This window comes from Rhipicephalus microplus, chromosome X (assembly GCF_043290135.1).
Source record: "Rhipicephalus microplus isolate Deutch F79 chromosome X, USDA_Rmic, whole genome shotgun sequence".
NCBI classification, from domain to species: domain Eukaryota; kingdom Metazoa; phylum Arthropoda; class Arachnida; order Ixodida; family Ixodidae; genus Rhipicephalus; species Rhipicephalus microplus.
Genome location: NC_134710.1, coordinates 483,571,953 through 483,860,310, shown reverse-complemented (window position 1 = coordinate 483,860,310; position 288,358 = coordinate 483,571,953). Strand labels below are relative to the sequence as shown.

At 45.0% G+C, this 288,358-nt stretch overlaps 1 protein-coding gene and 1 non-coding gene across 6 annotated transcripts; both read left to right on the top strand.

Annotated features, from left to right (window-relative positions):
• Positions 1-60,919: 60,919 nt before the first annotated feature.
• On the top strand, positions 60,920-181,490 carry Hgsnat (Heparan-alpha-glucosaminide N-acetyltransferase). 5 transcript variants are annotated; one of them, XM_075880880.1, is made up of 16 exons: positions 60,940-61,405; positions 72,281-72,402; positions 75,842-75,945; positions 94,218-94,287; positions 96,952-97,000; positions 107,032-107,129; positions 112,414-112,521; positions 117,529-117,680; positions 132,500-132,609; positions 137,452-137,567; positions 146,232-146,358; positions 156,772-156,858; positions 164,830-164,904; positions 167,216-167,286; positions 167,722-167,834; positions 173,434-181,490. In XM_075880880.1, the coding sequence occupies exons 1-16, from the start codon at positions 61,310-61,312 to the stop codon at positions 173,607-173,609; spliced, it is 1,674 nt and encodes a 557-aa protein (XP_075736995.1). In that variant the 5' UTR covers positions 60,940-61,309; the 3' UTR covers positions 173,610-181,490. The 5 variants fall into 5 exon arrangements, with proteins under 5 accessions (XP_075736997.1, XP_075736996.1, XP_075736995.1 ...); XM_037413023.2 differs by lacking the exon at positions 94,218-94,287 and adding an exon at positions 94,138-94,207 and having other exon boundaries at positions 60,941-61,405; XM_075880882.1 differs by lacking the exons at positions 94,218-94,287; positions 112,414-112,521 and adding an exon at positions 94,138-94,207 and having other exon boundaries at positions 60,920-61,405.
• A 33,564-nt stretch (positions 181,491-215,054) lies between these two features.
• TRNAT-UGU (transfer RNA threonine (anticodon UGU)) lies at positions 215,055-215,127 on the top strand. The gene has a single exon. It is a non-coding gene; the product is annotated as a tRNA-Thr (tRNA).
• Positions 215,128-288,358: the final 73,231 nt, after the last annotated feature.

The window sequence follows — 288,358 nt, the reverse complement described above, 5'->3', positions numbered from 1 at the left end:
ATATATATATATAAAGCTTTTCTTTGGTTGGTATAGATATGCCACCGTGTCTGGCTGCCATGAACCCATGCATGTGACGCTACAGATTCACACTCTGCTAAAGCTTCAAACAGACTGTCAACCTCACAACGGGCCTTTTTCCGAACATGAGTGTGAGAAATAAATTGTGACATTATAACACCAGTACGACACTACAAAGTAACAAGCAAAAAATACTTTCCTGATTAAGAGCTTGACACGTGCACTACACACACTTTTGTGACTAACACATGGAACACTCAAAGTATGATTTCATTCACATCCCAGCCCGCGAAGTACGCCAACTACAGCAGCTACTAACGCTACACATGCAATACCGCGACACACAGGTATATTTGGACTATGCCTTCATTGTTCACCACGAAACACTGAAGGCATAGTCGGCAACACAACCTGCGTACAACAACATGTTAACTTTCAGCTACGAACGCTACACAAACAATACCACGGCGCATATTAAGAAACATACTTTCTTGTTGATCTTTCCTTGCAGCGAAGAAGACGGGGGGAAATCTGCTCAGAGTGGGCAAATCGAAAACAAATGCTGGGTGACGAGAGCCTGCTTGAAGCGTGCTCGAAGTAGGCCTAGCAGGCACGACTTACTGTACTCCTCTTTTGCCCAGATGGCGGGGTTTCTACGGGAGCGTGTGTCTCCACTCTCATTCAACCGCTTGCCGTTGGTGGCGCTACCTACATAACCTGTTTTTTATGTTACTTTGCGGATGGCATTGGAATAAGAAGGCCTGCATTATGTTGAATCTGTGATTAACTAATGGAATATACGCGTATGTAACTATAGCTTAGCTTAGATGGCTAGTTGAGTGAGCAGGTTACGTATTTATTGCAGACTGGTTGACAAACGTGGAAACACGTAGAATTGTGCAGGGCAACCGACGTTTCTGAATGACTTTGAGTATATGTATTTTTGAAGTATTTCGCATAAAAATTATGCAATATGAGGGATCTGTTGGCCAAAATATCACCACAATCACTGAAGTTGAGTGAACAGGTGCTGACTGGAGCCACGCCGCTGGTAGGTTACGGCCCTAGCGGCAGAAGGTACGAACTAGACGTGAGCATTCTAACCAATTACGCGTACCACGCCGCAAGCAGTAAAAAAAGTGCCCGTTTGCCGTTTTTCAACTTTTTTGTTTTACTATAATATTTATTTATTATTACGTAGTGCCCACCCGCTACAAAGGTACAGTTTAGTACACTGTAACAAAAAAAAATGGTCTCACTATCGTCATCATCATCATCACACTGGCAAAGATGGCAGCCTGTTATAAGTGCATGTGTGTTTGTGCGGGTTGCTGTTGGAACTACTGCGTTTTGTAGATTGCGATGTTGAAACGCGGTGCATCAGCGCTGTGCCTTGAGTTTATTTTATGTTGTTCCCGTGTGCGTGTGGTGTTTTGTCAAAGGTGAAAGTGTCTTTGCTTCCGAGTGCCTTATTTTGGTTGTCGCGATTTGCGAAGTCGACGATTAAATAAATGTTGCACTCTCCGTGCACGTAAACGTCTGGTGAGTTTGGACGCTCATGAAATAGTGGTGTGGCTGTGAAGTGTTGTTACTGAGCCCGTGATCTCCGGCGGCCATTGCTCCTGCATCGCTAGCTTTCTAGCGAAGTGTGTGTAAGTACTTCAACGCTGTCACCTGCGCGCATTGATAGCTTTTTAGCGAAGTTCGGAAGTACTTCAGCGCTGTCAGACAGTGTCAGTCGGCAAAGCAAATTGTTCGGCTGTTTAATATAGTTAGGTGGGCTAATGTCGTTAGCTGTGGGCATCATTTATAAATGCTGATTGCCGTGAGCAACATGGTGTCACTTCAATAGTTCGCAGCAACCTAGTCTGCCAATTACTGCCCCGCGTTCTCAGGGATTACAAAGAAGCCGATTTACACCTACCTATAATCATACAACCTCGTCAAGCTGTAAATTCAAGCGGTTACGGTACACTGAGTGAAAGAGCAAGGTTTCGTGCTGCGTGTTCGGTGCGCCTACTAGATGAGGCGGAGAAAAATGATGGCAAGAAACTGGTGGACCACTTTTTTTTTTTTGGGGGGGGGGGCGGGCAGCCCTAGCGATTTCTCCGTGTGTTCGCGAGTGCCTAAGCGGCATGGTCTCCATACGTGGGCTAAATTGAGGTGGTTTCAAACAATATTACTTACCTGCTGCTACAATAGTGTTACTATATAGCTGGTCATAATAGACCCATTTATTGTTTTTTTCGTTGCATTCAACTTTTATCTTTGTTCCTACCCTTTTCTTTCCTACCTTTGTCTGTCTCTCCTATTTCTCACTTTCTTCATTTTATTTCCACTTTTTCCTCTATTTTGTTCTCTTTCCTTGGTTTTCTTTTTTTGAAATGATTTTCGTTTTTTATATCTTTTGTCCTGGCTCTCTTTCACTCTCCCAGTTACTCTTCTCCTCTCACCCATCAAATTTATTACAGGCCACATTGGAGAAATCGGCGTACGTGTAGGAGGCATTGGTTTTGGAAGCGAAGCAGAAGATGGAGAGCACTGAAAGTATAAAAAAGGACGAGGAGAGTGCGTGTAAATTTGTGTTGATGATCATTTTGAAAGTTCACATTAGCACTGTTAATTCACTCCAACAATTCTATAATTCAATAGTCTATGTGATTACATTTAGTTATAATCCAATAGTTTCTTGGCCAATCTCCCAGAGTGAGTGGGAGCCAATCATCAAAGAATTCATCATTTCTGTTTGCTCTGCCTGGCACAACGAAAAGCCTAAAGGAGTACCGACATGATTTTGAGGTGCAGCAAAACAGACGTTTTTAGTTTCCTTGACATATAGTGTTAACGCTTTCCCGAACAGGAGCTGGGAAACACTTATAAAGTATGTCGCTTTGATTTTAAAGTTGTCACCTCCCAGCAGGCGCGTCAGTCTGTCTCGAACTTTATTATACGGTCCTGAGGAGTTTAAGCTTTAAGCCACCAGGGTGTCCACGAGGAACTCCAGATATTTTTTTACGGGGGGGGGGGGGGGGCGCCACCTTTATTTCTGGAAGAGCAACCCTTTGGAATGGTCATTTTTCTCTCTCTGTGCTATGGCGAAAAAATTGTAGGGGGGGGAGCACGGGCTCGGTGTGCCACCCCCTGGCTATGCCCATGCCTCCCAGCATGTGCAAAGCAGCTCCACCACCATCACAGTATTATGCCGTTTCGACATAGCTCAGGTTTGCGAAATATGCGTCCAGCATGCAGCCTAAATTGCAGAAATCACTCTTTGGGGGTGCTGGACAACTGTTCACTCATCATGAACCACGTGTGACTGACAGCAAAGCGCAGCAGGTGCATCTTTCACGAGTTGCAGTTTGCCCGTGACGTCACACGTCACAGCAAAGCCTACCTTTGATACCAAAACCAAAATAAGTTTTAATGTGGTGGTATTAAAAATATATTCAATGTATTCTCCGGCACCCCGGCATTCTTTTTAGTGATCTCGACACCCATGTTTTCATTTAGAGTGTGATGTGTAAACCGTATAGTAACGTTATATTGAATTTATGCACAGCGTTTTGAGAAAGAACATACCTTTGGACTCTCTCCAATATTTTTTTCGCATCAAAGGGCAGCCATGCCCTGCACGTTCGTCTATATCCAAGGTGAACACCTCATTCTAGCTTGTATAGAAGCCCTTGAATGAAGAAGCTGGTGTTGCATACATAATTTTAAGAAAATTGTCAGTGTGTTTATTGTTATTTTGATCAGAGGACATATATGTTTCCTTCGTGAGATTGAATAAACATTTTGGATTTACTGACTTGAATTCTGGATGTGGTCAACCTTGTATGTTTGCTCGAACGGGGCAGTACAGGGGTTAAAAACATAAATTAAGGCAGCTTTGCACTAGTGGTGCCAAGAAGCCTTAAGAAAGAGGGGAAGTCTACCTTGTTTTTTTTTTGAGCTATCTCTTGCCTATTCTCTTTCTTTTTAGTTTTTTTTCTCTATTTACTGCTCCTCTAATTATCTATTTCCCTGGCCCTTTCTGCTTTTCTGCTTTTTCCATCTCTTTCTAATTCTCGCTTGCTACCTCTTTTCTAATTGTACGCCAAGCGACGACCACACAGGCACCTAAAGTGCTTCACACCTAAAAGCACCTTCAGCGTGCATGATATCATGCTATCATGTACAGCAGCACTAATGCCACGCATACTAATTTTAAGGTCACACATATAAGTCTATGCATATTACGTACGCTTGAACATTACATGTCAATATATTTCCCGGCACTGTCTAGATTTTACATGCCAGAATAAATTTTGCGTTAGAAAAGTAATCTTAAGGGGTTTTAGATGACAGAAAGTTCCGCGATGCATTCGATGTTGTGAGCACGTATAGGCGACATCATTTGCAACGTCTAGTTTTTGTCTAAGGGAGAAGTGCATGCGACGTCAATAATACGTCGGCTGTCTAGACTGTAAAGATGGTACATTATGGGGATGTTGATTAGATGTTATCGACAGACATAGACGTATGAATCTTATTTCTACGTTGTCAGGATATCGGCAGTTCCCTGGGATGAAGCACCGGGTCTTGGTGGCGAAGCATGGCTGGTGCCCTTCGTGATGGATGGCGTTGTTGGCGGCAATACCGAGCGATATGCCCAGTGAAACCACAGTTGTAGCACACGGGAGGGTCGCGGTTTATACTATATTCGTCTGAACTAATCCTGGGCCTCTGCTCTCGGCGAGGAAATTAGTTATCACGCGAATAACGGGTTTCTGTCACTCTCTGGAACTCATTGTGTTGGTCGTGTCATCTTATTAGTAGGGTCGGTGCTGTCCTTGCTGCAGCGGGACTTAGTCCCACTCAGACTCGTCGTGATCGAGCGTCATAGGCAGGGCCTCTATCGTTGAGATGTGGCTGATACCGAGGCGCGGCATCAGAATTTTCAATGCCCTCCACCACTCGGTGCGAGGAGAATGAAGCAACGTTTCGCTCGAACTCTGGTGGCAGGTAAGGAGGAAGAGTGCTTGGGTGGTGTGCCACTTGCGCCAACAGGCCGAGTTCTTCACGTACTATTTGCCGGATCGTTGACGCAAGATCAAGTGGCTGGTTGTTATCTACACTTGTAATAGTCGGCACATTGACTAGCCTGCCGAACTTCGGCGTGATGCGCCTCGTCTTCAGTTGCTCAAAAGTGCGGCAATGGCGAATGACATCGGCGGCAGATGTCAGGGTGTCTTTCGCGATGAGGAAACTGTAAACATCCCCGGCGATTCGTTTTAGGATGTGCCCGACTTTGTCTTCCTCAGGCATTCCGGAGTCAATTTCCTATACATAGGTTTATAACTTCCTCAATGTAGGTCACGCAAGTTTCGCCTGGCACTTGCACGCGTTACATTAGCATCTGTTCTGCTGTTTTCTTTTTCGTTGTGGGGTAGCCGAAACGCTCTTTGATCTCAGAAACGAATCTGTTCCACGTCGTTCGAGTTTCCTCGCGATTCTCGTACCCTATTAACGCAGTATCCGTCAGAAAGAACGCGACGTACGAAATCTGAGAAGCGGCATCCCATTTGTTGGCGGCGCTCACCCGTTTGTAATGGATGAGCCAAGCCTCGACGCCTTCATCTGGTCTGCCGGTGAAGGGACGAACATCTCTCAGTTGTGGAGCCGGGCTGGTTGGCGCTGAAGTCGAGAGGAGTCGATGTTCATCTGAGTTGTGGGACATGTCCAGCTCAGATGGATTCGGTGGAAGTCCAGCAAGGCGACGGCTTCGTCGAAGAGCTTGTGGTTCAAGCTCTGTCTTTGGGTGTCGATTATTCAGCACCTCCACCATAACTGTTACAGCGAGTTGTGATGAAATGGTTTTTTTTACAAGGGGTGAGCGAGGGTCGTTCTCATATGTCCGTTACTCTCTCTCCCTAACACACACACACACACACACACACACACACACACACACACACACACAGATATATATATATATATATATATATATATATATATATATATATATATATATATATATATATATATATAAGAGAAAGAAGTGTATACCTAAGGGCTCGTTTTTCCGTTTTAACACAATATTAGTGAGATCTAACAGACAGTATACCAAGGAATGTACAGGGAAAGTTATTAGAACCAATGGAATGTAAATAGGAAGAAAGAAAAGTGGATGAAAGAATAACCAGCCGTGAGCAGAAATATATATATATATATATATATATATATATATATATATATATATATATATATATATTGTGGCGAAGCCTTCAAACAGTGGGTCGTCCTCTCCAGCGCCTTCTAGTGGGTCGCCCTTTTAGCAAAAAGAAGAGCAGCTCGTGCAGAAAGTCGGTACCCGCATTGACTGTCGCTGTCAAGCATCATCGACAAGTGTCCGCCAATCAATGTCTCAACAATTTGGTGGAGAGTGCTGTGCCCTTCTAACACCTTCGGTTAACATTCGATGCCCTTGGAGCTTCGATCCCGTACTGTGCCTTCTACCATGCACCAAGACGCCGCGTAGCAAACGCTTCCTCCTGCGCCGACGCCATGCTCCGGTGTCCCCCGCATCCGCGACCCTCCGGTCTTCACCGGCGCGGATGGCACCGACGTCGAGGACTTGCTCGCTATGTACGAACGCGTCAGCGTCCCCAATCATTGGGACGAGGCAGGTAAACTCGGCAACCTGGTTTTCTACCTCACGGGTGTGACCGGCATGTGGTACAACAACCACGCATCCAATTTCCCCACTTGGTCCGCGTTTAAAACCGCCGTCGTCGACGTGTTCGGCCGTCCTGCCGTTCGTAAGCTGCAAGCCGAACAGCGGTTACGTGAACGAGCACAGCAGACCGGTGAGTCCTTCACAAGTTACATAGAGGACATACTTGACTTGTGCAAGAAAGTGGACGCGAGGATGTCAGAGGCTGACAGAATTACCCATGTTCTAAAAGGCATCGCCGACGATGCCTTCACCATGCTCCTGGCCAAGAACCCTCGCACTGTGGCAGAGATCATTACACTATATCAAAGTTACGAGGAACTGCGGTGGCAGCGCTCGATGACCCGTCGACCACCTTCACGTGACGCTGATTTCTCGGCCTTGTCCACACTTCCTGACCACACCTCCTTGCTCGCTGAAATGAAGTCATTAGTGCGTGAGGAAGTTGCCCGCCAGGTGTCTTTACTGGCTTTTGCTTTCCCGCAACGTGCTCAACAGCCTTCAAGCACACTTCTGCCTCCCCTCCGCCGAGCCATTCAGCAGGAAATTGTGGAGGTCGTTCCTGAATACCACCAGCCGCCTCCAGTATCTACACCACTGAGTTACGCCCAAGTTGTCGCCAGGCCACCCCCACTGATTCCTGTGACTGGCCCGCTTGGCTACACCGAAACCATCGCCAGGCCCCAGGCCTTCGGAGCAACTGTGCCGCCTACATAGGCCGACGTCACCCACGTGCCCCGTGTGCCGCCCACTATGCAGTTATATCAGCAGCCGGCTCGCCCATCGCGTTCTGTGACATGGATGGGACGCGCGAACCGATGGCGCACTGCTGACATTCGGCCCATCTGCTTTGCTTGTGGTTGCGTCGGCCACGTAGCACGCTATTGCAATCGTGTGCAGCAACCGCAGGTTGCATCCAATTTTCCCAGCCAATCGAGCCGCTTTTATGACCAACCGCCGCCTACGTCACCGTCGTCCCGCCCCGCTCCATGTACCCGCCGTTCACATTCTCCGCGACGTCGCTCACTGTCGCCGATGCGGCCACGTCCACTAAAGGGTGATCAGGAAAACTAGTCGTCGCAGTTCACGAGGCAAGGGCTGCGACGCTGTCGAACTGCGGAAGCCCTCAGGAAAGCCCATCGAACGTGATAAACGTGCATGTGGATGGTGTTCGTGCATCTGCCCTTGTAGATACTGGAGCCGCCGTATCCGTCATGGACGCAAAACTTAGCCGATTACTGCGCAAAGTGACCATGCCACTTTCCGGGCTCTCCCTCCGTACAGCCAGCACCCAAAGCATTCACCATACAGTGATGTGTACAGCCCGCCTCATGATTCAGGACGTGATGTATGCCGTCGAATTCATAATAATTCCTTCATGCTCTCACGACGTCATCCTAGGATGGGATTTTCTCTCCCGCCACGACGCTGTCATTCATTGCGCACCAGCAGAAATAGAGCTGACACAATTTTCTTTTTTGACGCCAGCCGACAGTCCATCTGCTGCAAGCAAGTTACTCGTCAGGCACGACACGCAAGTGCCTGCAAACTCGTCCGCGGCGGTGTCGGTCTACTGCGCAAGTCTTTCTGACACCGCTGCACTCCTCTCGCCATCTCATCGTGTTTTCACCAGAAAAGGCTTGCTGGTTCCTTTCGCGACCATGCAACTCACTCACGGCAGCACCACTATTTTTGTTCTGAACTCATCCCCATACAGTGTTACGTTGGTGCGAGGAGAATGTCTCGGCAGCGTGGAACCCATCGAAGACGCACAAGTCATGGATCAACCTGATGACTCGCACTGCCGAAGTTCCACTACGCTTAGTGCTGTTTCTACATCTGTTTCATCATCCGCTGATGTATTCGGCCCTTCCATTGCCGACAACCTTACGCCGGTCCAGCGCTCCCAGCTTCTGGCCCTGTTGGAAGAATTCCACTCTTCTTTCGATGTCGCTCAACCTTTTCTCGGCCGCACATCCACTGTTACGCATCGCATCGACAGAGGTGCACAACCACAACTGCGGCAACGTGCATACCATGTATCTCCCACAGAATGCCGTGTAATCAACGAGCAAGTGAACGACATGCTTCGCCGCGATGTTATTCGACCCTCTAACAGCCCCTGAGCGTCTCCTGTCGTTCTCGTCGCAAAAAAGGACGGTTCTGTGCGGTTCTGTGTGGACTACCGATGCCTCAACAAGATCACTCGTAAGGACGTGTACCCACTACTGCGTGTAGATGACGTGACTGACAGCCTGCAAGGAGCCGAATTCTTTTCATCTCTCGATTTGCGCTCAGGGTACTGGCAAGTACCTATGGCTGAGGACGCTCGACCGAAGACCGCTTTTGTCACTCCCGACGGCTTGTACGAATTCAACGTCATGCTGTTTGGGCTGTGCAATGCGCCCGCCACCTTTGAGCGCATGATGGATACCGTTCTGCGTGACCTGAAATGGCACACGTGCCTGTGCTACCTTGATGACGTCGTCGTTTTCGCTCCGGACTTCTCCACGCATCTTCAACGCCTGAGGCATGTTTTAACGCGTCTGAGTGACGCCAGTCTGCATCTGAACCTAAAGAAGTGCCAATTTGCAGCTCGGCAGTTGACAATACTTGGCTACGTCGTGTCCAAGGACGGAATTCTCCCCTATCCAGCCAAACTTCGGGCCGTGACCGAGTTCCCCAAGCCGACATCCGTCAAGGAACTGCGCAGTTTCGTAGGACTGTGTTCCTACTTTCGGCGCTTCATCCGAAACTTCGCGTCTATCGTATCGCCGCTGACGAAGCTCCTCGGAAGTAACGGGCCTCTCCATTCGTGGTCATCACAGTGTGACGACGCATTCACAACGCTCCGTCGTTTGTTGACGTCGCCTCCCATACTCCGCCACTACGACCCTACGGCCCCTACAGAGGTACACACGGACGCCAGTGGTGTCAGTCTCGGCTCTGTCCTTGCGCAGCGCAAACCAGGGTTCCCGGAATATGTCGTGGCGTATGCAAGCCGTACGCTTACAAAAGCTGAGACTAATTACCCCGTCACTGAGAAAGAATGTCTCGCAATCGTCTGGGCCCTTACCAAGTTCCGACCTTATTTGTATGGTCGCCCATTTGATGTAGTCACCGAACATCACGCACTATGCTGGTTGTCGTCATTGAAAGATCCCTTAGGCCGTCTCGCCCGGTGGGCATTTCGCCTGCAAGACTACGACATCCGCGTGCTGTACCGCAACGGAAGGCAGCATGCTGACGCCGACGCCCTGTCGCGCTCTCCTTTGCCTGACGACAATGCCCACGACTCAGCGTCTCTTCTTGCCGTTTCTTCCATTAGCATTCATGCGATTGGCACTGAACAGCGCAAGGATCAATGGATTGCCTCACTGATAGACTTGCTGACTGATCCATCTACTCCATCCACTCGCGCGTTGCGTCGTCAAGCTCACCATTTCGCCGTTCGCGAAGACCTCCTCCACCGACGCAATTCAACGGTGACGGCCGCCAGTGGCTACTAGTCATACCCCGCAGTCAGCGCTCTGACATATGCGAATTATTTCATTCTGATCAGCAATGTGCGCGCTCCGGGGTATCGAAGACTTACCACCGCATTCGCCAACGGTACTTTTGGCGCGGCATGTACCGCTACGTGCAGAAATTCTTTCGCTCCTGCATAGAATGTCAGCGCCGCAAAACTTCAACGTACCTGTCGCCGGTAGGTCTGCAACCTCTACCTTGCCCTGCCAGGCCGTTTGGGCGCGTTGGCAGCGATTTGTATGGGCCACCTCCACTAACGTCGGCTGGTAACCGCTGGGCCATTGTTGCTGTGGACGACCTCACGTGATACGCCGAAACTGCCGCTCTCCCCGCGGCTACAGCGAGCGATGTGGCCTCCTTCCTGCTCCAATGATTCATGCTGCGACACGGCCCACCTCAGGAACTGCTTAGTGATCGAGGCCGCGTCTTCCTGTTTGAAGTCGTCGAAGCCCCTCTCAAAGAGTGCAACGTTGTTCACCCTCAAAACTGCTGCTTACCACCCGCAGACGAATGGCCTCACTGAACGCTTCAACCATACGCTCGGCGAGATGCTCTCCAAGTACGTCGCTGCCGATCACACAAATTGGGATGCCATTTTACCCTTCGTCACGTACGCATATAACACCGCCCCTCGGAGCACTACTGGCTTTTCACCTTTCTTTTTATTATATGGAAGGCACCCGTCGCACACCATCGACACTATACTCCCGTACAAGCCAGATCCGTCTGAGTGGGCACCTATTTCTGCTACAGCCAAACTTGCTGAAGAGTGCCGAGAGCTTGCAAGAACCTTTCCAGCGCATGATCAAGAGTGGCAAAAAGGCATTCGCGCTGACACCAGCACTACTGCACCCACGTTCCTCCCTGGAGCGCTTGTCTGGCTCTTGATCCCTACCACTTCAACTGGCCTATCTTCAAAACTATTGCCCAAATACGAAGGTCCCTACTGTGTTGTCGAACGCACTTCCCCTGTAAATTACTTGATCGAACCCATCGAACCATCTTCGGACATGCGCCGTCGAGGGCGCGACATTGTCAACGTAGAGCGCCTCAAAGCCTACCACGACCCGCTCATAGTAACCAGCTGTTAGGTCGCCAGGCGGCTCCCTCTTCGTACCCGCAATAGTTGTGGCGAAGCCTTCGAACAGTGGGTCGTCCTCTCCAGTGCCTTCTAGTGGGTCGCCCTTTTAGCAAAAAGAAGAGCAGCTCGTGCAGAAAGTCGGCACCCGCATTGACTGTCGCTGTCAAGCACCATCGACAAGTGTCCGCCAATAAACGTCTCAACAATATATATATATATATATATATATATATATATATATATATATATATATATATATATATGAGATATAACAGACAGTAATGCCAAGGAATGTACAGGGGAAGTTATTAGAACCAATGGAATGTAAATAAGAAGAAAGAAAATTGGATGAAAAAATAACCAGCGCACGGCTGGTTATTTGTTCACCCACTTTTCTTTCTTCTTATTTACATTTCATTGGTTCTAATAACTTCCCCTGTACATTCCTTGGCATTACTGTCTGTTATATCTCATTAATATTGTGTTAAAACACGGAAAAACGAGCCCTTAGGTATACACTTCTTTCCCTTATATATATATATATATATATATATATATATATATATATATATATATATATATATATATATATATATATATATATATTGTTACGGAGAAGATTTATTCACCGAGAGCTGGTCTTGCTAACGGCTTAGAGAGTGCACAGTCAAGCAGGCCGACGGGAGATGCTCGAGAGTCCAACCCACAACAACCACATTGTCGTCTTCTTCATTTGGGTGCCAATTCAGCTGTGTCGGGGTGACAGTTCCATACACGCATCATCACCCCGGCCCGTAAGGCACCGTCTCGGTGCCTTTTAAATGAGCGAGTCGGCGTTGTAGGGCTTGAGACGAGAAACGTGGACTACTTCCACTCTGGGTACAGCAGCTGATGAGTTTGTGTTAGCGGCAATCTCGTAGGTCACAGGTGTGACCTGACGAATGACTCGGTAGGGCCCAGCGTATCGCGATAGTAGTTTCTCGCAGAGGCCAACACTTCGAGATGGGAGCCACAGGAGAACAAGAGATCCCGCAGAAAAAACGGCATCTCTATGTCGACGGTCATAAAGGGACTTCTGTGCTGTCTGCGACGACGATAACCGAGCGCGCGCTACCGCGCCTGCCGTGAGGGCCCGGGTGATCGCATCCTGAGCGTACGAAGTGGAGGATGGGTAGTCTGATGAAAGCAGTGTGTCGAAGGGCAGTAAGTGATGACGTCCGAAGAGTAGATAAAAAGGGGAGTAGCCCGCTGTTTCATGACGCGACAAGTTATAGGCGAAGGTTACAAACGGAAGAGCTATGTCCCAATCAGTGTGGTCGGTAGATACGTACATGGCAAGCATGTCTGTCAATGTGCAGTTTAGGCGCTCCGTAAGGCCGTTAGTCTGAGGGTGGTAAGATGTGGTGAAGTTGTGACGGGTAGCACAAGATCGGAGTAGATCATCAACCACACGAGATAGAAAGTAGCGACCACGGTCTGTGAGCAGGTGAGATGGAGCGCCATGCTGGAGAATAATGTCGTACAGCAGGAAGTCGGCAACGTCAGTTGCGCAGCTGGTTGGTAGCGCTCGAGTGATTGCATACCGAGTGGCATAGTCTGTGGCCACTGCAATTCATTTATTTACAGTTGTAGAAGAAGGAAAGGGACATAGCAAGTCCAACCCCACTCGATAAAATGGCTCGGCTGGAACTTCAATAGGTTGAAGAAAACCGGCAGGGGGAGTCGTAGGCTTCTTTCGGCGCTGGCAGAGGTCGCATGATGCGACGTAACGGCGAAGAGTGGTAGAGGCCCTTACAGAATACTCGTCGTCGAATGCGGTCGTAAGTTCTGGAGACTCCTAGATGTCCAGAAGTTGGAGCGTCGTGGAATTGTCGCAGAACGTCCTTTCGCAGGTGATGCGGTACGACGAGTAAAGGTTCCGCGCCGTCGGGGTGTAAGTTGCAGTGGCACAAAACGTTGTCTTGAGGTAGGTATCTGCTAAGAGAAGGGTCAGCATAACGCGATTGAAGGTGGTCAATGGTGGTGAGCAGCGATGGATCTCAGCGCTGTTCGTCGGCCACGTTCAGAAAGTCAGTCATGGCTAAAACACAGGCATCGGATTCAAAATCAGTGGAGCTAGGTGGATCAACGGTGTGCCGGGATAAGCAGTCAGCATCACTGTGCAGCTTTCCAGATTTGTAAACAACCGAGAACGTGTACTCCTGTAATCGAAGTGCCCATCGACCGAGTCTTCCTGTAGGGTCCTTAAGCGTCGACAGCCAGCAAAGCGCATGATGGTCCGTGATGACTGCGAACGGACGTCCGTATAAGTACGGACGGAATTTCGCAATTGTCCAAACGAGGGCTAAGCATTCCCGCTCAGTGATGGAATATTTTTGTTCCGCTTGCGACAAGAGGCGGCTAGGGTAGGCTATCACACGGTTGGTGCCATTCTGTATCTGAGCGAGAACAGCACCAATGCCATGGCCGCTTGCATCGGTGCGAAGCTCTGTTCGAGCCGCAGGATCAAAATGAGCCAGCAAAGGTGGTGATGTGAGGGCGGTAATTAGTGACGTGAAGGAATGTTCTTGGTTCCTTCCCCAAGAAGAGGCCACATTCTTTTTGAGGAGATCCGTGAGGGGCCTTGCAATATCCGCGAAGTTGAAGACAAAGCGGCGGAAGTATGAGCAGAGCCCAATAAAACTGCGAACTTCTTGTGTGGAACGCGGAACCGGGAATTCTCGGACTGCACGGACTTTGTCAGGGTCGGGCTGAACACCAGTGGCGTCAACAAGGTGGCCGAGTAGTTCAATCTGCCGGCGTTCAAATGAGCATTTAGACAAATTCAGTTGGAGACCAGCGCAACGAAAAACGTAAAAAATTGCCGAGAGACGAGACAGGTGGCTTTAGAAGGAGGGCGAGAAAATGATTACATCATCCAGATAGCAAAGGCAGGTCGACCATTTGAAACCGCGAAGAAGAGAGTCCATCATACGCTCAAAAGTAGCCGGTGCATTGCACAACCCAAAAGGCATGACCTTGAATTGGTAAACGCCATCGGGTGTGACGAATGCTGTCTTCTTGCGGTCGCGTTCGTCGACCGAAATTTGCCAGTATCCGCATCGAATGTCGAGGGACGAGAAATAGTTGGCGCCGTGGAAGCAGTCGAGCGCATCATCAATTCGGGGTAAAGGATAAACGTCCTTCTTGGTGATCCGATTCAGGTGGCGATAGTCGACGCAAAAGCGCCAGGTGTTGTCATTTTTAACTAAGACCACAGGGGATGCCCAAGTACTCGATGAAGGCCCAATGACGTCTTTACTCAGCATCTTCTCGACCTCCGTCTGTATAACTTGGCGCTCAGTATGTGACACGCGATAAGGGCGTTTGTTGAGTGGACTGGCGTCGCCGGTGTCGATGCGGTGGGTTACGGCACTTGTGCGGCCCAGAGGACGGTCGTCGACGTCAAAGATATCCAGGTGAGAAAATAGAACACCCCGGAGCGCTGCAACTTGGGAAGGTAAGAGGTCGCTGGATATCATTTTGTCGAGGAACGCCTTATATTGCGACGCGATGACAGGTTTCGCCATGGTCTTAGTGTCAGGGGTAAAAGAACAAATCGAACATTCATCCAGGGTGGAAAGATCGGCTGAATTCATGCCTTGGGGAAGAACTTGGGTCGACGTAGAGAAGTTCAGAACTGGAAGTAGCACCGTGTTGTTAGCAACAACCACTATAGTATGTGGTAGTGCGATGTGGTGTGTAAGGGTCAAATCAATGAGGGGAGCCACCAGATAGTCTCCACCAGGAACGGACGGGAAGGGCGACAGAGGAATGTGCACAGCAGCCTGGGATGGTAGCCGTAGATACTCCACAGATCGTAGCCGAGTGCGACTTGGAGGTGTGAAATTGGTGCACAAAGGCAATTCGAGCCATAAGATACCGGTAGAACAATCGATGAGGGTGGAGTGGGCGGTTAAGAAGTCAATTTCAAGAATGACGTCGTGTGGGCAAGCATCGAGGACTGCGAAGAGAACAGAAGTGTGGTGGCCAGCAACAGTAACGCGGGCAGTGCACATACCAAGAACCGATGTTCGACTTCCGTTGGCAACTCGAACAGTAGAGAACATAGCTTTTTCAGGCGAGATCGAAGTGTAGAACTCATAACAGATACTTGAGCACCAGTGTCAATTAGAGCAGTAACGGCATGGCCATCAACGAACACCTGAAGTAAATTGCGTCTAGAATTTGTAGCCGGTTGAGGGTTTTCGTTCCAAGTCGTCAACGCAGCGCCACCTCTAGGAGCTGCACTCGTCAGTTTCCCGGGGAATGGCCAGAATAAGCCGGTGACGGAGAGCGGCGGCGTTGAGGGCAGCGTGACGGCCGACCCTGAGGTGACGGCGAGCGGCTAGATCAGTTTCTTTGGGCGACGACGTCAGCGTAGGACGGTTAGGAGCGTGGACATGAACGGCGAACTGAAGGGTCCTGAATATGGTTATCCGGAAAACCGGGTTGCGAATAGTGTCCACTGTCCTGACGGCGGTCGACATTAGGAAAGCTTGGCCGGAAATACCACCGTTACGGCAATGGCGGGAGATGTGCCCAACTCGAGAGCAAGAAAAGCAGGTGGGTGACTCATCGTGCGTGCGCCACTCAGATTGATTTCGGTAGCGTGGTGGAAACCGAGGAGTCGCAGCTGCCGCAGCGACAAGTGGAGCAGAGTGGTGGTCAGCGTTGTGGAAGGGAGTGCTCATGGGCTGTGGCATAAGTCTGACGGGCTGGGGAATCTGGACGCCCAGGTTAGCAAACTCCTGACGTACGACGGCTTGAATAAGCGAGACTGTTGCCCAGTTGTCTTGCGCAGGGGGCTGGTAGGAAGCGGGTGCCATGGCTTCCAGCTCCCGGCGAACAATCCTTTCGATATTGGCAGGAGGCGCAAGTGAACGGGGCGCTGTAGAATCTTCGCAAGAGGAAGTCGCAGCATTGTTTGGTAGTCTCGTGATGTGGTGGGTTATTCGCCTGCTTTTAGCTTGTTCAAATCGTCGGCATTCAGATATGATGGAGTCGACAGTGGCGCAGTTCTTGCACATTAGTATGTTGAAAGCATCATCAGCAATGCCATTCAACACGTTGCTGATCTTGTGCGCCTCGGACATGTTTTTGTCAGTCTTCCGACACAGTGCCAGTACGTCTTGAATGTACGTGACGTACGACTCCGTCGATGATTGAACACGCGACGCGAGTTCCTGCCTGGCTGCCATCTGACGAGCAACTGACCGACCGAACAAATCGCAAAGCTTTTGCTTGCATGTGTCCCAGCTGGTTAGTTCTTCTTCATGCGTCTCATACCAGGCGCGTGCCGTACTCCGTAGGTAGAAAAGAATATTTGCCAGCATAAGCGTTTCGTCCCACCTGTAGTGCTTGCTGACGCCCTTGAATAATGAGAGCCATTCTTCGACGTCCATGCTGTCCGTCCCGGAAAACGTGCCAGGGTCGAGAAGATAGGGGGGAATCACAGGTGGTGGAGCCGGCGCGGATGGCGAGGCCTAAGTGCCGGTTTCAGGCATCGAGGCTGGACAAAGCTGGCGTCCACTGCGGAGTTCCAGAGCCGGGCTGTGTGAAGACCTCGCACCTTCCACCAAAAGATGTTACGGGAAGATTTATTCACCGAGAGCTGGTCTTGCTAACGGCTTAGAGAGCGCACAGTCAAGCAGGCCAACAGGAAAAGCTCGAGAGTCCAACTCACACACACACATATATATATATATATATAATGACGTCTGGGTTGATACAGCGTTTATTCAGCCCAAGGGCTCAGCAACGAACAGGCAGCCTCTGACAGAGCATGCACACACACGATGATGATTGTGGTGACACCCAGTGAAGATGAAGACAGAGACCCAGGCGGATGATGATGATTATAATAATGCATATATGAAAAGAAGCGCATGACGAATGCCCACACTAATCCACCCCCCCCCCCCCCATCGAAACGGCCAACCTGGCCATAGAAAGTTAATGTGACAGAGAACGTCGCCTGAAAGGCTTCTTGCTTCCGACGTGCCCTTTCTGTGGTTGGAAGAATGTCAAACGGCATTCGACCTGTTAAAGTGTGCCCTCACGTCCGTACCTGTACTCCGCCACTTTGATGAGGCCGCACCGACCATCCTACATACGGATGCTCGCCCCGCTGCGGTGGTCTAGTGGCTAAGGTACTCGGCTGCTGACCCGCACGTCGCGGGTTCGAATCCCGGCTGCGGCGGCTGCATTTCCGATGGAGGCGGAAGTGTTGTAGGACCGTGTGCTCAGATTTGGGTGCACTTTAAAGAACCCCAGGTGGTCGAAATTTCCGGAGCCCTCCACTACGGCGTCTCTCATAATCATATGGTGGTTTTGGGACGTTAAACCCCACATATCATCATCATCAACATACGGATGCTAGTGGCCGTGGTATAGGCGCCGTTCTGCTCCAACGCGACACCTATTCACAAGAGAGAGTAGTTGCGTATGCCAGTGGAGTATTTACCACGACCGGGAAGAACTATACCATAACTGAGCAGGAGTGCTTGGCTGTGGTCTGGGCAGTGCAAAAGTTCCGTCCCTATCTCCACGGCCGTCATTTCACGATCGTTACCGACCACCACGCCCTATGCTGGCTCTCCATGTTGAAGAACTTGTCTCGACGCTTGGGTTGGTGGATTCTACGTTTGCAGGAGTATGACTTCGATATCACTTACAAGTCAGGTAGAAAACACCAAGATGCCGACGCCCTTTCCCACTGCCCGCTACCAAATACCCTGCACCTCCACCACGTATGAAGTCGGGATTGAGACAGCGTTTATTCAGCCAAGGGCTCAGCAACGAACGCCAGTCTCCGACAGTGTGTGCACACACACGATGATGATTGTGGTGACAACCAGTGAAGATGAGGACAGAGACCCCGGCGGATGAGGATGATTATAATAATGCATATATGAAAAGAAGCGCATGACGAAAGCCCACAGTATATATATATATATATATATATATATATATATATATATATATATATATATATATATATATATATATATATATATATATATATATGCAAGAAAGAGACGTCGAAACTTTCACGGAAGCGTCTTTACTACTTTACTAAACGTTTTCAGCTGGTGTACTAGCCTTCGTCAGAGTAATGTTACAAGAGTTCATACATGGCTTTCAAAGCTCCTTTCAATAACAGGTCAGCGCCATCTGCGCTGGTTAGCATTACAATGCGCATCATAAAATGTCATGTGCTTCAGAAAAACAAAAAAAAGACAAAAATGGGAAAACCAGAAGGGTACACACATACTAAAGACATAGTTAAAGCTTCCTGAGCCCCCTCGAGTAGTGTATAGGCGCTCAAAAAACATAGGTGACATCCTGACGTCATCTAAATTGCTACCACTAACCATACTGATTGTAGCCGCTGCAACGAACCCCGTTGTAAAGTTTGTCCTCATATAGAACCGTCATTAACAGCCACCAGCCCATCTAACCAATTCATTTTCACAATTAGGGGAAGCTTTGATTGTGATTCATCCAATGTAGTGTATTTGCTTGAGTGTGGCACCTGCCATATACAATACATAGGCCACACTGAAACCCCATTCAGAATACGTTTCAACAATCACAGATCGCATGCTAAAACCCAACCAAACCTTCCATTATCAAAGCATGTGAACATGCCCGGCCACTCATTTAGTAACCTCAAAGTCATGATACTAGAATCGGCATTCCGCACCAGCCATGATCTTGAACTGCGCGAATCATATCTCCTTCATAAATTTAACACTGTTTCAGCTGGAATCAACAAAAAGAAAGGAAAACTGACCTGTCTTTCACTAGATTAAGAGCGATGATGCACTGGTTTCAAATTGTACCGCCTAAATCACACCTTCTATGTCTGCCCTTTTTATTTTAGTTTATCTTCAATCATTTCACAGTGGCTTCCATTATACGTTCACATATCACTAAGATTGTTGTTATGCTGCCAAGCAATGTCATTACACACTGCACTTCTACATCTCTTAACTACGTATAAGCATGGTATCACGTCACAGTAATTGTAAGGGAATCTTTAACAAGCTGCTGGTGTGGAACCTGAGCAGCAGCGCCCCCGTGCAGAGCTACACGGAGCACGTGGCAGCCATCAACTATGTCTTTGGTATGTGTGTGTCCTTCTGGTTTTCCCATTTTTGTCTTTTTTTTCTTTTTCTGAAGCACATGACATTTTATGATGCGCATTGTAATGCTAACCAGCGCCGATGGCGCTGACCTGTTATTGAAAGGAGCTTTTAAAGCCATGTATGAACTCTTGTCACATTACTCTGACGAAGGCTGGTCCACCAGCTGAAAACGTTTAGTGAAGACGCTTTGCGTTAATGTTTCATCGTCTATTTCATGCATACAATACGTCGTGAATGACGTTCAAAGAATCTGGTATATATATATATATATATATATATATATATATATATATATATATATATATATATATATATATATATATATATATATATATATATATATATATATATATATATATATATATATATATATATATATATATATATATATATATATATATATATATATATATATATATATATATATTTATATATATTTATATATATATATATATATATATATATATATATATATATATATATATATATATATATATATATATATATATATATATATATATATATATATATATATATATATTGTTACGCACAAGGAGGGCCAGGACGTACATGGCTGAAGGGGCCGTTTATTTTGGTCGCGAAGAGAAGCGCCGGAGCAGCCAACAAGTTGACGATTGCAGTGTCGTACTCTTCCTTCTTTCTCCAGCTTGGGGCGGCCAGCATGTTCACCTATCTTCGTTTTCTTCCCAGGTATGCGCAACATTCCTCCCCTCACAGACGACGCCCGCCGGGCGAGGTGATTGATTCACCTTGGCGTGTACAACTTCAGTCGAGCGACATGGACTGCTTGGGTTTTAGTGGCTCTTCTACCATTTCTCGTGAGGCGAGCTATTGTGTACGTCACTTCAGTGATTTTGTTGAGAACAACAAACGGTCCGTCATATGTGGCCAAGAACTTTTGGCATAACCCGCGTCTACGTACCGGAGTCCAGAGCCACACTAAGTCGCCTGGATGGTAAGTTACAGGCCGGTGGCGGACGTCGTAGCGTGCCTTCGATTTTCCTTGTGATGCCAAAGTGTGTAGACGAGCAATATGACGCGCCTCTTCTGCAAGGCAGAGGATTTCGGCGACTGAGATGTTGTCGTGCGCCGAGAATGGCAAAACTGTCTCGAGTGTGTGCCGCGGCGGTCGTGCGTACATCAAGAAAAAGGGGCTATATTCTGTTGTCTCGTGCTTAGCGGTGTTGAACGCGTACGTTATAAATGGTAGCACGTCATCCTAGTTCTTGTGGTCAGATGCCACATACATAGAGATCATGTTTACAATTGTGCGGTTGGTGCGCTCCGTGAGCCCATTTGTTTGCGGATGGTACGGCGACGAGTGACGAAGGCGGGACTCACTCAATCGAAGCAGCTCTTCTACTATATCTGCCGTAAATTGTCGTCCACGATCACTGATGATCACGTGAGGTGGGCCATGTCGGAGGATAACGTGCTGCAGCAGGAACGCAGAAATGTCGCCGGCAGTTGCGGTTGGTATGGCCGCCGTCTCGCAGTAACGCGTGAGGTAATCGACGCATACAATTATCCAGCGATTGCCCTTAGCCGACTTTGGAAAAGGGCTCACGAGGTCAATGCCCACTTGTTGGAAAGGTGTGCTTGGAGGTGGCAAGGGCTGTAAAAAACCAGCCGGAGCAGTAGATGGGCGTTTGTGCCGTTGACACTGCGTGCAGCTGGCCACATACACCTCGACTGACTGTCGCATTCCCGGCCAATAAAAGCGTTCCTTAGCACGGTAAAGCGTCCGCGCAGAACCTGAATCTCCGGACGTAGGATCGTCGTGCATAGCACTTAAAATCGCTGTCCGAAGGCTTTCCGGCACTACCAGGAGGAAACGTGCGCCAGTGCTGGAAAAGTTTTTTTTATACAGGAGCCCGTCGCGCACACTGAAAAGGCATGCCGTAGGAGCTGTGCAAAGCGATGATAGCCTGGCGTCCTTTCGCTGTTCATCTTTGAAAGTACTGAGGTCGGGAAACTTTGGTGACACAGAAGCTACGAGGTGGTCGAGGTCATCGGCGTCACACTCTGTAGAGCTCAGTGGCATGCGCGAAAGGCAATCTGCGTCGGCGTGTCGTCGACCACTTTTGTACGAGACTATAAAGTTATACTCTTGGAGCCGAAGTGCCCAGCGCGCTAGGCGGCCGCAAGGGTCCCGAAGGTTGATGAGCCAACACAATGAGTGGTGGTTGGTGACGACTGTAAAAGGGCGCCCATATATAGGTAAGACCGAAACCGCTGAATCGCAAATACTACCGCGAGGCATTCTTGTTCTGTGACAGTGTAATTCTGCTCGGGCCTACTTAAGGAACGACTTGCGTATGCGATCACGTGCTCGCGGTTACCATAACGTTGAACTAGGACGGCACCAATTCCTATGCCGCTGGCATACGTGTGCAGTTCTGTTGGAGCTGATGGATCAAAGTGTTGTAGAACAGACCGCGACGTCAGGAGGAACTTCAGTTGATGAAAAGAGGAGTCGCACTCCGGAGTCCACTCGAAGGAAGTATTCTTCCATAGCAAACATGTCAGCGGATACGCGACATCGACAAATTTAGGTATAAAGCGGCGAAAATAGGAGCAAAGCTCAAGAAAACTGCGGAGCTCCTTAACAGAGCGCGGCACACTGAACGTTTCAACGGCTGCTGTCTTCTGGGGATCTGGACGGATGCCATCCTGATCGACTAGGTGTCCGAGAACAAGGGTTTGTCGGTCTCCGAAGTGGAATTTCTTTGAGTTAAAAACAAGGCCAACATTTCTTATGCAAGTCAGTACAGTATCCAGACGTGAATTGTATTCGCTGAAGGTGCGGCCAAAGATGACGACGTCGTCGAGATAGCACATGCAAATGCTCCACTTCAAGCCACGAAGAACAGTGTCCATAAATCGCTCGAACGTCGCCGGTGCGTTGCACAGTCCAAATGGCATCACGTTGAATTCGAAGAGGCCGTCAGGGGTTACAAAGGCTGTCTTTTCTTTATCTTCAAGGTGCATGGGAATTCGCCAGTAGCCCAATCTTAAGTCTACGGAGGAAAAGTAAGAGGCCGAATGTAGACAGTTTATGGCATCATCAATACGTGGAAGTGGGTACACGTCTTTTTTTGTTACAGCATTCAATCGGCAATAATCGACGCAAAATCTCCAGTATTCGTCTTTATTTTTAACGAGAATTACTGGGGCTGCCCATGGACTCGCCGACTCTTGAATCACTCCGTTTTAAATCATTTCGTTCACCTGCTCATTAATTATCCGCCGCTCGAATGGCGAAACACGGTATGGCTTTTGTCTAATCGGATTGGCCAAACCAGTGTTGATGGTGTGACCTGTCCGAGAAGCAGAGATTAAGGGCGCTTTGTCTTTCTGCGCAAAGTTGAATGCAGAAACGTGCTTCGAAAGTACATTCACTAATGTTCGGCGTTCACTTGTGGTCAGCGACTTATTAACCATTGACAGAAGAGCCGTTTCCAAACTGTGACTGCGATGCTCTTCCGGCACATCTCCAAGCTCGGTCATCAGTAAGGCTTCGTGTTGTCCACTGACGATGGCTAACTTTAGACCATCTGGTAATACCACGGGTTCTGTGGAGCAATTGACAGTCCATAAACCAGTGCGTCCACGTCTGATCGACACCACACAATGTGGGATCAACACATTCTTTTTCATGCAGTTGGTGTACACTGGTTTGACGTTGGCATCAAAGTTGGCGGAATAGCTGTCGCTGCAACCAACAGGTACACGAACGGTTGATAGCGGTGGTATGATAGTGTCGCCACAGACACACAATGCCGTCTCACCATCCTCAGGGTTTTCCAAGAGTGCTGGCGGAACGTTATCACTCAAAAATATTGTCCCTGTGTGGCAGTCGACAGTCGCACCACATTCCCTCAAAAAGTCCATACCCAAAATAACATCGTGCGTTGCCTGCGGAATAATCACGAACTCCGTTGGGATAACGTGGCCTCCGAGAAACACGTCAGCTTGACACACACCAACAGGATGCAGTGGCTCACCACTCACTCCGCAAAACTTGGAATCTTGATTCCACTTAAATAAAACCTTTCGTCCCAAGGTATCTTTAAAACACGCACTCATGACAAAATTGTTGCCCCCGTATCCACCAAAGCCATCAAAGGCACATCGTCAACAAAAACACGTACTTTGTTCTTGAACATCAACACAGGAGGTATTTCTGATATTAGCACGTCTCCGGCGACCTCACCTCCATCGGCCAGGCTTGCTAGTTTTCCTGTGGCAAAGGAGACATGTTGCGACGCCGCGGTGAAGGAGAACGAAGAACACGAGGCGGTGGAGGCGTCAAGCTCCTGTCAGATGTAGGGGGGTGGTTCCGGAAGCTGCGTGTCCAGTAGTCGTCACGAGGCAGCAGGTGTGTTGCCCTAGGGTTGTCGTACGGTCGATCAGACGATCGTGTGTAGTGTTGTGGTGGGCCATAGTAAGTTGCTTGCGGGTCATCGCGAAGTCGTTCGGAAGGCCGTGGAAAGTGTGGTGTGTAGCCATACCATGGGGCTACACGTCGACGGTTGCAAAATTGCGAAATATGTCCTGCTACACCACAGGAGTAGCAAACTGTGAGAGGTCGAAACTCTCTTTGTTTGTCGATGAATCGAACATCGTCTTCCCTGGCGTAGTGAGTCGGTTCGTTCCGTATATCATAGGGATAGACCGGGCGTCGCGAAGAAGGCGGAAGCTGGGGGTGCTGGTCATGGCGAGGAGCTGGCAAGCGTGGTGTTCTTCTTGGCTGTTGGGGTGTGCTGTACTCAACAGCTGCTGCACTAACCATCGATTGCCAAGGGATCGTAGGAGGCGGCGGCGCAGTCACAGCCTCACGTGGCACATATACTGAATGTTGGTCGTTTACAGAATGGTGATCAACTGCTGAATGCGTCTGTTCTCTATAGCGAAAAAGTTCTTCGCGAACAATCTCTCGAATCGCCGAGGACAGGTCTGGCAAGACAAGCCCAACGACGAGAGCTTCACTACCTGGACTACGCCGCAGCCACCGCCTTGCCGGACTCCTGCCTGCGCCGGTCGTAATGGCCCAAGATCAGTCATCTAACGCTTCAAGGCCAACTACAGTGGGTTCCGTGCCCTACTACCGAGCCCCACCAACCTTCGGTCGAAAATCGGGAGAGGATGTCGATGCGTGGCTCGTCCAGTACAAGCGAGTCAGCAAGTCCAATGGCTGGGATGCCGCCGCTCAGCTCAGCAATGCGGTTTTTTGCCTTACGGATACTGCACTCGTGTGGTACGAAAACCACGAGGACACACTGACTACGTGGAACATTTTTGTTGCAGAGCTGAAAGCGTGTTTCGGCGACTCGAGCGTCAAAAGGAAGTGGGCAGAGCAGACATTGTCTCAACGCGCACAGCTTCCAGGTGAGACATGTACCACGTATATAGAGGATGTGCTGAAGCTCTGCAAGGTGGTCAATGATCAGATGTCAGAAGAAGACAAAGTAGGACATTTGCTGAAAGGCACAGCCGAGGGTGTCTATAATTTTCTCATCGGAAAAGAGCACCTGAGCTCGGTGTCCGACGTCATTCGGCATTGCCGAACTTCGAACAGCTGAAAATGCGCAGGATTGCTCCAAAGTTCGGCCGGCTCACAAATGTTACAACGGTTGCCAGCATTGACACGAGCACCTACCCAGCACCTCCACCAATTTGTTACGCACAAGGAGGACCAGGACGTATACGGCTGAAGGGGCCGTTCATTTTGGTCGCGAAGAGAAGCGCCGGAGCGGCCAACAGGTTGACGATGGCAGTGTCGTCGTCTTCCTTCTTTCTCCAGCTTGGGGCAGCGAGCATGTTCACCTATCTTCGTTTTCTTCCCAGGCATTCGCAACAATATATTCACATTAGAAAAGCGCAGCATCACACCCGCATATGCAAGGGTTGCCGCCGGAGCCCCTGAAATCACCACGCTGCTTGCGTGGCTGTTGGAGGACCGGCACGAAAGTATCGGACAACGTCACCAAGCATATCTTAGAAAACGTAATATTGGCCTCTAGGGCAGGGTGGCTGCTCCCCGGAGTCTTCAACCTTGAGCTCTTTTATGGTGGGGACTGCAAAGAAAAAGACACGCACCGCTTAAAAAACTAGCTCGTGATCCGCTGTATCTGTACCACTGCAAGCCTTTAAGGGACTAGCTACCAATTGGTAGACCACCATGAGCATTACGGCCATGCTTGCGCAGAAGTGCAAGGCCTCTTACGAGCAAGTTCAGCAGACACGAAAGAATGCGTTGAAGGCGTAATGCTGCCCGCATCGAAATGTGCGGTTGTCAAGATACCTACGTCAAAAATATTGTATTAAACAATGCAAAAAACACATGCGTCGATCCAACGCTATACTCACCGCCAGGGGTGCACTGCTCGGCACTATAGTATCATTAATGCAGGTGTCTTCTTCGATTGTCACTGAAATGCAAAATTTAAGGGGTCCTAAAATCTGATGTACCGAGCTCTGCGCATGCATGTGGTGTGCTGAAGTTCTCCTTACATTCAGTAACGCACTCCTCACCACTGGTATTACTTGAGGTGCCTTCTTCCATGGGCACTGAAGTACGAAACTCGCACTGCAGCCTGCAGTAATCGTTTAGATATGTACGGAAACACTATGGCTGAAAAAAGCATTAGAAGAGACTTGGCAGGCATTACAGATGTGACACGGCGCGCGGCTAAGTGTACTGAAAGAAAAAAAAAGTATTGCATGGACAATGGGGAAAAGACTCATCCTTCAAAATCGTTGCGGGTAATTATTACACAGCTGGCTCTTTACTCATGATCTTTACCAACAGTGAATGTTTTAAATAGTGCTTTGGGTTCATTATATAAAAAATTGAAGAACTGTTGTCACTCACCAGTTATGTTTAGGAGTGGCATATTTTTCAGAAGAGGCTTCGTATGATTATAGGTGCTCTCCAGTGAGAAAAAATGGTCGGAACCGCATTAGGCTTCGATTTCCTCTCCCCGTAACGTTTCAGTATCAGCGGCTCGAACTGATCCGTAGCAAAATGCAGCTGCGAAAACAAACAAAATAATTAAGCACACGTGTGGCCAGCGATACAACTTAAGCGAAAAAAAGTGACCAAAGGATCGTGTATGTTTTACGCAATATCTATCAATAGCTGTTGGGAAATCTATATCACACAATTTCTCGAGGCAGAGGTCCATATCTATTTTTCTAGAAAGTTACACTGTGGAGGCGCATCACCACTGTGGGGTCGCTTGCGCCACATTGTGCGTCTCGCGCGGGTTCGCCGCCGACGAGAGGGAATCGCTGCGATCGTGCGATGGAGGTGACATATAGGCTTGGCACTGGTGGCGCCCCCCGTCTGTGAGGTTAGATGGGCGCACGGGTACAGTGTACTAAAAGGAGGCAGTGGAATTATAGTGCACTAGAATATGGGGTAGGGTGTTCAGGCATCCTCTCTCGCCATTCGCGTGAAGCGTCACACGTGGATAAAAAACCGGTTCTCAAGGCGGCGCTGCCGTAGCATGGGCTGGCAGGATTGTCAGCTCCGCGCCGCTCTGCCTTCCCGGGTGCTGTTCAGTGACCTGTTATTTGTGTTCGCGCCCACTTAACGAAAGTTTTTCTGGCAATGTTTTTGCTGGCCACACGACAGTGAGGCAATGTCGAATCATCGGCGGCAACGACACTGCTTTGCACCTAGATGCGAAACTGGGTATACAATTGGGGGGAAAAAAGTGAGCAGCCATCGCTTTTCGCTGCACCCAAAGACGAAGCACGGAAGAAGGTTTGGGAACAGAATTTACATTGAAAGAATGGGACCTTGAACGAAAGCTGCTCTGTATGTGAGCTACACTTCGAGCCTTCATGCGTTCTCGGAGACTATATGCATGTTATAAACGGCCAAGAAGTTCGCGTACCCCGTAGGAGACCAGAGCTAACGCAGGACGCTGTGCCGATGTTACTGCCTAACGCTCCAAGCTACTTATAGAAGAAAACGCCGCATTCAAGACCTCCGAGAAAGCGGAAGAACTCGGCGGTCGAGTCTGCCATCTCCAAAAAAACTGCAGCACCCGGTCTTGACGGTGAGGCCACTGATTCAGGTTCATCGATGGACCTTCCTGCTGACTACAAACCCGAGGTGGCGAACACTAAAGGGACTGCAGTTTCGCTGGAACGCTTACTCAAGCTTTGTTTACCTCGAATTTATATGAGCTCGATCGCACTGCATCTCGTGATAAATAGAGGGGTAATTTACGTGCTGTCACGACTTCATTTTTTCGTGAAGGGTATCAACCAGTCTCAAGAGGCAAAACGAAAAAAAAAGCTGCACGCGAAAATCAGTCGTTGTTCATAAAGGTGCCACCGTGATGAAGTGATCGTGAACTGATAATTCCACGGAACGGCGTCGAACTTGATCGGTGTTACTGCTCACTGCAGTATGCGCGCTCGTAAATAAAGGGCTTCTTTCTACAGTTTGACTGTGGTGCCAAGTGATGTTTTCTTTTGACGGTCCAGTGCAATATCCCGGCCACACGAGCAGTATTTTGGCGGGTATGTAATCGTTAAAAGACCCAAGACTGTCAAAATTATTCCTAAGTTTTCAGCTACGGCGTGCCTCTCAATCAAATGGCAGTTTTGTCACCTTAACAACATAATTAAAATTGCATGATGCAACTATCGACAAGAACGGTGCCGTGCGCGTAACGAAGGAAGTCGAAGCTGTCGCAGTGTGCAGACTACGACTCGATATAGCAGTAATATAACAAGAAACTTTCGGGTTTATAGATGCTACTTTGATACCTCAATCTTCCTAATTTTTCATTCGTTCACCAACCGAGCTTTAAAAACAGCAAGCAGTTTACCCAGGGATGATTACTTCGCCATCGTTTTTTAATACCTGCACTTCAACCGTGTGTTGCGGCTTTGACATTTCGGTTCGTTTTTAATACAGTATGAACAAACCCATTATAAAGCTTTTCGGGGATGTGTCAGCAATACTTATGCTAGCGCATATCACGGGATCCCGGCCGCGGCGGCTGCACTTTCGGCGGAGGCGCAAATACTGAGGGGCGTGCCCCTAGATTTAGGTGCACGTTAAAGCACCCCAGGAGGTCGATTTTCCGGAGCACTCCTCTACGGCGTCTCTCATAATCATATGGTGGTTTTGGGACGTTAAACCTATGCTATTACTAATATGAAAGCACAGAAGTGCATAAAAGGCAAAGCGTGAGGTTTGTGAGGTGACAGCCCATGCTAAGGTTGCGTCATCTCGTGGCTGTTGACACCAAATGCGTCAGCCACGGCTCCTCCCTGAACACACTACCCCATACTCTAGTACACTATAGTGGAATGAACGAGGCGGCCGCGCCACATCTCGGCTGCTTCTCCGACGGGTGACAGTAGCAGCGGCGCTGTTGTCCCACGGTACTGAAGCGTCTGCATTGGGAGCGCACCTGCCGTAGCCTGCGAAAGCATGTGATTGCCCGTTTTAGCGCGTTTAACGTGTTTCTGAGCCTTTACCAGTGGACGCACCTGCGACGTGCCATTGTGCACGAGTGAATATGCAGGTACGCCGAAATTGTGTCGATACATTCACTGTTTCAAGAGCTTGTCGACCCACAAAAAAAAAATGTCAATCGAAATATGCACGGATCTGCTTACCGGCTACTGGCGAAGAGAGGAGTATTAAAACCGTAATAAAATCATACGATCGTTTTGTTGGCAGTCTCTACGATATCTAGAGCACAGTGTTTTCATGTGAGCCTATATGCGCTCGATTGTTTCTGACAAGAGAAACCCGAGTATAAGTAACGTTGTTACAACAGTTATATCGGTGACGACTCGGTTTTATGATGCCAGTTTTGCGGAAGATAATAATTATTCCTTTCTGAAATTCTTATTACATATTGAACATACTAAAAACAACACAGAAACATATTAAATTGTCAATTGTACGTATAGCCCTTCTGTTAATCTGCATAAATTCATTGTAACAAGTTGTCATTTTGTATCGACAGCCTAAATTATGTTGCTTTCTAAATATTCTCCTAAATATTTTCTAAATATTCTTTCTAAAAATTGTTTTGTATTATATTATAAGTTTAGTTCTATTCTTAAAGATCAAATGTGTAGGCAGGCAGTGGTGCATCTTGTTTTGGGAAATTTAACTTGTATATGTACACAGTAAGCGCGCGCGTAAACACACACATTATATATATATATATATATATATATATATATATATATATATATATATATATATATATATATATATATATATATATATATATATATATATATTGAAATAACTTGAAGATAGCACATAAGAAAAGGATCGTATTTACTAACGTTTCGGCCGTGGCACGGCCTTCGTCAGAGTAAGTAGGTATGATACAATGCAGCCGCTTTTATAGGCTCACGTGATGAACTCTCGGTATTGCAGCTAGGACAATCAAAGTACAAAATGGTAATCTGTCAGGACCTTGTGTTGACATGACTGACATGTGACGGGTGCATGAATATAAAAGTTTCAGATTTCCTTGCGCATCGACACGTGGGGCACAGTATGGTTGGCAGGACATGTAAAAGAGCTCAGAGGTAAAGAAACCACGGTTGACTAATATACAATTTAGTATACACTAAAATATTTTACTAATCTAAGAAGTCGTGTTGTTATAGTGCGAGGCAGGTGAGCTTTCCTACGTTTTCATTGATACCTGAACGAATGGTGTTAAATTTGTGGATCAAGAAGGATTCCCTCACTTCCCTATCGTGATTTGTCTTAAAACCGGACTGAATAATCGTGGCCCTAATTTTGTCGAAACCATGGCCAGGCATACTGACGTGCTTCGACAGCGGTAGATTAGGGAGGCTTGCGGCATGTGCACGGTGATTATTAAAACGAATTCTGAAACTTGTCTCTGTTTGACCTATGTACTGAGCACCGCAAGTTGAACACTCGAGAAGATAGATGACGTTGATACTATCACACGTGTAGTTCCCATAGATAAATGGGAACTACACGTGTGATAGTATCAACGTCATCTATCTTCTCGAGTGTTCAGCTTGCGGTGCTCAGTACATAGGTCAAACAGAGACAAGTTTCAGAATTCGTTTTAATAATCACCGTGCACATGCCGCAAGCCTCCCTAATCTACCGCTGTCGAAGCACGTCAGTATGCCTGGCCATGGTTTCGACAAAATTAGGGCCACGATTATTCAGTCCGGTTTTAAGACAAATCACGATAGGGAAGTGAGGGAATCCTTCTTGATCCACAAATTTAACACCATTCGTTCAGGTATCAATGAAAACGTAGGAAAGCTCACCTGCCTCGCACTATAACAACACGACTTCTTAGATTAGTAAAATATTTTAGTGTATACTAAATTGTATATTAGTCAACCGTGGTTTCTTTACCTCTGAGCTCTTTTACATGTCCTGCCAACCATACTGTGCCCCACGTGTCGATGCGCAAAGAAATCTGAAACTTTTATATTCATGCACCCGTCACATGTCAGTCATGTCAACACAAGGTCCTGACAGATTACCATTTTTTACTTTGATTGTCCTAGCTGCAATACCGAGAGTTCATCACGTGAGCCTATAAAAGCGGCTGCATTGTATCATACCTACTTACTCTGACGAAGGCCGTGCCACGGCCGAAACGTTAGTAAATACGATCCTTTTCTTATGTGCTATCTTCAAGTTATTTCAATATAGAAAATACCCGGACCTGTCGTGCCTTCCCTTCAAGTTCTTCTTCAACCATGGGTCCTGGAACAGCACTGAAGAAAAGGGTGATTTCGAAATACCCTGTGCACACTCCTACCACAGCAGTTGTGGGAGATTCACAAACAAAGTATATACATCAATACTTCGACCCCCTCAGCAATGGCGCACCAGCCTTCATTTCGCAGTGTGGTGCTACAATCGGTGATGTGCGTGACTTACTGGGTCTAGTGCCCCGCTCAGCATCCTGTCTTATTCTTCATGTTGGGACGGTCGATGTGGCTTCGTGTTCGGGACACGAGGCGTTTGCAAAGTACCGCGATCTACTTGAAAGCATTGCAAAATACCGCCCAGAAATTCGGCGAATTTACGCCACGCTGATACTGCCTAGAAGTGGAAACCGTCGACAAAGGAACTCTAACCTGACATTCGTCCGACGCTGCAACAGAGAAGCATCAGTGTTCAACAACATGCTTCGGAATTTTTGCCGCTATTCCCGGCTAGTTTGCTACCTCGATCATGAAATCGAATGGTTACCACCCACACGCGTCCTCGCAGCAGACGGCCTTCATATGAGCTTCGAGGGTGTGTCGTTGCTTGCAAGCCACATCCGCCGCCTGTGCTTCAGGAGACCGGTGGATGCGACATCAGCTGCCTGGTGCGATTCATCAACGAATGACGACTCTCCGCATCGAGTGGATCGAGCTGGGCGACCTTCAGCACCCAGTCATCCTACAGCACAGCCGAACTCAAGAAACAACACCGCGCCGACAGCAACCTTCACCATGACGAGCAAGCCTTCCGTAGCAGAGAACGTCACCTCGAAAGCAGCGCGCGCCCACATGAACAAGTCTCAATCTACACAGCCTACGTCTTGCCTACCGCCGCCTGCGGTCGTTGCATCACTTTCGCCGTCTCAACCACGCTACGGACTCCGGAACAGGGGCACAACCACGAGAGGAACCAACTGACTAACACAACGCCAGCTAAGTGAGAGTACTTTATCTGTTGGCTCAATGAATTTTTTAGGGACCAGGAAGGTTATAGAAAAACGGACTCGTTGTGAATCCCACATTTCTATGCTTAGAATGTATGTCGCGGCAACAAGTGCTCCTAAAGGTTTACAACTAAAACTGCAGCCGGCCACATCAGAGATGTCAAAGAAAAACCTGTCAAGGTGGCACAACACCTTAAATCGGGCGTCTGTTGAACTAACCAGCATACTTATTAGCCATTATGAATCATCAGAAAAAGGTCTGCGGAATCAGGAAAAACAGCTTGTGCAATCATCTCAGTTTACGACTGAAGAATTAAAAACTCTCGAATTATATCGGTCACAGAAGTTAGCCGAGCTGGATGCTAAAAAGTCAAAGAAGGTCGCGCGTGACAACTTAGAAAAAAAGGAATGCTCCCGACGAGGAAACATTCTAAATACAGCTGAAATGCGCCAGCCCGAGCTGGAAAGTAAATCTTCTGGACAGGATAACATTATAAATTTGTCATGTTACGATCTATCAATTGAGGAACGTAGTGTGTTATCTCGAGGACTTAATTTTTGCCCTGCAACAGGAGGCTATAGTGAATTACAGTTGGTGAAGGATCTTCACAATTTCGAACGTAACATGCGCCTCCGTGAGTACTTTTATGATCGGTCCTCGGCTCACAATACCGATAGCTCATCATTGCCATCTTACAAGCATTGGACACCCCCCTCCCAAAGAGACAAATGTCTGGACCTTTATATCAGAGCTGTACAACGCGATGTCATGCAGGCATATAAAGAACGTACACCATTGCACCGCAACCTTACTGACAGAGAGCAACAAGCAATTGAATCCCTCGCTGGTCGTAATGACATAATTATAAAACCTGCAGATAAAGGAGGCGCCATTGTTGTAATGGACAGAAGCAAATATATCAGCGAAGGCCATAGGCAGCTCAGTGATGCATCATATTACAAGCGGAAAGATCATGACCCAACAAACGAGTTCAAAGATATTGTTCGTGATACCTTGACTGCGCTCTTTAATGATAAAGAAATAAGCTATGACACTCTGAAATCCCTCATACCGTTGAGCCCAGTAGCTGGCAGGTTTTACCTTCTTCCCAAAATTCATAAGAGAGATAATCCCGGTAGACCGATAATTTCTGGAATTGGAACAGTGACTGAGAACCTTTCCCGTTATGTAGATAGCCTCATCAACACCATTCCGTCCAGCTTTTCTTCTTACATTAAAGATACCAATCACTTTCTATCAGATATTGTTGACCTACAGGTTCCTCAAAATTCGTTTCTCGTTACGTTAGATGTCACGTCACTGTATACTAATATCCCTCACTCAGATGGCATCGAGGCAGTTATCTGCGCGTACAACGATTGCCACGCCAACAAACCAGTTTCCGCATCTACGTTAGCTACGTTGCTTAAGCTCATTCTTGAACTTAACAATTTCGAATTTGATGGGACACATTATGTTCAAGTTAGCGGTACATCTATGGGCACAAGAATCGGACCAAACTACGCAAACATATTTATGGGGCTCCTTGAAAACAAATTTCTTGCAAATTGTGAATATAAGCCATTTTACTATAAGCGGTTCATCGACGACATTTTCCTAATCTGGCACCATAGTGAATCGCAACTTCTTTCTTTCATAGCAGATCTTAACAACGCTCATCCGGCGATTTCTTTTTCGCACTCATATTCACCTGTGAACATAAGTTTCCTTGCTGTCATGGTCACTCTACGTAACGGGAAGCTGATAACTAATCTTTACAGGAAACCCACGGATAGGCAGCAATATCTTCACTTTAGTAGTAGTCACGTGAAACACAACAAAACTAGTATTCCCTACAGCCAAGCAGTCCGTTTTAAAAGAATATGCTCTGATAGCAGCGAATTTTCCCGCCACTGCGAACAACTTCGGAGCGCGCTCGAAAAACAGAGCTATCCGGCCAGCATAATCACAGACGCCATCAAACGTGCAGAAGAGCTTGACCGTTCAGACCTGCTGAGTACTAACAAAAGACCCAAAGATTGTTCGCGGACTAATCTAATTTTGACACATGCGGCCTCAGCTCCAAATGTGAACCATATCTTAAAGAAACATTTTAACATTTTAATACAGAGCGAGCGGCTCAAACGAATCTTTGCAGAACAACCACGCGTGGTCTACCGACGATCGCGGAACCTTCGTGATTTACTAACCTCCTCTAAAACCACGTGTTCACATCATGAAGGCTGTCATCCCTGCAACAAACCACGTTGCAAAGTGTGCGCGCACATGACGACATCTAAAACAGTTTCAAGTACATCGTCCAGTTTTTCTTTAAAGATAAATGGGAACTACACGTGTGATAGTATCAACGTCATCTATCTTCTCGAGTGTTCAACTTGCGGTGCTCAGTACATAGGTCAAACAGAGACAAGTTTCAGAATTCGTTTTAATAATCACCGTGCACATGCCGCAAGCCTCCCTAATCTACCGCTGTCGAAGCACGTCAGTATGCCTGGCCATGGTTTCGACAAAATTAGGGCCACGATTATTCAGTCCGGTTTTAAGACAAATCACGATAGGGAAGTGAGGGAATCCTTCTTGATCCACAAATTTAACACCATTCGTTCAGGTATCAATGAAAACGTAGGAAAGCTCACCTGCCTCGCACTATAACAACACGACTTCTTAGATTAGTAAAATATTTTAGTGTATACTAAATTGTATATTAGTCAACCGTGGTTTCTTTACCTCTGAGCTCTTTTACATGTCCTGCCAACCATACTGTGCCCCACGTGTCGATGCGCAAAGAAATCTGAAACTTTTATATTCATGCACCCGTCACATGTCAGTCATGTCAACACAAGGTCCTGACAGATTACCATTTTTTACTTTGATTGTCCTAGCTGCAATACCGAGAGTTCATCACGTGAGCCTATAAAAGCGGCTGCATTGTATCATACCTACTTACTCTGACGAAGGCCGTGCCACGGCCGAAACGTTAGTAAATACGATCCTTTTCTTATGTGCTATCTTCAAGTTATTTCAATATAGAAAATACCCGGACCTGTCGTGCCTTCCCTTCAAGTTCTATATATATATATATATATATATATATATATATATATATATATATATATATATATATATATATATATATATATAAATATATATATATATATATATATATATATATATATATATATATATATATATATATATATATATATATATATATATATATATATATATATATAGTACGCGCATTTAAGGCCCCACCGCGGTGGTCTAGTGGCTAAGGCACTGGGCTGCTGACCCGCAGGTTGCGGGATCGAATCCCGGCTACATCAGCTGCATTGCATTTCCAATGGAGGCGGAAATGTTGTAGGCCCGTGTTCTCAGATTTGGGTGCACGTTAAAGAACCCCAGGTGCTCGAAAATTCCGGAGCCCTCCAGTATGTTGTCTCTCATAATCATATTGTGGTTTTGGGACGTTAAACACCTCAAATCATTCAATTAAAATCAAATTTAACTGGATCAATCTTCGTCACAGTGAGCGTTTTGTCGAGACATTTGTTACTTTCCAAATAGTGCGTAGTCCTTTTTAGCCATTCTCAATTTTGCATCGGCATTGTCAGTAATTTTCTTTGTGGAGGAAGGAACTTTATTCACTCTTGCTGGCTAAGTCATTGTTATTTATGCCGGACTTTACTTAATCATTCCTAATTACAGTCATTTCTATCGCTGATCTTCAGCCACACTAATTATTTTTGGTCAACTACAGTTATTTTTAATACTGAATGTGTTACCTCTATGTTTGTACTAGAACTCCCATTAATATAATTGTCCTCTACATTGCAACTTATATATTTACCACTCATCCATGCTTGACACAAGCTATCGGGGGTTTGCGCCTTCATGACCATTTACCTTCTTGTTGCATAAAAATGCTTGTTTTTTTATTCTCCTCCAGGCCAAAAGCCTGTTAGTTAACGATAAAACCAGCATCAAAGTTGCAAGCGTTCTCTCGAGAAATGCATATTGAGATTACGAAGCTGAACAGGAATCTTTACTACAACGCGCAGGGTGACGTCATCAAATGACAAGTGAAATAAGAAAGATTTTTCGCATTTTCATGAACTTGCAACAAGCTTCCAGTTGTGTGTGGAAGAAAATAGACACACGCGGAAGTGCATTGCCATCACCTGGCTCGTTCAGCTGTTCGCTCCCTGGCTACGCATTGCCTGCTGCTGCTGCTATCTTCACGGTTGCGGTGTACCTCAATAAATCCCCGTAAAGAGTGGTGGAGGTGCGTGGAAGCGAGAACCTGGAACTTTGCAGCCGGAAACTCAAGCCAGCCTCTGCAATGCAGGATAAAGTACCAAATCAGCCACAGCAGCAACCTGCTTTCCTGGTGCCCACATTGGTCTGCCCTGGCCCATCGCATAAACGCGACCCACCAATCTTGAGCGGTACAGAAGAGGAGGCTGTTGAAGACTGGCTCGCCGAATACGAACGGGTAAGCATGCCGGCCGTCTCCTCACCGCCCGCTACGTGCGCGAGCGTCATCCCGATCCTCGCGTAGCAGCTGGAAAGAAGCCTCGGCGGCTCCCTCTCAAGGGATTACCAAGAAGAGATCGCAGTTTCATTCTCCGTCTCCGCACCGGAGACAACTACACCACCCGAATGAAAATATTGGCACTCCGGGCGTGGCGGTCCATACTGCATGGACTGTGGCAACCTGGAGACTATGGACCACCTTTTGCTTCATTGCCCAGTGTTACGACCGGGGTTTGCAGGCACCGGAGGTCCGAGATGAAGTTGTCGAGGCAGGAGGAAGAGAGAATAAATAAGGTTTATTTACGTTACATACAAGGTGAGCTCTCGTACATGACGAGCTCTTTCTAACATGGCGAGCTTTCGAATCTGACGTTCCTCTACATGACGCTCCTTCGAATGAGCCGGGTAGCTCATTATAAATGGTATGTGCTCCCCAGATCCCTAGATCAGGGAACAGGTTCAGATGGTACTGTCCAGTCACCTATCACGCACAACTGCACTCTAAGGCGAAAGGGTGTTAAAAGGGTGTGTGGTTCGTCCTTTTGGGGACTAATGGGGCTGCCACAACCATTAATCTCTTTAAAGACTAACGGCACCGGGTCTAACAGTTAGTCCCCTCAGAGGACTAACATTTAGTCTGCAAATTTACACCTTAGTAAGTAACCGTTAGTCCCACAGTTCACCCGACACGACTAACATTTAGTACTCACATTTGCACCTTATGGAAAACCGTTAATCCCCACATTTACACCTTACCGGGCAAACGTTAGTTCTCACAGTTGCACCTTGCCGGACAAATGGTTGATCCACTCAAATACTCCAATCGGATGAACTTTTTGTCCCCAGTTCAAACATTGTTTTTTGTTTATTTTCCGCCAGGCCTAATACTTTTTCGCCTGTTTTTCTGCGCAGTGAGCAACAAATTCCGCAAAAAATAACACGCAAAAAAGTAGTTAGCCACCTATGTGTAACAGTTTTCACAGTCACATCAACAACGTAAGACAACAGTGAGACATCGAAATCTTTTATTTTCCTACATACACATGAAGTTTCCCCGTTCTTTTAAGTGAATTCATGGTGAAGTGTACAAGTCCAGTCTCGTTGTCAAATCTTGTTCACTCCTTGGGGAGCTCCTCCGATGGAAGCGATAGATGACAGGCATTGCAGACGCCAGCACACGCATGCCTCCTGCCTGTTGTGTTCCCACGGCTGCACGTACGATAAAATAGTAGAAATAGTTAGTCACACGTAACAGAAGATGAAGATGCATGCATATGACAAGTACGTGCACGTTAATATAAAAACAAGCGTTAAAATATGATACACAAATAACTTTGCCTTCACATCTCGCACAGTTCTTCTGAAGCTGCTCTGACGAAAGAGATGAATGATGGACATCGCAGACGCCAGCGCACAGTCTTCAGCACGGAGTGTGCCCACGGCTGCACAATAAGTGTGTAAAATAGTGAGTCACACGTGACACAGGATGAATACAAATGCATATGAGAAATACGCGCAAGGTGAAATGAAAACATATGTGAGATATGACATGCTAATAATTTCAACGTGATGTCACACATCGTCAAAGACTTACTTCAATGCCCGTATTGCAACAGCTTAGGAGTGGTGGCCGCAGTCACAACTCCGCGAACCACCGTGCCGCTAACAAGTCGGCGAGTCCTAAGCGAGCGACGTCGTTGAGCTCGAGCAAGCGAACGCGAGACTAAACACTGCACTGAACGCGGAGTGTCTGCCGCCAGCGAACTTCGAACAGGAGAGCGAGCGTACGCTTGGCCGCCGCCACGAACAGCGCCGAGCTGATTTGGAGCTAGCGCCGAAGAAATCGACGGTAATGCGGTCCTTTTCCACACTCCAGCGAGTGCAACGCGTGAACGCGAGTCCGCCGCCGCGGCCAGCGGACGGCTCCGAGCTGGTTGCAACCGACTGGCGGGAAAGCCAACTGTAATCGCGACCGATTTTCAGTGAGTTCCGACGCTAGCGAAAGCCCTGCCAGCCAATGCTGGTGCACCTATAGCGCGCGACACACTACAACCAAGCTCTTTACAAGAACTCGCAACGTGTTTTCGACGACTCCTAACACAGCGACGAGGTCTCAGCTCAATATCGTCCGCACGGAGCTCATCGCGGTGGCGAAGACAGGCGAGCACTCGATGAGTGAGCGTACGGGAGGCCGACGGCAATGGTGGCCAATTTCCAGGTGGTTGCAAAGCACAAGCGAACTGAAGACGCCCAAGCTGACCTTCGCGATGCATTTCGTGCGTGCGATATACAGCACGACCGAGCCCATTGCCGGCAAGCGTGATCCGTATCGCACACGCGACAAGTAGAATAAAGAATGATAACCTACTTCCCTTAGAATCCAGCGCTGTTTTCTACCCGGAGTCGCATTGAAGTATATATCCGATAGGCCTGTTTTTCTCGGCCACCATATTGGCCTTCCGACTGTTGCTGTCATGTGTTGGTCGTGACTATCTTGAAGCCAGAGATATACAGCGCGGCGTGGTGACCTGTCGGGGCTTGCTCCAGACGTAATGGGTGCAGCTAAACGCTCAAGCAGCAGCCCACGCTCCTCCAGGCGTACACACACGCACCACGTCATAATTCTTAGATCGTCGAATCCAGGCGGCCATGGTCGAGCACTCCGAGCGCGACACTACGGGACCGCCGCCGGCAAAATACGGGGAAAGACTGAGCCAGCAGAGGAGGAGAAGGACATGTGTTTTGTGGAGAAGAAGTGCTGGTCACCTTGGCAACGCTTTTCGCGCTGCCTGCAATGCCCGGGCGATTAATCCCAGTGGAGAATAAGTAGTTTCGCGCCGCACGCTTGCCTCTGTGGTTGCTCCTCAATGGTCTATCCGTTCATCACGCGTGCCTATTGAGCTCCATTACTCTTTTTTCGGGTAATTTTGCCTTAGAGTGTGGCAAGGGGGACGAGCATGCACGGCCCACGTGAACGTCTAATATTGAGGCGTGATCCTTGTTTTCCAAGGTGTCGCCAGCGGGGCTGTTCCTCGTCGTGTGTGTGCCGCTGGTCGAGGGGTCCCAAGCTCAAGACAGCATGCTTCAAAGGGTCCGCCGAACTGCTCGCTTAATTAGCGGGGTGATTTGCGGCGGCCACCGCGGTCTCTTCTAAGGAAGATGCTGCATTTGTTGTGCTCTCTCGAATGGCCTACATGTCATGGCGACACGATGTCTCACCCTCCGGCTAGGAGGGATAATGCCTGGCGGTCATAGGCAGCTGGCCGGTCGGTTAATTGTTTGAGGATCCAAAGAGCACTTCCCCCTCATCAGCTCGGGCGCCAGTCACAACAGCTCGTCCACCGGCGGGAGATTCGACCATAGGGTGACCAGCTGCACAGGTTGCCCGAAGTGTCGTAGTGTTGTGCCGTCTTCCAGGCCCCTGCCCATGACGCCCAGCCAACGACTTTTTCCCGCTCGTTCCTTGTGGCTATCTTCTGGAAAAATCATTCATACACATCACCACAGGCACGGGAGGGCGCCCTGCCTGCACTGAGACACATCGAGTCCAAAACATTTTCCACAACAACCTTCCGTAAGTATTATCACCAAACACAAAGCAGCAACTGGGACGTCTCTCTGAGCTTTCACCGAAACTCCCAATCCCGATTCGAGAATAATCTTCACAATAACTCCTTTCAAGAAAGCTGTCAAGAGATGCGCTCCCAGTGGCTTACCCGTGTGTTAGCGTGAGCAATCCGCTGTAACCCACCAGGCCTCATACTCATAAAAAAAAAGTCATTTGCTTTACGCTATCCTTTAGTTCCCAAAATTTTGTGCCGCCAAAGCTAGCCGTCAGTTCCCTCAGAGCTGACGAAGAGACAACTGTCATGCTGCAGCTGCATCAGGAACATCCACATCCACAAATGCACGCTACAGTACCCCTGTCTGGATAAACTACTACTTGACTTTCCCTTGCAGCTACTACTCTCACAAAGTATACACATAAACTTATGAAGTAGCTTCTCTTATTTCCCCACCGGACACATGCGAACAAAACATTAAATTAACAAAATAAACTTTTGCATGAACCCTGAAAAAACTCACCAGGAATACCTTTGCGTCTCTGCGCTCAGTAGTACATAGTTCATAACGTTGCCCCTGCTCATTTACACGCATCTACTATGACGCAGGCTCCTATGCGTGTCATTTATGCAATCGCACAATGGTTACCTCAGAAAAACTTACAACGCACAAGACATGAACAAAACCGAGAATGGGTTAGCTAAGCACTATCTAGTAGCCGATATACTAAAAGAACACATTATAAAACCCAAAACAAATTTAAACCGTCAAATTCAAGCTTCAAAACAAAAGGAATCAACTAGTGACCATCTTCAAAGCCTACCGCTGTCTACCCCCTTTGGGACGAACGCACAGTCTCACGCCCTGTGGGTCTTTCTTGGTGAACGGGAGATGGAACAATGACGAAACCCATTCGCTTCGCCTCCGATTCGCGCAGAGCTCCTCGCTGGCAACCAGAGCTCTTACTCTCGCTCAGTTACTATTAGCGAGCCACGGACCTCGCACTACCGTGGCCCATCAAACATGCTGTCGATAGAGCAACGAAAGGCTGACTGTCCCCTTCCTTCCGTTTGCCTTTTCACCAATCCTGCTTTTTCTTTTTGTCTGGTGGCTCGGGCGCATGCAAAGCAACTCTGGCGCCGGCGACAAAAGCCTAAATCTGTAAACATGCCCTCGAATTTTTACCAACTTTCTTCAAGCTGGCTGTGCTCTTTATCGTATTCTTTGCTTTATGACGCCGCTTCCGTCTACGCTTCTTCTTAAGGGTCATTTCTGAGCCTCTCGCTCGCATCTTCTGTACACTCTGCTCGTCCGAAGATGGTGTTCTTACCTAGCCGGCTGAAATCTCCTTGAACCTTACATGTAAGATTCACCATCGGGGCACCTCGCTGTGTCGGTGCCAGATGTTCTAAAACTATCTTAGCTGTTTTGCTAGATTTATCCTGACACAGCACTTGGTTGTACTTATTCTGGCCTTCGTCGGCCTCACCTCTAAGCGTATCAACATTCGCAGTTGTCAAACTCAGTTCATTCTGGAACCTGCCGTAACCCTCAAAGGCGCTAGACTGTTCTCTACGGCTTCGATCTCAACTGCAACGTAATCACTATTCAATTAGTTGTACACTAACATGATATTTCCGTGTGTCGTCGCATGGCATGCAACGGAAACGCCATACTCTTTTCCGTCAGCTGCCGTCACCTTATTATGAAGGAGCTCATCTCTTAAGCCCGGCAACTAGCTCTAATCCGTATCACTATCCTTCCGATAGATATGTATACAATGCACATAGGCTACCAAAACGGTAGAGTGCAAACAAAACAAAGTTCAAACTAGTTTTGTACAAATCAACTAAAGAAAACAAAACATTTCTTTCAACAGTCCTGAGTCAATGTCCTTCAGAACCTAACAACTGTTCTCAACAACTTTGAGTCGAACTCGTGGCGGTCGTGCCCGGAAAGCTTTTCTCGTCAAGCGGGGTGTACAACACACGTAAAAGCCAATCGCCTTGCTACCGAACCCCGCGATGTTCCTCGAAGCAGATTTGCCGTCGTCCCTTTCTGTCAGTTTGCGAAAACCACCGAACTCTGTGTTCCGTACCCCGTCCAATGCGCCGCGAGAACAACGGAAGGGTCCCCTGCCTTCCAACCGCTTACGCGCTGAATGTGTTTCTCTTTTATTTGCTCTCCGGCCGCTCGGACCAAGGAGGTGGAAGGTTTAGTATAACCTCCTTGGCTCGGACGCATACGATAGGGCAACTTTCTCGCAATTTTGCTCCGCCGTTTGAACAAATTCCTCAAACGCGTCGCGATTTTTACGTGCTTGTCTTTGGGACGCTTTCTCCGTTTTGCACGCTTTTTATTGCCGTCTACGGAGCCTTTCGCCCACCTCTGATGCTCATCAGCACCCACATGTTTGTTAGCTCTTTTGCGCGCACTGTGCTGGTGATTGCCTAGCAATTTATTATTTGAACACTGCCGCGTACGATGCGCTTTTTTTTTTCCGGCAGCTCAGACGCAACGATACAGACCCGTCAGAGATTACAACGGCACTTTTCTCGCGATCTCACTCCGCTGTTTGAAGCCCTTACTGAAACGCGTTGTGCTCATCGCGAGCTGTGCCTTACCGCTGCCCTTCGGACGCTTTCTCCCATGTGCACGCTTCATTGCGCGGACCTGGGAGCCTTTCTTCCCACTCTGACGTTCTTCATGATCGATATGCTCCTCCGCTGTCTCGCGCACATGGTCCTGATGATCGCCTATCAGTTAATCGTTAGACCGTGGCCGCGTAGATTGCGCTTTTCTTTTCCTTACTCTCCAGCCACTCAGGCGCATGCGATTCAAGCCAGTCAGAGAAGACAACGGGCCTTTTCTCGCGAATCCACCACACCGTTTGAAGATCCTCATCAAACGCGCCGCGCTGATCGCGAGCCTTGCCGCGCTTCCGTTTTTCGGACGCTTTTTTCGTTTGGCACAATCCTTGGTGCCAACTTCGGAGCCTTTCGTCCGCCTCTGATGCCCATTGGCATCGTCTATAGGGCTGCAAGGTTCCATTCTCGCGGAACACTCTGTTGATCTTAACTGCGTTTCTACCACCACGAAACCTTCACACCCTGCTTCGACCGCGAGCTCTTTTTCCTCAGAACGGGTTCGAATCTCAACCATGTTCTTATAGGCACTAGCCTTATCTTCGGCCTCTAATGGCACCGCCACTACATCGCACCGTTCGTGCGCTACATCTGTAAATGTCCGGCCAGTAGCCTTCTCTTCAGGCTTAAATGGAAACACCGCTACATCGCACCGTTCGTGCACTACATCTACGGATGTCGGGCCTTTTTGCTGCAATGCCTCTACTTTACCATGCATCGTTTTTATCTCCTCATCCAATTTCTGCATCTTCCTCCTGTGTTCTTAATTCATTCCTGCGCTTTATTTTTTCTTTGTCCCGACTGCGATTCTCTTCCTCTTCCTGATCCAATAAATGCATATTCACGAAGTGTTCGATTTCCGCCTTTTCATTTTTGCTTTCAAGAATTACTTTACATAGTTTAGATGCTCGCATATCGTCGTCAAAACTTAGATCGAGATCCCAACACAGGTTTAGCAGGTTCTCTCTTGTAGATTTTCTGAAGTCCATGATTACTCTTTGCTTTGGCTCAACTGTGACAAAACACAAATCCACCTGCGTTTCAATTCTGGGTCTGGATAAATTGAATCCTGGAAAATCAAATCCCACAGCGGAGACCACAAGCTTAATCACACAAGTAGCACTCCGTGGCCAACCTCCCTCTCTAACCTGTTTGCGGTGTCTTTCTCAGTCAACTGATTTTCACAACATCCCAATTTTCCCCACAACGTACACTTACAAATTCCGCAAAATTTAACTGCTCATGCGATTGAATTATCTAAGCCTTCCTGCCTAATTTACTAGCTCTGATAACTATCCAGTGCCGCTCTGTGCTGAGATAACAACCATAGTGAACAGGCAGTTGTTGGTTATACCGATCTTTTAACAGGTCTAGACTAAACGACTCGATACATTTCAAGCACAAAGCCAGGCAATCACCCATTACTTGCAGATGTGGTACGCTGTGCCGATCCTGCCGAATTCCAGGGCTTTCGGCTGGCCTCCGGTCCATGTCATTCTCCGTGGCCGAGTAGTATCACACCGCTGCCAACCAGTTGTTACGACCGGGGTTTGCAGGCACCGGAGGTCCGAGGTGAAGTTGTCGAGACAGGAGGAAGAGAGACTTGATGAGGGTTTGTTTACATTATATATAAGGTGAGCTCTCGTACATGACGAGCTCTTTCTTACGTGGCGAGCTTTCGAATCTGGCATTCCTCTACATGGCGCTCCTTCGAATGAGCCGGGTAGCTCATTATAAAGGGTATGTGCTCCCCAGATCCCTACACTCTAAGGCAAAAGGGTGTTAAAAGGGTGTGTGGTTCGTCCTTTTGGGTACTAATGGGGCTGCCACAACCATTAATCCCTTTAAGGACTAACGGCACAGGGCCTTACAGTTAGTCCCCACAGATGAGCTCAAGGGACTAACATTTGGTCCTCACACTTACACCTTAGTGAGTAATCATTAGTCACACAATTCACCTCAAAGGACGAACATTCAGCCCTCACATTTGCACCATATAGAGCAACTGTTAATCTACAAATTTACACCTTACCGGGCAACCGTTAGTCCTCACAGTTGCACCTTGCTGGACGAACGGTTGATTCACTCAAATACTCCAATCGGATGAACTTTTTGTCCCCAGTTTAAACATTGTTTTTTGTTTATTTTCCGCCAGACCTAATACTTCTTTCGCCTGTTTTTCTGCGCAGAGAGCAACGAATTGCGCAGAAAAGAACACGCGAAAAAGTAGTTAGCCACCTATGTGTAACTGCTTTCGCAGTCACGGCAACAACGAACGACAAAAGTGAGACATCGAAATCTTTTATTTTTCTACATATGCATGAAGTTTCTCCATTTTTTAAAGTGAATTCATGGTGAAGTGTACAAGTCCAGTCTCGTTGTCAAATCTTGTTAACTCCTTGGGGAGCTCCTCCGATGGAAGTGATAGATGACAGGCATTGCAGACGCCAGCGCACGCAGTATTCTGCCTGTTGTGTTCCCGCGGCTGCACGTACAATAATATAGTAAAAATAGTTAGACACACGTGACAGAAGATGAATATGCACGCATATGACAAGTACGTGCACGTTAATGTAAAACAAGTGTTAAAATATGACACACAAATAACTTTACCTTAGCATCTCGCACAGTCCTTCTGAAGCTGCTCTGACGAAAGAGATGGATGACTGGCATCGCAGACGCCAGCGCACATAGTCTTCAGTACACTGTGTGCCAGCGGCTGCACAATAAGCATGTCAAATAATGAGTCACACGTGACAGAGGATGAATACAAATGCATATGAGAAATACTTCAAGGTGAAGTGAAAACATACGTGAGATATGACATGCTAATAATTTCACCGTGATGTCACACATTGTCAAAGACTCACTTCAATGCCCGTATTGCAACAGCTTAGGAGCGGCGGCCGCAGCCACAACTCCGCGAACCTCCGTGCCGCTAGCAAGTCGGCGAGTCCTAAGCGAGCGACGTCGTTGAGCTCGAGCAAGCGAACGCGAGACTAAACACGGCAGCGGAGTGTCTGCCACCAGCGAAATTCGAACAGGAGAGCGAGCGTACGCTTGGCCGCCGCCATGAACAGCGCCGAGCTGGTTTGGAGCTAGCACCGAAGAAATCGACGGTAATGCGGTCCTTTTCGACAAACTCGAGTGAGTGCAGTGCGCAACGCGAGTCTGCCGCCGCGGCCATCGGATGGCGCCGAGGTGCTTGCGACCGACTGTAATGGCGACCAATTTTCAGTCAGTTCCGACGCTAGTGAAAGCCGCGCCAGCCCCTGCTGGTGCACTGACAGCGCGCGACATACTACAACCAAGCTCTTTACGAGAACCCGCAACGTGCATTCGACGACTGCCAACACAGCGACGAGGTCTCAGCCCAATATCGTCAATCCGGAGCTCATCGCGGCGGCGAAGACAGGCGAGCACTCGATGAGCAAGCGTACGGGAGGCTGACGGCAATGGCGGCCAATTTCCAGGTGGTCGCAAAGCACAGGCGAACTGCAGATGCCGAAGCTGACCTTCGTGATGCATTTCGTGCGCGCGATATACAACACGAATGAGCCCGTTGCCGGCAAGCACGATCCGTATCGCACACGCGACAAGTAGAGTAGAATAAAGAATGATAACCTACTTGCCTTAGAATCCAGCGCTGTTTTCTACCCGGAGTCGGACTGAAGTATATATCCGATAGACCTGTTGACTTCTCGGCCGCCATATTGGCCTCCCCAACTGTTGCTGTCGTTTGTTGGTCGTGACTATCTTGAAGCCAGAGATATACAGCGTGGCGTGGTGACGTGTCGAGGCTCGCTCCAGACTTCACGGGTACAGCGAAACGCAAAAGTAGCAGCCCACGCTCATCCAAGCGTACAGACAAGCACCATGTCGTAATTCTTAGATCGTCGAATCCAGGCTGCTCTGGTCGAGCACTCCGAGCGTGACGCATCGCGAACCATCGCCGGCAAATTACGGGGAAAGGCTGTGCCAGCAGAGGAGGTGAGGACATGTGTTTTGTGGAGAAGGAGGGCTGGTCACCTTGGCAACGCTTTTCGCGCTGCCTGCAATGCCCGGGTGATTCATCCCAGTGGATACTCAGTGGTTTCGCGCTCCACGCTTCTCTCTGTGGTTGCTCCTCAATGGTCTATCCGTTCATCGCGCGTGCCTAATGGACTCCTTTGCTCTTTTTACGGGTAATGTTGCCTTAGAGTGTGGCGAGGGGAACGAGCATGCACGGCCCACGTGAACGTCCAATATTGAGGCCTGATCACTGTTTTGCAAGGTGTCGCCAGCGGGGCTGTTAGTCGTTGTGTGTGTGCCGCTGGTCGAGGGGTCCCAAGCTCAAGACAGCATACTTCAAAGGGTCCGCCGAACTGCTCGCTTAATTAGCGGGGAGATTTGCGGCGGTCGCCGCGGTCTTTTCCAAGGAAAATGCTGCATTTGTGGTTCTCTCTCGAACGGCCTACGGCGTCGTGGCGACACGACGTCTCACCCTCCGGCTAGGAGGGACAATGCCTGGCGATCATAGGCAGCCGGCCGGTCAGTTAATTGTTTGAGGATCCAAAGAGCGCCACTCCCTCGTCAGCTCGGGTGCCAGTCACAACACCGGCTAGTGACGCGAGCAGACAGGTGATGCTCGCAACGTACGGAGCTCTCAGCCTGCCTCGGACAACAACTGAGCACCTCTTCTTCCCGAACAGTGGCCGCGCGCATATCAAGCGCGCCCTTTCAGCGTTGCTCGACTTTGTTGACGGAAACGAACTGCGTGAGTGAATTTAGAGAATTTGTGCCCCATTATTTTGGTACACGATTTGTGCGCCCCCCCTCTTTTTTGGTCTCTTCACTCGCTCTCTCCTTCTTCTTTCATCTCTTCGCTCAAGTCTATTACCCCCCACCCCATTCCGCTTCCCTTGTAAACCACTGCTGAGGTGTCACACTTAGCTGCAGACAGTTGTGGGGTTCACTTTTCTTTTCCTTCACAATTCTAAGAACCACCCCCCCCCCCCCCTGATCAACCGCTGGGATGACGCCGCGAAGCTCAACTACGTGTCATTTTATTTGAGCGGCGTCGCCAGCGTGTGGCATCGAAACCACGTATACCTGACTTCCCGACGTGGGCTGCTTTCACAACGCACGTGACGGAAGCATTCGGGCGCCCCGCTGTTCGCAAGCTTCAAGGCGAGCAACGGTTGTGTGGTCGCGCGCGCAGCAGAATGGTGAAACATTCACCAGCTACATTGAAAACGTTGTCGATCTGTGTAACCGCGTTGATGTCGCAATGGCTGATGCCGATAAGATCAGGCATATCTTGAAAGAGATTGAAGGCGACGCCTTTTAGATGCCCATCCACAGTGTCTGAACTTGTCAGTCTTTGCCAAAGTTTTGATGAGCTGCGCAAACAACGCACAGCCACGCACCACTCTCATTCACAGGCGACTTTAACGTCAGGATTGGCTGTTGCTCCTGACAACTCATCTCTGCTGCTACAGATTTCATTCGTGAAGAGGTCACTCGCCAGCTTTCGCTGATGCCGCTTGTTCACGACCAGTCGAATTCCCCATTGGCGTCCCCTGTCCAAAACATCATCAAAGACCAGGTCACCGAAAAAGTCTCGCCATACCATCAGGCTCCGACTGCTGCTCCCCTGACGTACGCCGCAGTCGCTTCTAGGCCTGTGATGCAAGGTTACACCCCACATAGTCCACCTGTTCACCCGCCAGTATCGCCGCTCCCGCCCAGTCATATAGTACGCACGAGCCGACGGCCCTTGGCGCACGCAAGACAACCATCCTATTTGTTTTCATTGTGGGCTTGTTGGACATCTGGCCCGTTACTGTCGCTTTCGTGCACCACCTATCTCCAACAGTGAGCGTCTATCATGTCACGTATGCGCCACGTCAACCACGCCGCAGTTATTCAGACGACTACGAATCTGATCTTACCTCCCGGACCCCACCCTCCTCTCACCGCTCGCCTTCTTCTTACTGCCGCTCCCTTTGCCCCTTGCACCGACGGCGGAGCCCTGTGCGCCAGGAAAGCGCAGAGTTTTTCAAAGCACTGGGGTTTAGGGACAGGGAGGGCAAAATAGACTTTAAGCGGGTAGAATTAACTAGAATGAGGTCATCTGATTGGTGGCTAAAGTCAAGGCACGAGTGAAAATTAAATCCTTCACTGCAAAGTACGAATCCTCAACTTCACTATTTAAAGGGGAAAAATCTCGTTTTTGGTTCATTAAGTATTACGGCTTGGTGGCGCTAGCCACCACCCGATCTAAAGGGTACAGCCATATCCATCCATCCATCTTTCCATCTATCCAAACTAAGTAGCGCAGTTCAGGAGGCGAGAACTGCGGTTTCGGCGGAATGCATGCCTCAAATTTCTCCCCAAAACGTTACTGAAGTCGCTATAGAAGGAACATGGACGCTATAGCCCTTGTCGACACTGGCGCTGCCCTTTCAGCGATTGATGCCCGCATTTGCCGCCATATCGAAAAAGTCACAACGCCTATTTCTGGACTACCCTTCGTATGGCCAACGCGCAGCACGTCGAGCCATCCAGTGCCTGCACAGCCCGTGTCGTCATCCAGGATGTTCTTTATGCGATCAAATTCATTGTGTTGCCATCTTGTGCTCACGACGTCATATTAGGGTGGGATTTCCTCTTTACACATCATGCGATCATCAATTGCGCCCGCGCTGAACTCGAGTTGTTCCCATTTTCGACGGACATCATCGATGAAAGGGACACATGTCGCAAAACCGCAGTTTGTGACGACACCATAGTGCCTGCCCAGTCTACTGTCTCCATCTCTTGTGACTCCGAAGACGGTGGCTCAGTGCTTTTCGCACCGTCTGCGCTTCTAGTTCGCCGCCGATCACTGCCATTGCCATTCGCCGTTCTCGAGTTCCATTCAGGCGTCTCTGTGATGTACATCGCCAATCCATCGCCCGAGCCAATTACTTTAAGCCGCCGGCAAACCCTCGGCAAAGCCGAGCCGCTGGCGTCATCTTCGATATTCGACACCATGGACGACCCCACTGATATAGCCACCCTCGAGACATCAACTCCTCGACCACTACCGCGATCTTTCAAACCAGCTATAGCCAGCGACCTTAAGACGATACAATGAGACCAACTTCTTCGCTTGCTCAACGATTTCTCTTCCTCTTTTGACTGCCAAGCAAGAGCACTCAGCCGCAATAACAATAACAAAACGCCGCCATTGTGCCCAGTGAATATAGCCGCTGTGACGTAATTTCCGCGAGATTTTTTACGCCCTGCGCCAGCTGGGCATGCCCTCTCCTACCTTTCCTTTCTCCGTGAGGCCATGTATTTCTCTCAGACGTGTTGCAATCACTCCTATTCGAAGGCAGAATTATTCACCGCTACACTACCGCATATCACCCACAGACAAACAGATTAACGGAATGATTTAGTCGAACTCTGGGTGACATCTTGTATTGTACGTTGCGTCAGACCACTGCAATCGGGATCTTGTTTTCTGTTTTGTTTGTCACGTTCGCCTACAACCCCGCCTCCCAAGCCACCACCGGATTCTCACCATTCTTTTCTATACGGCCGTGAACCCACTAGCACCATTGATGCGATACTACCATATCATCCAGACGTTGACAACTACCAGCCCGTGTCTGCGGTAGTTCTCCACGCCGAGAAATGCCGACAACTGGCCCGTTCTTTCACCTACGAGCAACAGTGTCGCCAAAGACAGTCACGACTCCAACATCCCTCCTGACCCTTTCACCGTCAAATCCCTCGTGTGGCTTTGGGTCCCGCCAGTTGCTGCTCCCGGCCTTTCGTCTAAGCTTCTTCCGAAGTATCATGGACCCTACCGCGTAGTTGCGCAGACCTCTCCTGTTAAGTATGTGGTTGAACCCATTGCGCCATCTTCCGACCTTCGTCGTCGGGGGCGAGAAACAGTCCACATTAACCGTCTCAAGCCGTATTATGACCCTCTGACCTCTCTCTAGGTCGCCAGAGTTGCTACCTCTCGATACCGGGGGTTATTGTGAGGAAGAAGATATACACATGCGGAAACGCATTGCCATCGCCTGGCTCGTTCAGCTGTTCGCTCCCGGGCTACGCATGCCTGCTGCTGCTGCTGCTGCTGCTGCTGCTGCTGCCGCCGCCGCCGCCGCTGCCGCCATCTTCCCGGTCGCTGTGTACCTCAATAAACCCCCGTAAATATATTAGTTGAAGTATTTGTAAAATGCGCACTACCTCACAGAGAATAGTATTCTTGGTTGGGACGAGGTCCTTTCGGCCGATGTTGAGAATTCACTTCTTTTTTGCGCCTGACATCCATTTTTCCTCGCGGGATGTTAAACAACGTGAAGCCATTTTCTCGCCGGCTGGAGAACTGATACGCGCAGCATCCTGGCATGGCGGATGCCCCATGAATAAATAGCACATATTCGAGTGTCAGAGCGAATGGGTGCCGCATTTTTACTGTAAATGGTACGTCGCAATATCGTTCTGAGAAAAACTTGAGTACTTGGGGGTACTTCTGCCCCACATCTATCCATCGTGCCCCTCCTTTCACTACCACTGGGCGTCCGGTATAATTCCAAGTCATGCACCGCACGTTCGTTATTAGTGTGACATGGCATATGATAGTGGCGAGAGCCGGGCACGGCGAAAAAAGAAAACATAAAAAAAGAGGTTCGCGCGTATTCTCTGGGCGACGGCCCGTGCAGCGGAAAGGTGGAAGGTGGGAGAGGAGGGTGTTCGGCGTGGCGGCTCCAGTCAAAAGAAAGACGGTACTCTCCCAAGAATATCAAGGGACTTTATTATCTGGGGGTGCGGAGATCATTTCGCCACAGAACACCTATATGCTAACATTGACTTCACTCCATTACCCGGCAAAAAAAAAAAAAAAAAGGAATCGCTTGCAGGGTGCTACCATCTATCAACAAATGTAAAAAAACAAGCGGTGCAGCGTAGGCCAAGGTTTAGAAGCGAAAATCGCGAGCATGCTCTACTTTCCGTGTACAATGAATATTATGGGATTCATGTACTACAAAAGTACTGCGAATGCTATACGCACGTAAAAAAAGCGAGTTTCAACTGAAATGGTCAGACGTTAACACTTAACTATCCAAAGTGGCTGCAGACAGAAAATCTCGCAAAGCTGATATATGTACTCGGCGGTAGAGCTGTGCGCCGCCGCCTGATTTCCTTGCGCCGCGTGGCTAGGTGTTCTGTGGCTAGGCGCCACCGCCGAAGTTTTCAGACCGGGCACGGCACGGCGCGGTGCCAGCGCGCCACAATTTGTCGTTTTTTTTTAAAGACGATAGGTTTTCTTGGGGACCTTAGACGCAAAAATTTTGATCTGTCTGTCTGTCTGTCTGTACATTTGTTTGTCCACTCCTAACGGCATCGGGTACTTGAAACGGCCGACCCCATCCGCAGCGCCCACCTACGTTTCTCAAGGTGTAGCGGTCATGCTTGTGCAATTGTCAATTAAAAAAAACAATTATTGCGCATGTCTGAGGCAACGTATATATATATATATATATATATATATATATATATATATATATATATATATATATATATATATATATATATATATATATATATTGACATGTGCGTATATATATATTCGCGCACGTATATATTCTGCATGTGCGTCTCTTACTAGAAAGGGCATACATAAGTAATTTTAAGGACCATAGCGCTTATCACGCTGCGCTGACCATGCAACGCTTGCACGGAAAGGCGAGTGTTTCCAACACTTTGCTAAAACAAAGTAATGGTGGCACCTGTATCGTGTTGATGAATGACGGAGGCACCAGCAGGATGCAGAACAAGAATGACTTGTTTTATTGCATGCGCCGTATTTATACCTTGGTAGATGTACACTGCGCATGTGCGGTGCCGTATCGGTTGTAGGGGAATAACACGTGCCCGATACAGCACCTACCCGTCGCCTTGCGTTCTACACCTTATCACCTCTGAGATGGGTGCGCACACCCGTATCAGAGCCACGCGTTTTGTTTTCTAAGACAACTGCCAGATAAAGCTTATGTCTCACGTGTGACGTGACTTGATGCTCTCGTTTGCCTCTGTTGCACGCTCGAGGCACTCTAACGCAGCGCCTCCAGAGTACCATTCACCGATTTTCTTGCGCGAAACATCAAATAAATGTCTTGTTCACTCTCTCCACATGCAAGACTATCGTCTTTCGACGACATTTGCAAATTACATGCAGATACGGAGCCAATTTTTTTTTTATCACGACGCCGTGGCGAATGCGCTAGCCCCGCATAGTGAAGTCGAACAACGCCGTACAATTTCGAGGGTTCTAGCCACATTGGTCACCCCGCTTTTACTAAAACGACCAAAGCCAGCGAGTGCTTTCACATCACAGTGTCCTCGGTGATCAGCAAGTGAACCGCTGATGCCGATTGAGAAGGCCACAGGTTCAGCGTAAAAAATCATACCACAAAACTTGAAGTCTGGCTCGAGTGTCTACGCTAGTAGAACTTGTTGTTGGGCTAGTTGGTAGATCATTCCAAAAAAAAAAACCAAATTGAGCGCACACGACACATTCAAGCTCACACACACAGCGTTGAGCGTGTTTGATGCCTGGTTGTGTGTGTGCGTGGATGTGTCCAGTGTTTGCGCTCAAATTAATTTTTTTTAAATGTCTACGTGAGGCACGCGAGGCTGATTGAACGGCGCTTCGACCACCATGGCTTGGAATCGAAGAACACAGCCTCCAAAAACACATGACTACCACAATTCACAGCGTGTGTGATTCTCTTATTTGTGTTCTTGTGTATGTGTTTTACGAACGCTGGGTTCCTAGATTCCAAGCTATGTACCAACAGGCTAGACACCAGACTCTCAAACCACAATGGGATTGATGGAAAGTTGAAGCTTCGTATCAGCTTTGGGGGGATTTTGTTCTTGGCATTCGCGGCGCTCGTTCACCGGGAATAAAACAAAGTGACATGAACTTATTCTCAATAAAGATTTGCTTCATTCTTGCAAATATAAAGCTGAATGCAGAAACTCTGCGTGACCTCGATATTGACCCACAACCGAGACAGATTCAAACGAACTGGGTATTATACGCTGCTAAGAATTCTTCTCGAGGTTAGGCGTTAGCAAATAATGAAGAAATTTTTTAAATTCTGAAAGTAAACATGCGTTTTGAACTTGAATTATACATGATAAATTTATGGAAATAAAGATATTGCATAGAACAGTAAATAACAAACACACTTTTTTATACCAACGGCAGGCACGTGTGCTCATGAGCAGAAAGATCGTGAAAGCAGTGGTTCGTATAGAACAGACCTCTCTCTACACTGTAAAGACCATTCAGTACACAGCAGAACAGATCTTTTTAACGCCAGGAGGTTCAGCGGATCATTGAGGGGACGTTCACGTAGCACCATCGTCGTTTTGCAGCCTTGTTGAGTGCGCCTAGGGAAGACCTAGTTATACATATGTTAAAGTGAAATTTATGCAGTTGCTTTGGTGAATTTCTGATTATGCATTATTGGGGATCGATACGAGAACGACACTTTGCCAAAATTATCAAATATACCAACCGTAAATTTGCAACGTTGCCTAAACCAGGAAAGCTCGCATGCTGCCGCCCCTTTCAAGAAGATAATGTTCCTTGCGCCGCTCCCCGTCACACACATATACGCACGCCTGTGAACACTGTAGGCCAGGTGAAGCTGCTGCGCGCGGAACCAAATTGAAACTGGGAACACCCGTAGGAAGCTCGCTAACTAACGCAATTCGATCCCAACTGTGTACAACGGACCTCTCTCTCCACTGTAAAGACCATTCAGTACACAGCAGAACAGATCTTTTTAATGCCGGGAGGTTCAGCGCATCATTGAGGGGACGTTCACGTATCTGCGTCGTCGTTTTGCTGCCACGTTGAGTACACCTAGGGAAGACGTAGTTATACAGACATTAAAGTGAAATCTATGCAGTTCTAGTTTAGCAATCGTACCACTCAATTTTCTTCAAAGTTATAGTAAGAATTTGTGTGAGCTTCAGCAAGCGACAGGAGCATGGAAAAATCACCGCCCAAACACTCCGTGCATATGGTTAACCAGCGAAAGCCGAAACGTGTGGTCCCGGTGTTCAGCAGTGGGTTGAACCCGACGCTGCACTGAAGCCTTTCGCAATTATTGATTACATGTTGTTGCTCCTTATTGGGGTTAGACACATGTTTCGCTTGGTCTACTACAGTGTTTATTTCACAGACTTCACATTGTGCCTCGCATGATGATGGTCATGGAATAGTGTAATTAGTGGTTAAATACTTTCAGATTGCGTTAATTTGGTTTTTCTCCAACCATAGGTGGTGTGGAGAGTTTTATATTTATTTATTGTAGAAAGCGCTATCTTTCGTATATCAGGGTATCCTTTAAACGACATTGTTCTCTCTACTGCTTCTATAGGAGTCTTTCATAACTTCTATGGACAGATAAATATATCTGCCGGTTTGTACACTTTATTGCCTTGGCATTTACTCATGGAAACAAATAAGTGCATAACTAAAGAAAACGAACTAAGCACCATTGTGTCTGATTCTTTGAGCATACGAAATCGTCATATAAGTGTTGTTATGTTCTGCCCCCGCCACTCCCCCCCCCCGAAGAACTGATATATATATATATATATATATATATATATATATATATATATATATATATATATATATATATATATATATATATATATATATATATATATATATATAGCGTAAAGGCTGTAATAATTGTGTCCTTCATGCCACCTTTCTTTTGCTTTGTCACCACATTAACCATTGCTTTGGGGTAACTATGACATAAAGCAACTGGATGGGCTTGGACATAAGCTAATAAGCTACGTTCTTGCTGAAAATCACATAAATACACGTGAGAAGACGTGCGAACGTTACACTCCTTTGAGTGCAGCACCACACAAAATCTTGCGCTATTGTTCATCCGTCGCCAGGCAGCTATATGCGACGTTACCGGTTCTTCGGACAAAATACGTTCGGTTATAGCGACTTCCCGTCACCTTAGCGCCCGGTCACATGTGCTGCATGCCGACGCTCTTTCCTTGCACCTTATTTTTCAGTACTGAGTATGTGCGCGCTAGTCGAGTCGAAAGGTATTCACAACTGCCCGTAACGCCCCTAGGACGATATTGGCGTCATAAGAAACTGAGGCACAGACATTGGTGAGGCCAATTCACCCCTGCCCGATGCGGCAGCGCATGCTCCCTTCTCTAGCAGAAAGCTCTCAAGGTGCTTCTTTATATCGGATACTTCTATCCTGGCGGTCGCGGTTTTCCTGGCCCTTATCGAATTCCTGCTAAAGATAGCAAGGGGCATCACACGAAAATGAAGGTGGCTTCCACCGTCATATTCCGGAGCCACGGAACACCACCGGAGGGCTGCGCTGAACCACAGAAGAGGACTTTAACAATACAGAGCTTCGCTCAAGGAGACAGTCGATATTTCCGTGTTCTTGTCTTCTCCTCCCTCTGGATCATACCCCCCCCCCCCCCCCTTCCGCGCCGCCGCCGATTCCATGAGCCCAGCGCCGGTCACGCGCTGCCGCCGGCAATTGCGGTACCGGCGCACAGGTCTACTCTGCGGAAGCGCGAGTTGCCACGTATTTTCACGAAAACTTCGCGTCTCGCAAGAACGAATCAAATTTATCGTGTCATGGTCGGTCCGGTATATTCACTGATGCACGAAACATACAAAAATGATTTGTGTTCGTTTCTTGCTAACGCATTAACACTGCGGCAAGCACCGCCTAACAAGGCAGCGTTGGGAGCATCTGCCTAGAGATCATACATGAAAGGGCGCTCCTGAATTTCGCTAGGCGGCTCGACAGTATATGAACATTGCTCATTTGCAACAGTATTGATAAGTGTGAGTGGCAAATAACATGGGAGGTAGGGATTGCCTGTAGTCGACGATAGATTATGCACTGATATCACATAGGATGTATGAGTGGCAAATAACATGGGAGGTAGGGATTGCCTGTAGTCGACGATAGATTATGCACTGATATCACATAGGATGTATGATAGGCTCAGGGGAATACGCATAGATGAATGCGGCTCCAGAAGCTTGGGTAGTGATCACAAACGCACCAAGCTAAGTTTTGGAAGAGCAATGAAAGTGCGAAGGAGACAAGATGAGCCCCTACAGGGGAATTTATGTTCAGAAAGGCAAATAGAAATAGCTACTGAACAAATTCAGAAAGTAATCACTGAGGATAATAAAACAATGTCGACGTACACGAATCTAATAAGACTGTATGAGCTAGAGCTTGCTAAGGCACGTGACAAGTCACCCCGGAAAAGAAGACACAAACCCAAAAGTTGGTGGGATGAGGAAGTTAAGAGAGCCATAGCAAAACGTCAGGAAGCCTCTAGGAAACACAGACATGCTAGGCAGCAGGGTGAACCGACAGATGATGTTGAAAGAAAATGAGAAATCTTTCTAAGCTGTAGAAGCGATGCATCCCTTCTGATCAATGAAAAGATTAGAAGACAGGGAGCCCACTGGATGGCAGAAGTACATAAAAAAGATAGAAAGGCAGCTGTGAAATTTTGGAACCATCTAAACTCCCTAATAAATGAGACAAGACTAGAACAGAGGTTTACAACTACAGCTCAAGGTGCTAGGCTAGAAGGGGATGAACCTATTGAATATGTAAGAACAAGGGTGACAAAAAAATTTCAGCAAAGAAGTGCGTTATGCACCACAATAGACAAGGATGGATCGAGTGGCGCAATGGCTCCATTTTCACAACGAGAATGGGAAAGGGCTGAGAAAAGGGTTCGTAGTAGTACATCAACAGGCCCAGATGGCATTCCAATTATGCTGATAAAGACAGTGGGTCCGAAGTCTAAACAGACTTTGAGAGAGGCATTGAGCAAAGCAATAATCGATGATGAAGGCCCCGATAGATGGAAACTTAGCAGGATAAGCATGATCTATAAAGGAAAGGGGGACAAAGCTGACATAAACAACTACCGTCCTATAACAGTGACATCAGTGGTCTACAGGCTGGCGATGCAGATTATAAAGGAAAGACTGCAGGCATGGATAGAGGATGAGGGGTGCTGGGAAAACTGCAGAATGGGTTTCAAAAACAAAGGAGGTTGGAAGGTTGGAAGATAATCTCTTCTCACTGACACAGTGCATCGAAATAGCAGAAAAGAACACAGGCCCCTGTGGCTAGCATTTTTGGATATCAAGGGAGCGTACGATAGCGTGCTTCAAGAGGTCTTGCGGGGAGTACTGGACACACTAGGTGTAGATGATGAAGTAACTAAGCTTTTAAACGATATCTATAAAAGTAACAAGGTAGTTATAAAATGAGAAAAAAAAAACAGGTATATCCGAGCTCCCAGAGATAAAACGGGGCATTAGGCAGAGGTGTCCTCCGTCAACCTTGTTATTCATGACGTACCTACAAGGATTAGAGGCCAAATTAGGGGGGAGTGGACTTGGCTTCAACCTCTCTTTCAACAAACAAGGAAAACTTATTGAACAGGCACTACCAGCATTGATGTACGCAGATTATATGCTGATGGCCGACAACAAGGAAGATTTGCAGAGATTGATGGACATTTGCGATAATGAGGGAGATAAGTTAGATTTGATGTTAAGCAAGGAAAAATCAGCAGTCATGATTTTCAATGATAATGAAGGTAGTGAGCTTACAATACAGGAGGTCACGCTAAAGATAACGAATTAATACAAATGTCTGGGCGTATGAATACGCAATGGGGCCGAGTACCTAAGGGAACACGAAATATACGTAACGACTAAAGGAAAGAGGAATGCAGCGGTGATGAAAAATTGGGCCCTGTGGAATTGCAACAGGTATGATGTAGTGAGAGGAATTTGGAAAGTTGTCATGTTTCCTGGTCTGACTTTCGGCAATGCGGTCTTGTGCATGAGATCGGAGGTTCAAGCAAGATTAGAGATTAAGCGACGAGGAATAGGTAGGCTTGCTTCAGGAGCTCACAGGAATACACCAAATCAAGGAGTACAAGGTGATATGGGATGGACATCAATCGAAGGCAGAAAAGCTAGTAGCAGCAAGATAAAATTCGAGAAGCGATTGAGAGAAATGGGGGAGAAGCGTTAGGCTTGGAAGGTTTTCGGCTACTTGTACATGAGGAATGTCGATACAAAATGGAGGAAGCAAACCAGAAATAGACGGGTAAATAATCGGAAAAGAGCAGGAGAGCAAATTAAAAAGAACTATCGGTTAAGAAGAAGGTAAAGGAAACGGAGACCGATACGTGGAGAATTGGCATGATTAAGAAGTCAGCACTACTGATCTATCAAACTTTTAAGCAGGAAATTGCCAAGGAAAGGAGCTATGATATGACTCGATGGAGTTCTCTGCTGTTTGAGGCCAGGACGGGATTATTGCGAACCAAGACATATCGGGCCAAATACGAAGGGGTAGACGTTGGTTTGCACTGCTTGTCGAGAGGAGGAGGAAACTGCCGAACACTTGCTAACGTTCTGTAAAGGGCTTCACCCAATAGTTCAGGATGATGGCGCAGAGTTTTTCAAAGCACGGGGTTTTAGGGACAGGGAGGGCAAAATAGACTTTAAGCGGGTAGAATTAACCAGAAGGAGTTTATCTGATTGGTGGCTAAAATCAAAGCACAAGTGAAAATTAAACTCTTTACTGCAAAGTACCAGTCCTCAACTTCACTACAAATAAACAAATATATACACGTAGTTCTAGTTCACTAAGTATTACGGCCAGGCGACGATAACCGCTGGGTATATCTAAAGGGCACAACCGTATCAATCCATCCATCCATTCATTGCGAATATTCATTTCGCTCCTTTTGTATTCGTTGCGTTGTAGCACTTGCATCATAAGTCGCTGAGCAGTGTCCCCTTATGGGAGACGAATTAGCGCCTTTATCGTGTGTTTCATGAATCACTACATGCCATTGTTACCTACATAAGTTGCCCACCTGTCTATCCCTAAAAAAAAAAAAAAAAGAGCAGTACATTAGATAATAAATAAAAGATCAACAGTTACTTGGAAATAGAAACAATACAAAGTGTAAGTTATTAAGGAATAATATGTAGCAGATATAACAGATTTGTTGTGAAAGTAAAAAGAAATGAAATTTTTTTGTGATACAGTGTTAGCTTTTTGAACAAACGGGGTGCGCTGAAAGAACATATTCAATTCGTATGCTCAAACACAAAAGATTTACGGAACGTCTGCAAGTCCTCTTGCATCTCCAAGCTGTTCTCTCAGGCATTACTGTTAAAAGTAGTTAATTCCAGCTAAATAAGCAGAGAAAACACAATAAAGTAGTTTTTTTTTTTAAATTGTAGTTTTGGTTTTTACGCCGCTGGCGCCGCCGCCACTGATCCCTTTGTCCGGCCATAGCCGCCTAGATTTCTCTTGCCTGCCGGATTATCGGTGGTCACTTGAAAACGGCCATTGTCGGAACTATGGTAGTGGCGCTACCTAAGTAGGGGTGTCTTCAAATAAGTTTTTACGTTTTAGAGCTTATATGCAACAAAAATAACGTAAAACATTAAAAAAAGCGTAAAAGTAATTTTATTGGACCCTACGTAAGTGACGCCGTCATTCAGTAGGCGAATTCTTCAATACAAGACATCCTCTGAAATTAGTAGCAAATGCCAAAATGACCGATCCTAAACGCCAAGTACAAAGACCCTTACAGATAAATGGGTGGATAGATGCGGCTGTATCCTTTAGATCGGGCGACGGCTAACGTCACCTAGCCACTTAGTGAACTAACCATTACATTGATCTTTTTTTTCCCTTTGAATAGTGAGGTTGAGGATTCGTGCTTTGCAGTGAAGGGTTTAATTTTTACTCGCGCCTTGACTTTAGCCACCAATCAGATAACCTCCTTCTAGTTAAGTCTACCCGCTATAAGTCTACCCTACGTAGGCAGCGCTGTCATAGATGACCGGCGTTTCGCGCTCATCCGGCAGGCAAGGGCCTCCTCCGGCGTGCGCCGACGCCACCGCCGCCGCCGACTCGGAACGACCTCCACGCCGCCGCTGGTCGAAACCACAGAACACCTATATACTATTGAAACCGCCTCGGCGCACACCTTTAGTCGCAGCGGACTTCGGCAGGAAGCGCTTGTCAGGCGCTCGTTTTGCCCTGGAAAGTTCCCGCATCGTAATCAGGCGCCTTGCTGCGACAGCCACTTCACGTCTCCGCCCGTGCTGCCGCGCGCATCTTGAACCATGTGTGACCTAAAAGTGAACCAAGCCTGCGTCACCGTGCATTCCGCTTACTCGCTCCCTCTTGATCTCTACGCGCAAACATCGGAATGCTACGGGGTGAGTTGCTCCCTTTCTGTCGACGTTTGATCGCTCTTTTCTCACCGCTACAAATTACATTTCTGTAATCCGGACGATGGCTCATTTGCTCAACTGGTTGACCCTTTTCGAAATACCTTTTGTGACCCTTTTCATTGGCAGAATCGCTCAACTGCATGATTCTGCCACTGAAGACAGCTGAGAGATAAACAGGGTCCCTCTGCGTGGGTATGTATGTCGTGGCCCCAGTTCCAAGTTCGCCGGGAGGTTCCGCCCACTGCGCTCGAAACAATACTTTCAGGGCTCCCACTTGTGGAAGGAAACGATGGCTGCATTTTTCCCGTCTAGCAGCACGCGGCAAGCTCGAACATGTGGTGATGTAAACTTCCATTCTGATTGACTTTGCAATGCAGTTTGGGTTCTCTAGTGTGTTTCACTGCGCTGCACTTTGCTGCCGTTCGCCTCCTTCGGAACATCGTAATCAACTGCAGCGAGAATCGTGTCAGGTTCAAGAAGCCAAGAGGAGGTGCTTGCCCGTGGATTCTTGGTTCACCACTTTTCAGTGCATATACTCATGGCACACCTATCTTTTCAGTGATGCGGTGCTATGTTATGCAGAAGTAAAAGCGCCTGGTAAGAGAAAACGGTGAACAGTTTTTTTAGAACTTTATCCTATTATTTTGTGCCATTCAACTGCACCAGTCTTGACAGTCGAACTTTCCTCTGGAGAGCATAATTGTTTACTCGTTTTGTGTGACAAAGGTAGTACACATGAAACCTGACATGCCCAGTAACCCGTGTCATACTAGCATTTTCAATTGCTGTTGAGTTAAATGGCGGCTAACTGTGGTTAACCATCCTGTCATGTGATAATGATTTGTAACCATATGTAAATGTTAAAAAAATGCTCTCTGTAGATTTTTTAGAAAATAACAAAGTGATTGTTCAATGATAGTTTTTAAAATTTTTAACAGCCATTTTAATGTCAAATGGATTTTCTGTATGTTTTAAAAAGTTGCCATGAATGTAGATCTCCTAGATTGTTTCCCAGATGTCAACCAGTATTTGGGTCACTGATTCCAGCCACTTTCTTGGAATTTTAGTTCTCATTGTATGCGACGAAGCTGTGCCCATCGTACACTGCCATCTTGACTGTGAAGAAATCTGCTGTATGTGGTAGTTTCAGCTGCTGCTCGGATGCTATACACTTGAACACGTCTGGAAGTGCCCACCGCGTGATGCAGCCAGCGTATTTTCCCAAAAGCTGTTGCACAATGTGACCACCTTGTGAGTGTTGCACAAGGTGGTCACATAAAAGCAACATTTCGGCATTCGCTGCGGCCGACTTGTGAAACTCGCTGCTAAGAGTGTTGAGCGAGTCATGTGACCATCTGTTCGATCAAGACCTTCTGGAAAACCAAGTTTGTGCTGGCTGTGTCAATAATTGCTGTAAGTCCCTGAACTTCAACAATGAACCACAAATTTAGGAAGAAGTGCTGAGTAGTTATTTTGTACAGTTTTTCACTGCATTCTGTGTAAAGAAGTGGCTTCTTGCTGGTTTCTTTACCGAACCTCTTGCAAGGTTCAAGACCTCAAACATCTCCCTCAAAAAGTTAGGTGTTAAGTTTAACTCAAACAGAATAGGTAATAGTAATCATCATACAGAAAAACCCTGTGAAATTTGCATTCTGATGCAATCTTGTGGAATTATAGAAAGTAGAGTGACTAAGCAGGTTCTGGCCTCTGCTGTCACAACCTCGTTTCTGTACTGACCATAGCAGTGATTCGCGGTGTGTTTGTTTTCACACTGTATTATGAACACAGTTCCTGTATTTAAAGGGGTCCTAAACTAGCCCTTGCGCTTGGTGTGAAAACACCTTGGAATGAGTCGGATGTCTCCCCAAAAAATACATAGCCAAGAGAATTTTTTTGAAAAGTTAAAGTACAATTGGAGATACAGTGATCAGGATATTTGCCTGACGCATTCTCCCTCAACTCTCTCAATTTCATAGGAGAGGGCAGCGGCATTTGTGGTGCCCTGTCCTGTGCATTTCGTCGCCTCACTTCAATGTTGCGTGATGTCGCAGTGCTGACAGCTTCTGCTGACAACTCGTAGTTCAGGTCGGCTATTTCTCACTGCTTCTTGTAGCCTTGATGCGGCGCGCACGGCTGAAATATTTGATTGAGCAGTTCAGAGCCATGTCTGCATTCCACCGGATGTGTTTTTTCAACAAAGGGTTCTTCATGACTCTTTTTAGGAAACAGCACCTTACACTGAAATTCTTGTAAAAAAAAGTTGCGGTCAATATTGGTAATGGGCACGTCAAATATCAAACAGCCTAGATCACTTGTCAATGAATGACTTTGTGAACTCTGCGTCAAAATCTCACCTGTGTTAGCGGGCAACTGAAGTAAATTTACTACCAGGTATAAATTGTAAATTCTACTGTAAAGAAAGCTAACTTCATTGAATAGATCGAGAGGCTCTGTGCTGTAGCGAACCCACATGCATTCCTATGTGTAACATTTCTCAGCAGGCTGCCTTTTCGTTCACATTGTGCGTGAGCTGGTGAACAGTCTGTGCTCTATATGGGGACACCCATTCTATTGTTTTATTGTCTCCTTGATAAGGCCTAAATCACTTTCTCTTGTCTCGTGCCTGTACGAATGCCTTATGAAACTCGGCCACTTCCGTTGATGAATTGAATCACCTCCATCTCACTTTGTACTCGTTTCATGTGACAGATTGACGCTATCTACTTAATATAATCATCTGTGTAAGTGTATAACTTTATTGAAGTATGTTTTTTTCTGGTTTCAAGCAGCAGTTTTAGTGTTTTGTTACCTGTTTGTTCACATCTAGTGCAATGTGAAATGTGTGTGTGTGTGGTACGTGTGTGTATATATATATATATATATATATATATATATATATATATATATAAGGTAAGAAGGTTAAGGGCTCATTTTTTCACATTCTGACACAGTATTACTGAGATCTAATAGACAATAATGCCAAGGAATGTAAAGGGCAAGTCATTACACCGAATCGTAATGTAAATGTGAAGAAAGAAAAGTGGGTGAAAAGATAACTTGCCCTGAGCAGGAATTGAACCTGTGACCTTTGAATAACACGTTCGACACTCTATCACTGAGCTACCACAGCGGCTATCCCCCTAGCCACTTTATTAGGTATATATGTGAACTCAAACGTAGGAGTGTCAGTCAGTGCCACCAGTAGCCATGGCAGTGAGTGTAGCACACTCTTTATGAGCCTGTTTGGCGTCACATAGCACGTGAACTTATTACGAGCTGGCAGCTGACCAATAGTTCTTCGTATACAACTTAAGGCACCAAGTCTGCCAGTATGAGACCCTCGTTAATGAATAAGGGAAAGAAGTGTATACTTAAGGGCTTGTTTTTTTGTGTTCTGACACAATAACAATGAAATCTAACAGACAATATTGCCAAGGAAAGTATAGGAGAAGTTATTAGACCGAATCGTAAGGTAAATCTGAAGAAAGAAAAGTGGGTGAAAAGATAACTTGCCGTGAGCAGGAACCGAACGTGCAACCTTCGAATAACGCAGGTTAAAGGTCGCAGGTTCGGTTCCTGGTCACGGCAAGTAATATTTTCGCTCGCTTCTTTTTCTTCACATTTACCTTACAATTTGGTCTAATAACTTCCCCTGTACTTTCCTTGGCATTATTATTTATATATATGGGTTCTTGCATGTCAGGTGTACCTAGTCAATTTTTGCCCACCTCTGGTCATGTGGAAAAAAATCGTGTGGAGGTATATGTAAATGTGAGAACTAGTTGTTGAGGTGTTATAAAAAAAAATTTGTGTAGCCTAGAGGGCTCTTCAAACTTCTGGCACCCAAGTGAAACTGTGTCACTCTAAATAATTTATATATTATTACTGGTTTGAGAAATTGATACAAAACAATTTTTTCATTAATCTGAAGGTGCAACTATGTCGTGACTATGATATTTTATTCATTTTCATTCTATTTTCTTTCTTTTTTGCTTTGGCAAAAAATTGCAATATGCTGCATGTTTAGCATTTTTTATAAAAAGCACGAATGTTTTCCCCAATATATTTACAGTTTCTATTTTATATGTTGCTATATTAAATGATTAAAATACTTCAGGAGCAAATGAAGCAAAAATATTGCTGAAATATGTCAAAGTTGAAAAAAAAAGCATTTTGACCGATATTGCAGCCTAATTTTCGGAATGTAGCAGTTCAAGTGAAAATACTGCTTTTATATTGTTGCATAGCATTGTTGGTCAGTCAGACAAGCAGAAAGTTTCAGAAGAGTAGTTTTTGTTGTAAGGGAGAAAAAGGATTTCCAAGTGAAAAACCACAAGGTAGTAGGAAGCCTGCTTTTGCCTTACCTTCAATGCATAGTACATCAGCGTGAGATTACAACATTGGCTTTTCGGGAGCGAATAATGCATTTCATAGAATTCCTTGTCACTTGATCTGATGTTTTGAAAAGGACTAGCCATTTCACTTGTGATCCAACCATCAGCACTGCTATGTCACTTCATTGCAAACATACCTTTATCAAGGCACCTACATCTGCCATACCACAACTTAAAAGTTTTAGCGTATCTCTTTTGCAGTTCTTGTTGCAGAACATGCACCGGCATGAACAGTGTGCAGCGTAGTTTAGAATTGATTGGATACGAGCTCGTTGGTGTGGATCCAACTGAAAAAACGGCGCTAGTTTTAAACACTGACAAGAAACATCACACGATGGCGGGTGCTGGCTGCCAACAAAGCTTTTACTGTGTGTGTGCAAATGTGTAGTTTACAAAAAGGGACGGTTTAGAAAGAAAGATAGTGCTGTTGCACATAATACTAAAAAGGTACATCATTACGATTGCTGTTGGAAGCTGTGTTGGAAAGAATGAGTGATGTGCATGTATCTCGCAATAGCGGCGAGAATGGGTGTTTATTTTCTTTCTTTTGTTTGTGGGTCATTATGAGTACATGTTCATTGTATCGATATCACTTTAAGACAGCTGTGTTTATATCTTTGTTCACTTACAATTTTCTTTATTCCTGTAATCATTCCGGGGTGATTATGTACCAGTGTATTCTGTACGACAAATGCTTGTTGGTGTGTTTATGCTTTTGCTGCCAGGGTAGCACGACCTAGTCAGGCGTTTATTTAGCCTTTAGTCGTGTCCCCCAAGGCAAAGTGTAACGATCTTGCCTTGAATAAAATGAAATGAAGTGAAATGTGACACTGACACAAATTGAGTCTTTGCACATCACTGTGAAAGTGGCATGTTCCGGCAGGCGGTCGTTGAGACAGTGCCCGGTTTCGGCCTATAACCGCCTGCCTGTTGGTATCACGTGTTTCGTGACACCAACAAGCAGATGAAGTGTTCCACACTCGCCGTCATGGCTACTGGCGGTACTGACAATACTACCAGGTTTAAGGGGGCAGACTGTTCTTTGGGACCAAAAAGTGACAAAAAAAATCGGTTTTTAACATTGACATATCTAGTATCTGCAAGTATTTCGCTATCTCTCTGCAAATTTTCACACACCAGGAAGTGGTAATTTTTTTGTGATGTCATTCTAACTGTCCAGATTCTTGGTGCTGTTGACATGCAGAATCTGCAAAAAAATGGGGAACTAGCTTCGAGGCCTCTTTCTAATTTGCCGGCACCTGTGTTAGAAGCTCTGCTACGAATTCATGAGCACTTTTATGAGGTTTGCAAAACATGCACACCATGATTGTCGCTTTTTGAAGAAGCTGTGTGTTTTCAGTTTTTTCCATTTTTCTCAAAGAAGTAAATTTACAACAGTTCAATTTTGAGGCCTCAATATCTCTGCAGTTAGGGCAGGTACAATAATAATTCTTTTTGCAATGGAAACCTGTATGTGTGTAGGGTGCAAGTATGGGAGCAGAATTTAGAGAACAAGCCTTTTTAATTAATCACTCGTAAAGATTTTAACATGATTTCAACTGCTTTTGAAGATGGATAGTTCATTTTGCTGTAAAATAATTAAGAAAGGCTTAAAAACAAAAAAACTCTTGCATTAATTCAATCAATAGTCATTAGTCTATGTTGGGATATTTTAAATGTCACTTTTAATTAAGCACTTTTTTGTATGACAGCCTTAAACAATAGGGGATGAACTTAAATTATCTCAGGAATAAAATGAGTTACAGGAAAACTAATTAAACATTTGAAATCAGCAGAAAAAACAGCATAATTCTGCACAGTTTCATCAAGATCACTGAAGAAATAAACAAAAGATGTCTAAGAGCAGTCTGCCCCCTTAAATTCACATATACAAGGTGTCCGCAAAAAAAAAAAAAAAAAAAAAAAGGAGCGGTAATACGTGAAGTGAACCGAGTGCATATTGTTTCCAGTATACTGTAGTAGCTGTTACTCATTTTTTTGCCTATGATAATAAGTCATAATTGTATTCATAAATTTTAAAGTATTTGCCTAATAATCAAAATGCTAATGGGGCATATGTACAAATGTTGAACACCTGTCTGTGCTACTTTCAACCACATACTAATTGCATGCTCATTTTTTACCATTAATTAAGAAAGCCTATGAAATACGAAAAATAGCACGTGATTAGAGCGCTGCGTGCATCAGGAAGTAGCACCCTCAAACAAGGTCATATTGAAGTAGCCAGTATCAATGAAAGAAATATAGGGCAGGTTCCACGTAGCTTTGGAATCAATGTTATGCAGATGAAAGGTGACTGTGTTGTAATTTCTTTTTATTGAGCAAAATGTTACCAAGTGGCACTAAAGGTATGTATAAATTTACGTTCAGACATACGTTAAACAGCCACATATGTTTTACACAAGCAGTTGTTTACAACTGCGTAACGAGGCCAATAGCAGTATGGGTATTAGCAACACTAAAAGCGGTAAGCTGATATGAAGCACTGGTGCTCGCGAGTATGGTAGCCTTGGACACTGCTACATAAATGAACTTTAGGGGATGGCGCCTCACTACAATTGACGTTAACTTACCTGACGGCTGTATCATGTAGTACATGTGTAATGTTTATAAAATTGGATAGTCAGCACTGTAACCACAATTGATGTCTCACGAACATTAGGGCCTGTGTGAAAAGTATTTCCGAGACCTGGTGTGGCTCTGTGGTAGAATATTTGATCGACTTGCAGAATGCCAGAATTTATTTCCTGCTGGGATCTTGACGTTTATTCTTTGCATTTGTCGGGTCAACACTGTTGATGTTGGCTTTTTCTTAACACTTGCATGTTAAAATTATCCATGTCGGTTCTCGCCGTTCGTGGGTAGATGTAAACTGTCAATCACCTGTGATTCATAGGTGCCCACGGGTATGTGCTACTGTCTGGCGGAAAGGGTTTGACGATGTAGGCGTCATGTCCAGCAATTCATATTCGTCAAAACATCGCCCTCCCATACTAATTTTGGTTTACCCCCAAACTAAGGGGGTGATTATAAGAGCGCCCAGACATAATCGGCTACACACACACACAGACACAGAGGGATGGACGAATAGACAGACGGACTGATGGATCTTCTTTTTTGAAGATTGATTCAGTTTTAAGAAAATTCAGAAAAGTGAATATTTCAGTTGAACAAATGTCATGTGCAGATCCGTGCTTATTTTAGAAATATTCAATGGTTATTTCAAAAATCAATTAAATGAAGTTTTGCGCTCTGGAGCAATGGCATAGCTGATGGGCACGCCAGCATGCATAGGCTATGCCATTGATATGTGTGACAGATAGATAGATAGATAGACAGACAGACAGAGAGATGTTCAAAGTGGCTACAGTATGCAAAGAAATGCTTTGCAATTAAAAAAAAATATGGATCGCGCTATCTGCCACTTCGTGTCTGAAGAAACCCACCACTTTACACAGTCGGGCTGTAATCAGAACAGTGCTCCTACTGCATTATCAATGAGAACAGTTGACCGACCGTAAGATATGGATAATGATAGTGACGTACAATCCTGTGGAAGAAATTCCTGCAAAATTGCGACACATGTTCGCACTTGACCTGTACCTCTGCCAATGTGGGGAACGCTTTCACTGGCAATGGAAAAGATGCAAACCTGTTGCTTTCAGTAAGCTTATTTGAGGGTGCTGCTTTCTTTTGCTGCTGGGAGTGCATTCACAGTTTATTTTTCACATTTTGTAGACTTTCTTTAGTAACTGAAAAAAATGAGCATGCAATTAATATGTTGTTGGAAGTAGCACAGACAGATGTCATTTCAACATGTGCATGTGTAATATTGTTGGGTTACTTGTGTTAATTATATTTATAATCTTTACATATTGTGTTATTTTATTCCATTGTATAACTGGAACACTTCTTTTCTAAACAGAACAACTCCCCTCTGTAAGGTCTATTGACCCTGAGGGTGAATAAATAAATACCTGCCTTATTTACAATTTGATAATTAGGCAAGTGCTTTTTGAGTTACAAATATAAATATGAATAATTAATGTTGTCATTGACAAAAAATAGTAGATACAGTATACTTGAAACAATATTCACTACGTTTGCTTCGCGTAGTGTCGTTTCTCTTTTTTGCGTTATTTGGGACATCCTGTATACCCCATGAAGTGCACGGGGAGATGACCGCCGCTGTAGCTCAGTTTGTAGAGCATCTTATGCGTTATTCGAAAGTTGCAGGTTTGGTCGCTGCCATTGGCAAGCTATATATTTCACATTTACATTACACTTACTACTAATGACATTCCCTACAATTTCCTTGGCATCACTGTCTATTCTCATTAATATTAAGACTTGTTCATAAATTTATATTCAGACTTAGCACATTCATGTACAACAATGACTTAAAGGACACACCACCATGATCTGTCGGCAGGCTATGTAAAACAGGCACAGGGAAGTCCCAAATTTCGAGCTCTTTTCCAAAGTTTTCTTGTGATAGGGAGAAGTCTCTCTCTTGTACCCACACCTTGTGTGCACATCTATGTTTTAGTATGGCATAAGATTAAGCTACTGCCGGCCAGACATTAGAACAACTTGTAGTGAATCTCGGTAAATGTTGCTGAGTATGTGTAGCTTTATCACTGGATCACCAGAAACAAAGGGTTACATTTCAGTGTAGTTACGTGGCATGTTGAGATTTTTATCACATTCAGTTTTTTTTTTTTTTTTTTGAAGAATAGATCGAACAAGCTAGGTGAAACAGTGTTGCTGGTTGTTTCTTGACATTTTCCACTTTCGCTTTGACACCTTTTTTTGGTTAGATTTTCTTAGCAAAGTGAGGCTGAAAAAAGTCTCTCGTCACTTGTATGAACAATGCCCATCAGCTGGTTTAAATGGATTCCAGTTGCTCCAGCTTTTCTGCCAGGTTCGATATCTAGGCAACTTTCCTGAGCGAAACGAGGGCACATGGTATTGTAATGCATGTCTGACCTGAATTCTTGCTTCTATTGGTATGGGTGATTCTTTCATTGCATGAAGGCCACTGGTTATCCGCGACTGAATATGATAATAGATTGTGTGAATTAGAGCAGCAGCCTATGCTCTGAGATAGGTGGTATGCTGTGTTCTATATTTGCTTGTTTACTTGTACTACATCTGCATCCTGCGAATCTGCAAACTGGGACAGGAAAAGTACTGCTGTGATAAAATGAAACTACTGGAGACATCCCTGAGCAGCATGGTTTCATTTTTAAAGCATTGTTAGCTTGCAGTTAAAGGTGTAGTGTTCTTGTGTATCACGTTCAGGTAAGGTTCAGGGCAAGATAGTCTTGCAGCAATGAAAAATCCTTTGAACGTGGGCTATTGCTGGAGCCCCGAAATGAACTTCAGGGAAATCCTGCGGTCCAAGGATGACTGTCATGTTGCTTATATCCAATTATATTGGTAATAAGTGGTTTCTACATACCTTTTTTTCTCTAGCTTACTAAGGAAACCAAATGCTGCTGAAGTGTGTTGCTTGCTTTAGTGTTCTTTTATGGTCTGTAACATTATCATTACAGATATACTTACTATGCATCATGCATAATGCCTTATGACATTCTAGTTTTCTTTTTTTTTTTCATGTTCGCGACTTGGTGACCAGTGAAACATCTTTAGTAGCCAGTCAGCACTGAAATGTGAATGCATAACAGAGTCTGAGCTTTGTGAACATGATGCTGAGTTCAAAATTCTGATACTTTCTTATCCCTTTGAGACGGTATGTACACAATTGTGTACACCACTAATTTTTGCTATTTGCACCAAGTACAAGCTAAGAGAGAGCAAGATGTATCGTACTTTGGATGAATTGAACCACCTGCATGATAAATTTCTCTTCATTTAACTTCATTTTTCAGTGTACTGATACACATTATCACATTTCTAAAGGCACTACCACGTTCGTCGAGCGGTGTGGCATGCCGCTTCCTGCAAGCAGTATGAAAAGCAAAATTTTTCTTTGCTCAAAATGTACGTAACCAAAAATGAATTTGCATGCCCTATATCCCTAGACCCGAGATTTAATTCTGTTTATACAAAAAGTAAGCATCAGTGACTTCAAGATAAATAGATCTTTAATTGCTGCCTAATTAGAACACACATAAATTCAGCAATGATCTCATTGCAATAGAATATTAAGTGCCTTGAAATAACGTTGTAGTGATTTGACGCACTTACGGACAGTTCTTCATTGGTGACGTCTGAGAGGGTTAAACAGAGAGACTGTAAAAGAGAACTTCTTGTATTACCGAAAATAATATTGCAAGTAGCAAACCAGTGTGGTTTGGCAATGGATGATGTATTACTGATTACAAAAAATGCACTTGTGAAGATGACTGTTTCATGAATGCAAATGGGTGCCTTGAAAGCATTTGACAATATTTAATGTACTCTAAACTTCCTTGTGCAGTGTACTCTTCAACTAGTCCATCATGCGCGTCGCCATAGTCGCAATTACAGTGTCGTCCTGGGGAGCATCTACGAGACAGAGTTGCAGCTGCGGAGGCATCGTGAACCATTGCCTAACTGCACGTATGTGTCTTTTAATGCTTCGACGTTCTTGTGTTTCACAACCTTGCATAATTTTTCTGGCTTTCAGTTTTGTTCTGGGGCCTTTTATGAGGAACATGCTTCAAAAATAATGGTTGAAAATGATTTCAAAGAGCCGCTTCATAAATCATATGGTCAAAAAGTTTTATATTAACCTCTTAAGTGCTCCATTTCGTTTTACAATTTCTAGACGAAAAGTGCCTATTTTTTTATTGCTGATTTTGAATTTTATTGTACTAAAAAGGAGCAACATTGATGATGAAGAATTATTTGTATCGCATACTTTGTCAGATCAACACAATGAAGTTTCCTTCTAAACAATTCATGGAAAACCAGCTACCTCCTTCTAATCAAAATAAAACACTATAAATAAAACGGTTCCATCCTCATACTATCCTCATACTGTCAATCGGATAATAGAGAAATGCTCAGAGTATAACCAACCACTATACATAGCCTTCATAGATTACGAGAAATGATTCAGTAGAAATATCAGCCGTCATGCAGACACTGCAGAATCAGGGGGTAGATGAAGTATATATAAACATTCTGGAAGAAATCTACAGGGGATCAACTGCTACCATAGTGCTTCATAAAGAAAGCAACAGAATACCAATCAAGAAGGGTGTAAGGCAGGGAGACACAATTTCCCCAATGCTACTTACCGCGTGCTTACAGGAGGTTTTCAGGAGCCTAGAGTGGGAACAGTTAGGGATAAGAGTCAATGGAGAATACCTTAGTAACCTGCGCTTCGCCGATGACATTGCATTGCTGAGTAACTCGGGAGACGAATTGCAACTCATGATTACGGAGTTAGACAAGGGGAGCAGAAAGGTGGGTCTTAAAATTAATCTACAGAAAACGAAAGTAATGTACAACAACCTCGGAAAGAAGCAGCGCTTCGAGATAGGTAATAGTGCACTTGAAGTTGTAAAAGACTATGTCTACTTAGGGCAGGTAATAACCGCAGAGCCTAACCACGAGATTGAAGTAACTAGAAGAATAAGAATGGGGTGGAGCACATTCGGCAAGCACTCTCAAATTATGACAGGTAGATTGCCACTATCCCTCAAGACGAAGGTATATAACAGCTGTATCTTGCCGGTACTTAGCTACGGAGCAGAAACCTAGAGACTTCCAAAGAGGGTTCAGCTTAAATGAGGACGACGCAACGAGCAATGGAAAGAAAAATGGTAGGTGTAACCTTAAGAGACAAGAAGAGAGCAGAGTGGATTAGGGGACAAACGGGGGTTAAGGATATCATAGTTATAAAGAAGAGGAAATGGACATGGGCCGGGCATGTAGCGCGTAGACAGGATAACCGCTGGTCATTAAGGGTAACTAACTGGATTCCAAGAGAAGGGAAGCGGGTTAGGGGGAGACAGAAGGTTAGGTGGGCAGATGAGATTAAGAAGTTTGTGGGTATAAATTGGCAGCAGCAAGCACAGGACCGGGTTAACTGGCGGAACATGGGAGAGGCCTTTGTCCTGCAGTGGACGTAGTCAGGCTGATGATGATGATGATGATGATGATGATGATGAAATAAAACTGTTCCATACGCCACATCTTTCTTCACTTTTGTAGGCTAACCCCCATATTCAGAAACGCTCCTCGGCTTGAATTCTGCCTTTCACTTGACTGAGTATAGCACTACGCCGCTGATCAACTGAAATGGACACTGCACTTCTCAAGAATCGCTGCAGAATATTGCCGATATGCAGTGACTTCGTATGCCAAAAGACGGCACTCCTATCGCCTTTTTCAAGTCAAGGTGAAGCATTGAGTGAAGGAACGTTCTAAAATACGGTGGTGAGCCTCCTTGGGCTGTTTCACCTGTTTCACTTGGGAAGATTCAGGGTTGTGGGGAAAATTTGGAAGCATGGAATTACGCAAAGCGGCTTCACTGGCGAGCACTCATGATTTTTGCTTTTGAGCTGTGGTTATCATTACTGGAGGAGCTGTTCAATTCACTGTCATCACTGTCTTCACTTCCATCACTGTCTTCACTTCCAGACGCTTGATAAACTGTATCCAAATTATCATCTCTCAAAAAAGTTGACAAAAATGGCAAGTTTGTTTTTCGTGTTGACGGACAGCTATGCATGGCTCACCGCCACCCCACACCATCTTTTTCATATGAAAACCACGTTCCTGACGCAGGGGAAATCAAATTGTTGAGAAAAGGCTGCAATCTAGTGTATGACATGCGATATAAGCCGTAGACGAGCAATTCTCGTCTTGAACACTACAGGGGAGTACATATTTCGGTAGGACTCGTGCTAGCAAAGTATGTACTCCCCTAGTGAGCAGAGCTCGTCCAAAGTATGTACTCCACTAGTGAGCAGAGCTCGTCCTAAGCAGGACGATCTCTGCTTACTAGGGGAGTACCTAGGTATTAACTGTACCTGCTCATCCGATCTCTGCTCGCTTGCACCTAGGCACAAACTGTCCCTGCTCGTCTTAAGCAGGACGAGCAAGTACACTTTAGGCAGAATGAGCTGTGCTCTTATAAAGCTCTTATGGGGTTAAGGTTGCAATATTTTAGCAATGCAGGGAAAAACTTGCCCGGCTTGTGTTACAAGTGCCCTGAAATGGGGTTTAAAAGGCCCTGCAACACTTTTTGAGCATGGTAAGAAAACGCTTCGGATCCGTAGTCAGGCCAAATATAGCGCAGCATGCAGCATGGAATTCACAATAAATTACCAAAGTCAGCTAAAAGTTACTTTCTCTTCTCACGACAAAGGACTATACAAGCTAAAAAAATCACTCGTAACAGCCATTGTATCAGTCATTGGTTTATTTGAGCATGGAGCGCTTAGTCGTTACTCGGCCCGCGGCGAGAGGTTGGGACTTGTCTACATGCGGGCGTGTGATCGCACTGAAAAGCCGTGTATCCAAAGAAAAAATAAAGAGATGGAGAGAAAATGCTGAATGTCATGAGGCACACGTGACATATTTTCTTTACCTGTGGCATCCTTCTATGCTTACCTTTCAGCGCTTTCGTCAGGACGAGAAAAAAGAGAATGCTTTTGCAGCGTGCAGCAAATTTTTGCAACTCCGCTCGTACTGGACGAATTCTGAAAATTTTTGCAGAGATGAAATCGTGAGGTAGTAAGCTTTCTTAGTGAATCTATTCTATGACTACTTGCAAAAAAGGGCGCCTTGAATTTAATGCCCTGGAAATTGTGGCACATTCTGGAGAGTCATTTGGATTAAGCTCAAGGCAGCAATCGGTAGTGCATCTGGCACCAGGAAACAATGACTCCTACTGCATCTATGTATCTTTCTTCCACACTTTCCTCTGTCTGATTTCGGGGCACGCATTAGGCTGTCACAGAATTGTCTGCAAGCTTCTGTTGTGTCGATAAGTTGATTTTTTGTCTTTCCTTGTGAGAGCATGTGTGTAACTTTGTCACTGCAGTTTCCGCGAGCACCTTGGAGAGCATGGCTCATATCTCCTGCGTGTCTCGTATGAGGGCCACTGTGACTGGCAAGTGATCAAGGAACCCGTCAACATATACAACCGTGAGTCTTAGCTCCTGTCTCGGTGTTCCTTGTTTAATTTTGCAGTTCTCCCTTTTGAAGGCAGAATATTTGACTTCAGAAGAAGCACGAGTATAGAGCCAACTTTGATTCTTTGTTTTGGTCACTCGATTTGAAACAAGAAAATCAACCATAAGAATTGTCATGGACAAATTTTTTATTGGAGGTTTTTCAAGATATTTAGAGAAAGTAAAGCAAGAGAGAAAAATTGCAAGAGAGGCAGGGAGATTTGATGGTGATATGTGAATTAAAAAATAAATAAGGCACGAAACTTTAATTATCTTGTCTTGTAGAGTACAAGAAAAATTAGATGATACGCTAAGTTTTCATCTAAGGGCAGATAGCCTTTAACCCTTCAATGCCTAAAATATGAAACTGCCGAACAAAATAAGACTGGTTTTCATTTTCCAGCTTTAAGCAGCAAGCATTGAATAATTCTGTAGTTAAATTATCTAAAATTCAACTTGAATGCATACTTTATGTATGTCTCGAATTCTCCATATGTCGCAGATGCGAGGACCTTGCAACAAAAAACGTACTTGAGAACTACGCAACATGTCGTGTGCCACCTCTTCGGTGTGTACACACCAATAAAGAATATTATTGAAGGTACAACTTACATCACCCAGGTGAGAAAGAACAAAGAAGTGAGAGCTATTGCAGACGCGTCGCTCTGTCTGCGATCAGCTACAATACAATTCGATCTAGCACAATATACCTTAGATGAAATAGCGCCAGATTTTTCATGCTGAAAGCTACGTTCTTCGTGGGTAGTTGACACCGGGCATTAAAAATGGCATGGGTTTTTTTACTTGCTTGCTCGAAGTTTTTTGGTATGCCAAAAATTCTCGACACTCCACAGTAAAAGGTACCTAAAGAGCACCTGAAAGATAATAATTGGACAAATGTCAGTAAAGTACAGGTGAAATGTTCAATTTCAAGAACTATTGCTTGCTCAGCCTGTCCGCCGCTATAGTCTAGCAGCTATGGTGCTTGGCTACTGACCCGATAGTCACAGGTTTGATTCTGGCCACAGCTGTTGCATTCGATGGAGGCGACATGCTAGAGGCCCATGTACAGTTTGATCAGTGCTGCCAGATGGCCCAAATACAAAATCCGTAGCCGGACCTGCGAAAAAATCAGGAGATAATGTGAAAATTTCATAGCTTCATTAAATATCAATTTTATGACAAAAATAAATTTATTACTTCCATCGGTAATTATTTTATTTATTGTTAATTATGAAGCACCCACAAAAATGTTGCATAAAAGAAATATAATGGACCTTTTTCACAATCGTCAGACCACCCATAGCGGCAAGAGCCATTTATGTTTGATGCGACGTGCGGTGTCTTGGTTCTTCCGTGGTTTTTTTCTGGTTTTCTCGCACCTGTGGCTTCTGAAAATGTGCACTTGGATTTGGGCGCATTTAAAGAACCCCGGGTGGTCGAAATTTCCGGAGCCCTTCTCTACGGCGTCTCTCATAATCATATGGTGGTTTTGGCATGTTAAACCACATATATCAATCAAATTGTGCACCGGAATGTTTTGAGGCCATGCGCAACCAAATATGTTACGGGTGCTCGGCGCTTGTGGCGCAGTTGAAGTATTTTCAGTGCATGTGGCTGCAAATCTCTAGGCAGAGAGCATGGGGGTGGAATGTTCGCCTCGGAGATTTGCTAATGCACATTCTAGTGGTCGTTTGTGAGCACTCGTTGGAAAGGGTGAATTCAACAACAAGAACAAACAGATATGCACGTTATGTCCCTCCTTCCTTATCATGCAATGGCCTGATGATTTTAGTAATAATGTTCGGTTGCTCTTTTACATGATTTTTTTGCAGAGCCTTCCGAGCACTCGAAAATGACAATTATATGTTCAAGGTAGCCATGCAAGCTTCTTGACATTTTTCCAGCTCTACTTCTAGAGACCACCATGATAGAGGTGCAGCTGGTCGCACCTCAGACTTGCAGACACTGTGATTTTGGTGAAACATTGGGAAACACGTCGCTAATAGGGGGAGGTGGGTTGAGGCTGAAAGAGATGAAAAGACTCTGTTTCTGCAGCCCTCATTGGAGGCTCGTTTGAGTGGGTGCGTTTGCATCTTGTGCACTCAAGTGCGTGGCTAATCAATTTTCTAGGTACGAAGCACATTTCGGCAGACGCCGACTGTCCTTGAGATGGGGTTGGTAGTGAATACAGATATCGCAACTGAAAAAAAAATAAAAAAATTTAGGAATTTCATAAATTTCCTTAGAATTTTCTTTTTATCCGGGAATCCATAGGTAGCTAAGAAAATCGGTAGATCTACGAACAAATCCGTAGATCTGGCACCACTGGCTGCGATGCCAGTGAACGTTTAAAAAAAAAAACACCCAATGGTCAGAAGTTCCAGAGACTTCCACGATGGTGTGCCTTGCAATCATATTGTGGTTTTGGAACGTAAGATATTATTACTATACTATTATGCTTTCTCAGCCTCATTTGTTCCTTACACAAGTAATGAATGGCTTCTCATAGTATTTTACAGGCATTGGCCAGTAATTGAGGCAATTTAGTTTCAAGATTGCACAGTTCACTAACAGATTTTACCCATCTCAATCCTCATTTCTTCATTAATCATTCTTTGATCACGCGAATCTTAGGTCACCATCTGTGCTTCTGTTAGAAGAACTGAAGGTTTATCTCTTTCTTCCAATTAGTTTTACTGAGAACTAGTCAGTGTTTGTGTGCACAAGCACAGCCACTCGACAAAAACAGTGTGGCCTGCTGTGTTGAGCGGATGTGGCAATATGAGCCTAGCGCTCCGGGTGGCCACCGCATTGGCACTGGTCGGGCAGGCCGAAAGTGAGAGGGCTGGAATTATTGCGGTAGATTGCAGCTTGACAGCGCAGCTGCTGTGTGTGCCGGCGAGACTTGAACCTAAGTATAGCAAGTGTTTGTTTTGTCTGAAGTCGTTGCTCGATTGAGTAGCCATTCTTCCCTTTCTGTTTTCTCTCTTTTGCTGCCGTTGCGCTGTTCACGCTTGAATGTGTTTGTGCTGCAATTATTTTTGTGACGGGATAGTTGCACATTGACAAGTTGGCTTTATTTGTATCCGAAATGGTTGTGTTTCTCACATCCTAGGAAGAAAAAAAGTATTGTGAGCATCACGGGAGTCACATTTGCTTTATTGCAAGTGTAGAGAGGAAGAAGATTATGTGCCGCAGTGGGTCACGCCTTTAGCAAGAGGAGCCGAGCGCGAGCTGGCCCCCCAAGCGTTGCATTTCTTGTGTCAGTTGCTGCCGCCCGCTTTCCGCATCAGTAGACCTGCTGTGCATGTACTACTTTCGCCAATAAACCCCGTTAATTGGCGTAATCCTCCTGATCCTCTTCCTTTCTCGCTCTGGGCGACAAGTGCGTTCACCCTATACGCTTCTTTGTCTTCGTGCATGTACGCAACAATATATATATATATATAAAAAACTTCAGGCAGTTGGGAGCAACTCCCAAGAATAAGTTGATTTTCATTGCAAGATGGTGCTTCCCCGCATTCACTTGGGAGAGTGAGTGGCATGTTTAGGAGGGCACTGGGAACCCTAAGCTTCGCCTTTAAAAGTTGAACGCGACAGCAAAATCCGGCCCCTAGTGCACCCTTCAACCGCTAAGTGCTTACTTGTCAATATGTTTTTCACACGCACGCACACATGTAAGCGTGCGCACACATGTGCACATGCGCACACACATTTGGGTGCACGTTAAAGAACTCCAGGTGGTCGAAATTTCCGGAGCCCTCCACTACGGCGTCTCTCATAATCATATGGTGGTTTTGGGACGTTAAACCCCACATATCAATCAATCAACACACACGCACTCGCGCGCGCACTCGCACACACGCGCACACTCGCGCACACGCGCGCACACACGCGCACACACGCACACGCACACACGCACACGCACACACGCACACACGCACGCAACACACACTTGATTGTACCTGCGCGTGTGCGAAGTACATACAGGTTTTTGATCTAAAGCAAATCTTGCATGTCCTCCAAGATGCATGCCGTGCGCTTGCTATCTGGGAGGTCATAAAGAGTTTCACAATGTCTCACAGATGGCAGCGCATGATCTAGCGTTTGCTGTTAGCTTGATCAACGTCTCTTGAAAGGCATGACATGTTTTCTGCTAGATGGACATAGTTGTCCATTTTTGGAGCTGTTTGAAAGTTCCTGTGTGCTTTTGGCGATAATGGCTGCACTATCCCAGCCTTTTTCAATGTAGTTCGGTGGCCTCCCAAATGCACCTACAAACCGCCCAATGGGCTCGTTTTTGTCGTGACACCTGTCGAAAAAAATGCTTTAAAGGGACACTAAAGGCAAGTATTAAGTCGACGGTGATTGTTGAAATAGCGATCCAGAAACCTTGTAATGTTACTTTTGTGCCAAGAAAGGGCCTATTTTGAAATGAAATTGCGTTTTAGTGGTCCGCATCGGATTAGCTCACTTGAAGTTATCCTCCTCAAGAAGCGGACCGACGGGACCGACTCGCGTCACTTTTGCCATGCACTATGTTGCCCAGCTTTACTGCGCTAGTAGCAGCAGACTCAAAGCAGCAGGAGCCACAGCAGCAACAATGGCCATTGATTAATTTTTGTGCCATCGGCTCAAAGATTGCAGACGTTTGTTGGTTCAACTGTGCCCTGCTAGATGGCACCAGTGTAACTGATACCAGTGTAACTACGCGAAAATCGAATTTTCTAACCACTTGCGCTATTCTCCATATTGTCCAGCGACTCGTTTTTACATGAATCAAACAGAAACGAACAAGCAGCATTTTATTGTGTCTCTTGATGCATGGAAGGTTATTTAGTGCAGCTAGATCGATTACTAGTGATTGATTGTAGGCGGTTCATCTGATGTCATTGGGATCATTTCGAAAATATCCTACTGCGGCGCATGTGTTCTTGTGCACTTACCTTAATTTCTTGGTAAGTGGGGTACTGTTGTTGATAATATTGTTGTTTTAGATGTTGTCATGCATATAGCTTTACTCTGACGTAAATTGTTATTTGACTTTAGTGTCCCCTTAAGGAGACTTCTTCCACTACTTGGCATTATGTAGTGCTTTTTTTCGAAGCAGCTGCAAGCAACATTGTGGCTTTGTGGTAAAACACCTGCTTGGCATGCGAACGGCCCGGGCTCGATCCTCAATGGGACCGAAAATTTTATTCTTTATTTTATTTGCTTCTTTCTCAATTTTTTGTTCATGGACGATTTTTCGCTCACAACCAATGGTGCAAACGCCGACGGCGGAATTTCTGCAACATCAGCTCTCTAACGCTATCTCGTTAAAACACTATCGCTTTCCATCACGTGCCTTCTCCAGTGATTTCTCGTTGTGCAACCGTCTGGCTGTTGGGCGTGGTTGTTGTTGGTTTTTCCGTGATTCTTCATTCTTTTTGATAACGCAGTGACTGTGTGAAACAAAACGACTTTCTGTTCTCTGCAAGGCTGGCAATATGATGTTGATTGTGGAGAAAACAAGTCGTTCTGTGTCAAAACATGATCACTACGACATTGAAGAACAAGACTGACAGCGAGGCCAAGGCAGACAAGAGTTTACTCTTGTCTTGTTTAGTGCCTGATGAATATGCATAGCTGCATGTGAAATGTTCTGGCACTATTTAATGTGATACCATACTTTCACATGTATAACTTGACCCTGTATTCACAAGGCCCTGTAGCCTGACCCTCAGCTACAAACTGCGCAATTCAAAAAAACATTTGAAAAATTTCGTGTCTGGCACTGGAGTGGTCTTGCTTGCATTATCATGAAGCAGTGTCTTGAAGCCAACTTGCACACTGAAATTCATACCTAAATACAGGAAATTCTTTGAAAGTTCTATATCAAAATTTAAGATTTATCGAACCAATTGCAGTTTTTTTGTGAGCTTGATGTTTACGGGTTTGACTGTGTTTGGAAAGTCCTGTTTGCAAATAATTGGAGCATGGCATAGGCTGTGTATCAAACATTTTATTTGCGTTAGGCATCACACTGTGGCTTGTGTAATTGTAGTATCTTATAATCTGTTGTGAGATTGAAAGAATATGTTTCTTGAATATGTGCTGATCAATTAAAGACGCCTTGTATTGGAGTTTGTTATATCATGGACTGGGAGCCAGACGAGATCATTTTTGTGTGTCAAGCGTTACTGAATGCGTACTCTCACTCGAGGAAGACTAGCAGCTAAACTGCGAAGCATACGATAACAAGAAAGGAAGCACTACTTTAGTTGTGTAATGTGTTCATTTGTATTTTTCGATCAAGAACGTTGCAATTTTGGTCGTTTGTTATTCTTCCCAGCTTGAAGGGGCCGCGCTTCTGCATTTTCATCTTTCTACAGCCCATGTTAGTTGATAGTTTGAGCTTAGCTGAATTCATAGCTGATTTCATCAGCATTCTGAATAGTATAGGCAAGACATTGTGACTATCTAAACCACGTGCGGTCAGCCTGCTTTTTGGCCATATCGCTCGAAAGTAGGATTTTCCGTTGATCAGCTTCGTATTGCGCCGACAAGTAATGGTAATGCCATCACTGATCTTTGAAGCAAGTCCCAACTAGAATTGAGCGGAGTATGGTCACATAAAGAGGACGTGCCCCCTGCCAAGGTTGTCAGCTTTTAATGTAGGGCCAAGTTGTCTGCTTGGCCCTGCATAAAAAAAATTGATGTTAAGACAAATGCAGCAGCTGATGTATGTTGGGGCATCTGTCATGTGCTTTCCTTTCTTCCCTGAATTATTGCCAGAACGGCTTGTACATCAGAGAAGACGGAATGAAAAAAAAAAAGTGAATTGTTCAGCACGCAGGTCAGGAATCGGTCATGAAATTGTGCGAATTGATGTGTGTCCTCTTTAAGGAGGGATGGCATAGCAGATGGTTCTTGAACTGTAGAGTGATCATTGTGCAATCTTCCCATGTTCTGCCTTGCTAAGATGCTGACATAGTTTGGGGTTGATGCTTTTGCGATATCATGTGAAGCCTGCCTGATCTCACATTGTGAAACTTCACATGTCTCGTTATCCTCGATTTGTTGTCATTGATACACAATGTTAATCTTATTGTTTGCTGTGCTTGTAGTATTCCACTACTCGGGGCTGCATGGGCAAAAAGAAAAAAAACTAGTGACACTATTTAAATGACTAAATTGAAGAGCCTTTTTGTAGAAATGTAAGTACAGAAAAACATTTGAACATCATAATTTTCAAAATCAAAGCATAAATTATTGGCTTTAGCAATCATTTCTTTTTGCACTTTTGAGAAATGACAATTTCTTCACAGGCCTCGTGTCAGTTTTTTTAAAAGGTCTAAAAGTACCAACAGCAATAAAGTATGTACAGCATGAGTGCTCAAAATCCCAGTTTTGATTGAAGCATAAATTGTAATTGCTTTTACAATTGTTTCTAGTGGGATGACAAAGTGTGAGCAATTGATATTTTCGAGTTGCTGCCCATACCAAATTCTAAGAAGCGACACGGACAATTTGTCACATGGTATTTGATATTTATAGTCGATGAGTGCCGAGTCTCCTGAATGTGGAGTGCTCTCAGTTTTGCTGTTCACTTCCAATTAAAATTTAGAGTTGTGTTCAGCAATGGGCAACCTTAGAAATGAGGTGTCCTGTAACAGTTTTCCTCCTTGTCTAAGACACTTATCCAAACCGTTTCTGTTATGAAATGGAAGAACCAAATTCAGTTTTGTGAGTGGGAAGCCTTTTTCCTGGAAACACAGCCTTGGTCACCATGTTTTCTCACCGCATGCTCAACGGCAGTGGTTCTGACATCCAAGACATTATATTTTAGTTCAAATTGAGTCAAAGTAGCCAAGTAGCCAAGATGTTTTTTCTGCCGCTACTTGCCTAAAAAGTAGCCAAACGTGGCATCTCTGCCACTACTAGTGTTTTACAAGGATGCCATTCCTGCGCCAAGTGCGCCAAAGTGCGCCGAACGAGGTTTGCCGTGCCAACCTGATAAAATCGATGTAAATTACTCCAAACTGCGGCAAACTGTCTATCTCGGGTCCGCAACCTGCGGCCTGCGAGCCGCATTTGGCTCCCGGAACGACGTCAGAAATTTTTAAATCGCTAGACACTGTAATTGTGGCAGTATTTAAATAACAATAAATGTTTTAATTATTGTTGACAGCAGTCGAGTCTAATGAGAGAATTCTTTACCTTCCTGTGAACGGGCTGTTGCTGCTTTCATAAATTGGACACCAGTATTTCTGTGGAGCAATGAAATTCAACTTCATTCTACGGCGGGACCGCAACTGAAGCTCCAATGAGCGCTACTATAGCAGAAGGATAGAGATACGTCACTGTTCACGACGATGATTGCAGTGGTGTTTTGCATTCGCTTACTCACATACGCCAACACCATATATACGTACTCTAATTGCAAACAAAACCTGGTTGCAGCTAGGAATATCGGGTTTACTTGCGTAATGAATGCACTTTTTTTCTTGGAAAAATCGGAACAAAGTTGGCGGTGCGTTTATTATGCAAGGCAGATTTTATGAAAACTTTTTTTGGCATGAGCAAAAAATGTTGTAGTGCAAGGAAAGAAAAAAGTTAAGTCGCTTAGCTTTTTGCATACGCGTAGACTGTTTGGAAACAGGTTCTTTGTTGCTCTTTACTCATCTTCAGAGGTTCGGTGCTCTTCTCTGCAAGCTGTCCCTGCGCCGCTCGCGCACGCCATAAGAGCGTTTTGCAGCTATCTGTTCTCGCAATCGTTTAACTGCAACAGTGGTATCTGCTGTGATCTCGAGGGCCACCAAGAAGCATGTGCTACGACGCATTTGTCAACTTTACAGCAACCTTTCACAATGACACCGTTGTCATTGTAGTAAGTAACCAACATTGCAACAAGCTACCCCGAAAACATCAAAACAAACAGTCAATAACAAGAATAATGACAAAATATGGCCGCCGCTTCACTTCCACATCAGAAGTTTTTGTACGCACGGGGAACAAGTGAGGGGAGTATAGGGGTTGCTACCATGTTGCGAAAATCGTCACGATCTTTTCTGGGTGACAAGAGATTTTTTTCTGGTATTCCAGAAAGCTGAGACGTGATAGCGACAAATGACCCTTCACAACTGCAAATCCTGTCGTCGTGGCTTGAAAATAGCATGCACGTCAATGGGCCTCAAAGTTCTGTATTTGCAGGAAGTGATCGTCGGTCTGCGCGGGCAGATTCGTGATCTTCCCTCTCTCTTGCTCGCTGTGTGCTTATCAGCTGCGATGTCTCTATACTCGAATTCGTGAACCCCGCTGTGGCGCACAGATAAAGAGGACGAGGGACGTGCCGCGCACAGATACAAAGAAAAAAATCACAGCACATCCACGGAGTGAATGATAATTGGTGGGCGCAGCATTCGTCAGTCTGTTCGTGCTTTCATCTGCCCATTCTATTTTGCTTCCATCCGTCCATGCGTCCGTCTATGTGTCCGTTCATCTGTGTGACCGTTAGTGCATCCGTCCGTCAGTGCATCCCTCCATTCTCCATGCGTCCATTCATACGCCAGTCTGTACATGTGTCTGTTTGTGTGGCCGTCTGTCTGTCCGTCTATCTGTGCGTCCGCCCCTGTGTCTGTCTGTGTGTCCGTCAGCCCGTCTGTCCACCTGCATGTCCGTGCATCCCTCCGTCTATCTAGGGAACACTCCAAGCACAGCCATCTCACATCTTTTCATCATGTATTTATCATATACAAGTGCCGCCATTCAGACATTCTAAGGACCGTTCTTTTGGGAATATGTCACCGGTGGCTACATACACCATCGGAGGATCGACAGACCCACACCCTAAGGAGCTTCGCTCCTAAAACAATACAACACGCGGCAACAGGCGAAGGGGGGAAGGAAGCGAGCTGAGGTAGTCAAGGAGGGTCGGCATAGTAAATTACAAAAGGAAGAGATCCAATGGTAAGTAGGCGCCAGGTGTTGGTTAGCGGGACTGCAGGGGATGATTGTAGGGGACGCGTTTAATATGCAGGGAAAAAATCCAAATTTAGACGACTGAAGTTGGGGGTGCGTTTATCATGCGAGTGTACTCATTACGTGAGTAAATACGGTAATTACATGTAGGGAAAAAAACTAACATGCGATAAGCACGACATATTGTTTATTTTGTAAAATAAAAGGGCGAGAGACTGCAAAAGGCCTCAAGTACTGGTTTGATAACCAGATTTTCGCGTTCTAAGGAGATCACGCTGCCATTGAAGTTAGAATCCTATACAACGACAATATCCAGGCCATCCAATTAAGTGCACATGCATGTGCACTTGATTTCATGGTAGGAGCACCACTCTTGAGCCAACGTTCATTTCTCGCGCTGCTTCTTGTTAAGTAGAATCTCGTTATAACGGAGAGGGATATGATGAACTAATGTATATAACGAAGCAATTGTAATTCCCCTTGAAATTCTCATAGACGCTCATGTATTTAAAGCGTTGTATTAATGAAGTGAAAATTTTCTCACGATGGATATAACGAACCATTCTTTATCCAAAACGAGCATTTACTGATAATTTTGGTATACGTCAATTCAATATCTTATAGCGTGTGACAGTTTATGTATCATTACGGCTGTGGTTATTCATAACTCGTGCATTGCGCTCATTGGGAACCACCTGCCAACGCGCGAATGGATTTGTCTCCCTGCCTCCCCTTCCCTCAGGAACTAATGGAATTGCCTGCGCAGCAACTCGCACGAGCGTGCTTGTCAGCCGGCCTCCCCTCTTCTGTAGAACTCATTGACCCACCCGCGCATTTGACCTCCTCCTCCCCTTCAGCTCCGCACTGGGAGCGCGGAGATTGCGGCTATGTTCCTTGTCATTCGCTGTGGAAGAGCAACATCACCTATATTAGTTTTCCCGCCCGACACAAGATGGACAACAGCAGCGGCAAGCGTAAACGCAAAAATATAACAATTGAGCAGAAGTCGGCTATGTTGAAAGCTGTTCAGTCCGGCGTTGAGAAAAAAAAAGTAGTAGAAGATTTCGGCAATGTCGCCAATGAGGGTGCCGCGGGCAACCAGGCCCAGACGTTGTGGGACGCTCTCCTTAACGCCGGCTTTGTGCCTAACTTTCTGCACGTACGTCGGTGCTGATGCTGGCCCGGTGACAACGAAAGAGTTGTCTGATGTGGAAATTGTGCACACGGTGACTTGGGTGCATGACGACAGTGACGAATGTGCTGACACCCCGGATCCTAATGTTAACAAACCCGATGTACCAACGCCTGCGCAAGCGCTGAATGCGACAGACCTGCTGTGATGCTTGTTCGGTGCTTACGATGACCAGGAGGACGAACTCGAAATAGCTGTTGAAGCTTAAAAAGCAGTCATCCGCGTGAAGAAGAGTCTGTAAAAGTCTATTATGGACTATTTTCTTAGAAGTGATCTTCTAGCTGGTGTGCGGAATTCGGTGGAAATAAAGGTTTGGTTTGGCTTGGGAAAACTTCATTGGGAAAGTCCGAAGGCGTGTGCCCTAGCACACAGCGGGCCGCGATGGGACAGAAGGCCGAGACCTAGCTCCGCATCGTGGGCCCTCTGGGCAGCCCAAAGTTGCGATATTATGTCCGGACTCCTGAGAGCAGAGTCCCACTTTCTGGACGATGCTGTATTGGTGCCGTGTACCGAAGGGCACTCCCAGAGCATGTGATGTAAGGTGGCTAAACCACCACGTTTTGTACACGAGTTGGTTAAATAAACCTCAGGGTAAAGCTTGTGGAGAAAGGCAGGGTTAGGGTACGTTTCTGTTCAAAGTAATTGCAATATAAGTGCCTGCACTCTATTTAGCTTCCTATGTGGACGTGGAAAGATTCTCCTATTCATAGCGAAATGTTGGGCAATTTTATTGATGTAGTTGGCGGATCTCTGTTCACGAAATCTCCAGTTCGACCCAAAGGTCTTCCATGGCTGCGGACAGCTAAGCCCCGCGCCCTGGAGTGGGCCAACTCATTGAGATTGATAATCCCTCCGTCCAATTGTCCCATATGAGCCGGGAACCATGTAAAGGTATGGGTTGTAAGCAACTTCTCACCGAGTATGTTTTTGGCCTCTTTTTCACACAGCTCCAACAGTGAAGGCACGAATGGCAGCTCTAGAATCGCTAAATATATGTTCATGACACTGATCTAAAAGAGCCAAGGAAATGGCAACCTGCTCAGCTGCATTGGCAGTTTTGGCGCATAGCGACGCCGCATTATTTGTAACCCCTTTGTGATTGATTGCCACTACTGTGAATCGGTCTCTCTGGTCATCATATTGCGCCGCATCTACCAAACAGGCACCCCCGTCAAGATCCACAACTTGGCAGAGAAGGGACCGAGCGCGCGCTCTCCTCCTTGCAACATTTCGTTGGGGATCCATGTTCCGAGGGGCAGGCGATACAATGATGTTCTCCTTCTGATCCCTTGTAAACCTTTGGTACAGAGCCTCAATTTGAGCTGGTGGAATACCCGTATCGGCGAGAGTCATCCTCCCCGCTTTTGAGCCAGGCAGCCTAATTACCTGTGTTTTTTTTTGCACTTTCGCGATTTCTTCTAATGTATTATGAATTCCCAACTGCAGGAGACGGTCGGTGTGGGTGTAGTTAAGGAGCCCAAGGGCATTCTTTATCGCTCTCCTTATTATGGCATTAAGCCTGTCCCTTTCCGGTCTCTTCCAAACATGCATTGCCGCCACGTATGCAAAATTACACAGCAGAAAAGCATGTATAAGCCTGACCAAGTTGTCCTCTGGTAGTCCTGCCCTTCGATTAGCCACCCGCCTTATGAGCCTAACAACACTATCTTTTTCGCTAACCTTTGAATCGTGATATTATTGGTGTCCGTTGCTTCTAGCGTCATACCTACGATCCGAATGGCGGCAACTTTGTGGATTGATTGTCCAGTTTTGGTACGTAGGTGGATGTCTGTCTCTAGGGGCGGCACCCACCCTCGTGGTTGATGGCCCTTCCTGACTTGGTTATAGAGAAGCTCAGACTTTTCCCCAGAGCAGGAAAGGCCTGTGTCCTCCAGAAAACTTCCGGTAGTGTCGATGGCCTCTTGCAGGGCGGCCTCTACAGTGCCATCACTTCCTCCTTTACACCAAATGGGGATATCATCGGCATAAATTGTGTGACCAACATCTGAAACTCCAGAAAGCTGCCTCGAGAGACCAGCTATGACGATGTTAAAAAGTAAAGGTGATAGAAGAGATCCCTGCGGGGCGCCCCTATTTCCCAGTACTTGCACATCCGATTCTTGATCTCCAACTTTAAGTATGGCTTTTCGACCACTCGGGAAGGATCTGACAAACGCATGAAATGAGGAACCTAGGTTGAGACTAGAGATCGCATCCGAAATAGAATCATGACGGACATTATTGAACGCTTTGTTTTATATCCAAGTGTAGGATCTCCCTGGTGTCTCTGGTATGATTATCTAATATTTGAGTCTTAATGATTTTCATAGCATCCTGTGTAGATAGACCTGGCCTTAAGACAATTAGGTAATGAGGAAAGGGATCATCAAGCTCTATGTAATCCGCCATTCGGTTCTGGATAACGTGTTTCGCCACCTTTCCCACGCATGACGTGAGAAAGATGGGGCGCAGATTATCCAAACTTGGTGCTTTAGCGGGCTTGGAAATGAGGATCATCTTGGCCAACTTCCATTGCTCCGGGATGTCACCTCCCTTCCAAATCCTATCAATCACATCAGTAAGAAATTCAACAGAGTCTTCTTCCAAGTTCCGAAGCCCTTTGTTGGTGACCCTATCCAGACCCGGTGCCGATCGGCCATTGAGTTCATTCAGGGCACGTCGCACATCGCTGATGGCGAAGGATTCAACCAAATGGGCACAATGTGTTCCCATATACCCCGGATAGGCTTGCATGTTGGAATCGACTGCTAGTGGTAGATACATCTTAGCAAGCTGCCCTAATAGCTCTGCGCCCGAGGAGGATTTTTGACCAAGATGGAGTATTCTAGCGAAGACCCCCCTCTGACTATATTTAATGCCCGACTCGTCAAGTAGGTGTTTTAAAAGATTCCATTTACCTCTGGTTCACATTTGTCCATCGACTGAGTTGCACATTTTATCCCACTGCGGCCTCGACAAGTTTCGGCAATGTTCTTCAATTTGTGTATTTAACTCCGCAATCTTTTTCCGAAGCTTACAATTAAGCGTCTGGTCCTTCCATCTGGCCAATAGCGACTGCTTTGCCTCCAGTAAATGCGCAAGCCGACTGTCTGTCTGTACCTCTGTCTCAACAGTCCTGGTAACCGCCCTAATATCCTGCAGCAGCATCTTCGTCCATTGCTCCAGAGAGTCTGGGATTTCCCCCTATTTCACTCGAGCCCTGCGTGTCTCTGAAACTTATCCCAATCCACGTAAGTAAACTTTCTTTTAGATTTTGCTTCCATCTGCAATTTAGTAACTGTAATATAATGATCACTTCCTAAATCCCTTGAAAGATTTTCCCAACCTACCGAGCCAGCATATTTCACGAAAACTAGGTCCGGGGTGGAGTCCCTGGTGGTGGATCTGCCGTATCTAGTAGAAAACGCCGGGTCTGTTATTAATGAGAGATCCGCATCTCCCGTCTCCTGCCACAAGCTCCTACATCTCCCGCCTCCTACACAAGCTCCTAACAGAATCATACGGGTAGTTTCATGCCCGGAAAGGCGCGTTAAAATACCCCGCCACAACCACAGGGGAGAGCCCAGCCAATCTAATTGCCTTAGCTATGATTGTCTTGAAACGCTGCCTATGATCACTAGGCCTACTATATATATATATATATTCAATATGAGAATACTGGAAATGTTGGAAGCACTCGGAATGACCTCACTCAAGGAGAGCTCTGTTTTTTTTAGGCCTTATTCCTAGATGATGTGTCACAAAGGTGAACTTGTTGCTGACTAACGCGGCGATCCCTCTGCCTTCCCCTTTAACTGTATGAGCCTTGTACCCCGGGAGAGTTACATTATCAGACAGCGTCTCCTGCAGTAGGATCACATGCGGCTTCTCGCAGTGAGAGCGGGCAAATTGCTGCAGGGTGCCCCCTTTTGCTATGGATCCCCCTGCAGTTGCATTGTCATATATGAAAATCAGCGTGCGAGGCCATCTTGATTACTGGTTGTGTTCCCTGACCCTACTGTCAGGTTCTGTACAGAAGCAGCTGTACTATTCGAACTGGGGATACTCGTGGGAATGGGCGCCGATAAAGGGGTTCCCTCTGGAAAGAAATCCAGGTGAATCCTAGTTGCTCCCTTTATATTGGGGCTCTGCACCATAAGGTTGGTGTTCTGTGATTGAGTCTCCACACATAGAATTCTGGCATGTTAAATATCTATTTTCTGATCCATAACTGTGAGACGTTTATCTACTGCCGAGAAATGCTCATTAAGTCTTTGAATCTCAAGGCAAATTGAATTTAAAGTCTCCTTAAATTCAGATTTAGCTTTGGCCTGCACATTCTCGGCTGATGTCGCAGCCTTACGCAAGGCTGGGTTGCCCGAGGGGCCCGCTTACACGACCATGGGAACGTGCGTGGGTTGAGGAGAGGGGAACCTACCAACTGAGAAGCAGATGCCCGAGTAGCTTGAGATGTACTGGCATGTCTAAGCTCAGCCATTTCGGCTCTCAGCGACTCAATAATGCTGCGCATTTGGGCATTCTCCTTCCTAAGGTAATTTAGCTCTGCTAGACCATGCTCTGGCGCAGTGCCCCCTGTTACCTTTCCACCTTCTCTACTGCGCACCCGGTCAGCCCAGGTGCCACCCTGCATCTCCGGTGGGTCCCTGGATCGGCTCCTCGAGTGCGGCGGGCCTCTAGATTGGGACCGACGACGATCTCTGGACTGGGACTTGGCTCAGCTTTTAGACGCCGTTCCATTTCGCTGGCCTCGGGAGCGACTTCTTGACAGAGATCTAGATCTGGACTGGCTGCTTGCTCGTTGCGATGATTCATGGCTGTCCACCCTAGTTGAAGCAGAACGACTCCTTGAACGGGAGTTGCAGTGTGCAGGCTGGCTCACACCCTCGTCGGCGTTAGCAGGTACCCTTTGCCGACTATGACGTTCAGATTCCGCGCGCCGCTCTCTTTTCTGCCTTCGCACAATAAAAAGAAGCTGAAACCTTTGCTGGCAACTTTTATCAGTCGTGGGGTGTGCGCCACCACAGAATCCACAGGTCGGGGAACATTGATGGTTTTCATCGGGGTTGTTGATTCCACACCTCTTGCACACAGTTTTGTCCGGAGTCGCACAGACATCCGCCCTGTGCCTCAGTCTGCCACAGGCATAGCAGCAGTCATGATGCCGATGGTAAAGGCAGCATCTGACCAGTGCCATGCCGAAAAAATTAAGTTGGAAACTTTGTAGCCATCGAAGACAATAACCACCGTTTCAGTGTTCTTAATATGTCTCACTTTCAGAGCCGAGGGGTTTCTTTCAGTAAGGATGCTCCTCTCCGTCTGGCTCTACGATGCGTCAATGTTACGGATGACCCCCTTGCATGTCTCATGCGGGGCAGTCTCATAAGTGTTGATGTCATACTTCTTCATTCCCAATGGCAGCTCATCCTGAGGTAGGAGTCGGCGTTCGCCCGGGCGCCGTGCTAATAGGTAACTATAATATTTCGCGTTGCATTCGGGCAGACAATATCCTGACTGAAGAGCGTGGGTGCAATTCCAGCCACCTCTGCGATTGCCCGGCCAAGTCTAGCTGAGCCCGCCTTCTCAACATCCAAGCCAGCCCTTGGACGAACGATAATCTTCCAGTGCTCGCTCGGCAGTCGAGGCATTCTCGATCATTTGATAACTATTCTTCAAGCTTAGAGCTTTTCTTGTAGCACTGAAATGGCCCCTGGCGTTCCCGTCGCACGCCGTGGCACGCTCTGTAGCACTGGCGTTCGTGCGCCTCGAGCTTTTCTTCACCGCGGCGGAGCGCCAGCCGTGTTCTTCTCCAAACTCTTCCAGAGGGAGGTCATCGTCGTCCATAATAACAGCCGCGCCGTCCAGCATATTGGCTCAGCGAAGGGCGCGTCTTGCCCGGCAGGCGCCAACTCAGCGTTGTGGTTGTTCGCCCAAGCACGCAAGGCGTAGTCGGTGGCGTATAAGTTCGAAAAATGCTCAAAAATGGACCTAGTGGTGAAAGTCCGCTAGGGACCTGAACCTTGGCAGCTTATGTGTCGACTTGTAGCAAGATCTTGAGGCACAGCACACGAAAAACCACTAAAATCATTTGCTGAAGCGGGAGGCCAAAGACCCCCGACTGCTCTGCTCTATGCCACCTGGCGTCCCGAAATAAAGGTACATTGTTCTTCATTATTTTGCTAGTTTTTTGCCTTCCAACGGCCGTTCTTCTCTGCGTGGTGGACTGCTGTGATATTCGATATTGAGTACATTCTCTCTTGCTGGCTAATTGTCGATAGAAATGGATAATGGCTATAACGAACTAATGGTTATATTGAAGTAATTACGACTACCCTTCAATTTCGTTATAGCGAGGTTTGACTGTATACCTATGCCAAAGTGCTCCTAATAGTAAGATTACCTGCTCCAGAGCTAAATTTTTTGACTCCAATAGTAAGATTACCTGCTCCAAAATGCTCCAAAAGTAAAATTTTAGTGCACCAAGATGCTTCAAAATGCTCCGAAACTAAAATTTTACTGCTCTGAAGTGCTCCAAAGCTGCAATTTTACTGCTCCAAACATTGCTCCAAATCGGCAGTCCCCAGTGAAATCACTGGTTTTATGAAGATTTTCTACTTTACGACTTCTGCTACGCCTAGTTTTGCGATGATTTTATCGTCGTTAGAAGTGAATGCATGATTCAGAAGAGTGAAGACAGCTGTATGCTCTGTAGTGTTTATGTTCCTCTGGCTGTTTGCATCCAGCAATGATCGATGGGGGAGGGGGGGAAGAATGCAAAAAATCCTGCGTGCTTTTATTTAGCTGCACGCTTTGAAAAGAACCCTTTATGAAATAATGCTGTGGGCATCACACCGCTATGTGCTTTGGTGTAGCACAGGTTTATTTATAACGAAAACATAGTTGGAAAATGCCCTGGCAATGGCTAACTGTTGACAAATTTGTATACTATATGTATTGAAACCTGTTTATGTGTTGCTGTTTTTGTGACAGCTCTCATTGTTGCGACAGCAGTGGTGCTGTTCCTGATATTACTCTGGCAAGCAGTGGCCTGTTTCAAGAGGTAAGTCTAGCTCTCATTGTTGCGACAGCAGTGGTGCTGTTCCTGATATTACTCTGGCAAGCAGTGGCCTGTTTCAAGAGGTAAGTCTGATGTGCTTCTGAAGAGTGCATGTGGTTAGGGAAACTCGTTTGTGTTGCTTTGACTTCTCTCATCTGTCCATGTTTGCACACCCTGTCTTTTTAACATGTATTTCAGCGTATTAAACAGTACCTATTGATATATGCGAGATACAGGTGTAAACATACACATATTTGTACAGGTGTGGTCTATATGACTTGCAACACAGGAGCGCATGGCCTTGCGAGTTCAAAGGTTGCACATTGCTTCAGCTTGTTTTTATTTCAACAGCTAAATGTTATTTTTTTATTTGGGATCACACCCAAGTAAGAGTAATGCATTGAGTTATGGAAGTAAGGGCTAGTGAAAGCCATGCCCTATCATTTAACTTGTGAGGCAATGCACTTCAGTGTTGCAAATGATATTAAGCGCGACTGTACAAACTCACATGTGTTTTTTTTTTTTTGTTGTATTACACTTGTTCCTCCAATTAAGACCTGCAGCATGGGTAGTGTGCCTTGTTATCAACTTGCAGGGTGAGGGGTCTACTGTTCTTGTTTCGAACGTAGCACTTTCAAGCCTGTCATTGCCCTCCCAGATCAGTGCACAAAATCTTGGGTGTCATGATAGTAACATACAGGGACTTGTGTGAGTGATGTGTCAGGTATGGTCCTAGAACTACCGATGCATCAAAATATGTTTGTGTTTTGTTTTTTTATTAAAAGTTCAGTTCTAGATGGAGGTATTCCGTGTCAACCGCGATCTGAGTATCGCGGGTGTGCTGAGGGAATGCTGATAGTTTTGTTCACCATATGCTTTCCTAAATGCGCCTAACGCACGTCACACGTGCAGTCTGCCTGGGTAGAAATGCGGCTGCTGGGACTGTTCCTCGATCACCTTGTCCTTACTTGCTTGTTAGAAAAAATCCCGACAGAGTGCTAAGAAAACATTACTACTACCAGGGTGACATGCGAAAAATGGTATTTTTAGAATGCTGCGAGTGTTTGCTTAAGCAGTATGCTACAGTAAATGTTTTTTGATATAATTACAGTGGTCCTCGACCACATAGCATGAAAGCTTTCTTTTTACCATCCGGAGAAGTGCCACAGAGAAGGCCAGGTTTGTGTTGGGATTGCATGAAGTATGAAAGGCTGAGTATACCTGTAAGCTGAAGTCCTTTGTGATGACTGAGATGCGCGGCTTGTAAAAAAAAAGTAGGTCCCGTTCGTCACCTTTTGGTGAGTACAGAAGTGGTGATGATCAGATTAAGAGCAGTGGTGATTTTCTCTTTTTTCGTGCAATGTGGCACAGTTGTGACCAGGACAAATGCTTTGCCAAAAGCTTGCATAGTGTAACTGATTCTATGTGACTACTGATGCACATTAACACTGATGGAAGTATGAACATAAACTAATGAGGAAAGCTGCAGGACTGGTGCCTGCTTGAATCTCTTTATGGCAGCCTTTGAGGGCGCATGATAGGTTAAATGCGTTATCATGTTTTAGCCTCATATCTGATAAACTGATCCCTATTGTATTGTAAAATTTTGTTTGTTGATTAACAATGCCTTACGTCTTCTCATTGGGCAATTTTTTTCTTGCAGCCTTTTTTAGATTGTTTTTATTTGAGAACCAAATTTTATATTGGAGTGTAAAATGTGATGTAGCTATTCTCAGAAACAAAAAGTAGCGTGACTATAAAATTTTGCTTGCTAATTCTACATCATGCAGGCTTTAATCCCTGCAAAAAAGAAATCTTGCTAGAAAATAAATATTGCCCTCATTTATCACTTATTGTTAAACAAACCTTGCAATAAATGTTTTTTTTTAATTAATGTTTACAGTTTCAAGTTCAGTCTAGTAAAGGACTTCGGTATAACCTAGGAAAACTTGCAGTGTAATGGTTTGGATTGTTTTTGAGAAAAGGCACATCTATGTTCAAAATTTTCAAAAACGTGATGTTTAGAAAAACTCCATTTTCTCAAGCACACACAAATGCTCGCGACAAAAACCAATGACTACGCCACAGAACACATCCCTGGTGTGAAAATTTCCAATACCTACTGATGAAAATGGTTTATTATGACTATCTAGCCATTATTATTATAAAGAAAACAAAACGTGCATGCCAAAATTATGATGGAAAACAGCATGTAGACGTGCGCTTGTACCCGTCAGCAGGTGTGGTTTTTAGCACCATTTTTAAATGTTCAAGTGCTCCTATGCGCTCACTACTAACTGCGTAGTTTTATTCTTTACATTGTGTGTTATTTCTTAGTAATGAAAAGAAAAGTTGTAGTAATGCTCGATCTTCCCTACCCTACCGCCTTAATTAAAGCATGCAAGTCAGTAATGAAGGCAACTGGTTTTCAGTGGTTCGGGCGTAGTCTCAGCATATCGCTTCCGAGATTGTTCAGCATACTGCAAGGTGTGTCCGAGCTAGTTGCTGTGCGAAGTTATTCCATCACTTGCAGTGAATGCCATTGGCACGATTTCTAGTCTTCGTGCTAGAAATGCTTGTGTTTTCAAGCAATCGTTATCAAGGAGGCCTCTTTGTATTTGAATGTTCTCAAAGAATGTGGTTGGAGTTGGACACTTAAGAAATTCAGCACTATTTTCGGCTGTGTTTAGGTGAGCTAACAGGTATCCAACATTTTTTTCTTTAATGTCATATTTTTTTTGCTGCAGGCTGTGTTCAGCTTTTGTTTCCGTCAACACGGTCCCCTCGGACTCTCAGGTAGGAACTGATTAATTAAGAAAAGATCCACAACAGAGATTTCTCGAGCAGGGCAAAAGGATTAAGCAGCCATATTAGGAATTATTTCCCGCATTGCTTTAACTAATTATCCGGAGCCCTTCTCTGCGGCATATTTCGTAATAACATTGGGGTTTTGGGACATAAAATCCCACATATTATTGGCATTGCTTTAATTTTCTCAGTCAATATGAAAGCTGTATTAGAGAGACAGCCAAAGAGTCCAGTGGAATACAGTGCTTAATTGGGCTAATTTGTTGAGTTTTCAACTATGTTTGCCCTGCTTCTTTCTTTTTCAAGCTTGTTGAGATTGTGGTTAATGTGTGCTTGTCGCGAGCATTGTACTCTTCTTTAGCTGACGCGGCCAGTTATAGGAGCGGTTGTGGCATTTGAAATGCCCAGTAATGTAACCCTGAAAGGAGAAATGCAGGGTAATACCATATTCTGTGCATGTTGGCACAGATTATGATTGGGTTCTTTTGTAAATCAAGAGACTCGAAGGTCTCTTGGTTTACAAAAGGAACCTTTTAGACAACTGAGTGCATATGTACATGTACTTAGAGTGGCAGAAAGACACGTACTTAGTGTCAATCGACCAAATATTTGGTGTAGATAGCACATTGCCCTTTTACCAAGTTGTACATTTGTATCTTGCTCCTTGTGCTACAGCTTTTGTAGCGCCTCTGAACTTTTTGTATGTCACATGGGTCTCCCACAATAGTAACAAAAAGCTTTAAATGACCCCTGACAGCGAAGTTTTCGATTGTGACTTTTGGGTTTTAAAGAAAGATGCGATTTGGAAAAAAAAAGTTGTGTTAATCGCTAACCTAGGGCAAGAAAATTTTTGTTGTAGATATATAGGATTTTATGCCGACTTCAAATATGTAATTAGTTTTATAGTGAGTCATGTAGTTTTAGTTTTATGCCATGACAATGTGTAACCAATAGTTGGTTTCGGACAAACTTTTTATGCCACTAAACATTTATGGTTCTCAGCTAATAATGGCTCATATTGCTGTATATTAACTGTAATATGCAAGTAACTATCAAGAAAGTACATATATGACATTGTAATAGACAAGAAAAATCGTAATGTGAAAATGTTTGAATCCTCAGTCCATACTAATTGATCATTTTATGTTTGTAAGATTTGCAATAATTATGCAAGTGATATCAAATTTTAAGAAAGATACTAGCACCCTTCACATGTTAAGGGATACGTATGCAAAATTTCATCCTTTTTGGGCTACCAAAAATACCAAAAACCGGATGTCTAAACTGAAGAAGTTGCCCAAAAGTGGATCTTCAAGAAGACTCATTTTAAAGGTGTAAGTGAAAGATGATGTATGTGAAAGAGATATGTTTTTTAGATGATTTCTTCTATCATGATAGTTTGGCAGTTATGGTTATTGAGCATGTGGCTGTGGTAAACTTCTCTTGCGAAATGCAATGGTAAGTAGGTAGGTGAAAATTTCCCAGGGACTTTATAAAATAAGCTCCTTTCAGTTTTCAGTGGCTACTCTGAGCTCTTCGAAAGTGGTTTTAACCTCCTTCGAGTTTATTTGCAATCCTCGGGTTTTTTTGTCATGAAAGTGGAGAAACTATACTTGTTAAAGCAATTAAAAACCAAAAATTTGGTTTTTGGAAAAAAAGTTGCATTTTTTTTTACTCTCATCTTTTCTTAATGAGTCTGTCTGTGTGTAACCCTGAAATTGAAGTGCAAGTACTCCAAGACGACATATAATTTGTACTAGCATTGTTAATTTTGAATTTTAGAATCATTTCAAGATGCTGGCCAAGATGTAGTTTTTTTTATTTGAAAGACCGCCCCTCATGTAACATGTTTGGTTGATTATCACGAAGGTTGCATCAAATGTAAACAAACAAGTTGAACTTGTGCATAAAATCTAGTAAGGATTGGTGGAATGGTTTTTGTGTCCACCTTCGTAAGTCTGGGAGGTGAACAGGACAGTGACCAGTTGCTTTGCCCACAGCCATGAAGTGCCATAAGATCTTGTGCGCTAGATCGTTGGCGACTTGGAGAGCGTGGTTTTTAAATCGGGGCTTTGCTTGCAGGAAGGAACGAAGCAACAGGGAAAGATGCTGTGGTCAGAGTGTAACACACCAAACATAATCTCTAACCAAATATCATAAGATGACATCTAGTACACCCACTTTACAGTCAAGTACACCCACTTTGCAGTACACTTTCAGTACACCCACTTAACAGTCAAGAGTGTGGCTGCCAGAAAAATAGTACATGTATTCTGGACCATGTTACTCTCTGTGACACTAGAAGTCTTCTGCACAGTTGATGTATATTTAAGCTCTACTTTCTGGGACCACCCTCACAATCAGCTGCAGTTTGAGAGGCATGCATTAAAAAGTGCCTCGACGTTTCCAGTTGATTGTATTGTTCCCCTTTGCTGAAGCCTTCTGCAGTTCGCATGGGCCTGCGGGATAGGCTGACCTCTGACCACGTCATTATGCCGCGTGGTCACGCTGCACTGTCGCGAATTATGGCGATTTGTGACATCATGGCATGCTGTTTCCTATTCTCTGACTTGGAAAAGTCATGCATGCCGTGTTTACCACGCAGCGAGACCTTTAACAAAGCCCTTCTTCTGGCACTGTTCAGGATGCCACAGCCAGCACCACCTAGAGAGCAGATTGGGGGTCAAAAGCCTTCACATTGTGCCAGTCTTGTGGGCACGCATTATGCTTGCCTCACCATTAAGCTGACAATTGGTACGCTGGGAATGAGCGAAATATTACAGGGAGCCTGGGCAGCCACTGAATGCGTCGTACCAATGATAGTGTCATGTTTACTTTTAAAAATGTCAAGATGTGTTCAAAGCTGTATTGGCCATTAAAACCCAATCTGAGGTACTTATGTATGTTTGCTGCGGCAGTCGCTTTTTGTACAAAAGGCTGTGATGTCTTCTTGGATCGCAAGGGCAACAGATATGATTTCAAACAATGCCTCAAAACATATACTATTACTTTTAAGTCACCCTGCTGCCTAGTACTGCTTGTTTTATGCACACTGCTCCAGTGCACATTGGATTTGATTTTTTGTGGAGTCTTTACTGTACATATATAGATTTCAAGCATGTTCAGTGCAGAAAAATGTGCCAGAGTGAAACACCATTGTGAGACCTGTCATGATGAAAAAAATGGCTGTACTACTGAACAGCAAAAACAAGATATCTAAAGGGGCCCTCGTAACGCTGTTGAAGCACCCATATTTTCCCTGTGGTTTGCATAGATAAGTAGCTGGAGATAGTTTTAGCATAGGGTTAAGTGCCAATATCAAATGATGTAGTATTTTAATCACGAAATAACGTCACTACATCACTGCCGACCGCATTACCACGTAGCGGCGCTCGCCAGAATTTTGGGGGCGGAAATGGTGCCTGAAGGTTGCTGCCATATCATTGGATAAATGTAACGTTAGAGGCGATCGTGGTGTAGGATCAAAACCGAGGTTACTAATCTATTTGATTTTTCTTCACTGTGCTTTTTATCGAACCCTGAACAGACGTGGCCACAACGAAAAAAAAAAAAACGATCACTGCGCCTACAAAGCATGGCAGGGGCACTGGCATTACACTTGTTACTGTGGCAACAAGATCAACATGATTTTAAAAAATTTTAAAAAGAAACGAGCAACGATGGGGTGCGAGCTTCCCCTATGTAGACGCTTTCAGCTTATTTCATTGGGGCAGCCTTCCGACCTCATGGGCAGGTGAAATGTGGTCTAGTGACTTCGCGGAAATCAAGTTGAGGGTCAGCATTTTTTTCTTGTATTTTGAATTTTCTAAGTCATATAACTTCATATTGCGTGCCGCTATGACTGCCGTTTTTGATGCATTAGTCTGTTTGTACTTCAGTCTACACAATGCACGAGTAAAACATGGGAGTTTGAATAGTGTTAGAGCGCCCCTTTAACTCTTTCATTACCACGCCTATTCAAATCGATTCCCAGTGATTGACGCTTCTGGATCATCGATTTTGGCATGTTCAATTTCTTTCTCGTGCATTCAGCACTTTCTAGTAGTTAGTTCAGCCACTCAACTTTCAGAATTTTTCTTAATTGGCCGACTTGGGCAACATAGCGATATTTTATAGACTTGCACGAACCAATGTGCATGTGTAGTTGGAAAAATGCACTATGTGGGCAAACTTGACAGAAGTGTGGGCCCCTCGTGATTATGCTACAGTAACATCAAAGTTCTGTAATGAAAAGAAACTTTGCAAGCCAAATATCGAATTTATGTGTTAGCTTCCAATTTGACCGAGTTTTGCTCTAATAATTGTCTGAAATTTATGCCAGCTAATCAATAGAGAGCTGTTGCTAGAAGTCAGGGAAAGTTAATTCTGCGAAAAAATATTTCCCAAGGTTCGCCGCATGTATAAAGTGTGCAGGTGGCTCTCACAGTTTGTTTACAGCCGTTTTGGTTTTGCTTGTATTGATATATCAGACACAGGCTCACATCTAGTGTCACTAGTCGCTCGCTCCTATTACACGGTCATCACGCGCACATGGGTGCGCATCGGCGCTACAACACACATGCGCTGCTTGAAACTGTCTTGCAAGCCGACTGTAATTTAGAGAGAATGGGCTGAGATTTCATGGATGACAGCACCTCAGCTTCAAGCTTTATGGCGACGATGTTTTCCGTCAGCCTGAGGCATGCGTAGCCGTTCATTGGTTTGTTTCGTTTACATCCTCAAGTTATCTGCTCCGCCGAAAGTGCATATAGCTTCTGACCTTTGTGCATAATCTTATAGTTACTCAGGTTACGTGCGTGGTCCACACATCGCTAGGGCACGGTGTAGTGGCGTTGGCTGCAGAGCTTCTCCCAACGGCAAGGAGGCCCCCGGAGCACATTTTAGCCCTGACTATGTAGCAGTGCGAAACATTTTTTAGAAATGTGAGCAATATTGTTCTTTTTTATTATATGTGTAAAAACGAAAAAAAAAAAACTTGAATGCATATATGGGAATGCCAACCTATGCGGAGTGACGTGGCTCATGAAAAGAGGTGACGCTAGATGAAATAGAGAACTTCATTGGACATCTCATTTATAGAGGGATTATTCACATCACGGGTATCCATCTGTATTGAAATACCTAGAGACTCTTATCGCAAGGCAACAAAAATTTAGTGAGAAGAGTGTACGAGTACACTTGTCTCGTGAAAAACCATGCAATGCTCGTGTCTCGTGAAAAACCAGGCATGGCATGAGCAATGAAGCAGCACCTCGGTTCCGATTTTCTTTGTCTTTGTGAAGAGAAACATTTTGTGAAGAGAAACATCGATTATTTTTATACTGTTCCTGGCGCATCTATCTATGAAATGTATATTCTGAATTTTCTTTGTTTTGAATATTTTTGCATATATAGTGTTTTTGATTTCACTGTTTACCAGCTGGTGATGAAAATGTGTACGCTTTTCGCATTTGTATTCATTCTAAAATATTTTTGTTGCTGTACAAGATATATTTTTTGGAAAGAGCATTTCATTGTGCAAAGTTTGGTATGCTGCAATGCATGCTAGAGTACTTTTCAAACTTGCAAAAACGATCAAACTTCAAACTTTATTTCAGGAATGCATACATTTACATGAATAAAATTCTACAGTGCAGAGGAGGTCCCGAAGTTAGAAAACTGTCGGGGGGACCTCCGTTAGAGAATAAGTCAAGTGCGATAACAATGCAGCAAGCAGTGAAAAACACATTGTACGAATTAAACAAAGAATGGTTAAAATTTCATAACAACAAGGCAAGAAAAGTTCTGTGTAACAGCAAGTGGTATAGTGAGTAAAAGAAATACTAAAATTAGGAGTAAGGCACGACGGCAGAGTTTAGAAAACACGTTTTGTGATTAGGTACTCTTTAAACTTTTTGCGAAACGAATAGAATGTGGGACATAACTTTATTTCAAGTGGTATGTTGTTCCATACGGATACACCTGTAAATTTAAGAGTTAGTTTTCCATAATTGCTACGCACTTTAGGGAGAAGGAAATTGTGACAGGCTGAAAACCTGGTGTTATTAGTATTGACAAGATGTTGTGTGGATAGCCCTGAAACACATAGACCATGATAAATGAGGCGGTACATCAATATAGCTAACTTTAGAGTGAATAAAAGATTAATTGGAAGCACAGAAAAATAAATAAAGAGTGGCATGGAAGGCGATTGAAATGGAGCGAAGGCGATCAGACGTAGTGCCCGTTTCTGAAGATGTAGAAGGGGCTCCAGGTGACTGGCATATGTATTACCCCAGGATGAAATGCAATAGGAAAGATGGCTATGTATATATGCATAGTATAATGATAAAATAATGCGTGACTGAAAATAAGGGCGGGCTTTAATGAGAACATGAATGCCAAAAGAAGCTTTTTTTAATATTGAGAGTACATGATAGTTATATTTCAAATGCTTGTCTAGTATTACGCCTAAGAACTTCACATGATCCGATACGGAAATAATATGGTTAAGAGATACGGAAACTGGTGAGGGAAATGTGTTCTGTGCGGATGAAAACACCACAAATGTAGTTTTAGAGGGATTCATATAAAGATGATTGTTAACACACCATTGATAAATATTACAGAGATCGGAGTTTAAGCTACTTTCAAGTTCAGCAGTTGTTTTCTGGGATGTAAAAATAATAGTGTCATCGTCGTAAAGAAGACAGTTAGTATGGTTAAGGGAACTAGGTAGGCCGTTAATAAAAAGTAAGAATAGAAGAGGGCCTAAGATTGAACCTTGAGGGACGCCCATGGTAACTGGCTTAGCAGATGACGCAATGTTATTCACATAAACTACCTGTGAGCGATTTGTTAAGTAATTGCGAATGAACTGCAAAGCGGGACCCACAATTCCGAAAGATTCAAGTTTACACAGAAGGATCCGGTGGTTAATTGTGTCGAAAGCCTTCGTGAGGTCAATAAAAACTGCCCCAGTAAGTAATCCATCGTCTATGGCTTGTTTAATTCGGTCAGTAAAGCTGAGCAAGACGAGCTCTGTCGAGTAGCCAGGTCGAAAACCAAATTGGTGGGGAGAGAGTAGGTTAAATTTAAGCAGATAGCACATCAAACGCAAGTAAAAAAGCTTTTCGATTACTTTGCTAAAGAAAGGAAGTACACAAATCGGACGGTAATTGTTAGTTGACAAACGATCGCTCTTTTTGAAAACAGGTGTTATCTTTCCTACCTTTAAAGCATCAGGAAATGCACCTGCTTTGAACAATTTGTTAATTATTTCAGCTAAAATAGGAGACGGTTCACGTGCCACGAGCTTTATTTTAGACGGGTGAATGGAATCTAAGCCTGGCCCTTTGGTTTTAAGAGATGACATGATTTGAAAGACTTCGTCTGCAGATGTAGGACGTAAGTAAAAAGACTGAGGTGAACGAGATAGAATGGGAAAATGAAGGTCAACGAGTGAATCGGGGGAATTTGATGCAAAAGTATCACTGAAAGCATTAGCGATATCGAGTGGCTCGGTAAGGGAACGTCCATCAACCGTTATTTTTGATAAGCATGTGGTCTCGCTGCTGTTCAAGAATTTTTTTATTAACTGCCAGTTTTTCCTGGTATCATTACCCTTCTTATCTATTTGTTTTTCATAATACTCGCGTTTGGCCCTCTTGAGCAGCATTGAAAGTAGATTTGAATATCTTTTTAAGCGCGTTTTTAGAGAGCTGTTTGAAGGCTGAGATTTTAATTTTTTTCGCATGTTTTCTTTTTTAGATATGGAATGCAAGAGACCAGGAGTTATCCATGGGTTTCTAGGCGTGCGAAACCAATGTATGACGGTACTTGTGGTTGTGCATTCTGCAATGAATGCGCTTATTTTTGCCGAAAATTCATTAAACGCTTCCTCGCCACATTCTTCTTGTGCAACAAAGTCCCAGTCAGCATTACGCACTATCTCTACAAATTCCGCTGAGTTGAATACTGTCTTGGTATTATGCTTATTTTTTATGGGAATACAGGCATCAAGACAGAAAAATACAGGATAGTGGTCGGTGAATAAATAGTCAATAACCCCGGACTTCGAATCAGCAAAGATATTCGACAGTACATGGTCGATTAATGTGTTAGACCCATTCATATCACATCTAATCGGGGAGTGAATCAGAGATTGTAGGCCAAAACTAAGAAAACAGCGAACATATTCCAAGCAAACTGGAGTGTTAGTATCAAAGATATTTATGTTTACGTCACCGCAAATAATAATGTTTTTGTTTTCCAGGGTTAGAGTAGCAAGGATTCTTTCAAGCTGCATGCAAAACTCGGAATTCGAGGATGAGGGAGAACGGTAGATGGATGCAATGACTGTATGACGATTGTTCAATGGCAGAGCAGAAGATTCTACTTCAAGCCAAACAGACTCACAATTAACGTTGTCAAAAAACAGATCCTGATGGCGTTTGTATGGTATTGATGAGGTTATTAGGACTGCAGATCCGCCACCACGATTTGTGACACGGTGACAATATTCGGATTCATAGCCTGGCAAAGCATACAGATGCCCTTCGTCTGCCGACAGCCACGTTTCTGATAGGCAAACTACGGAAAATGAGTGTTCGACAATGGAAAGGAAGGCTACAAGGTCGTCATAATGCCCTCGAAGGCTACGAGTGTTAAAATGCACGAGCGAGAATGCGGGTGTTTGCTCAAGAAGATGTTTTGCTTCAGCGCAAGATCTTCCCAAGACATATGAAAAACAACTATTCTCGCGCAATAACGAAGGAGTTAAGGATCTCGTGACACCGAATTGGGAAACTCCGGATGCTTGTATGGTTTGAGAGTCCTGCATGCAGGGGGAACTTCTGACCGTTTATTAGGGACGAGTGTCGTCTATAGGATATTTTAATTTGGTCTTAAAGTAAGGGTGAGTGCTCATTGCCATGGTTTAACATAGACAGGGGCCCCCTTGTGATGTTGGAGAGGTCAAGCAAAGATTTTAGGCGTCGGAGAACATTTGCGGGGTGTACACAATACCCTGACTGGCAACCGGCGATGACTATTGTTTATCGCCCCTCTCCCTCTGTTGTCTGGCTGCTCTCAAGGCGGTTTTGTCTGGTTACACCAGGAATGCTTTTCTTTTTTTCTGAGGGGGACAGGCTCAAAGCACCCACATCATTTCCTTCTTCACTGCTCACGGGTCCCCCTATTTGAAAATGGTGTGTTGAGCGTCACCAGAGCTTGAGCGCACCTAGTCTCAGGTGCGGCCTCGCTGTGGGGTGCTAGTTTCTAAGGTATTTAGGAGGCCATTTCAAACTGATGCAAAATTCTTATGAAGAAACGATGCTAGCATTAATTATATGATGCATCAAAGTATCTACGATTCAATTTCAGCATTGCCAAACACAAAGCTACAAGCTACTGTAAAGAAAGTCTCAAACAAAACTTTCGCTATCTGGGGTTTTCAGGTATTGGTTAGAAAAATTAATGCGTTGAAATTCCAGCAGTTTATATGTTTGCACAAACAATAATAAGGTGGTAGTGCTTCAAAAATTTTGTAATAATTTCTACAAAATTGGTTGTTCAGTAAGTGGCATACAAAATAAAAACTTTACAGACGTGTACAGTAGCTCGGTTTTGAACTAGTACATGTTTGATATAGTTGGTTATGGCTGGACCAACAATTTATGCTGAAAAGCAGTTATTGTTTTGGTGGTGTCTCAGAGGTGTGTGGAATTACTAACTGTCTAAAAATATATGGAAAATGACAGGGGTGTTTTTTATGTTGTCCGAAAATCTGTTTGTATTTCTGTTTCCAAAACTTTGAAACTTGATTCAACCGCTTTCTTTCTGAAAGCGGTTGAATCCTAGGCAGGGACTGAACTTACGGGTACGTTTGTGTGGGTCACCGGTGGAATTCCTATTAATTCAGGCATGCGCTTTCAAGCTGCTGCTAGATGTGCTGCAAGTTATGTGGATATGCAAGGCCTGGCAGAGCTGCATTAATTTGGATGCAATACTGCTTTCAGCAAGGCATATTAGGTACTGCGGTTGCTGTTGAAGATGGCCAGGCCATACCCACTGCTGCCCCCAAAAAACGACTACGCTCTCTTGATACTTTGAGAGGGTAAGTCTCATGGCAATGCTAAAAGGCACTTCTTTCTTGACAACTCCTCCTCATAAGTAGCCTGTTTAGAACTCGAGCAAGGTCACTCATTTCAGTGTTATGTAATGAATTGCATAAAGTGCATACAGTTATGTGTATTGTGCTTAACTTTTGAACAGAACTGATGTCTGAGGATTTATTAACCCTGTGGCGACACAGGGTTAATGAATTCACTGAATCCTCTTCATCCGCTAGTCCGGCGTGACATGGCTGCACGCTGCACCACCGCAGCATCTTCGTTGGCATGATCACAGGCTGCGCCTAGAAAAACAGGCTTCACAGCGTGGAAGAAGATTATTGCTCCGCTACCTCAGACCGGCGTAGCGTCAGAATGCTGCTGCTAGTTGAACAAACAGTTATGTGCCTTTTAGTCGACACGGCATCCTGCAACTCTTTGTGCGACAGAGGAACTCCCACTTTTCCTTCAGAAAATAAAACAAACAAAATTGGCTACCACGTTACCTGTTGCAATTAGCGTAACGCTTAGGGCTACTTTGCCTAAGTGCATGTAAATTCGAATGAATGAATGAATAAACTTTATTTAAAGTCCGGCAGTGTCCTTCAGGCGTGTGTAAACTCGAGAAGAAAAATTTAGCCCAGTTTTGAAAAGAGGTAGTAGTGCCACAGTGCTGCTAAAAATTTTCATTTTTTTTTTACGGAAGCTTCTCAATTTTCTTCTTTTTCAGATAAAACATCCGGCTATTCCTAAGGCCAAGTAATTTCTTTTTCTGGTTTTCTACAGAGGCGATTTTAGCTCTCAGTTGTTATGTTTTTGCAGGCATCTGCAGTTTAGTTTAGTTTCAGCTTTATTGAGCATTTTCTTTATAAAATTGCGGAAAGAAAACGCAAGGATGGGAGCAAAAAGCTGCTATGTTAGCAGCTTGATGAGGTTCTTACCCCTTGTACTTGGCATCAGAGGAGCCGCAAAGCACAAATATGAAAACAATTGGACATCGATTTTCAAACTTCAGAAAATCATGAAATAATACCAAACAGCACATTACATCAGAGTTTCAGGTTTACATAGAAACGAGCAAAGCACATACACAACACACACAAAAAATAAAACAATGAGACAGCACACAGTCAATTATCAAAACAAATATGCATGCTGCTTAACGGCTAACAAAATACTACAAATTATAAAAAAGATGTGTACAACATTTAAGTATATGAAAAATACAAGTCCTGAAGAGGTACAATAGAAAACACTGATAAGTGAAATGTGGTGTGTTCTACTTATAAAGAAAAAAAGAACATTCACATAACAAGCAACAATGTAGGATGATATGATTACACACATGAGCACTATTTTAGGGTGTTTTCTTTTAGACACAGTGTTCCTGCCGAACAATTAGGAGATATTGAACCATGCACGCCGCCATTCTGTATGAGGTACTTCTTAAGTTGTTTGTTACGTATATCAAAGATGGGTAATGTTTTTACTTTCTAACATGTTAAAAAAAGCAGGCATTCAGTGTTCAAGTCTTTTTTTAACCATAGTTAATTCCAGAGTATGGTACGAACCAGGAAGGCCTCTGACTAATGCTGTAATGGGATTGTGTAGCTTTCCTAAGGCTACATAGTTTAAGAAAACAAGCGTTGTATGATGAATAAATCGAAACCGTCTTTTGTGAACTTGCTATGCTTTTTGCTGAGCTTAATATAATGGTGCATAGTAATTACCTCTCGAAAAGTGAGCAGATATTCAGGGACAGCACGCGTATGTGGTGAAGCAAGCTTTACAGAAACACACCATAGCTTTGTTAGTAGTCGTGTGTGTATATCAATTTTTTAATATGAATTGAATACAACTATGCAGATTCAAATAAAAATGAAATAATGAATAATCAAGAATGAATGAGTCAATTTTATTTGAAGTCCGGCAGTTTCCTCTGGGCGAGGTGGAGGAAGAGGAGATTAACCCCTGTCCTTTCCAACCCTATGATGGCAGTGCCTCAGGTGACCGCTCAAAGTCCTTGGGCTCAGGCGGCATCTTCTGCTTGCCAGACGGCCCAAAGCTGGTCGGCCAGGCCGTCACTGGTTAGTGCCGCCTCCCAGCGGCAGCGAAGCTGACATAGCCGACTCGCAGCAGTGACTGCAGCCACGACGGCGGCGGGCCTCTGCCCTCGCGCGGTGGTATCAGCAGCGATTCGCCGTGGAGTTCGTTTTTCCATTACATCAAGAGATGCAAATTTTTTCACCAGTAATCAATCAATCAATTAATAAATCAGTCATTTTTATTCCACTTCAGCAAGTAGAGGGCATGGGAAGAAAAAGCTCCTGCGAGCTTGACTAGGTTTCCCAGCCGGTTACAGTTCAGCAAGCAGTGATAGCATGCAGAAACTGACGTACGCAAATAAAAGCAAAAAAAAGCATACGGTATTCTTATAATCACCGAAAGAACACTACATGTACATACAATTCAGGAAGAAAAGAAAACTACTACTACGTCAAAAACAAAGCTCGAAACTCGCATTTTAGTTATCTCATGAAGAAAGCATGCAGCGCTGGTCTGCAAGATGAAATACAAAAATCATTTTGTGATAAAAGGTTTAATACAGAGGGCAAAGTTATTCATAGCATCTGGGCCCCGTAGTTTGAGCGTGGTGTTCTTGTTTTTAACTTTTTCAAGAACCGTAAGAGATACAAAGAAGAATATTCAGCTAACTCTGCTAAATCGGCCAGCATTGAAATATTATTCTTTATTTCATACTGATAGTGAAGAACAAGGCGCAAGTTGTAATTTTTTACTTATCATATATTCATAATGAAAACAGTACACTCTTTAGCTATTTTAGTCTGTTATTGCACAACAAACCCCGCCGCGGTGGTCTAGTGGCTAAGGTACTCGGCTGCTGACCCGCAGGTCGCGGGTTCGATTCCCGGCTGCGGCGGCTGCATTTCCGATGGAGGCGGAAATGTTGTAGGCCCGTGTACTCAGATTTGGGTGCACGTTAAAGAACCCCAGGTGGTCAAAATTTCCGGAGCCCTCCACTACGGCGTCTCTCATAATCAAATGGTGGTTTTGGGACGTTAAACCCCACAAATCAATCAATTATTGCACAACAAAATGTGACTGTCTGTACTTGTCAGGAAGCATATGACTGTGCCAAATAGTTGAGCTTGTGACTGATGTGTTTGGTTCTGTTCACATGAAGAAACTTTTCTCTCTTTATTTTTTGAACACTGCATTGCACAAAAAAGGAAGGGGTGTTTGTACTAGCCATGATCACTATTGTAGTGAGTGCAAGGCCGCTAGTTTGATTCTTGCCAAGGCAGTCATATTATGATGAGGTGAAATGTAACAGTTAACACCCATGTACTTAAATATTTTAGTTATTATCAAGTGCCCTAGGTGGTCACAATTTATCCGGTTTCTCTCGGCCATCAGTTCTGGCACGTGGAACCCCGAATTTTTAGTGCTTTCTTTTTTAATTTTCACCCGTTTTCACCAGTTGACATTTAAGGTAAACGTAAGTACTTCGGGTGTTTGGGGTGGCTTTCAGCTACGGAGCAATATTCGTTTTCTGGCTTGCCTTCATTCTCTTCCTCTAGTACTGCGCGCTCACATTTTTCCTATGGGATGTAATAGTTGCAAGTCATTCATAGCCAAGGAGTACTGGGTGCAGTGACAACGCAAAAAAAGTGCCCAAGATGGTTACTGTTGTGTGACAGAGAGGCACCCGAAATAGCCATTTGTTTAACTGTGCCACAACTCAAAGTAGCCCCGCTGTGGTGAGGGGCTATTTTGCTGTCTTTCAAGCACTCATTGCAGATGGTAGTAAACTGACATTGGTAAAACGGGGAAATGGCAGCAACGGAGTCGCAGAGGAGACGCTGCCGCGCAAGTGTACACGCGTGCACGTACGATGAATTCCAAAGGCTTTGTTGGGAATGTGGCATAACCACACAGGAACTGCCAGAAATTTCTGTCGCCTTATGTGCGCTGTCATTACCAACAGAGAAATATATGTGATTACGCATACCAAAAGTGCGTGACCTTTTGTTTGCCATTGCACGGAAAAATACTTCAGTGCATTCGCATGACCTTGTCCCACCATCAAATGATTTCGGCACTATGACAGGAAATACATGCTGATATAGTGGCACAGCTGACGGGCGACTCTTCAGGCTTTTTGCAGTGTGTACGCGTATAATAATACGTCACTCTAATAGGAAAAACTGGTGCACTTATCCAGGGCACTGCCAGAATTTTTTCTGGGGGTGAGGGGAGGTATGCTTGTGCATGCATTTGTATGTGTGTGTAAATATATAGGCAAGCAAAATTGAAAAATTTCGAGGCCAAACCTCTCCCATCTCCTTGGCTATGCTGCTGGCAGTTAAACCTACTCCATCATCAACCTGAGCTTTCTTAGCTAGTTACAGACAGTGAATCGCCTACTAAGCCCCCTCCGTCAGCGGCACTCGCTATAATATATGTATTTGCTCGTGTGTTTGCCCTTGCGCAGTTGGGCCAGTGTCAGGCCAATGTAGCAGTAGCAATCTGCTTTCATTTCCACAATGGACACTCACTTTATTGAGGCGGTCCCGTGCACAAGGGCATGCACAAATGTGAGCACAAGGGCGTGCCAGTAAACGGTGTGTTCGATACATTTGCAGTACAATTAGACGAGCGGTAACAGCGCTAAACCGCCAAGCCACATGCCCTGCCGAGCAGGCATTTCATGATTTAGATTCTCACGTACAGCATGTTCATCGGCAGCTGTCGTCACACGCCTGTGCATTTCTGTGCAGGCATCGTAGCACTCACCCCAAAGTCGTAATTGCTGCACGGTCGACTGCTGATCCACTTATCGCAAAAATGCAAAATCGGAAGTTCTTTACAGTAGCGTATGCGACCAAATATTGAAGAGATCGAATAGTCGAGTTACTGTGAATAATTGAAGCTTTCAAATGTGGCTATTGAATCAAATATGAATATTACGAAGGCTATATTCGATTAGTATTTGAAACTTTAGACTATTCGCACACCCCTACTTATAAGACAAATGCGCAGTTGGTGTTCTGCCGCTGAAAGTGACGTGAATACAAAATTTTTTTCCATTACTTGAGCAGTACTCCTTTGCACTGTCAAGTTGTAGTTCTAAATACTCTTACTTACTATAGTAAGTTTTACTTTTGAAATGTCCTTGCGGTATTCTCATAATTGGTTGCCACATCCATACACTTTTGATGTCATTGTCAGATGATATCACAATCTCACCTTTTTTTGTGTGCTCAGGCTCTCACTGGTGCTCATGGTGTTTGTAAACTACGGTGGCGGCAAGTACTGGTTCTTTCACCACAGTCCTTGGAATGGTATCACTCTCGCCGACGTGGTCTTCCCATGGTTTGGGCTAATTCTAACATTTTATTTTTAACAGCTCTCTTTGTCTCGCTTGTTGTCAGTCTTGTCCATTTTCTGCTTTTTTTTTCTTAAACCTTTTTCATATCACTCTCAGGTTGGGAGATGATTTAGACTCCAACCAAAAGTTTTGAAGAAACCCGACGTTCGGAACAGACTTGGTTTCTTCCTCAGGGGTGACCGCGGAGGCTACGTAGCAGTGGCGTTTTCAAAGCACTCGCGAGGTAGCTAATGACCCCTCTCTTTCTCTCTCATTTTGCCGAGGAGCGCAGTCCGTGTGAATACACTGGGGGAAGGTTTCGAGAGAGCGGTTGATATTATGGGCTGTCCTCTGTATGTGCCACGACTCGAGTAACAACTTTCTTCTCCAGTTCGGCTCGCTTTCAAGGATGGCTGTCGCTTCGAAATTGATTTTGTGATCCAACGTCTCAGCATGTTCGGTGACTGCGCTGCGCTCTTTGTAGAACTTCCCCACATCGTTGGCGTGTTGCTTCAGTCGTTCCGGTAGGTTTTTCGTATCGCCGATATACAATGAGGGGCACTTGGCGCACGTAATTTTGTAAACGACACCGGGGCTCCTGTCCATTGTTGGCCGGTCTTTCGGGCGGGGGAGGAGGCGGCTCAGTGTACATGAAGGCACGTGCGCGATGCGAACCCCTTCCTTCTTGAAGATCCGTGCCAACATCTCGCTGGTTCCCTGAACGTATGGAACCGCTACGCATTCGGGGGGCTGCCAATTAAAGTTGATTGGTGTTTTCGTATCCTCTGTTGCTCTGCGCGGCGGGTGGCGGCTCGAATGAAGTTTTTTAGGTATCCGTTTTTTCTGAGGTCAGCAATTACGCGGGCCTCCTCTTTCTTTCACTCGGTGTCATTAGAGCATAAGTTCCTAGCTCTCTCGAGTTGCGTGGTCACAACCGAGGCCTTGTGGCAGGCGGGGTGGGAAGAATTGAATTGGAGGTAGCGGCCAGTGTGCGTTGGCTTTCTGTGAACGGAGAAAACACGAAGAAGAAAGCGCAACGGCCTGGATTTCTCCGTTCATAGGAAGCCAACGCACACTGGCCGCTACCTTCAATTTGATTCTTCTCACCCCGTCAGCCACAAGGCCTCAGTTGTGACCACGCTACTCCAGAGAGCTAAGAACATATGGTGCAATGACAAGAAGCGAAAAAAAGAAGAGGCCCGCGTAATTGTGGACCTCAGAAAAAACGGATACCCAAAAAACTTCATGCGAGCCGCCACCTGCCGCGCAGAGCAAAAAAGGATGCGAAAACACCAATCAACTTTAATTGGCAGCCCCCTGAATGTGTACCGGTTCCATACGTTCAGGGAACCAGCGAGGTGTTGGCGCGGATCTTCAAGAAGAAAGGGGTTCGCATTGCGCACGTGCCTTCGTGTACGCTGGGCCACCTCCTCCCCTGCCCGAAAGACCGGCCAACAATGGACAGGAGCCCCGGTGTCGTTTACAAAATTACGTGTGCCAAGTGCCCCTCGTTGTATATCGGCGATACGAAAAACCTACCGGAACGACTGAAGCAACACGCCAACGATGTGCGGAAGTTCTACAAAGAGCGCAGCGCAGTCACCGAACATGCTGAGACGTTGGATCACAAAATCAATTTCGAAGCGACAGCCATCCTTGAAAGCGAGCCGAACTGGAGAAGAAAGTTGTTACTCGAGTCGTGGCACATACAGAGGACAGCCCATAATATCAACCGCTCTCTCGAAACCTTCCCCCAGTGTATTCACATGGACTGCGCTCCTCGGCAAAATGAGAGAGAAAGAGAGGGGTCATTAGCCACCCCGCGAGTGCTTTGAAAACGCCGCTGCTACGTAGCCTCCGCAGTCACCCCTGAGGAAGAAACCAAGTCTGTTCCGAACGTCGGGTTTCTTCAAAACTTTTGGTTGGAGTCTAAATCATCTCCCAGTTTTATACCCAACCAGACAGACTTCTGTCGAATGTTTATATTCAAGTCACTCTCGGGTTGTCCAAAGAGGCGCCCTTTTTCGTGAATACGCACTAAAGAAGGCGCCCCTGGAAGGCAAAGAAGGTATGCAAGATGGTATCTATGTATTCAATTATGAAGCACCAGTCATTCTTTAAAAAAGTGAACAAGGTCAAGAATTACTGCCATCTGTTTACTGGTCTGCTGCTGTGGTTATGGTGCTGGGCTGTTGACCCCAAGGTGGCGTGTTCGATCCTGGCCGTGGCAGTCACATTTCGATGGAGGTGAAATGCTAGAGGCCCATGTACTGTGCGATAGTGCACGTTAAAGGGGCCCTGAAAGACTTACTTGCATGGAATTGGCTTACTTGCTATTATACTTGCATGGAATGGGTTCACTAAAATAGCTTATTACCTGACGAATTCAATGCCGCAAAAATGTTAAGAATCCGTACAGTACGAGCCAAGTTAAAAAAGTTTGCCGCACGCTACAATCGCATTCTCTCTTCTCTCTTCCCGACGAAAGTGCTGGAAGCTGAGCAGGGAGGAATGACATGGGCAAAGAAATTACGTCACGTGCGCCTGAAGTCGTTGAGCGATTTTTCTTTTTTTTTTTCTTCGAATACGCGGCTTTTTTTCGTGGGATTGCACGTGCACACGTGGACAAGTTACGGCCTCTCGTGACGATCTCTGTAACGACCAAGCGCGTCACGTTCAAATCAGTCAACGGCTGATGGATGGCCTTCTACGAGTGATTTTTGAGCTTCCTCCGTCATTCCCTGAGAGAAAAGGAAGCGATTTTCAGCTGACTTTGATAATTTATTGTGAATTGCAGGCCACGTGCTGTGTTATAATATTTGACTCATGTGGTCTCGGGGATCTCTATAACCGATCGGAAGCGTTTTCTGGCCATGTTCAAAAAAATGTTGCAGGGCCCCTTTAAAGAACATCATATGGGCAAAATTTGCAGAGCCCTCCAGTATGGCGTCCCTTCCCACAAAACACAATAAAAGCTAGAAAACTTCTGATAAACATTCAAAAGGAATGCTGCGAAAATATACTAGAGGTCTTGTCAAAATGTTATTTAGACGTAAACAGCTGTAAAATCTTTTATAGCTGTGCTAACGCTACATTATTATATCCCTAGACAACTTCTTGCAAGAATTCTGCAAAACTTTTTGCTAGATTATTTTAGGAATATTTTTAGACATTTATTTTTTGTACAAACCAACTTGTTCAGTGTTTGCCCCAGTGAATTCGATCCATCATGCTAGTGTTTCACAATTGGTGGATTTGGCTGTTCACTGTCGAGAATAACAAGTAGAGATGCCTACATAGTACGGCATGAAATTAATTGCTGGAGCTTTGCCAACCAGCAAAATTGGTTCTCTATCTTTAAGGGGGCAGACTGGTCTTGGACATTTTTTTTTATTTCTTCAGTGATCTTGATCAAACTACACAGGATTATGCAGTTTTTTTCTGCTGATTTCAAATATATAATTACTTTTTCTGTAACTCATCTTTTTCATGAGATAACTTAAGTTCACCCCCTATTGTTTAAGGTCACCATAGAAAAAAAAGTGCGTACTAAAAGTGATATTTAAAATATGCTAACATAGACTAATGACTATGGATTGAAAGTATGCAAGAGTTTTTTGTTTTTAGGCATTTCTTGGTTATTTTACAGCAAAATGAACTGTCCATAAGGGTATCGAGGTTGCTCCTCTAGAGCTAGAAGTGACTAACCAGCCAAAGGCATTCCTTTTTTTTGGGGGGTTAACTTCAAAGTTTCTCCCCCCTTTTGCTGTTACTTCTCAAGGGAACAACACTTCCTTTGCGCAAAAGAAAAATCTGATCATGGTAGACTTAACAGCATTTTGAAATCTGTGCAGGATGTGATTAAATGTACGATCGATATGAAAGCATCAGATTCAGAAATAAATTTCAGAAAATTTATTTACGCCAAAAACCTGGTATTCGAACTCACTACCACTCAGTCAGCATACGTACACTACACCACACCACGCTACGGCATTGTCTGCAAGGAAACTGGTTTGTGTAGGCACCAAAGGATCGTTTGCACATGATGTGAAAATTCTTGCAGTTACTCCCCCCCCCCCCCCAAAAAAAAAGAAAAGGCGCCTTTCTCCTCAAGAAAGAAAGTGCCTTCTTGCTGTGCTGTGTGCAAACTTTTGTACACATATGGTGTTTTGGAGGAGAAAAGTGCTCTTTTTGGATTGACTGTTCAGCTATACCGCTGAAATGTTTTAAGAGTATAAGCTAATCCTTTTGTATTTGATCTGGGGGTATATGGGAATACGGTGGCTCCATGGAGCAATGTGGCTTTGCTACTCTCACGAGAAGTAAGCGGGCCATTTACTGATCTCTGCCAAGACTGCACGCGTGTTAGCACCCCTGACCGTGCTCCTAATGTCAAAGTTCAAGTTATGATGCAGCCTCCCCCCATGCTTCATCACCCGACAATAGACAGGCGGGGCCTTTCTTCTCAGTTTGTGCATGCGTCGCGCATGGAGCGATGTTATTGGATGCACCTTTCATGCAACAGAGACAGCCGGCTCACTTCATCTCTGCTGCATTTGTCACAAGTGCTTGCACACATATGCTTGAAAATTCAGACGCTCTCATGGGACCACCACAAACTTTATAAATAGAGACAATGTATTACAAATCTCAAGTTTTGGTTGCTGAAACTATTGCATGTCCTAACAAGGTGTGGGTTCGAGCAAGTTCGTACATGATCTACTGCTTTTTGCGCATAGTAATTTTTTTAGACAACGGACGAAACAGACAGGGGCGGGCGTAAGCTTCCAGCTGAATTTATTATTTGTTAAGACTTTCAGGGAAAACAAATATTTGTTTCGCTAGGGCCCTCACTCGGGTGAAGATTCCGAAAGCAGGTTTTGCGAGTGCATTAGATTTTTTCTCTTTTGATTTTGCTATTTTTTTTTCTAGTAGAGCATACACTTAAGGAGGGCAATGCATTCAAATTTAGTTATCTTGCAGGTAAGGTCTTGTTATTGATGATGCAGGTTTGTGTGGATCATGGGTGTCTCACTTGCCATGACCATACGGTCGCTCCTTCGCAAGTCTGTCACCAGAGGTGCTATATTCCTGCAAATTGTCAAGCGCTCCATTATCCTTTTCGGGCTCGGCATAATGACCAACACTCTGTCTGGGAACGGTGAGTTGTCAGAGGTGTCAGAACCTCGTTTCTTTTTTGTCGCTGTAGCACTGGTAGAACTTTCAGCACAAGCTTTCGAACATAGCATTAGTTTCATTGACCTCAAGGTCGAGCACCCGGCAGCTAGCGGTAAACGGACAAAGGAGCAAAGTGTGGATGCATGCCAGTGGCACTTCAGCAGCAGTCTCTGTTATGTTTGTTCAGGAATTCACTATGCAAGGTGATGGGGGAGGTTCAGTTCATGTACAGTAAGCTCACTCTTTCCTCTTTGTATTTGAAGTTTGATAAGTCGATGGCATTTTTGATTAGCGATCGAAAAGCGTTGGTTTGATGCGATCGCAACACATTCACTTGTCAATTTTCAGCATGTTGTGAGGCTAACATTTGTGATTCCGTGCCATATTAGCCTCGCCTCTGAGCACCATTTTGTTTCATGTAGGAGGCTGTGTCTCATCTATTGTCGGTGTTGTCAAAGTTGTTGTAGCAGACTGCATCACTGAATTCAGTGCCAGTAACAGGGTATGTAATTTTTTTTTATGGTCCTCTCTCAGGAAAATTCATTCATCCAGTAATAAACATTTCCGCCCAATGTGATCACAATCACAAGGTGCATCCACTATTTGCTCACACAGTAAACATTTACACTGTCCTTTGGTTTTGTCAATAAATGAGTGGAACGCCCTTCCGTGCAAGATTGTAAATAATTAAGAATTAACTGGTTTCCAGTCAGCCTTACTATCTTACCTAAGTGAGGAATACTGCCATACTAGCTGAGTTGTCAGATTTCACGTTTGCATTTATTCTATGTATATTGTTTGTTAGATTGTACTCTGTCATATCTTTATTTATCGCTTATTTTACTCTGATGAAGCTTGTATTACTGAACTGTGTTTGCTTTTTTTGTGTTTGCATTATGTTTGCACGTTATTGCATTTTTTTCTTTTTCATGCTTGTTTCTTCTTTTATTTGGTTTGCTTCATTCATTGTTCTATGTATTGTATTCTTCCCCCCCCCCCCCCCATGCAATGCCTGTTCTTGGGCCCTTTGGGTCAATAAATGAAATGAAATAAAAAGTGTAGTTATGAAACAATGTCGCTCCAAAACCTTAGTGACCTGGAAACTGCATGCATGGTTAATGTAAGGACTTAAACAATGTTTGAATATTAACAAAAAAATGGTCAACGGCATACAGCAATTAACGATCACATAGCCGAGAGATAATTAATGTTTTAAGTGTGAATACACTTTATAAGCGACCCCAAACCATCCGCCGCCGTCGGCGGCGTCCGCAGTCTTCTCTCTATCTTTAAAAGAAAGAGGAGTTGGCGGGCCGCAGCGCGACGCTCTACCATATAAGCCACAGACGCGACGCTGATATCGGTGTCAGTAACGCGCCTATTACCCCTTCCCACTTCGCTCGCTCCTCCGCTCTCCTCGCTCGCTGCAGCTGCGCGCGCACCCCTCTCTCTCGCGCGCCCGCCTTCTCTCTGTCTCCCGTCGAGAGCGGGTCGTGAGGGGGAGTAAAGTTAAAATCCGTTGGCATTCGCCAGTGAGTTAACGTAAACTCCCCCGTGTGATCAAATTGCGATTCCCAGGAACCATCACACCATAAAGGCACCATAGTGTGATTAATAAATATAATAGTGCGAATTAATAAATACCCCTCATAGCATCACCCCGTGTATTCGCACTTAACCATGTTCACCCTCGGGGAAATGCTTGGGAGTTTCTTCTGCTGCCAGAGATGTTACAGGTCGGTCATTTTTGGCAACTTTCAATGAAGAACTAAAAATATAAATTCACCTCTCACTTAGAAACAGGGTTGGTTTTCGTCACTGTGGCGGACAATCTTTCTATCAGTGCAGTGATCTTATTTCATGTTCTTGGCAGTTATCGGTCCCAAACAGCCAATCAGGCTTAATCTCTCGTGCATTATTTTGTGTTTACACCGCTTTGGAAATCTGCTAAACACACTGTATATAGTATATTGCAAAGCCTAAGTTCAGTCTGCCATTTGTCATACTCTTACCTGGGAAGCACGCTGAGAATGTCAGATTAGAATTTTTTTTTGCTCTATGCTTTACCTTATTTGTTAGTGTCCCAGTTTTAATAAATGATATGCCTTGCACTCTTTACTGTGACTGTTTCAAGGGCTTTTTTTACATACTGCATATGGCATTTGTTGCTGTGAGGGTCAGTAATTCATGGACAGCACATGACCACTTGCGCAACATTGTTTGGCAACAGCTTGGTCTTGCTTTATAAAACACCTCATCATCATCATCATCATAAAAAAAATTCATAAAACGGGGTCCTGAACCACTTTTACGATTTATTATCAAAGAACCTCCCCCAGGTGGTCGAAATTTCCAGAGCCGTTCACTACAGTGTCTCACAATCATATAGTTATTTTGGGACATTGAACCCCACATATCAATCAATCAATCGAATGACTTCTGTGTCTGAGTTTCTTGCCTCACGAAGTGATTTCCACAAAAATGACTTTAATCCATGAAGAATGAGTGGAGTGACAAGGATTTGTGATACGTCTCTCTCTTCTAACGAGTGTGCTGTAATGGGGATGCATGGTGTCGGCGCACCTTGGGCGTGCGGAATGAAAGTCTCTATCCCAGGGTGGTTTGCTTCCTCAAGTGTGGCTGTCACGTAAGGTCAGCACACTATACGGAGTGCTGAAGCCCGTGGCAAGAAGTGCTTCAGATCTAAATGTTGCTGCCTATTTGTGTGGGCCAATAGCATGCTGATGTCAAATAGCATGCTGATGTCAAACAGCTCTCTGAAGAGAACGAGGATGGGCCTCTGTATGAAAAAAGCATGCTTGAGAGAATAGTGACGTTGCGCTTCAAACTTTTTGCTTAGCACGATTTCCAGATTTGGCCACAGGATGTGTTTCTTCACCAACCCCGATGTGGTTTATGACCCATTAGCAGCTTTCGGCAGTTTGTTAATCAACCTTTTCTTTTTCAAACCTTTTCTTGGTTTAGGCCAAAAGGTGAACCTGCCAGCAAAGGTTCATAAAGCGATAGTGCAGAATTGCATTTTTTTTTTCGGGCAACTTTTTGCCCACCTTCATGGTGATCAGTTGCTGTAAGCTGGGGCGTATACTGTTGAAGCATTTTACGAAGATTTCACTGCTGTCAGCCTGTAGCACAAAGATAGTCTGCCTTACTGCCAAGCAAATGCCAAATTTTAAATTAGGCCTAGCACAAACTCTGCACCGATCCCAGACAAAAGTCTTTAAGGAGCCTTGTTTTCAAATAAAACAATTGTCTATACAGATGAACCTCTTTTATGAGACAACAGTGTGTCTGCAGTGAAATATAGGTTGATAAGAAAATGCATATGACGTACCCTGCTTATGAGAGACACTTCATAGTAAAGACAAGCATTGCTGCCCATAGCATACCTCTTGAAAAGGGGTTCAACTGTATTAAGTGTGATACTGTGTACTATTGAAGGATTCGTACCGTAATATGCAGATCTTATAAAAATTGTGGAATTTTTTTTAATGTCTTTGCATTTTCATGGAGGTGAAGTATCATCTTTGAGATTGTTGTCCAGGAACTTGCTGAGAGTGTTTATGATGCACTAATGCAGACAGATTTCCAGTTTCTTTTTTTTTTTTTGAGAAGCTATGCAAATAATGATGCCTAGGTGCCATTCCAAAAGGTTTCGACAATAATACGAGAACTTCCTGCTGTAATTGAGTGTATATGGAGCTGTGGCATGCACAAGCTATATTAAAAAAAGGTTTCTTTGCAGCAATCAACATATAGTAACGAAAAATTTAAAGAAATTGCTGGCTTGCTTGATGTCTCGAGCCCCGAAGTGTCTCTGCAGGGGCGTCTGCGCAAGTAGGCGTTTGGTGTGTAGCGACACCACAGACCCGATGGTGTGTAGCGACACCACAGACCCGAGCTAATGGGGGGGCTTTGACTCCCTCCCATGCCTAGCCGTGCGTGGCTTTGTCGTGGCCTGGGAAAAGGGGATCCTGGAGGTTGAGCCGACGCCGGGTGATTGGACTTTAAGGCCCCCCAGCAGAAGCAACATGCGGCCCCGGCTTCACGTAGATTGCATTCCTGGGCTGACCCACCCAGGGGAAATCGGCGGTCGCCTTTTCCTATCCACCTTCTCCTACCTTTTTCTTTCCTGTCTTCGAATCCTTTCTGAAAAGTTGCTTCCCAGTTTTCGTAGGTGGCATGGAATAATGCTGTGTTCTATATCCAGCCTTGGATATATTATATTGGGTTACAGCAGCTATGTATAGCGGACTTCTACGTTTGTTACCCAAGCATTGTAGGGTTCCCTTATTGGGCTCGATGGTGGATGGCTACCATAGCACCTGAATGATAGAACATTGAATGGGTACTCCCTTCCCTCAACTTCCTGATTGCTCTTTCAAAAGAGTGCGCACCGAAGTGACATCGAACTTTTTACATCGTAGAAAGACAATTTACCCCGTTATCTTGTAATCCACAGTGAGGAAACCAACAAGCCAGCGAGAGGTGTCTTACTCTTCCTTGTTGCCAAATGCCTCCATTAAAAACTAGGAGCAGGATATAAGATCAGTAAAATGCCAAATGAAGATCTTCTTCTCAAGATCTTTGCAAATCCCAACATGAGAAACTTGCCAGCCTTGAGAGATTTCGAGATTAGATCCCTATAACTGTGACAGCACACAAATCAATGAATATGGTTCGTGGTGTAGCGACAGATGATGACTTGATATTGAGGCAGAATTATTGGACGGATGGAAAGAGCAAAATGTGATTGATGTCAAGAGGATAAAGATATGCAGGGATAACAGAAATACCAACCAAGCACCTTATCCTTACATTCGGCTCAAGCAGGCTCCCAGAACATATTAAAACAGGGTAAATGAAAATTCGTGTCGGAGCATATATACCTAATCCCAGATGATGTTTCCGGTGCCAGAGGTATGGCCATGGATCTTTGAGTTGCCGAGGATGGCCAACGTGTGCAAAATGTGGTGAGCATGAACACTCCTGTGATGACTGCAACAACACACCTCACTGCGTGAACTGCGATGGTGAACACCCTTCCTACTCCCGATCATGTCCTGCATGGAAAAAGGAAAAAGACATTATAACTTGCAAATACGAAGAAAATGTAGCGGTCAAGGAAGCACAAAAGCGGTTCTCAATAGTACAGTACACTACATATGCCGATGTGACATGCGAGGGGGCAGTGTCACAACGGCCAGTGGCTTCCACTCAGACCTCGCACAGAGAGGCAGCGGCTAAGCCACCAGCCCCCCCAGGCGGATGCAGCACATGCTGCTGCTCTGCCTTCAACAAAAGGCCTACAGCCTAGTGACTCAGGGGCCTCCACGTCCTCTTTTTGCGAGTTGAGGCTGAAACAACAGTCTCCCCACATTGTGGGTTCATCCAGTGCCTCCAGGGAGGCGATGGATACATCACCAGTCACTATGACACCGATGGTGTCGAAGGAGCAGCACCGCTCCCTTGAGCGTGCTGCTAGAAACAACTTATAACAGCTCCTCCAAAAGAGGGTCTACCATGAAAGAAATCCTGATATACGGAGTACTTTCTCCTTCAAGCTAATAATGGCTGAAGAGATCCTGCAGTGGAATGTTAGAGGCCTTTTACATAATTTAGATGACGTGTGAGAACTAATGAGCACCTTTAATCCTAAAGTACTCTGTACACAAGAGACGCATCTACAGCCTCAAAATACAACATTTTTAAATCAATATGTCATTTTAAATTAATATGTCATGACTGAAACAGGTAATTTTTTTCACTGCGATGTTTGCTTCAAATTTGGGACCTGACAAGTCTCATGTCTAATTTTCTATGTCCCCCCCCCCCCCCCCTCTATGTAATACCCCAACAGGGGCCTTTAAGGGAAAAATAAATGATGATGATGATGATGACTTCCTTTTCTCGTCAGGTGGGGTAGCTATTATTGCAGTAAAGTCCATTGCAAGCAAGCAGTTACTTCAAACTTCTCTGGAGGCAGTGGCTATTCGTGCCATCTTGCTTAATAAAATAATAACTATCTGCTCTCTATATATTCCTCCGGATCAAGTGCTTAACAGAGCTGACTTCGAAGGCCTAGTTAACCAGCTCCCTGAGCCGTTAATTTTGACCGGAGACTCCCGATGGGATGCACGAGGCTGCTTGATAGAGCGGTATCTCGTGAACTCTGGCACATGCCTTCTCAACAAAAAACAATGAAAATATTACAGCACCACACACAACACTTATTCTGCAATAGATCTTAACAATCGGCTCAGCCACTCTTTTACTTTGCCTAGATTAGAAGGTGGTTCAAGAACCCTACAGCAGTGACCACTTCCTTATCTGCCTCAAGACCACGGAGCAGCATTCTATACCACATAACCCTCAGTGGAAATTAGCAAGCGCTGATTGGGAAAAGTTCTATCGTATAACTCGTATGTCCAGGAATGCTTTTAATAATTTTGACATAAACGATGCTATTGCACATTTTACTGCTTTTATAGTTGATGCTGCACAAGAGTGTTGTCCCATGACGAACGGGGTCACAAGAAAAAAGCGTGTTCCATGGTGGAACAACCAGTGCAGAAATTCACGGAAAAAGCAAAATAAGGCATGGCGTATGCTACGCGAGCATCCGACGGCAGAAAATCTTGAAAAATTCAAACAAGCAAAATCCAAGCGCAGGCGCACTCGTCGTAGTGCTAAGAAAGATAGCTGGGTGAACTATATCTCCACTATCAACTCGTACACCAAGAAGGGAAAGTGTGGAATAGGCTAAGAAAACTATCAGATAAGCAGTTCAACGCTTTACCTTTTGTTGACACCCAAGGCAACAGCCTTGAATACCAGGCAAATGCACTTGGTGAACATTTCGAGCACGTATCTAGCTCTTCAAACTACTCAGCAAGTTTCTGTAAATACAAAGAAATAGATGAAAAAAAAAAAACCCTTGAATCATAAGCCTAATAGAAATAAACAGTACAATTGTGTCTTTGGCATGGCTAAGTTTATGGCTTCTTTGAAAGCTTATCACAAAACTTCTCCAGGAACCAATAAAATCATGTACACAATCGTAAAACATCTACATCCCAATGCGCAAATGGTGCTTTTGAGCCTCTACAACAAGATCTGGACTGCAGGGTGTATTCATTTAGCATAGAAAGAAGCTATTGTTATCTCCATCCTAAAACAGGGCAAAGAGCCATCTTGTGCAGCCAGTTACCGGCCCATAGCTCTGACGAGCTTTTGTAAGCTATTTGAAAAGATATTAAATTGCCAGCTTTTGTACTTTCTCGAAACTAATGGAGTACTTGATATGTATCAGTGCGGTTTTAGGCAAGGCCGCTCCACGACTGACCATCTTGTGCGTATTGAAGCTTACATTCAGGCTGCCTTCATCCACAAGCAATTTTTGCTGTGTGTGTTTCTTGATATAGAGAAGGCGTATGACACTACTTGGCATTTCGGAATCTTGCGAGACCTCTCAGAATTTGGTATTCGAGGGAACGTGCTAAGTGTAATAGAAGGCTACTTATGTGATCGCACCTTCCGCGTCAGAATAGGCAATGCTCTGTCTAAACCATTTATCCAAGAGACTAGTGTACCGCAGGGCGGAGTACTAAGCTGTACACTTTTCATAGTAAAAATGACTTCTCTACGGATATACTTTCCAAGAAACGTGTTTTATTCAGTCTACGTTGATGATGGGAGCCCTCCACCACGACGTCTCTCATAATCATATGGTGGTTTTGAAATGTCACAGCCCACATATCAATCAATCAATAGGTTGATGATGTTTTGATAGGCTTTAGATCCTGTAATATTGCAGTATGTGAGCGGCAGATATAGTGGGGTCTCAATAAGCTGTCATTCTGGGCCAATAAGAATGGTTTCAAACTAAACCCTCAGAAGAGCTCCTGCGTTCTTTTCTCAAAATAGAGAGGCCTAATTCCTCCCCTGATGTTCATATACGAGGGCACTACATGTATATCCCTTTGAGCAAAGGAAAAAATTTTTAGTTGATGTCTTTGACACAAAGCTGACTTTTATATCCTAGTTAAAATACCTAAAAACAAATGTCTTAAAACCATGAACATTCTTAAAATACTTTCACATACGGCATGGGGCAGTGATAAAGAATGCCTCATAAAACTTTACAAAAGCCTTGTATGCACACGCTTAGAGTATGGCTCTGTGATTTACCATTCTGCCACACCAAGTGCTTTGAATATGCTCGATCCAGTTCTTAATCTCTGTATCCGGCTGGCTACTGGTGCATTTAGGACAATTCCAGTACAGAGCCTGTACGTGGAATGGGACGAATGGTCGTTCTACTTGCAAAGGTCATTCGTAAGCTTTATGTACTTTCTTAAAAATCTATTCGATTTACAGCATCCCACTTACACCACTCTAAATGATGTGAGCTCAGCCACGCTGTATGCACATCGACCTCCAGTGCGACAGTAGTTCTCACTACAGGTCAATCAATCAATCAATGTTTCTTTATTAGCATCAGAAGTGTACATTGTGAGTAAGTATGCAGGAGGAGGTCCCAAGGTAGTAAACGGCAGGCGGGATTTCCTATGTTAATACAATGAAAAATCTAAAATATGAATAACGAAAGAGCAAGTCACTGAACATTTCGAACTTTTTTTTTTTACAAACAAAGCAAGATATCAAAAATTAACAAAATCTAGCAGTTATATGTTTGATAGACTTTTTCAATTTTCTCTTAAAAACATGAATGTGCTTTAAGTCTTTCACATCATGTGATAAAGAGTTCCATAACGAAATTGAGGAAAAAACAATGCTAATTTTTCCATAATTAGTGCGAACTTTAGGTAATAACAGGTTATAGGCGACCGCAAATCTAGTATTATTGGAATTATCCAACAAGGTAATAGGAAATATGTCGATAGTAAGGGTACGGTGGAAAATTTTGAAAAACAAAACACACACATTATAAATGTAAATTTGGGAGATGGGTAATACGTCAAGCTGTCGAAAAATCTCATGTGATGGCGCTTGACGTGAAGCGAAAGTTATCAGTCGAATTGCTTGTTTTTGCAATACCTTTAACGGCCAAATGTTCACCGATTATGAATTACCCCATGATGTTATGCAATAACTAAGATGACTGTGTATGAATGCATAATACAATGCCTTCAGAGTTTTGATGTTAAAACACATTCGTGACTTGACCAATACCCTGATACCGTACGAAATCTTTTTACAAACAGAATTGATATGTTGCTGAAATTTCAGATGTGTGTCCATTATAACTCCTAAAACTGACGTACGATCACTTAAAGAAATAACTACTGAGTTCACATAAAGGTAAGGAATGAATGCTAGTTTTTTGTTTGGGGAATAAAAAAGGCATAAAACAGGTTTTGGAAGAATTAATCAACAATCTGTTAGAGTTGCACCAGTCAAGACAATTAAGGTCAGCTTGAAGTCTTGACACAAGAGACGCTAAATCCAAGTTATGAGAAAAGAGAGTCGTGTCATCAGTGTAAAGTAAACAAGAAGAATAATTAAGGCAACGTGGTAAATCATTTATGAATAATAAAAATAATAACGGACCCAAAATTGAACCTTGCGGAACACCTCTTGTAATGGGGTTGGGACTGGATGTAAAATTTTCGACCGAAACCACCTGAAACCTATTCAGAAGAAAGCTCTGTAATAGCGTTAATGCGGGACCAGTTATGCCATAGTACTGGAGTTTGCGAAATAGGATGAAATGATCAATACTGTCAAATGCTTTAGTAAAGTCGACAAAGACAGATCGTGCGATGTTACCATTATCAATGAATATTTCTGATTTTGTCAGTGAAACAAGCAATTGCAGTATCAGTGGAAAAACCAGCCCTAAAACCAAACTGACAAGGAGAAAGTTTGTTAAATTTGCTTAAATATTTAGATATTCTTATTTCAATTAGTTTTTCTAAAATTTTATCCAGGAAGGGAAGGACAGATATGGGCCTGTAATTGCACATGCTGAGGGTATCACCTTTTTTAAATACTGGCACTACCTTCGCAACTTTTAATTTATACGGGAAAACACCGTTCTTCAAACAGCGGTTAAAACGTGGCTTAAGTGAAGAATTGGATATCCCTCTTCATTCAGCATGTATTATTGCCCCCTGCGAGGCTGTTGCCACCATGGCAGTGGCAGGTATTAGAGTGCGACATGTCTTTTGTGGAGGTGTCTTAGCATGCCCCAGAAGTACACATATAAATGCACTACCGAGAACTAAAGTATAAGTACTCATGCCCTGAATTTTTCACAGACGCATCAAAATCCCATTCGGGCGTATCCTATGCTGCTGTCGGTCCGTCTTTTTCTGGATGCGAGAGGCTGCACCCACAGACGAGTATTTTTACAGCTGAAGCGTATGCACTCTTTTCTGCTGTTAAATATATTTATAGTATGAAGCTCTAAAAGGCGGTCATCTATACAGACTTGCTTAGTGTTGTCAAAGCTTTGAAATCATTAAACACAGACAAGAATTCAATTCTTGTTGAACTCTTTTCAGCTCTGTGCAAAGCGTACCTTGCAGAACAACGCCTAATAATATGCTGGGTTCCTGACCATAGGGGCATTGAAGGCAATGTGCTCGCTGACAGAATGACAACTACCATAGGAACGGAATCTAGAAACCACTCTATAGGTCTACCTGCCTTAGATCTTAAAACATTTGTGCGTAGAAAGCTGACGGACCACTGGCAGCGATTGTGGGAAATTAGGACATCTAACAAGCTTCACCTAATCAAACCACAGATAGGATAATGGCAATAATGGCCTCCTTGTAGTAAAGTGGGACGCATTGAGGTCACTCTCTGCCGACTAAGAATAGGTCATACATACACTTTGCACACCCACCTGCTCCTTGGCAATGACCCCTCTGTCTGTAGTGAGTTTGGCGAGACCATAACAGTCCTTAACACATGATTGGAATGCTAGAGACTTGACACATTAAGAAGAAAGTACTTTCTCGTGGCGTATAAACAGAATATACTACTACACCCAGTGCTATTCTTTGGCTCAGACCCCTTATTCAGCACAGGCTCGATTTTAGGCTTTCTAAATGAATCTCAAACATTGCGTGTTATTGCCCCAACAATGCCGTAGTTCAGCCTCTTGGGAGAGGCTGCTGCTGGGGTAGGTTTAAGAGGCGCATGTCTTCAAGCTCTTGGGGTCAAGCAAGGGCCCTGTTGAGGCATTTGTGCCATCTTCACGAAACATCGAAATTTTTAATCTCTTGTGAACTACCTCTAATCTATTTTATTTACTTTATTTATTCAATACTGCCGACTCGAGGTTCAAGCAGGGTGGTAATGCATATACAAATATAAATAAAATAATTGCAAAACGAAACAATAAAGGGTGAAGAAGGTTGTTTGGTAGGTTAATTCATTCATCACATGTATTAGTAAGACAGTTCCATTCACAGATGGTTCTTGGAAAGTATGAATACTTCAGTAGGTCTGTGCGAGCAAAATATGGGATCAAGGCCTTTGGGTGGTGATATCGGGTGGGCCGGCTACTAAGAGGTGTCAAATACGGGGATGGGTCTAGAGCTATTTTTTTTTGTTCAGAAGTTGATCAAGGAATTCTAATCTAGCTTTTTGTCTTTGCATCTGCAGTAAGGGAATGTTGTTGGCTAGCATTAAATCTGAGGGCTAGTCTAACTTAGATATAAATCTAACAACTTTTCTTTGAATACACTCAAAAGTGTATATACTGCATTTTGTATAAGGGTCCCATACAATGCTCGCGTACTCTAGTTTTCGTCGCACAAGGGCTGTGTAACAAAGAAGTTAAATATTCGTGAGAGCACTTTGAAGTTTATGTTTAAGAAGACATAGTTTGCGAAAGACAGATGAACAAACATTATCAATATGGAGATTCCTAGATAAGTTAGAAGTGAGTGTCACACCAAGGTATTTGTAGGAGTTTAATTGTTGCAATGGTAAAAACCCTAATATGTATGTATACGATTGTGGATTCTTTTGGCGAGTCACTGGAAGGCACATACATTTGTTCTCGTTGAGATTCCCCATTTGTTGCACCATTCATATATATTGCAAAGACTAGTGCTCAGATTGTTGAAATCATTAGTGGAACGTATTTCTTTGAACAAAACAAAATCATCTGCAAACAATCTTATTTCCACACTAGGGTGAATAACATCAACAATATCATTGATATACAATAGAAAAAGCAAAGGGCCTAACACACTGCCCTGTGGTACACCCGATGCGACTGGAAGACAGTCCGAATATTGGCCCCCTACAACAACGTACTGTTCGCGATTATTTAAATACGCAGAAATCCAACAAACGAATATTTCGGGTATACCTATTGTTCTAAGTTTGGAAATGAGTTTACTATGGGGAACTTTATCGAAGGCTTTGCAGAAATCTAAGAGCATATCTGTCCTACTGTGCCTATCGATGTTTAATACAAGAGAGTGAAACAGTGTGACGAGTTGACCTCCTACCAGTCGAAATGTAGCTCATCGCCCACCCCAGTACATGCATCAAACCTCCATTTGTTGTGTATATATGTTCTAGGCCTTTTTACAGCCATGATATTTTAACACATAGTTACTCATGGTTCGACATTCCAACATAAATTGACATGGCGCTCTTTGGCCAGCCTTGGCCCTTGCACCACAAAACACCATTACATTAATTATCATGAGCCCCAAAGTGTAATGATAGAACATCAGCACGCATTGAAGAAGAAGAGTCGATAGATGGGCTAGTTGGTATAAATTCATTATGACAACTTGGTAGCACAAACAAACAGGACAAAGGACACAAACAAGTGCTTGTTTGTCATTTGTCCCATTTGTTTGTACTACCAAGTTGTCGTAATGAAAGCACTTAGAAGCTCGCGCAGAATTCCTTGGCTAAATGCAGCCAGAAAACATTTCATAATGCTGTCATCATGACAGCCATTCAAATACATGGCAGTAGCAGGCGATTAGGAAATTGGTGTTTTCATTTTTGCCCTTGGGCTGGCCATCGCTTCAGCTGGCCATTGCAGTCGCACTATTATAACACTTTTTTTTAACTCTTTCGTTACCACGCCTATTCAAATCGATTCCCAGTGATTGACGCTTCTGGATCATCGATTTTGGCATGTTAAATTTGTTTCTCGTGCTCCCAGCAGTTTCTAGTAGTTACTTCAAGCACTCAACTTCCATGATCAATTTGAATTTGCCCGTTTCAGCTACCTAGTGATTTTTGAGAGAGTTTTGCGCGAACCAATGTGCGTATATCATTTGTAAAGTGCACTAGGCTGGCGAACTTGACAGAAGTGCGTGCTCATGGTAATTATGGTACAGTAACATCAAAGTTCTGTAATGAAAAGAACCTTTGCAAGGCGAATATAAAGTTAAAGTGTCAGCTTTGCGATTTGACATTGTTAAACAGTAATAATTGCCATTATAATATGCCAGATATTCAATAGAAAGCAGTTTCTAGGAGTCGGGCAAAATATGTTTTACAAAAAATATTTGCGGTCTGCCGCAAGTGTCGAAGTGGCCTTCTATGACCATTTCCAGCAACTTTGGTTTTGTTTGCATTGTGATATCAGACACAGGGTTGCATCTAGTGTCACTAGTCGCTCCTATGACGCCATCGTCACGCGGGCATGGGTGCGCACCAGCGCTGCAAAACTCATTCGCTCATCAAAACTCTCTTGTTACTCCACCTGAATTGAGTGAGGATGAGCTTGGAGTTCAAAGATGACAGCACCTCAGCTTCAAGTTTTATGGCGATGATGTCTTGCCTGAGACATCTACAGCTGTTCATGGATTTCTTTTGCATACATCCTCAAGTTGTCTCCTCCTCCACAACTGCATATAGCTTCTGACCTTTGTGCACCATCTTATAGCTTCTCTGGTTACGTGCGTGGCCCACACTTCGCTAGAGCGCAGTGTGCTGGTGCTGGCTGCAGAGCTTCCTCTAAATACAAGAAGGCTCCCGGAGCACATCTTGGCACTGACTACAGAGGAGTGCAAAACCTTTTAGAACTGCACGCGATATTATCCTTTTTTTTAATACTATATTTGCAAAAACGAAAAAAAAATACTGGAATGCATATATGGGGACGCCAACCTATGCGGAGTGAGGTGGCTCATGAAAAGAGGTGACGCTTGATGAAATAGAGAACTTTATGGGACACTTCATTTATAGAAGAATTATTCACACTATGGGTAGCCATCTATATTGGAACACCTGGAGACTCTTATCACAAGACAACAAAAATTTACTGAGAAAAGAGTATGAGTACACTTGTGCCTCACGAAAAACTATGCAATGCTTCACTGCATGGCACGAGCAATGGAGCAGCACCTCGGTTCCGATTTTCTTTATCTATGTGAAGAGGAACATTTTGTACAACATTCATCATTTTTTACACTGTTCCTGGGTCATTTATGTACAAAATGTATATACTGAATTTTTTGTTTTGATCATATTTGTATATATAGTGTTTTTTATTGCACTGTTTACCATCTGGAAACCAAAAATTCCACACTTTTCACTTTTTATTCATTCTAAAATATTTTTGTTGCTCTACAAAATATATTTTTTGGAAAGAGCATTTCATTGCGCAAAGTTTGGTATGCTGTGATTCGTGCTAGAGTACTTTTCAAATGGGCGAAAACTATCTTCCCGAGACATATGAAAAACAACCATTTTGGCACGGTAACTAAAGAGTTAAGGAGTTGTTCCTGAATCTGACATTGTCGTTTCTGTTGCGGCTGAAACGTGCAGTGGATCTAAATGCACTGCGCATTCCTGGTGTACTCCAACGCCTGGCGTTCTCCTATCTGGTGGCTGCTACAGTGCATCTTTTGTTTGCCAAGCCACATGAGGGACAGCTGGTAAGTGTGCGCCATCAAATTGTCGGGCTTACGTAGCTCATCGTGGAAGTGATGGTGTCCTCTGAAATATAGTCCTGCGTTTCTTTAACTGTTCTATCTGGTCTTCTTTTTTACTGACTCGAATGTGGCAGGTTTAATCGAGGCCTCTGCAACCTCATTTTGGTGGCGGCGAAATGCTAGAGACCCATGTACTGTGCAATGTCAGTGCATGGTCCAAATTTTCCTAGCTTTTCTTTTTGGCGTGCCTTATAATCATATCATGCTTTTGGCACGTAAAACCACAGTTGTATTAACTCAACTGTCTTGTCTGCTGTTACTTGGTGCCAGGGCTTTTTGCACTTGATAGAGAAAGTGTCAAAACATTCAGCTAGGTATGAATTATGTATTCTCAGTTTTGTTGTAATCGTAAGATATCATGGAATTCACCAACACTTATTGACGATGACTGAATTTTCTCTGGAAGTCAAGTCAAGTTTATTACATATTTCACATTCGGTTAGATGGTTGGAATAGTACAGGAGGAGGTCCCAAAGTTTCATAGAAACTGACGGGGGACCTCCTATGGTGACATGAATGGGGTAATTACAAAAGAAGTGTAATTACAAAAGAATAGGGTAATTACAAAAGAAGGCAAAGACTAATGAGCTTAATTAAAGTAACAATGCAATTATTACGTAACATGATGGTACTACTACTAATAAAATTAGACAAAAATTATCAATAGCAGGGAATAAAACTAAAACAAAGCAAAATTAGTGTGCCCATACAGGAGGACAGTGCTTTTCGCAAACCCTGTCGGTGCATCATGTTGCAAGGCTTGCTATTGGGGTTCTTTTTCTTAGACTATGCAGATTTTTAATTACAACTTTATGGCACTCGCACTCCAGTCCTTTTTGCACACATGGTCTGTGTTGAGGTGGAACTACTTTGCTGCAACTGAAACTACATTTTAGAAGTTAGTTACCAAAACCTTGTAATTAACCTTTTTTAATTGACTTGTGGGCAGTTGCTTATATGAGAAAATTGTAGTTCATGACAATTTACCCATTTTTAAAATAAATCACGAAAGTTACACGTAGTTTGAAATATTCATCATCGTACTTGAAGGATTAAACTAAAACTGACAGCGCCTGGCATGCAGAAAATGCAGCTGTTACGAAATACCGGAACTACACGTGACAAGGAAATGATGAAATTTATAAGTCAAGGCACACCGAAGCAGAATATGGTTTGGAAAATCAGAAAGTGTTCTTAAATACGCTATTGGACAACTTATTCTTTGGGTGCAGTGTGCGCTCACACTGTTGTCTGTTTCTTTTCCCCTTCTTTATTGCATAGCATCTTTTCTTCACGCTCAAACTGAGCTACGCTAGAGCAATATCATTTTATCATGTGCCAACTCGCCCAGTTAGCAGCACTGGTCCTTATGTCTTTTTTTAATGTGTAAACAGAAGTGAAAAACAAATTCACCTGTCATCAAGAAGTGCTTCAGTGAAGCTGAGGTTTATGCTTCACAGAAAAAGAAAAGGTTGATATTATGCTTTTCTTGCACACTGCTTGAAAGAAGCAGATAAGCATTAAACACCACTTCTCGCAAGGCCAATTTAAGTACACAGGGTAGCGTAAAATTTTTTTTTCAACTCAAAATTTGGTTTTCTGCTTGTTTAAAATGATATAGCCTTTCTTAACAATATCCATAGCCATGCATGTTTTTGTGCACTTTGAAGGGACTCTAAAGAGCGAAATGATTTGTTGCGTATTAGTAAACTACAATACCACAATCCCGAAAACACCACTCTTACTGCAACATGACACTTAGTAAGCGAGAAAACGTGCAAAACGAAAACCTCTTTTGTAAGTATCATGATACTCAATGGTGGCACCTCCCACCAGACGTTGTCCACTTTGTTCTTGTGAGGCGGAAATCGCATTAGCACTATTAACAGAAGCAGTTGAATTTTGGAATTTCTACTGGACAGATGCACGTTCGTGCGAAGGAATAGCAGTGGGGAATGAATGGGTGTGAAAACGATTTGAGGCCGCTGGATTCTATTTTCATGCTTGTGGAAGGGCTCTGTGTCACTTGTCTGTAAATAGAATGATTGACAATTAGTCACTTTATGGGACAACTTAGTAAATTGATTTTTTATCAGAATTATCATCTCCACAAACCAGAGCCAAACGGTAGCAACACACACTTAATCGCCATGGAACCTAACAAGCAGTCAAAGCAAAGTAGGTGCAAAGACTGCTTCATCCCCTAGGCAATCACCCCACTTCCTCACTTCCATTGTTTTTAATTTCTGTTCTCTGTCTCTGCCATATGTTCATTTGTAGGCTTGTGCAAATAACAAATTTTAGGTCTGAAGCAAATTCGAAGTTTGTGGTGATTTGGTTCGAATAATTTCGAATTTCATTTGATGGTATGTTTCATATATTATAAAAAAAAAGAGCATATTTGTCATGCCCCAACTAACCTGCACACTTTATAAAGAAAATCAAAACAAGGCCTGTGCAAATATTCTTTACGGTTCAATCAGAATTGGAAGCAACTTTGAATAGCAGCAGAATTTGACTTCCAGTAGAATGCATTTGATAACCTGTAAAATATGTTACATTTGGAATTTACTATACTTAGAGCACATAGGTCAACAGGGGAAGCTTCTAAGCTTAAAAAGGGAAAAATCGATGTGGTGGTAATATGTTCTTTAACCTTCAAGTGGAGCTGCGTGGCAGTGCAGAATTTCCTTGGAAACGTGTAATCACGATACAGCATCTTTGTAATGCAGTGAAAACACTTTAAAGGGGGTGTTACATGTAGTTCAATATAAACCTCGTGTTGTGTCCTTCCTTTACTCTGGCCCCGCCGCGGTGTCTGGTGGCTAAGGTACTCGGCTGCTGACCCGTGGGTCACAGGATCGAATCCCAGTTGCGGAGGCTGTATTTTAGATGGAGGTGAGAATGCTGTAGGCCCGTATGCTTAGATTTTGGTGCACGTTGAAAGACCCCATGTGGTAGAAATTTCCGGAGCCCTTCACTACGATGTTTATTGTAATCATATGGTGCTTTTGGGAACTTCAACTCCACATATTGTAACAGAATAGAAAGTTGGGCGAGTTGGTGCGTATTCATATTCAAAGAAAAGCGGCGCACAAAAAAGACGGAGACAAAGAAGAGAACCACACACAGCGCTGCACTCACAACTGAAAGTTTAATCCGAGCAACAAGAATTTAAAAAGTAATAGCCGCGCATGACAAGTGAGGTACAACGAGATTAAGTGATACGCTCATCAATAAAAGTGAACTCTTTTTTGTGCAATGTAACCGAGGTCTGGCTTACGCAAGCATCACGTGACTTGTTAATATGATAGGCTTCAGACACCTCACGGGTGAATTGATCGTGGTGCTTAAAAATAATAACAGTGCTAGACAGAAGAGGTGTGCACCCACACGTGGCACAATGCGAAGCTAAATGGGAAGGCGTGCCGTTATGCAAAGAGAGATAGTGCTCCCGCAACCTTTTATTGATACAGCGGCCCGTCTGTCCCACATAATGAAGGCCACAAGATAAAAGAATGCGGTACACCACCCCCACAGCACAAGGCACATACTTATATCTATGGTTTACGGCACATTTCTTTACATCTGGCTTGTCCATCTTGTCTAGCTGATTGGAAACCAAAGCACATATCTTTCCCAATTTATTGGGTGCCCTAAAAACCACATCAACTCCGTAGCGGAAACCAACATTTTTTAACCCATGTGCCAGTTTATGCATATAAGGAATTACTGCGAACTTCATTTTTTCCCGATTGATTTTTGCCTTGTGCTGTGGGGGTGGTGTACCGCATTCTTCTATCTTGTGGCCTTCATTATGTGGGACAGACGGGCCGCTGTATCAATAAAAGGTTGCGGGAGCACTATCTCTCTTTGCATAACGGCACGCCTTCCCATTTAGCTTCGCATTGTGCCACGTGTGGGTGCACACCTCTTCTGTCTAACACTGTTATTATTTTTAAGCACCACGATCAATTCACCCGTGAGGTGTCTGAAGCCTATCATATTAACAAGTCACGTGATGCTTGCGTAAGCCAGACCTCGGTTACATTGCACAAAAAAGAGTTCACTTTTATTGATGAGCGTATCACTTAATCTCGTTGTACCTCACTTGTCATGCGCGGCTATTACTTTTTAAATTCTTGTTGCTCGGATTAAACTTTCAGTTGTGAGTGCAGCGCTGTGTGTGGTTCTCTTCTTTGTCTCCGTCTTTTTTGTGCGCCGCTTTTCTTTGAATATGAACTCCACATATCAATCAATTCTTTGCTCTGTCTTCGTTTTTTGTGCTGTTAAGCTTAACCAGCTGTGAATCATTACCAACTTGCTCAGTTCTCAATACTACTCAATAAAAACTTATTCATTCTTATTCTTTTTGAATGTGGTACTTAGAAATTTCCTGTAATTTAAATACAAGTCAAAGCAAATTTGAATACATTAATACTCGTTCGAATATTCAGTGTGTTCATATATTCGCACAAGTCGATTAATTTGCGACGCATTCTCTCGTTTTTTCTAACACCCTTGTTGCTCTGTCTGCCAGTGTACCTCCACTAAGAAATGTGCTTGCTAGCTCACTTGTCTGCAGAACTAAAGATAACTGTTATTTCATGTTAGGGTGCTGAACAACAAGCAGCATGCATGTGTTGCAGGAGAGTAATTAAGACCATGTGTAACCAGTCCTGACCTATAAGTGGTCACATTACGAGTGGTTTTAGAAGCATTAGTGTGAGAAGTGGGGCAAATGTATCATGCAAGGTAAGGCGATAGGGCTGCTCTTGTCTGCAGGTTTGGGCCCCTGTGCGTGACGTGCTGGCCTACTGGCCCGAGTGGCTGCTGGCAATTCCCATCCTGGCACTTCATTTGGCTCTGACCTTCTATTTGCCAGTGCCCAACTGTCCGCAGTGAGTCAACTGTTCCTGTATATTCATATTCAAGAGCCTTTTAGCTGGACTGTTCGCTGGCCTTGTTGATATTTAGAATATTTTATTCAACCACGAGACAAGCACATGAGCAACACGTATACGTGGTTTGGGGCAAAGGGAAAAAAAGCTGCATGTCATTTGCCATGCCATGTGCCAATTATGAAATGTAAACTTCAAGAACAATTTCGTTTTTTTTTTTTTTTTTGAGTAAGTTTGTGTTTGGATCTGTAAACGATTTCAAAATGAAATAGAGTAGACTCTCAGTAAAAGGAACCTGCAGGGACCAAGAAAATGTGTTCCATTTAACAAGAGTTCGGTTTATTGAGAGATGAACATGGGTGATGAATACAAGCTCGAAACCAAGCATTGCAGAGGCGATAGTTCCGTTTCAGCAGTAGTTCCGTTTAACAGATTTTTCTTTATTGAGAGTCTACTGCATTAAAGGTGGCCAAACTTTATACATATGAGCTATTCCTTGAAATCATGCAGCAATTTAATCTGACAAACATTCCTTCTAGAGTAAATACAGTGTTTAAAAATGACAGGCTATAATTTCAGAAATAGTTTTGTGTCCATACCATATAGAACAAGTTACGCCTCACAAAAACTTGCTGTTCAAATTCCTAGCCTCTCTATGACTATTGTTTAACCATAAATCTCCTCAAGTCTAGAATTAGGAAGTAAGCATATCAAAAAACAATGAAAGAATTACTTTCAGAGGACTAAGGCTAATCAAAGAAGAATATGGTTCTATATCAATGTTATGTATTCTTTTTATTTTTATTTCTTTCTTTTTCTCTCCCCACATGTGCTTTGTTAGCCCTATATGTTGTACCTAACCTAGTTGTATTTCATTTTTTTTTTGCTGGAGAGTTTTTAATGCATATTTTTGTCATATTTATGCTTATGTTTTCTTTTTCAGTGCTATATAACTGTATAATATTGATCTTGTTGTCTGTTTTCATTTATTGTACTTATTTTCATGAATTGTAAATCTATGTCAACAAGTGTAGAATTTGATTTTCAGGTACACTTTTATATTCATAAATGTTTTTTTTTTTTGCTGCTGCTGCTGTATGGGTGGCACGGCCCAGTCAGGCAATGTTTGCCTTTAGTCGTGTCTCCTTGGACAATTCTGTGATTATTCTTAATAAACTAACAAAAAAAGAAAGAAAAAAGTGTGAGGTAGAAATTGGAAATGCTAATACATATCTATTTTGTTAACTTTTATTATACTTGGGTTTTTACAGTACGCTTTAAACCTTGTCATGCTTTCTCATGAGCGACTGTATCAACAAAGTCTCAAAGTTCCTTACTCTTTACTGACTAGCGCCCTACAATAGTTTTGTGAGAGTGTACAAATCAATTTAGCTAATATGCTAAGTCTTTCAGATCACTCACACTCTGGTATAATCCCTCTGCATAAAATGTCAGGAGGGGTAAGATGGAAGCTTGGAATTAAAAAACTCGTAAACAGGGGTTGTGTGCTCGAGCCGATGTTTTGACATGGGGACCTGTCTTCTTCGGGCTGAAAATTCAAGACAACAAAGAAGACAGGGTCACTTGTCGAAACGTTGGCTTGAGCACACACCCCTGGTTTACAGATTTTTTCTTTGCATAAAACGTGTAGTGTAGCTTGAAAAGTTTTAAATAAGCTCACTGCTACAGATCACAGCCGTGCCGCCACTCTGAGTTTTTAGGCACACCTTCACTTGGAATGTGGCATTGAGCAGCTGTGTTTTATAACTAGAAGATGCTAGGCACACCCCCTCCTCATGTCAGCTGACGCAGGCATCTGTACATACAGTCGAATCTCATTGATTATAACATGCTTAATTCGAACTTCCAGTTAATTTGAACTCGCGCTCAGGTTCCGTCAAAGCTATGTGTATTCCAATGGGCGAAAACGCCCTGTAATGCGAACGCGCAAGCACTTGCGACGGCCAGCAGTTAATTCGAATATACCGCACTCCGAAAATGCTCTCAGCACCACGCCCAATCTTGAGGTGGCACCTCCGACACCTCAATGTTGCGTGCGAAGGAAAAGAAAAGGAAAGAAAAGGCTGTGGTAAAATGTTAGCTCTTTCTCAAATGCCGATTTGCGATGCGCCTGTGCCACGCTTCTCCCTTTTCCGTACCTGCCACGTAAAGACCCTTCTCTTTTCAACGCTGTCCGCGAAGATAGAGGTAAAAAAAAAAAAAAGCTCTCGCAGAGTGTTGGCTCTTTCTCATGCGCCCGTGCCATGCTTCCCCCTTTCCCATCCCTGCCACGTAGACCCTTCTCTTTGCTCGCTCATTACAGGCCATAACAAACCTAGCAATGCTCAGACTTAGGCTTAAATGAACAAACAAGGTCGGGGGTAACATAACAGAAATAACCAATAAGTTATCGCAATAATTAACCTAAAATTGCAAAAAAATAAAAAAAAAACATGGGGCTGACCTCGGTAGGGTGCCAGAAAGGGTGCCGTCACCTCGCTGAGCGAGCGAATGACCCTCTCCCGCTGCGCTGCCTCTGCGTTAGCGCAGTGCTGAATTCCTACATGACTACATCTGATAGAGGAGCACTCCATGTCTCCTGTGCAGTTCATAGTGTGTTTTTATATCCTATGTTTATTAAACAAATGTTTAACACTGGCAAAGTGGTAGTGCACTGCAATGATATCTTTTGAGCTTGTGCTCGAATAGGGAATTTTAGGTTCGAAACGAATTCGAAGCAAAGATTGATCTGGCTTAAATAATTTCAAATTGAATTCGATTAGTATATATGGCATATGAAGAAAAATGGGCATATTTATTATGGTCTAATTAAGCTGCACAATATTTAAAAAAAAATTGAAATAGGGCTTCTGTTTAAATGCCTTTTTTTTTTCGTTCAAAGGAAGTAGTAACAGCTTTGAGTAGTAGCAGGATTTGACTTTCCGCAGGGTGCAAGTGATGACATGTAAAATACGTAACATTTTAAAATTTATTATACTTAGGGCACATAACCCGCCATAACAAGCTTTTAAGCTTAATAAAATAATGAATTCATTCGAGGGTAATATGTTCATTTAAAGGCGCCCTGCAACACTTCTTCAAGTAGCCATGAAATGGATTCTCTGCAAAGATCTTTAGAATCCGCCCAGTACTAGCAGAGTTGCAAAGATTTGTGGCACGCTGCAATTGCATTCTCTTTTCTCTTGGTCCGACGAAAGTACTGGAAGCTTAGAAGAGAGGGATGGCACGGGGAAAGAAAATACGTCACGTGCGTCTCGGGACCTTGAAGACTTTTTTTTGTTTAATACGCGGCTTTTGTGTGCATTCACGCGCGTATGTGTGGACAAGTGGCAGCCTCCTGCGGCCGTCCCAGTAACCACCGATTGCGCCGTGCTCAAATCAGCTAATGGCTGATATAATGGCTGTGACAAGTGATTTATGGGCATGTGGTGTCATTTGCCAAGAGAGCAATTTTTAGCTGATTTTGAGAAATAAATGTGAATGGTGCGCCGCATGCTGCGCTATAATATTAGGCTCGCGTTTTCTAATAGCCTTGACTACCGATCTGCAGCGTTTTCTGACCATGCTTAAAAAGTGTTGCGGGGCCTCTTTCAATTTGAAGGGGGGTTATCATGGTCACTCTCGGCAGAGTGGATTTCTTTTGAATAGGTGTTTTTACGGCTTAGCACTCCTACACCGCAGTGGAACCACCCTTAAAGCAGGTTACATGCGGACTAATATACACCTATTCGTTCATTGTGAATACTTCGAAATTTTCAATAATGTAAAATTCGAATCGACAGAAATTCGAATATTCTATTATTATATTAGTTCGAATATTCTAATCATTCCAATATTTGCACGAGCCTAATGTTTTCATAGTGAATGTTTAGTACTAAGGATAGGATTATACAAAAAATGAGTTATTAGAATGTCCCCCTGTAGTTGCATTTTATGTTACAGGCTTACTTTAACACTTCTTTAAGTCGGACCCAATTTTTTTCTACACCTAACTGATATAGAGGACTGAGAACCAGCAAGGCTTGACGTGGTGCACGGCCATATTTTGCAGGCACCAACAAAACAGCAAGGGATGAGCACAGTAAAAAAAAAAAAAATTAGGATTTTAGCACTAATAATTGGTAAACAATTATCCAGATAACTAAGGTAATTATGATGTGAGTGAAGCATCTGTTACATATATATGTAATGAGTGGTTTTCAGAGATGCTGTTAGTGATCACTACATTACATAAATGTCAATAGTTGCACACATAAAAAAGAAATACAGTGATATATGCATAAACTGTTCAGACACAATTCATAGAATATAGTATACAGCTGAATGTACAGTCTTCATACGAATACTAGTACAAAACACTTAATACTTCATATGCATAGTACAAACAAGACAATTTCGGTTACTGAAGTGCTGTTGTCAATTATATTCATGTTTTAGACACTCTTAAGTATTAATCTATTAAGTAGCTTTAGCCTCAATCCATAATTTGATTAGTGCCTTTATCTGTGTTGCTCTACTCGCAATGTGGTTGTGTTTTTTTCATTGCTGAAGGCAGCTAACCAACGATTACGACAGCTGCATGATGCCCATATAGATAAGCATTGAAAGAGAGGTCATGGCAGCTACCAAAGACTTCCTTGTACGACTTGTCACTGACAGTCTTGTTGCGACAAGCATTTTCAGATCTGCTTGACAGCTTGTGTTGTGTAGGGCTGTAACATGTGCTGCTCGCTTTTAATGGGGAGCGATCCGAACACTGCACAACTATTTCCCATCACCTCTTTGTGCATGGCCACTGAATGTGCATGTAACTTACAGAAACTACTGTAGCATCATTGTCGCCATATTGTCCAGGCAAAGTATGCACCACATTCATGCTCACCCTGGAGTAGTGTGGGCTTTCTACACAGGCACTTGAATGGCAAACACATGCATATGTATGGTACAGCATGTGGGAACCTTGTAGGTGCACATGCCACTACGGTTGACCGATGCTGCATGGCAGCAGCTACCATGTTTCAATAAAGCGGCACCAGTTTCCACCAGGAAAATGCTGTTCCTGAGTTGCACATGCATAGGAAAAAGCTAGGTGAGCCGTCAGCTTTGCCACCATATTCCTCATCATGGTTTCAAAAAACTTTTTGTATCAACATTTAGTGCTATCAACAGTTGTGCGAGAGAGGCAAAATTTTTGTCACACATTGAGTTTAGTATCGGCTCTCGTGCCAAGCAGCCACGCTCCTTTATATCTGTCTTCTTTGGCTGCGACATTTCTCGAAATCGCTTACTGAGGAGATGTAGGATTCAATTTATTGGTACTTTTGAAACATAAAAACCGGAATATAGGTTGAATCAAAAAGAAAAATGCAATGAAAAGTCTATCCTCCTCTTATATACTGGTCATTGGCAGAAAGAAATGGGGAAATCTTGCAACAATAGCCACGTGAAGTCGAAAGCCTCTATTGCCATTGTGAGAATCAGCAGCGGCGCCATTGGGCAAGGCTAGGCAACGGCATTTGGCAAAGTTTGACAGCACTTTGTGGCCTTCTTGCGTTTAACTACATAAGATTAGCGTCCAAATGAACAGAAATGTCACCACAGTGCAGCTGGTTGTCTTGTGTATTGACCAAAGTAAGGGTACGCCGCTATACTTCACGATTTTTAAAATTTTCTTTTTCGGAGATTCAAAGTTTGGGAGGTCGACCTATATTCCGGTTCTTATGGTAGTTCACAATACATGAAGAAAAATTTCTCTTGCAAGTCTGAGTTCATTTATATTGAGGTTTGATTGTAGTTTACGTCAAACATTTTATTTTATTTATTTGTACATACTGCAGGCCCTAATCGGGCCCATGCAGGAGTGGATACATAGAGGTAACATGAGGCATAATAACGCTACACAAATAGAAAAGAAAGAAAGTATTAATACACATAAGATACTTCATGATTCACATGTATGCGTTTTTAGAAAAATCAATCTCTTCTAGACAGTTGACAAAAAATTCCAGTGTAGAACAATTCACAGCATTGACTGGCAGCCTATTCGAAAAACTAATGGCCATTGGGAATAAACAATACTTATGTGTATTGACACGGCTAGCAGGTTGAAAGATGGCCTTATTATGGTTTGTCCTGAGTGAGTGTTTAAATGGGTCCTGTAAGTACAGATTGTGCGGTACAGTAAAAGCTCGTTAATTCGGATTTCACGGGACCGGAAAAACTGTCCGAATTAACCGAATGCCGAATTAACGAATGAACAGGGAAAACAACATTTAAAATCAAGCTGCAGAAGCATACCTTTATTTGTTGAAGTATTTTGTAATTGTCGTCTGCGTTTTCGCGCAGATTCCAGCTGACATCACAATTTTTCTTAACTGTTCCAAATGGCCAACAGCACGCAAGCTGTCGGGAGTGTTCAGTTAAGCGTCCTCTAATATTAACAGCGCCTCTGAGACTTCCCGTGAGGTGCGATGAGGTTGCGGCTGTATCTCCTTGCATGATTCTTCGTCAGAATCGTGGTCTTCATGGGCGCCCGTGACTTCATTAATAATCTCTTGATCGGTCAGGAGACCACTCGTGGTGACACCATGATCAATCGCGATGTAGTCCTGAAAGGTCACATCTGTGGGAAGGACAGCATTGAAAGTCGGGCAGTCATCGTCGGAGGACTCGGCTGACACCTTCTCGATGCCATCGTCAGCTACTGCTGCATGCTCGGGCCTCACAAAACCGCTGTGCCGAAAACAGTTGGCGATGACTTGCGGCGGAGTGTTTTTCCACACGTGGGCGATGATGTACACTGCGCCGGGTAAGTCCACTTGATACAGCTTTCCAGCTTCTGAGCACAGGATCATTGGCTCTAGCAGGTGCTTGCGGTACTTCGACTTCACGTAGTGAATGATACCCTGGTCCATCGGCTGAAGAGCAGACGTAGTGTTGGGCGGCAAAAAAACTACTTTGATGCTCTTCAGTTCGACTGTACAGTCATGGGCACTGCAGTTGTCAACAACCATAATTATCTTGCGGTCCTTTGACGTGAAGTGCCGGTCCAACTGCTGCAGCCAGCCGCGAAAAATGTCCGATGTCATCCATGCCTTCCTGTTCGCTGTGTACTCGACAGGAACGCTTTTGAAGTTCTTAAAACAACATGGCTTAAGCGCTTTCCCGACGACAAGTAGTGGCAAGCGCTCCGTGCCGGTCATATTGGCGGCAAGAAGCACAGTTATCCTTTGCTTGCACTTCCTGCCACCAATGCACGCGTCCCCTTTGAAAGTCACCGTCTTGTCGGGCAGAGCTCTGAAAAATAGAGCAGTTTCATCTGCATTGAACACGTCACGTGGTTCATATGCGGCGATGTGCTCCAGCAGCTTCACATTTCTCCACTCGGTGGTCATGCTTTTGTCAACACTGGCCTTTTCGTCGCACACACTCCTGAAGACAAGTTCGTGTCTCTCTCAAAACCTCGCAGACCACCCTTCTGACGCTTTGAACGATTCAATGTTCATCATTGCAGCGTACTTCTCACCTTGCGCCATGATGAGAGGTCCGCTCAAAGGCAGATGCGCGTTGCGACAGTCAGTAGTCCACCGAAGCAAAGCTTCTTCGAGCTGGGGATGAGCTGCGGTTCACAACCGCTTTCTAGAGGCATGAAACTTCTCGCTTTCGAAGGCTTGTCGAATCTGTTGTTCATTTTTCACGTACGCTCCCAACGTGCTCCGCTTCACGTCGTACTTGGTCATAACCTGCTGTCACGATTCGCCGTTCTTCAGTGCTTCCAAAATTTCCACTTTAGTCGCCAAGTTCTTCGCGTCGTAGTTCTGCCGCTTTTTCGGCGTTGCCATCACTGTAGCGCACGATGGTGGTGGCATGCAAATACGGTCACAATGGAAGAAAAAGAGAACTCCGCAAGAAGAGATGGTTGCGACACGACAAGACAAGGGCAAATGGCGTCGGAGGCGCTGAGTGGAGAAGAAAGAAGACGCCGACGTTCGGTGACGCTGCGATCGCCCCCACTAGTTGATGATCATGGCAATGCCACTCAGGTTTCGGTTTTACTCCAGTGGTTCCAGCGCTGCTTTATCACACTTTTGTGTAGCAGCAGCCGTCAGCATTTGTCCGAATTAAGCGGTGCGGAGCCGAATTCCGACGAAATAACGAAGGTTTGGTCCCATAGATTACATGCACTTTGGACCAATAGAGCTGTCCGAATTATCCAAATTTCCGAATTAACGGGTGTCGAATTAATGAGCTTTTACTGTATCTTAAAATGACCATGATAGAGTAAGTATAGGAACTTTAACCTAGAAATTATTCTTCGTTTGGAAAGTGGCTGAAGATTCGCTCTATTAATTAGGTCAGTGACGCTTGAATGCCGCAAATAATTAGAGTAGATGAACCGGGCAGCTAATTTCTGAATGCGTTCAATTTTGTCTATTAGGTGTTGTTGGTGGGGACTTCATATTATGTCTGCATATTCTAAGGCAGGGCGAATAAGAGTCTTGTATGAGTTAATTTGACTTGGACCGGAGCATTTCGCAACCTTCTTCTAAAAAAGGATAGCTTCCCTGCCGCTTTTTTGCATGCCAGTGCTATTGCAGCGGGTGGATCTGTGGCATTAATTAAAATGATTTTGCCAACATCCAGGGGCTACCTCGGTCCAGGAGGCTTGCACCTGAATAGCAGCTTTGAAAACTGCACAGGTGGGGCAGCTGGTTTTATTGATCGAAGCATTTTCGGCAACAATCACATCTACCAGACACCAGATATGCGGGTAAGGAAGTGCTGCACGAGCAGATTCTGCATTCACTATTATGGTGCTGTTTGTTTGACATTTCTTGCATGCATAGACATACTGGTCTGCAGTCAGGGACACCTCAGTGCAAGCTGACATGCTGCCATTGATGAGTATGTGACACTACCACGCTGCCCATTTCTGCAGTAAATGAGAAAATAGAGTGATTGATTGATATGTGGGGCTCAACATCCCAAAACCATCATATGATTATGAGAGACGCCGTAGTGGAGGGCTCCGGAAATTTCGACCACCTGGGGTTCATTAACGTGCACCCAAATCTGAACACACAGGCTTACATTTCTGCCTCCATCGGAAATGCAGCCGCCGCAGCCGGGATTCGATCCCGCGACCTGCTGGTCAGCAGCCGAGTACCTTAGCCACTAGACCACCGCGGCAGGGCAGAAAATAAATAGAGGCAAGGGGTAGCTGCGTCAATTTTTTTTCTACCATAATATGCAAGCCCAGTCTGCAGTATGTGTTCACCTCCTACCCCTGCTACAGCCCGCAAGGGCTAGCAGTATTGTAAATAAATAAATAAATAAATAAATAAATGTGTGCTTGTCGACGATGGTAACGCAAACCACTATGGTAGCGTAGATGTGTGGTGTCACGCTGTTATGCTTGAGGGTGCAAGATAGATTCCTTGCCATGGTGCTCACTTGTCCATGGGGTACAAAGAACGCTCGTATATGTGCACATTAAAGAACCTCAAGTGACCAGAACTGATCCTGATAACCCCACTATGGTGTTCCTCGTGATCATAAAGAGTTAGGCACATAAAAGCCTAGAAATTATCAATGTTCAACAAACACCTTCATTCTAAGCAGATGCAGGCAAGCAGAACAACTAAATCTGTGTGTTAGGCACCTTAAATGAAGAGTGAAAATTGAAGACATTTGGTACTTCTCTGGTGAAGCATGAATTCTAATGTTACTTCGCCACAGCAGCCAGTGCAGATAGGACGCCAAGACTAGAGGGATGGACTACCCTAGACCATAAGGAGCTTCGTTCTTAAACAAATGTTATAGGTGCCAAGGCTTTGATGTAGCGATGCAATTGTTCTTTTTCTCGCACGGTTTGCCAAACACAGTCTGTCCTTTTATTGCTAAGCATAGTGAGTTAAGTGTCCACTGTAGAATAAACACAATCCTCTCTTTTTCTTTAAGGCATAGCTGAGAAGAGCAGCACAGGCCAGAACTGTCTGTGCTGCGCTCCTCAAGGCCGGCAGGGTCTCCTAGCCTCTTAATGACCGAGTATAATTGTGCAGGATGAATTTCTCTTTTGTCTGTGAACAGCTCAAAGGGCCCCTCACAAAGTTTGAGCATTTCCAACTGGCAAATGTGTTGCATTAACTGGACACTTGCAATTACGTCTGCTAGGATTTGCGACTCCACGCATCGTGGAAAGACATGAAATTTCAGACTGAACTTCGCTTGCTCTTCTCGCAACCGTGCACCCTAACATGGAGGAGGTGAATTACCTCAAGGAATGTTCATGTGTATGTCACTGTTGTACATGGCACGGCGTGAATTATTTGAGGTGGCGTGTAATTTGTGCAACCTGATGCCTGAATAGAAGAATAAAAGTTGATAGTAAAATTTAAACATACAAATGAAATCGGCATGTGTTTCTATTTATTTTTTTCTTCGAATTCGGCGAGATGCGAGATTAAGCTGCTTCCATTTCATTTGCATTTGTGTTCTCATCGTTTGGGCTTCATGCCGGCGCCAGCCCTGACAACGCGACAAGGCTTGGCGTGTTTTTGGTGCATTGTCCTTTACAGCAGTTCCAACAGTGCAATGCTGTATATCGTGGTATGGATATACGATTCATGCCAGCCTCTCCAAACATGTGCACATAGAGGGATTCATGCCACATAGACAGGCAATATACTACAGAGAACGCCGAAACGACACAACCCCGCTTGCGTGCATGACCTGGCTTGGGCACGTCATGCGCATGTATTCTTGCATGGGCATGATGTGTCTATGCGTCTGCATTGTGCGATATTTCGGCTTCAAGTTTCTCTGATACTGAAGAGGGCAGGGAAGGAATTAAGCTTGACAGCAGGGGCGCAACAGCTGCGCCAATTGCACTAGTTTGATACAATTCTCCATTTTTGTGCCGAGCTGCACCAAAACCATGAAATTTGTTGAAATTGCACCAAAATGCCCAACCAGCCTCAAAATTTTTTCAGTTGCGCTAATTTCAGTGAGAAATGGAGGCCACGTACGTCGCCCACCTGCAGTTGGAGTCATCAATAAATCCAAGCGGGCAGACCTTAACCTTAAACCATAGTAACCTAACCACGCTGACCTTAATCCCATTAGGTCAGGGCACTCGCGAGGTGTGATCGACCAGATGAAGTAACAAAGCTGTGCTGCCATCGGTCCGCTGACTGCAACCGATACCTATCGGCGGTAGGACGCTACTTCAAGACAAAGATGCGTTGCCGTAGCCCGAACACTTCCAGGAAATATGAGCTTCCTAGTAAGCAAAAGCGGCTATGGCATGTGAGCAACTAGAGCTGGGAGTGCATACCGCGTTATCCGCGCGTGAACAGAGTTGATGCGCTGCAAACGCTGGCGTTGCTGGCGACCATATTGGTCGCCATAGCAGTGGTACATAAAACATTTTTCTCTATTAAAGTTACGTTGTTTGCATCGTCCCGGTGATAGATATCCGGTGCTGTCGCTGGAGCAACGGGCCTGCGTCGCTGTTACTTCATCTGGTTGAATGTGCCTTGCAAGCAAGCCGAAATGTTGTGCCTTAAACCTAACCCCCATCATAAAAAAAAGGGGGCGGGGAGAGGAGTACCGGTGTTAGAAAATTTATTGGCCTTGTTCAAACCCTTGCAAAACTCTGCTTAAACTAGCTTCGCCGCAATACACGGGTGCCCTGCGGAAAAGTGTATGATTTAGAAGGGCTCGTTAGCATTTTTTAAAAAAATAATTCGAGTGCGAACACACGCCACACTCTCTCACACACGCACACGCACACACACACGCACACACACCAAGCATGCACAGTGCTAGTTAGCACTAGTCACGAAATAGTAAATTTAGTTCGATTACTCATGCGTGTATACTACTACCACATAATTGTGAGCGCTAGTATTATCGCTGATGTCTGGAAAAGTAACTGGCTGTCATTCGGAACAGTGTATGACACTTATGCGCTGAAAAACAAAAACAAACTGCGCAAGTTGTTTTTTTGCCACCCCTACTCCTCAGTTTCATTGAATTTCAAGGTCGCCAGCTTGGCAGTTGAGTTATGTAGCAGTGTCCAGGGCTATCATCCTTGCTAGCACCAGTGCTGCATGTCAGCTTACCGCTCCTGGTGATGCTAACATCCATGTTGCTGTTGGCATCGTTATGCAACTGTAAACAGCTTGTGCTATAAAACATATGGAGCTGTTTAACATATGTCTGTGCATGCATTTGTACATATCCTTAGCACAACTTCAACATACCTGCGCATTGTTCACATAGCATTCCTAAGGTACATGAAATGTGCTGAATTTTTTAATTCACAAAGACCTCACAAGCAACATAGAAGAGTTCTTTAGTATCAACAAAAGGGAGGGAGCCTTATTATCAAACTGAAAAAGCGATATAAACTCAAATTAGTGCAAGTGTACGCCCCAACATTCAATCATGACTACGGAGAAGTAGAACAGCTATACGAAAATATCGAACTTCGTAGCAATGAGATGAAGGCATACTCAGTACGCCGTAATCATGGGAGACTTCAATGCAAAAATAGAAACAAAATAAAATGGAGAAGACGCAGTTGGTTATTGACTACAGGAGTACCATAGTAGAGATGTCAGTAAAAATTCACGGAGCAGAATAGTCTTTGCATAATGAACACCTTTTTACAAAAGCGTAAATGTAAGAAATGGAAATAGAAGAGCCCTGACAAACAAACATAATGGAATAGATTTTATTCTATGCAGAAACCCGCACATAATACAAGACATTTATGTCATAAACCAGCTGAAGTGCGGTGACCATAGGTTGGCAAGGGCAATTATAGCGTTTAAATTGAGATTTAGAGCAAGATTGGCTATGAAAAGACAGCCCAACCTAGACGTTAGAAAAAAAAAAACGGAAGATTTTAAAAGGGGGGAATCAAGAAAAGAAAGCACCATTGGGGAAAGTCGTTCACTACCCTTCAGCTCGGCTCGATTATGCACGTGCTGATTGGTATTGATCGTTCGATTTTACGGGCGCACACCAGGACATTGCAATCACGAATTGCCATTAGTATTGAGAACTAACAGAGAACACTGCCAGAGAAAGTATAGAGGATGCTAATTAAGTAAATGTAATGTAAATGTGAAGGTGCTAAAGTGGACCAAAAGATAGCCACTCGTCGTCATGACTATTGGCGGCGCTGTTTGATCCTGCCATGTTTAAATGCACATCTATAGCCCATTAAGTGGACGGGGGGGATAGCTGCTGCGGTAGCTCAGTTGGTAGAGCATCGGACGCGTTATCCAAAGGTCGCAGGTTTGGTCGCCCGTCTGCTTTTCCTTCATCACATTTACATTACATTTAATACTAATAACATCCCCTATACTTTTCTTGGTGGTGTTATCTCTTTGTTTTCATTAATATTCTGTTCAATAAACAAAAACGAGCCCTTAAATTTTCCACTTCGAACCCAAACTTACCTAGTATTACGCACACTGATCTTGGGTCAGTGCTTCAGTGCCATTTTTTTCGTCGCCCAACCTTCGCATCTTGAAAAAACTTGCCGCAACAACAAGCCGTACTGCAGGCTAGGCCTAATCATTCCTTCCTTTTCCTTCCACTTAGCACCACCTTTCCAGCATGCACATTTTCCAATGTAAACATAAGGTACACAATGTAGCAAGTTAGTGTGCAGCCGGAAATGTGCTGTGTTGTTCGCCAAGAAAAGTATATACTTGTAACATCACACTAAAGTTTACACTGAACAATTGAAATGCTTCTTCCATTCGCATTTTTGCGTGTATAACGTTCTAAACGTATTAACGATGCGAGCGAGCAAAAACAAAGTCGGCCACTTGCGGAGTAATAAAAATCTGTGGAAGCCCAGCATCGGTAACTTTGCTCCAATCTCAAAATAAGTTGTTGGCGAGTACAGTCATGGGACTTGAAATTGCATTGCACAACAGCTAGTCACGTGACTACAATCACGTCATACAACTGGTAGTCACGTGACATGTCTAGCCAAGTCTAGTTGTACTTAGTACTACTAGCGAAAGCTTGGCATCTCTAGCAAAAGCTTGGCATTACTAGCAGAACTTGGCTAGGTCGAACATTAGCTTCGTTGATGGTACCGGCCATGCCTCTTGCGGGAGCTGCACTGTTTTTTCTTTGGGCTTTTTATATTAAAACATAATTGACCATGTTAAAATGAAGGTGGTTAACCCTAGTTCCATTCCTGTGAAGGTGTAATGAAAAGTTGGTAAGGAGGGCTTTGGTCATCACCAACTTCTCAGCATTGCTGGAGGAGGGACTCACTTCGTTAGTGGCTTCTTGCATCATATAATTCTGTTTACAATATATCCACACACATTTAGAATCAGCCACTGCAGGTTTAACCAGAGCCCATTGTTCAGCTGTAAAAAAACTGGGCGGAGAAATTTGGTGGTCAATTATAAAGGACCCCTGACGGCAAAAGTTTTGTTTGCGAGCTTTTTGCGGTAATTTATAGCTTTGCGTTTCGTAATGCCGAAACTATTTCGTAAATGCTCTAACGCATCATATAATTAATGCTAACGACATTAATTCAGAATGATTTTGCATCATTTCGAAACACCCGCGTGAATACCATAAGAAACTACGCTGCGTACCATATCGACAAAGCGCCCGAGACTGCGTGCGCTCAAGCTTCGGTGACGCTGATGCCTCTGTAACGTCACAAGGGGATACCCTGTCTACAGTGAACGTGAGATTTACAGGAACCTCAAGGGGCCGCAAAAACGTCCGGAAAATCGGACAGTCTGAAAAAATCAATGCACGTGAAAACGGACCTTTTTTTGTATTTTTCGGTGACGGAGAGGGTAATGGCCGGTGTACAAGATTCTCATTGTATATCAGCCAATGCATCATTTAGGTGGCTCTGAAAAAAGCCGTTCACAAAACAAAAAATCGGATGTGGCCCGCGCTATCTGATAGGTCAGCACTTGGGCGCAAAGAAGTCGCCTATTTTCTTTTGCACGGCGTTCCGCTTGCCCGCGATCATGTCTGCCTCAATTTAAGTCAACGTCATGTTGCCACTGTACACCGATGACAGTGTCATCAGTGCTCACGTCAACTCCGAGCTCGTTGGCTGTGTAAGATATGGCTCTTCGTTATTGGTGACAGAGTCATCAGAATCCTCCATAACTTGATGAATGATTTCGTCATTGGCTGAGTCCGCACGTAGCTTGAGGTCTTTGTCAACGTCGGCGAAACCTGCAGAGGTTATCCCGGCTGCAATCTACATGCCGGCAGCACGCAGATCGTCGAAGGCAACATCCGCGGATGGCAGTTCGTCACACACACTGTCCACTTTGGGCGAGACGGCCGTCTCGGCATCGAGTGTGAAGCCTGTGTGGCGAAAACAGTTCTGCAGAGTCTCTTGCGTAACCGCCTTGCACGATTCCGCTAGCATGCTGATGGCAGACCTGAGCTGACAAAACAACATGTGAACAAACACAGTGAGGTTTGGCTTGGCTAAGCCACTAAGCTACAGCTGGCAATGAATGAAAATCAAATTAAAATATCTTCTAGGCAACGCTGGCCACTAATAATCAGTCAGAGGTGGCCCTGCATGCAAAACTATCAAACAGCACAAGCATTTCGAGTTTCCAAATTTTGTGTCTGGGGTGCTTTAACCTGCTATGTTGTTGCTTCCCCTTTCAAGGCTTTGCTTGACTTTAACGAGCCCTTAGAATTAGGTGCACGTTACAGGGATAAAAATTTCTGGAGCCCTCTCTTACGGTGTCTCTCGTAATCATATAGTGTTTTTGGGATGTTAAACCCCAAATATTATAATATTTTTATAATTCGAGCCTCTTGTCACCTTCTCTGTGCAAGCAATGATGTCACATAGGGCCATAGTTAATTGACACCGTCAACAGGCTAGAGTTCTAGGAGGGAGTGCACTGCTACATGAGGTACAGGAAGCTGCAGTGGAGATAGGAGGAGTACTTAGGTGTTTGTGTCTTGCTCTGTGGCTCGTGATGTCTTGCAGAAGGTCTTGTCCCTCATTGTATAACATTATACAGGACCAGGTATCACTGAGGATCCACCTTCAAGTGTTACAGAAAGTGCAAAATGTTGACATATTTATTCATTTCTATGCACTGGTGAAATATTGGTGCGAAAGTTGCGCACTTATTTTTTGTTGGCTGGACTTTGGTATGCTTCTCAGGATGCCGAGCTGATTACAGTAACGTGTACTACCGTTTCTAGTATTTCTGTTTGTTGAGTCACTGAGGGATGGCATTGCTCAGCGACTTCAACCTGAGGCATGAACTAGCCCAAAAGTCGGCGCTTTTGTCATGGTAAATTTTTGAAGCACGCAATAAAAGAGTTCACGTACTGACACTTAAGGGACATATGTTGCTGAAGAGGGGGGTTTATCGAGTGGGCTGTGCAGAAAGCTGCCAAAGGATTTGTTTGTTCTTAAATTGACCATTTGCGGCAAAACTACTGTGCATGAGCAGTAACGGCACAGGTAGTGCCCTCTACGGGCGTTTTGGTTTTGGTTGAAAAATATCAGTCCAGCCGGCCGCCGGTCATGCATTCATTAGCCGTGGTTGAGCGACCTTGCTTTCGTAGTTAGGGCAAATATGCCATCACACTGGCAAATTTTTGTACAGAGATAGAAGCGTGAAGACCCGGGCCTGATAGTTCATGTTGACATGCGAGAAAAACCTCCAAAAACTACCTGTGACTGTGTGTATTCAGTTGTGTCTTCATCATCGTTCTTTTGAGTTTTCGCTGGTTTTTCTCGCAACTGAACCGAGAATGAGCACCAACTTTGACAGGCTCTTGTCTGCGAGGCTACGTGCTGAAAAGAGAGATGTTCGAATAACTTCATGTGAAATGTTGGCGGAGGAGGAGCCTTTATTGAAAGAGAGGAGTGTGGCACACGTGGCTTGCCGTGGGGGCCGAACCAGCACTTGACGAACTGACACTATAGTGGCTAGAAAGGTTTCTAACCACTATACTAACACTGTCGGATCTCTTTAGTGTACCACGGCAGCACACGAGTCTCCCGTATATCAGCGTTTGTAATGGACCGCTCAATATTTGTGATAAACGCCAGGATGTGTTCTCACGTATCTGCGCAAACCATGATTGATGGAAGCACAGGTAATTTAATAATCACAATAGTGGCAGCTGCATCCGTAGTCCCTTTAGGAGAAACTCGTGTTATGAGAAGAAATCGAATGTAGCAAATTAGGAAAGTGCATAATTATTTACATCGCCGTATGACACTTCGACGATTTTAACTAGAGGCACTTATACAGTCGAATATCATTGTTTCGAACTCGCTTATTTCGAACTTCCGGGTAATTCGAACTCACAATGAGGTCCCGTCAAAGTTATGTGTATTCCAATGGGCAAAAACGCCTGGTAATTTGAACGTCCAACCACATCCGACGGTTAATTCGAACATACCGCGCTCCGAAAATGCTCTCAGCACCCTGCCCGATCCCGCCGCGGCACCTGCGACACCTCAACGATGCCGGCGAAGGAAATGAAAACGAAAGAAAAGGCTGTGGTGGAATGCTGATCTGCGACACGCCCGTGTCACACTTTTCCATTTTTCGTCCCTGCCATGTAAAGACCCTTCTTATAACGCCACGAGCTAAGGGAGAGAGGAAAAAAAAAAAGAAAGCCGTCACTGGGATGAATGATTGTGTGGTTGAAGGAAGGGAAAAAGGCACTATCTTCTGCAGCCCTTGCCCCTTGTGGGAGCATTCAACAGCGCCCGCGAAGAGAGCGAAAAAAAAAAAAAAGCTGCCGTGGAGTGTTCGTTTTTTCTGAAATTCTCTCAGCGTGGAGACGCTCCTCATTGCTCGTCACGTGCTGGCCATGCTGCGGCTGCATAGCGGAGAGCAGGAGGCTCTGCTAGGCAGCAGTCGTTATTATTGGGGTCTTTAGAAAGTGTTGGCGCTGGACATTTTCGCGCGCAACTTATCTTGCCAGGAGGATGCTGAAGCTGAAGTAGAAATGCTTTGCAAGCTGCGTGTGAAATTGATTGATTCGCTGCAAGGCAAACCTGTGCACATGTACATCACCAGTTACTTCAGTTAATAACAGATGTCCTGTGATTTGTGAATAAATGTAAGTCTTTTAAAACTTCCCCCTCGTGTGTTAGCTCAATGCCATGTGCCACTGCATGGAGAGCCCTCCGTCTATTTGGCTTTCATTAATTCGAACTTCCTTTAGTTCGAACAAGTTTTCGGGCCCTTTCAAGCTCGAATTATCGAGAATTGACTGTATTAGAGTGTACTAGAAATGCCTATAATACTCTCTACCTATAAATAATAAAATATCTCTCCTGGTAACATAGTTGCAGTGCATTACAACGATGTGACTCGTAGGGCAAACACTACCACTTTCACACAAACACCGCACCTCACAGACGGTGCGCTATTAACGCTCACCGAACCTAGTTCATCGTCATACGTTTCAAGGGTCAACTTCAAGCGTATAACATAATGTTTTTCCTTGAAGGAGTAGATGGAACGAGCCTGGTAAACAATCGAGCAAGTGGAGTGCAGCTATCACCTCATTTGGTTGTTGCTCAGGCTGAAACGCGAGAGATCCTTGTTTTACACTATTTATACAAACGTAAACAGAACATTTTCCTCCTTTACCATCGTCTTTCAAAAATGAGCGTGCATTTTTGGCTCTAAAGCAATAAAACAGGCACACTTGAACTGCTAAACACTGCTTTGAGCATGTTAGTTGGGGAAGATGTTTTCCAACCAAAAGCACGAGCAAAGCTTCCCAGTTTACACGACAGGGGGCGCTCACTTTTTCGCAAATGGTCAACTTAATGTTGAGTTGCGGGATTGTCATACTTCTTGTTTTTTTCATTTTGTGGAAGTTCAGTTGGGTCTGTTTGAAAACAATTTTTTTTAACCTTTTGGGGTGCATCGCTAAAAAAACACTTGGATGGAGACACATAGTAGACACAACAGGTCCTATTTACAGTGTGTCCTGGTTCATTTGTTTTTTAACGCTGCAACCTTAAAGATTGACTATGAACAGTAGTGGAACTGGTTTCACTGTAATCAAGGTGCATTTTTAATTTATTTTTTGCTTTTCTTGAGCATACCTAGTAGTATCATCACGGCAGCTTTAGTACATGAATGTCATCTGTTGCCTGCAGCACGTATATGGCACGCACCTTCCGTATGACCCTGAGGGTACACTAGGATGCCTTACGTCCATATTTTTGGTCTTCTTGGGCCTTCAGGTAAGGTGTGATATGCCATGAGCACTTTGTGTTGCCTCTGGTGTTTTCACGCTCGCTCGTCTAGGCTTTTGATCTGTAAGGTAGGCTCAACTCCTCCATCTAAACAAGAGTTAAGTACAGCAGCAGGTGTAGACTTGAAGAAACATGTCAAACAAAAAATGTCATTAGTGCTTCGACTATGGGACTTATCTTTGTCAGGGTCCTTGTCGAGAGCCTTGATTAAGCATTACAACTCGTGGTAACGCGTGATGTTGAGGGAGCTTCTCATTTACCCAGATTTGCCACTTGGCACGATGACTTATATTGAAATTTGCTTTCAAGCATCACTTAATTTGCAGCTTTGAAGTAAAGGTCTAGCCTGTTTTTTAGGTAATAAGTTTGCTTAGAACTGCCAAAATATATGAGAAAAAAAATGAAGCTTGACAAAGCAAGTCAGCCAGCAAGCTTTATAATTGCATTGCAGACAAGTGCTTGTATCGGCGCTTTGTTGATTAAGAGCTAGATCACTTAACCCTGTGAGTGTCTAATTTTTTCGAAAAAAAACTTCCACAGATGATCAAACTGCTTTATTGCGGTTTTTGAATATACGGAATGTGCCGTATAATTGGAGTTCCGCTGTGGGACGTTGCTCATCAACACAATATATGCCAAGGAGTTCAGCTGCTTTTGTTGTGCTATTGAACTGATTGATTTATACAGTCACCAACGGATTTTTTGGATTCCGAAAATTCGGACTTGGTAGATATTTTGGCTTTCACAAGTGCACCGTCAAAGTTCCCATTGCACTGATGTATTCTCACAACCGACTTTTGGACGAATTTAGGTTCCAAAGTTCGATTTTTCGGACTAAATCATCTGTTTTGAGCTATGCCGCTTGATCTGTGCTCGATTTAGAAAGCCGCCATGTTTGATTTTTTGTTGGCTTGGTGCAGTTTGGCTTGCGGTGGCTAATTGTCTGGGCCTCAAGATTGGAAGCGTGCACAATCTTCCAATTTCAAAGGCCATGTCTGACCTTTCTTGACTAGCAAAACGGCATAACTTTTCTTTTTCAATCAGCCTTATGATCATCATCAATGTACCGGAAGGTTGTTTTTATTTTCTGAGCGTTTGTTTTTCTGGTCATTATTATGCGCGTGGTCGTGTTAACTCCAAGTGTGTTTGAGTCAACGTGCGCGTCACATGCTTGCTGCTGTTCACGGTTGCTTAGCACTCTGGGGTTGATCACGGTGCTCAGCTACTGACCTGGAACACGCAGGTTCGATCGCGGCTGCGGCAGTAGCATTTTGATAGTGCCCAAATGATGGAGGCTCACGAACTGTGCGGTATCGGTGCAGGTAAAAGGAGCATGAATATTTTTGTGACCAGTATCAAGTTTTTTTTGCTTGGTTCCATGGAGCCAACAACTTTGCCGCCCGCAATGTTTAGTGGCAGCGATTGCTAATGCACTTGCCAGCGATGTTACTATAGCCCAGATAGAACCGAATATGCTCGTCCCCAAGTACAGCATAAAGCATGGCAATATTTGGGATTTTTTCAGGCTCTTCTAATCAAATAAACTTTGTTTTCATGGCTTGATCATTTTTTCGGACTGTTCAATTTTTCAAACTATTTCGCAGTCCCCACCAAATCCGGAAAATTCGTTGCTGACTGTAGGAGGACATAATTGTTTTGTGTCCCAGAAATTGTAGTAGTACCACATTTTTTTTTCTCTTTGCCTGCAATGATCCACCCCTTCCCCAATTGACAGTGCAGCCCCCACCATGTCATCTTCATGCAACTTGGCCCTCCGCCTCCACAGGTTGCGAACCTTTGCTCCTAGGAAAGTATAACAATAAAGCATACCCCCCCTCCCCTTCAGCATGTGTGGTGTTTGATACAGCTTCGCTGAGCATTCACGTTTGCAGGGACATTTTTTTATGACATGGGCATTGCATTCCTTTCTTTGCTTACCAAGCTCTAAAAGTAGTTCAATGGTATTGGGCTCTTTATTTGGCCAAAACTTAGCCAAATGGCAACACAGATCAGGGTTGCCACTGGTGGCTATTTTGGTGAATTTGAGAAGCCCATGGGAACCTAAAATCATGATTGGCAACATGGCGATCTTTTGGCGATTTTCGGCTTAGGTCTCGACTGAGTTATGTATTCTGTTCTCAGTATGTTGAAAACGAATGGGGGACAACATTTTCTCTATTCATTGTTCAAGGTAAACAGCGCGACAAATGAAGACAAAGAAATAGAGACACAAGACAGTGCAGACTTTCAAATGAATAGTTTAATGAAAAAACATATGTATACACCTATTCGCGCATGCTCTTGCATGGCGAGAAAACCAAACAAACCAGAAAAAACTGCTGTGTAGACACGAGGCAACTTGCCCTAACAACGTTAGTGGCAATAGTCTAAAATAATATTTCGTTATCAAGGAGAGCGATTGATGGTCGCCTCGCCGCGATGGTCTAGTGGCTAAGGTACTCGACTGCTGACCCGCAGGTCGTGGAATCGAATTCCGGCTGCAGCAGCTGCGTTTCCGATGGAGGCGGAAATGTTGTAGGCCCGTGTTCTCAGATTTGGGTGCACGTTAAAGAACCCCAGGTGGTCGAAATTTCTGGAGCCCTCCACTATGGCGTCTCTCATCATATAGTGGTTTGGGGACGTTAAACCCTACATATCAATCGAATCAGTGATTGACGGTTCACTGATGCAGTTTTTGCCTGCCTTTTGAATTCTGTAGGCTTCAAATATTTCCCTTGTTAGCTGGTCACGGTGCTGGAAAAGAATTTTCGTTCTTGAAAAATCTAGAGTACATCCACAGTCCCTGCAGTGCATGGCCAAGTGTGTCGATGGGGCAACACGCCGAAGGGAATTTTGGTGCTTCCTCAGTGTGTAGTTGACACACCACCCCATCTGACCAACATAAACGAATCCGCACGGGATGAGTACGCTGTACACAACTCTAACGGCACACTCTACAAACATATTTTTGTGTTTAATGGAGCATGCATTCCTTGACAACGGGGCATTTTCGACGCTTTTTCGCACCGCCGCACAAACATTGCCGGCCTTATTCTTCTTTTTCAACTATTCTGTTGAAAGTCAGCGCCCGTCTTGTGTCTATTTCTCTGTCTTCGTTTCTTACGCTGTTTACCTCGAACAATGATTCTTTACCAAGCCCCGCCGCGGTGGTCTAGTGGCTAAGGTACTCGGCTGCTCACCCGCAGGTCGCAGGTTCGAATCCCGGCTGCGGCGGCTGCATTTCCGATGGAGGCGGAAATGTTGTAGGCCCGTGTGCTCAGATTTGGGTGCACGTTAAAGAACCCCAGGTGGTCGAAGTTTCTGCAGCCCTCCACTACGGCGTCTCTCATAATCATATAGTGGTTTTGGGATGTTAAACCCCACAAATCAATCAATCAATGATTCTTTACCAACTTGCCCAGTATTCAATACTACTCAGTGCAATTTTCTTTATTTTTTGTAGTTTTAGACTCGCAAGTAGGAGGTCCACTTTACGTGCAATTCGATACATCTGTCCTGTTCCTTGTGTGTATCTCCTCAATTCGCCAAGATTCTGGAGGCACTGGCGCACTGGTGAATCTACCAGCAACCTGCAAGCACAATTTAGGTTAGGGGACTTTTCATGTGCCCCGAGGTGGTGGTGTGTATCAAGTTCTTTAGGGGCTTCAAGAGCTCTGGGCTTCTTTTAAAGTTTGGCTTCTGAAGTGGCTAAGTGACGGTTAAGTTGCATGTTCCGACCACACTTCCAGCTGTGTATAAATTGATTGTCGAATTCTTCTCTGCTGTAGTACCCCCTAATTTTATATCTTGAGTTTTAGTTTTTTATTAAAATTCTTTTCAGGCCGGCTAAGAAATAGGCATTTTTGGACAGCTTTCAGAAACTGCACCGAGGCGAACGTTTAGTGTAAGCATGACCGCACAGAAAACGTGGTGTGTGCATTGCAACGGTTATGCACTACTTTCGATTTTATTACCTTTGTTTTGTAAGTAAGTTGTTCGATTATCAAACACGTAATTGCACTCAATAAAGTTCTCGAAATTTGCAAGAGTGCTACGCAAGCCATCTCTCTCTTGTTGTAGCAACTGCTTCATCCTGTATTCGCTACAACTAAAACTGTCGCAAACATTTCTTATGAGGTGCTAGCATTCAGGGACGCTGATGATGCTTGCATGTCCTTTCTGAGTGCTACCACGGTGAAGCGGGTGATGCAGCTGGCATTAAAAAACGTCAATATAATTAAGGGGTGACGGACGGTATTGTTCTTGCATTTCTCATTGCCATATGGTGGTTTTGGGACGTTAAATCCCACATATAAAATCAAACGGTATTGTTCTTCATGGGGCTATACATAATTATCAGTCTTTATTATGCCACACAAGGAGTACAACCAGATGGCTTAGTATCCTGAGCCAATGATGCACTTGCTCAAGTATTAGCGTGGTCAAAAAGAAATGTTTTGAGAATTAACACAAAATAGACACAAGCCATATTTTTCTGCACTCAACACACAGTCATTGAACCTACAGAAAACTTGTACCTTGATAATGACATAATTAGTACTGTAAACGAGATTAAAGCTTTAGGTTTAATTTTTGCAGAAACATTGTCATGAAATAAGCATGTATTTCATTGTCATGGAATAAGCTATGTTTGCAACAAGTTAAATTCCTTCACTGCTTTGATTACCAAAAACCGTCAAATACTACCTCAAAAAGCTAAATGTTTGTTATAAAATGGATTATTTTTTATCATCATTAGACTATTGTCACCTTGTATGGGGTAACACATCCTCTGACTACTTGAAAAAACTCGGTGTATGCCAAAAGCGAGCAATTTGTGCTATAGCTAACATTCTGTATACTACTCACACTGCTCCTTATTTTGAAGCATTGAATATACTTAAAGTTAAATTCACCTACGCATTGCGTCTGTCCGGTTCGTCTTGCCATGAGGACTAACAACATACACTTCATCACTTTGTTTCGCCTAACAAGACGTCGCTATGCACACGTCACAAGAAGTTGAGACCTCTAGCTTCTGCCATTACAGTGCACTCCCATTAAACGAAACTCGGTTAAACGGAAAAGCCGCATAAACGAAACTATCTAGGCTTATTTGGTTGGTCTTCTATATATTTAAGGATAAAAATTTTCATTTTTTTCCGCTTACATCAGTTAAATGAAACTAAAACTAGCAAAATTGAAGCTAAAGCTAGCAAAGTGGCCATGGCATTCTAGTAACCATGAAACAAATACCAAAGCTAGTCCGAGCCAGTGATTGCACATGTCCTGCATGCCGAGCAGCATAGAGGAAGGAAAAATATAGGAGAGGCCATGACGTCATATTTGTGAAGCCACTGCATCGCAAACACCCGGACCTCCTAGCGGAGAAGCAGATAAACACTTCGCGATTTCCGGCGACCAGCCGCCACAGCGGCCTTGGAAGCGGTGTTTTCTGCCAGCAGCGAGTCAATCCACGAGTGCTGCTTATTTTGCGTTTTTTTTTTAAAAATCTGTGCGATGCCATGCTGTAGTGTATACTCGGTGCGAATCACATGCACCGCCGGATGTACCTGGTGGCACTTTTCACGTATGTTCGCTTCACTGTTGATGGTATTTGCATGCGGAGTTCTCAGCTCTGTTGGTTCTTACTTATTTTGTCAACTGAGAGCACATGCGAACTTTCGTTTTTACTGCTGTAGGCATCGTGTCATGTTTTTAGAAGTTGTGTCGTTCATACGGAAGGACAATAAACTTTTCTTGTTACCGGACTAAGTGTGTATGCATTGTACGGTGTGCGCTCACTGCGTGTTGTGTGCGCACTGGAAATACACACTTTACGTGCACGATCACGTATACAATACAGCTGTGCCTTCTTACCGACGAGAAGTACGTCAAGTACTAGACTGGCGTTGCACGGAATAGCTACCAAAGCAAGCTCTCAAAATTGTGCATTGCCACACTGACACTATATATGACCAAAGAACTGCTAATCGGCCCGTAGATTAGGAAATATGGCTAAGAGAGAGAGAGAAAGGCCTTGCGGCGAGCAGAACGCGTAAGTCACTGCCGCGAGAGTTCGAATACGATGATGCAGGGGCTGAATGATTTTCATTCCGACATGCACCGGTGCTTTCTGTGCCGTTGCACAAAAACACTCCACGAAGTATTTCACCATGCTGCGCTCGGGCCTGCAACGCACGAACAGTCTGGAAAAAGTGTGCTCGCAACATTTTACTGCATGCAAACCATACAATACGCGTTAAGTTAACGCCGAGACTATATAAGCAAAACAGCGCTGAGAGTGCGTCACGAAGCGTCTGCTGTTTTGTTTGCCCCATACCGGTTTGTTTGCCCCATAAGTTTGAAGTCACTTCTGCCACACTTCTTGCAATGCATTGGGATAGGATAGGGCCTCTCCTTAGTTTTTCCTTCCTTCATGCCGAGCAGCAATCGATGTCTCGTCATGAACTTGAGGACAGCCTTGAGGAACCTATCGCTGAAGTTCAAGATGAGAACCTGTGCTCAAGGGGTGATGATATGGTGTGCAATCCGTGAGCTCCTTTCAGTGGCTCACAGTGCTGCAGGAGATGCCGTAATCCTGTTGCAGCGCTACTTTAGACAGGATGGTAGCACAAAGTTCCTGCCCAGCCTTTCAGCAATGTACTCCTACTGTGTGAGAAAGTGCTTGAACAAGGCCAAGCAAATTGTTATCACCTCCTTTTTTCCATTTCAGCAATATTAGCAACATTTTTCTTTCTAATCAACTATAGTAGTATTCTATACTTCAAAATGTTTTTGTTCAGTCAGTCACAGTTGGTGTTTTTGAAATAAAGTCGTATTTCATTCATTTCGTGGGCTTTGTTTAAATGAAACTTTTCATAAATGGAACAAATTTTCTTGCCCCTTCGAGTTCCGTTTAAGAGGAGTCCACTGTATGTCAAACCATGGCAATAATTCGGTATCATTCCAACTAGCTGCACTTCTAAATAGTTACTGTAAATTTGGTACATCTACTCAGACGGCTTCAATACGCACCCTTCGCTCATTTTTATCGTGCGATAAAAGTTAGTTTTTCCACTAGCATCTCGTTGTGATAATCAGATGCGTATGCGTATCTGTTCAACGCATGACGTTTTCTTTGCCTTCATAGTACTCTGTTGGCCTAAATTCTAAACTTGTGTTGTACAGATTACAATATTTTCAATTGCGATTGTGCCTTTTTTTCCCCTTTTACCTCCCTTTATTCTTCTGAATGGCATGACTGTGTCTCATTACGTATGATGTTTCCTAAAGAATCAAATATTTTGTTTAACCTAGTTTTTACTATATGTTGCCACTACCTATATTAGTGAACTGAATTCAAATGTTGTATTTCGAGCAAAGTTTTTTTTTTCCTACTTGACTATTTGCTGCTGGACTTTGTAGGGGGCCGGAGCTTAGTCAAGCCGCAGTACTGCGGCTTTTTTTCTGCTACCCCCATATTTCTAAAGGAGAAATAAAAGCTGATTGATTGATGTGTAGATTGCGGACTTTTTTTGTCCAAATCTGAAGAAAAACAGCGATTTTTGGTGACTTTCTGCTCGTCGTTTGCTAATTTCACTCGAAAGTCAGTGGCAACTCTGACACAGATTTCTGAACCGTAGTGGGCAAGCATTCTAGGCTGCTTGTTTTTTATAGATTTTTCACAAATGTCTGCAGGGGTGTTTTCCGGGTCTCTTGAGGTGTGCTATAGGCAGGAAATTTTAGCAATCTGACAATGGGCCTAATGAAATGTCTTTGTTTATTACGTGCTGTTTGACTGTTGCTATGCAGCTATCCTAAGTTTCTTTTGCTGAATTTCTAAGCTGCTGTTTCCATAAATTTTTGCATTGAAGAAGAATGGCGATTTGGGCTAGTTGGTTTGAATTCATTGAGCTTGAATCGCTTCACCATTCCCTCCTTGGTTTCTTGCTGCAGGCTGGCAAAATCTTGCTCACATTCTCTGAATGGAAAGCTAGAGTTGTTCGCTGGTGTATCTGGGGCCTCCTTTGCGTAAGTAACACATCTTGTTGTACCCTGGACGCCCACTATTAGCTTCCGGGTGCTGCAATTTCTTAGATGCTGCATCATTTCCAGTGCATCCCAGCATAGCCCTTATTCTAGCAGCCTCTGAACCCTGCTGTTGTGTCAAAGTTGTCGGGCTGTTCTTGTGCGATACGTAGTGAACTGGTGTTCCGAGCTGACCCGAACGCCATGGAGAGCAACCATGTTTCAGGCAGAATGGCCTGGTTAAATGTGGATTGGCCACATGACGGACCTTCCAGATCTATGTTTGTTATCTGAAAATGATACTTATCTAATGTTTTGGCGGTCAATTGTTTTTGCCACCTTCAGATTGCAATAGAGTAGAATCTCACTGAAAGAAACCCAGCTGGTATAAATTTTGGTGAGATATGAACTGGTGCTATTTTCCGGCCAAATGCCATAGTGTCCAGTGAACCGAGATTTGGGTGTTCCTAACACTTGTCTGCATCATGACAGGTGATATGAACTTTGGTTCCGAAACTCTCGAGCAACAGCTAACAACAGTGTGCTCTAGAAGCACATAAAGAACGCACATGGCTGGTGCACGCAGTGTCAGAACTGTGCTTATTGTTCACCACAACCACCGTGGACGAAACCGTGGTCATGTGTGGTGCCAACGAAACTCCGAAAGTACACGCGAGTCCAATGGTCACCGAGTCAAAGCAGTGCTGCTTGCCGCAACCCCTGTGAAAGAAATCATGGAAGACATGATTATTGACACCAACAATTTAGTTCTGAAGACACGTGCTCTGCCATAGCACTCACATTGAAATTAGAACCACCGTTTACGGCACCCACCGCCCACAGAACTGCGGACACTAGCAACATGATAATCAGTAGCGGCAACGTGGCTTCAAAAGTACACGGCTGATGCATTGGTAGATCAAAGGCAATAAAAACGTTAAACAAGCATGAACCATTCCTGGAGTTCTTTGCCTATGACTACGGTGGTGCGGACGCTTAGCTTTCAGTTGGCCATAGGTGAACCTTCGATGTGCTTGTTCGTGACATTAATACAGGGAGCCAGTGAAATAATTTTTTGTATATTCCAGATCTGTTGTTTCTTTTATTGTTGCGATCTCTTCAAATGGTACTTCAACTGGCTATGTGCTGTCCTCGTGCTGGAAAATGTTCTCGTAAAAGCTGTGCTTTATGCAGAAGTTTAGCAAAAGTGGCTAAAGCCCCTTGTGGCATTGCTAGCTTCAAGTGCATTGTTTGTTCAAACCTCGTCTTTAATAGCTTGACGTACAATGTCGAGTGGATCTTCGATTACATGAAAATTTCTAACCGTGCGATCTATAAAAAATCTGGGACGTATAGCTGTCCCGACAGGAACGGCGTGGGACTCGGAATAAAGTCGGGCCGTCGCATAAACTATGTGACTGCTGGTAACTTAATTATCCATCGTGACATGGATACGAGTTTGAAAGATTTTTACTTCGACCCAGTGGGCACAGTGAAATTCGTCTGTGCAAGTTCATGAATTTGTATCAGCCGGGTTGAAATCACCAAGGTTCTACTGCACAATGAATTATTGGGTGGCAGTCCTCCAGCTATAAAGTGTATGCTAAGTCATTTTGGTTAACTCAATAGCCGGTCAATATGCGCCACTACTGATTTGCTAAGCTCAACTTTCTGTCAAAAATTTAAGGACGTAAAAAAAAAATAAAGTGGTCATTATGCAAGTACTAAATAAAATGTAATTGTAATATGTACACATGTTCTATATGAGTTGCAACCCTCTCACTGTGGTCAAAGTGACCCCAAGCCAGAACAATAAAATGAACAAACGTTAAATTGGTTCGGAAATCGCCGCTCACTGAGAGAGTTTAATTCACCACTTTTTTTTTTTATTGTAAGTGCCAATTTGCAATGTTCATGCCATTTTGAGCCCCGACAGTATGTCACCTCTTATATTTAGTGTGACTGTATGTGTTATGTGTCATTGTGAGGGGCATTTGCGAAAAAAAAAAGGGGGGAGAGGGGGCACATAGGAAGAAACCTGAAGGCAAGTGCACACAATGCACTTGTCTCATAGTTTTTTCTTCCGTGTCACCATTTTTTTTTAAATTCTGTTCACAACGGAATATGAACTTGCCCGGCACTCTGTTCTTTCGTGTGCCATGTTTATTCATTTCAAAATTAAAGGTTCTTACGCTATATGTACTCGTGATCGCAATGTGCAAGTGCATTATTTTTACAGTTGTGGCTAACGGTTTGTATCAGCTTTAGAATGCAGTATTTTTTCACTTGGTGATTGTTTTATTTTGTTTTTCAGGGTGTTATTGCTGGTGTCCTGACCAATTTCTCAAAAGAAGAGGGTTGGATACCCATTAACAAAAACTTGTGGTTAGTATAGCTTTTTTAATCAAGCTTTCTTTGAATTGCAATGTTTCTCTTTGCTAGGGGCGTAGACTGAAAGGGAATACAATCACTCACAAAATATTCAGAGTTGGTAATGATCACTTGACTGAATGACTGAGTGGAAGGATAATGTATTTACTACCAAAAGAAGTAGTCCTCATTTTTGCGAGCGGTCAGAAAGGCAAGTCACTTACGCACATGCGCCTATAATGTGATCATTTCAGTCTATTTCAGTCAGTGTGGTGCCATCACTATACTTTCAAATGGATCTATTACAAAGTGGTAAAATTCTGCAAAAAATTGTTATATAATGAGCTATTTGCCTTCTAATCCTGCCAGTAGGCTACGAATGCATACTTTTCCAGACATTCACTTGTCGCCGAGGTGTGGTTTTTTTCAAAGCGTCGTTGTTTGCTCTAGGTCGGTGTCCTTCGTTCTGTCTACAGCCAGCACAGCCTTCTTTCTTCTTGCTGTTTTGTACTACCTGGTGGATGTTTGTGGATGGTGGTCGGGTGCACCACTTATCTACCCAGGTCAGTATTTCTCCGCTTTTGTTTTTTACTAGGCTTGTGCAAACAGTGAATTTTAAGTTCAAAGGGAATTGTGATTTCGGTCAAATAATTTCAAATGTAATTTGAATTGTATATATCACATAATATAAATGAAAGTGGGCATATTTGTTATGAACTAACTAATCTGCATAATATTAAAAAGAGTTTGAAACAAGGCCTGTGCAAATGTCATTTTCTCTGCATCGCAGCCTGTGCTCCAAACTTGTGCATGCATGTGCACTCATTTACCCTCAATAAATGTCCTTCATTTTGTTTTGTTCTTATGGTAGGATCTTGTTAAAATGCTTTTTAAAATAAATTTTGTGAAAATGTAACTTCAGGATTTGGCCATTCAACCTTAGCAATCTTTATGCATCCTAGACCATTGTTTTAGTTACAGCAATGTTCTATATCACATCATATTATCAAAAGTCATCATGATGGCCTTATTCATGGCAGGCACATCATTGGGATTACTTTTTGTGGGCCATTCGTAATATATTGTTAGTCAGCTTTTTATTTAAGCTATGTGTGTGGTGGCCTTTTCTACTCATGCTGAGCTCTCGGTCCTTGCTTTAGCTTTTTTCAACTAGGTTTCTTAATGCGGTGCACATTATTTTTTCTACATGGTTTACACATTCTAGCTGTTGTATGGGTATGAAGCCATACATCTTGTCCTCGCTGAGGGCAGTATAGGTGTGACTATCACCGTCGCAAAGTATATTGGTGCCTCGGCAGCAATATCAATGTCACTTTCATCCTCATTTAGAAGTTTGAATTTCCTTTTCGTGACTGGGGTAGCAGACAATGCATTCAAAGCCTCCGCTCGCGCTTCCTCTCGTCTCGCAATCTCTTCATTAGTGAGAGTTAGAGCCAGATCCGATGCTCAATACTCAACGCCTGAACATCTCGGTTACCGATGCCACATTGCCGTTGCTCGCAGAAGCACGGTCACTGCTGCTAGTGGACGCGTCAACACCACACGCGGACCCGTAAACTCGACACAGAGACCCTTCAACACTGCATGCGGACTCAACACCGCACGTACACTCAACACTGCACATGGAGTCATTGACATTATACGTGAGCGCGTCGCAAGCGCTGGTCCAATCATCAATGCGGCACACGCTGTCAACACGGCCCACGGTCGAGTCGTAATCGCTCATATGGACGTGCTATCGCAGTCACGCACCAGCGATATGTCCCTGTCTCCCACATCGTCAGCGAGATCTCCCACGAGGTCAGCGGCGTTGGCTTCTGTGTCCAGTTTTTTTTATTTTATTTCATGATGTTCGCCGTTTTCTGTACGTGAGGACCGCTCGGTACTTCTCTTCTTTGGGGCTCATCGCAGAACGCACATGTTGCTGTGGTGACTAACACAGGAATGAACAAATCGCGCGGCCTGAGAACACCTATCGTGTAGCAGCCAGGAGCGGGAAGTGGAGGGGCTCCCTCCTGCACAAATGCGCCCCAAATGCATTCAAAACTAAGACAACCAATAAGAGCGCGCTATGAGCTGCCACGTGGCTATTGCAACCAATCGCGATGACACTTTTGCTCTTTATTGCTTGCTTTTCCTGGTCTTATTTTTGGTTGGAGAACGGCGCTGTGGCAGTCTTTAGCCCCGATCTGTCCTATTCACAATGATACAAAGGTGGCGCAAAGGTCGAGCAAGAGCCGAAGAATTCGCAGCGCTGCGGCACCTCCTAGACTGATTTTTGTCGGGGGTTTTCAATGACAACACACTGATAAAGGGCTGTTTTCTCGATTACTACTGCGTAGTTCATTATAATAATTTGACTCGAGATAAAAGAAGGTCTGAGGATCGCAAAAAAAAAACAAATCCAAAAATCGATAGTTTTGACTAAGTTATCATTACAATTGTTGCTTCCCCCATTTAAAGTAATTAAAAACCCACACGTCACCAAAAACTGTAAATGTTCACTTCAATAATATTTCAACACGAGGTAAAAGAAGGTCCAGGGATCGTGAAAAAAAGAAATTCAATATCGATAATTTTGGCCAAGTTACGGTTCCGATGGCCACGTTCCCCATTTAAAGAAACCAAGAAACCCATCTGTCGCCAAACAATGTAAACGTTCACTTCAACGAAGTGGCAGTTATTCTGTACTTGCATGGCATTTCACACCGTATGGGGAAAATAGAGCAAGGATATGGTGTCAGTGTTTTGTTTTCAGCGCCTCATAAGCTTAAGAGGCTCTGCAAAGCAGTGAACGACCACTGAGATCCTGTTGTACAATGTACCAATAAGTTTGTATACAGTATTCCTCTAACCTGCATAAAAATATACATAAGGCAGGCCGGATGCGTACTACAGTCAATCCCGGATATATCGAACTCAAAGGGGATCGCGGAATAGTTCGATATATCGATAATTCAAAATACAAAATATGCATATTTATGATCTAAACTGTAGCATTTCAGGACTTCAAAATCGTTACAAGCGCTAACATAACACTTTGCTCACAGTCAATCCCGGATATATCGAACTCAAAGGGGATCGCGAAATAGTTCGATATATCGATAATTCAAAATACAAAATATGCATATTTATGATCTAAACTGTAGCATTTCAGGACTTCAAAATCGTTACATGCGCTAACATAACACTTTGCTCACAGTATAATGAAGAACAAGGTGTGAACTGCAAGCTACAGCACTTCATTTCACGTGAAAATAGTCCGTAAACATTTCTCACTTCTTGCACGCCGGGAAGTTTCAGTCATTCTCAATATTATTGAAGCTTTTCAAATAGTGAATTTTGCTTCTTCAGCCTCAACAGCGTTGACTGCTACATGATTCAGATCACCGATGCAAGCTTTGTAGCGCGGTAGAAGGTTGATTAGCAGCGGCTGCGATGGCATATTCATAACCTCATGGGTACACTTCCGCAGCACTGGCAACAGCAGCCATGATCTCGGCAATAATGCAGTCAGAAACAGCTATGTCATCATCTGTACCGATGTAGCTGCTCACTGTCCTAGATGGTGCCAGAAACGCTAATAAGTTGCAGAATTCACCAAGGCACCGTACGCCAGCGGTCATGACGCACACGAACTTGTCACCTGGCCCGCAAGGAAAGTTTACGACGGTGGTTTACTTGACGTCACTCCAAGAATCAGTGATAATTTTTATCGTTACATGCAGGTGAACAATCACTTCAACTCCAGAATGAGGATTTATCAGGAACGCGGCGAGAAAGCGCATAAGACAACGTCGAGTTTCCACAGTCGACACGTTGCGATATTGATGTCACTTGTGCCTTTGTAGCTGGCAGTCGCTACTTTCAGATGCTTTGCTGGGAAAATCTAGAAAGAGCATAGCCTCCGAGACGCGCGTTTTAATAAATACCGAAAACACCAAAAATACGTCACCAGGTTGCACATGTCGAAGACCATACTTTTCAGGCTTGTGTGCCATTTTGCGCTACAAGGAAGGGAATGTGAACATTGCAACAAGATCACCTAGTCACTTCACATTCCCATTTTGGTGTCCTCTGCAATCGGTGCACTCGCAAGCGTCGCGCAATGAACCAGATCAGCGTGATGGAATAATACCGCATTTTCATGACATGCGCACGCAAGGGCATCAGAACTCGTTAGAACGTAATCAAATATTGATTATTATTAGCTAGTAAGAATGTACTTTCTAGGCTTCGGTGTGGCACCCCGTTTGATATAGCGCATGTCCCGCTGTGCGGGAGTTTGATATACGGACGCACCAATCCCGTACTATTGCATGATAAATTCAAGGGGATTTTTCAACTCACAAGAGTTGAAGCTTGGGCTAGTTGGTGCGTAGTCATATTTGCAAGATGTTTCAGCGCTCGAACAAAGGAAAAACAGTGCTCTTTCTGTCTACCCTGTCCTTTTTTCCTTTGTTCGCGCGCTGAAACATCTTGCAGATTTTTCAACTGTTTGATGTAATCAAGAATTCGATATATCCGAGTTTGATGTATCTGGAATCGACTGTAATGAACGTCTCGCAGAACGCAGATACAAACAACTACAAGGAGCAGGTCACTTTGTGACACATTGTAAACGATGTTCATGCATGCAAACATTCAGGGACACCATGTTGCTAGCATTAAGAGAAGCCCTTTTTTATCATAGCTGCAAAAGAGCACCCTCGTTTCATTTAATGCAGACAGAAATTAAGTTTCTTGAAAGTGGCATATGGTAGGGGTGTATAAATATTCAAAATTTCAAATATTTTTTAATAGTGTTTGCTATTCGATTCGATTCACACTGAAATTTCAACTGTTCAAACTTACCAAGAAGATATGCAGTCAACGTCAAACTGAGTATCCCATTCATCTCTTTTTTTTTTTTAATATGCTTCACCTCATCACATTCTTATAATATGGCAAAGCGGCCTTTGAGGCTCCGTTACCGTCAAATGTTGCAAAAACACTGTAATCAGTTCAGATTTTTTTTTAAATGCTTCACCTTATTACACTGCCGTACGAAGGCAAAGCTATCTTTCAGGCTTTGCTATGGTCGCTAGTTTATTGATTAAAAGATACACTGGTTCCAACATGGAGATGATCGATGTGGCAGAGGTGGGAGCTCAATTAAAGCTGTTTTGGGACTGATATTTTGGCAGAAAGTCAGAAAAATTGGATGCCTGAGATTTTTAGCATCAACGATTGGGAATGCTCTTGTATGTTGATGTCTGAGAGGCAGATTTAGCACTCCTAACTCGAACAACTTGTCTGTCACATCAGTTGGGCTTCCGCAGAAGTTGAAAGAGGAGGAAAGGCTGAAGAAATATAATCTTTGCCTTTCATCTGTGAAGTGTTGTTGGGAACAGTTTAGTTGCACCAAATCATGTACTAACACAATTCAGCCTCTGCATCGCCTCATTCTTAATAAGACAACTATGATATACTGTCCTGCCTGTGCTTCGTCAACCTAGTGAAAAGAAACGCTTTCATGTTGCTGTATCTCTTAAAAATATGCTGAGGAATCCCCTCCAACTTTTCTTTCCCGCAATTTCACTTGGAACTATGAGATAAAAATCTTAGAAATTGTCAAGAAATATTCTATTTTATTTGCACTCACACTCGAATATTTGAATTTGCTTCTTGCCAGAAATTTTGCTATTTACGCTGCTCTAACATACACTGGTGGGCCAGACATTTGTCTCTGCATATGTTAATCCTTGCATTATCTTTTTCTTCTAGTTTTTTCACCGAGTTCCGCCCTTCACCTTATTCATCCTATCTGATTGTTAACTTATATTTGACACTTTGCAAGATGTGAATAAACCAGCTGTGAGTTCGCAAACTACTTAATATGCAGTCCCTGTCGCATCCTCGTCTCGCAATTCAAAGTGCAACAAGAAAATTGTTAAAAGGAAACAGTAGCGGTATGTGTATATGGGGCTTCTTTTTATAGTTAAGTCGGTTGTGTATGCTTGGTTATGAATTCAGTTGTTGTTGGAACTGCTACTACCGCTATTTCATGATAGTATGGGAAATCGAGCTAGTTAGCACTTACTGTCAGTGATGCCATTGATGAATGGTGCAAGTTGGAAGCTAGACATATACTCTATGCAGGCATGAACTCCTTGGCCGTGTATGTGGGACACGAGATCTTGCATGGTGTGTTCCCATGGGCATGGCAGTGCCCAGAGTCTCACTGGTGCTACCTCTTCATGAACCTCTGGGGCACTGCACTGTGGGTGGTTTTTGCGTGGCTCATGTTCTGCAGGAAGCTATTCATCTCAGCCTGAACGAAAAGCCATCCACACACCGGTACCCTCGACATCTTGCTGAACAAATACCCCATGCACGTTTATCTTACTACACATATTTGCAAGTTGACTCGCATTTTGTGAGCACCTTACAAGTGTCATCATCAGGGATGACCCTGTTCGTGCATATCCTAAGGCGCACAAGGTACATGTACCTTGTGCCTGTTAGTATGTACATATGTATACTACTAGGATGTTTGTACTCTGGAGGTTAATTGTGACCAGAAAATCAGTTTTGGAGAAATGTGTCTGGAAAAGCTGACACTCTGAATGTTCTCAGTGCAAAAATAGAGCATGGTCTATGAGTCGATGCTTTGGTTTGGTACCTCTTCAACTGACGCTACTCTGTAAAATTAAATTTTTCGCCTGGTACTGCCATGTCTGTTGTCGTGGCAGAATGAATGCAGTGCCTCGAATTGGGAGATTCGAAGTTTGGCTATGTGTTCGGATGTTCATAGGAAAGGGCATTAGTGCAGCTGAAGAAGCTACTGTAATGTGGTGAGCAACATCCGTTGGGATTGCCATATGTCAAGCTGAATATGTGGTTTTGGAAAATCGACTTTCCCACGATTTTCTGCTTCTCAAGGTTCACACTCCTCTTTCCTTGTATGAAATATTGCAGTTCAGTCGACTCGCACTGTCGGTGTTGCTCTGGTACTGAAAGGGTGAAAAATTTCGAGGAGATGTAGTAGTTCTTCAAGCGAAATTCTTCGAATAAAATTTGAACAAAATGCATCAACTCCAATCTGCTATCTATATATTGAATCAAGGTGAACTGATGTCTGCTTTTTGTCTACATTTTTTTAGTTGACTGTTATCAACCCATTGTTCAAAGTCTGCAGTGTGCGGAAAATTCTTTTGTCATTCTTTATTAAAGCCAGCCATTTCTAAAGGTGTGGCTTGAAGTTGCAGGTAACATCTTGGCAAGAACATGGTATCATAAAGCACTGAGATGTGCCAGTCAGCCTAGTTTGGCGGTGTTGCATTACGATGCAGTTACATGTAGCAGTCAGCACAATTTAGTGGTCTTACATCATGAAATGTAATTATTTACCAATAAGCATAGTTCAGTGGTTTTCACAATGCTGTCAAAAATAATGCTGCTATTTTCTATACCATACTCACTTCTGCCCCAACACTTTGTATCGTCCTTAAAAAATTCGCCATCCAGATCACAGCCTTCTGTCCTACTTCAGTGGGTCCTCTTGTTCCATGTCAGTTGTGGTCAAGGTGTCGTCGACATTCAACAAGCTGAGGGGCACATTAGTGATTTATGATGGCATATCATTTCTACCTTTAACTTTGCCAATTTTCAGTACCAGCCAGACACCTTGTTGCATGCTGTGGGCATATTGAACTTGCAAATTCATACAGCATATTTATTACATGCTTGAATTTAGACCTTCTGCTCATTACTGGGCCAGCAACGAGATATTGTAGAATGAAAGAAAAGCATTAAATTTTGTGCCAATATTTAGTTAGGTGAAGAATGCAGTTACCCTGAAATTTCAAATTCAATATCTCAGAAAGACGTTGCTTTCTGTGACTTGTATTCTGATGAGTCGCTCGTAAGACTCATCGTATCTAAAGAATCTTTCTGCTGCTTTAGCTGCATTCTCACACGCTTCTGTCCGTTTAGAAACCACCCTGCAATGCACGTAACATGTGGATAGGTCCTGTGGCATGCTCAGCAGCTTAGGGGAGCAACAAGAAACTCGACTGTTTTGAGTGGCTAGAAAAAACAACAGATTTATCAATACTGGCTTCTAGACTGCTAACTGCAGTTGCACTAGGATGTGCTTGCTGAACTGAACTGCATGCTTTGGGTACTACAGGCCTGTGGAAAGCGACTGCCAAGAGTGGTGCTGCTGTAATCATGCTTGGGCAAGTACAGACACCACCTAGTTGACTTTTCCATCTTCAAAATGCTGCTATTCATTTAGCTCACAAGTGCACTTTTTTTAAGGAGATGAAAGCTGTATTTGTAAAGAAAGTGCACCTCAGGTACTACATTCGGTTGCATTAGTGTTTCCTCAGAGCGAGAAGTTCAGATTTTGCAGGCTTGGTACATTACCGTAGGCCACTGCTTGCCTAATTTGTAGCATTTTGGTGCTTATAGTTTCAACTGATGGCTATACTAACCTTGAAAAAAAGAAGTATGAAAAGGTAAGAACTGCTGAGGAGATGCAGTAACTCTTTGAGACCCTGTGAGAGAGTACGATTTGGCATGTTGGTAATCCACAGTTGTATCAGAGCAGTGTTCCTTCAGCCAAAGAAATGCAGACTAATAGAAACAAAGCATTAAATCAGTGCTTTGTCCCTGCTGCATTGCAACATGCATTTTTTGTTTTGTAGCATGAGTCTTGGTCTTTGGATGAGGGCACCAATTTTCTTTTCAGTTTGACTTGCCTTGTGTAAAATATTTGGCCTTGGTGCTGCCCATGTTGGCAGTGAATAAGCTAGCGCCTTGTCACACTTCCTTGTCTATACAGGATTGCAGTCATTGTGCATGCTTCTTTGCTTAATGTGTACAGTGCCAAATGACTCTCCTCTGGTCTTGTAAAAATGTACGAGTAGCACCGTATTTACTCAAATGTAACGCGACTACGATTATAACGCGAGGGGTGACTTTTAAGTGCCGAAAAAACAACAACATGAATTTAACGCGAGTAAAGTGGGGGCAAAAAAGTAGCTTTATTTGCTGCACATGGTAGTGGCAAAGGCATCCCAGTTTCTAAATATGAAGTGAGTTTTGTTCATTCGTCGCTTTCATCGTCGATGGTTGAGCCCTCTTTGTCACTTTCTTTCTCACAGATGAGGTCATCCTTTGTGCCATCTATATGGTTCAATATGCAGCACTTTTTAAACGCGCGAACTATCATGTCGTGCAGCAGGCTGTACCAAGCTGCGGACACCCACTCGGCAATCTTTGCGGTGCTAGGTCGCTTTATCCTACCCGTAGGTGTCAAAGCCTGATCTTCTCACATCCATTCTTCGTACAGCTGCTGCATTTTATCCTTAAAGGATTTGTTCAGGCAGACATCTAATGGCTGCAGCAGGGACGTCATACCTCCGGGAATAACGGCGAACTGCGTCCGAGTCTCCCGCATCAGCTTCTTCACTTGAGGCGTCAGGTGACTGCGAAATGAGCCGAGAACTAGGATGGAGGCGGGGTGGAGGAGCGCACCTGGTCGCCGGCACCAGACAATCTTGACCCAGTCAAGCATAAGCAGAGTGTACAGTGCTCAACTCGGCTGTCTATAACGACAGAGCGTTGTGCGCGAAACAGCACGGGTGACATCTGCAGTCGCAAAGACGCCACATCTGAGCATGCACGGCAACAGTGATGTGCCTGCCTCGCAATACTAATCCCTGTTTATCGCCGCGGATGCAACAACCACTTTGGCCGTCGAAAGCACTCTGAGCAATTCGCGAAAAAACAAAAAACAAGAAAGACGAAGTAAAACTGTTTTCGCTGTGATATGATATCATGAAGCGAGAATATTTCTTTTTTGTTGTTGCTTTATTTCAATCTTGTGATGTTGAGAGCGCTTCGACAGCCAAAGCAGCCATCGGGGCCACAGAAATAAAGAAGGGTGGAAACTTCAGGGCAGGCACATCATTGGCACCGCGCATGCTCAGATGTGGCGTCTTTGCGGCTGCAGATGTTGCTTGTGCTGTTCCGCGCGCGACGCGGACAATCACATCCCTAGGGAACAGCTCCTTTGGGATGGTTTTGCACCGGAAAATGATGTATGGCGGCAACTTGCGCCAAGCAGGCTAGCATCACGATTAGCTGCGTCTTCTCGTTGCCTATTGTCCTTTGCGTACCTGTTTCGCTGACAGTCCTTGACATAGGCATGTCCAAGAAACCGGGAGTCTGGTTTGCATTGCCAATGTGCCCCAACGGCATTTGCGACAAGCGGCGCAGGTTGAGCATATAGCACTGAAACTCCACTACCTTCGCTTCGCAATCTGCTGGTAGCTTCTGCCTTATCGACGTTGTTCGCCGGAGGGAAAATCTTCGCATGAACGTTTGTGCCAACTCACGTGAAGCTTTAAAGTTCTCCCGCGAGATTCCCTACGACTCGGGCTTTTTACTGAAGCAGCTCCAATAGGCGATTTCGGGGCTCAATCACAAACTCCGCCACTCTTTTTTCGAGTTGTGTGTGACGGCCACAAGGAGGTCCACGGAAGTCTTTTCGGCCGGGCTCGCCCATGAAGAGCGCTTCACGCTGGAGCCTTTACCCACGGATAGTAGATTCCGCCACATCTAGCCGTCGTGCCGTGGCTGAGTTCCCGATTTCCTCAGCCATCAGTATTGCACTTCTCTTAAAGTGGGCTTCGTACTGAACTCGTCGCGCTGCCATTTGCTCGAGCCGAAGTCGCGCAAGCACAAAGGAAATGAACCGCCTGCAAAACACGTCTCCATGTGCGCGTCGCAAACAATAGGATTAGATTGGATTCAATTCGATTTTGCCACTGTGCATATGTTGCCAGCACAAGGTTGAAAGATCGCTAGGTTTGTCATAGCCATTTTAAGAAACCAGTGGGGCAGCACCGCCAAGGCACGATTTGAGGTGCTTCGATTATAATGCGGACCCCCTAATCACTTTAGAGAAATTTGAAAAAAACTCGCATTACATTCGAGTAAATACGGTAATTTGCTCTGCCTTATCAACTTGGCTGTAGGCCATTTTTCTTAAACCTGGTCTTAATTTTTGTGAGCTCCTTGACAAGTTGTATTCGTGCTTTCATTTCATAGTGCGCACACACGCAGCAGCAGACACAAAACTTGTTTCCTAGAATAACGAATGTTCGAAGTCAACAGTTTTTTACGGCTCTCTCATTTAGTGTGGGAATGCTGCTCCACTATTCGAGCAAATAATGAACAAGAGATAACTTCCATGTTTCTGGCTCTATCAAGTGTATCGTAACTTGCTGCACAGAAGCGTCTAGTATTTATGCCAAAGGAAAGGTCAAAAAGTAAAACTTGCGACTCAAGTATTTGGTCTGTCATAAAAACTGCTTTTACTTGGAACATATTCCCAACTCTCATGAACAGTTGCTATGCTCCACAGGTGGTGATGTATTAAGGATGTCACTTCAGCAAGCGGAATACGCCCTAGCATGTCATCATTTACAGTTTTGTAATTATAAAGTGTGAAATTTTAATATTGTGTGCAATATGTAGTGTATCAGTATTCTTTGATAGCATGCTAGAACATTTAAATGCTTTTTATGCAGTTGGGTTTCAGGTTTCGATTCTTGAATTTCACACTGAATACTGCTGCTCGTTGAGGACAATAGCAATTGTGGATTGTTCATTTATATGCTACAATCAAGATAGTCATAGGAAAAGTTGCTGTGGTAAAAGAGAAAGTGTTATTTTGTTAGATTTAATGTTGTGTTGACTGATAATTCGAGAGCTCCATAAAGAATAAGAGATTCTCAGACCTAGTCCAACTCCGTCAGTGTACATTTTACATGTTCTTCGGTGTTGCATCTGACTAGCTCTTCAAAGGGTGTAGTAGCTTTATTGGGAGAATTAGTCTTTTGGGCTCTTGATTGGTTGAAATGCTATACTCAAAAACACATGAAAAGTTTTTACTGCAGAGACTAGATTGCCAAAGATCACATCCTGTGCAAGTGCAGGTGTTTTCTTGTAAGATGCTCTTTTTATTATTCCTAACTATGCCACAGTGTTACACTGTGCTAGAATGCTTTCCAGTGGCATAAGTGTGCCTCTCTGTATGTTGCGCATGGGGGCAGCTGCAGCAGTGGTGCTGCCATTGACCACTCTTCAAAGCTCATTCTGATGCGCCTAAGAAGCGGACGTGGTACGCGAGATTGTAAAGCATGTTGGATTACATGCTTATGTGTTAATGTAATTCAGGCTCAGTTTACTTTTTGTGTATAGTAGAAGTGCATTGGAGTGTCAGAGCTGGTTGTATGATTTTGGGCCTCTCGCAGCAAGCAAAGCAGGTAGTATATGAAGGATATTCGATGCACTGCAATTGCTTTCGCCTGGTGGGTCATTCAGGGAATGGGGCAGTTTAGTGAGCAATAAAATTTGCTAAACAATGGTTATTGTAAAACGGAAAGTTTGCCCGATGTTTGCAATTATGAAAAACACATTGTTGGCAGTGTCACTCTTAGGGTGCATATGCAAAAAAAATCAGGCTATGAAAGCTGATCAATTGTTTACACATGAAAGCAGATAAAAAAACATTTGGTGTGCAAAGAAAAATTACTTGGAGATTTCAGTCTCTAAAACAAATTTATTGCAGGCACTTTTCATTTGCACAGAGGTCGTTCCTTCTTTTGGAATCTTGCTTTGGAAGTTGGTGCTATAAATTGTGCTCAAGTATGGCATGTTATTGGGCTCATTGGTTCTTAGATTCAGTAGACACTTCTCAACTGTGCAAAGAAAAAAAAAAAACACATTAGAAACGTGAAACACTCACACAGATAAAACATCATGCTTGTTTTGGGATTCTAAAGGGGTTTCTTCTTGGTGCAGTTGAATGTGTAAACTGCTCTTACCTCACACTCAATTTGGCCTTGCGATGTTACGTTGTTTGTGAGACCATTTTTTCATTATCTGCGCTTTTACAGATACGCATGTCACGCGCTTCTTACAGAGTGGTTATAGCGCTGCAACGTGAAACGTTGGCAATGATGTGCCAGCCACCTGCTTACCTAGCATGAATATCTTCGAGTGCAAAGCACTGATGCTGCTTGTTGTGAAGAACACAGCTTTTTCTACAGTGACCTCACATAAAGTGCAACTCAAGTGCATTGCTATCTCTGGTTAGTGGCTTGTCAGCTCTCTGTACACTTCTTTCTCGCGTGGATTGCCGTTCAGAGTTCTTTGTGCCTATCAGCTGTTCTGCACCCTGGAATGTAGCAGTAATTAAGACGGCTTTGCAGTCATTGATGAAAGTCATCACGTTTACATAAAACACCTGAAACACAAACACTCGGAACGCTAAGCCATCTAACGCTTCTCTGAAAAGCTAAATTATTGTGTGCGCTTAAGCCTGTAGCATTTAAGAGTGGTCAACGACAGCGCCACCACTTCGGGTGCCACTCACAGTGACTCACGGAGCAAGGCAATACCCTCCGCCTCTCTTTGCACAGAGTTTTTCTAGTACACCGCAGTTTATTGTAAACTGCAGTTTCACTTAAGCCTACAACACTTCGCAATTTGTAGTAGTTTAAATTTTCTATGGTGGTGCAATAACAAGCAGTTGTTATTGCCTTGAAGTTTTTTTTTAATTGGTGCTCTTTGTGAGTTGAGTGCTTTTTGTTGTCTGCTCCTGATAATCAACTGCTTTACACTGCTCTTATATGCAGTCTTAGCCACATTTGGCCACATTTCTCATTGCCTAAAATGTCAAGCAACTATTAATCTTGCATTAACTGTGGCGCTGTAACTGCCTCATGACTGGTGTGTCACATTCGTGATGGTTTCTCACTGGGTCTTTAAAAACTTCTCTTTTACATCAGTTTTTCCATTGTGCATGCAAGAACTATTCTTTGTTACAGTGTTTAACGAAAGCATTGTGAGCTTATTTCACCAAATCATAGCATGTGTGTCCATTGTCGCTCTGCATTATGGACCATGGCTTTATTTTTGCCCAATTTTTCGCAAGCTTGTCTTTTTAATAAGGAGCTTAGTCAAGTGATAACATCGAATGTGCATGAACACATTATGGTGTTGGCATTTAACTGTAGTATACATGTAATCAAAATCTATTTTATTTTACTTATTTCAAAATGTCTACGACATTTCCCTTCTACGCATCTCTGTTATGGTTCCTTCCTAGAGCTGAATAAATTGTATTTTGTGATGTACGTTTGTCCTGAGTTTCTGCAGTTTTTTTTTTTGCACCACTGACAATCGAAAACTTTGGCTTTGTAATGAATGCTCTTCCAGCAGGTTGTGTGCCTTGCACTGTTTATTTAGCCATATTCCACCTAGGCTTTGTCTTGGTGTTTTGCTCCAAAACACCAAAATAACAATTTCCAGGCTGGCATGGCAGCTATAATGGAACAGCTGTGCAAGGAGGTTGAAACAGTATTTGTACCTCTTCGTTCCTGTGAAGGTAGTCAGCGCCATCTGGGGAAGCCCATACTTAGTGAAGGAAGGACTTTATGTCACCAACAAGTACTATAAGTTATTGAGGTAACATTGTGTCGACTTTCAGTTGGCACACTATATTTTACTTGCTGGTGAAACGGCCTACACATGACGTTGCCAAACAGTCACCGGTATTTAAAATACATACACTCTTATTATAATACAAAGACAAAAATTGCTCCATAAATTTACCAACCAATTTCCACTCCTATTTCTCGAAGATGATCCGATGTGCTTACCCGTTTTTTTTTATAGGAAATTGACTTTCTGTATAAGTTTCGGAGTTGCCGGCCTTTTTCGATTTACTACATAACCACTTGTGTATGGTGCAGCATTGCTTTCATTGCATTAGCACTATAAAAGCTTGTAACTAGCAAATTCCAGGATCAATCTCATTGCTTCAATGCTTGAAAATTTTAAATAAGGTAATGAAGTGATGTCAAATAATGCTGAAGAATTTGCTATTCGTCTGGTTAACATGTCGTTTTCATGAAATATTAATCCTGTGGTTATGACATTGATGAAGCAACACTCGGTGTGTTCAAGGCAAAACTCTATTTGAAGGAACCCGTGCCCGAGAAATGGAAACTCAAACTACAGCAATACACGCTGTACACTGATAGTGGTGAACAGAGCACCAGTTTTCCATGATACTGACAAGCGGTAAAACACATCATATCTTCAATATGATGCACTTTTCGGAGATATTGAAGGTATGACTTATTGAAGATATGACCAGCGATCGAGCGCATCATACTGAAACTTGTACGTACGCGGCTGAAGTCACTTACCTCCTTATTAAAGGTGTGCGCACAGGTGGGGGGGTTAAGTGGGTAGCTACACTTGTCACGTGAGAGGGGGGGGGGCTGCAAAGTCAGCCCTACCATAATAGGGAGAGGGGTGCAATGCGATGAATCTTCGTCCCCCTTGAAGCGGAAACCTTTGCACACCTACGCTCACTACAGATCTGGTGTGACGTCGCTACAACTTTCGTTGCCCTTCCTACAGAGCTACATCTGTGCTAGATGCGCTTGCGATGGGCTTCGGTTGGCAGAATGAGCATTTAGGTACACTTGGGAGGTGAAATAAATTTATTCGAAATGTTTGCTGCGTCTGACCATTTGTGTGGAGCATCGTTGCATATAGACGAAACCCACAGGAGGCTTGTTATAGCCTCGAACTTTGATGGCACCGCCCCATTAAACAGCTTCATAAAGCTTTATGTTACAACATTTGTAATCGTGGGGCTGCACTATAACTCTACTAGAAGTTTTACTTGCTTTGTGTACATTCATCATTTTCACTGGTATAGCGCACCACGACAAGGACACACACAAAGGAGAGATTCACACACACACAGCGTACATACATCGCTCGTGCTCCAGAGTACCATTTTCTGCCATTTTTTCTACATTCATGGCATTTAATATAAAGATGTGATGTGTATGTACTTGCTGCAAAAGCTTCTCTGTAACAAGATTGAAGGTGCACAATTTTGATGACATAAATATAATGTGGTGCATTATATTTATGCTCAAGTACAGTAGTTCATAGAATCAACATAATTATACAAATCAGAATTCTCCACTATGCTTACACAGTGTTCAAATGTGTGCTTTCTCCAGCTGCAGTGCTGCTGTTGTCATTCTTTTTAGGATTGTCGAGTCGTAGGGACACTACAATGTCTTTCGTGGAGTTATTTTTTCTCCATATAGCTCACATGGTGTGTCGTTTTCATATCTAGCAGTCAGCGAAACATGCGTTACTCATATCTACTACACTAATAACAAGCCTCTATAACAAAACAATGCGTATTTGTAATTGTAGACGAGGGTTTCGCGATCTAGTGCTGCCCGGGCCGCACAGAAAAATGTTCCTGCGTGATGTTGTGCGAGTATCGATGATAATTTTTTTTTAAAGTGATAAAGAATAATTTTTTAATGGTTATAATTATTAGCTGAGAAATAGTATGAATGCATTGTGTGAGTTAAATTTACCCCAAAGGGTGGATGTTACTTGCATGAAAAATCAGTGAAGTTCAGTTACGACCTTTAAATTAATTACACCTCGGTACATATACTGCAACTGCTGAAGTGCATCTAGGCTCCGATTTTGTAGTATTCACTTATTGAATTAAATGTTATGGTAGTGAGAAGCTAATATTTACGTAATAAATATTTCTTCAGCCACTTTTATTCTTCTTAGCATCCACTGTTGCATCAAATAAAACGAAAAGCTAGATGAATTCTCAAGTATGTGGGTATGTGTGTGTGGGTATATATATGTATGTATGTATATATATATATATATATATATATATATATACATATATATATATATATATATATATATGGAAAGAGGCGTACAATTAAGGGCTAGTTTTTTTTGTTTTGACACAATATTAATGAGATCTAATAGACAATAATGCCACAGAAAGATAGGGGCAGCTATTAGACCGAATTATAATGTAAATGTGAAAAAAGAAAAGTGGGTGAAAAAATAACTTGCCGTAGGCCAGGCAGGAACATATATAAATGGGTGAGTCCACATAAGATTGAACAAAGCATTGCTGGTCGACCTCTTAAATTTTTTTTTCAGAATTTTATATATTATTGCCTGATCAGTGGAAAGAAGAGATCCGCATGTGGTTTTGCTGAAAAAAATTTTTTGAAGGCACAGTAGATCATTAATAATGGAGAGGTGGAGTGCCACGCTTACCTGCTCTGCTGCTTTTTTTTGAATTTGTCGATGAATTACACAAAATGTATTAAACTACGACCCTCAAATTCCTTTGGCTACATATAGGCATGCTGTCATTTACGTTCAGTCACATTTCGACTGTTTTTGTAGTGTGTATTTATAAAAAGGCAGCATAGAGTTAATGAGTCTGTATATTAACTCTATGAAAAAGCAGAGACAGCTGCGCCGCACGGAAGTGACGTCATGCTTTTCAGGTTAGGCGCTTTGTTTGAATAGTCGGAGTGTCTAGCAGTATGTCTAGACATAACGATAGAAACCATTAAAGTGACGTCCAAACGTAAAAGTCAACAAAAAATTGAAAGTTAGGTCCAGCATGACAACAATACAAAATCGGCTTGTTAGTCATTCCATAGCCATCGTCAGCTGTGGCGTAGTTGGTTAGAGCGGCACATTAAGGGCCACCGCTGCTGCGACCTGGTGTTCTAGAACAGCCAGAATGCTATATTCACGCGGTCAAAATAAGAAAAACACTATTTTCACACAACTTGGCTTGGATCTGGGCAGACCTGTGGAACATTGCGGCTTTTCGTCAAAGTTTGCAACGCCGGTTCAGGCAACCTATTGAAGCTTTTCTTTTGATGAAGGCACATCTGGCGTATTTTTTTCGTGTTTGTAGTCGGCTCGGTGTTCACGTCGTTGGCACACACTGTGATTGTGTTTGTCGTTGCAATGTGCTTTGTGAACGTGAATAGTTAGATTGTGTTCGCGGTTAGAACAGCTGAATTTTGAGATTTGCCTGAGCTTGCATGAAGGCCACGACGTCAAGGACTCATCATCATGTTTCAGTGCTCTTTGACATTCGTGATATTTATTTCTGTTGTGCGTGTGGTGGGGACGTTGTGGTAGTCTGTACGTGTTGCCAGTTTTGCTGGGTGCGCTTGTAGTTTTGCGGTTTGCGCGGCCATTTGGCAGCCTGCTCTGTTTGTTGCGCTTGTTCATCGAATACTTCATTTTACAGGCATAGTAGCATCGAACTCGTATTAGCTGAGCTGTTAAATGCACAGTACTTTATCCACTACATCATTCAGAAAAGCTGCCGACCATCCCCGATTTCAAAGTACAGGCATCACACGATGTAATTCCGATGGCTATCTAGTCCAAGTTTCTTCATTGCGTTAGATGCAGAGATAAGTCAATCACGTCTCCAAAAATTCAGTTTGAGTGAGTGAGCGTCCATTTGTCTGTGGATGATAAGCGGTGGTAAGCTTGTGCTCAGTGGAGCAGGCACGGAGGAAGTCATCCACAACACGTTTATGGAAGTACCTCCCTCGATCAGTAAGCAATGCTGTGATGAAGAATGACTGCATACAAAAGAAATCAGTGACATCAGTGAAACAGTTTCTTGGCAGTGCTCGAGTGATGGCAAAGCGTGTGGCGTAATCTGTGGCGACTGCAACTCATTTATTTCCAAAGGTGGACGTAGGAAACAGGCCCAACAGGCCAAGGCCAACACGGAAGAATAGTTTCGTCGGTATGTCGATGGGCTGGAGGCATAGGCGTACCAGCCGGGGGGGCGGGGGCTGAGCCCCCCACTTTTGATAGTGGTCACTCTTGGCAGCACGCTGTGGAAACGAACAAGTAAGGTGTAGTTTTCCATCACAAGAGTAATTACTCAATTAATGTTCTTACGGGAGAATGAAATTGTTATGAGGCTATGTTACAAGTGAAATTTTGCCGACATTGCAGCTTTGATGATTTTCCTTATGTATATATATATATATATATATATATATATATATTTATTGAAACGAAGATGCGCGAGCCTACGGGGCGCGAAAGAAGAAGAAGAGTAGTGGAGCGGCGCCTGGACTGTGTGGTTGGGTGGAAGCGTTCTTGGCCTGTCTCAGAAGTACGCTGCTATTTCACAACGCCTTTTCACCTCATCTGTAAATAAACACAGTCACTCGCAACAGTTTGGTGGAAGGTGCCGGGTACATCGATCTGGACGACCCAGCTCTACCGATTTTGCGACGGAGCAGACGCTTGGCAGGCTTGCCACCACAGCTACCAGACATGGAGGACGCGGGAGCAGGCCATAACAACCTCGTTGCTGATGAGCAACACGCTCACCCGCCAGGACAAGATCGCTGCGGCATGCCGGAACGTCAGCCGAGGACCTTTTCGGGGCAGCCGGATGACGATGTTGACGACTGGCTCAAGCACTACCAAAGAGTGAGTCGCAGCAACCGCTGGAGCACTGCTAAGCAGCTCGAGAACGTGGTGTTTTTTCTCGTCGGCACCGCGTCTCTTTGGTTCGACAACCATGAGAGTGCATTGACCACATGGGACATTTTCGTGGACGAGCTGAAGAGGTGTTTTGGTGACTCAACAGCTAAGGTCAAGCAGGCGGAGCAAACGCTTTCACGCAGAGCTCAGTTACCTGGCGAAACATGCACCACCTACATCGAGGCCGTCTTGAAGCTTTGCGGAATCGTGAGTGCGACCATGTGTGACGAAGATAAGGTAGGTCATCTCCTCAAGGGAATCGCGGAAGACGTGTACAATTTCCTTATCACTAAGGAAGACTTACACACACCTTCTGACCTAAGGAGACACTGCCGAGCGTTTGAAACCCTAAAGAGGAGGAGAATCCTACCAAAATTTGGACGTCTTGACAACGTCCCCACGATTGCAAGTGTCAACCTTCCATCGCAGGACGAGATCTCTTCTCTTATAAGACGAGTGGTCAAGGAAGAACTTGCTCAACTGCAAGCTGTGGACACCGCTGGTGTCTGCCATCAGTGTGCATTCGACCAACGGCCCCGTGAACCACTGGTACCTCGGATGCGACAGAGCTACTTTGAGCCTCGCCCGAATTACACCGATCGGTTTGAACGGAGGAGTGAACGACCACTCGGAAACCAGGAACGCAGGCAAGCTGCGTCACAGCGATTCACTCCTCGACCACCATCGCCCGGCTTTTATCATCCGACGAGGTTTACTTCGCCGGGGACGACTAGACGCGACACCCGTACTTGCTTCAACTGCGGGCTACCTGGACACATCGCTAGGTACTGCTACCGTCGCCAGCAGCGAGCTCCACGTTTCAACGTGTACACGCCCTATGTACCTGCTGGCGAGTCTGGACCATTTCAGGGCTCTTTCCAACAGCAACACGCAGCACGTGCTGACTCGCCTTGCTCCGACCGCAGCGTTACCCCACCACCAGCATGCCAACAGCGATCCCCGTCTCCGCGTCGCCGCTCGGGGACGCCACCACCACTGGGAAACTAACTGGTGCGACCAATGGGGGCGAGGCCGCAAAATCATCTTCCGCAAGACCCCCTTGTGTTGTAATGGTTGAGAACAAAGTGAGTGTTTTTGTAGACAATGTGAGTACTGTTGCACTAGTTGATACCGGTGCTGCCGTTTCCATAATGAGCATGTCTTTTAAAAATCGCCTAGGGACGAAAGTAATGTTTGCTTGGAATCGGAGTGCTACGTTCCGCGGCGTAGGGGGAGAAACGTTGAGCCCGGTTGGAGTTTGTTCTGTTTTACTTTCTATAGGAAATCAAACGTTTCGAGCGGAACTAACGGTGCTTGCACGAGCGACCCATGACGTCATTCTAGGTATAGATTTTTTGCGGGAATGTGGTGCAACTCTAGATTGTGGTAGTGGTGGGATAATTTTTCGTCCCGTGTTGCCGCCTCCATTGACAAAAGATACCGTTGATGACTGCTTGGAAGTGTTTTCCGTGTCTGAAGACGTCTGCTTGGCCCCACATGCCGCAATGTTTGTGCGTGTAAACTCTTCGCGTTCTTGTGCGGGTTCTTACTATGGTTTAGCCGAGCCGAACTTCAGTAACGCCCTTAAGAAAAACGTTATCGTGCCTCGTGCCTCGTGCTCATCGTCGATGGTTGTGCCGATTTGTGGACTGTGAACGTTTCCGCGCAGCCCATATATCTGCCTGCAGGACTTAAATTGGCAAGCTTTCAAGAGCAAAGTTCTCTTACCATACGGTCACTCCAACTGTCGGTGGATGTAAAGAAACCCCACGCCAACTCGTACCGCGACTATTCTGCCAGCATTGACCGTATGATTAACAAGTCACTTCCATCAACTGAACGGTCGCTGCTGCAGGAGGTGATCACACGCTACGCCTCAGTCTTTGACTTTGCCCACGACGAGACGTCTACCGTTACGCCACCGTCTTCACGTACGCAACACCGCATCTATACTGGCCAAGCACCACCAATACGCCAGAAGCCCTATCGTGTCTCGCCTTCCGAAAGGAAAGTCATCGCTGAGCAAGTTGAAGACATGCTAAACAAGGGCGTCATACAAGAATCGTGTAGTCCATGGGCAGCTCCTGTCATTCTAGTGAGGAAAAAGGATAATTCATGGAGATTCTGCGTAGACTATCGTCGCCTAAATGCCATCACAAAAAAAGACGTCTACCCTTTGCCACGTATAGATGACGCCGTGGACTGCCTGCATTCTGCCTCCTATTTTTCTTCTGTTGACTTGCGTTCTGGGTATTGGCAAATTCCTATGCATCCCTCAGATAAAGAGAAGACGGCCTTCGTAACACCAGACGGTCTCTTTGAGTTCAACGTTATGCCTTTTGGTTTGTGCAATGCTCCAGCGACATTCGAGAGATTTATGGATACAGTACTCCGTGGACTAAAATGGGAAATTTGCATGTGCTATTTAGATGACGTGATTATCTACGGCAAGACTTTTCAAGAGCATAACCAGCGCTTGTCGCTTGTGTTTGAATGCTTACGCGAAGCTGGCCTTGTTTTAAACTCAAAGAAGTGTCGTTTTGGAGAACGTCAAGCCCTGGTATTAGGCTTTCTCGTGGATAAAGAAGGCGTGCGACCAGACCCACAGAAGACCGCAGTGGTTCGCAACTTTGAACCACCACGAACAGTGAAGGACCTGCGAAGTTTTCTGGGTCTGTGCTCATATTTCCGCCGATTTATTAAGAACTTCGCACAACTTGCCTCCCCACTGACGTCCCTTCTTCATAAAGACACACCGTACTTGTGGGATGATAAATGTGAGGCTGCATTTCAACAGCTGAAGTTTTTATTGACTTCAGGACCCATCCTAAAGCATTTTGATCCTGATGCTTTGACTGAACTTCATACTGATGCTAGTGGGCTAGGTGTTGGTGCTGTGCTGGTCCAACTCTGCAACAGTCGCCAGCACGTCGTAGCATATGCCAGTCGGACACTGACCAGAGCAGAGACGAACTACACCGTCACCGAGCTCGAGTGCTTAGCAGTCGTCTTCGCCATTCAGAAGTTCCGACCGTATCTACATGGCCGCGAGTTCACAATAGTGACCGATCACCACTCACTATGCTGGCTTGTGGGACTTCGTGACCCGTCTGGCCGGCTGGCTCGTTGGGTGTTGCGCCTCCAAGAGTACAGCTTTTCTGTTACCTATAAGAGTGGACGATGTCACACAGATGCCGACTGCTTATCCCGCCTTCCTTCAGTACACACCAATGCTGACGACAATGACATTGATGACTATTTAGTTTCTGTCTCGTCCGACTTCCCAGATACCAGCAGCTTCAAACGTGAGCAGCAGTGCGACCCTACTCTAAAACCTTTGCTCGAAGCTGCACATAACTCCGTCGACAAGCACTTTAAAATTTCAAATGGCTTGCTGTATAAAAGAAACTATTCAGCCGATGGACTCCCGTTGCTTCTAGTGGTGCCGGAAAGCCTGCGCCAGGTCGTCCTTCGTTCTGCGCACGATGACATAACATCCGGTCATCTCGGTTTCACACGTACGCTGCATCGACTACGTGAGAGGTTCTACTGGCCAAAAATGTGGAAGACCACAAAACAGTACGTCACCAGCTGCGCTATATGTCAGCGCCACAAGCCATCCACCACTGCCCCGGCGGGTTATTTGCAGCCCATCCCTCCACCGACATCCCCTTTTGAAAAAGTCGGCATTGACTTGCTCGGACCCCTTCCTAAGACTCCATCGGGCCACCGATATGTTATAGTGTGCGTGGATTATTTAACGCGTTATACGGAAACGGACGCACTGACATCGGCCACAGCAGCCGCTGTTTCTTCTTTTCTGTTACAACGGGTCATACTGCGTCACGGTGCTCCACGGGTTGTCATCAGTGACCGTGGACGACAATTTATGGCCGATGGGGTTGAAGAAATTTTGCGTCTCTGTGGCTCCTCTTATCGCCACTCCACCCCTTACCATCCGCAAACTAACGGTCTCACTGAGAGAACAAATCGAACTCTCACGAATATGTTATCGATGTACGTTGATGCTGACCACAGGAACTGGGACGCCGTCTTACCGTTTGTTACTTACGCGTATAACACCGCCAAGCATGAAGTTACTGGACATTCACCCTTCTTTCTGCTTTACGCACGAAATCCACAGAGTTTTCTGGACACTCTATTACCTTTCTTGCATCGGGAAGATCTGTCCATCGCTCAGACGTTGTGTCGCGCTGAAGAAGCACGTCAACTAGCGCACCTTCGAACATTATCTTCGCAAGAACACAGCAAGAGTCGCTACGATGCCAAGCATATCCCCGTAGAGTTTTCTCCTGGTGACTACGTGTGGCTGTGGACTCCTGTTCGTAGAAAAGGATTGTACCGGAAGTTTCTAGCGAACTATTCCGGCCCATTCGTGATAGTCACTCGTCTCAGTGACGTGAATTACGTTGTCGCCCGAGTCACAGCCAATAACCGGCGTTCGCGCACTACGCAAGTTGTTCACGTAGCCCGCCTCAAACAGTACCATCATAGGCCTATTTAACTCGCTCGGCGAGCTTCGTCTGCCGCCGGGGGAAATGAAACGAAGATGCGCGAGCCTACGGGGCGCGGAAGAAGAAGAAGAGTAGTGGAGCGGCGCCTGGACTGTGTGGTTGGGTGGAAGCGTTCTTGGCCTGTCTCAGAAGTACGCTGCTATTTCACAACGCCTTCTCACCTCATCTGTAAATAAACACAGTCACTCGCAACAATATATATATATATATATATATATATATATATATATATATATATATATATATATATATATATATATATATATATATATATATCCCCCAGACCGTCGCTCTACATTGCATTGTGGTCTGGGCTGACCACCACGATGCAGCCAAGCTCGCCCACCAAAAACTTTGCCGCCAGCTCCGCGCGCGCGCAGTCATGGCCGAGTGTCATGACCAAGAAAAACGCTGACGCTTCGGCGCGCGGGTAGCTAGAGCAAAGAAGAGAAGAACGAAGTCAGAATAAGAACAGCTGGCCCAGGATCGAGTGTTGTCTCTTGTTGTCTGTCTAGTACATCACAATATATATATATATATATATCTATCCCGGCTTGGCTGACAAGCGAGGTAGGCTTGCCCCCCCACTCGCGAAAGAGTTGGTACGCCACTGGCTGTAGGAGGCTAGTAGACGGTAGCACGAGTGGTGCTTGTGGCTTTGGCAGCGGTCGCAAGCAGTGACGTAGCGACAACAGAACAAAACAGGCCGAGCCAGAAAAAGCGTCGTCGCACACGATCGTAGGTACGAGAGACGCCTAGGTGACCGGCTGTAGATACGTCGTGGAGTTCTTCGAGAACGCTGGTACGCAGATGATGGGAAAGCACATAGCTATTCCGGGCCATCGGCGTTGAAGCTGTGACGGTGCAGAATGCTGTTGTGCAATGCGAACAGGTGAATAGAAAGGTCTGTTGGAGTAGAAGTGAGAGACTCAATGATGTAGAGTAACGATGGGTCACGTCGTTGTTCGGGGGAGATATCACCCAAAGCGTGGATGGAGAGCACGCAGGGGTCTGAGTCAAGGTCTGTCAAGTCGGGCGTTTCAACCGGATGACGTGACAAACAGTCTGCGTTGTTGAGCAGGCGTCCAGACTTGTACTGGACTATGAACGAGTATTCTTGCAGTCGCAGCGCCCAGCAACCGAGACGTACGCCTGGGTCCTTTAGCGATGAGAGCCAGTATAGAGCGTGGTGGTCAATTACAACGGAAGAAAGTTGGGCATACAGGTAGGGCCTGAATTTGGTCACGGCCCACTTTAAAGCTAGGCATTCACGTTCAGTGATGGAGAACTTCCGTTTGATAGGAAAAAAGAAGACTGGCGTTAGCAATTACGCGGTTCTTCCCGTGCTATCGTTGGCCAAGGACCGCCCCAATTTCATAGCCACTGGCGTCGGTCCGAAGCTCTGTATGTGATGCGGGGTGGCCAGTATTGGTGGCGTAGTCAGCGAATGGATAAGAGCCGAAAAGGCGCCCGCTTGCTCTACGCCTCAAGCGAAAGGAACGACATGCTATAAGAGGCGGGCGATGTCGACGAAGTTGTGGACAAATCGACGAAAATAGGAACATAGCTCAAGAAAACTTTGGATGTCCTTGGTTGAAAATAGGAAGGGAAATTCTTGTACTGCTCGCACCTTGTCGGGATTTCGTTGAACACAAGTGGCACTGGGTGGCGGATAGGAAGGGAAATTCTTGTACTGCTCGCACCTTGTCGGGATCTCGTTGAACACAAGTGGCACTGGGTGGCGGAGTATAGTGATTTGGCGAAATCCGAAATGGCATTTTGCAGAATTTAAGCTGGAGAGCTGCTCTTGGAAAAACACGCAGAACGGCCGACAAACGTGTGAGATGGCTGTCAAAGGTAGGTGAAAAGACGATGACATCGTCTAAGCAACATAAGCAGATGGACCACGTATATACTCGGAGAAGGGAATCCATCATGCGCTCGAAAGTTGCCGGCGCATTACATAGTCTGAACGGCGAGACTTTGAACTGGCAGAGGCCGTCGGGCGTCACAAAAGTGTTTTTTCTCGGTCCATGGGGTCGACGGGAATTTTCCAATAGCCGGACCGAAGGTCGATAGATGAAAATTACTGGGCGCCATGGAGGCAATCGAGGGCGTCATCAATCCGAGGCACATGGTAGACATCTTTATGAGTGACTTCGTTTCAATGGTGATAGTCCATGCAACAGCGCCAGCTGCCATCTGTCTTTTCAACGAGCATGACTGGGAAGCCCAGGGGCTGGATGTTGGTTCTACGACGTCTGTCGTAATGGTTTTTTGTCCATTTCATTCTGAATTACTCGGCGTTCTTGGTGAGATACATGATATGGACGCCACCGTATAGGACTGGCATCACTGTTGATTCACGACAGTTGTTTGGCCGAGAGGGTGGTGGTCAAAGTCGATAATGTCTCGATATGATGTTAGCGGACGATGGAGGCCGGTAGCTTGCGCTGGGGTGAGATCGGGAGCAATCATGTGGTTAATTTCATCGGCAGGAAAAGTGTAGTTGCGGCCGGGACATGGGTATGTAGCATCGGTGCTCATACCAGTAACATTGCAGCTGTCAAGCGAAGATAGGGTGACCAAATACATGTCTTGCGGAATAACTTGAGTCAAAAGACTGACGTTGAGTAGGGGTATGACCACTGTATTATCAGTGACCGAGACAACAGTGTGAGCAAGGGCGACGTCTCGGGCCATCAGTACGTCGACAATACGAGTGACGAGGTAGGCACCATCGGGCAAATCAGGTGAAGACGACAAAGTGACGTATGTAGCAGCTTGCGTACGCAAGCGATCGTGGTTTCGAGAGCATAAACGTAGAGAATGCTCAGCTGGAAAATCGGCAAGCAGCGGCAGCTCAAGCTTAAGAGCACCAGTGGCAGAATCAACGAGTGCAGAATGACGCGACAGGAAGTGCAGGACAAGTATTAGGTCGTGAGGACACATTTCAATGATGGCAAACTGAACTGATGTAGGATGACCGGCAATGGACACACGGGTCGTGCACATCCCTTCAACGGCAGGGGTTCTCCCATCAGCGACTGGGAGTGGGCGGGAAGCGGCAGGTGCGAGTTCTTTATTTAAGCGTCGGCGAAGGTTCGCGCTCATTACAGAAATGTGCGCTCCCGTATCGATAAAGGCAGAAATAGTCACACCTTGTCTACGTAAACGTATAACGAACTTTGTCTCGTTGGAAGCTTCAAGAGAGGATTTGTGGAGGAAGTCGACAATGCAGCGTCACCTCCGGGCGCTGCACCGTTTAGTTTTCCGGATAGGCAGCAGCGGGGTTGAATGGGGACGATGGTCTGCGGTGAGGAGACGACTTGTGACGTCCTGGATTGGCTGTTGAACCTTCTGTAGTTGTTTGGCAAAGAACACTGCGTGGTAGATGTAAAGTGGGTGCTGTCCTGTCGGTAGTAAGGTTTAGATGACGCCTGAGGTGGTGAGGACCAGCGGAAATTTCAGTAACAGACGACATGACTGATACAGTGGCAATGAAAACAAATTGGTCGCAAAACGGAGAGACGAGCGAGTTGGTACGATCACTTGTGGTTTACCCTGTCTTGTCCGTGTTTTTTCGCTCTACATTTACGGTGTTATGAAATTAATCGATTGTCGGCGGTTCTCCAGGCAGCAGGATTGCGAGATCTGACCGTAAGCTGCTGCTTTTGACGAGGGTGGACGCCATGGAGCTCGCTGCGGCCTGGCTACAGCACACACCGAGGGAACACTTATGCTGACAAGTTCCTGGCGGATGATAGCTCGAACCATGGGAGCAGTGAGTGGGGTCGTATCACTTGTACCAGGGTGAGCTGGAGCAGGGGCGATTCGGGTCACCTGATCCGATGAAACTGGAGGTGGCGACTGTGTTCTTGCACGTTCTTCGCAAGACGACGTTGCAGCCGCATTCTGAAGGGGGGCAAAAACGCTGTCAATTCGCCGCGGCATTCTTACATAATAGCGTCCATTGTAGAATCGTTTTTGCAGACGAGGAGGTTGAATGTGTCGTCCGCGATCGCCTTAAGATTATGCCCAACCTTGTCAACCTCCTGCATCTCGGCATTGACTGCGACACAATTCTAACACATCTTCTATATACAAGACGTGCGACTCCGTCGAGGTCTGCGTCTGAGACGCGAGCATTTTGTTCGCGGGCAGCTTTCGCCCGATAGGGGCCCAAACAAGTGCAGCATTTTCTTTTTACATGGATGCAATGCAAGATGTCCCGAGCTTCTCGGGCAGCCGAGTTTGCGCCGAGCTCACCCTGCGGTTGCCGTGGCCTAAAGACAGTGTGGAGCGCATGATAGCAGCGTTGATAAAATTGGCTACACGAATGTGCATGGCGTTGGAAACGCACGTGGGGCATTTGCGGCGTCTATCGAAAAAAAGAAAAAAACGCCGCGTGCGAACACGTCAGCTCCGCCATTCACTCAACATTTTAGCAGTGCAAGTGATGTCAGTGTGATTGTCGTGCTACTTTTTTGCCAACTCAACACGCGCCTCCCACAGGCGTGTTCGGGCGCGTTGGCCCTCTTTTGCACAGGTTCTTTTGTTCTATCAGCAGCATGAAAATTTCCACTCATGAAGGCAGCAAGGGTGAACACGCAGCACATCCGTGCTGCTCGTTTCGCTTCTTACAAGTATTGCAGATGCTGCTGGCCAAGGGCCCCCGTACCGTGTCCCAACTCACCACTCTTTGCCAGAGCTTCGAGGAATTGCGCAAACAACGGGTCATGACACGGCGGCCAGCGGCTACCGACGAAACTCTCGCGGCATTGACCATAGGTGGAGACCACAACACAATCATGTTGGCAATCAAACGATATGTGCGCGAGGAGGTGGCCCGACAACTTTCGTGTCTGTCATATCAACCGGCAACGGAACCCTCTTCTGAGCGTCTCGCACCCGCCATCAGACAGGTAATACAGGCGCAGGTCTCTGAGGCACTGCCGCCCGTCTCTCAGGCAACACCTGTCACCGCGCCATTGACTTACGCTGCTGTTGCTGCTACTCCACCACGACCTCCACTTCGGCCGACTCCCCAGCCTCTACGAGTACCAACGACGCCATTTACAGCAACACAACAGCGCTATAACGGAAACCCTTGGCGCACAGTTGACAATCGTCCAATCTGTTATGCATGCGGATATCCAGGTCACGTGGCGCGCTTCTGTCGCCGGCGCTTCGCAACGGGCCCGGCTGCAGCTCCGAGGTACTCTGACGACTCTTTCCCGGCCCCGTACAACGCGCAACGAGAAATGCCCCGTCAATGCGACCGACAATCAGTGCAACGCGACCTGTCCCCATCCGAACTAGACCACCACCCTGCTGCCGACTACCGACCATTCGGTCCCCGTCGCTCATCCTCACCACGCCGCTACCGTTCTCCGTCCGCGCTGCGTCGCCGACCGAACCCCGTAGAGACGGAAAACTGACTGCCGCAGCTCCGGAGGCATGAGCTGCGAAATCGTCGCATTGTAGAAGTCCTCGCCCGTCCCCCACAAACGTTCTGGAACTGTTTGTTGAAGGTCTACGAACTTTTGCGCTTGTTGACAGGGGTGCCGTCGTATCTGTGATGAGTCAAAAACACTGCCGTTTTATACGAAAAGTAACGACGACGCCTTCCGACGTATTGCTGAATACCGCGAGCACGCTACCTATTTGACCAGTCGGAGCATCTATGGCGAGAGTAATCATTCAGGACGTCCTGTACCGCATCGAGTTTCTCGTGTTGGCCACTTGTTCGCACGACGTGATACTTGGATGGGATTTTTTGTCACGCTACCATGCCGTAATTGACTGCGCTCGCGTGCAGGTGGAAATTTCTGTGTTTTCTAATGCGCCTTCTACCGACAATGAGCTCACTCACCTTGGCAAGCTTTTTGTTGCTTCCGATATAGATGTTCCCCCTCTTAGTGTCATCGCTGTCCCTGTCAATCGCACTGAATTGTCCGGCTCTACCATTGTGTTCTCCCCATCTGACGTTTTCAGTTGCCGCCACGGTATGTCTCTGCCATACGCCGTTCTGCCACCTCACGAAGATACTTCCGGAATTGTCGTTTGCAATCCTAGCACATGCCCTCTCACCTTAAGAGCTCACGAAAGACTGGGCTATGTTCTTCCTGTTGATGACAACGGTATTGTGCCTATTGAGTCCCACGACACTGGCCAGCAACTTCAACTGAACGCTGTTTGTTACTCATTCTTTTACCCGGTATGACTACTCCTCGGATATCTTCGATCGTTCAATCGACAGCAAGCTTCTTCTGGATCAACAGAACCAGCTAATAACCCTTCTGCATGAATTCTGTGATTTATTTAACCTTCCTCAAAAGGCACTGAGTCAAACTAACACCGTCGCTCACACAATCTACACTGGAACGCACCCTTCTTTGCGGCAACGCCCCTACCGTGTATCACCCAAGGAACGAAGTGTAATTGCACAGCACGTGGACGATATGTTTCAGCACGGTGTCATCAAGCCATTTTCTAGCCCCTGGTCTTCACCTGTTGTGCTAGTGAAGAAAAAAGACGGTTGGATTAGATTTTGTGTTGACTACCGGCGACTGAACAAAATTACACGGAAGGATGTGTACCCTCTTCCCCGCATCGACGACGCTGTCGATTGCCTACAAGGTGCCGAATTCTTTTCTTCGCTGGACTTAGGTTCAGGTTACTGGCAGGTTCCGATGGCAGAGTGTGACCGTCCAAAAACAGCGTTCGTCACGCCGGATGGCCTATACGAATTCACGGTTATGCCATTCGGTCTGTGCAATGCACCTGCAATGTTTGAACGAATGATGGACAGCGTTTTACGCGGCCTTAAATGGCAGATATGCTTATGTTACCTTGGTGATGTTATCGTATTTTCTCCTCATTTCCCTACCCACGTCGACCGTCTGCGCACAATTCTTCAGTGCCTTACTAAGGCAAACCTCCAGCTTAACCTAAAGAAGTGCCGCTTCGTGGCTCGCCAACTTACTATACTTGGTCACGTTGTGTCAAAGGATGGAATTCGCCCCGACCCGGACAAACTTCGAGCCGTAGCCAACTTTCCGAAGCCGATTTCACTCAAAGAACTTAGGAGCTTCATCTGCTTGTGCTCGTATTTTCGCCGTTTCGTCCACAACTTTGCATCAATAATAGCCCCACTTACGCAACTACTGAATGGTCCAGCTAATATTTCTAACTGGACGCCGGCATGTGACGAAGCCTTACTTACACTGCGCCACCTGCTTACGTCGCCACCCATTCTACGCCATCACGATCCAAGTGCCCCCACTGAAGAGCACACAAACGCCAGTGGCGTTGGTCTGGGAGCCGTACTCGCGCAACAAAAGCGCGGTATTCCAGAGTACGTCGTCGCATATGCAAGCCGCGCACTCACAAAAGCGGAAATGAACTACTCCGTAAATGAAAAAGAATGCCTCGCAATCGTTTGGGCATTAAGCAAGTTTCGTCCTTACTTGTACGGACAGAGTTTCGACGTTGTGACAGACCACCACGCACTTTGTTGGTTGGCGTTGCTAAAAGATCCTTCAGGTCACCTTCGACGTTGGGCTCTTCGCCTACAAGAATTCGACATTCGCGTCGTCTACCGCTCAGGACGAAAACACTCTGATGCGGACGCCCTCTCACGATCACCAGTGAGATCCAGCGCAGACCTGCATTCGGACGCCAACTTAGCCATCGCTCCCATTTCCGTCTCAAGCATGTCGTCTGAACAGCGGAAAGACCCATGCATAAAATCTCTCCTCAACATTCTTTCCGACTCCTCATGCTCTGCGTACCCACGCGCTCTTCGCCGTCAAGCCACACATTTCGAGATACGAGATGCGCAACTATACCACAGAAACTACCATGCGGATGGCCGTAAATGGCTCTTGGTTATACCACGCCACATGCGATCTGACATCTGTGCGTATTTTCATGCCGACCCACAACATGCTCATGCTGGTGTGTTAAAAACATATCACCGGACACCTTTGTACAAAAATACATTCGGTCCTGTTCATTATGCCAACGACGAAAGACAGCGGCCCATTCACCCGGATTATTACAGCCTCTACTGTGTCCGGCACGCCCTTTCGACCGCGTTGGAATCGATTTATATGGTCCCCTTCTGTACACTGCCACTGGAAATCGATAGATCATTGTTGCGGTCGACCATCTGACGAGGTATGATGAAACAGCTCCACTACCTACTGCTGGTGCACCTGACGTAGCCAATTTTGTCTTGCGACGCTTCGTACTGCGTCATGGGGCACCACGTGAGCTGCTGAGTGATCGATGGCGTGTCTTTTTATTCGAAGTTGTACAACAACTCCTTCGGGCATGCCGCACGGTGCACCACACCTCTACAGCCTACCACCCACAGACCAACGGTCTAACTGAGCGCTTCAACCGAACGCTAGGGGACATGCTCGCCATGTATGTCAATTCCGACCAATCGAACTGAAATGTTATTCTTCCATTTGTGACTTATGCGTACAACACCGCGACGCAGTCAACCACAGGCTTCTCGCCTTTCTTTCTTTTATATGGGCGTGAGCCATGCTCCACCCTTGACACCATTTTGCCTATCGTCCCGACGTCTCAGAGTTCAACCCTTTTTCTGAAATTGTGCACCACGCTGAAGAGTGTCGTCAGTTGGCCCGATCATTCACCTCGGACAAGCAAGCACTCGAAAAAGTCCGCCACGACCGCGACCAGCAAGTCGAGACTTTTGACGTGGGCTCGCTCGTCTGGCTCCGACTGCCCTTCCACTCCCCAGGTCTGTCCTCTAAGTTTGGCCTTAAGTTTCACGGTCCTTATCGCGTGGTCGAACGTCGATCTCATGTAACCTACGTGATCGAGCCGGTCACGCCATCTACAGACAGGCGACACCTTGGTGGTGAAACTGTCCACGTGAGTCGTCTCAAGCCCTATCACGACCCACTCCTACTCAGGTCACCTTGACTTGCCAGGATGGCTCGTCTTCGTCGCCGGGATATTGTAGAGAGGAAGATTATGTGCCGCAGTGGGTCACACCTTTAGGAAGAGGAGCCAAGCGCGAGCGTTTGCCCCGAGTGCTGTGATTCCTGAGTCCGTTGCTGCCGCCCGCTTTCCGCATCAATAGACCTGCTGTGCAAGTACTATTTGCGCCAATAAACCCCGTTTCATAGATAAATATAAGGACAGGTGGTCACCAGGGGCACTCGGATCATGGTGGCAACGCTGCTGTGAATAGATACGTCGTGAGCGCGGAGAAATTGAATGCGAGACATCGTAGCCGCGTGATGGTAGCACTTTTACTTCTGCGAGCGTGTATGCATAGTTCGCGCAACAAAGCTGATAGATTGATCGTGCCGCTCGACGTGAGTACTGCTCCTCAGCAAGAGCAAACGTTGTGGGCATACCCGATCTTAGCCGCGGCGCGGGCATCTGTCAATCAATGTGATGGACGGGGAACTCGGATACAAACTCGTTGATTTTGAGAAGGCCCGAGTTAAACTCGTGACTGTGATTACGCTGGTGTGACTGTCAAGCGTCTGACGTAGTGAACGCTAAGCGGCAGCTTCTTTGCATATAAAATAATTTGGTGAGATTATACTGTTCGTGCAATGATTGATTGAATGATATGTGGGGTTTAACATCCAAAAACCACGATATGTTTATGAGAGACGCCGTAGTGGAGGGCTGCGGAAATTTCGACCACCTGGTGTTCTTTAACATGCACCCAAATCTGAGCACACGGGCCTACAACATTTCAGCCTCCATCGGAAATGCAGCCGCTGCAGCCGGGATTTCATCCCGCGACCTGCGGGTCAGCAGCCGAGTACCTTAGCCACTAGACCACCGCGGCGGGGTTCTGTTTGTGCAAGGCTGGAGTCATAAAAGAGCTTGTGATAACCTAGCTTATTGCAGCTTTTCTTTAAGTTGGTCGTCTACTCAGGTGCGTGGTCGGCTTCGAAGCGAAAACCGCATCAGTTCTGTCTTAATTTTGATTTACTAATTAGCGGAGGCTTAACGCTCATTACACTAAGCTATCTTGTCTCTATTGATAAGGCTTTATAAATAAAAGGCAGTTATTTCGGGCGCAATTAGCGGGGCAATGATCAATATTAAGCTAATTAATGCAATATTGATTAGAATGGTACTAATTGTCTGCATATTAGTAAGGGATAATTAACATGGTTTAACTTAGCGTCCTTAGGGTTAGGGTCATGTTAATTAGCGTAGCTTAATTAGCTCGTCAACTTGCATGCTTTAGTTAGCCCGGCTCTAGCCTTACATAACTTTTTTAGCACAGTCTTCTTAAGATGTGGCATAATTACCTCAGCCCTACCATGAGTTGGCGTAATTAGCTTGGTCATAGCATGTCCTGGCCTATACTAAGTATACCGTCCAGCCAAAAATATCGCAACATATCCACAGAGTGAATGATGAGTGGGGCAAAGTTTCGGAGGGTTTTATCGGTAAACCGTGGATCGCCTATTTGTCTGTTTGTCTGGTTGTGTCTGTCCGTCCGTCTGTTTCTCTCTGCGTCTGTCCACACCTGCTGAGTTATTAACTAGGCGATGACGCCGCACGAGCTAGAAGGAACAGACCCACGGCTTTAGGAGCGTCGAACCTAATAGCTAACTTGCCGGCCGCACGTGCTAGGGTGCTAGTGGGCGATGACTACAGAGACGACGCGCACCGGCTGAGGAGCGTCCTAGAATCATGGTGTAAGAATGTACAGGCTAGAAGGTACAGGTGGATGGACCATGATGATTATTAACACGTGATCTCGGGTTTAGCTGCGGTCGCGATGTTGCAAGATGCTTGGGCAGTACTCATCTCAGAGGCCACCGTGCTGGTTATTCTAAAACAGACAGTGCAGGCATTAAAACTTCAAAATAAATTTAATAACATCGTGCCTCTAAAAATATTTTCACGCAAAGTTTCAGCCGCTTTTATTACGTGGGTGCATTTCCTAACTCAGTGGAACGACAAACAAATGAAAGACGATGCCTCTGGTTTGAAAACACCGGCCAAGTTAGTCGACCGTCCTGGACGCGATGACTGGTTCCATTGTAACCAATGAAACGCAGCTCGCTGAGGGATGGATTTGACTTTCCCGTATTGTTGGCTCGTTCATAAGGAGGTGTTGCCAGAGATCCGACAGATCCCCAGTTTCATGAAACTCGGCCGATCCTGCATAGCGCTCCATGTCGCCCAATTTCCAACTTTAGCTTCGTGGTTCTCGTATGGCACTTCGGCCGTTATCTTAAGGCAAAAAATTGAGGTAGGCCAGCATAACAGGCTGGCCCCTAACGGTTGCGAGCACTCACGCGTTCGTACTCTGCCAGCCAATCCTCCACGTTCACTTCAGTGGAATCGCCGGAACTGCTAAACATGCCAGGATGTCGTGGATGTTCCAGCACAACGGTTGTTGGTTGGTTGTTCCTCAGAGTCCTGGCGCAACCCACCACGGAGGGTCGGCCATAAAACGGATGGTGCCTCATTTGTGAGATGGAATCGTTTTACCAGCCAGATTATTTAAATAAGCATGTTTTTACAAATAACCAATTGGTAAATGATAGATGAGAAATAAAAAATAGAGGTAATACAAAAAACGAACAAGCTAACATGGTTTGAAATAAAGTGAATTTATGCCTCGGCTTAACATTCTATTCTTTTTGTTGTCTTCAGAAAATCGCATACGGCCTCGCAAACGTTCCTGTGGCTAAATCCCTTTTCAGTTGCTCCAAAGGAAATGACCACCGGAAGGAATAAATTTAGAGCCAACCTACGGAGAGGTTTTTCTAACAATATCTTCCTTTTGTTTGTATATAACCTGCATGTTAAGAGCAAATGGTGAAGGGATTCACTCGTTGCAGTGGAGGCATAGGGGAGACTGTGCCAGGCCAGACCTGTGTAGATAAAAATTCAGGGGAGGAAGGGGGACTCGGCATTGTAATCTCGTAATTGATATCTCCGCTATTCTGGAGGAACACTATCGGTTTTTCCAAGGGTACTTAAGATGAGAAAAATCAGATGTTGCCAAGCGAAATTTTTCAAAATGATCTGATATGACAAATTTTTCAAAGCGTGCCACGGCAATAAATGCTAGCGTCGGCAATATAGAAATTATGGGATAATTATGTGAGGCCACTGCGAGTGCATCTGCATATTCAATGAGAGTTAAACCTTTATGCCCTGGTATCCACACCAAGCGAATGAGTCGTAAATTCCTTGCGGCAAGAGCGTAAAACACTTTTGAAGCATTGGACATATTAGGCGCAGTTAATGAACTACACACAGACAGGCAGTCTAAAAGAATAATATCGTGTGTTATTCATTGAGGTAATTTTCGTAATGCTAAGAGAATTACAAGTAATTCCGCTTAATAAATAGGTGTAAAATCGGGTAAACGACTTGAAAAAGACAAACCCAACACTGAAGATGCAATTTCGACTCTTGCCTTCTCTTCGCGAACTGAAGCATCAGTTGCTATATCAACATTTATGTCTGATCTTGCCAGGTGGTCTTTCGAAATGGCATTTAGGTTTAGGACTGGGAAGAGTTTTGCAATTATTAGAAAATATATTCTCAAATTCCATTTTCATTGTTTGAATAAGTGTTCTTAGTACCCGTACTTCACGAAGGTTAACTTCTGTTTCCAAGAGCTTCTGTACGATGATGACTTGTGGACGCATTAATCTAGACCACTGTTGGTTAAAAAAGGACGCCGGCTCATTAATGAAAACATTGCAACCTCCTATGTGGGGATGCGTATGTTTTTATGAAGGTATGGACTGCTAGTATTTGGAACCTAGCATGAAGAGAAGGCAGGCGTGCTTCCTTATGTAAAACTGCGACAAATTTGCGACAAATTTAGGGAGCACAAGACATATACGTAACGCTTCGCGTTCTAGTAGTACCAGTGGTCAAATTTTTAGGCGGCTGCTCCAGAAAACAAGACACAGCCTAACGCCAATATTGGGCGAATATACATACAATATATTATGACCAGCACATCACGACGTAAACTGCAACGTTTATTGCTGAGTCTACGAAGCATCCCAAGCGCCCATGCTCCTTTAGCTGCCATATTTTCTATATGCGACCGTTGTTGTCGTAGGAGCAGATGGAGTCGGGACATCTTTCTCAGAGTGGCCGGTTGCAGATGGAAAAGCGGTATCTTCCGGCATTCTTGTAGCGAGATTCTTTTTATTTATATTTGAAGGAACATGGGAAGGTAAGCTACGTTAGAGCTGGCTATCTCAACATCATAACAGTAATGTACAGTATAAACACACAAAAAGCAAAATAAAGAATAAAATAAAATAAATAAAAACAAATAAAAGGCAATATGTACAATACTATATATACACTATAGGGCATATAATGCATGAATGAGCACAGTATGTATGGTCATAGTCCAGTCCATATATCAAGATCACATTGTGGATAGAGTCGGTACAGAAAGCGGTTAGGTATAATATTGCCACCTAGAGTTGTGAGCCAGGAAGCCCTAGCGAGCCGAAAAGGGCAAAGTGTGCGTTAGCACTTCGTTTGAAGATACACGCTCGTGTCTTTCTACCCCGCTGTCCCTGTCTTGTCTTTACGGCTCTTTGTGCGTGACAAACTGGTGGACGTGCTGGGTAATCTATGCACCGTACCCTTCCACATAGCAAGAACTCAAGCGTCGTACCGGTGGTCACTCCTCTGCACTGCGCTAGCAGAAGAATCCGAGGGCAATCTCCTGAGTTTGGACTGCTCGCAAACAACATGGCGGCTCCGACCAGCCCTACGGACACCAACCCAAACGGTACGAACCGTACAACGTCGCTTCATTGCACCTTACACCGCGAACGCCAAATCCCTTTCATGGTACTGCACATGAGGATGTCGAAGATTTGCTTGTTCATTACGTGTTCGTTACCGTGCACAACCAGTGGGACGACGCAAACAAACTGCGGCACGTCTGTTTCAGTCTTTTGGACGGCGCACGTGTATGGTATGAGAACCGGGCAGGTATTCTTACATCATGGGAAGACTTCAAACGCCGACTTCTTGGAACATACGCCAGCCCTGACCGTCGGGATGGGCGGATGGATGGATGGATATGGCTGTACCTTTTAGATCGGGCGGTGGCTAGCGCCACCAAGCCGTAATACCTAATGACCAAAAACTAGATTTTTTTTCTATAAATAGTGAGGTTGAGGATTCGTACTTTGCAGCGAAGGGTTCAATTTTCACTCGTGCCTGGACTTTAGCCACCAATCAGATAACCTCCTTCTAGTTAATTCTACCCGCTTAAAGTCTATTTTGCCCTGTCTCTCCCTAAACCCCAGTGCTTTGAAAAACTCTGCGCCATCAACCTGAACTACAGGGTGAAGCCCTTTACAGAACATTATCAAGTGCTCGGCAGTTTCTTCTTCCTCTCCAGACGCACTGCATACCGTGTCTACCCCTTCGTATTTGGCTCGATATGTCTTTGTTCGCAATACTCCCGTCCTGGCCTCAAACAGTAGAGAACTACCCCGAGTATTATCATAGATCTTTTCCTTGGCTATTTCCTGCCTAAAAGATCGATAGATCTCTAGCGCGGACTTCTTAATCATGCCAATTCTCCACATATCGGTCTCAGCTTCCTTCATCTTCTTCTTAACCGATAATTCTTTTTGGCTTGGCCCCCTGCTGTTTTCCAAGTATTTACCAGTCAATTTTCTGGTGCGCTTCCGCCATTTTGTATCGACATTCTTTATGTACAAGTAGCTGAATATCTTCCTTGCCCAACGCTCCTCCTCCATTTCTCTCAATCGCTTTTCAAATTTTATCTTGCTGCTAGCTTCCCTGCCCTCAAATGATGTCCATCCCATATCACCTTGTACTCCCTGATTTGGTGTATTCCCGTGAGCTCCTAAAACAAGCCTACCCAATCCACGTTGCTTAATTTCTAATCTTGCTTAAACTTCTGATCTCACGCACAAGACCGCATTGCCGAACGTTAAACCAGGAACCATGACCCCTTTCCATATTCCTCTCACAACATTATACCTATTATAATTCCACAATGCCTTGTTTTTCATTACCGCTGTATTCCTGTTACCTTTAGTCGACACGTATATTTCGTGTTCCCTTAGGTACTCGGCTCCATTGCTTATCCATACGCTCAGATATTTGTATTTATTTGTTATCTCTTGCGTGACATCCTGTATTCTAAACTCACTACCTTCATTGTCATTAAAAATCATGACTGCTGATTTTCCCTTACTGAATCTGAAATCTAACCTATCTCTCTCATAACCGCAGATGTCCACCAATCTCTGCAAATCATCCTTGTTGTCGGCCATTAGCTCTATATCATCTGCGTGCATCAATGCTGGTAGTGCCTGTTCAATGAGTTTTTCTTGTTTGAAGAAAAAGAGGTTGAAGCCCAGGCCACTTCCCTCTAATTTGGCCTCTAATCCTTGTAGGTACATCATGAATAATAATGGTGACAGGGGACACCCCTGCCTAAGCCCCCGTTTTACCTCTGCAGACTTGGATACCTGTTTTCCCACTTTATAATTACATTTTTACCTTTATAAATATTCTTTAAAAATTAGTGACTACATCTTCCATGCCTAGTGTGTCCAGTGTTCCCCACAATTCCTCTTGAACCACCCTATCGTACGCTCCCTTGATATCCAAAAATGCTAGCCACTGGGGCCTGTGTTCCTTTTCTGCTATTTTGATGCACTGCGTCAGTGAGAACAGATTGTCTTCCAACCTCCTGTGTTTCCGAAACCCATTCTGCAGTTCCCCCAGCACCCCCTCATCCTCTATCCATGCCTGCAGTCTTTTCTTTATAATCTGCATCGCCAGCCTGTAAACCACTGATGTCACTGTTATAGGACGGTAGTTGTTTATGTCAGCATTGTCCCCCTTTCTTTTATAGATCATGCTCATCCTGCTAAGTTTCCATCCATCGGGAACTTCACCATCGATTATTATTTTGCTCACTGCCTCTCTCAAAGCCTGCTTAGACTTCGGACCTAATGTCTTTATCAGCCTAATTGGAATGCCATCTGGGCCTGTTGATGTACTACTAGGAACCATTTTCTCAGCCCTTTCCCACTCTTGTTGTGAAAATGAAGCCATTGTGCCACTTGATTCAGGCTTGTCTATTGTGGTGCATAAAGCACTTCTGTGTTGAAATTTTTCTGTCGCCCTTGTTCTTATATATTCAATAGCTTGGTGCCCTTCTAGTCTAGCACCTTGAGCTGTAGTTATAAACCCTTGCTCTAGGCTCGTCTCATTTCTTAGGGAGTTTAGATGGTTCCAAAATTTCACAGCTGCCTTTCTATCTTTTTTATGTACTTCTGCCATCCAGTGGGCTCCCTGTCTTCTAATCTTTTCATTGATCAGAAGGGATGCATCCATTCTACAGCTTAGAAAGATTTCTCATTTTCTTTCAACATGATCTGTCGGTTCACCCTGCTGCTTAGCATGTCTGTGTTTCCTAGAGGCTTCCTGACGTTTTGCTATGGCTCTCTTAACTTCCTCATCCCACCAACTTTTGGGTTTGTGTCTTCTTTTCCGGGGTGAGTTGTCACGTGCCTTTGCAAGCTCTAGCTCAAACAGTCTAATTAGATTCGTGTATGTCCACACTGTTTTATTATCCTCAGTGATTGCTTTCTCAATTTGTTTAGTGGCTATTTCAATTTGCCTTTCTGAATAAAAATTTTCCTGTAGTTGCTCATCTTGTCTGCTTCCCACTTTCACTGCTCTTCCAAAACTTAGCTTGATACGTTTGTGATCGCTACCCAGACTTTTGGAGCCACCTTCATCTATGTGCATTCCCCTGAGCTTATCATACATCCTATGTGACATCAGTGCATAATCTATCGTCGACTGAAGCCTTCCTACCTCCCATGTTATTTGCCCTTCACACTTCTCGGTACTGTTGCAAATGATCAAATCGAGCCTTTCACACATATCCATGATCATTTTGCTTGTCGGGTCGGTATACCCATCTATATCTTCTATGTGCGCATTCATGTCTCCTAGTATAAATATCTCGCACTCTCTTCCTAACTCCTGAATGTCCTTTGATATACACTCTACCATTGCCTGGTTTTCCTCTCTGGCCTTTGCTCCCGTCCACAAGTACACAAAACCAAGGAGTGTCATTTGCCCTGCCACTTTCCCTTTTAGCCATAAATGTTCCTTGCACTCCTGCTTGACCCTTTGTAAGTCTGTACTTTTATGAATGAATGCCCCAATACCACCCCCCTTTCTGCTGCCTTCTGTTCTATTACAATATTCCCACGCGTAGTCCGCATTGTTAAGAGGTTGTTCCATGTCCCTGAGATGTGTTGCTACAAAACTGTATATAAGGGGCCTCTCCTCCCTTAGCTGTTCTTTTATCTCTTCCCACTTCAGCCTGTTCCTACCGCCCTGCATGTTAATATACCCTATGTCTGAATTGGCTCGGCGTTCGTGGCTACGTTTATTTCTGCCCCGGACTCTACCTATCTTAGATACTGGTGCTCCTTTTAAATCGTATCTGTCCATACTACCCATCAAAAAGTCTCCCTGGTTGTTTTCCTCGTTACTAGCTATCCTGCTCCCCGAAGGGCCTACTTGCCCCACCCCCCCCCCCCCAAAAAAAAAGCTACTGCACGTCCTGCAAGTCGCGAACCCACCTCATGACCTAGCCGCCCATCGAAGTGAACTCTGTCTTGTTGAAAACAACCTCTCTGTTTATTTCCACCACCTCAAAGCCTTTCTCTCGACTCATCCGCCATATCTCTTGATTTGCGTTGACAACCGTGCTTCGCAGGTTGCTATCACGCACCGGTACCTCCGGTATTGTGCATATCGCTACCTGTACCCCAGGAGAAGTAGCGCGCATGTCATCGACGCCTTTCGCCAGTGTAATTGCTAGTCTTGCTTTATCCCCATTTAAGACATCGTTTAAACCGCCTGAAATTATCACGAGGTTTCGTCTATCAGCATTAGTTTTGAGTTTTGCGCTCGCTTGCCTCATGACTGCTTCCAGCTTGCGTCCTGGGAGCGCCCCTACTGCAACCCTCTTGTCACCTCTTACTCTCTCTTTGATGGCTTCTGTGCATCGATTTCAATTCGAGTCCCCGGCGATTATCACATGCTGCGACTTTTCAGCTAGAGCGTCCTTTACCCGGGGGTTGCACCCGTGACGCCAGCTGCTTTGTCTCCTCCCAGCCCCACCACTACTTCGCTGAAGCTGGGCCTTGCGACAATTGAACCGGCTGAACATGTTTTTTCCAAACTTGCTTGCTCTTTCTTCTCCGCCGTTCTGGTTGCTGGTGCCCCATTGTTCTCTCCGTCAGCCGCTCCTTTGTTCACCTTGGTTAGTGCTTCCTTGGCGGACTTCAGCCTTTCTCCTATTGCCCTCGTTTTTATTGCACTGTCGCCAACGCAGTCTCCAGCACAGTAATTCTCAACAGCAGTTCACTCTGGGCAACCATCGTTTTCTCCATTTTTTCCTCAACATCACAATGCCTGCACACCGCGTGAGCCTCCTCTCTGTTTGCTACTGCACTTGGGTTCATTTTCAAACTCACCCCACACCCTGAACACTTCACTCTTTTTAATCATGTCTTTCCGACACCAATCGTTCTATGACTTGTCTCACTCGATAATTACAAAACTCGAGCCCTGCCCTACGAAAAAGAGAACGTCTAAGCTCTACTACATAAAATATCGTGTTCAATGTACGTGCACCTCCTCCACGGGGTGGCAAAAGAAAAAAAAACAACAACAAAAAACAAAAAAATCAAACACACACACAAACTAATAAATACCTGGTGACTGACCCCTGCAAAAGCCGTACAATAAAATAAGTGCTACAGGAATTTTAACTGCTGTCCTATAATTATAAAGACAAGCTCAAAACATGCAAAACAACTTATCTGCGCAGTCGATCGAGGGCGCTTAAAAAACACGTCCATCCACCGTGACAGTCCGAACCGAACCGGGAGAGAGCTGCACCAACGCCACCTGGTGTTGGCTGAGCGCGATCTGCAGTCCCACATACAACTGCCGAACGAAGAGGTTGAGATGTATGTCGAGGACATGACGCGTCTTTTTCACCGAGCTGATCCCGGCATGCCAGAAGAAAACAAGGTACGGCACCTCATGCGCGGAGTGAAAGAGCAGCTTTTCGGTGGGCTTGTACGCAGTCCACCCAAGACTGTGTCAGAATTTCTCACAGAAGCCATCACGATCGAAAGCACTCTTAGGCACCCGGCCCCGTCCTACGAACGGCACGTCAACGCTTCAACTACGGAGAACTTGGGAGCTTTCATTGGCCAAATGGATTTCTTCCGAAAGCTGATACGTTCAGTCATCCGCGAAGAACTCCAGAAGCTATCAGTGCCCTCGCTGCCCACTATCTCCTCGTTGTCCAGCGTTGTCCGAGATGAAGTCCAGCATGCCTTAAGAGAACCGCCTTTCATGCGGGATTATCAACCACCAGCGATTTCCCCCGTATGTCGTATGCTCAAGCTTTGCGGCGACCTATTACACTTCCAATTCCGCATCCCACCGTGGCCCCAGCCATGCTGCAGACGGTCCAAGCGGCGCCATATTACAGCGCACCTCGCCTGATCTCGCGGAAATCAGACGTCTGTCGTGCGCTAGATCGACGTCCTCTCTGCTTCCACAGTGGCAAAGCTGGACATCTGTACCGACACTGTTCTTGCCGACACCTTGGACTACGCGGATTTTCAACGAACTCACCGCCACCCAGGTTCGGTCAGTGGCCCCCTGAAATTGAAGAGTATGTGGCTCAGCAGCGCAGAACTTCGTCATCCTTGCACCAGTTACGCTCTCCGTCACCGTGGCGATTTTCTCCTATATAATCGCCGAACCTATTCGAGCGTGGCGCAGGGTTGGTCACCCAGTCCACGCCGGGAAAACTAACTACAGCAACCTTCGGGGGCGAGGCCGCTCATACTGGAGAAGCTCAAGGCCTCCTACCGACGCTTCCGCAAACTGACGATTCCCCGACGACGACGACACCAGCTGGTTCCGCAAAGATTTCATTAGACATTCCAGTGCTGCTCGACGGTCGCAAAGTCGGTGCTTTAATTGACACGGGTGCGGATTTTTTTATATTAGGTGACAAACAGGCTGCTCTCCTAAAGAAAGTGACGCACCTCAGGTCAATTCGTACTGCTGGTGGGCACATCCTCGCGCTACTCGGCGTTTGCACAGCACGAATACAGATTCGTGTTTCTACCTTTGTTGTCAGCTTGAGCGTTCTCCGTCAGTGTTCTCGAGACCTGATCATTGGCATGGGCTTCCTGAGGGAGCACGGTGCTATCATCGACATTCGACAACGCCTCGTCACGTTCTCAACAAAAAGCGCCACACCAGAGCGTAATCCCAGCCACGATCGAGTATGTCTGCGTGTAATTGACGATACTGTGACGATACCACCGTGCTCAAGTGTTATGGTTCAAGTGGCGTGTAACAAATCAGCACACAGTGAAACTGTGGCGGAGAGCAATCGATCGCTACTTTTTTCCCAAGGTGTGTGCGTAGCACGAAACCTAGTAGACCTCCAGGCTGGCCACTGCGAGGTTCTTGTTACAAACTTCAGCTACGAGTGCCGGCACCTTTTCCCTGGTACTGTCATAGCCTATGCCTAGCCAGTAACCAATGGGACGGAGTGTTTTGCTTCCGAGGCAACCGATAATGCCGAAGCACCTCTCCGGTGTGTCGACATAAATCCAACGCTTTCTGACAAAAACAAACGAAGGTTTAACGACCTGTTGATAGAATTACACGCCTGTTTAGCACGTTTATCGAGAATCCGTCAGACATCGATTACCAGACACCGTATTATCACCTACGGCGACGCAAACCCTAACAGCAATAGCCCTACCGTGTTTCACCAACCGAACGATGCGCGATTCAAAAGCAAGGGAAGGGAATGCTTCAAGACTTTGTAATACAGCCATCAAGCAGCCCATGGTCATCACCAGTGGTCCTTGTAAAGAAGAAAGATGATACACTTCGCTTTTGTGTCGATTATAGTAAACTGAATAACGTTACAAAGAAAGACATCTGCCCGTTGCCTCGAGTGGATGATTCTCTTGACTGTCTGTTGCGAGCAAAGTACTTTTCCTCAATTGACCTTAAAAGTGGTTATTGGAAAATTGAAGTCAATGAACGTGACCGCGAAAAAACTGCTTTTGTAAATCCTGACGGTCTGTATGAATTCCGAGTGCTGACATTGGGGATCTGTTTCACTCCGGCCACATTCCAACGAATGATGGATACCATTCTCGCTGACCTCAAGTGGAAAAGTTGCCTTGTCTATCTAGATTATGTCGTCGTTTTTCCAAGAATGTTTTACGAGCACTTTCATCGCCTTCGGAGTGTTCTCGAAGCTATACGATCCGCTGACCTTACCCTCAAGCCTGAGAAGTGCCATTTCGGCTACAAAGAACTAAAGATACTGGGTCACGTTGTGGGCGCTGCAGGCGTTCGGCCCAATCCCGAGAAGACTACCGCTGTAGCCGCTTTTCCAGCTCCGACAGACAAGAAAAGTCTTCGACGATTTCGGGGGCTCTGCGCATACTATAGCTGCTTTATTAAAACATTTCTAAAATTGCGGAGCCACTCATCAGACTTACGCGGGACGACACCCCATTTCTGTGGACTGACGAACAAGCAACTGCATTTGCAGAACTGCAACGTCGATTTTCTTCCCCTCCTGTACTTGGCCATTTCGATGAGCGCGCTGACACACTCTGACGCAAGCAACATTGGTCTCGGAGCTATCTTGGTGCAAACACAAGATGGGACCGAACGCGTGATTGCCCACACGAGCCGCACTCCATCACGTGCCGAAACCAACTATTCAACGTCAGAGAAGGAATGTGTCGCGGTAATATGGGCGATTACAATGTTCAGGCCTTATCTCTATGGGCGCCCATTTAAAGTTGTGACTGATCACCACGCTTTATGTTAGTTGGCTAACCTCCGAGACCTCTCTGGGCGATTAGTACGATGGAGTCTGCGACGTCAGGAGTTCAATGTCACCATCGTATACAAGTCGGGTAGAAAGCATGAAGACGCCGACACGCTATCACGAGCACCTCTTGAATCCGACCATACAGCTGTGGAAGACGACAGTGCCTTCCTGGGGACTCTCAGTTATGCGGATCTCCTCAGTAAGCAACGAGCGGACCCCGATTTAAGGTCCATCATCGATCGTTTAGAAGGCAGCAACGCGTCTGTTCCTCGTCCACTTTCCCGTACGTTGCCGTCATTTTGCTTACGACATGGCATATTATACAAGAAAAACACCGGTGTCGGCAGCAGATCTTATCTTCTAGTCGTTCCTCAACACCTTCGTGATGACATCCTATTAGCCTACCACGATGAGCCGAAATCCGGTCATCTGGGATACTCACAGACGCTCTACCGGGTACGACAGCTATATTTCTGGCCAAAACTCACAGCTTGCGTCAAATGCTACGTGAAAGGATGCCGCGAATGTCAGCGTCGCAAGTCACCACCTTTAGAGCCTTCAGGCCTCCTACAACCCATCGACCCACAGCGTACGCCGTTTGACCAAGCTGGGATGGACCAACGTTACTAGAATAGCTTCAGTTGTAAAACTCGGCGGAGCTGCGCGGAACTGCCGCTTGTCCGTGCGCCTCGTGGCGCTGCAGTCGCATCGAACTTCACCTCTCCCCTGCCGCCGGCCGCGTCGACGGGCGGCACCAGCGCAGCGTTCGCTCGCTCGCACGTGGTTTTTGGCCAGATTGAGCTGCAGGAGGACGTGGAGGGCGACGCACTCCAACGCAGCGACAGCCGCTCAGCTGCATCTACGGCTGTTCTGTACTATCTTGGCGGTTACGTTGTTAAGAAGGCAGCCAAGATGACGAGCTGCAGTGATTGCCATTGTACTTTGGAAGCTGCATCAGATGCTGCACCTGCCGCCGTCCTCATTGAGTTAAGGTCTTTTGTGCCTGGCGCTCTTAAGCATCCATCTGCAGCTTTAACGTGCATGTTGTCAGGCATCGATTGCGTCATAGAGCGGCACACTAAGTAAAACCAGATTTTTGGCGACCTGTTCTGGAGAATTCTAGAAGAGTTGTCAGAAAATACGCTTATTCGCGTTGGGTGCCCCTTGCACTTTCAGGAGCTCAGTGCACGCATTATTAAATTTTACCTTGCAACACGCATGCACTTCTACTCCAGATTTCTGGAGCAGCATCGAAGTTCCAGAGCTCAAGTAAAGGCAGCGAGAAAGCGGGCAAAGCTGCTGTAGGCTTCCACCCTGGGGGCACTTTTTTCTGCCAGAAATTATATGGTACATACCTTGTGTGAAGGAAATTTCATTGTTTGTCTGTTTTCGCTTAAGTGTTATAGCTATGTACACATTATATATATATATATATATATATATATATATATATATATATATATATATATATATATATATATATATATATAAGGGAAAGAAGTGTATACCTAAGGGCTCGTTTTTCCGTGTTTTAACACAATATTATTGAGATCTAACAGACAGTATTGGCAAGGAATGTACAGGGGAAGTTATTAGAACCAATGGAATGTAAATAAGAAGAAAGAAAAGTGGATGAAAAAATAACCAACCGTGGGCAGGAATCGAACCTACGACCTTCGAATAACGCGTTCGATGCTCTAACCACTGAGATACCACAGCGGCTTATATTCACATATAAGCCCAAAAAAGTGGATGGAGGGAAGGCCGCTGTGGTAGCTCAGTGGTTAGAGCATCGAACGTGTTATTCGAAGGTCGTAGGTTCGATTCCTGCCCACGGTTAGTTCCTGCCCAGGTTAATTGATGTGCGGAATGTGCGGATGTGCCATATATGTATATATATATATATATATATATATATATATATATATATATATTTGGGAAATTCTGGGATTGTAACCTGTAGTATTTGTCAGTTGTGCATTGCTTCCTCTCTCTCCTCTTTCTTTTTATTTATTTTTTTCCCTTGGCAGTACGTGTTCCTGCTCCGCTGCAGCCTGCCATCTATTTTAGGGCCAGTCAAGTTGCGTACCCACAACCTTTTCCCCTGAATATCTCCCATAGAATAGTGCTAGTTTTTTTTTTGAAATAAAGTCATTTCATTTCAAAACGTGAGTTGTTGATTCTTAACGGTAGAGCTGTTCGTTTTCTGAATCGTAAAGCTAGTTGACAATTGACTCAAATAAGATTAAATCAAAGGTGTTTTTACTAGCTAGTTGACAACTGACCCCAATCACATTAAGGCGCATTGTAACATACAGAGAACAAAAAACTCGCGAACCTTTCCATTCACATAAAGGTGGATGGCCACGAAAGCTTTTTAACACACGACATGGGATTGATACGGAGTATAGGAGAAAGGTAAGAACAATATTTTGTCGTGATCGTGGATGGCGATAATTTCTTATACAGAAATGCGTGTGCGCACGCGCACACACTTTTATTTCAACAACTTTGAAAATAGTGGTTACTAACTGTACTCACCTTAAAGTGCACATCCAAGGGTCAGAAGGTTTAAAATCTAAGCCGCATTGTTATATTGACGGTGGTGCATTTCCTGTTGATTAGCCGTATACGCTCGGGTTCTAAATCACGCTTTTAGCGGCGTGCGGCTTTGGTGGTGACCGCGTGTTATTAGCAAACACATCGGACGTTCCTTTTCCAGCGCATCACGCGCTTCAGAGACAGTGGGAGCCCTCGTCCCCGGACAGTAAAGTACATAGAACCGTAGCCATATAATCTCCGCTTTAAAAATCGGGACGGAGATATTTTCCTATTACTTCTCAGGAGTGAATTAGCCACCATTTGATAGTGGCGGAAACAGGCGAACGGTCGCACATCTTTCACAGGCACGTGATACCAGCCTGTAAAGAATGAAGTGTGAATTGGCTAGAGTGTAAACACTTTTCGGGTGCCTCTGGCACTTTGACAAACTTTATGCGGGCCTCATCGAATTGCCTTTAAAAGTACCCGTGCATCTAACTGCTACATTCCTGAAACAGCGGCGGAGACCCAGTTTTGAAGTGAAATACGCGAGGAAATATACCAAGCCGCTGTGTGTAAATACTGGTTTCACCTGGTATCACAAATTCTTTAACGCAGAACGCCAGAAGACGTGAAAATACGCGTGAAACAGCCACAAACACTCCGTCCGCGAGAGATTTAGGCTGCAGCCGACTGCGGCGGAGCGTCTGCTGTGGAGCAAGATGGAGCGGTGCCGCCATCTGGCGGCGGCCAGAGGAGTGGAGACACCGGCAGCAGGGGCGCCGGCGGAGAGTTTTACAACTGAAGCTATTCAAGTAACGTTGGGATGGCCCTCCTTGGACCGTTTACTTTGTCTCACTCTGGAAACAAATGGATCATTGTCGCAACTGGTTACGTGACGCGTTACGCTGAAACAAAGCCACTGCCACATGGTACAGCATCTGAAGTCGCCCAGTTTTTCATGCACCACATTGTGCTTCGTCACTGCGCCGCGTCATTCATCATCACTGACCGAGGGACAGCGTTTACGGCAAAACTGTCTGACGACATCTTCAAGCTCAGTTACACGAACCACCGTAAGACAACCACATACCACCCCCAGAGTCAACGTTTATAGATACTTTTTCAGTTCCGTAACTCCGCCGCCGCAGGCGGGCGCCGGTTTTACCCGGGCAGTGAGATGGCGCCACAGTCGCGAGTTGCGCTGTCGCGGGCGCACGTGTTGCCGGTGTTGCTCCTCCCCGCAGTTGCTTGGCCGCGTGCGCGGCTGTCATCGCGCTTTTTTTTTCTCGTTGTTGTGACCGTGCGCGCACGTGGTTATCCTCGAAGACTTCGATCATCTGTGAATTGTGACAACCTAGCACTACCGGCCACAGGACGTCTCGGAGCTGCCAAGCTTTACGATGCCAACTTGCTTCGTGCCCGGCTGCACCAGCGGGTACAAAAGCAATCCAGAAAAGCGGCACTTTTTTGCACCGCCGTCCGATCCGCAGCTGCTTGAAAGGTGGGTGAGAGCTATTCCCCGCGCCGATAAACTTCTGAGCAAGACATGCAAAGTGTGTGACGTGCATTTTATGCAACATGACATTGTGAAGACTTACAAGCATGTCATTGACGGCCAGGTTGTTGAAATAGACCGCGGCTGTTGGGCATTACAGCCTGAAGCCGTGCCGTGTCAATTTCCGAATGTTCCAAGCTATTTGTCAAAAACAATAAAGAGGCGGCGGTCGCCTAAGGATAGGGCCAGCTTACCCAACAAAGTCGTACTTGTTGCTACGCCATCAGATGAGTACCAGCAAGAAGTTCCTGATCCCGTGCACGACATTGATTTCGCACAGATTGTCGAAAACGGCTCATCTTTAAAGCTTCCGAAAAACTGGAGAATGGCGGACCTTGAGGAGGACACTGGTAAACCTCGGCAGGTTATCTTTTACAAGGCGGGAATGAAGGACGATGTTTACGCGATCCTGAAGAGCGTCGCGATTCACGAGGACCTCACGTACGTCATCCATGCAAATGGAAGACTGTTGCGCAGCTGGGATGCAGAGATTAACATATTTTCTGCGCAAGATGTGGAAGCGATTGTACAAATTGTGCACGCAAAACAATTTTGCCGTGGTTGCCCTCTTATCGATGTCACCAACTCCAGCAGAGTGACAAAAAAAGTTGGAGGTAGGCTTCATCACAACGATTGCGCCGTTCTGACTGACGCAGATAAAGAAGTGTGTGCTGCATGTGCCAACTTGACAAAAAGTTTAAAGCGAAAGGCAACGTCCACACGATCAAAGAGAAAGGTGCCCGTGGCAGCAAGTGCGCTGAGAAAGCGGCTAATTCGTGCCACTGCCGCACGAGAGCGAAAGAAAGCAGATGTAAAGCACCTGAGTGAGAAGCTCAAGAACGCATTGACGGCGACTCTGGATGATATAATTAAAGATTTGCCTGAAGTACAAAAGATGGCTGTTCGGGCAGCAGTGATGCAGCAGGCAGCGAAATCGCCTCGTGGCCACAGATACACAGCGGACTGGCTGATGGTCTGTTTGCTTTTGCGGTTAACAAGTCCGAAAGGCTACAATGCCCTTTCAAGTATGAGAGCTCTTCCCCTCCCAAGTACTAGCCGTCTCGTGCAGCTGCTGAAAGGACTTCCGTGCGAGTACGGTTTGAACAAGTTCGCTCTTGAAAGCATCCAGCTCCAAATGACAAGCAAGCCAGATAACCAAACATATGGGTGTATCATAATTGATGAGGTGAAGTTGCGAGAAACAACTGAATTTAACAGAACTACTTGCAAGTTTGATGGATTCATCGACTATGGCGATGTTGCCAGAGCAGATGGCGGACAACTAGCCGACCATGCTTTGGTCATAATGTTCAATCCAATGTTCGACTCATGGGTCCAGCCAATTGCAAGTTATGCCACAAAGGGAGCAGCACCAGGCTGGGTGCTGGCAAAAATGGTGCTAAATTCTGTGCTGCAGCTTCATGAACATGGCGCCCGAGTCCTGGCTGTGATTAGCGATGGAGCCGGTAATAATAAATCGATGTGGGCGCACCTTGGAATCAATGGAAAGCTTGGCAGCGCCCAGTGCAAGATGCAGCACCCGTGTCTTCCCAGCGGTGCATATCTCCATTTCATATGTGACGTGCCACATGTTATTAAGTGTGTCCGGAATCACCTGATGAAGCACAAGTACGGACAGGTATGTTACAACCAAGACTTGTCAACTGCACAGTATTTCTTTTGCCATATATGTGTTTCATGAATGTATACATGTATGTGTATTGTTGCAGATTGGGGATCATAAATTGAACTATAACCACTACGAGCAGCTTTATGATGCCGAGAAGAAGGTGGAGATAAAGGTGGTACCAAAACTGACCGAGTATCACATCAAGCCTCAGAAGCTTCAGGCCATGAATGTTCGCCTGGCAGCTCAAGTAAGACATTTAATATGACCTTGCTTGTCACCTGTTTCTTAGTTTATTGTAATGTGCTGAATGCTCCTGCTACATACACTTAATATTTCTTAATGTAAACATGGATTCATTGGCAAACAACATAAGTTCATCTGGCTTGCAACTCGATTAAGTGCACTCGCAATCGAACTAAAATATGAACCTCTTTTTCAGCTGTTCAGCCGCAGTGTGGCGATTGGTTTGAAAATCTACCGGCAGCTAAATGTACCCGGCTTTGATGACACTGCAGGAACTGAAAAAGTTACATCCCTGTTAAATGATCTTTTTGACATTCTGAATGCGAAGATCCCCCAGGCTGGCATAAGAAAAGGTTCCCCTAAAATTAAGGTAAGTGGTTTGTGTATTGACATTATGTGAGCAGCAAAAAAACCTTGTGATCAATTCTTATATTTCGATACACTATTCCCACTTTCTTTTGCACCATTTGTATCACTTTTGTTATAGTTTCGTAGACTATTTTTCATGCATTCACGCATAATGTTTCAGTTCCTGGAGGAATTTCTGGACATGCTGAATCAGACGGAAGCAAGAAAAAATGTCAAACTCATCGCATCAAATCAAACTGTCGAGTCCTTGCGCGTCACGTTGATGTCAGTGTTATCCATTATAGAATTCTTACACAACGAGGGTGTGAGCTACATCCTAACAGCCAAATTAAACCAGGATCCACTTGAGGTAAGAGTTCTGTTGCCGCGAGGCAACCTAAGGTGCTTACATCTATACTTTTTTTGCAGAGATTTTTTGGCCTTGTGAGGTCATTTGGAGGGGACGAAGACCATCCTACAGTGACCAAGTTTAGCCAGTTATTTAGGCTACTTTCCCTCTACACCCCTGTCAAAGTGGCTGTCAAAGGGAACTGTGAGAGCGGCAGTGATCGTGTTTTGCTTAGCGCTTTTGAAAGCCTCGGAGAAAAACGTCGTGAGGCCCTCGTTCGGAAAAGTGCAATGAAAGATAAAGTTTGGCAGCAGCTGATGTCCATACCATTCCATGCCCTCTCAAGTGATGCCGACGATCATGAATACAATGCACCATCACCAGAAGCGACCGCCTTGTATTACCTGGCAGGCTACGTGGCTTTCAAGTTGAAGAAAACTACACGCTGTGAGGTCTGCAAAGAAGATGCCCTTGGTAGGCGTGATTCACTGTCGAAGGAGGCCATACTGGTCATCGAGCGCGAATACGTCTGTGGCAGCCTTGCATACCCTTCAGAAAAACTGCTTGCGTGTGTGAGCACGGTAGAACGCACTATAAAGCATGCTAGCAAAGGCACATGTTTTGGTGACTTATTTTGGGATGTGCTGGATGCTCTAGTGAAGAGAGGCACAAATATTGTTGGCTGTTCCGAGCATGCTAATCAGCTTACTGCTCAAACAATTCACTTTTATTTAACAACTCGTATGCACTTCTTCGCACGAGCCAAATGCTTGGAGAACAGCAGTGCCGTTCGGGCACAGAGAGAGCGCAAGAAGGCAAAGCTAGTTTAACGAACTTCGCAGTAAACCTGCCGACAAATCTGTGCCGTGTACGTGTAATGAAATGTGTACGTCAGTTTTCGATCTATTCGTGAGGCGTTTTCCCACCGCAAAAAAAAAAAAAGACGAATAGCAGTGTTTCATTCATCCAACAAAATTTACTAGTCGCCAAGTCCTCATGTTACGTAACCCCGAGTGCTATAAGTTTAAGATTTCTATTTCTTTTAGCGCGCTGAATTGTAAACTACTAATGTGGTCTTGATGCAATGGACACAGGAAGGCGCAGGGTGAAGCGATCACTTTGTCACTGCGCAAAACGGATGCCTGCGAAGTACGTACAGGCTTTTTTTCAAGTTCGTGAGTCATACAACGCGCACGAATTAAAGCGCGTGGCCTCTGTTAAATAGCGAGAGTAAAGACCAAGTACACTGTTCGCACAATTCTCACTCGGGCGCACGCAAAGGCTCACGCGACACCCTTCGCGCTAGCAGACGACTCTCGCTCTCCTAGCGCAAGGCGCGACTGCAGCGCTGCGGTGGCGGGTGCGGCGGCCGGCCGCCTTCTCCCTGGGCGCGGCGCGAGGAGTTGCGGAACTGAAAAAGTATCTATAAACGTTGCCCAGAGTAACGGCTTGACAGAAAGGCTAAACAAAACGCTGGTGGACATGATTTCTGTGTACGTGGATGTGCAGCATAAAACGTGGGACGAGATCCTGCCTTACGTAACGTTTGCGTACAACACCGCAACCCAGGAAACGACAAGGTTTGCACCCTTCCGCCTCGTTTACGGTCGAGACGTGCAAACCATGCTAGACGCCATGATTTCTTGTGACATCGAGCAGCACGAGCTGCTAACTCCTGATGTCGAAAATTACATTCAGCGTGCAGAGGAAGCACGTCAACTAGCTCGCGTGCACATAAAATTGCAGCAATGTCAAGACGCCCGAAGGTACAATATCCACCATCGACCAGTCACCTATCATCCTGGCGACCATGTGTGGATTTGGACTCCTGTTAGATGGCTAGGTCTCAGCGAGAAACTCCTGAACAAGTACTTCGGACCCTACAAAGTATTACGGCGGTTGAACGAGGTCAACTAGGAAGTTATTCCAGACGGAGGCTCGGCAACGACCCAGCGCCACTCACCACGAACAGAGATTGTGCATGTCGTCCGCCTAAAACTTTAATTTACGTGGTGATACTCGCCTTATAGTGCCCGGGCAGCAAACATTTTCCTTTTTTTACGTTGTCCGTCGGGTCTCGAATGAACTTTGAACTGTGCTAATGTTTTTTTTTCTTATGACCAACCACAGACATTTTTTTGCACCTGCATATGCCCTGTGCACTACAAGTATCGTTTCTCTCTTTCTTTTTTTTTCTTATGGGCCCCGCTGTCCCCTTGTATATGAGCCTCCAGTCGATGCTCTAATGGGAGGGGGAATAATGCCACCATCAGTTGTGAGCCGGCAAGCCCTAGCGAGCCGAAAAGGGCAAAGAGAACGAAGAAGAAGTGTGTGTTAGCGCTTCGTGCAGCGGGGCAGAAAGACACGCTCGTGTCTTTCTGCCCCGCTGTTCTTGTCTTGTCTTTACGGCTCTTGGTGCGTGAAAATATGAACTAAGGACAGCTCATGGGATTTTCGTCAATGAAAAATCGCGGAGGGCGCTCACTGCGTGCCTTTTATTACCCGAATGCGGCCACGGTCGAAGTACTTTTGTAATCGTGAATGATCGTCTGTCAAGTAGGTTCAAGCGATCCCTTAGTTCAGCGCGTTGTTGATCGTATTGTGGACATTCTAAAAGAATATTGTTACGTGCCGCTCACCTAGAGGACGAAGAGGTGAAGGACTAGGTGATGCCTGCTCTCGCCATTTTGGTCGTTTTTGGCTGCACTACTGTGAACTGGAAATATTGTAAATATACGGCCGTTTTTTGTCATTCCCCCAAGTACCATCACTAGTGCAAAGTGCGGGGTACTCACTTCACGCAAGACGGAACTTCAGAGCGGGCGCCTTCTTATACAGTCCATCATGTCGACAGACAATTCCGTCGATCCAGCCCCCGCTATGCCGAATGCACCGAGTAACGTTGTTTAGACCCACCCTCCATACCCTGGCCCATTCTGCGGGACTGGTAACGTGCACGTGGAGAAGTGGTTGGTCGACTACGAGCGCGCCAGCGAGACTAATGGCTGGGATCCGAATTTGATGTTTGCAAATGTCAGCTACTAACTCATGGGTATGACCAGTTTGTGGTTCGACATGCACGAGGATGAGCTGACCAGCTGGGGCGTATGTAAACAAAAAATTAAAGACCTTTTCGGAAAGTATATTGCACGCCATCGAGCCGCCCAGAAAGAACTCTCGTGCCGGGCCCAAACCTCGACCAAGACGTACGTGGTGTACATACAAGATGTCTTAGCCTTGTGCCGGCGTTCTCGGTCACTTTTGCCCCGTCGCTCCCCTTCGCCTTTCCCACGCCGTCCCTCCTAGGAAAACTGACCAGTGCAGAGCCCTGAGGTGATGCTGCATTGACCTATCGACCCGGAAAAACATTTGGACGTAGAAGGTGTGCCTGTTTCAGCGCCCATCAAAACAGGTGCCAAGTTATCAGTCATGAGTCATGAGCGCTCACCTTTCTCGTCGTCTCCGTAAAGTCGCTACACCCGCCTCATCACCTGTTATTCGTGTAGCCAATGGCCGTACACCTACTGTCCTTGGAAAGTGTTTTGCGCGTGTGAGTTTTGATGATCACAAGACCTGAGTTCTTTTTGCTGTTCTGGACGAGTGCCCTCATGACCTAATCATTTGCCACGGCTTCGGCTTTCTGAGCACACAATCTGCCCTGATCGACTGCTCGTATGGTTTGTTACAGTTAGAGCTTCCTGCTGTACCTGATCTCACTTTCGCGTTGTCACCACGTTTATGTGTCGTCCAGTTTATTCGCTTGCGCCCAGATACCGCGACTTACGTCTCATTTAACGCAGACCCACCGGTACGTGATGGCGACTACTTGATCATCCCCTCCTTGGGCGTTGTTCTGACGCGACAAGTAGCTTTGCCTCACTCTCTTGTGACTGTTTCTGAAAACAATGCTTGAATACCTGTTCTGAACTTTAGACGCTGCGTGCAACTGCTTCTTGAAGGTATCACGCTGGGCGCGCTATCACTTTTAGACGCAAACGACCCTGTTGCCCTGGCCATTGATGCCCCGCTGGCACCTCCAGGCAGCCCTGCTGCTATCCCGACACCTGATGATGCGTTCGACAACATGATTGGCCTGAACCGGGACCCTTCTCAAAACCGGGACCTTCACTTTTTGTTGGCGTTGTACCACGACGTTTTTGATTATGCTTCACCAAAACTTAGACAAATATCTCTGGTGACCCATGAAATGGACACAGCGGACGCAATACCTATTCATCGACGGCTTTACTGTGTCGGCGACCGAGCGCAGCGTCATTCAAAGAAAAGTTGACACGATGCTCGCTAAGGACATCATTCAGCCATGTTTGAGCCCTTGGGAATCACCCGGGATACTTGTATAAAAAAGAAAGATACCATTTGGTAGTTCTGCGTCGACTACCGGCACCTCAACAAAATACCAAGAAAGACGTCTACCCTTTGCCGCGAATAGACGACGCCCTTGGCTCCCTCCATGGCACACGGTACTATTTTTTTATTGACCTTTGTTCAGGCTATTGGCAAATAGCTGTCAATGAAAATGATCGGGAGAAGACTGTCTTTATTAAACCCGATGATCTATACCACTTTAATGTCATGCCCTTTGGGCTGTGTAACGTGCCAGCAACATTTGAGCGCATGACGGACTTGCTACTGAGGTGTTTCCAGTGGTCCATATGGGTCTGTTACGTGGATGATGTTGTCGTTTTCTTCCCGACGTTCACCGGTCACCTGGAACGCTTGTCAGCTATTTTTCAAGTCTTTGGCACCGCCGGTCTTCTATTCAACTCTTCAAAATGCCGCTTTGACCGCCGAGAAATCACCGTGCTTGGCCATCTTGTTAATGGTGCGGGTATACGACCTGATCCAGCAAAAATACGCTCTATCACCAACTTCCCTTTTCCACGTTCTTCCAAGGACGTTCGCTCGTTTTTCAGACTGTGCTCGTATTTTCGCCGCTTTGTTAAAGATTTTGCACTCATTGCGCAGTTCCTCACACGTATTTTGAAAAAAGGCGTCCGTTTCTCTTGGGGAACAGATCAAGCGTCGGCTTTTTCTGATCTCGTCGACCTACTCACGTCACCTCCTGTCCATTTAGACGACTCTGCACCTACCGAAGTACGCACCGATGCCAGTGGTCATGTATCTGCGCTGTCCTTGGTCAAAATCAACGTGGTCAGGACTGCGTCATTGCTTACGCCAGCCGCTTCCTCTCAGCAGCTGAGCGGAACTATTCTATAACCGAGAAATAGTCCCTTGCTCTTGTTTGGGCTGTCGGGAAATTTCGTTCTTAACTTTACGGCAGACCTTTCACTGTGGTAAGTGATCACCACGCCTTATGCTGGCTGTCTTCACTCAAAGATCCGGCTGGTCTACTTGGTCGTTGGGCACTACGGCTTCAAGAGTACACGTTCGCTGTTCTCTACAAGTCTGGCCACTTGCATCAAGATGCTGACTGCCTGTCCCGTTATCCCGTCGACCCACCGTAGTCTTCGGTGAACGATACCATTCCGCCTGTGCTTGCTGTAACTGACCTGTTCAACATTTTTGCTGAGCAACGACGCTACCCGACTCTTCGTAACATTATCGACCGTCTCAACTCTACAGCTCCCGATTCATTCCTTCGTCTCTTTGTTCTACGCGACGGTACTTTGCTACGTCACAGTCTGATACCCGATGGTCCTGACCTTTTACTTGTGATTGCGGCACATTTTCGTTCGACTGTTCTGACCCATGAAGTTTCCCAGCGGGAAACGCCGACGTTCCCATGGCGGGGCACCTCGGCGTTTCACGCACCTACGATCATGCACGCTGTTGGTTTTACTGGCGAGGAAGGCATAAGTCAGTGCGTCGTTACGTCACCTCGTGCGATATTTGTCAGTGCCGCAAGAAGTCAACACTCCCACCTGCCGGCTGTCTTCAATCAGTCGACGTCCCATATGAACCGTTTCATCGTGTCGGCCTCGACTTACTTGGTCCGTTCTCTACGCCTGTCTTGGGAAATTGATGGGTCGCCGTTGCCACGGACTATGCCACACGGTTTGCAATTACTCGCGCACTTTCCACTAGCTGCGCGACCGACGTAACGGACTTCTTGCTCCATAACGTCATCCTTCAGCACGAAGCACCGCGGCAGATTCTGACGGACCGTGGAGGGCAGTTTTTATTTCGGGTCATCAATTATATTTTGATTTCTTGCTCGACCAAACATAAGCTTACCACGACCTACTATTCGCAAACAAATGGCTTAAAGGAGTGGATGAACCGAGTCATTATCGACATGCTGGCAATGTACGTGTCTGCCGACCACCAAGATTGGGATGCAGCGTTGCCTTTTGTCACGTTCGCCTACTTTACGTCGCGGCATGAGACGGCTGGCTATTCACCTTTCTTTCGTTTATTTGGGTTTATTTGGCCGAACTCCAACGTCACCTATGGACACGATGATGCCTCCTTCGATGTACCCACCCACTGAATTCACTGAACAAGCTATAGCTCGCGCTGGCCATGCACGCCAACTTGCACGCGTTCGGCTAACTGGCTCGCAAGCGGGTCGAAAATATCGATACGACAGCCGTCACTGAAACGCCCAATTTCCTCTAGGATCTCTTGTCCTCCTGTGGCCTCCAGCACGACGTACTGGGCTTTCTGAGAAGTTACTATTCCCGTATTCCAAACCATATTTTGTGTGATGCCAAGTCACCAACGTCACTTATGAAATCGAAAAAATTTTTTTCGTCATCGTCCACACAACCCCACACAGACATCGTTCACGTTGTCCGTCTGAAGCGTTATCACACACCGTGCTCCCCCAACGCACATGTATAGTGACCACTTTCACTACCGTCTTCCTCCGGCTGCACCGAGCCGGTGCCTTCGCCGCCGGGGGGCAATGTTATGTGCCGCTCACCTAGAGGGCGAAGAAGTGAAGTATTAGGTGGTGCCTGCTCTCGCCATTTTGGTTGTTTTTGGCTGCACTACCTTGGAGTGTAAATATTGTAAATGCGCCCGTTTTCTGTCATACCCCTCGTAACAATATGCTCCTCTGACGCATCAGCATGATCGTAGTTTTCTCAGTGCGCGGAAGTTCTTTTTATGTGGCATCAAAAGTAAGGTGTTTATGAAACACATAATTTTAGATAGTGCAATAGCGTGTTGAATGGTCTATCGATCTTTCGATTTAGCGAAATACGGAGAGACGGTTTATTTGATGTAAGAGTGACGACTTTGCGTTTTCGTCAAAGCAAGCATTCTTGCATAATTTGTGGCATAGTTCTGAAAAAACCTTCTTGCTCTCTGAGAAATAAGCAGCCGCTGGTGTCGAGTGAACTTTTTGTGTGCTGCAGTGGCTAACTTGTCAGCGATTTTGTTTTCTACGAGAATGAAGACCTACCAGATGCCAACCCCTTCATCACCGTCAATTACAAGAAACAACAAAGGCAAAGAATACGTGTTGTCTTTCGTTTTGTACAATACCGGTCATTTTGGCGTGCAAAACCAAATGTTTTGGCTGCCGAGGTATTTGCCGTGACAAACGAAAAAACTGTTATAAGTTCGAGTTACAAGAGATGGAAGTGTTCTCTATTTGGTTGCCTCTCTAGAAGCAGCTAACAGACTATTGGTGACGACTACCTTAATGAGAATCTCTGTAGAACCAAGGGTGCCTGCTTTTTACTCGAGAAATGCTGGTCGGATAAAGAAAGTTCCTTTGGAATACAGTGACTGAGAGCTGCTAGAATACCTGAAGGATGCAGGAGTGATCTCAGTTTGTCGGCAATCGTCAATAAAACAGACAGAGATCGTTGAAGTGGAGACAAGAACGTTATTTTACACTTTCGATCGGACCGACCAATGCCGGCAAGGATGATGCTGGACTTCACAAATTATCCAGTGACCGATTTATTTGGTGTTGTGCATTGGTTCAAATGCCAAAGACACGGACATATTGCGAAACACTACAGAGAACCACAAAGATGCAAGATATGTGCAGGTTCTCACAGCCACAGGAACTGCACGTCACGTCGCTAACCTCCATGTGCTAACTGCGATGAATCACACCCGCCTTTGTTCGGAAAGTGTCCACAGAAAAAGGCAGCAGTGGAGCAGAAGACATAAAATCTACAATATGGAACCGGGAAACGTCACCGACCAGCCGTTAATCCTGACATAGTGAAGAACACTAGGCCGAAACAGCACCCCCGACTACGTTAGTGGAATGAGCTACACCGTAGAAAGAAAGTATATGCCGATGCCCTAAAAATTTCAAAGCCTTTTCAAGATCAATTTCCATCAAAAGTACTAGCTTCAAAGAAAAAGCCTTCTGCAGCACCAAGAGGCCTGAAAGCCAGAGGTACAGCAGCACTTTAAGAAGTTCCTTCAGAAGGTGTGCTCAAGGGTGACAAAGTTGGACAAATGTTGGTGCCTATGTTATTTGCCACATTCAAGGCCATTATCGAAATGACACCAGGGTCTACATCGCTGCCAGAGGTTCAGGTTTTGCTTGCTATGGAACCACTTTTAGGACCCAATGACATGGCTTCCACCGGTGCTGGTAAATATGAATACTCGCTTCAAAAATGTCGCGATATTTAAATGGAATGCTAATAGCCGGCGGGGGAAACTGGGCGACTTCCACAGGCTACTTTACGAGAAAAAACTTTCCCATTCTAGTCATATCAGAAGCCCGCGCAGATTAGAACTTTAGAATTTTAAACTATGCTGTGTACAGATCTTGTCTCCCTAACAACGAACCTAGCGAAGCAATTCTGTGTGTACGCAAAGAATTACCATGTTGCCTGACAGATCTATCTAGAACAGACGTTCTGGAGTATGTGGCATGGAAGTTTCAGTTCGGGAAGTGTGAAAATCACATATTGAGCGTCTACATGGGACCGAGAAAGCCAGTTTTTACTACGGACTTCGACCACCTTTTAACATCTTTGTCTGGGCGGGTTATAAAGTGCGGTGACTTCATTGCTTATCACACCCTCTGTGGTGGAGCGTATCGCGATTCTCGAGAAAAACTTATAAGAGCATTATAATTCATTACAATCTCTGCACCGTAAATGATAGATCGCCAACATTTTTTCGTGGACCCTCTTATAGCGCACGTTACATTTTGCTCCCCAGATATTGCAACCGAATCGGACAGTTGACACTGAGTCACATGGCAGTGACCATCGGCCGGTATTAATATGCCATCCTCTCATGAAGTTTGGTAATCGCAGAAAGAGTAGATGAGCACGGATTGATTTATATGTGGGGTTTAACGTCCCAAAACCACCATATGATTATGAGAGACGCTGTAGTGGAGAGCTCCGGAAATTTGGACCACCTGGGTCTCTTTAACGGGTACCCAAATCTGAATACACGGGCTTACAACATTTCCGCCTCCATTGGAAATGCAGCCGCCACAGCCGGGATTTGATCGCGCAACCTTCGGATCAGCAGCCGGGTACATTAGCCACTAGACCACCGTGGCGGGGCAGATGTGCACGGATTACGAAGTTGCAATTATTCAGCCACTTAAACGCAAGCAATTTACAGAACTGTGGCGACGCAGAAGTGTTCACTAGCACGCTGCTCACCAACATGAAATATAGCAGCAAAACATTTCCAATTCCATCAGGACACACAAGCATAGACGCTGAATAACAACAACTTCGCGCGATTTGTCGAAGATCTGAGCGCCGATATCACCGTACAGGCAGCGTGGATGAGTATAGAGAAGCACAAAAGATATTCTCGGCGATGCGCCGAAAGATTGATAAACTTTCGCAGAAGAAATGGAGAGAGTTTTGTGAATCTTTAAGTTCTTATTCCTCAGCCTCAAAAGTATGGCAATTATTTCGTTCTCTAAATTCTCCAGTAACTCACACTCATCCTTTCCGGGTGATAGTGTTGCCAACAAATTCGACGAAAGAGATCATGGCTGAAGAATTTTGCGCTTTGTTAACACTACCAGCAGAAGCAGTGTCCACAAAGCTGTTCATTTCAAAAGAGCATTCTTTGAAGCGACTAATAAGAGGTGCACTTGCGAAAGAGCACTAAACCCTAGACGTATATTTCAGCCTAGCTGAACGTAACATCCGACAAAAAACTTCCCCAGGCCAAGATGATGTCACTTACAGCCTGCTGTGTGACGTTCAGACCTTCTGGAAGTATGGCGCTCCTTGGCATATATAATGACAGCTGGAAAAGTGCGTCGGTGCCACTTTCCGGGAAGGTGACAAAAGTCTTTCCAATTCTTAAACCCGGTAAACCCGCAAACGTGCTGTCATCATTTTGACCAGTAAGCTTAATCACGTGGATTAGCAAAGTCACAGAGAAAATGGTGCAACAGCGACTGCAGTGGTGGATAGAAGTCAGTGATATATTTTCTGACCAATTGTCTGGTTTTCATCAACGTCGCAGTGTTTTAGACTCTGTTTTAGACCTTTTCACTCATGTGGAGCACGAGAACACATTCGGAAGAATGACAATTGCAGCTTTCTTAGACATTAGGCGTGCCTTTGACACCGTCAACCACGTACATGTTTTGTACGGGTTATATAGTCTACGAATGAAGAGACGCCTACTTCGTTGGATTTCCGATTTTCTGACTGGCCGAACTGTATATTCATGGCGACAAGAACTGGCAGCAGCACGTCACGAGGCCTCAAAGCAGGTGTACCCCAAGGAATTGTGTTAAGCCCTATATTATTTAACATAGTAATGCACCAACTGACGACTCTCTTACCATCATCAGTACATATTTCAATGTACGCAGTTGATATCTGCCTCTGGTCATCAGTGCATGAATGCCGGAAAGTACAGGATCTTCTTCAAGAAGGCATAGATATAACAGTGCGCTTTCTAACAGAATGCGGCATGGACGTTTCAGCAGAGAAATATGCGGTGTTACTTTTTACCAAGAGACGTCACGACCGGCTCAGCCTTTCGGTCAACCAGACTGTAGTACCTGTTGTGCACAAGCATCGTTTCTTGGCATAACGCTGGACCACATGGTAAACTGGGGGCCTCATACTTCCAACATTGAAGAGCGGGTCAACCGGACTCTCAATTTTCTCTGATGCATTACAAGAACCGAATGAGATGGCACATCAGAATCACTTGCCGAAGGTTCATAGAGCTCTTGTTCGACAAATTATTGCATATCCATTACCAGTGATACAAAGTACGTCTCAGACAAATGAGCGCAAACTAAACAGCATCGTAGCCCGCAATTTTTGTAGTTGCCTGGGTTTACCGCGCTCAACTCACAGTGTCCTCGTAATCGCAGAAGCGAGAGAACCACTAGTTCATGTTCTTCGCATCTAAGAACTCTGCCGCCACTTCCTCCGCTTATCGCAAAGGCATTATGCCCATCCGCTTCGTGAAAAACTTATTCAACGAAATGGGTGAACTGGTGACACCTTGCGAGCTTAGGAGGCAGCACTTCAAGAAGAGCAACATTCGTTGCGTCCAGATAGCAATTTTCCTCCTTGGCAGCTTATATCACCCCAGTCACTTTGGACATCAAAGGAATAGAAAAAAAAATCTTCGAAACACTACCTTGATGCGAAATTTCTAACGCCTCAACAAATGTGACCGTTTCACATTTGTTTTCCCGGATGGCTCTACAATGGATGAAAGTTCGACTGCGGCTTTTCATATATCCAAGTATAAAGTAAAAAAAGATTTCCGTCTTTCTCGAAAGACATCGTCTACAGCAGTGGAGCTTGTTGCAATATTACAATCCTCAAAATTCAGTGTTGAAATCCAGCAAAAGCAAAACTGGGTAATATATTCTGACTCCAAAGGAGCGCTACAAATTATTAGGGGTTTTTATTTTTCATATACATGATAGCATCATATATGAAATATTAAAAACAATTATCATCGGTTATCTGGACAGCCACAAGATATGTTTTCAGTGAATTCTAAGTCACGTAGGGAGATCCTGCTAATGACGACCGCTGCAGAGTTCCGTTGCGAGGCCTGTCAATACCCGTCAACTCCACCAAATGGGAAGGGGGCGAGTTATAGGTTTAATGTGTAACGTCCACAGAGAAAACAACACGGCTGAGTCGCCTCTCGCGCAAGCGCTTAACGCACAGGCATCTTCGTCATATTCGTAAAGTGCCACGCTTGTTCATGTCGATGATGCACCGCAACAATATGCTCTATTTCTTAATCATATACAATTGAGATTAATCGCTCACATATAATAATAATAATAATAATAATAATAATAATAATAATAATAATAATAATAATAATAATAATAATAATAATAATAATAATAATAATAATAATAATAATAATAATAATAATAATAATAACACTTCATTGTACACATTCGTAAGAAAAACAACAAAAAATTGGCCCCGTATCTGCATAATAATTTGCAAATGTCGTCGAAAGACGATAGTTTTTCGTGTGGAGAGAGAGAACGAGACATTTATTTGATGTTCTACGCAAGAAAATTGGTGAATGGTGAATCGGCGCTACGTTATAGTGCCTCGAGCGTGCAGTGGAGGCGAACGAGCGCATCAAGTCACGTCACACGTGAGACATGAGCGCCATCTGGCAGTTTTATTAGAAAACAAAGCGCGTGGCTCTTAGACGGGTGTGCGCGCCCATCTCAGAGATAAGGTGTAGAACGCAAAGCGAAGGGTAGGTGCCACCACCGTCTCGTCTTAGCAAAGCGTTCGAAACACTCGCCTTTCCGTGCAAGCGTACGTTGCATGGTCAGCGCAGCGTGATAAGCGCTACGGTCCTTAAAATTACTTATGTATGCCTTTTCTAGTAAAAGACGCACATACGGAATATATACGTGTTGTTATGGTGCCCCAGACACTGCGCAATAATTGTTTTTTAATTGACAATTACACAAGCATAAACGCTCAACATTTAGCAACATTGGTGGCTGCTGCGGGTGGGGTCGGCCGTTTCAAGTACCCGATGCTGTTAAGAGTGGACAGACAGACAGACAGACAGACAGACAGACAGACAGACAGACCAAAATTTTTGCGTCGAAGGTCCCCAAGAAAGACTGTTGTCTTTAAAAAACGGGCCTGTCTAACTCCCAAGGACTTGTGCGACTAGGTCCGGCAGAGCTGGTTACAGTGATGTGGTTGCAAGGTAAAAAAACTGTGGTTTCTTTCTTGCCAAAAAACAGACTAATGATTGACACCATTGCTTTTTTAGAGGCAGTAAACAAAAAAGAAGAACAAAAGAGGAACCCAGAGTATACGTAACATATACAAGTAGACCATGTGATTTTACAGCTCAGCGAGTAATTTATTTATTTGCTTTTTTGAACTAGCTGAAAAAAACACTCTTAAGGTAATTCATTGAAAATTTTTGAAATATATACACTTCTACACACTTCTCCATATCTGGTAGAAAACAGGGGTACTATAAAACGCTTTTTTTCCCTCGGAAGTCGACGCGTTACATATGACACTTTAATGTCATCACACCAATTGTATCTTAGTACAACTGTTTTAGTAAACAAATCCTGGAACACACAAAAATATCATTTTTTTTTTCACTGGTAGAGGCACGAAACTTTCTATGTTAAAAAGCAGTCATGCCACTCTTCTCAGTTTGGAAGAAATCAACGTCATGTGATGCTGCCAAGACATACAACTATGAAAGATTACGCCTAGGTATCTGAATGTTTCAACACTTGCCACTGCAGAACAATTGCATGGATTGCAATGCACGGTGTGAAAAAAAATTGGTATTTTCATTTTTTGTGTTTTTAGAGAGCTTCGAAAACAGATAAGTTTTGTTTTCGTTGACAATGACGGAGTTTTCTTCAAACCAAGGCGTTGCATTAGGAATTTCACTCAGAAAAGCATTATACGCCCCTTCATAACGTATGTGACGTGTTAATAGCACCGTATCACCTGCATACTGGTACACATCGGCTTTACAAATTCCCAAGGAGAAGCCATTTATAAATAAATTAAATAGTAATGGTTACAGCATCTATCCTTGTGGCACACCAGCAGTAATATATTTTCTATTGCTAATTACTTCCATACATCTCATAACGACCTGTGACTTGTCTTGTAAGTAATTATAAGAGTACATCATAAAAGGCCATCTGAAGCCCAAACGAAACAGCTTTTCTAACAAAATGGTATGATGCACTGTTTCGAACGCTTGTGCGAAGCCTAAAAACGGAGCACAACAGAACAAGTTCTTGTCTAGAGCCGAATATATTTCATCACTAAACTCTTCTAATATTGTTATAGTACTGTGGTTAGGAATGAAACAAAATTGCCGGGGAGTTAGTTGCGAAAATGTCTGTAAGAAGGAAGCAAATTGAAGCAAAAATTTTTCTAGTATCTGGGAGAGTAAAAGAGAAATAGAAATTGGCCTGTAATTTTCTATATAATCCCTTTTCTCTGCTTTAAACAACGTCTTAACTATTGCGGTTTTTCGTTTCTCGGGAATTGATGCACTGGTTAAAGATCCATTCAACATAAAGAGAAGTACTTCTGTCAATGCTTCAAAGTTCTGTCGAAGCGTGGCCACAGCTACTCCATCAATTCCTAGTTGGGACGAAAACTGAAAATTATTCTCCTAAGATCTTCTTTCCAGAGCGTAGGCAAATAAGCAGATGCAGGAACAGATCGTCTAAGCGTGCAAATGCATTTATACGCATGCGCATTCTTGAAAAAACGCGCGAAGAAGTCATTGAACTTATCAAGCACTATCTCTGGTTTCCCGGAAAACGATTTGAGTAAATCACTGGGCGTGATCTTTTTGCCTCGCAGATTATCTATCAATGCCCATGTCTTTGCCGGATGTTTGTATGCTTAGTTGGATCGTTCCAAAAAATACCGCTTTTTTCGCTGACCTTAATCGATTGATATGTGGGGTTTAACGTCCCAAAACCACCATATGATTATGAGAGACGCCATATTGGAGTGCTCCGGAAATTTCGACCACCTGGGGTTCTTTATTGTGCACTTAAATCTGAGCACACAGGCCTACAGCATTTTCGCCTCCATCGAAAAAGCAGCCGCCACAGCCGGGCTTCGATCCCGTGACCAGCGGGTCAGTATCCGAGTACCTTAGCCACTTGAACACCACGGCGGGGCTTTTCGCTGACCTTAAAAGAGCGACAACTGTATTCCTCGTAACCTTGTATTCAATTTTTAAATCCTGAATTTTTGGTGCCTGCCTGGTACGTTTCCATAGCCAGTCTCTATAAAAAATAGCGCTCATAATATCTGCTGTGAACCACGAATAATCCTTTCTATATTTTTCAGTTTTTACATATGTACTTGAACATACAAATTTTAGTAGCTGCTCACGAAATTGGTGGTAGACTGTGGAATAGTTCGATCCCACAATTAACTGCATCCAGTCAAATTGTGCAACAAACTGATCAAATACTTTGATAATAAATATGTATATTTTCAGTTCATTACTAGTATTTTTTTCTTCTGTATTCTCCTCGCTTGGCATAGGCATTTGTCCACATAGCCATGAAATGATGGTCAGCTAACTTATGCTTAATTACGCAACACGTTAATGAATAATTTGATGCTCACACTGCAATGTGGTCTATACAGGAAGACACAAGTCTGGTTTGTATGCATTCTTGGCGTGTTGGGGATTTTATGGTTATTCCAAAGAAAAAGACGACAGTTGATTTATATTCATATCAACATTAGCCCGCGTGTAGTTGTAGATTGTTTTCTTTGGCTTTTCTGGCTTTTTGTTCTCTAAAGTCTATTCACAATGAAGCACATTGTGATCACTGATATTGTCTAAAACATTCACAAGCACATGATTGGGCTCAGTAGTCAATACAAGGTCTAAAATAGCATCATCGCGAGTCGGCAGTGCAACCATTTATGTCTAATTGAACGTGGCTAGTACATCAAGAAATTCTTGACGGTCAGACCTTCCTGCGCCGTCTTCAGGTGTACAAGTCCGCTAGTTTATGCCCGGATGATTAAAATCACCTGCCAAAAATACGGGACCGGGGATAACTGCATTGTATGAGGCTGAGCGAATCGTTCAGTTTTTCATTCAAATCGGCTGGCGAGTTTGGCGGACGGTAACATACTCCGACAGCACAGGTTACAAATGACGAGAACTGCAGTGCGACCCATAAAATTTCAATGTTAGCCTCTGTTTCAATTATGTGAGCGTGGAAGCTGTTTTTTACAGCAACTAACACACCACCGCCCCGAGAGGTCGTTCTATCTTTTCTAAAAACTAGGAAATTATTCGACAGTGATAGCTCAAAGTTAGCCACATCCGGGGACAGCCATGTCTCTGTACCAAGTACGATGTCGGCAGAGCAGCCCACGATAAAACAACACTGGTGGTCCTGTTTATGAAAAATGCTTCTGAAGTTCGACACAATCAAAGATAAGGTTCTACTTCTACAATGCTGTTGGGGTAACCTAGTTGACGCAGGTGCGTCCCGCCTCGAAAGTGGGACTACCGTATCGTTCGAGTTAATATAGATATACAGTTTGTTACCCAAGAACAGTTTATCGAACCGCAATCTGTACTTAACGCGAGATTTAAGTTCACCACGTGCGAAGTCCCGAAGTTTTTTTTTAATAAGTTGAATTCATGGCGAGAAATCTTCTATTCAAACGGGCGGAGAGGCAAGATTTTAAAGTTTTGACGCACTTTGCAGGATGTTGCTCTTGTCCTTGGAAATCAAGAATTTCACAATGATTGGGCGATTCTTACCGGGTGTTTGTTGACCTATTCTGTGTGCACGTTCAATTTCACCAATGTTAAGGTCAAGGTTACACAAAGTGAACTCGCTTATAAGTTTTTCCGTATCATCCCATTTTTCACCTCCTTGTTCACGCACTCTTTTGAATATCAGATTATTTCGTCTCAATCGGCTACTTATATTGTCAACTACAATACTAGCTTGTTCCAACTTTCTTGAACCAGTATTTTGGAGATGAGGATGAGTTTTGACTTCTTCAAGGACTGGGCGAAGTGCCGGCACGTCGGAGCTCTTGAGGTCAGCTTTTACATCATCTAGCGCTGAGGTTAGAACAGCAACACTTTCCCGAAGGATGTCTATATTTTTGGGTATTCTTTCTAGACTGGATATTCGTCTTCTTCAGCGCAGCGCGATTAAACGCTACATTCCTTAGAGCTAGTAGTGTGTGCCTCTTCTAGTATAAAGGCAGACATACAAAACATCGAAGCGTTGTTGTAGCGCCTCAGATATGCGCAATAATTGCTTTTTAATTGACAATCGCACAACTATGAGCGCTAAATTTTGAGCAATATTAGTGGGCGCTGCGGATGGGGTTGGCCGTTTGGTGCCGTTTGAGGTATCGTTAGGGCGGAGAAACAGGCAAATGTACAGACAAAGTGATATGTACAGACCACTACAAACATCCCTTGAGGCAGTGGCTGTTCGAGCAGTTCTTTTGAACAAACCTGTCACCATCTGCTCTCTTTACGTACCTTCACAGTACCGTCTCAAAAAACATGAGTTCCAGTCACTGATGGATGAACTACCGGAACCTTATGTGGTCATTGGGGACTTGAATGCACATAATGGTGTATGGGGCGACTCTCGCTGCGATGCACGAGGTCACCTAATCGAACAGTTGCTCTTTTCTTCGGGTGCGTGTTTGTTGAATAGGAAAGAGCCAACATACTTTAGCCTCGCCAACAAAACCAACTGATACATAGATCTCAACATTGTGTCCCCATCGCTTGTACCCCTGCTTCAATAGAAAGTGATCAACAATCCTTTCGGAAGTGACCACTTTCCGATCACTCGAAGTACACTACTCGACAAAAGTCCTCCGCATGTAACCAGATGGCAGACAGACAAAGCGGACTGGGAAAAGTTCAGAAAAGGTACTCGCTTAAGTTGGTCGCACATATGCAGATTAAGTATAGATACAGCTGTAGACTTTTTGACAGCACTTCTTATTGATGCTGCAACAAAGTGTATCCCACAAACTGGACGGTCCACCAGGCGACACGTTCTTTGGTGGAACAGTGAGTGTCGGAATGCACGTAGAAAGCAAAATAAAGCATGGAAGCTGCTTTGAGACTCTCCGACAGCGGATAATGTTACAGATTTTAGGAACACAATGTCTCAAGGCAGGAGGACGTGCCGACAGGCCAGAAGTGAAAGTTGGTACAACTTCATATCAGGCATCAATTCATATACACAGGAGGCTAAAATCTGGAACATGGTTAGGAGAATAGTAGGAAACAGTTACATTTTCTTTCGCGTAAACACGCAGGGTAATAGCTTGGAAGATCAAGCAAACTTCTTCGGCGCACATTTCGAAAAAGTGTCCAGCTCGTCACACTATAGTGAAGCTTTTCAAAGATACAAAACAAGAATTGGAAAGCAGAAACTAGAACACAAATGTACAAAACACGAAGCATAGAAACAAGCTTTCGGCTTAGCTGAGTTTTAAACATCACTAATATCCTGCAGTTATTCCGCCCCAGGTTCTGATCGTGTGGTGTATGAAATGTTGAAAAACCTACCAATCGAAAGGCAAAAAACCCTACTTTGCTTGTACAATGCTATCTGGTTTTCTGGCGCTATCCCTATTTTCTGGAAAGAGGCTATAATTATTCCCAATTTAAAAGAGGGCAAGGACCCTTCCTCAGTTTCGAGTTATAGGCCCATTGTACTTACAAGCTGCCTTTGTAAACTTTTTGAAAAGATGATAAACCACCGAGTTTTACATTTCCTCGAAACACACAATCTGCTCGACCAATTCCAGTGTGGGTTTCGAAAGGGTAGATCCACCACCGATCATCTGGTGCGTATCGGAGCATAGATCAGAGACGCTTTTGTTCACAAACAATACTTATTATCTGTGTTCCTCGATATCGAGAAGGCTTACGACACAACATTGTGTTTTGGCATATTAAGAGGCTTTTCTCACCGGGGTGTGTGCGGTAGAATGCTTTCCATAATCGAGAGTTACTTGTCCAATCGGACATTCTGTGTCCGTGTGGGCTGTGTTCTTTCTCAAACATTTGTCAAAAAAACGGGAGTACTGCAAGGCGGTGTACTTAGTTCTACACTTTTTATTATCAAAATGAATTCCTTGCACCTGTCCATCTCTCACAATATGTTCTATTGTGCATATATTACAGACGTCCAGCTTGTTTTTAAGTCATGCAACCTGGAAATGTGCGAGTGGCAGGTTCAGCTATGTTTAAACAAGGTCTCCATATGGGCAGAAGAAAATGGATTCCGACTGAACCCACAAAAAAGCACGTGTGTCTTGTTCTCCCGAACGAGGGGCATGCACTCAGAACGTGACATTAAATTGAATGGTCAACGTCTGTCCGTTAATGCCGAGCATAAATTCTTAGGCCTAATATTGGACAAAAAGCTAACCTTCATACCGCCAATCAAGTATTTAAAAACAAAATGTTCAAAAGCCATGAATGTTCTAAAAGTGTTGTCACGTACTACGTGGGGTAGTGACAGGCAATCTCTCATAATTTTGTATAGAAGCCTCATTCACAGCCGCTTAGATTATGGGGCCGTTGTTTATCAGTCTGCCACTCAAAGTGCTTTGAAGATGGTGGACCCCGTGCACCATTTGGGCATCCATCTTTTTATGGGTGCTTTCACCAGCCCTATGGAAAGCCTCTACGTTGAGTCAAATGAGTGGTCGCTTCATCTGCAGAGAGCTTACATGTCCTTTGTATACATTATTAAGGTGAAATAAGACAACAAGCACCCCTCATACTCCACTATTAATGATTTGTCGAGCTTCATTCTGTTTCAAAACAGGCCTTCGGTGAGGCAGCCCTACTCAGTTCACCTGAAAGGTCTAGCTGAAGAAACTGGTACGTTACTTGAACACAGTTTAATGACTCCTGCCACATATCCATCACCGTGGCAGCGGCAGATTATAGACTGCGATGTGTCTTTCCTAGAAGTTGCAAAACACGCGCCCATTTCCCATATCCAAACATACTTCCTGGAACTTCAATACAAATGCACATGTCCTGAGTTCTGTACAGATGCGTCTAAGTCTAACTCCGCTGTGTCCTACGCTGCTGTCGGCCCACCCTTTTCGGATGCTGGCCCTCTACATCCAGACACAAGTATCTTCACATCGGAAGCTTACGCGATACTTGTGGCCGCTAAACACATTAAGCAATTACAACTACAAAAAGCAGTAATTTTTACGGACTCCCTCAGTGTGGTAACAGCTTTGCAAACTCTTAAAAAAGCAAAAAACCCTGTCCTCGTTACTTTACTCTAGTTTATGTACACTCTACAAACTCAAACAACATGTCGTAGTGTGCTAGGTGCCAGGGCACCGTGAGATCCAAGGCAACGTGATGACGGATCAGCTTGCTGCATCCGTCCACGAAAGCACCGCCACTACACCCATATCAATCACGGCCCTCGACCTTAAACCATCTCTCAAACGAAAGCTCAGGGACTACTGGCAGAGCAAGTGGGATACACACACACAAAACAAACTACACGTTATTAAGCGACACCTTGGTCATTAGCCGCCAGTATCGAATCACGTCGTACAGAGGTAACACTAACAAGGCTCAGGATAGGACAGACGTACACCACACACTCATATATATTGTCTGGCGGCAATCCACCATTGTTTGACAGAAGTGGTGTAGCACTAACAGTCCTTCACATTTTAATCCAGCGTGAACAATTAGACACTCTAAGAAGACAACACTTTCTATTACCCACCGAATACATATACCACTACACCCTGGAATGCTCGTTGGTAGGGAACCACTTTTCACTCATAAATAGTTTCTAGCTTATTGAAAAGATGTCCGCTTCTACCACCCATGTATTGCATAGCGCGACCTCTCAAGAGAGATTGCTGCTGCGGTGGCTACATTGAAAAGCACTTGCCTTGTAGCCCTAGGACACAAGGGCGCTGATGAGGCCCTTGTGCTAGTGCCAAATATCTTTACACATGCTTTAATTATCAGAACTTTTTGTCACCCATATTTACTACACATTTCACGTCACTGTCATTATTTTATTACTTCTATGTTTTACCTATTTTAGCGCAAGGATTTTTAAGGCTATTATAAAGCCACCCAACAAATTCATTGTTCACATCTGGTCTTATAACCTGGCACTCTTTGGCCATCGAATGGCCCTAGCACCACAAAACACCCCACAACGACAAATTTAGACCACCTGAGGTTCTTTAACGTGCATAAAAATCCGAGTACACAGATTTTGGCCTCCATTTACGCCAGCATTGAAAATGCTGGCGAAAATTGAGCATTTCATAATGGAGCATACAGCATTTTCGCCTCCATTGAAAATGCAGCCACCGCAGCCGGGATTCGAACCCGCGACCTGCGGGTCAGTAGCCGAGTACTTTAGTTACTAGACCACCGCGGCGGGGCATGGTAGAAGCTGAGGAGGAAGAAGTCAGAGGATAGAATAAACATGGCGTATGAGCCAGGCTTCGTCGCCCATTCATCGTAGCATCACACGAGTCGACAGGATGAAGACCTGGCGGCCACTTCATCAGTCGCTCATCATCTTCGAACGTCTCAGCAAGACGCAGTGACCGAACGTGGACCACAAAAGTACATCCCAACTCTACACCAAGACCAGCATCATGACAGCACCATCAGACAACCTTGACATCCCCAAGTACACCGGATAAGTGGACGACGGACCCGTACAGGACTGGTTTAACCTATTCGAGCTCCACGCTGCCGCTGCATCTTGGTCGGAACGGGAGATGATCATCAACTTCACTGACTACATCTCAGGTGAGGCATTCAAATTTTACCTCACCCACATATTCGAGAACGACGAGTCATGGCGAAAAATCAAAGAGGAGATGATTACCCGTTTTAACGACTATGACCAAGACCTGCTCAATGCCAACCATCTAGAGACAACCGCACACTATCGTCAATTCCTTAAGCAGTCCTCAGCCATATGAAAGCCCAGCACGAATCGACAACTGCCTCAAGACGAAGTGGCACATGAGTTCACTTACAGAAGGCGATGTGTATATTGGCAAAAACCTAACCGTCAAGCGTGCCTCCCTTCTGCGCGAAAGTCAGCATTTCCGAAGTCATCGCTTCAGCATATGACCCGAGACGTTGCTTAACCACCTGATGCCCTTCACTCTTCGTCTCGCATACGTGGTCCACCACCTGGGTTTTCGTCACGCGGTTTTTCAAGCGCTCCTATCGCTCATCATTCGCCTCATAAGGACGCCGCGACCTCGGTAGACGATCTAACGCTTCACGAAAATACCCTGTCAAGCCATGCTCTTTCCGGACATGTTCATTCATCACCGTGCGGTGCACACACACTGGACAGTCGAAGCAAAACAGAACGCTCAGACGCATCGGACGTCGCACGCTACCAGGCGCAAGGACCACTCGCAGTGAACAGCGAAAAAGAAGCTCCTGAAGAGCTTCCTGTCATTTCTACGGCACCGCAGAATTACCAAAATCTGCAGTTCAAACCTAGTAACGCCATGTCACCTGTGGTGCCCACATGCAGAGCTCACCAATTCATGAATCGAACAAATTCAGAAGTACATGACACATCAAACCTCGTACACAGTTGTCTTTCGGAAGCGTGCGTAATGAACCACATCACCGAAGCCTCTGAAGAGCCTGCTAGCAATGATGATGCATTAGCAACTATGCCCGACAAACAAGACACCAATTCAACGAGCATCAGCTGTCTACAGAACGCATCAAACCTCGAAGGAAATGAATGCCCAATTCCAGAAGAGGCGCCACTACAGCCATCTCTTGAGCAGCCTCAGCAAAGCCAAGCTCATAAACCCATGCTACAACGAGAGAAACTTCCACGAGGGCATCGACGAACGCAAAATTCAACGGAAGCGCACTCACCAATGAAAGAACATCGGAAAATAAGATCTCGAAACCAAAGACCAATTCAGGATGTCAGACACTTTCGCACAAAGAAAAGTCACCAGAGACACTCCCTGCCTCAGCTATTACACCGGCTGCACCACCACAGAAAACGCCGAGAAAGACGCGGAAGCACTGCTTGCACACCGCAAGCACTCGGGCACTTCGTCACAGTCTGTCAAAAAGCACGAAAGCAACAAGCACCGGGATTGCACCATTCGCGACGAAAAATACAACCCCGACGACATCCGAGCTGCCGATGCAACAATGCGTTCCATCCTTGCTCAGTCCCCAGAGGAGTTCAAGCAGTATTGTCAGTATCCATGTGTAGCCCGCTCTGCCCGGAACGCAACAGTCAAGCTCGTCCACCAGAGTCGTCATAAAAATTACCGGACTGCTCCCTCGGCCTTGAATATTTAGTGAGATTGTAGAACTCCGTCGTGACGTGAAACTGCGAATTTGGCCATTATTTTAATTTCAATTTGTTGTAGTTTGTAACCAGTGCCAGCTTTCGGGGGAGGGGGAATTGTGTGACGTATTTATTTATTTATTTATACATACTGCAGCCCCTATTAGGGCTATTGCAGGAGTGGACATACAAATGATCAGGTGATAACAAGCAGAAACAAAAACATGAGCATATGGCACAAATTTGTGGTTCATAGTACTACACAAGATACAGAATGAACAGAGCAAGAGCACATAAAGCAAAAGAACATGGAAATATCTACTTAACACGCATGTGATATTGCACTCAGAAACTGCTCCAAAGGGAGCCCGCGGGTATCGCCGGGTAGCAAGTTCCAGAGCTCAATAGTGAAGGGAAAAAAACTATACTTAAACAAATCAGTTTTGGGGTGAAGTGGCGTAATATTTAGCACATGTTGACTCCTGGTGTGAACAGAGGGTGGTGTGGCAAACTGCAGATACCTATGGAGCGAAGGCAAACGCGGTGAATTAATCAAGGTGTACAGGAGCTTTAAGCATTCTGAATGACGCCTGGCAGATAAAGGAGTTAAACCCAAAGGTGCTAAGTTGGACGTAGGCGAAAAATCCCGGTCATATCTTCGGCAGATAAAACGGACGGCTTTTTTTTGTATGGATTCTAGTTTTGCAATGTCGGACGCTTTGTGTAGATTCCACACGACACAACCGTATTCGAGTAATGGCCGTACTAACGTTTTAAATGTTAAGAGCTTGGTTTCTTTTGGTGCTACACGGAGAACGCGCTGTAAGCAACCTAATCTCTTCAGGGGTTTATTATACGTAATATCAATGTGTTTGGACCAGGACATGTTGTGAGTGAAATGAAGGCCGAGGTACTTATATTCCATTTTTCTTGTTAAATGACAACCATCGAATGAGTAGAGAAATAGATGAGCGGATGACCGAGTAGAAAATGTCATGCACACAGTTTTTTGGAAATTTACATTCATTTGCCAGGTTTGGCACCAAGTGCAAAAATTGGAAAATGAGTTGTTCAGTTTCTCGTGATCCTCAGCAGAAGTAATCTTTTGATAAATCACGCAGTCATCGGCGTATAGCCTAATCTGAGACGTTATGTTACCGGATATGTCATTAATAAATAATAAGAAAAGAAGGGGTCCAAGTACTGAGCCCCGCGGAACACCTGAAGTTACATCAGCGGTACTGGATGCCGTTGAGTTAAAAAATACATACTGCGAGCGGTGCCAGAGAAAACTAGATAACCAACCTACGAGAAGCGGGTTTTTTAATATGAAATTAAGTTTAAGTAAAAGTTTGGAATGGAGAACTGTATCGAAAGCTTTCGATAAGTCAATAAAAATAGCATCTACCTGATAACCCGAGTCAATGGCTTCAATAACATCATGACTAAATTCGGTAAGTTGAGTGATTGTACTGAAACCGCGACTAAAGCCGTGTTGAAACTGGTTTAGAATATTATTAGCTTCCAGGAATTCTACTATGTGTTTGTATATGACGTGCTCCAATATTTTGCATGAGTGAGATGTCAAGGAACTAGGCCTGTAATTAGCCGGCGAGGATTTGCATCCAGCTTTAAAAAAGGGGAGCACTTTAGCAAGCTTCCATGATAATGGAACTGTTGCTGTTGCTAGGGATTTTTTGTATATTATCATAAGGTAGCGGCTTGTAGATGAAGCATATCGTACTAAAAAGTTGTTGGGAATATTATCTGGGCCAGGGCTTTTTTTAGTGTCTAAGTTAAGTATCAAATTTAGAATGCCTTCTTCAGATAAACATACGTCACCAATTGAGGGTGCAGGGTTGGCCAGTGAAAAGGTAGGTGTTTGAAAATTATCAATGGTGAAAACAGATTTAAAATAAGAATTAAATGCATTGGCTATTGTGACAGGATCGCTTGTGGAAGCTCCATGAATGTCCATTGTGTTTGGTTCCGTTGAACTCGGCAAGATGGAGCTCCAAAATTTTCTTGGATTTGTTACCATCAGGTTTTTCATTGTCACTTGGTAATAGAAATCTTTGGCGGCTTTAGTTTTGGCTCTTCATTCCTCTTTAAGTTTATTGAACTCATTTAGTGACGGGGAGGTCTGACGGTCTAATCGAACAATGTAACCTTTTTACGCGACGTGTCAGTTGTAACAACTCCCTCGTCATCCATGGCAACCGGACATTTTTTTTCTTAGTTTTTATTGGAATAAAGCCCGTGATACAAGAATGCACAAGATTTTCAAAGAAAGAAACCAAATCGTTGACGTCGCTAGATTCACTAAGCCGTTCAAAATTTTCAAATGAATCCTCTAGAACTGTTAGGATACTGACGTCATCTGCACGGTTAAAGTCATGATGAGTTGAATACACAATATTCGGTGTGGGTACACGACATGAGAGTGAGACGAAAACGGCTTTATGATCGGAAATTCCTTCAGTGACAAGGCAGTTAAACGTGCTTTCTAAGAGAGTAGGGCTAACAAAGACTAAATCGAGAACTGCAGACTCTCTTGTAAATTCTCGAACAACTTGGGTTAGGCCGAGAAACAGAGAAAATTTCAGCAGCTCTGTGTCTGTTAGAGATGGCGAATCGCTTAAAGACAGAGTGGACCATTGAATTCCGGGCACGTTAAAGTCTCCCATAAGGATTATATTTCCGCTACTGTAGTTATGCTCACTAATAAAATTTGTCAAGGTGATCAAAGAATCTGCTGACGATCCCGGAGGTCGGTATAAAATGCCTATTATGATAGTGATGTGCTCAAAGTAAAATTTGCACCACACTGACTCTATTCCGATAGGCCCTTGAATTGCACGAAACTTCAAGTCTGAACGAAAAAAAAGTGCCACCCCGCCTCCTCGCTCACTGTACCTGTCCGACCGAAGTACGGTAAATCCAGGGGGAGTGATTTCACTATCATGGATACTCTCATGCAGCCAGGTCTCAGTGACACCAACAATGTGCGCTCCATGAGCTAAAATTATTGATAAGAAATCAGGAAACTTGTTTACTATACTTCTAGCATTGATGTTTAAGAGGTGTAAGTTAGCGTTCTTCTGTTGTGGTAGTCATTGAGGACCGGGAGGAGGGAGTGCAGTTTTAATACCTTTTGTGCGGCTGTTGGACCAAATGAGACAGTTAGAAGCATTGTCCCAGTCGTGACGAACATTGTCAATGAAGACGTTATCGTAGATCATGCGGACGTTTGTGCCAGCATCTCTAAATGACTTTGTTGCTTCCCACAATTTTTTACGTATTATGTGTACGCGAGCTGTAAAATCCTCAGTAACGCGAACATTTGGGTCTTCGATGTTCCTGGAACTTTTCATAATCGCAACTTTGTCGTTGAAATCGAGGAGTTTAATGATAGTAGGAGGAGGACGGCCTTCGCTACCTTTCCCTAAGCGATGGCATCTTTCGATTCGCGGGCATTCCATTTCAAGTTCATCTGTAATCAACTGTGACACCTTTGAAAGCAGTGACGCATTTGTTTCCTCGGGTTCTTTCGAAATGCCATGAAAAATAACGTTGTTTCTCCGGGATCGGTTTTCTAGGTCATCATTTTTTGCGGTAAGTTGTTCCACGATAGATTTCACTGAGTTAAGTTCTTGTTTTAAGGAACAGGTCCCCTCAGAAACAGCCGCTGATGCGGAGGTTGATTCAAGAGAAGCCACTCGAGATTCGAGGGCATCAAATCTAGAATTTACGGATTGATGAAATTGCATGATTTAAGCTATATCGTCAGCCAGTTGTTTCTGTCTTGATAGTAGCTCATTCAACATGCTTTTAACAGAAGCAATGCTGTCTGTCTCCTCAAGCTTTTCGTTGTTATCCATTGCCGAAAGGTTAGTGGCAGAACTGCTGCTTGAAGCAATATTACTGCCTTTGTTGGCTGAACTAGACTTTGCCTGTCTCTGAGGACCTGGATTTGTTTCTACATCCCCGCTCTGAAGAAGTGTGCAAATGCAATGGAATAGATGCGAAAGCAATGAAAGGCACTTGATAGCAAGACCATCAGAACAGTCAAATGGGCAAGGAAACAGCAGCAAGAAGCGATTATCAGAGCGAAATCAGTAAGCGTTTTGGAGGTAGTTTACCTGCGCAAAGAAAACACGACGGATGAGCACCGTCGAAGCTTCGCTGTTTCCTTGCCCACTGACGTGCAGATGCGGCGGTGGTGCTTTTATATCCGCGGCCGGTGACGTCACGGAATGGAACTTGTATGAAGTGATGGTTGGTAGAAGCTGAGGAGGAAGAAGTCAGAGGATAGAATAAACATGGCGTATGAGCCAGGCTTCGTCGCCCATTCATCGTAGCATCACACACACACTATATATATATATATATATATATATATATATATATATATATATATATATATATATATATATATATATATATATATATATATATATATATATATATATATATATATATATATATATATATATATATATATATATATATATATATATATATATATATATATAGGCAGGCATGGTGGTTGAGTGGCCGTAGCGTTGCATATAGTCCAGTAGATCCTCCGTGAGCGGTCACAACGTGGTTTATTTCGACGTTTCGGCCTAGAGTCTGGCCTTCATCAGGATTAAATATACAGTTTGTTGGTGCTCAGCTTTATACAATCTCAAATCAGAGGGCAAGGAAAGAGGAAAAAAGGCAGAAAAGAAAAAAAAGAAGAAAAAAGAAAAAGAAAAGAAAGATAAGAAAAAAGAGAAGAAGAGAAAAATAATATACGGTGGACTCCCCTCGGGCGCCCCCCTTCCACTCTTCCCTCCACATCCCCCTTATCTCTCTCCCCTTTCTCCCCTTCACCTTTCTGATGTCAATACAACCAACTACTTACAAGAAGCATACCGCCAACTAGACGACTCAAGATTTTACGAACGCCTCCCAGGTGATCCGACAAACGAATACAAACGTATCGTATCAACAGAACTAAAAAAAACTGATGGATGCAGAAAAGATAACCAACACTGACCACAAACTGATGCGAGCAGCATACCCTCGTCCAGGTCGCTTCTACATCCTTCCAAAAAATCATAAACCCGGTAACCCAGGTCGACCAATCATATCAGGCATCGGTACAATAACTGAACCCATATCAGGGTACGTGGACAAACTAATAAGCCACATTCCATGCACCCTCGCGTCGTACATAAAAGACACCACTTATTTTGTTCGAGACATTGCAGGTCTCTGTGTGCCGAAAAACTCGTACTTGGTTGCTCTTGATGTCTCTTCATTATATACAAATATTCCTCACGATGACGGCATAGCTGCATTACAAAACGTGTACACAAACCATAGACAATCTAACACCCCAGATTTCTCTGCCATTGCAACTTTGACGAGGATGGTCCTCGAATTAAATTCATTCGAGTTTAACCAAGAGTATTTTCGACAAATCAGCGGGACCGCTATGGGCACCAAAATGGCACCTAATTATGCCAACATATTTATGGGAAAGCTAGAATCTGAATTTCTTGCACAAAGTTCCTTGAAACCAATGTTATACAGAAGATACATAGACGACATCTTTCTTATTTGGACCCACAGCGAGGACAAACTTCTCAGCTTTATCGACACTTACAATGCTGTACATCCGAACATACACTTCACACACACATACTCGCAAGTTACTGTAAATTTTCTTGATGTTACCATAACGATAGAAGAAGAGAAGCTCTCTACAACCCTATATCGCAAACCAACGGATCGACAACAATACCTCCATTACCAAAGCGATCACCCACGCCAATGTAAAAACAGTATTCCATACAGCCAGGCTCACCGGTTTAAGCGAATCTGCTCTAGAGACGCTGACTTTGACACGAGCTCACAGAGGCTAAGACTTATGCTCGAGAAACAAGAATACCCCCCACATGTAATTAATGACGCTGTCCAAAAGCGAGAAAACTAAAGCGTGAAGACTTACTTATGAAGCCACCACCACGAGAAGACCCACAACGAACAAACCTCTGCTTGACTTACAGCACAAACTTCCCCAATGTAAACAAAATCCTTAAACTACATTACAACATTCTGGAACAAAGTGAACGTCTGAAACGCGCATTCCCATCCGCTCCAGGCGTCGTTTACCGACAACCACGTAACCTCAAAGACACCCTTGTCCACTTTGTCCACTCCCAAATTAACACATCACCCCCCAATAATTCATGCCGCCCTTGTTTAAAGCCACGAGGTCTTGTATGTAAGGCGATACGAGAAACAGACAAAGCAACCAGCACGCAATCCAAGTTTTTGATTAACATACGAGGAAACCTAACATGCGGTTCCTCTAATGTGGTATACCTACTCGAATGCAACGTGTGTGGTATGCAGTACATCGGACAAACAGAAACACCATTTAGGATTTGCTTCAATAATCACAGAGCCCATGCGAAATCAGCCCCAAGTCTACCTCTATCAAAACATCTCAATCTTACCGACCATGCATTCGACAAACTATCAGTAATGCTCTTAGAGACGGGATTTAAATCAAATCGAGAACGTTAACAACGCGAGTCATACCTTATCCACCGATTTAACACCCTCGATAGAGGAATAAATGAGAATCCTGGTACACTTGCAGCAATTAAAGCATTAGAAAACAATAACGGCAACAATGAAAATAGTAACTGATTTCAAGGCACTGCAGCTGCGAAGAGCACTGGACAACCCAAAACATTTCCAAGTGTAACTACTCTTCCTAAGTGCAGCTGTCGTCTGTTTTCTGTTTTATTTTACTACCCAATCAATTGTGCCATGCATGACATGCCCAACAGCAACCCTGTGCACAGCCAGGAGGCCCCCACTACACGCGTAATCCAGAAGCGGGCAAGGAATTCGCATTGCGCCCACTTACCATCCTCTACCGCAATACGGGGCACCCCTCTTTTTACGACGAAATGTTGACAGGGCGCCGAGTAGTTAAAGGCTTAGAACTTCCTAAAATGCCCGCTGACCAGCCTCTGCCACAATACGCGGCACCCCTCCTTCTACGACGAATTGTTTATGGGACTCCGAGTACTTAAAGGCTTAGGACTTCCTAAAAAAGAGTAGTTAAAGGCTTAGGACTTCCTAAAAAAGCTTTTTGCCCCACGCCGAACCGCCAGTGCCAGGAGGCGCCGTCTGATCGGGAGGAATGCGTTAGTGAAAGGAAACATACACAGACCGCTGACATCAGAAAGGTGAAGGGGAGAAGGGGGAGAGAGATCAAGGGGGAAGTGGAAGGAAGAGTGGAAGGAGGGCGCTCGAGGGGAGTCCACCGTATATTATTTTTCTCTTCTTCCCTTTTTTCTTCTTTTTCTTTTCTTTTTCTTTTTTCTTCTTTTTTTCTTTTCTGCCTTTTTTCCTCTTTCCTTGCTCTCTGATTTGAGATTGTATAAAGCTGAGCACCAACAAACTGTATCTTTAATCCTTATGAAGGCCAGACTCTAGGCCGAAACGTCGAAATAAACTACGTTGAAATAAACCACGTTGTGACCGCTCACGGAGGATCTACTGGACTATATATATATATATATATATATATATATATATATATATATATATATATATATATATATATATATATATATATATATATATATATATATATATATATATATATAGGAAAAATCAAGTATATGACATCAGAAACAAAGAAAGAAATGTCATAACCTATATAAATAAAATAAATTATGTGACGGATGAGTTCTACAGAGAGATGTACAGAAGCCGAAACAACCAGGATGGTATTGTAAGAAACAATAGTAGCCAAGAGGAATTCAGCATCCTACCAGTAACGACAAGGAATTAGAAAAAGCCCTAGGAATAATGCAAAGAGGCAAAGCTGCTGGTTAGGCAACAACGAACCTGCTGAAAGATCGCGGAGGCTTTGTGTTAGAAAAAATGGCCACCTTATATACGGATTGCCTTTTCACGGAAATGGTATCAGAATCTTGGGAGAACGACATCATCTTAATTCATATGAAAGGAGGTGTCAATGACTTGTAAAAATACAGGCCAATCAGTTTACTGTCCATTCTCAACTTTTACATATGTAGTAGCAAACATATATAGTAGCAAACATATATAGTAGCAAACTTTTTACATATATAGTAGCTAATAGAATTAAGGTGACATTCGAGTTCAATCAACCAAAGAGCCAAGCAGGATTTCGTACAGGCTACTCCACGACAGACCATACTAATACTATTAATCAGGTGATAAAGAAATGTGCAGAATACAACCAACCATATATACTTAGCCTTCATAGATTACGAGAAGGCGTCTGACTCAATCGAGACATCAGCAGTGATGGAGGCACTATGGAATCAGGACATCGAAGAACCCTACATAATCATACTGGAAGAAATCTACAGCGAATCCGCAGCGAGCCCAGTTTTCCATAAAGAAAGTGACAGATTCCTAAAAACAGAACCCGAACTAATTAAGAGCAGCACCGTTCATGCAGCACGCAAAACAGATGACCTTAAGGCATGTTTAAATGACGCAGAAAACAGATCGTGGCGTAACAATTGATTTTTTTACGGCCTACCAGATGCTAATCCTTTGGAATCGTACGCTGAATCTAAGGAACTAATCATTCGTCATTGTCATTACTACTTAAGCATAGATAATAATTCTAAAAAAATTGATCGCGTGCATCGTTTGGGCCGCCACGCAGACAACAAATGCAGGCCAATAATCACGAACTTCACTTTCCACAAGACAAAACACGAAATCCTTTAAAGTGGGCGTAAGCTGAAAAGGACGACATATATCATTGGAGAGGATTTCTCACGTCGTGTTCAAAATGCTAGAAGGCAATTGGTCGAGTTCGCAAAGCAGAAGTCCTGCCCATTTCCTTTGCGCTATAAAACACTATACATAGGCCAGAAACTCTACTCGTTCAAAGGAACCTCAAAAACAGCGCAAGAAATTAAATAGCAATCATGTCGACGTCAAACTAAATCCACCGATTGTTACCCTAAATCAAAAGCTAACCTTTCTTTCTCAGTAATTTTTACGAACGCTCGAAGTTTCATGCCTAAACGCGATCACCTGTCTCGTCTTGTCAAGTCATCAGATAGCAGTATTCTCATACTAACGGAAATGTTGTTAACAAATGACGTCACCAACGCGGAAGTGATCGCCGATCTACCGGATTTCAATGCTTATCGGAAAGACCGCACATGCTCTCGCGGGGGTGGTGTCCTCATTGCAATCAGTAATCAGTTACCGTGTTTCGTTATTAACATCAACTCAGATTAAAAAAAATTGTGGGTGTTGGTTCTGTAATCTGTATTATTAGGTGTTTTCTATCGGCCTCCAAATAATAATCCTAACTCGCGCACTTCATAGCATTTTAAACTAGCTTACATCAAAGTATGTTAAAGCTGAAATTGTTCTTTTCAGTGATTTCCATTATCCTGGTATCAACTGGGAAGACGACACTTCTACCACTAACTTTCTCTAATATTTCTCTAATATTTTGTATCTAATACTAACAACTAGTCCTGATAGCCTGTCTTCAATTCAATATCTCCGTGAGATCAGTGACCACAAAGTTATACATGCAGACTTTATTTTCAGCCCTGTTACTCGTCACATACACAAGAAAGTTATAACCTTATACAATAAGGGTAAGTACGATGCTATAAATAATGAACTTACAGTATTTCTTCCGACATTTCAGCCTAAAATTGACCACTGCTCTATTCAGGCGAACTGGCTAACTTTCAAACAAAAACTGACTGACCTAATAGCCAACGTCATTCCTAAAACAACTATTCGTGTTAACAGTCATAAGCCATGGATTAATAAATATTTTCACCGGCTAGACAACAAAAAAAAGTGTACATTTCGGACTGCCAAGCTAAAAGGAGGCTACCACAACTGGGATATGTACTACGAGGCTGAAAAAAAAAACTATCTGACGGCTATCCGTGACGCTAAGTTAAAATTTGTAACAACGATTTGCCCAATATGTTAGCTAACGATCTCCGAAAGTTCTGGCAGGTAACTTACCCTAAAGCAGTTATCGGCTCCACTCTTACTAACGAGTATGGGGAGGTTCTTTCAGATACTTAGTGCACTGATGCTTTCAATAACACCTTCTCATCTGTATTTACTAACGAACCAAACGCACCCTTACCTGTATTTTCTTCGCATATCACTCAAGCCATGCCTGAAGTCAGTTTTACTGCTGACGGTATTTCATCCCTTATTGAAAAGTAGAAGCTATCATCAGCATCTGGACTAGATGGTATTATTGTCAAGCCGTTGAAAAATATATGTCACATTGCGTCTGAGTATCTTGTTTTGTTATTTTCGCAATCTCTTTCAACAGGCACCATCCCAGACGATTGGAAAGTGGGAAAGGTCGTTCCTGTCTTCAAATCTGGTAACAGGAACTCTCCACTAAATTACTGACCAATCTCTTTGACCAGCGTACCCTGCAAACTCATGGAACACGTCATTTACTCTTACGTCACGACATAAACTTTCTCGACTCCCATAACTTCTTTCATCATTCTCAATATGGGTTTCGTAGGGGCCACTCTTGCGAAACCTAGCCTGCCATCTTTGTTCATGACCTTCATGCCAAACTCGACATTAACAAACAAACAAACAAACAAACAAACAAACAAACAAACAAACAAACAAACAAACAAACAAACAAACAAACAAACAAACAAACAAACAAACAAACAAACAAACAAACAAACAAACAAACAAACAAACAAACAAACAAACAAACAAACAAACAAACCGATTCTATATTACTTGATTTTGCGAAAGCCTTTGATAAAGTACCCCAAAAAGCCTAATATTAAAACTGTCTTCGTTAAACTTGCACCCGTATGTACTTAACTGGATAAAAGAATTCTTCACTAACCACATGCAATCAGTGTTTACAAATGATAGTTTGTCTGTCCGTCTTCCGGTAACATAGGGTGTACCGCAGGGCTCTGTCTTTGGTCCTCTTTTATTTCTAATTTACGTTAACGACCTTCCGTTGCACGTATCTTACAATTACCGCATGTTTGTTGACGACTGTGCCATTTATCGTACCGTCACTAACCCTTCTGACCAAATGTTATTACAAGAAGACCTCAACCATATCCTACAATGGTGTGATGACTGGCTTATGACCTTAAACACTACTAGCCCCGCCACGGTGGTCTAGTGGCTAGGGTACTCGGCTGCTGACCCGTAGGTCGCGGGTTCAAATCCCGGCTGTGGCGGCTGCATTTTCGATGGAGGCGGAAATGTTGTAGGCCCGTGTACTCAGATTTGGGTGCACGTTAAAGAACCCCAGGTGGTCAAAATTTCCGGAGCCCTCCACTACGGCGTCTCTCATAATCAAATAGTGGATTTGAGATGTTAAACCCCACAAATCAATCAATTAAACACTACTAAGTACAAACCAATCTCATTCACTCGCCGTCTAAACCCTCTTCGCTTTTCTTATAACATAGCTAACGTCCCTGTCGAATCAGTGTCCACTTACAAATACCTTGGAGTCACCTTATCCTACAATTTGTTGTGGAACACTCACATTACTAAAATTGTATCAACATTTAGCAGAACCCTGGGCTTCTTAACACGCCACTTACGCAGCGCTCCGAGTCATGTAAAACTACTTGATTATACATCATTGGTTAGGTCTAAGTTAGAATATGCATATTCCATCTGGAACCCGCCTGAAGTTGGTCTTCCAAATTTCCTTGAATCCATTCAAAATCGTCCAGCTATATTCATTCATGCTTCATACTCATACGACATCAGTGTTTCATCCCTCAAAGCTGAGTGTAACTTATCACCTTTATCATGTCGCCGACGCATTGCAACTCTCTCATTATTTCACAAGTTTTTTCACCTTCCAGTTAATCGCTCTCCTTACATTATCCCGGCCGCTCGCATATCTCATCGCACCGGCCATGCGCTTCATGTCTTTCGCCCACGTGCCCATACTAAAACATTTCCTGCTTCTTTTTTTCCCAGATCAGCAAAAGACTGGAATGGCCTTTCCTACGAAATCGCCTCAATCACCTCTCTATCAAGCTTCATGCACAATATTTCAAATGTAACTTCACATCGATCATTGTGACAGAACTATCGATTGTATGTTACCCACCCCTTATGTAATACCCTCTCGGAGGTCTTTAAGGAAATAAAAATGAAATGAAATGAATGAAAAAAGAAGATTGTAAGGCGGGCAGACACTATCTCTCTAACGCTATTCACCGCATGTTTACAGGAGGTTTTCACGGCCTTAGGTTGGGAAGAGTAACTGATAAGAACATAGAAGAGTATGTTAGTAACCGGCGATTCGCTGATGACATAGGCTTGATGGGTTCCTCAATGGGCGAATTACAGCTCATGAATACTGAATTGGACACGCAAAGCAGAAGACTAGGTCTGAAAATTGATATGCATAAAACTAAAGTAATGGGCAACAGTCTCGGCAGAAAACAGCACTTTGCGAAAGGTGGGGAGACGCTGGAAGTTGTAAACAAATGTCTGCTTAGGACAAGTAGTAACCACGGAGCTGAACCATGAGAGTGAAATAACTAGAAGAATAAGGATGGGGTGAATCACATAGGCAAGCATTCTCAAATCATGAATGGTAATCCACCATGAATCATCAAGATGAAGGTATGTAACAGCTGCAGCTTGCCGGTTTTTACGTACAAAGCAGAAACCTCAAGGCTTACAAAAAGGGTTCAGCTTAAATTGTGGACAAAAGAGCGAGCGATAGAGAGAAAAATGATAGGTGTAACCTTAAAAGACAAGAGAGCAGAGTATGACCTTAGGTTAAGGATATCATAGTCGATATCAAGAAGAACTTGACATAGGCCGGGCATGTAGCGCGTACAGGATAATCGCTTGTCAGTAAGGGTATAGCTCACTGGATTCCCAGAGAACGCCAACGCGCGAAGGCTTGACACAAAGTTAGGTGGACCGATGTTCGCAGGTGTAACGTGGCAGCAGAAAGCACAAGACCGGGTTGATTGGCGGAATCATATAGAATATGCTGCCACGCTGCAATGGGTGATGCATATATATATATATATATATATATATATATATATATATATATATTGTAATGAAGAAGAGGGGCCTCAGCGGCATTTCTCGGCGCCTCAAGGGCATCGCCATCAGCATAAGCTCGTGCTTGCTGCGCTTGGCCGGACGCTGCTGACTGCTTTGCCTTCTGCGTTCTGCTCTGCAAATAAACCCCGTTACAAATGGTGGAGGGTCGGGGTATCACAAGGAGACACTTGCGACCGTCAGAAAGGTAGTTGTGTAGATAAAGATCATCCCTTAGGAAAAAGTTTCTAGCCTGGCGGCGGAGAGCGCGAGACGGTGATGGAGTGAGAGGATCATAAAGAATGCTTATGAGGCCACTGATCCAGGGATCCTTTCGTTGTTCCACCGTCATGTTGCGCAAGGCGGATGACGCAAGTACAGGCTCGAGGGAAGAGAGGCAAACGCCTTCCTCCGATATGGGTGAGCGAGAAAGGGCATTGGCTTCCGTGTGCTTATGACCGGATCTGTAAATAACGCCGATGTCGTATTCCTGAAGTTTGAGCGCCCAGCGAGCAAGTCTTCCGTAAGGGTCTTTAGGTGTGGATAGCCAGCAAAGGGCGTGGTGGTCAGTGACGACGTCGAATGCGTGATCATACAGCTGGGGCGAAATTTTCCAAGGGTTCAAATAATAGTTAAACAATCTTTCTCGGTCACGGAGTAGTTAGCCTCGGCTTTCGTCAAAGTTCGGCTTGCGTAGGCGACGACATATTCATCAAACCCTGCTTTTGGTTGCGCGAGCACAGCGCCAAGTCCAACACCGCTGGCATCAGTATGAACCTCCGTGGGAGCGGCAGGATCTTAGTGGCGGAGGATGGGTGGTGAAGTTAGCAGCCGGCGTAATTTGGTGAACGCATCATCGCATGCTGGTGACCAAGTGGAAAGGTCCTTGTCGCAGCTGAGAAGGTCCGTAAGGGACGCACATACGGAAGCGAAATTTCTAATAGAACGTCGGAAGTATGACGACAAGCCGACAAAACTTCTAAGTTCCTTTAAGTTCTTTGGCCTCGGAAAATCGGTGACTGCTCGAAGCTTGGCGGGGTCCGGAAGTATGCCGTCCCGCGATACGACGTGGCCAAGAATGGTGAGCTGCCGGGCACCAAAATGACACTTCTTGAGGTTGAGTTGAAGGCCGGCGTCGGTGAGGCGTGTGAGGACGTGCTCGAGACGATTTAAATGGGTGTCGAAATCGGTAGAAAAGACTACTACGTCATCGAGGTAGCATAAACATGTGTTCCACTTGAGGCCTCGTAAAATAATGTCCATCATTCTTTCAAAAGTGGCTGGAGCGTTGCAAAGGCCGAAAGGCATAACGGTAAATTTGTATAATCCATCAGGTTTGACGAATGCCGTTTTCGGTCGGTCAGATGCTTCCATAGGAACTTGCCAGTATCCAGACCGTAAATCCAGCGAAGAGAAGTATTATGCTCCCTGCAAACAGTCAAGGGCGTCGTCTATTCGCGGTAACTGGTAAACGTCCTTACGGGTGATCTTGTTTAAACGTCGATAGTCCACACAGAACCGAATGGAGCCGTCCTTCTTCTTAACAAGAATGACCGGTGACGCCCAGGGACTGCTAGTAGGCCGTACAATACCCCGCTGGAGTATGTAAGCAACCTGGTCGTCAATAACAAGACTCGGTAGAAGTGTTGTCGTAGAGGCGTATGGCTTCCTGTGTCAATCTTGTGAGATAAGTTCGATGTGCGACTGAGGCCAGAAGCGTGGCTGTCAAAACAAGTACGAAACTTTTGCAGCAGGTTCACCAACTGGCTTCGTTCTGAAGAAGACGTTGCGACATCAATGGAGCGGTGGAAAACGTCAAGAAGTGACTGGTCAACAACAGAGTCAGAAATGAGTGCATTGAGGTCCGTAGAAAGTAAACTAGATGGAGCGTCAACAATGTGACGGGCGTCGATTGGATGCACGTTACCGAGACATTCACCATAGAATAAAGGTAAAGGCCCTTCTAGCGTATTGTACACGAGTGTCTTCGTGACGCCATGGTGGAGAGTAAGGAGAGCAACGGGCAGTGGAGAACATTCGCGTCTAATGAACAGGGCAGAGGGCGTAATAGAACACTACCGTCGGAAATAGCGCCACACGACACGGTCACCAGCAGAGAAGAGCGCGGTGGTACGGTGGTGTCGTCGGAAACAGACAGTTGAAGAATGCCGCCAGCTTGTCCGCTCTTTTTCTACCGATGACCAGTGGCAGCAGCAATCCCGCCAGACTGGGGACTGTTCGGCTCCAAACTTTCCATTTGGTTCATTGGTATGGCTTCGGGCACCTGCTACCGCACCTGGCCACTCTGCAAAACTTCTTCCCAAATACATTGGATCATACCGCGCTGTAGAGCAAACGTCATTCGTCAACTATATCGTGGAGCCCATCATACCATCCACAGACCTACGCTACCGCGGCCGCGACACTGTCCACGTCTTTCGCCTCAAGCCATATTATGAGCTATTAGTCGTTTCTTCTCTCTAATCTGCCGGGATGGCGCCTTTTTCTGCGGAGGGCGATTGTAGTGAAGAAGAGGGGCCTCAGTGCATTTCTCGGCGCCTCAGAGGCATCGCCATCAGCATAAGCTCGTGCTTGCTGCGCTAGGCCGGATGCTGCTGACTGCTTCGCCTTCTGCGTTCTGCTCTGCAAATAAACCCCGTTACTCTATATATATATATATATATATATATATATATATATATATATATATATATATATATATATATATATGAGATCGGCTTTATAAAGGTTTACCCTACGAAGCGACCGGCAAAGGACGCGACGCTCTTCACTGCCGTAGCGCATCAAATCGTTACGGCCGGGTTCGTCGACTCTACAACGCGGCGCATGCAAGATGCTACTCGAGGCAGGTCGTGAACCAACACGGCTTTATTTGCCTAAGATACAGCACACTGCGACAATCTTGGGCTTGTGGGCCGGCAGGGCACTCAGGAAGACTAACCAAGTGTACGCTTGCAGGCAGGCGCTAGGGCTACTACGCAAAGGGCAGCAGCCTAGCGAGCGTAGGAGAGGCCGCCTGTAAAGCAGCGCGCCTACCTCTTGTGCAGGCTTGTGTGAATCTGCCCGGCGGCGGGCGAGCGCAAGTTACCGGTATGAGATAAATATGATTCAAAAAAGAACTTCTGAGGGTCCGGTGCATATATAATGGAGAAATGAAAATTGGATACATTTTTATTCTACGTTTCGGCCGTGGCACGGCCTTCGTCAGGATTTTTGTCAGGTTGCCTTGATTATTTCTTGATTATATATATATATATATATATATATATATATATATATATATATATACATACATACATATGACGCTACAAAATGGAGACACGTCGTGGTCCAGATGCCATGCGTTTATTCTAATGCACGCACACTTCCTCTTCGTCGGCTTCTCCCAGAATCACCTTCTTAATGCGTCACACTTCCCCCTCCCCTCGAGAAAGTCTTAGTTCAGAAGGTTCAAAATAACGCCGCAGTTTGCTAACATGCACAATGTCAGAGTTTCTACGTAAGGGTAGCACGGAGCAGTTGATCTCATAGTTCACTGTTGAGACCTTGCGTAGAATCTTGTAGGGTCCTACCATGACGGAACTCAGTTTGCCGTTGTTGGGATGCCATGGTGTCTCGTAAAGGACAAAGTCACCGACTTGGAACTCAATCGGAAGAAACTTTTTATCATAAATGACTTTAATCTTATTGTGGCAGGCGATAGAATTGGTAACTGCAGTTTTTCGCGCTTCTTCGACAGTTTCTTCTCGTTGTTCCAGTACAGTATGATAAGATGGAATTCCATACATCAGGAAGGAAGGTACGTACCCGGTCACTTCGTGGGGTGCTCTGTTGTATTCGTCAATTACCTCTGGAAGCAGCTTAGTCCAAGACTTCTGTGGTTCGTCATTGATCTTACATTTAAGTCTCGTTACAATAGTCTGGTTTGTACGCTCGTTCATGCCGTTGCATTGTGGATGATGAGATGAGGTGAATAGTTGGTGCATACGATTATGTTTTAAAAACTGCTTGAATTTTCCTGCGGTAAATCATGTTCCAAGATCTGAAAGGAGCTTCCGTGGTTTTCCAGAAGAAAAAATTGTTTTTAAGCATGAAATGTAGGCGTCGCTGTTCTCACTTTTATGAGCAAATGCCCATACGTAGCGAGTCGCATGATCAATAACCAAGTGTATAAACCTTTTTGACGAGCCATATCCAGAAAATCCTCCAATAGTGTCTATTGCAAAGAGGTCGAAGGGCTCTTCAGCTGGAGGCAGTAATTCAAGCGTCCCAAACTTTTTTGTTTTCGTCTTCTTGCATCTCTGGCATGTATCACAATGCCGAATGTAAGTGGAAACATCGGTTACCATATGCGGCCAATAATATTGCGGAGACAGGAGTGATAGCGTCTTCTTCACTCCGACATGCCCAAAATGTTGATGTGCATTCTTTAGAATGGTTGGGCTTAGTTCATGGGGCACGTATATTTTCCGTAGTCCTTTTCTTTTAACGATGATGATGTTATTTTCCAATGAGTGCGTTCCCTTTGGACGCTCATTGTTGCATCGCTGAAGGTCGTCGTGTGATAGAAGATTAACTATTGGGGCTCTGGAGAGCGCATCTGCTTCGACATTACTTGCGCCCTTTTGAGGTTTGATGTTCACATCATACATGGACAGTTTCAAAGACCACCGGAAGAGACGACCTTGAGGATATTTAACATTCTTCAGCCACTGGAGTGCAGAGTGATCTGTTACAACAGTGAATGACTTTCCATGAAGGTAACAATGCCATTTCTGAGTGGCATCTACAATGGGAAGACATTCTCTTTCTGTAATAGCATAGTTCACCTCGTGCTTAAGTATTTTGCGGGAATAGTAAGCAACAGGACGTTCTTTGCCTTTGTCATCAGGTTGTTTCAGCACTGCACCGATGCCTTCGCCAGATGCGTCACAGTACACAGTACATGGTCTCGAAGGGTCGTATATGCGAAGCACCGGCTTTTCAGTTATCTGCTCCTTCAGTTCACAAAAGGCTTGCTCGCATGCTTCTGTCCACACCCATTGGCTGCCATTGTGGAGTAGTTTTGTGAGTGGAAGAGCGATATCGCTGAAGTGGGGGATGTACTGGCGGTAGGTGTTTACAGTGCCCAGAAAACGCTGGAGTTCTTTTTCTCGTTTTGGTGTCGGAAATTTGAGTATGGCAGCCACATTACTTTGCTTAGGTGTCACTGTTCCTTGTGAAATGTTGTGGCCCAGGTATTCAATGCTGCAGCGTGCAAATTGGCACTTTTTTCGTTTGAGTTTTACGTTCTCGGTTTTGAAAGCTTTCAATGGCGCCTCAAGGTGTCGTATATGATCATTAATAGTCTCTGAGTATACGACCACATCGTCAAAGTAATTAATAACATTGGTGAGCTGATGTTTCGGGATGATTGATTTCATGGTTCTTTCAAATGTAGCTGGAGCGTTCTTCAACCCAAACGGCATTACCAACCACTCAAAATGACCATCAGGCGTGACAAATGCAGTTTCTGAACATCGTCAGGATGCATTTGGACATGCCAGTATCCCGTTGTTACGTCCAATGTAGTGAAGAACTCCACCTTTCTGAAGTGGTCAAGAATATCATCTGTACGTGGAATTGGTTGAAAGTCGGGTACCGTTATGGCATTGAGTTTTCAGTAGTCAATACATAGACGAGTGTGTCCTTCACCTTTCTTTTCTGCTATAATGACAGGTGCGGCGTAGGGCGATAATGAAGGCCTCACAACACCTTGCATGAGGAGAGCGTTAACTCGTTTGTTGATCTCCACTTTGTCTGCCTGTGAACATTGGTATGGTGCTCGACGAATAGGGACAGCATTGGTAAGTGTGATCCTATGTTTCTCAGTAGTGATGCACCCAATCTCTGTCTGAGATTTGCTTCTCGCCCCCTCCCTAAACTTACTTCGCGCCTCCTCCCTAGAGTTACAGTATAATATGCTACTTTTAGGTAGCAGAGTTGCGCCTCCAATAGAACTCGCCGCTTGCGCCCCCATTCGCCGAACGCGTTGATGAGCACACACACACACACACACACACACACACACACACACACACACACACACACACACACACACACACACACACACACACACACACACACACACACACGCGCGCGCGCACACACACACACACACACACACACACACACATATATATATATATATATATATATATATATATAGTGGGAGTAATAATTCAATGGGCCAGTTAGTCTTCGTGAAGGTATGGGATATGGCACAACGGGAGCGTTGTCAACAAGGATAAATATATTTATTTCCCAACAGTTTCGGGAGGGGTCCTCCCTTCATCAGGGGATGAGTTATAGTTCATGTCAGTATAACACATCCCCTGATGAAGGGAGGACCCCTCCCGGAACTGTTGGGAAATAAATATATTTATCCTTGTTGACAACGCTCCCGTTGTGCCATATATATATATATATATATATATATATATATATGTATATATATATATATATATATATATATATATATAGTAATACGGGAAGAGACACACACATCACCTGTTCGCTAGGCTGGCTGTTGGCTGTTTTTTTTATCTTTTCTTCGTTCTCCTCGTCTTTACCGATGAAGAGCGCGTGTGTGCCTGAGTGCCGGTTTTGCTTTTCGTTCTTACACTAGGCCCTACTTTGATATTGCATGTGGAGCTGCCGAAATGTTCTCGGGAGGATGACACTGGCTGTGTGGAGTTGGTCTTCGCAGGCCCATAGGCTCAGGACCCTGAAGAGCCATCGTTAGCGGAACGGTCTCTGGCGGTGGGCATTGACTGCCGTGTTGGATGGTGTTGCATATGTCTCAACATATCTTCCCGGACTGCCAAACATTCTGGGGGTGACAGTGGCTGTGTTGGGATGGTTATTGAAGGCGTCGGTGACGCTGTGGCATAACGTGGTGTGCAGCAGCAGTTACGACAAGCAACGGACCCTTTTTCCGTATCTTCGAGCCAAGCTTCCGCCCAGCTGCGTCATCGATAGCCAATACTTTGGCATCGAACGCACGTGATACATCTTCGATGTCAGCAGCCTTGTTACTGTGTTCAGCCTCCATCAAAGACACATCGTTGAACGGGATGGGAACGTCAGTGCGAACGAATTCCGGAGGCTGTCTTTGAGATGGGGGGACCATTGAAGGAAGATTGGTAAGTGTGGCGACCTTGTTGTGGATGACTTTGTCGTCAGGTGTGAGAGAATTTTGCACGTGGCGAACATCTGCACGCTCGGCGAATGACTGCAGTGACGGTCCGGCTGATTGCGATGGAGCTGACACCGCCACACCGTAGGCCGATGCATTGAAGCACTCTCGCGCTGGTCAGTTTGGAAGCAGGCTCACCAGCTTTTGTGACGTGGAGGCGTTTCGGTCTGTGTGGTGTCCATGCGGGAAGTGGGTCGCAAAGCTATCTTCTGGTCTTCGGCTGCGAAACCCACCTTGCGGCCTTCGTTGGTGTCCGTCGCGGGATGTTCCACGAAGCTTACCGAGAGGTCGCTGCTGGACACAGATGTGCCGTCATGACAGTGCCCCTCAGAAACTGTGTATCTCAGTGAGAAAACGCTGGTGCAGGACGCAGCTGTAGACCAGGACCACTGCCTGACGCCTTCGTATGCATGCCATGCTCTGGTGGCATCGCGAAGGTGGTCAATGACTACCCACCTTTTCTTCTGGTCTGTCCAGCCATGGCTATTTTCTTAGCGAGTTTATGGTACTTATCCTAAAGAATATGTCGTCCTGGAAACTTCGGAACTTCGGTAGTTCACATGCAGCCGCTGATGATAATGTGATTTGTCATGATTCGCAAGTTCCCGTGCCAGAATGGGTGAGTTCCTTGGCTAGCAAGGATGTCACTCTCATGACGTCTGTGTTGTAGTGGGGCGAAGAACATGAGTATGTAGAGGCAGGTTCCGCAGAAAAGTGGAGGCTCCAGCACTCACAGAGGCGGTACAAAGGCTACAAGATGCCAAGCGGCCCAGTTGGTGCGACAGACGCGTGGCAGCGCCAATGATCTGCTCTGCTTCATCAAATAAGCTGCCCTTGGTACCCTTGGCGACCGTGGAATATGTGGCCGTCGCAGCACTCAGTGCGGCGGTGATGTCCTCGATCGTGAGAGCGAAGTACGTGGCGGTCCCGGAACTCACGGAGGAGGGATCTGCTGTGTTGGGGGCTGGCTGGTCCGACGAAGCAGAAGAAGAAGATGGCCGACGGAGACGTACGCGGCCGACGGGGACGCCGACCAGCCCGAACACGCGGGTTGGCGCGAAGCGCCGAAGAGAAGAACAACAACCGCAGTCCACGGTTACCCAACGGACACTCCTTTTATTTTACAGTCGCCTTGAAATCCTAGATGCCAGAGCGGCGCCCCCTGGCATCCTCACATGTCATTCCGAAACTGAAGGCCCAGAACACAACAATCATCCGCTCCTCGAAAAAAGTTCACCTATACACTGTTTATATTTATACATGGTCGATACCAACATATTTTACAAGGTATGTACATTAGAACACATGAAAAGTCAGAGCACGGCACACCGAACTCACACACTATGAGTCCTGAAAATGCACTGAACAAAAAAAATGTACACAACTCACTACAATATTGATTTGAATGCATTGGACCTTTTCACAGAACATTGATGTTCACAACAGTAATGAACAAGAGTTCTACATCACGTAGTCTCCGAACCGACGCGGCTTGTGCCGCTTCCGCTTAGGGCGGGCCCTTTTGGGTGTAGAATCGGGTGTCTCTGCACCTTGGTCACTTGTGCTCTGATGGGACACATCAAGAGCAGCAGAAGATTGTGAAATCTCTGAACAAGCGTTAAAATTCGCGGTCTCATCAGAGCTCGCAGCATAAGCTTCGGAAGAATTTCGCGGACCGGAGTCCGGTTCAACGGTCTCAGCCGTATTCGAAGGTTCGAAGTGAACCGTAAGACTTGGTGTACTTGAATCAGCGACACTGACTGGTAACTCCTCCCCCCTTGAAGAAGAAATGCCTGTACATGGAGGCCACATGTAACAGTCTGATTCATAGTTGAAAGGCGTGGACGCAACGTGATGGGGAAGACTTTTAGGTGTTGAAGGCGAATCCGTATGAAAAATAGCAAGGCGCGAAGCAATCCAGATGTTACCATCACTTAAGGGAAAAGAAGTGGGGCTAACCTGGCCCAAGACTTTGTAAGGACCCCGATACTTGGGGCGCTTGCTTGGCACACGAACCTTGACTAGATCGCCAGTGCGAACTTTGGACTGCTTTGCACCTCGACGGGTGTCGACATACTTTTTCATTGCTTGTTGACGAGAAAAAACCCTGGTACGGATTTGATCAGGAGAAGACACTGCTATGTTACGAGGCAAAGAGACTATGTCGAGAGCAACTCGCGGTTGCCTTCCGTGGATAAGTTGAGCAAGAGACACTCCAGTGGTGCCTTGTGGTGTGAACCTGTACGAAGCTAAACATTCAGTCAAGACTTGCTTGAGGGAACGGTGCTATAATTGGGCGATCTGGATATGTTCCTTCAGAACGCGATTAAAGCGCTCGATTTGCCCATTTGATTGGGGATAGAAAACTGATGACCTCAAGTGCTGTATTCCTCGTTGTGAAAAAAAAGCCTCGAAATGTTGGGACTGAAACTCTGGACCATTGTCCGTAACTATGGCGTCAGGAAAACCTTCCCGGCTGAAGATTGAAGACAGAAATTCAATGATGACCTCAGAAGTAACCGTATGTGTGAAACAAAGCTCTGGCCATTTGGAATGGTAGTCGATGAGAGAAACAATGAACCGGGCATTTAGCGGAACATTATGCAAAGGACCGATGATGTCCATGCCGAGTTTCTGCCAAGGCCGATATGGCCACTGGACTGGCTGCAACGGAAAAAATGCAGGTTTGGCAGACTTGTCAGCTGCCTGACATATATGGCAGTTGTAAACTGCATGCTCGACCTGCTTGTCTAAGGCTGTCCACCAGTACCTGTCTCGGAGATTCTGTTTGGTGCGGACAATGCCTGGATGGGCCTCATGGGCAAGCTGTATTAGCTTGTTACGGAAAGAAGCAGGGGGAATCACGCGTTCATCGCGGAAAAGCAAGTCCTAAACACAAGACAGTTCCTGTCGGACTGCGAAGTAAGGCAAGAATTGAGAAGCAAGAGCACATTTGGAAGGCCATCCTTCACGTAAATATTTGAGAACTTGAGACAAAGTGGAATCTGCAGCTGTAGCTGCCTGAAGCTCAGCTTTAGTAATGCAGGAAGTAACTAATGAAACAACTTCCTCATCCCGCTCTTCAGCAACCGGTATCTGAAGAGGAAGGCGCGACAGTGCGTCAGCAACCACGTTATTAGAACCCTTACGATATTGAACACTGAAATTATAATACATGAGTTTGGCACACCAACGGGAAATGCGTATGGGGCAGCGGCCTGCGGAACCTGCAGAAAGAAGAGCAACTAGTGCTTGGTGATCTGTACGTAATGTGAAGTGCCGGCCCCACAAGTAAACATGCCATTTCTCACAGGCAAAAAGACACGCGAGAGCTTCACGCTCTCCTACTGAATATCTGCGTTCAGCAGGGGTCAATGTACGAGATGCAAAAGCGATAGTGATCAGCTGATCACCTCTGAGTTGTTGAAACACTGCTCCCAGTCCAACATCGAACGCATCTGTCGTGATGACGACGGGAAGCTTCTCATTGAAAATACTAACAGCTGGCTTTGAGGCCAGTATTGACTTAACTCGAATGAAGCTCTGCTCAGCTTCACCTGACCAGTTAAAAGGCTGTGCTTGACGAAGAAGAGTACGCAGTGGTTCAACAACATCAGCGTAGTGAGGAACAAACTTGGCATAATAACCAACAAGACCTAAAAAAATTGCAAGGTTTTTGCATCAGTAGGCGGTGGGGCATTTACAATAGCCTGAACTTTAGATTCAACAGGTGTCAAGCCGCGGGAACTGACATTATGTCCTAGAAATTGTAACTCATTCACAGAAAAAATGCACTTGTTATTAAGTTTCATACCACATTCACTGATGCGGTTGAGAACAGTATGCAAGTTAGCATCGTGCTCTTCGCGAGTACGTCCCCACACCAAAATGTCATCCAAGTAACAAAGGGCGCCATTAGAACCCTTAAGGATAATTGACATCATTTTCTGAAACACTGCAGGGGCAGATGCAAGCCCGAACAAGCTTGCATCTGCCCAGCAAGCTTGCAAACAAGCCTTCGTGCGACACAAATGTGGTTAAGTCTCTACTGCACTCAGAAAGTTCAACTTGGTGATAAGTGGACGCGAGGTCCAGCTTGGAGAAACATACTGCTCCGGAGAGCTGATGAAGCAGTTCTTCAATGTGAGGAAGTGGAAAACCATCTACGATGATCGCCTTGTTCGGTTCTCGTAAGTCGACGCATAGTCGAAGGGATCCATCTTTTTTCTTGACGACTACCAGTGGAGAAACCCAGTCGGAAGCAGAGACAGGCTCGATGATTCCGCTGGCTTGAAGGCGAGACAGTTCCGCAAAGACTTGCTCACGGAGAAGAAGAGGAATGCGGCGCAGCTTGGCACGCACAGGGCACACACCTGGTCGACGCATCACTTTATGCACAAAACCGCGCACACAACCCAGTTCACGGGTGAACAGGTGGTGGAATTCAGAAGGCGCGTTGGCCGGAAGATCATCTTGGACGTCGACTTGAGCACACGTCATAGACGCACCGACGATGGTGATGGACAAAGCCCTGATGGCATCACGTCCCAAAAGCAAGCTGCCATTGACAGTTACATAAAAAGTAATGGAAGCAGTGCGACTGCGATAGGAGAGCTGAGCTGTAAAATGACCTAATATGTCAATCGTTTCCTTGGAATATGTTTGTAGAACGACGCGTGAAGGCTAAAGCCGAATGTTGGAAAATTGACTATGAAAGTCAGCGGCACTGATTAAAGATACTGAGGCACCAGTGTCCACGAGAAAAGACAAGGGCACATGGCCCACTGAAGCTACGATGCTGGGCGCGGACGTAGTGTGGAGGCCATCCACATTTAAACAGTGACCGTATTGGTCTGTGCAGTGCTCGAAAGAGCGGACGAAGAAACTGGTTCAGGAAGATTTGCTGGACGGGAATTGCATACGGACTGAAAATGTCCGATTTTTCCGCACGCAAGACAAGTGCGGTTTCTCGCGGGACACTGCGCAAAATTGGCTAAATGCCGAGCCGATCCGCAACGAAAGCAATGCGCGGTTGCGCTTGGAGAAGAAAATTGCGAACGCGAGTTAGGAGCTCGGTGCTGTTCCTGAAAACCAGAATTTGGCGGAATAGGGTCACCATATTGCCGGCTTCATCACCCCCGCGACACAGAGAGGCCGCCATGTTGGCCGCCCCGGAAGGACTGTGCAGGCGGGTGTCCATGTTGGCCGCCACGCCGAGACGAAGATGAAGGACCGCCATGTTGACGCGTCCCGTGAAACAAAGAGCCACCGCCTTGGCCCCCCCCCCCCCCCCCCGCAGCAGAAAGTTGCTGCACTGAATGCGAAGCGAATTGCTCCAACTGGGAGCGAATAAGCTCGTCCTCTCGCGCAATCGAGAGGGCTTCGGATAATGAAATCGAGGAGCCTTTTTGAAGCATGCGGCAGCGGACGTTTTGTGAGGCTACCCCGGTGAAAAGCTGATGGCGGATCATATCGTCCTCGAGCGCGCCCAAGCCGCATGACGCGGCGAGCGTTCGAAGAGAAGTAATGAACTCGGCGACTGGCTCACCAGGCAATTGTCACCTTTCTTTGAATTTTACGCGTGCGAGATAATCGCACGAGACATCTTTAAAATGCTCATCGAAAAGAGCAACAGCATTCTTGAAGGCATTACCCAACTCTGGCGTCGGCGACGCGTTGGTGGCGTCCAAAGTATAGAAGAGCTTTAACCCGGCAGGGCCCAACGCGTTGAGCAGCAGGGCCTTGCGACGCTCGGGCTTGCTGGCGTCTTCTCCGGCCGCGTCTGCGTAGGCCTGAAACACCAATTTTGAGTCCGCCCACAGAAGTGGCGGGTCTCCGGGCGAATGAAGAAATAGGGGAGGTGGAATAGGAGACGCCATTTCAAGCAAGAAGAATGGAGAGGTGCAGACGAAAAGAAAATGACGCCAGTACACTGTTTGAAGAAGACGACAAAGGCGGCGCAGCTGAATGAAGAAGGAATGAAGCGACGCAGCACGCAGTAGCCACCTTGCTGGGAACAAAGAGCGTCTAGGGTTAGCAGGGTAGGTCTATTAGAAGCAACAAAAAGACGAACACGGAGAACGAAATGGGTTCTTACAGGTCCTCTTCGCCATTGCTGTGTTGGGGGCTGGCTGGTCCGACGAAGCAGAAGAATAAGACGGCTGACGGAGACGTACGTGGCCGGCGGGGACGCCGATCAGCCCGAATACGCAGGTTAGCGCGAAGCGCCGAAGAGAAGAACAAGAACCGCACTCCACGGTTACCCAACGCACACTCCTTTTATTAAACAGTCGCCTTGAAATCCTAGATGCCATAGCGGCGCCCCCTGGCATCCTCACATGTCATTCCGAAACCGAAAGCCCAGAACAAAACAGGATCCGTTGCCGAGGACGCGTCAATTGTCCTGACCGTGCCTTGTCGTAGACAGGTACGGTCAGGAGCCACGGAGGAGGCCTAAACGCCGTCCCCGAATGGTGGTGGCAGCGGGGGCAAGTGAGCAGGGGCCGAGGAGGCCTTGACGCCGTGCTCTGGCTGCGCTTACCTCGGCTGCACGTTGGCGGGTCCCTTGGACGAAGAAGCCCAGACGCGAGACTTCTTCTTTATCGACTGTGTCATTGTAATGCAGGAGACTCAGGCACAACACCCGTTCGCTGCGCCGGCTGTTTGTTTGTAGCCTAGAATCCATGGCACATGCCCACTCTGGGGAATTGGTCAAGATAACATATAGTATCCTATGGACGGTAACTGCACTATTGCTTACAAAAAACAAGAAAAAAAAAGATGAAGAAGGAAGACATTATCTAAAGAACAAAGATTCAGCGAGTGAGAGAAGAACAACAACCAAATAATCACCAATATAATAACTATACCTTGATTTTTGAAGCCGATCAGGCAGCTGAGTTTGCCAAACTCGATTAGTTTGGGATGTATGTCTCATAATAATATACAATTCAAAAATTATTTCCCGACTCTTTCTTGAGTACTTGTTTAAGTGAGCCTTATGTTGAAATATGTTTAGTGTATGAAATGAAATAACACACCGCATCAAATATATCTCTGTGGCAATTTCTCAAAATGGAGGCACAAAAATTTAGAACAGTTTGTGTGGTTAAATTCAAACCTAGCTGCGCAATTGGAATAGCTAGAAGTATGTTCCTAATTACTGCGTAGTTACGACATAAGACAAGATAATGTTGAATAGTTTTTGATTTGTTCGCATAACAGACAAAGAGGGGAAAATGTTACACCAGCGCTGTATAAATGAAAATCTAATGGGGGAACATGGCCCTGGAATCTGGAGATAATAACTTGAGGTTTTTTGACTGACTCCATTGAGATATTTATGGAAATATGAGGTGCTGATAATCTTTCCATTTTGTGATATTTTCCAAACTATCTGTAAAAATAGCGAATTTTCTATATCTAACCCCTGCTAAGCATTCCAACTCTGAAAGTACCTAAATTAATGCTCCATCTAGTTATGCTCGCGCCAAGGCATTTGTCAGTTCATTTATTTGTAATGCGCAGTGACTTGGAACCGACACTAATTTCAGGAGTTTTAAATGCAGTGGTGCTAATGCGTGGAACGCTGCTATAGGGCATGAGATTGTTCTGAGGTTCTCAGTGCTGCACACGCCGAAAGTGAATCTCTTATGATGATTGCACTGGTTTCGGTCGTAGGAAGTTTTCGACGTGCTAAAATAATAGCTACTTGCTCGGCTTCAAATGTAGGAGTGAATCCATCGTGAACTTACTTACAGCGCAACAACAAAAAAAAAATACAGCATAGGGAAGGAGCAAAAGAGAAAAGAAAAGACGGCGCTGAACATGAACAGCGCCGTTTTTTCTTTTCTCTTTTGCTCCTTCCCTGTCCTGTAGTTTTTTTGGTGTTGCGCTGTAAGTAAGTTCATGATGGATCCTAACCAACTGGCCCAACTTACCGTCTTACTACAATATACTTTGTAGGAGTGAAATCTGGAAGCCTCACTGAGAAAGACCAGCCGAGGAAATCAGTGGCGATTCCTACGCCTGCCTTTTCATTGTTTACAGAAGCATCTGTAACTATTACATTATTTGTTTCTGCATGTGCCAGGTAATCTTTTATTGTCTTGGTTAAAACTTTGAGAGATTGCAACTTTGCTTGTGGGGGAAAGATGCCATCATACTCTATCCTAATGTTGAGTGTTGAGGAATTAGTTTCAATTAATGTTTTAATGTCTACATTTATGCAACCCAGTTTCTTTTTAACAAAAATTATTTGAGGTGTATGAAATCTTCGCCAATGTGTAGGAAAGATGGAGTCAGGGTCACTCATAAAGGCGTACTCTGACCTTCGCTTTGGTAAACTGTAGAACTTTAAGAAGGTTTAAACCATTAGGATGCGCAACCGACAGAGGAGTGTTGGCAAGCGCGTCTCCTGATACATTACTATATTCGCCACGAACCGGGGAAGTCTTAAGGCATGTTCGCACGGCTTCTCACTCCAACATTTCTAGAGGTTTATTTTAAAACCAGTGGCCCGCGAAAATAATCCGCACCCAAATTCCACTATTGGTCGCATATCTATTTTATATATCATTTACATCGTGTCTCTGCGCAGCCCCTATTTTTGCTATATTTGCTGCTTAGCCTGCGTAATAAGCCTAACGCCCGTTGCGCCTTTGCTGTTATATATTGTATAGATGGGCTCCAATTAAGCTTTTCATTATAAATCATCCCTAAGTACTTGATTGAATCCACTTGTAAAATAGGTTCCTGATTATATGTGCAGAAAGTGAAATTGAGTCGGCTATGGGAAACACCAAGAGTGCACTTTTACTGATGTTTATGGATAATTGAATTGACTGCAACCAAATTTCTAGAGTATTAATGTACCTTTGCAATTTTCGGTGCAAGAAGTAAACGTCGCTGTCTGCAGCGAAGAAGACGATATCATTTGCATAAATGTAGACACTGACATCCTGATCAATTGAAATAGAGCTAGCCAGTGTATTGAATAATACTGGAGATAGGACAGCCCCTTGGGGAACACCACGTTTCTGTTTGAATTTATGCGAACAACATCCATCCTTCACGCAATAAAATTCTCTTGATTTTAAAAATTCTGCTATCCACTGAATTTTATATTGAAGAAAATTTAGGCTCTGCAGGGTGTTCAGTAGAATGGAGTGCTCGGCACTGTCATCCGCTTTAGCTATGTCGAGAATTACTAACGCGGCGTATTGTTTCTTTTTACGAGCAAGCTGTATTCTACCCTCTAAATCCACATGGGCACACCAAACTGAGCGTTCACTACGAAAAACAATTTAGTTTGGCTTTAACATTAACTTATTTGTGACATTTATTCGGCCGTTTAAGACCATCTCTATGAGTTTAACCATGTCAAAAGTTAGCGAGATGGGTGTGATATTTACTATGCTAAAACCGAATCTTTGTTTTTTATTAACGAAATTACGTTAGCTATTTTCCTGTCATACAGTATCCAGGCGTTGTTTAAAGAGCAGTTTATAAGGTTGAGGATGCCGCCGGGTGATAGCTTGAATAAAATTTTAATCATAACAACTGTGATTGCATCAGGACCAGGAGCTGACAGGGTAATATTCGAATCACTTTTGATGCTTCAGACAGCTTTACGTTTTCGAAGTCAGCGTTTATGATAGACTTTTGCCAGTTCAAATCCATAGTCGAAGGAAAGCTTATTTCTAGAACCCTGCCAATTGACACTAAAGAGTTCGTCGTGTTTTCCAATGATATCCTTTCATATTCAGTATTTACTGTAGATGGCAGGATTTTGTGAGAGCGCATATACCAAAATAAAGCTTTCTTATTTTTAGCTTTTGAAAGAAAGTTGAAAGGTCTTTTGTCATGCTCTTCTTTAGATTGGGACACCGTGCGTTTAAATACAGTGACAAGAAATGTATATTCTGACCAGTTTTTAGGGAACTTATTATGAAGTAGCTTCTTCCAAGCTGCCTGTCGTCGTGAGTGATCTCATGAACAGTCGAAATGCCACCAGGAGCAACAGGGTATTCTGTTCGCCGATTGAACAGCAAATTCAGCTTTTTGTATGTCCTTTTACTTATTGCGCCTGATTTCATTGCTTTAGCGTCATCACCGTCTTGAGAGGGAGAATGGAAAGCAGCTTTTAGGTCGTGTTTAAATTTTGGATAAATTTAAAGATCTGGGCATGGAAGCATGATGGTTTAATGGGGCAAGCGATCTCGAACAATATAAGAAAGGGATCACTGTTTGAGGTACAATCAAGGGCTGCACATGATGTACTAGCAATAACCGAGCTTACAAAGCTTGAATCTAGGGTGGAGCGTAAACGACCTCGAATAAATGTGCGAGCTCTAGCGTTGAGGCACAATAAATTGTTGTCTACCGACCAGTTCCACAACCGTTGGCAACATTGATCCGTTCTTAAACCCCAGCATTACAGTGTCTATAAATATACTGCCTAGTGTGCTGAGCGCGGGCATTTTATACGAGAGTGGGTGGCCGCACATTTGATGACTGCACTCCGATGCCACAAGTGGCGCATCGTGTCGAGAGGGTGCACGAACGCGCGAAATTCCTCTCGTCCTGTTGCTGCCCAGGCTTCGCCTCGTTTAATATCAGTGTGTGAGAGCTGCCATCTGATTCACTGTGAAGTTCGACGGCGCCATATGTACACTGCAAAACAATGAGATGTTGAAAGCTAAGTGGCAGTGCAAAGAAAGGACGTGTATTGTGCCACTGTGTCAAAGAAGTTATCGGTCGAACAAGGAAAATGTGTCTTGTTCCCCGCACTAACAGATCCAGCACGGTTTCCTGAATGAAAAAGTAGGATCAAGAGGGCAGACAGAAGGCTGAATCCGAAGGCTGTCGTGTGAGAAAAGCATTCTGAGAGTGACTCCACTGAACTATCTTTTGCGATTAGAATGAACGGTGTCGGGAATGCAGTCGCCATTTAGGCAAAATATCAAATATTAATATTTATCTAAAAAATCGAAAATACCCTTTCAAATTTCATTCAAACAGTTTTTCTCCCATGTCAACGTCGGACTCCTTTTCCAACAACGTTTTGAGTATCATATGCGGCGAGTGTCAGTCTATTCATTGGCATGTTATCATTCTTTAGTTTCACTGGAATCCTATTGGAATGCAGGCGAAGAGGTAAAGGTTTTAGGGTCTTCTGTGATAATTCTTGCTCTCAAGAACAAAGCAAGTTTTAAAAAACAACTCTGGTGGTTATAGTGTCAATGGTTTTTAAAATTAATTTCTTTGCGTACTGCAACAACTTTGAGTATCTATCTATCTATCTATCTATCTATCTATCTATCTATCTATCTATCTATCTATCTATCTATCTATCTATCTATCTATCTATCTATCTATCTATCTATCTATCTATCTATCTATCTATCTATCTATCTATCTATCTATCTATCTATCTATCTATCTATCTATTTATCTATCTATCTATCTATCTATCTATCTATCTATCTATCTATCTATCTATCTATCTATCTATCTATCTATCTATCTATCTATCTATCTATCTATCTATCTATCTATCTATCTATCTATCTATCTATCTATCTATCTATCTATCTATCTATCTATCTATCTATCTATCTATCTATCTATCTATCTATCTATCTATCTATCTATCTATCTATCTATCTATCTATATATCTATCTATCTATCGAATTGCCTACGTCTGGGTGCCCTCACGATCACTCCCTTAACTTAGGGTCTTCGAAATACTTTGTAAGAAGTGCCAAATGTTCGTGAAACGCCAATGCTGGTTCCAGTGTTGACTATCCAATTTTTTGGCATATATTTAGCGCCAGTTCATAATGTTTCACTTCATAAAAAATTACAACAGAGTAACCTTGCATAGCAGTGATTTCCAAGTTAAGTGCGATCTGCGTCTTTTTTTTTTGCGGGAAGTAGCGGATGGCGAAATGTATGCCACGAAATGATCTTCATTTGGTATTGCAAAGCGCCAGTACTGTGAAAGCAATCGAGTAGTTCCTATACAATAAAGCATTATGTAAAAAACACTCCGAAAATGCAGGAAAATAATAGTTCGCCTCGCGCGGCTTGGCCTCCTGCGGGCTTCGTAGCGCTTGCGGAGTGCAAGGATTGAACGCAAATGCACGCACTCGCACAGCAGCGCATCATGGGGGCACCGCCGGCAGTCATCAGCTGCGGGGCCATCTCCAAGCCCACGCTCAGCACACTAGGCAGTATATTTCTAGACATTGTACCAGCATGTATGGTGAGAACTGAAGTCGCCAAGTAGAGTTTTTTTCTTTACAGCCTGAGTTAGCAGCCAATACTAACAATCTCGTGCCTTGTACGCCCTTAGGAAAGTAGACGTTTATTAGAGAGAAAAAGCAAGTATTCTGACAAGGTAATATCTAACGCAAAAATTGTGCACTCACAATACATACATTTGTATGAAATTTTAACTCCTAAACTAATTTTATTGTTTATAAAAACGCTAGACATCCGCCTTTGAATGCACGGTCTAGTCTAAAAAATTGGAAGTTGGGTAGTTGAAACAAGTGATGTGTGGAAAGACAAGTTTCTTGAAATGCAGTAGTAGCCGGATCGAATTTGGAAGACAGGTATAACAGATAAGGGTGAGTAAATAGATCAACAATTACAATGCATAATTTTAAAAGACCCTACGATTTCGTGATAATTGTTATGGCAACTACCTTATGTAAAATAGTTTCTTTTAGAAAATCGGTTTTGGAACGGTTCTCTTTCAGGTATTTTTTGCTTTTAAATGATTCGGAAAGCCTGGTTTTTTCTATACAGGGGTTCTAGAACGCTTTAGGCATTTTAGGTCCATGTCCATATCTTCTGTATCCTTAGAAACTTCCTGTATGCCCTCGCTTTGCCTCTGAATGCCTTTTACAGAGGGCCCTTCAGACTGTGCATTCGACGGAGTTATCTCAGATTCTGCATCACTCGTCGGGTGTGCGGACTCAGCATTTTGTGAAGCCGTTGTTATATCTATCTGCGCTCCATAGACTTTTGCTATTTGGTTATTTATAATATGCTACAGACACTCACACAGGGTGGTAGCAAGGCGCTGCATAGCCTTATCCCCAGCCTTTTCGATCATGTCCGCAATTGACAGGGAAAGTGATGATTTCATTGCAATGTCATGTTGGGCTGCTGCACCGGCGTACCTTTGAGTTCTGGCCTGAATTTGAGCGATGGCATCCTTTCTGGAGCATCGTCCTCTGTCTACAATTTCAAAAATTTGGATTTCACGTGCCTTGACTGAACAATTTGGGTTAGCAGAGTGTGCTTCATGGCAAAGACAGCACTTTTCTTCATTACTCTTATACAGTCATTTGATTTGTGCGTGTCACCACAAACTCTGCATCTAGGTACTGACCTGCATCCTTTCACTGTGTGCCCATAACGCTAACACTTAATACACTGTAGGGGACGAGGTGATAGTGCCTCCACTCTGTATAATAAATGCCACGCCTTGGTTTTGTTTGGGTGACTCGACCGGCAAAAGTAACAATCACGGACTCAGTTGGCACCTTGTTCTTATCCACAACTCGACTACATCTATAAACCGCTATCGCACCTGCTTCTGATAACATATTTAGTATCTATGTAGGAGTCATATTGACGTCGACGCCCCAAACGATGCCTTTCATGCAAGCTAGGTGAGGCGGAATGAATGTGCTCACCGGGTTGGTAGCGAACACCGAGCATTTTAGTAAGCCTCGAACACAATGCTGGTCAGACGAGAAGCAGAGCATGCCTCCCTTGCTGAACTGTCGGACCTTTGTGTGGCTTTGATAGTGGGCTGTAGGGGCTCTCAGATTCGTCTGAATCATTCTTATATTCTTCATCCGTATGATAGCTTCGTTGCTTGGGACTAGTGCCACGAACTCGTAATTTCTGCGGATCAAGAGAAACTTACCAGAGGTAAGCCCCTGGTCCAGGTGAGAAAAACGACATATGTCTTGCCTTACTATCCGAAAACACACTCGCTAATCAAACGGGACGCTACCGCAACGCCTCCCAGAATAACATTCAATCACAAATACTAAATCCTTGGCCAAACCATCATAACAGGCAAACGCCAGGCGTCCGTGGGCTCATGCACCGCGTGCATGATGAAGAGCGCCCGAGTACCGGTTTTGCTTTTCATCCTTACAATGTATTAGAGATTGGTTGCTTCAAGTGGGTTACATATTGTTACGTGATTTCGTCTGACTGAAAGAGGGCATAGTGGGGCATACCCATGAAAGGTGCCTCAGACTGAGAGTGAAGAAGTGGGCGCTGTCGGTGAGCTGCGTTGTGGCTGCGGACTGACAACTGTTATTTACCACGTAACATTTTGGTGGAGGTGCTGGGTACTCTTCTGACAACGGAGCTACGCAGTGGACGCCTCCTTAAGTCTGCTACCATGGCTCCGGGTGAGGATACGGCTTCGCCACCTACCTCAGCAACGGACACGTTGCACCATCTGCAACGTAAGTTGCAGATGGTGCAACAGTCCCTGTCGTCGGTATGTGCACAGCTCAACTTACCGTAGCCGGTCATCAAGTGGTCGTCCTTTTTACCGTGCTTGCAACATGTCCCCACGACCTCATACTAGGCCTCGATTTTCTTGCCGCCAATTCTGCTCTGATTGATTGCTCCGCTGGTGTGCTCCGCCTTGAACTGCCACAAATCAGTGCCGCCTCGTACCAACTTACATGCCGATTACAATGCAGCGACTTTGTTCGCCTGCCCTCCAAAACTGTGACGTACGTCGATTTTCTGTGCTCACCAGCTGTGCCCGACGGTGACTATTACGCTACGCCTCTCACCGACGTACTCCTTGGGCACAATGTTGCAGTGGCCTATACGGTGCTCAGCATCACAGATAACAAAACTTGTCTACCTCTTGTCAATTTCGGCTACATGAATCATGTGCTTCCACAAGGCATTTCTGTGGCCCACCTGTGTCCGTTGCTCGATTCACAAATTGAAGTGCTTGCCTTAGACACACTTGTTTCACCGCAACGCACATCACTCGCAATACATTCGGGCAGCCGTCAAATTGTAGACATGATCGCCACTGATCTTCCGCCTCCGCAAGTTGAAGCCCTACAACATCTTCTCGAGGCCTACCAGGATATTTTCGATTTTGGCGACTGACCTCTTGGGCAGACGTCCTTTGTCCAGCATCGCATACACACAGGTGATGCCAACCCTGTTCACCGCCGTCCCTACAGAGTGTCTACTTTTGAGCGGAGCATAATTCAGAAGGAGGTGAACAAGATGCTAGCGAAGGACATTATTGAACCATCCTCCAGTCCCTGGGCATCCCCGGTGGTATTAGTTAAAAAGAAGGACGGATCGTGGCGATTTTGTGTGGACTATCGCCACCTTAACAACATCACCAAGAAAGACGCATACCCTCTGCCCCGCATTGACGACGCCCTTGATTGCCTACATGGTGCCGCCTACTTTTCTTGCATCGATCTTCATTCTGGTTATTGGCAGATTGCCGAGGACCCCATGGACCGAGAGAAGACGGCTTTTGTAACACCCGATGGCCTCTACCAATTTAAAGTCATGCCTTTCGGCTTATTTATTGCCCCCGCCACATTTGAACGAATGATGGACTCCCTGCTCCATGGATTCAAGTGGTCTACGTGTCTTTGTTATCTGGATGACGTGATTGTGTTTGCTCCCACTTTTGAAGCGCACTTTGAGAGACTGTCGAAAATTCTTGATGTATTTCGTCTCGCCGGCCTTCAGCTGAATTCATCCAAGTGCCGGTTTGGTCGCCGTCGCATTACAATACTTGGACATATTGTTGACACTTACGGCGTACAGCCTGACCCAGAAAAAGTTCGCGCTGTGAAGGACTTTCCTGTGCCAAAAACCGCCAAAGATGTCCGCAGCTTTGTGGGGCTCTGCTCCGATTTTCAGCGGTTCATCAAGAACTTCGCGGAAATCGCTCGGCCCCTAACAGATTTACTCAAACCAGATGAGACGTTTACCTGGCGTCCCTTGCAAGCAGCAGCATTTTCCGACCTGACCACTTTGCTCACTTCTTCTCCTGTGCTGGCTCACTTCGACCCTACGGCATCGACTGAAGTGCGCACCGATGCCAGCGGTTACGGAATAGGCGCTGTGTTGGCTCAGCGACAACGTGGGCAGCATCGCGTGATAGCTTATGCCAGCAGGCTGCTGTCCACCTCGGAGCGTAATTATTCCATCACAGAGCGCGAATTCCTAGCGCTGGTGTTGGCAGTCGCGAAATTTCGCCCTTACTTATACGGCCGACCATTTATAGTCCTCACCGACCACCACGCTCTTTGCTGGCTCGCCTCCCTCAAAGATCCCACAGGTCGTCTCGCCCGCTGGGCACTCCGCCTCCAGGAGTATTCTTACACCGTAGTGTATAAATCAGGAAAACTGCACAAAGATGTCGATTGTCTGTCACGATACCCTGTGGCCGACTGCGATCCTACGAGCACTGATTCTGTGGGCTGCGTCCTTTCCATCTCCCAGCTGCTTCATCTAGGGGACGAGCAGCGTCGCGATCCGGATATCAGCCACCTAATACAACAGCTCGAATCTTCACCGCAAGAACCTTCTGTTCGCATGTTTACCTTAAAGGACCGCACATTATATCGGCGTAATTTATCGCCTAATGGTCACGACCTACTTCTGGTCATACCAAAGCACCTGCGTTCCACAGTTCTACGCGAGCTTCATGACGCGCCAACCGCGGGTCACCTTGGTGTCTCTCGCACATATGACCGTGTGCGCCGCCGCTTCTACTGGCCTGGCCTTTTACGCTCTGTACGTCGCTATGTCAACGCTTGTGAAATTCGCCAGCGTCGCAAAAAGCCGTCGGGACTACCTTCCGGATATCTTCAGCCCATTGACATCCCATCGGAGCCATTGTTCCGTGTTGGTTTGGACCTTCTCGGTCTCTTCCCAACATCCGCCTCCGGAAACAAGTGGGTCGCAATGGCTACGGATTACGCGACCCGTTATGCAGTTACGCGAGCCATGCCAACAAGCTGCGCTACAGACGTCGCTGATTTTCTACTACGCGATCTCATTTTAGTGCATGGAGCCCCTCGTCAACTGCTGACAGACCGAGGCCGTACGTTCCTTTCGAAAGTGGTTGACGATATCCTGCGTTCCTGCCCTACCCAACATAAGCTCACGACATCGTACCACCCCCAGACAAACGGGCTTACAGAACGTTTAAACCGCACCCTGACAGACATGCTATCGAAATACGTCTCGGCCGACCATCGTGATTGGGACCTTGCACTACTCTACGTGATGTTCGCATACAATTCCTCCCGGCATGACACTGCTGGGTACTCGCCATTTTACCTTCTGTTTGGACGCGAACCAATATTGCCGTTAGATACCTTCCTGCCAGCCGCAGCGCAGTCTACTTCTGAATATGCACGCGACGCTATTACCCGAGCTGACCACGCTCGTCAGCTTGCCCGCAGCAGATTAATGGCGTCCCAAGACTCGCAGAAGCATCGTTATGACGAGCGACATCGCGACGAACACTTTCCAACAGGTTCCCTCGTTCTTCTTTGGTCCCCTACGCGACATGCAGGCCTTTCAGAAAAACTTCTCTCTCGTTTCACGGGCCCCTACCGCGTGCTTAGACGAGTGACCGACAATACATATGAAATTGTCCCTGATAATCCATCAACCTCTTCCGCTTTGCTGTCAAGGGACATCGTCCACGTATCAAGGCTCAAGCGTTACCACACTGCTCCTGCTGTGGCCCCGTAAACTCGCCGGGTCGGCGCTTTGGCCGCCGGGGGTCGTGTTACGTGATTTCGTCTGACTGAAAGAGGGCATAGTGGGGCATACCCATGAAAGGTGCCTCAGACTGAGAGTGAAGAAGTGGACGCTGTCGGTGAGCTGCGTTGTGGCTGCGGACTGACAACTGTTATTTCCCACGTAACAATATAAAAAGCTCGCTATTTGCGCTGAGAGTCAACGCCTCGCCGTGATTGTCGCCATTAATTGTTACCGCTGAGTTCCGGTTAACAAACACCTTAACAAATTGGCGGGGTGTGCTGTGCTCCCATTCAGTGCCTAATGGAGCTTCGATAACGTACCATGCCCAAAGACGCTTCGCAGCAAACACTTCCCCCCGTGCCGCCCATTTGCCTGGTGTCACACGCATCAGCGATCCCCCATCTTTACGGGCGCCGATTGCACTGACGTGGAGGCATTTGCGCTTTACGAGCCTGTAAATGTAGCCAACAAATGGCACCACAATGGCAACTTGACCAACTTGGTATTCTACTTTCCGTGAATGGCGAATTTGTGGTACAATAACCGCGCGCCCGATTTTGCGAGTTGGTCCAATTTCAAGACCACCGTCATCAACGGTTTTGCCCACCCTGCCGTTCGTAAGCTGTAAGCCGAACAGCGCTTACGTGAACGCGCTCAGCAGGCTGGTGAGTCATTCACCAGTTATATCGAAGATGTTCTCGACCCGTGTAAGAAAGCCAACAGAACCATGTCTGAGTGTGACCAGATCTGACAGGTCATAAAAGGTATTGATGATGATGCTTCCCCCTGCTGCTCGCCGAAAACCCTGGCGCAGTTGCCGAGGTCGCAACCTTGTGCCAGAGCTACGAGGAGCTCCGCCGGCAGTGTTCGATGACCCGTCACGGTCCTTCACGAGATGCATAGCCTGCTGGCTTGGTGGCCAGCTCTGACCAGGCGGCGTTGCAGGAAGAGCTCAAAGCATTCGTCCGTAGAAATCGCACGCCAGTTGTTTCTCCTGTTGGTGGACCGCTCAACCGTCTCTTTTCCGACTCACTCCCGTCTATGCCACCAATGTCTCGCCCATCGTAATCTCCTCGTAGGTCCTCGTCTTCACGACGTGGATCCTCGTCACCCATGCTGTCACGTTCAACCACTCAAGAGCAGGAAAACTAGTCGTCTCAGTCTACGAGGTAAGGGCGGCGACAGTATTGAACTGTGAAAGCCCTCAGAGAAGTCATTCGAATTCCCTTGACGTGTTTGTGGTCGGTGTTCACGAGTCTGCCCTTATCGACACTGGCACTGCCGTATCCGTTATGGACGCAAACCTTTGGCGTTCACTCCGCAAGATGACAATGCCACTTTCTGGAATGTTTCTCCGTATCGCTAGTTCACAGAATATTCATCCTACAGCAGTGTTCATTGCTCGAGTCGTCATTCAGGACGTTCGCTATGTCGTAGAGTTAATCATCACAACTGCATAGTCTCACGGCGTCATCCTGGAATAGGAATTTCTCTCCCGCCACGAGGCCGTCATATTGTGCCTCTGCCGAAATCTAACTCTTTCCGTTCTCACATTTGATGCAGTTTACAGTTCCTCGGCATTGAACAAGATCCTTGTCAACGACAATACGACAGTACCTCGAAGCTCATCGACGTCTGCGTCGGTCTACTGCGCTGGTCTCTCCGACACAATTGCACTCTTTTCGCCATCTGACCATGGTTGCAGTAGGGAAGGATTTCCGGCACCTTTCGATACCGTGCAAGTCACGCAGGGCCTCGCCGCTATTTTTGTGACCAACCTATTCCCGTACTGTAGTAGGTTTGTTTGAGTGGAATGTCTCGGCAGAGAGGAACCCTTTGATGACGCACAAGTCCTGGACGTTCCAGATTAGTCGCCCTGTCTTAGTTAATGTACCATCAATGCCGTTTCCACGTGTGATATGCGTAATCGGCTGATGTATTTAGCTCCTCCATTGCAGCAACCTTACGTAGGCCGAGAGTTCCCAACTTCGTGGCCTCTTGCAAGAATTTCATTCTTCTTTCAATGTCGGACAAACTTATCCTGGTTGCACGTCAACTGTTGCACATCGCATCGACACTGGCGCGCAGACACTGTTACGGCAACGTCCATATTGCGTGTGTCCTGCCGAACGTCGGGTAATTATTGATCAGAGACGATATGTTTTAACGCGACATAATTCGGCCTTCGGACAGCCAAAGGGCGTCTCATGTTGTTCTAGTTGTTAAGAAAGATGGTTTTGTGCGGTTCTGGTGCACTACCGTCAAATAAATAAGGTCACTCGCAAGGATATTTATTCACTGCCGTTCATCGACAATGCAATTGAGAGCCTCCACGGAGTCGAATTCTTTTCTTCTTTCGATTTGCGCTCGGGGCACCAGCAAGTACCGCTGGTGGATGACGCTCTACCGGAGACAGTCTTTGTCACACCCGACAGCTTGTACGAGTTCAATGTCGTGCAGTTTGGTCTGTGTAGTGGGCCTGTGACTTTTGAGTGCTTGATAAACACCGTTCTGTGCAACTTGAAATGGCACTCATGCTTCTGTTACCTGAACAACGTCGTGGCTTTCGCTCCGAATTCCTCCACTCACCTTTAACGTCTGAAAGAAGTTTTCACACGTGTGAACAACGCGGCCCCCAACTAAACGTAAAAATGTACCAATTTGTAGCACGAAAACTTACAATCCTGGGCTACGTCGTGTCCCAGGGCGGAATTTGTCCCGATCGGGCCAAGCTTCGGGTCGTGGCTGAATTTCCGAAACCTATGTCCGTCAAAGAACTGCGCAGTTTCGGAGGCCTGTGTTCCTACTTTCGACGATTCATACAAAACTTTGCCGCGATCATATCCCGCTGACGAAGCTCCTTAGAAGTAACGGGCCCCTCAATTAGTGATCATCTGAGTGCAATGAAGCGTTGGCAAATCTTCGCCATTTTCCGACGTCTCCTCCCATACTACGCCACTACGACCCTACAGGCCCAACGGAGGTGCATACAGACGGCAGCCGTGTAGGCCTCGGCGCTCTCCTGGCGCAGTGCAAATCAGGACTCCCCGAACATGTCATGGCATACGCAAGCCGGAAGCTCAGGAGAGACGAGACAAATCACACGGTCGCGGAAAAAGAGTGTCTGGTGATCGTTTGGGCCCTTACAAAGTTTCGACCTTATTTGTATAGTGGTCCATTTGATGTCGTCACGGACCACCATGCCCTATGCTGGCTGTCGTCATTGAAAAACTCCTCAGGCCATCTGGTCCACTGGGCTCTTCGCCTGCAAGACTTCGACATCCGCATGCTGTACCGCAACGGGTGCAAGCACGCTGACGTCGACGCCCACTCATGCTTCCCTCTGCCTGACGACGCTGTTTAGTATCTTCCATTGCTGTTTCTGTCATTGATGTTCACACCATCGCTACCGAACAGTGCAAGGATCATTCGATCGCCCCACTGATTGACTTGCTCTCTGACCCGGCTGAACACCATCCGCTCGTGCCTTACCTCATGAATATGACTGTTGATTTTTCATTGTGAGACTATGATCGAATGATTGACTCTATTGATGATCAATGGTTCTGCAATACTCATTGACTTGCTTGAATACTTCATCGACAATATTTCTGTTGAGCAATTTGCAATAAAATTGTCATTGACTCATATATATTGAAATATCATTAAGGAAGTATTTAGGAAGCAATATTTCAGTTGAGCACTTTGCGATAAAAAGTTTATTGTCTCATTTCTATAAAAAAACCATGGATGAAATATTTCGTAAGCAATGTTTATGTTGAGAACTTTGCAATAAAAGTTTAATTGACACAGTTATTTGTAAATACCATTCATGAAAAATTTCAATTACTTTATTAAAATTTTTAACCAATTTTTAACAAAACATTTTAACAAATATTTTTACAAAAAAACTCACAACTTGTATGCAGATAGATTCACAAAGACTATCAAGATTCGTATACATCATAGCTTGGTGTTTTAGCTGTTGATGCTGACCATGAATGACTTGATAGAAAAAGCTGGTGAAAGGAGGATGAAATATTTCACTATCGATAGGCAGGTTACAAGCACCTCAGCGGTGGCTACATGGTTAGAGCGTCTGCTTCCAATGCGGGAGGTGCCGCGTTTGATTCCCAATGGCGACGGGGAACTCAACGATTATTCCCAATGGGTAGAGGAGTACACCGACCTGGCACTTGGTTGTTTCTGGGTACTCAACTCGACAGGTAGCCGCATAAGGTTCTGCGAAGAAGGCCCCTGGGCATACCTCGACCCAACACAGCCTTGGTGAAATAGATGAGCATCCGCTGCTGCTGTGAGAGGCAGAGGATTGCTGCCGCCACGTACCTACTGGCTATATAGGTACAAGCGCGCTTTTGGCCTCAGCAGAACGAAGTTGTAGTCGCTTGGGAGGGCCCCCACCCCGTGGAAAACTGGCGGTACGGAACGGCCAGACCTAAAATTAAGGTCATCTTTTTTGTCGAGTTTATTGATGAATTCTCTATTGAAAGTCATGGACCAAGTTTTAATGCTGGTCAACAACTGCTTAAGTGATATTTCATTTGATCCCCAATGTGTTTTCAATCGCCATTTCATTTTCACTCATTGATAAATATATATCAAGTTTATTGATGGCGTTTCAATTGAAAGTCGTGGGTCAATTTTCAATCCAGGTACAACCGCCTCAATAATATTTCAAATGATCCACAATGTATTTTCCATCACTTTTTCATTTTCTCTCAATGATAAATTTACGTGCAGTTCATTGATGGCTTTTAAAATGAAAGTTGTAGGCCAATTTTCAATCCTGGTCAACAATTTTCTCAATGTTATTTCACTTAAACCGTCATATACTTTCGATTTCTTGTCATTGCTCAATAAATTCAGTGTTTTTTCAATAAGAATTTTCGTAAGGGCAATTGTGTCGTCAAGCCCACCATTTCGGCATACGGGGTGCTGCACCGACGCAATTACAATGCCGACGGCCGGCGGGGGCTACTCGTGATACCTCGCAGTCTGTGGTCGAAAATATGTGAGTCCTTTCACTCTGATCCGCAATGTGTGCACTGTTGAGTATCCAAAACTTACCATCGCATCTGACAACGCTATTCTGGCGAGAGGTGTAGTGCTAGACGTGCAAAAGTTTGTTCGCTACTGAATTGCCAACGCTGCAAACCGTCAATACACATGTCGCCAACCCGTCTACAACCATTACCTTGCCTTGACCATCTATTTGGGCGCGTTGGTATCAATTTGTATTGATCACTGCTTCTGAATTCGGCTGGTATTCGCTGGTCCGTCGTTGCCGTAGGCCATCTAACGCGATACGCCGAAACCGCCGCCCTCACTGCGGCTACTGCGCGTGATGTTGCCTCCTTCCTGCTGCACCGATTCATACTGCGTCACTGTCCACCCCGGTAGCTTCTCAGTGATCGAAGCCGTGTCTTCCTGGGAGAAGTCGTTGAAGCCATTCTCACGCAGTTCCATTCTCTCCACCACAAAACTACTGCATACCACCCGCAGACGGCCTCACCGAACGCTTCAACCGCAACCTCGGTGACATGCTTTCAATGTGCGTCACCGCCGACCAGGAGTATTGGCATGATATACCGTCCTTCGTCACCTACGCCTACAACACCACTACTCAGAGCATTACTGATTTTTCGCCCTTGTTCTTGCTGTACGAAAGGCACCCGTCACACACCAATGACACGATACTCCTGTGCACGCCGGGTCCATCTGAGTGTGCGCCCATTTCTTACACAGCCAGGCTTGCGGAAGAGTGTCGTGAGCTTGCCAAGACATTTACGACGAATGAACAGGAGAGGGGGAGATTATTCGTGATGGCTCCGCCACTTTTCAGCCAACGTTTCTTCGTGAGGCGCTTGTATTGCTCTCGATCCCAACCTTTGCAGCTGGCCTCTTTTCAAAACTACTGCCGAAATACGAAGGCCCCGACCGTATCATCGAGCGCACATCTCAGGTCAACTACCTAACCAAACCCATCGAACAATCTTTGGACAAACGCCGTCGAGGGCACGACATTGTCAACGTGGAGTGCTTTAAGGCTTACTGTGACCCGCTCATATACTGACAAGTTGTTAGGTCACCAAGCGGCCCCATTTTCGTACTGGGGGTAATTGCAGCGAAGCTTTGGAACTTGGAAATTGGTTGCATTCTCGAGTGCATTCTAGTGGGTCATCCATAAAAAAGACCCCATTGGGCTATCGCTGAGTGCCGCTTAAAAGAGTGGTGCTATCAAATTTAGCGGCTAAAATAAGCCTTTTGGTGGTTTGGTCGTTATTCTTGGACATTCCACACGAATAGTCGGACACAGAAAACGTTTAGAATATATTGTAGATCACTTTCAGAGTGCACCTAAATAACCATTTCTCCGGCCGAAGTCCATCACAAACGCGCCCAAAATTGCCGTGGCTCTGTAGGAAGGGCAACGAAAAATGCATTGACGTCACACCAGATCTGTACTGAGGGTAGGTGTGCAAAGGTTTTTCTTTCAGGGGAAACGAAGGTTCATCGCAGTAAACCCCTTCCCTATTATGTCAATGTATGGGTCTTACTTCGCGCCCCCTCCCTAGAGTTACAGTATAATATGCTACTTTTAGGTAGCAGAGTTGCGCCTCCAATAGAACTCGCCGCTTGCGCCCCCATTCGCCAAACGCGTTGATGAGCACACACACACACACACACACACACACACACACACACACACACACACACACACACACAGACATATATATATATATATATATATATATATATATATATATATATATATATATATATATATATATATATATATGTATATATACTGGAGAAGTTTTTCCAATGGGCCAAACGTACTTGGGAAGAGAAG

Bases quoted from the DNA above. Each gene is read 5' to 3' on its own strand.
- Hgsnat (XM_075880880.1), top strand. From the start codon at position 61,310: ATGTGTGACCTAAAAGTGAACCAAGCCTGCGTCACCGTGCATTCCGCT. The intron at 72,403-75,841 runs GTATGTGTCTTT...TTGTCACTGCAG, and splicing joins GAACCATTGCCTAACTGCAC to TTTCCGCGAGCACCTTGGAG. The intron at 75,946-94,217 runs GTGAGTCTTAGC...AGGTAAGTCTAG, and splicing joins ACCCGTCAACATATACAACC to CTCTCATTGTTGCGACAGCA.